Source organism: Ixodes scapularis, unplaced genomic scaffold (assembly GCF_016920785.2).
Source record: "Ixodes scapularis isolate PalLabHiFi unplaced genomic scaffold, ASM1692078v2 PGA_scaffold9__187_contigs__length_104089568, whole genome shotgun sequence".
Lineage (NCBI taxonomy): Eukaryota > Metazoa > Arthropoda > Arachnida > Ixodida > Ixodidae > Ixodes > Ixodes scapularis.
Window position 1 is genome coordinate 101,499,033 of NW_024609884.1, and position 288,358 is coordinate 101,787,390.

Here is a 288,358-nt window from a genome sequence, read left to right on the forward strand (position 1 = left end):
ATGGGGCCCCTCGCGACGCCGCCAAAGCTTCCACGGCAAATGTCAGCACCAGCGAGTGTCGGGCAGTATTCCCCGATTACGTCCCTGACGAACCTTGAACGGCGAACACATAAAAACGTAGCGATAGTCCGCTTTGGTCCGCCCCGTCCGCGAGCTTGAACGTCGTTATCTTCATTGACTTTGGCAACTTTTGCTGCCCGACTACTACAAAGTTATCTCCATCGCCAAACTCAATCGTGACGACATTTTGACGTCACCGCGAACTTCATTATTTCACCAGCATAGCTCGAACTCCATCGGAATCCGTAGGGAAAAACTCAATCGCAACGTCACATCACGTGACCAAAAGGGCAGCCAATCAGCGACCGATTGAGTTAACTTCATCGTTGAGTTTGCGATCTAGCATAGACAGACAGTTCAGAACGGGAGCCACTTCGCGCTGCCATGCCGCCAAATGGCCAAATCACCAGCAGGGCCCGCGCTGAAGGCCTTCGGAACGCTCGGAACCGGTCGGATCGTTGAGCCGGTATACGACCGCAGCGCCGCCGCGTATATCCGGGGCTTTTCTACGCTGGCCGTTCGTCGTAGCCTCATCCCACTAGTTCTTTCTAGTATGCGCAGTTTTTTCCGCCGCTTGGTGGCGGGTATGTCGACGGGTCTTTTCTTGTTTCCGTACTTTATAAACTGCATTTGTTTCTTTTCTGATCTAAAATACTGAACAAAAACTTCTTTCATAAATAATTGAAACGGTTCGCGCCACTTATATTTTGTATTTCGACGACGAAAAAGCTTTTAGCGGCTCTGACCAGTAGTAAGCCTAGGACCAAACACGTCACATTTTGCGCGCTTTCGGTACCGCGGGTCGCCCTTGTCGGTGGAGGTGGTTTCCGCGTCGTCCGGTTAAAATATGACGCAATGATATTTAGTTACTCTCTCCGTGCCCGCTGGCTTGCCCAGACCCCAAGAGACGTGGAAACCGCAAAAAAGGTAGACGCTTAAATATGATTGCAGGGCCCCTTTAAACCTAACCTCTCCCTTTGTAGAAAACATCTTGCCTATGTCTTTTTTGCAAGATTTATCACTAACCCAATACTTTGCCAAGCATATTTCTAAAACCATCTTGCATATCGTCATGCACCAATAGCCACTGCCATAATCAAATTAAGTGATCAGAAATGGCAGCACGCTTGAGTGATGCCGGTGACGGCCCACGGAAATGGGCTCTCTCTTGCGGCAGTTCCAACAGTAGCGACGATGAAGACATCGAATTTGTCTCTGAAAGTGAGTCGGACATGGATTTTGAATTCGAAACGGACTTGGACGACGATTACAGTGACGAAGAAGACGACGCGCTGGGTAGTGTTCGAGTGTGGCAAAGCGTAAACCGCGTAAACAATAAAACCCCGCCACCTGCGCCTCTGAGGTTTCCCGTTTTGTGCAGTGCCTGGGATTCAGCGGCAACCCACTGACAAAAAAAACATTCAACTAATTAAAAAAAAAATTTTTTTTTAATTGGGACCTTGTCGACCTCATTGTGAAAGGGACAAACCGCTACGCGGTTCCGCATTTTGCAGCGCGGGGTTCTTCATGGAAACCGGTGGACCGCGAAGAGATGATAGTGTTCCTTGCGCTAATAATTTTGCAAGGAATCGTTGGCAAACCGCAAGTTGAGAGGCATTTGTTAGCGCTAGCACGGAAAAACGTCTAGGCATTTGATCTTTTGTTACGGTGCGTATGTTCAAATGAATACTGCACAGTTCAGCACGTGTTATTCTATTACCCTTACATGCACTGAGGGAAAGCTTCCATAAAAATCAACTTTTTCTTTTAAAAGTTTTGTGTTAATATCAATCAGAAACCAATCAAGTAATGTATTTGCAATATCAAAACAACGCAAGAAAGAATATGTGGAAATAAAATTTGGTAAAGTTTGTACATTTTTTTCGAAAATAACTTGGTGGTTAAAGGGACACTGACAGGGTATTTATGCTCGCCGAGGTTTTTAGTTGTATGTGACATACGAGAGCTCAACTACCCAGAACAGAATTTGCGGCTCGAAATTCGGTTTCTTTCCGCCCGAAAACCGCCGATCAAAAACTGGCCGGTTCGAGTCTCGCTCACTCTCTTTTTCGCGGTCACGGGCCGTTTTCTAAGGTATCGATGCGACCACCAAATTTAATCAAAGTCGTGGGTCACTGAAGGCACACACTCAATATTAAAAATAGAAAAAAAAATATGAAACCCATTTTTTGTGGCTTCTAAAAAGCTGCAAATACGTTGATTGAAAAAAAAAAAGTTCCACAGACAACCGGAAGCATTCTGTGCGTTCGTCGTTTCGCGTATCGTGGGTCTCGCGGGGACGGCGATGGCAGCGTACGACGGGCGTGGGACCTCTATTTCAGAACTGTCGTTCGCGGTACCGGCGAATTCTGTCTACCGTTAAAAGAGAAATTTAGGACTGATCAAAAGAATTGGTATTCATCCCGTACGACACGCCCGGCCACCAAGCCGATTTGGACGAAGACGTCGCCGAGCCGTCGCTCCCTTCTCGTTGCTGAAGACATCGCTCGCGCAAACGTCAAGCACGACGTGTCTACTTCGAGTTGAATATGCACGCGTACGATTTCTTTACTAGGTGCGAATGTCCCCAAAGCTTCCCGACTTCGACCCGGGAGTGCTTTTGCTAGGGAAAAATCGACAGCCAACTTTCCAATGTGTCTGTTTGCTCAACATTCACAGAGACGGGATTCTGCTGTCTTTCTTTGTCAAACGCCAGGTTCGATTACATCAAACGTGGTGTTTGACTAAGGTTCATCGCAGCGGCTGAAACTTGTATGTAACGAAAACTTGCTTTGCAGGCGTCGAGTGGCGCAACATTGGCGGTGTCAACTCAATTTCACAATCTCCTTTTAGAGCGCAGCTCTTAGGGGCCTGTTTCCGGCTTGAGCGGCGTCGGCGTCGCCGTCAACGTAACCGCGCGGTGCATTATGGGAAATGTCCCATAATGCACCGCGCGAGCCCCCCACCGGGGTCACGTAACCTCGTGGGGGGGGGGGGGGCACGTGACACCCCCCCCCGAGGTCACGTGACCCCCCGAAGTCACGTCACTCCCCTGAGGTCACGTGACCCCCTCCTCGAGGTCACGTGACCCCCGAGGTCACGTGAAACCCCGAGGTGACGTGACACTCGCCGAACGTCACCGGCATCCACATCGTCATCATCACTGATGACGTCATTAGTGACGTCACTGATGACGTCACCGGCATCCACATTGTCATCATCACTGATGACGTCACCGGCATCCGCATCGTCATCATCACTGATGACGTTACCGACATCCGCATCGTCATCATCACTGATGACGTCACTGATGTCGTCACCGGCATCCGCATCGTCGTTATCATCACTGATGACGTCACTGATGTCGTCACCGGCATCCGCATCGTCATCATCACTGATGACGTCATCAGTGACGTCACTGATGACGTCACCGACATTCGCATCGTCATCACTGGTGAAGTCATCAGTGACGTCACTAATGACGTCATCGGTATCCGCATCGTCATCGTCACTGATGACGTCAGTGATGACATTATCGGTATTGGGGGTCACGTGACACCTCCCTGGTTAGTTGAACCCCCCCCCAGTACCCTTCCCTCCTCCTCCTCAAGAGCTGCGCTCTAATTCGGCGTTACAGGGAGTTGTAAGCGGCTTTCACTTTTTTTTTTGTCACAGCTGAGGTAAAAATTTTGTTTAGTGCAATGAAGTTCGAGGGTAGTTTTGAAAAAATCAATGCATTTAGTCTGCTAGGGTTGAACAAATCTTCATTAAAGGGCAACTCCGCTTCATTTTTGATATTTAGAAAACTATGTAGCCCTCTTCAGTATCATATAGGAAGACCCCATGTCAAATATTACGATCTAATTCCATCTATATATTTAATAAACTGGCCAGCGAACCTTCAAGCGAGCCAAGTCGCCGAAATCTGCCAACTCTAGCGTGCGGCGCGAGGCGCAATCATCAGCGCAGTCAATGCCACGGAGTTGGAGCGGCCAACGTTGAACCACTACGTCAGAGGCATGCATACTTCATTCTCACGTTTTGCTTGTTTTTACTTTTCAGAGCGAAATTTAACGATGACGTCATGAGTTTCTCCCCCCGGTGTTGGTTGACCGGGCGTTCACGTGATCACCGCTGCCCTGCGCGCTTATCGGTCTGTTTCTCCGCTCCCCTTCTCCTCTTTCGTCTTCTCCCCTTCCCCCTCTCCCCCGGGCCATCACCGTCCACGCCATGCAAAGCGACCTGCCCACGTCCAAAAAAAAAAAAAAAAAGGACCTGCCCGCGTCGCGTGTCCCGTTTCTCGCTCCCTCCCGAACGTCACAAGACCACGTGGTTCGACGTGAGGTGCCCATGACTGTGACGACCCGAGACCAATGTTGCCTGACGCAACCGAAGTTTCGGTATCTGCTGATGTTTAAATTAGGATTACACAAATATTATTCCACATTTCGCGAATCCGAAGACGTAGAGTTGTTGAGTATTACTTTGTGAATGTGAATCACATGGAAGCCTAAATTTTTCGAAATTGAGCGGAGTTGCCCTTTAATAGCGCAACACTCGTCACCTGTGCTTGAGATCACTGCTGTCTGAAACCCATTTAAGCTCTTTGCAACGCCTGAAAAATATGGTCCAGGGCAGCTTCCTTGAAAAGAACACAGAGCTTTCCCCCAAAACAAAATGACCACATCTCTATGTGGTGAATGATGTTGATTGGGGCGAAGCTCTGCTGATGATACTGATTTTATTGTTCGTAGCTAGTGCCAATTTTTTTTTTATTGCTCATAGGTAGTGCTGAGCTCCGGGTTGCGTTCCGACTTCATTATTACCGCTTTATGGTTGGTGAAACGCAGGGCCAGTGGTTCTTCTAGCGGATCAGCTTGGATCCGCTAGAAGCCGTGGGAACGCATCTCCACCGCTTAAGTCAATGGTCCACGTCAGAAAGAGAATGTGTGGTATGGATCGTGGTTATATACGCATATTGAACTCGAATATTGAACGCGTGGAATCCTTTAAATTTCTTGGTGTTCGTTTTCACGAAAATCTATACTGGACTTGTCAAGTGAACGAACTCCGAAGGGATATTTCTAGATCAATTGGTTTAATTTGTAAGCTAAAATACCTTCTTCCAGCCTGGTTAAAAAAACAACTGTATATATCTCTGATTCACTCGAGGCTGCATTACTGTTTATTGGTCTGGGGGACGACTACAGCAAGTAATATTAAGCAATTATTTACATTGCAAAAACGCGCAGTTAGGTCAATTGATAATTTACCTTGGACTGAATCGACTTCCCCTAGCTTTATTAAACATGGAATATTAACGTTAGACAATCTTTTTTGCCTAAAGGTCGCAATTTCAGTTCATACTCAAATAAACACGAATCCCGCAATATTTTACGAAACATATTTATTAAAGCAAACAAATTACAATTTGAGACACCAGCAGTTTTCAAAACCTAAAATAAGACCTAATTACGGTACACAAAAAATATCCTACCAGATACCCGATCTTCTTAACAGAAATTATTGTGTATTCGAATTAGCCCAGACAATAGCGTCCGTGTTTCTTTTCAAAAAATACCTTACGGTATAGGGTACTTCAATGTGCCTAGTGTGTATTCTTAGTATAGTTCACATCAAAATAGATTGTACATTTTTTGAGTGTCATATTTTTATCTTCTCAGATATTGTTTTATTTTTTATTTATGCTGTTTTTGATTCATTTCCTGTGCCCTGCTGCTGAGTGCTGTAACGGGGGTTGGGGACCTAGTTAGGTGATTCTTTTTCGCCTTTTGTCCCAACCTCCCTGACAGTTGTGTCAAAAATAAAATAAACAAACAAACAAACAATTTGAGCACTTGACCGCAGCGCCCTCTCGTCTATAAACGTTGAGCCAATGCAAGCAAAGTTTAACGCGATTATATACGCATTTGACCGCAGCGCCCTCTCCTGTATAGACGTTGAGCGGCTACGTGCAACGTTTAATCCATGACAAACCCCAGCTCTTGAGTTACTATCATATCTCAGAGCCCCCTACTCGTCCCGCAGTTGTGGCTGAGTGGTTAAGGCGATGGACTAGAAATCCATTGGGGTCACCCCGCACAGGTTCGAATCCTGTCAACTGCGCAAACATTTTTTCTTTTTATGTGAGCACGGACGCCGGACTGATGGACAAGGCTAAACCCTAAGGAGCTTCGCCCTAAAAACTTTCGCCAGTAAAAAAAAAGAAAAAAAAAAACTAACCTTTAGTGGTTTGTATTGGCGTGGGGCAGTCTACCCCTAAACAGTACGACTTCATGCGTATTCGCATTGAAAAAAGAATGAAAAGTGTCCTCAGAGATGAAAGGCATGACGGCCTCGTCCTTTGTCCACGTTGGGTGATCGGAAGTCAGAAAACAATAAAGCTTGCAAATCGCACTTAGTGGCAGAGTGTCCACGCCCTGCAAATGCTGAGAAACCGAAACTCCAGATAGTTGACGCTACCAAGATGGCCGCGTGCACAGAGCTGCCAGACCACCAAGCAGTTTCGCGTGTGGTCTATACACTCCGTGCGGGAACTATAGGGGGCGCTTTGAAAAACGCGCGCAGCGCCGCTAGCGGAGGAGCTGGCGTTCGACTGTGAGGCGCGTTCAGCAGCCTGCGGCGCCTTTTCGCATGCTAAGCTGTGGCGGCGGAAGCGCGCATGGACGACACTTCTGCTTTTTGAGCCGATAAGTTGAGGGTGACGTTGCATGAGTGCTGGGGCAGAAGGGTATTTAGCTGTTCTCCACTTATATATCGAGTTTGAGTCGTTATTAGGGGTAATTTCTCTAGTTGCGGCCGAAAAAGGAGTTGGAGCACTTTTCCGAAAAACAAGACGGCCGCCACCATAATTGCTCTGAGTGGGAAATTTATTCCGCTCGTCGCTGTAAACCTAGGACTGCTGGAACGATGATATTTGGAGGCGAGTGAGATGTTCACTAAGTTTGTGCACGAAGAGTGCCAAGTTTCTTTAAGACAGCAGGTGTGAAAGTTATGTTTCTAACGAATAAAGAAATAAAGATGTACGGGATATCCAATATTGGACCCAAAATGTTGTGTTATAGCGGGCTGTGCAAAGTGCAGATTTGGGCACACAGGTGCTTGGACTTGACAGTAATATGACACAGCACTTATTATACAAAAAAAAAAAAAAAAAGGTGGCACAGGGAAATTACGTGAAAATTTGGTTTGGGCGGCGTAACTCAACGGGAACCGGTTTTGACCATGAAAAGGCTGTCAAGAGAATACCACTGATCAGGGGAGGTAGATACATTAGAGGTAGGAAGGTACTAGTGGACTGTACTTCCAATTGAAACAACTTTAAGAAAGGTGGTTCCAAAGCCGAGAAAACAAAGTTGTCGGCCAACGCACGGTTTGGCCGCCAAGGGCTTTTGCGGTCAGCTGTTGTGTAATAGCCTGTTGTGCGAGGTGCTGATTTTCGGTGCACAGGTACTTTGACATGACCGTCACTTGGCACAACACTTATTATGACAAAAAGAGTTGGCATAGCGAAACCAGGTGGAAATTTAGTTTGGGCGGCGTAACTAAATGGGAACTGGCTTTGACCGTCAGAGGCTGTCTGATAATACCACTCATCGTGGGAGGTGCACACTTTACAGGTAGGAAGGGACCAGTGGACGGTACTTCCAGTTCGAACCACTTTGCGATAGGTGGCTCTAAAGCCGAGAAAAAAAAATAGTTGTCTACAGAACTCGGGGTGTCAGCGTTTCCACATCCAAAAGAAGGCGGATCAAGAAAGAAAGCACACCACATAAACTTCCATACTGAAACGTCGATTCTCCAGTGATTCCGAGTTTCATTGATGTTTCCTTTAGATTTATATTTGTCACTTTTTTTACCGTTCGAATCTTTCTTCATGAAATACAGATTGCGTGCCATACTTGTCCGGAAATATCATCGACACGTACGATGGGGACGAAACTTCTTTGGAGGGCATTCCTCCAACGAAATTGGCACTGCATACCCGCGAGTGTGGGATGGCATTTCAGTTCGTCCCATTGGCGCTGACACATGAAGGCGCTACTGGTACGAAAACAAACGCCGAGCGCAAAGCGGCAGTGTAGAATATGTCAGCCGTGCCGACACAGTTGCAGACATGATCGGGAGACCAAATTTCTCGCGTCGTACAACACGGCTCCATCGTTGTCGCTGTCCCACAAAACATCGGCGAGGTGAAAAACTGTGAAACTTTGTCTCCACGAGATACGACGCATAACTATTGAAGCACTTAATGACGCAGCACAGGCAGCACTTCATGCTGTGAACCCAGCGCAACCGCACCACTCCGACTTCAATGCGTACCAACGCACGCGGCGTGGTTTCGGTTTCGTTTTCTCTGGGGTTCTCACTGCCTACCTTCGGTACCGGCCGCGCGGCGGCGCGCCGGTCGCGTCGCACGGAGTGTATAGACATCCACATTCAAGTCGACTGTGGAGAGCTGAGGCAATCCGAAAGTGTAGTCTCCATGAAAGCCGGGGAACAATGGATAACAAAATATCCTGTGGACTATTGCTCAACTGTTGTAGTTCTACAGTAGACTCTCATCAATTCAAACGCCAGGAAACCACAAATGTTGTTTTAATTACCATAAATTGATATAAATATGATGCAAGATACAATAGTCCTTTGTTATATGGATGGCTACATATACAAAGTAGATATTTCATGATTTCCTCTACGCAGGCGTACTAATCATATGCAGGTGTGGCGTGGCACACATGAAACATTAGTGAAATGTGCGAGATAATTGTTTATTCAATCCTCAGAAATGTTTTCTGTCGTCAACTTTTTAAAGAGCACATGACAGCTCAAAATAAAATTAAGTTTGTTCATCCAGCAAAAAAGCTGTCCATTGTAGACTATCGGCCCCGTCGAGCGTGCTTCTTACCAAGCAACGGTGCATTGCAGAGAAGCGACACCTGCGGAAGCTAGCTCCACAGATGTTGCTTCTCTGCAGCGCATCGGAGCTTGGCAAAGGCTGGCTCACACAGTTGCATCAACTGGGTTGCACTGCGCTGCGTCGTGCTGCACGGTGCCTCCCCATCGGCTCGTTGTAAGGGTTGCCATAGCAACAGCTGCACGCAAGCAGTCTTAACGAGGTGCAAGTGGTTGCAGTCGCACTGCAACGTAACTGTGTGAGCGAGCCTTAAAGGGGCACTGACACTTCAAGGTCGTTTTTTTTTTTTATTGTCTAAAACGATGCATGTTGTAGTCATGAACACGCAAAAAAAAAAGTATCACGAAAAAAAAAAATTTTCCCACGAGCACGCCCGCCTTTTTATTTTTGGCGCCCTCCTCTCCCGCTTCTTTTGATTGGTGACATCAAGAATCATGAAATTTAGAAGCTTTGTAGGCGACATTCCTATAACATTTAATAATGGCAATCGTAAAACATGTTTTTTGACGCAACTGCAAACACACTATGGCCTTTCTTTTTGAAATAGCAAAAATCAGAGTCCATTGTGATGTCACCTTCTGGATTTTTATCCTCCCTCAGAAAACATGGCGGCGCTCGACGCATGTAGCAGAGGATGATCGGTGAATCGGACAAAGTGGACTTTTTTAGGTGCCCGACGACCTCTCAGTTTTGAAAAAGGAAATCATCAAACGGTCAAAACAACTGGGTTTGGTGTCTGTGTATCATAGTTTTGGTTGTGACACCGCCGGGGCGTCTGCTCGAAGCAATAGGCAGCATGGCACTCACGCAGGAAACCGGTTTCCTGGTACGGTGCTTCCCGCTCTCACCTCCTCGCTTTCGGAGCGGAGGCGGAAAAGAAACTAGACTCTCAGGAGCCCTCAAACGTTGACGTCACTCCACTGGCGCGGATCGTGCGGGAACTTGAAATTCGGCATTTGGAAATTGTTTTTTTACTTCACATACTAAATTCCCAAGTTTCGAATTTTGAAGGTAATGTCCAGGCATCGTTTTCAATCCTTTCAAACAAAAAAAAAAAAAAAAAAGATTTTGATGTGTCAGTGCACCTTTAAGAAGCGCGCCCAATGGGGCCGCAAGAACAAAAAGCATGAATTACATGAAAACGCCGTTTGAATTAAGCGGCTTATAAATACATTAAAAACATAGCGGAACAACCAGAATTTTTTAATTTGTTTGAATTAACCAGAAGTATGAGATAGCAGAGAGTGAATCATCACAAGCCTACTGTATTTTAAGTATGGTAACTGATGTCCAGCTCTGTGGAACAATGGATCCTTGCAGCAATTTGAAACTAGACAAGAAAGCATGCAAAAAAAAAAGTTCCAAAATGACAGTTCCGTCCGTAAAAAATGCAGCCCCAATGATCATCTCCAAATTTGTTACACCTTCCAATCGAGAATTTAAGTCAGACACAATCTGGGCCACGGAAAAGATCCAGAGAAGATATTGTTTATTCGATTAAGACTCCCACCCGACATGCCTTGAACAGGCATTAAGGTCTTTCCCCTCAATGACACTCCTAGTTATGAATATTTTTGTACAATGACACACATTCCTATGGCAGCTGGCCTATATGTACAACTGGCACGCAACTTTTACCAACATTCCAAGCTCTGCACTGAACGGTCTGTGAGTAAAGGAACTTTAGAAAAGCAAAGTCCTTTCGTGTTTTCCGAAGGGGCCATTCACCGAGTGACATTGCGTGGCCTAAAACCCTGTGTGCAAGACACTGCTGTCCCACTTCCTTGCCACCATGAGCCAGGAAGTCCACCAACGTTTGAGGAGCGCGTTTGAGGAGCGCACGAGACTGCCCATCTTAACTTTTGCTTCCCTGTCGAGCGCTATCAAGACACAGCGCATCCTTGCGAGGGAATCCACAACTGCATCACCAACATTCATATAAACAGTCGCTGACCGATTCTTCCGACTTGGCAGGGACCAAAGAAACGTCCCAAGAATAGAGGAGATTAAAAAACTTGCCTTTATTATGCCTAAGCGGGCTTAAAAAAGCCGTTGATAGTGCCTCGCCTCATGTTATGCCTCCGCTTGCGATCGGCCACTTTCGGTTAGCAATCGCTGTTTTCTTTTCTAGCGTCATGGAAGAGTACCTTGCACGCTTCTTAGCAACACTTGGCGGCGGCAGACGAACACATGGGGCTGTGATGCCCAAGCTGGCATAGCACAAAAACACGATTAACCGAGATGAGAGGCGTAGGTCCATAACTGCAGAATGGCAAATTAACAAAGCAAAAAGAGGGAAAAGCCGTAGCATACTCTCACCTATACTTGGCAGTACTCAAGTAGAGCTGCCAAGCCACTTCATGTGCAGCCAATCTAAAATGACCGCTTCCTGGGGCTGTTTCCCGCTGATTGCTCGTGACGATTTTGTCCGAAAAATTCAACTTAGCTGTCCAAAACATTGATCGTGAATATGCACTATTTCTATGAGGTAGATCACAGTTCTTTCTTTAGGTCTGAAATATCAAACAAGTTTGAATTATCAGCGTCCGAAAAATCGGTCGGCGACTATAATACAGATAGATGAACGCTGACTTGGTGACAGCGCAGCCTAGAGCACTGCATGGGCCTACCCCAGAGGTTGGCAATTGCATTGTTCCTAGCCTGGGACAAGGGTGTGTTGCACGGACAAGCACTTTGCCGGATGTCCAGAACAAACTATGAACCCCTTTGAGTTTGAAGGAAAATTGTCTGGAGCAGGAGGGAAAACCTGTCGAGTCCTTCTCCCTTCCCTTAGCAAGTCGTTTGTTGTGTACCTTGTGTACCCTTCTGAGGCACACAGCTGTCTTACTCCTGGACCTTGCATTGTATATTTGTGTTGACTGCCAAGCGTGCAAGACTGTGGCTTGGGGTGCAAAGAGATCTAAGAACGCCCGACTACACCAGCTGCTGAGTCGGTCAGGTCACTTGTTTCAAGACTGCCTCTTAGTTTACGGTAGTTGGGCGGTTCCGATTGTTTGCATGAATTTGGAGCTGGCCCGTGCAGTGCTCTAGTTCAGCAGACTCCCATACAAACAGAAATGAGTATTCCTTCAAGAGTAAACAGGGCTTGCACTGCACCATTTGGCTTCACATGCTTAGCAAACAACTGACCACAGGCACTGCTTCAATCACTTTTTAGCTACCCACCCCAATTGCCACTTTTCAAACTCCACTTGCAAGCATGCAGTTTCTTGCAGTTTACCAGTTTCTCACTAGCAAGCATTCTCTCAAGATTAGGAGCTAAGCTTCGTGCCATGTATTTGCCCCGAACAAACCAAACTCAAGAAATATGAGGTGCTCTTATGGAATGCTACCATTAGTTGGGCCTCTACAGCAATGGCAGCTCCTGTGCGGCCATCCATCTTGGGATTCACACAACCAGGGGCTTCCTTCTTCATTACGAATAACTTGCTTGATCACTCATTTATTAAGACTTGCTTCATTAGTGGCTAGTCTTGCACGCTCAGTGAGTTTGTACAAACAGCTGCCCTCAAGCAAAGATAAACAAACCACTGGTCACCATATCTATGTAGCCTAAAAGTTGCACAAATCCCAGCCCCAGAAGCAAGGGAACGCTTTTGCTCACAGCTGGTCGCTGAACAGTTGGGGAGAAGAGGACAAACTTTTGTTCAGAGGTCAAAAACGAGCTGCTTTCACCCACAGAACTGAAAACCAATCTTTCTCATCTGCAAGGGCCATCATTTATGTTAGTAGCTGTGTCTCGTTCCCCAATAGCATACATGCTACTGACTAGGTATACAGACTGTTTCGAGTAGGCTTTGCACTGATCACATATCAAAAGCAGCGCAACCACTCCCAGCTGAATGTAGCCCCGCCGTTCATGGGTTTCACGGTGCAAAGTCAAAATGATGTAGCACTAATCAAACAACTGAATGTTCATGCTTTAGAATGAGCACAAAGCCACAAACACTGGCAATATTTCAGGAGCTCCCGACACCTCAATAAAGAAAACCTGGAGTGCTGGTATCCTGTAACCCCATCAAAACAGCCTTGTGCATTCATCCCGAGCTAAAAACAAATTATATTTCGGTTGCAGTTTCCAGACAATGACAACATCTGGGGGTCCCAACACAACCTTGTTTTATGGGGACACAGTTCTTGAATGATGCACCTAGAAACATTTTGTCCACACACTTTTGGAGAATCCACAAACGGAAACATATCACAAAGAAGACTGCATAGTCTCCAATGGCGTGCATGTAGCAATGACTCGTTTAAAATGACGCCTCAAATATTTTTTTTTTTTCGTTTCTGTCGTGTAGGTGATTAAAAATATTTTCTACTTATCATAGAAAAATAGTTTTTGTCTTTCACAAGCTGAGGGAAATTCTCTCCTCCTTGCGTGCCTTTTTAAAAGTTCCACGCCAGCCCACATAAACTCAAGTAAGCTGACAGTAAACTGAATAAATTAATGTTGCCAGCCTCCAACAAACATCTCCACTTGTCCTAAGAGCAACTTTGCAATGTATGGCAACAGTGCAGAGCATGCCTCAGTCGAGAATGCTGCTATTTGATCTAACCATCTCCTGCTGCTGGCTCAGTCGTGCAGAGAAAAACCTGTAGCGCCCACAGCATCCTCCTCTCTCTTGGCTGCAAAGAGTTCACCTCTTTTCAGCAAGCTAGACATCCAGCTGTATCTTGGGGTCTGCAGACGCAATCTTGAGCAAAGACTTCTTCATGCGCAGAGCGGTCAACCGGGCTGACGGATTGTGGTGCCAGCACTCCTTCATCAGCTTGGCTGTGGCCACCAGCGTCTGAGCAAAGAAAAATTACAGTGTGCTTTCTTCTAGCTTGCCCATTGCATTTTAGATGAGTCTCTATGATTCACTCCAATTTATGGTAGAGTCACTGCTCCAGGCACACAAAACACGCAATAAAATGCAAAAGGATCTTCGCAATGCGCTTTTCTTGTCTCCATTAAAAAATGTACTACACCTACCGTAAAATCCTGAAATAGCGCCCACACTCGATAGATCGCCCACTCCGCTTTTATGTTCGAACACGTGTTTCCCTCGAATACTGATAGGTCGCCCACCTTCCAAAAATAGCGATGCCCGAAGGTTGAGAAAGGTGCCGGAGGGTAGGGGAGAAGGTTTGGAAAGCCTAGGATTCCCTTCACAAAAAGAAGAGGCCACACACAATAAGGGAGATAACGGAAGGAACCCGGAAAGCGGTCAAGATCACTTATTGAATGACATCAGGAAAGCGTTGAAGGTCACTTAGTGGTTGTCGTCAGATCGCCCGAGAACCCCAGAAAATCTTTCGACCAGCAAACTGAGAAGACGTTTCTTGTGTATACTCGGGATGAGGTCCAGCTATACCATCCAGAAGAAAGTGGAAGTCGTGGAATGGCACCGCAAGAATGGAGCTAACGTGAGCAAGACTGCGCGCCATTTCGAAGTTGACCAGAAGCGTGTACGGGAATGGAATACAAGCTACCAAGTACTTCTACAACAATACCATGGAACGAACAAGTTGAAGAGAGCAATAGGTAGGGGACGACCCGTTTTTAGTGAAGAAATCGACGACGCACTGATGGACTTCCTGGAGACTGAGAGATCCGCCGGTCGAGCAGTCAGCAATCGCCTGCTTCAAGAGCATGCGCGGAAACTGGCAGAACAGATGGGCCTAGGAAACTTCCAAGCGTCATGCCAGTACATAGCTAACTGGAAGAAGCGATTTAATGTGTCTATGCGGGTGGGGACCAACGAAAGTCAGAAGCTGCCTGCCGACTACGTTGAAGCAATTACGGTGTTCCGAAAGGCTGTGTCAACTCTGCGCCTGGAGCACAACTACTCGGACTACAACATAGCCAACATGGATCAGACTATGGTCCGGATGGATTGCCCTGCTGCGAGAACCAACAATGCTGTCGGCGAGTCGAGTATTCGCATCGCCAACACCGGCTGTGCTCGGAGAGGGATGACGGTGGCCTTGTGCGCGACGGCAGCGGGCATCAAGCTACCTGCTTTGATCGTACTGGAGGAGCCAACCGGCCGGATTCCCCCCAGAGTACTCTTTTCTCTAAGGATTCCAGGTATGTTGTAATTAATCACCATTCAGGGTATAAATGTCGAAACGAAGCCTTAGAAATGCGTAAAAATAAGGCTGACAGCATTTTTTTTTTTTTTAAATAGAGCGACTGTTGCGTCATCCATTGACAAAACGCCACAGCCCGTTTTGTTTTGTATCGCCCCATTTCCGAAAGATGGCGTAGCCGTTCTGGCCGCCGCCATCTTGAGCGCACGAGCAGTTGGCGCGTGACTTGCTGGCTTTCCGAAGCTTACTCACTTGCGCGTGCTTCGGCGCTCGGCCATAAAATCGGGCAGTTCGCATATCTTCACTCATCGGCGTAGCATGTGTAATGTGCGTTTGGGGCCCGAACTGTTATTTCATGTTATACTTGTTGTACTTGCAGCAAATGTGCGAGTTACTTCTTCCAAGAACGGTTGGATGACCTCTCCCGTCCTACTGGAGTGAACTAGGAGAGTTTGGGGCCCGAACGCCGACGACGTGAGGAGACTGCTCATACTGGACCAAGCACCCATACACAAGACAGGCGGCCCGAGAAGCGCTCGACGCAAAAGACACCGACGTCGTCTTGATACCGGGCGGTTGCACGTCCATTTTGCAACCCGCGGACGTCTCATGGATGAAGCCCTTCAAGGACGCGTGGAATTTGGGCATCGTTCTTCCGGTTCGGTGACTCCAAAGGGGCAACCTTCGCAAGCCGTCGCGTCAAGAGGTTGTGGACTTGGTGGCTCAGGCGTGGGCCTCCGTCTCCGAGGATACCGTGCGGAGTTGGTTCAAACGGAATATCCACAGGGCTCGATGGTTCCGAGGACGGCGAGCTCAACGACCGTTTGGCTTCGGTAACCAATGGACCCGAGGATCCCGAGAGCCTCATTGACGAGGCGATTTAATCTTCGATAGCGAAAGCGATGTGTCGTTTGACGGTTTCAGCGATGAGAGCTAGGGAAACCCACGCTGCTTTGGCGCACGCGTTACTCGATTTTTGTTTGTGATTTTCGTTATTAAATACTGAAAGATCGCCCACCCCACTTTTTTTGCCAATTATCTACGGCGAAAAGGGGGGCGTTAATTCAGGATTTTACGGTAGTTTAAAAGTTTTGACATTAGTCCAACTCATGTTGTAAAATCCACTTGGCTGTATACAGTCGAACCCATTTATAACGAACAGCAGGAAAAGCTACGATCAGTTCGATATAGCAAGTAGTTCGATATAGCAAATCCATTTACAACGACCTTTCACGATGCGTTCGTTGAAAGGCGAGAGCTTTTTTCTTCTTCATCTCTTCACTTCCACCTTGTAACAAAACGCTAACATTTTTTTTTTTTTTTTTCGGGTGCGTGCAGATTTTTTTTTTTCGCTTATCTCCCCTACTGAATCGCTTCTCTTTGCGGGCAACCACTTTGGGATAAAAATATTTTTTTTTCTGTGCGTGCGTTCACAGAATTTTTTCTAGTTTTCTCCCCTTTTGAACCGCTTCTCTTCGCTCAATTTTGTTTACGGCTGGAGCTTTTGGAATTTTTTTTTTCTTTCCTACCTTTTTTTGGGGGAAGGCACAGGCTAGAAAACGATTGTTCGTACGTTTTTTGAAGCCTTCCTGGGGGAAAAAGTTCGACATAGCCAATGTGTTGCTCGTTATAAAAAGTACTTTTTACGTGCATTTTTATTTAAATTTTCCGCGAGTTCGATATCGACGATAATTCGCTCTACGGGGGTTTGTTCTACACGGGTTTCACAGTACATCACAAAGCTCCCCAACTGACCTTTCCCCAGCGAGGCTGTTGAATGTTAAAGCAGCGAGAGCAGGGGTGCACAACATGCGGCCCGCGGGCACTTTCTTTGCGGCCCACCGGCACGACACTGCGAGATGTGCTCAAGATGGCAACCACTGCAATGATGCCAGATTTTGAAAGCCCGTGCAGTTCCCAAAAAAATTTCTGGCCCACGTCATTTCTGAGCTGTGGACCTGAGCGAGAGCAAGACTGGAACAAAGCTGCATCCAGCAAGCCAAAACAGGTGGTCGCCCTGAGACGCCACAGCCTAAGGCCAAGCTTTGCAAGCCGACCTAAGCAAGGCCCGGGGGGTGAGCAAGAGGAGGCTCACAGGGTCCGACGACCACCGGTTGGGGATGACCGGGCGCTGCTGGTCCACAACCACCACCTTGCGCATGTCCTCAAAGCTCGGATCCGACGGCACCATGTCATAGAAGGGTGGCATGTATTCCTCAGCAATCCCTGCAGGCAAACGCCACAGGCTCCATGCAGGACTCCAATAGATGAGCGCCACTTGTCCCCCTCAGAGGAAACAACCCCCAACGCCAAAGGATCATGCCAGTCTGTAAACGTTCCAATGTTGCAATACTAATCACAATACTTTTGCGTTCTGCTGCATAAAAACAGAGGGAGAGTAGTTTCGTTGCCCCAATTAGCCAAGAAACTATTTCTCTTGTTCTGCCTTCATGTCCAAACTAAAAGTCAGCCACGATCGACGTGGCGACTGCCCATTCGACGTTGCAAGGGCCGTTTGATGCGGAGGTATGTGAGCACGGTGATAAATTACGGATGGAGTTACGATTCTTATCAACGAAAAGTCTGCAGCTATGGGTTTTGAATACGGCTTTAACCGTGTGGGTGGTTGTGTTCGTAGAAGTGAAAGATAGGTAAAACTACGTCCTAGTGTGCTCATCTGGCAGATTTATACAGCTGATTAATTACAGCGTTTAGACATTTTATTTTTTTATTTATCGCATGTTTACACCCCGACATTATTTATTTATTTTTCATAGAAGACACTGCAAAGTTTAACTCTGAATTTCGGAGAATTGGGAATTAAAGAAAAATAAACTCCAATAAACTCAGAATTTTTGGCAAAAAATAAACTCTGAAAAACACCCTCCAAATATTAGGCAAAATATAAAGACCAAAAAACACCCTCCGAATCCGACGAAAAATAAACTCTAAAAAGATGAAATCATACCTACAATACATAAAGCTAAATGGCGCCGGTTATAGAAAGCGGACCCCTTTTTCCCATCCAAATGTTCAGAAAATCACCTAGAACTTTAGACTGAATAATGGTCATAGTTTTGAAACTTTGGCACCTGGGGGGCTAAACTCGCCTCCGGCGGGAATCTCTCCGATGCCACGTCACGAGGGAGGGGAGGAGCTTCTTTTGACTCCGCCCCGGCGTGTTTCTCACTCCCCCTCTTACATTTCCGACCCCCCCAACGGCGGCGAGTTCCCCAGCGTAGCTCCGATTTTTCCCTACGCTCCGCAGTGAAGGGTTGTTATTTTATTTAAATCGGGGGATCGGTGGCCGGCTGGGCTAGCGCACAGCAGCTCGAAGCACGTCGAGGGAAAGGTCCGTTGCAGAATCCAGGATCCTGAGTTCAATCCCCACCCCTGCCCTTTGCGACGTTGATGAGCATCGTACCGGCGTGCAGTCGTGTATCACTACTGCGGGATGGACGTTAAAGACCCCACGCTAGCGGTTGTACGGCACTGGCTAAATTCCTCGGAGAATCGCCCCCGTTGAGGCAGACCACGTTTTCGGCAGTATCAACATACATACAGCCCAATTTTCTTTATTTAAATCGTAAATGACAAACAAGAATAGGTAACAGCAGGGATGCTAATTATACAAACATTGCTTGGATATGGCCTAGTTGACTAGACATTGTCATGGTTTGCTGCGCCACGTAGAAAAACGCTCTTGATAAAGATTGAAACTAAAGCAGAGAATAGACGAAAAACAACATACAGGAATGGCGCAGACTAACAACTGTGTAATTTCTTTCTCGTCTTTCTCCCCCCACACCACCACACAGACACATTGTGTTTTTCTTTTTTTTCAAGGTAGGGTGCACGTGGAGCAAAAGCTCGCGGTGCAGAACCCAGGATCGTGGATTCATCCCCACCACTGCCCGTGTCGATCTGGATGAGCATCGTACCGGCATGCGGTCGTGTATCACTACTGTGTGGTGCACGTTAAAAACCCTAGGCTAGCAGTCATACTGCACTGGCTAAATTGCTTATCTACAGTAGGTAACAATGTCGCAATGTTCTCCTGCTGTATAAACAACTAACGGCCAATTTTTTTTTGTCAAAATACGGTGTGGAAGGAGAAAGATGAGAAAGAAACTACACAGTTGTTAGTCTGCGCCATTCATGTACATTGCTTTTCTTCTATCATCTGTTTTAGTTTGAATTTTATCAAGTGCTTTTATCTTGCATCCACGCAGCACAGCAGCCCATCAAAATAATTGTAAAAGCCTGTAGGTAACGGTAAATTGCGTTCCTGGTTGCAGATTGCCGTAAAAACACATTTGTTTCTAGGATTCACTTTGTAGAATTTGGCTGTAGGATTCACGACGGGGGCGAAATTCATTCACGGCTCCATCGCCTCAAGCCCAGTTCGCCACGCAGTTCACCGCACAGCCACCTTACCACGTCTTTCGAGAGGCGAAAATGAACGTCATCCACGTCAAACACATTGGCGTGGTTTAAATACCTATGCCGACGGCAAAACACGAACGAAAACGCTGCCATTTTGGACGCTTCTCCCTGATCTCGCACCCAACTCGCCCAAACTCGCCTAGGTCGGAGTCGGCAAGCTTTTCCCATCCGCGGCGGCTTCTGCCACGTCACAATGACGTCACCGCATCTCGCCGCGAGTTCCGAATATGCCACTCTCCGACTGCCTCAAACCCTCCGTTTAAAGTCACAATCTAGGGAGTGTCGGCGCGTGTCGTCATGCACGGCGCCGACCAATTGTGGCAGTCGGCGAGTTTGGCAGTCGGCGTTGGGCGACGCATAGTTACTTCAAGGAGGGGGGCAGTACATCCCCACCGGAAGTGACATAGTGCGTGGATGGAGCCTTATCTCCTCCCGACTTGGCTACATCCCCCCGCGCGTAGATGGAGCCTCTGCCTCGAAAAATACACTGTCCATTTTTTCGGGGGACACGCTGTACAATGCAAATTGGCATTATTCTATTATTTTTGTGGCTGATACATGTGCTAATTGTTTTCCAGGGATTGTTCGTCTTAACAATTGCATTCGACAAGGCGTCAAGATTATTTGGTCGTGAATACGATAAAACGTAATTATGTTTTACGTAGCCCGGGAGAAGAGTGAAAGCTACAGTGAGAATGAACTTGTCGACATTTTTGGATTTGGGGGCTTTCGCTCTCGGAAAGGGGGATGTAGCGGCGTCATGTGCGAAAAGGGTGTGCCGTGTATTGTGTGGGTAGCATGCACTAGATAGCGCACTTCTCCGTTTCTCTTTGTGGGCTGGGTCGGCCGTGATTGTGAATAAAGCGCTTGGGTACGCATGCAAAAGGGATGCTTCCTTCCCCTGACTAGGGCGAGTCGCAACACGTACAATCCCATACCTAGGATTCCCGCGAGGATTCGTGAATGGTGGTAACAGCAAGCTTTAAGAACTAAGGCTCTCTGCCCAATCTCTTGCAGACTCCTCAGACAGCTGCTACTTCCTGGCAGCAGACAACTCTCTTCCCGGTAGAATGCACCCGGAGGAATTTCCCTTGAACCCTCCATAATCTTTTGAAAGACCTGAAGCACAAGCAGTTCAGGGCTGTGCTGCCGGCCCAGGAGGGGGACCAAAAGTGAGTGTACCTCCACTGAGGCAGCGTCGACAGACCTCCCAGAGCACGAGCCCCAAGGCGTAGATGTCCACACGGCGGTACGACTCAAACGCCGACGTGTTGAGTGTTTCGTCGAGCAGCTCGGGTGCCATGTAACGCTTGGTGCCGACCCGGTGGTTGTGCGCAATGTTGAGCTGCCCTGTGGCTTGCCTGTGCGTCACGGCCAAGCCAAAGTCAGCAATGACGCACGTCCCATTCGCCTTCACCAGGATGTTCTTGGTCTGCATAAGACAATGGCACACATGCTTTCCTTCATGTCCTCTGTGCCATTTTTTGACACCATAAGCACTCACCAACAGGAAAAACTTTTACATTCTTCTATATAAATGGCGAGGAAAATATAACAAATACCTTGCAAATACTTAAAACACACTGAGCTCATTTGTATTATAACAAAATTAACTGTTGGACTAGTTGGTTAGACATCACCAAAAGGACAAGTGGAAGAACAAGACAGGACAAGCACTACTATCAACTCATGCTTTAATACATTACAGTCCACTTGTGTTCATTCCACATAGTATCGTTTAATCCCAGCCTGTTCAAAAGCCCTGGCAAAAGCCCATACATTTTTATAGAAAAAGAAACTCATCTTGAAATATAATCTCGGTTAATTCGACCTAGAGAGAACCGGCGGTGGGCAAAAAATAAAAAAACAACAACCCCGATTGACTGTGCATTACACACAAAAACAGGCTTTTTTTTCCGGATTACACGGTAGGGAAAATACAAGCACGATTGGCCGCACCCATCAACCAAAAAACCCGTTTTCAAAGTGCAAGCCGAATAATGAAGAGAGAGAAAAAGATGCTGAGACACAGGACACGGCTGGGTCTCAACACAGAACGACCACTGCAACACCAGCAAGCACTGCTCCGCAGCAGTGTTGCAATGGTTGCTGGCAGCGCACAACCAAAACAACCACTGCAGCACCACTGAGAAGCAGTGAGCGCTGCTCCTAGGTGGTGCTGCAATGGTGCCACTGCACCAAATGCACAAACGACATACACGGCTGCTACCCCCCCCCCCCCCCCCCCCCCATGCGGCGGTGTGCGACGGCTCAATATGAAAATATAAGCCCATCTGATCTAAAGCGCTGGATATTCAGAATTTCATACACATCTTTTAATTGCACTAATTCGACCCTATTTCGCATGTCCCATCAAGGTCGTATTAAGGGAAGTCGACTGCAGTAGTCAAAGACGAGGAGGAAGTGAGGGATAGGATAACTGAGTAGACAGACAGAGGTAATGTTAATTTCAAAACAAAGAGTGAAAGAGCAAGTTTTCGTAAATCATATAAATTCAATACAGTGCAACCCACTTACAATGATACCACATATAACACTGTACCGCTTATAACGATTAGTTTCTAGAGTCTCTAAGCTGGAAGTGATCAGTTTCTAGCCCAGATACAACGATAATCGGTTGTAACAATTGAAATTTCGGGTTGTCTCATTATCGTTATGGTAAGTGGGTTACACTGTCGAACATGACAGCTTCGAGAAACTCTTATTAAAGAAAAATTCTTCATGATAGGGGTTGAGGTGGTTCATTTCTTTCTCAGGCTGCCATAGACCCCTTCAAAAATTACGCCCTCTTACAGTCCATCTGAAAGTACTGCAAAGTGGCATGCGCAAAAAGCACCATAAAATGGCAAGTCTATGAATTGCCTTAGAATTCTATGAATTGTCTCGGAAGTCAGTGTTATATCAGCTATAGACTTGCCAGTAAGATGTTGGCGTTTTTTGCACATGCCATTTTACAATATTTTCAGATTGAACGCAAGAGGGGGCTATTATTGAAGGGCAGTTTCACCAATGGACCTTAACTTTGATGGTTCTAGCCACATAAATCTTCCTGGTATTCCAGTTATGGAATCGCTTGAGTAAAACTACTTTTGTCTGGCGTCCAGATTGGTGCATCAAATCATCACTTATAGGACTTTTAAAAGAATGAGGCATAAAAAATGGAGCAATATATGCGGATGAGAAGCGTGCCAAGGGTATCCAATAGATGGCGCCACAGAGCTTGTTGCCAAACAAGAAAGGCATGCATGCAGGGCCAAAGACACCTTTGTTTTCTTCAAAATGATCAATATTTTCCAAAACTGAAAATAAATATTTAACGAGAGTAGAAATGCGATACATCCTGAAACAATGTCAAAGGAGCAACCTTTAGCTCCTTTTAAGACACATGATGATAATGATGATTGGGGTTTTGTGGCGCAAGAACAACTTAAGCCATATTGCACCAACCAAAGGTTTTTCCAAGAAGCTTAGAGATGTAATCCAAAAGAACTGCAAGCTACAACTGGTGTAAAAGGCCAGTTTTATGGAGGAACTTTATAAGTCGATTGAGGGTACCAAGGGTTGATTACCAAGCAGAAAATATGAATGAAAGGGAAGGTGATCTTGGAGAAGTTCTGGAAAACATGATCGGCGCTGTTGATTCAAAGATTTGCAATGCCACAGGATGTGCTAAACAGTCATAGCTTTGCCACAGTTGTCCCAAAGCTTAACATCCTCACCACAGAGCAGGTACAAGAGAGTCCAATTGGTATGACCAATTCTTAAGTGGCAAAGGAGAACTTCAAATTGATGGTCCTCATGGAAGGAGCTCTTCCATACCCCTTGATAACGTGAAGCTTGTTCTCTTTTTCCCATACCCCAGTCCACCTGCCATGACTTGATAATCGATTTCTGTATGATTGATTTCAGGTCTAGGTACGGCAGGGCAAAGAGCAGTTTGGGGCACTCTTTTGCAGAGGCAGCAAGCAAGTGTGCTTTCTCATGGTTGGAACCCAGCAGAATTTCATCGGGTGTCCTAGCTGAAGTGCCTGGCTTAACCGTACCCGAAGACGTTGCATGACCAAGTTCTTGCTGTCTGCTAAGGACGAAACGGCTAGAAGAACGCTCTGGGAATCGACAAACAGAATTGCTTTCATGATATTGTTCTCCAATAAATACTCTACAGTTATTAAAATGTCATACAATTCAGCAGTCAAAATATTTTCAAGAGAGTTGAGTTGTCGAACTTCCCACAGGGGTGGAGGCAAGCTTCAGCCTTTTGGAGCAGGTCTGGGAGCAGCAAAGATGCCCCTTTGGACCAGCTTTGGAGCAGTAAAAGTTCAGCTTTAGAGCAGCTCAGGAGCAACAAAAATTGAGTTTCGGAGCACTATAAGCAAATCTTGGAACTCCTTAAAGCTATAAGCACAGATCTGTTTTTTGAAATACAAAAAGAAATATAAATAAAAAAGCATCTCCATGTAACGTTCCAGAACCATTTCCAAACATAAACTTTCCTTAAATATATTCCAACCCATAGCAAAAAGACATTTGAATGGCTACCATTGAGTGGCTACCATTGAGAACTCTCCTGATGGTAGCGGGTTGGTTCCTCTCATGGATTTACAATAGTAGGCATAGGCAACTAAAAAAAAAAAAAAAAAACTTAAGCCTCATGAAAACAAGACATTTTCACTGTTTAACAACCTAAATTGCACAGTTAAAAACAAAACCATTTCAAACTGCAATAGTATGGTATGAAATAAAGCCCAATACTGACTACAGCTCACCATTAGGAAATACAAAAGTTTCAAGTCCCTTTTTAGCCAACAAAAGTATTCCAATACTATGAACAGAGTACAAATCAAGAGTATTCCAATCCTTGACAGAGTACAAATTTACTCTGTATGATAAAAGTATAAATGCAAAATATTGAAAACTTCATGATACCACCTATACCATTCCTGCTCATACACACACACTAAATTAACCCTTACTAAAAGAGGCATCACTGACTAAATAAAAACAAGAGAGCTTGATTAGGAGTTTAATAAAAAAAATTAAACTGACAAAACTAGCAAGTAAGACCATAAAACGGAAGGTTTTCCTTAAGTCAATACGAAGTGCAAGTTTGTCCGCTTCTTGCACAGGGGTTGCATGACGTCAAAACGGCGAGCTCTTATTGGCTGATTAGAAAAAAAAATAGTGGGTATATCTCAAGGCCCCTAGCATTGAGGTCTACCCACTATCATTTCAATCAAAACCAATCGGAGCTCAGCGTCGTTCTGAAGTCACTGCATCTGCTGTGCAAGAAGCAGACGACTTGCTCTCCGCATTGCTTGGATGCAATCTAGCACAACGGCTTAGAATTTACTTCGCTCAGCAGGACATTCCCGCTGTTCTCCTCGACCTCGATTTGCTCTCGATGTTAGGTGGGCCATCTCTCAGGATTTTACGGTAGTAAACCGAGCGAGCCAAATCCTTGCTGGCTAAGCTTATCACGCCAAAGTAATAAAGCAGACTGTCTCTTCACACAGCGCATACTTTACAGCGTTGGCTGCGAAACAATCACAATTTTAGGCACAAGAGACCAGGTGTACTGAAACCCTTGCACATCAAACTGGACAGGAATGGACCGATCTCACCAGCTAGTTCAATTGAGTACGCCACCGCTGCTGACATGCATTGTGGGAGCTTTAGTCTTTCTGCATGCGCGACAACCCTGCTGGAGGTCTGCGCGAGCAGAGCACGAGGCGGTATGAGCTGTTTCGTGAACTGGCGTCTGCCTCCTACGAACTACAGTTATGGCGGCGTCACGCATGCGTGGAACGCTTGGTGAGATCGGTCTATTAGCCGATTGTGCGAAGGGGCTTTGTCGTCCTATTGGCAAAAGACTACTTTCCGATTCATGTTTGGTAAAATTTTGATTGTACTTCCTGGGAAATCGTATACTCCAGAAATGTATGAACCAAAAAATACATACATGAGACATATGTTTCCGTGTTTCTAATCATGAACGTATGAACCAGAAAATTGTATGGAACGGAAACATATCACAGAGGTTGTACAGTAGCGCATTTCTACCGTCATGCACAGGGAGTAGAAATCGATTAACACGCTGTCAAACTGGGGAGCTTAAAATCCTCTCGACTCGTTCAACAGCACAAAAGACGCCAAGTCTAGAAGCTCCGAGCGGAACATGCTTAAGTCGCGACGTGGAACTACGAAATGCCACTAATCGCCTTTTAAAACAAAGATCTTTCAGTTTTGGACACAGTTGTTTGAGCGCTATTTCGACAGTGACCGATCCCCCTTTTCTGCATTGCCAGTTTCAGAGTTTAAGTGGTGCGGCAAGCGGGAATCTTCCTTCGAGCAACGAAGCCATTGCTACCACTGAGCTCCTTCCCAATACCTTGATGTCCCGGTGGGCGATGGCAGGCTTGCCCTGGGTGCCGTAGATCTCGGTGTGGAGGTGCACAATGCCCGAGACGGTCGACAGGGCCACCGCCATCATCTGCTGGCTGCTGAGTGGGGCCGTGCTGAGCCAGTCGTAGAGCGAGCCCGCCTGCAGGTACGGCGTCACCAGCCACAGCTGGGTGCACGAGTTGTGCGAGGTCACGTCCGAGCCCAGGTAGCCCAGGATGTTCTCGTGCCGCATCAGCACCGTGCTGTAGATCTCCGTCTCCCGAGACCAAGACGCCTCGTCACGCGACGAGAAGATCTTCACCGCCACGCTCTCGCCAAACCACACGCCGCACCACACCTCCCCGTACCGGCCCTTGCCTGCGCCAAGAGACCTTCTCAGCGGCCCTTCTGCCCTGCACTCTCCCAACACACCTTTGGCAAAGCTCTCGCCCCATCGAGTTGCAAACACAAGCCTTTCTGCATGGCCAAAGCAATTACAGTACATTCGCCCAGTCAAAGAAATATTTTCAAGCACAGAGCAGGTCATGTCACTTATGTCCAAACAGCTACCAGATGACACGGGGCAATGCACTGGCAATGCCATTGCTGCTAGTGCAGTAACGCAGAGCAGCTATTCTTAATTACCATTTCAGGCTATTTTTCTATTCATCATTCAGAGTAAATTTGTTTCAGCTAAGATCTAAAAAGCTAAATAGTCACATTTATTTTATATAAGAATGGACATCTAAATCCATATAAAAAGTCATAAAATGGTCACTGGTTGATATTTTTGGGCAACTCTAACAAAAATGAATATGAAAGAAACAATTAATAGCAATTTCGAGGCAAGTTTGCACCTAGGCGTAACAATTAAATGGGGCTCAATCCCAGTGGCTGATGTTATTCATCCCCAGGTATTTGTAGGCTTCTCATTTGTCACTCAAAATTTCTGAAAATTGCTCATAACTTTTGAATCTAGAAATGACAAGCTCTGAAACTTTGGCACCTGGTCTCGATCACTATACTATAACTTTTCTTGGCATTTTGGAGGAGAGGAGGAGAGCTTTTGTCTGCACTTAGAATGGGAGGGGGCCCACAACTTGGACTGCATTGCCAAGAAAAGTTATCCCTAAGTAGAGCACTACATATTGGCCGGAACTGGGTCTTTGATGTTGGAGTTTATTTTTACAGCAAGATAATCATTTTCTTCCAGGTACAGACAAGAACATCCCGAGATAGCTTTTTCTTGTTAACCTTAGCGTCACACAGTAAAAAAAAATAACTCAACATATTTATGGGAACACGACGGAAGAGCACACGACAAAACAGCATGAGTCAAAACAGCACAGCGACACATCAGCACGCGACAAATCAGCACGACATCAAAACAGCGGAGACACAGAAGAGCACGTGCCAAAACAGCATGCAACAAAACACCACAGCAACAAAACAGCACGTGCATAAATGCATGCTGGTTTTTCACTGTAGGATGAATTATTAGCGAGGCGTGCCTAAATTAAGTACTCGCTGCTAACATGTTTGGCAGAACATGTGTTTGGGCAAATGCCCCATTCGGGCATTGGGACGTCGGAACCAGTTGGGGTGCATCCGCTTATTCCTGCGATTTCCATCTGCTGTTCTTGCCGCATGTTGTGTGCTGTTCTCGCCAATCAGTGCCCTGGACGCACTCTACCGGGAAGCCTGGTAGGCCTAAGGAGCCCGATGCGCTTGCCCGGGGTGCAGGCAAAAGGCTGGACGACGTGCCAAAGGTGTCAGAATTCAGGACCATCTCCTGTATTGTATGATCATGTGCTAGTCGCACGTGCCAGCAGCCGTTCCCGCTCAAAACAACAAATGCTAAGTATTGATTCGTCCATCAAAGCAGCTGATTTGTGCCGAGCAATCTTGACGGCAGCAATATTGCGATCTTTTTCGCCGACATTTGTGTGCCGTTCGGGAGAAAAGTAAGGCTTATCTGTACTCGTTATTTCCACCATTGAAGTCTCCTTTTTAAGCTATCACAATGCAGCTAAACCCTGCTAAGAATCGCTGCTTCGATCACGCCGACTGCATAGGTACCGATCAGCGGGAGCAGACATAAATAAAGTGGAGCAGAGTGCGCCCGACTGTAATCACGTTTGGTCGGGCTCTCCTTATAGCCGATTCACACAACGGACCGAATCGCAATTTTCGTCCGCGGACCGTGTACCACGTGACCGGCATGTCACCGATTCCTGCGATCCGCGCCTCGTCCGCGGACGCGCGGTCTGATAAAGTTGAGTGCCTTTTTCACTCGCGGACGTTTGGCGGGAGCTTGACTTGGAAAGTGTTTAGTCTGACAACGGTACATTGTTTTCTTGGTTTTTTGCTTCTGGGCGTTCAAAACAAAAATGGCGCATCGTTGTGTTTCGTGCGTTCGTTGGTTCATTTTGACGTGCGATTCTTGGTTCCACGAGGGAAAGAAACTCCAGAAACTTGTCTGGCTGACGCGACGCAGGTTTCGGTACTCCTCCGGGTCCGTGTCAAGAAGCTCCCGTCATAACTTGTCGAGCACGCCGCGGTAATTCTTGCACGTCCGATCAGGATTTCACCGAGCAAGACCTCTCTTGTGAATGTGGTGTGCTTGAGTGTTGTGCACGAGCGCGGAGTGCATGAAGGCAACGGTGAAGGCATCTCCAAACGCCCCTCCGCGAGCCCAGAACTTTGTCGCGTCTACGCCGAAGCTTTCTCGAGCAGGACCTGGACCACACCTGTGTCACCGTCATGCTTTGGGTTAGTAAAGTTAGTGGCGCTTAATGTGAAGCCTGCCCCGGTGTTTTGTCTCGATCTGTGCGTAACAGCGGCGTACGATTCTTAATCGCGGTAGCAAACGTCGATTTCTCTCTTGGACAACGGTGCCACGGTGCGATGTTGGAGTTTCGCGGCACTGTGGGGTGGCGAGCAGTCGTCTCCCTCGTGTGGATGCGCTTGGGAGACGGATGAACCGCGGACATGTCATCACGTGATCAATCCGTCCGCGAATCAGTTCGTCGTGTGAATCGGCTATTAGCGGAGCAGGGCGTGGCATGGCAGAATACCAACATCCTTCTCAGTTTGAGTCTAGGACGATGCAAGGGGGCTCTTGAGACTCTCGTCACGGCAGTCGTAAAGCCTAACCAGCACCCAACCCTCTAATCAATTCATTTTTCCCAATGCGTCACCAGGCAAAAGCGTTTTGCTTCTCATTTTAACTTGCTTATAACTTCCAAAATAATGTGAACAAAAAAAAAAAAAAACATTTTTTTGCTTGTTTTTACGTTTGATGAGCTCCATTTTTTTTTTTTTTTTTTCAAACCATGTGGGCATGGGAACAGCAACATGATGACTATACCTCATGGTCTGCATTTTTTCATAGTTTAGGTTGGTGATGAACCTCGTATCTTTGCCAGCTAAAAGAACTCGCGACATATTCTTAATTACGTTCCCATGCCCACATGCGCTAACGATGGGCGAGTGTTGTTACATCGCTGCTGCTGCTTTCTGCTGATAAAACCCAGGCCCCCAGACAGACCTCGCTCTTTGGTCTGATTCAAATGCTCCGCCAGAGCCATCGTTGGCGGAAATTATGTCTCTGCTGACAAGTCCGTTTGCAAAAATTTGAAAAAGGTCAGGCTGGTATGATTAAATCTGGGGACGAGATTAAACACAACCAGAAGTCAATCGAAAGTCAAGTAGCTCACATAGGAACTCGAATGTCAACATTCGAATCACAAACAATTATGCTTGCAGATCCTTCAAGAGAGTTTTGAGTCGTGCAACAAACCGTCCAGGTTGTACAGAAAGAACACACTGCCCTGTGTGCACGACTCAATGACTTTGAAGATAGGCTGTGCCATGACAATCTTATTTTTTCATGGTGTTTCTAATTCCCCGCCTAAAAGAGAAAAAAAACTGAAAAATTCTTTATGTGCATGTGCCAATTTTCAGACAACCCCCCGATAGCATTGAACGTGCGCAGGGCGTCTTTCAGGCCAACAAAAGCCGACTGATTATTGTTAAGTTTTCATCTTTTAACGTAAGAGAGAAAGTGCTCGCATCACGCCCTAGCCTAGGATCCTAGAGTGTTTCGGTCTGTGAAGACTTTTGTCCTGAGACGCGTCTTATCAGGAGAAAACTACAGTAATCTCTCGTTATAAAAAAAAACTGCTTTTTCGAATTATCGTTTTTATCGAAGTTCACTGTGGTCCCAGCCAACATGGATGCATTTTGAACTGAATCATTCAAAGTGCATCGGCAGGCAACCACACTTATTATGAAAGCTGAGGTGCCGAAAGCATGCACGCAGGTGCACAAAGACCCTTGTGTTCCCTCCCCCTTCTCCACCGAGGCGAACTGGGAAAATGTCAAACAAATGAAACAGGTGACGGAGGGCAGAGCGCTGCTTCTGATGCGGGCAGGTAGCAGCGGGAGCAGTGTCTATGTTCCAACGCTACTCCTGGCGCCCGACGCTGCCCTTGGAATCGGGTCGAGGGAGCGGTGGAGCCCAGAGGAGCTCATCCCTTCGGGACCCCCCCATGCGCATGCTACCACACGCACACGTGCATCGTATGGAAGTGTTTACCCAAAGTACCTTAGATCTGCAAGGTTGAGAAAAGTGGACGGTCTAAAATCGCCAAAGAATTCAACATTCCGGCATTGGCTGTTCAACACTGTCCACCGTTTTACAGGAGAAGCAAGGCATACTGGATGGGTTCGAGAAGGTTTTCATGCATGAGAAAGCACACCCGGGACCCCAAGATGAAAGATTGCGCAGTTTTTGGATTTTCTCTGACGCCTGCCAAGCCGGTGCACCATTCCCAGAGCTGCAACCGTCTCTACAGGAGTGTGTGAAAACACGTAGGAGAAGCCACCGAGAATAACTCATTCGTTTGCGCTCGTCAATGCAAACATCTCCGTTGTTGCTCCTGCCACGGATGCTGCGATCGCAGACCTTGCATGTGGCCAGGGTAAACATGAAGCGAGAGGCACCTCGGGAAACGCCGACTGCGGAGATGCAAAACAATTTAAGGCTGCTTCGAAACAATGTAGAGGGCAGTGGCGGTGACTGCATTCCTGTAAGGCCTGGAGCAGTACGAGGAGAACTGACGCCCGGATGAAATTATCGGCAAACTCCACTTACTTACTTTGTTTACTCGGTAAAGCTGCCGCGAGATGTCCATTACAAAGATTTGTTTGATCAAATATGTGGTCAGAGCCAGACTTGGACGTAGTGTTCCTATCCACCTTCGAGGCTTCTGGCACTCAGTGATGTGAGTGGCCTTAGCCGTTTTGGAGCACCTTTTGGAGCAGCTAAAACAGTGTTTTGGAGCAGCAAAAGTGGCCTTTGGAGCAGCCAAAACAGTGTTTCAGAGCAGCAGAAGTGGCTATTGAAGCAGATATTCTTAGAAAATACAAATATATTTTTAAGTGCTGGAAAAATGAAGGACACTTTGCTTGCCGCAATATACAATTTATGGTCAAGTTAGATCACGTGGGAGTCTTTCAACATGTAACTGAAATGCCAATGACATGACACATTTTGCAATGATTCAGTTAAATGATACATATTTATGTACCCACTATAGATAGTAAATCAGAACCAAACTGCACATAAAATTTATTTAAAAATGACCAGCTTAGTAGTAAATATCACAGCATTAGGTTGACTAGTTATATAATATAATAAATTAAAGCAGTTAACGACTGATGAAACACCTAACTATGGCAGTACAATGCGAAATGGTCCACAAGAAAAAGGTGTATTACGACTAGCGGGTGCTTTTCGTTTTGCTTTTCAAAACTTCCAGCAAGGCTGCTGCAAGCCTTGCTTTGCCTTCGGCAAGTAATGAATGTCCACTTTCAATGTCTCCAAAGAGACATTGAGGCATGTCACAAGTGTACAGTGCTCCAAGCATTGCCGAGCAATTCCAAAAAACTTCTTGACACCGTTTTACTGGTTCCCGACGTGCCAGATTTTTGTCAACCGTAAGGAAACGGATTGCAAGCATCGCGGCTGGTGCCTCTGTAGTGCAAAGATGTTTGCATGCACGTGAGGGCAACTTTGGCAGCTTGCAGTTGCACATGCTTCGTCGTGCGAGCGGAGACGGCCGTTTGATCGAAACCAAAACCATGCCACTCCACTCCGTCGCCAACTGGTTTCCAAAATTGTATGCAAAATATAACTGTCCAGCATCCAACAAAAAACAGTTCAGCAGAAACAAAAAACAGAAAAAAAAGCACCTGAGTGCATCGATGCAAGGCATCACGAGCCAGGGTCAAAATGTTCTTGGAGCGCTTTGTGCAATGACTGAAGTCGGACAAACAAACAAGCGCGTTGTGCAGCTTCAGTGTGCAGACATTTCCTTTTTTGCTTTAGCTCACTTCTCTTCGCCAACTTTCTTTCGCGGCAGATTTTTCACGTATTGGGGTCCCTCTCAAAAGAAAGCCCACCGAGAGAAACCTAGGTAATCAATACACAGCAATCTTTAAGTAAAAGAGGGATTTTTGTAGTAACGTATGATCTGAACAAGGACAGGAATGTTGAAGACCTTGCGGCGGTCCTTACGCTTCAGTTTAGAAAGCGCCATATCTGCAGCGATGTGGGGACGGCAACACCCGACGTCATATAATTACGGTGAATGGTAGGCAGGGACCAAATATGGTGTTTCTCACGGCTGTTGCTTTCAGGAGTGAGTGCTTCAGCTTACAAAGTGATTCCCGCCGCGCAAGCTTCCATTTCACAACACGAAGGCATGGCTGGTACCCGGAACGCTAGCGTCCGAGCGTCCATATACGCTTCCATCTATCGCTACAAAAATTTAATAAAGACGTGAGACCCACGAGGCGACGAGTGTGAAACGAGAGACGGCGGGAAAAACCGTGCAAGACCAGATGGACGATTGATGCAAGGTACTTTCTGTCGGAACTGCGCCACCTAGCACACGGTATTCAGTTTAGTTTCGGTTTTGAAAGGCGAACGAAATTGATCCTTTGGCGCAGGCTTGGCGCGGATTACCCATATTTCGGCAAAATATAGCAGGATGTATCAGGGTTAGCCCCTTGGCGCAGTTTGGCGCAATTGGCGCAGCAATCACACTACTGGGCACTGTTTTTTAGAGCACAACTCTTAGGCACCCGTTTCCGGCTTGAGCGGCGTCGGCGTCACCGCACGTTTCATTATGTGATGTTTCCCTTAATGAAGTCACACGTGACGTTACGTCTGACGTTGCGTGACATCACACATGACCTTCACCTACATACCCTGCCCTCCTCCTCCTAAAGAGCTGCGCTTAATTACTCTACTTAATTATTTTTTTCCTCGGTGAAGCTTCTTATCCTCATCCACCCGCGCTGCGGTCACGTTAGGAGTTTTCCAGTGGTCGGTTCTTGGTCCCCTACTTTTTCTGATCTTTATTAATGACATTTCAGGCAAACTTTCCTCTAACATCCGCCTCTTTGCTGACGACTGCGTCCTATATCGAAGGATAGTTTCTTTTAAAGACCATCTTCTACTTCAAAGTGACCTGGACAAAATCCAGGCATGGTGCACCTGGTGGTTCATGACACTAAAAAAATCAAAAAGCAAGTTAGTCCAGTTTTCCCGGAAAGGACAAGGATCTCAGTTCTCATACACATTAGAAAATAAGTTAGTCAAAGACGTCCCGTCCTATAAGTACGTCGGTGTGACTCTAACTAACAATCTCACCTGGAACACTCCCATCGAGCTTATATGTGCTGAGGCGTCTCGCTGCCGCGGGTACATAAGACAAAACCTAAAATCTAGGGGTGTGCAAATACCCAAGAGTACTTCTCAAATCGAATACCGAATTCAATTAAGAAAAAAAAGCCGAATATCGAATAGTGATTTGATTTGTAGGAATTTTTCAAAGTGTGCTGTGAATGAGTATATTATATGTGCAGAGTATGCACCTATGGAACAAAAGCTCAAATGTATAGAACGTCTGCTAAAAAAAAAGAAAAAAAAAAGCAGCTGCTAATGGTCGTTGGGCACTAAAGATTAAATTTTATGGCGCAAACATAATCTATCTACCCTAAGCTTCACAAAACACCCAAAGTTACAGCCACACATGCCTTTCTTCCTCGTTAAAAACATCACCTAACACCGCGACATGTCCTCTTTTTAAATATTTGTATATCTCTGAAAATGGGGATTTTGCGATATTTGGTCTCAATTTTAAGGGAGGAAAAGGACACCCGGGATTTGATTTTATATAAATAGACAGATGGCTGTTAAATCTAAGTAAACAGGCTTAAACAATATAATCTGAAGTAAAAAAAAAACGTGGTTAGGTGGCGCAAGTCACCGTCCAACAGCCGCTATACATGCATTCGTCCGTCCATCTACCCTGTTTTAGAGAGCCTAGATTTAAAAGAAGAAGCAAGCGAAACTGGAACCTTGGAGACAACCCCTGTGCAGATTGGTCGTAAGAGCGCATGTGTTGTGTTGTCACGTGGAAGAAGGCAAGCAAACGAAAGAGCAACGACGCCTGCCTGATTGACGCTTTTGTCTTTTCGTCACCTTCTTGCAGTTTTGTAATTCAAACGCGGCTATCGAACGGTTGGAAACCCTCTCAAATCTAGGCGCACCATTTTTCCGTTTTGTTCCGAATCGGAATTCGCGGCTTGCGGTTCCAAACAAACAACCAGAACGACGACGACATCTCGGCTGGTTTCATCGGCGTGGTTAACGTGGTTTTCTTTCTGTGATCTTGCAGTCACCGTTTTCTGCGAGTGTGGAAAGTGTGTTTTACATCGGCGCTTCAACTTGAAAAGAAGGGCTCTACTCGTGAAAAGGATTAGGCATGGCACAGAAGTCCGGCCTCCCAACAATTCCTCTCTGGAAGTGTCGCAAACGGGATGTTTTGGTTGTGATTCAAGGTTAGATTGTGTCACGATCATGAGTAAATCTGCGTCCTATAAAGTTTGTGGCGTTCGTCACTTCTCTTTTTTCTAACCTGTGTGTTAGATTGTTGTGGAATGGAAGGACCAAGAGGTGTTTCTTGCATGGTCTGTCGAACATCACGGCACTAAAATCAGGAGAAAAAACGGCCCTTTTGTCAGCTCCGCGCCGACCGCGCGTGTTTGGCCGAATATATCAAATATTCCAGTGAGCGAAAACTAGGAATTCGATTCGCGAATCGAAATATTCGGGAACTTGCTATTCCATTCGAATTCGTATATTCGAGTCCCATTCGATGCTTATCATGTTCTCGACTATGTACACGGGGTGGTTTTCAGCGGTAGGTTTTTAATCTGATTGCCCGCCCGCCAAAGCGCGAGCCAGAACTCACTACGGCCGCGGGCCGTCGCGCTCTTCTCCTTCTTCTCCGTATCAATATACAATCAAAGACGCAGGCGGGGCCGTCAATCGTGCTGGTGTCGGGAACCAGTAATTCTGACCCTTGAAATGCAGGCGTGACGCAAAACCCAGAGGCGTATCGTTCGCCCGCCTACGTTCCTCCCAGGCGGCGGAGATTGTCGTTTAGAGGGGATTATATTCTGAACGGATCCAAGTTACTCGAGCAAGCTCGCATTCTGCTCGCAAAGCCCAGCCACTAAGCAAATGTAACGGACGGTGGTTCGAGAGGCGTGCAACCCTTGCCCGCTTAGCCCTCCCAACCACTTCTCCGCTTCCGTAAATTTTGAATGTTGTAGGTTGGTCCAGTGGCTTAGAGATCACTTTTTGATAGGAACCGAAAATAAAAACGGACCAGTACAAGCTCAACCATGCAAGATGCTTGAAGAGAGCCTGTCGTAATGAAAATGAACTGCTCTAATGTGGCAAGTCGGGTCAATCTGTTTATAATTGTTCATCCCCTTTTAAAAGGCTCCGGAAAAACAAGAAACCAGGAAAAGCTGAGTGACGCAAGGCGCCTCGTATTGTTCAAGTTGTCCCGGTTTTTTATATCCTTTCGGCGCTCCTCAAAAGTCAGTGTTCGGTTTCTAAACGCTGTTTTTATTTTCGCACAGGAATAAAACAAAAATACGTAATAATGTTTCACACCAGTGCAGTGCAATAGAGACTTCTATTTCCAGCAAGCCGCTTTCCGCCATGCTTCCATGTCATCCTCCAGGCCGCGAATGTTTGTGCACACTGATTAAACAATTTACATGTAGATTGACATGCACTAGAAATCTGGTACTTCCTTTTAGAGGCAGCATGTAAGTGCACATAAATTCCCCCAGCGTCTTGCCTTCTAATCGCGTGGAAGGAAAATGGAAATACTCCTATCCTGGTGTCCTTTCTCCAAGAAGCGAGGTTTTGATACAATTTCGTTGCTCGGCCGCTATTTTTTGTAGTGGCGCGAAAAACGAAGAGAGACAGAGAGGGGGGGGGGGGGGGGGGGGGAGGGAGAAAGCAATGGTTTTCGCAGGCTGATCGTTTTTGTTTTGTTTTTTCGTATTTTTTTGCAATTGCGATATTTTGTAATGTTTAGGTATGCCTTCGTGGTGTAAACAATTTTACGCGCTTCCCACAAATATTTCATCATCAACGACAGTTTTAAAGTATTACGCACTGCCTCGGGTGCTTTGACCTTACGCACTAGAGCGTCACAGGAGCGAGTATTTACGCAAAATAGATACGAGGACCTATTTCTCCCTTTGAATCGACCACTTTGTGGCATCACTACGAACACACATTCACCATGAAGTTGTAACAAATAATGATTGATGATGAAATTGATTGGGTCCCAACAGAAGAGCCACATTATTTAGGTTGCAAATAAACAGGGCGTCGTTGATGTGATGTGTTTACTTCCACGTTCGAATGTGTTGAGAATGAGTAGCCGAAAAGCGCAGTCTGCAGGCTGCTTCCCGGAGTTGCCTGATATTTCCCCAACTCGGGAAAGGGGGGGAGAAAGGGGTGGATGTTGTTTGAAGGTGATAATATTTATTCTCACTCAGGAGAGTCGCCGGTCGTTAAAAAGTCGACTCGCTGATAACGGGAAAGCCTGTGGGGCCCCATCTATAGTAACCATGAGTAAAAGGTGGTATACACCTATGTCACTGAGAAATTATGATCGTGCAAACGATGGGGCGTTGTGGATACAGGTGAAGCAAAGACCTATCTTACGATTGTGCCGTCCTCATTAGAAGCAAAAATTACGGTTTGCTTCTTCAACCCCTCCTGACGCTAATCTTTCCAATTTTGAATAAATCCGGGACAGCGTTGATCGCGCAAGCCCGCGCCAATATTTAAAGGTCTTTATCAAGTTATAAAACAGTCATCAAGCAGACGTAAGGAGGAATAAATACGCAAAAGAGTCCAAAATGGGATGAACAATTACCTATGAGAGGAGATGTGTTTCAAACAGTAATGAAGAGATTAGGGAAAGCCACTTGATTTATAAGTTTCGGAAATAAATGTATTATCGACGACCTGAACCCTTTATTGTGCAAGCCAATCCGTGTGGAGACGCGAGAATGGTTCCAGCAGCCGCGCGATGCCAGAAAGCGGCTGCTGGAACGAACCCAGCATACCACGACCCCTCGATCTCCACCGACCGAGCGGCCTCGGACCTGCAGCTCATGGGAAAAAGAGTTCGGTCGCGCTGGCTTCCTCAATCCTGCGGATTGCGCGTGCCCGCGTCAACGAGGGAAGACACCTGGACGTCTCAAGGTCGTTGTGGCGCTCGCAGCTAGCCGCTCGTTTCGCGCTTTTTGAGGATTATCCCTACAGAAAAAGCCGACACAAAAGAAGCCTCTGCCGTCACGTGATTTTTGGGAGAGGGTGAAAAGAGGAGGGCGCGAGGGGCATTTTCCTACCTTGCGGAAAATGGTTTCGTTGGTCGGTCTTTAAAGGGGCCCTGCAAGCACGTTTTTACTAATTTTTAATTTGTACCAAACCTGAACGCACTGAACGTAGTAACTTAGTGTAACTTTTATTTTCTTGAAATTCGCTTTATTTTAAAAGTTATAGGCAAATCAAAATTACAAAAACAAGCAAAAAATAACCTCCCTCATGACGTCCTTGGTTGCTTGAGCGGCCGTGAACTAGAGGAGGGGTAGTGAGCTCACCGCGAGCGCTCACGGCTACCGCACTCCGTGTCGACGGCGCGAGAGGGCGCCACTAAAGCATGTTCTGGACAGGCTGTATGCAGCGGGCAGCCAGAGCGGCTCTCATTGCATTTGCTGCGTGATTAAACACTAATTCGGCATGACACTTCATTGACCACAAACGACAGCAAACACGGGGTAAAGATCAGTTCAGAACGGGAGCCACTTCGCGCTGCCATATCGCGAAACGGCCAAACCGCAGGACAAGCATCTCGCCGAAGGCCTTCGGAAGGCTCGGAGCCGGTGGGATCCTCCTGCCCATACGACCGCAGCGCTGCCGCGTACATCCGGGATTTTTCCGTGTCGGCACCTGATCCCACTACTTCTTTCTAGTAAGCGCCGCCTTTTCCATCGCTTGGTGGCGGGTATGTCGACAGGTCATTTCTTGTTTCCGTACTTTATAAACTGCATTTGTTTCTTTTCTGTTCTAAAATAGTGAACAAAAACTACTTTTATAAGTAATTGAAACGGTTCGCGCCATTTATATTTTGTATTTCGACTAAAAAGAAGCTTTTAGCGGCTCTGACCAGTAGTAAGCCAAGGACCAAAGACGTCACATATCGCGCGCTTTCGGTACCGCGGGTCGCCCTCGTCGGTGGAGGAGGTTTCCGCGTCGTCCGGTTAAAATATGACGCACTGATAATTAGTTAATCTCTCCGTACTCGCTGGCTTGCCCGAACCCCAAGAGACGTGGAAACCGCAAAAAAGGTAGACGCTTAAATATGATTGCAGGGCCCCTTTAACGATTAGTGCTACATGAGCGATGCATGCCGCAGTATCTGTATTTGGTCATATTAATGCCCAGGCACCATGAAGCACTTTAAAAATAACAGGTGAACTTGTTTTCATCGCTGATGTGGCTGATATTGCCAATGAACACTGAAATTTATGGCGCGTTTGATACTTATTAGGGTGTATGCTTGGCTGTTTATAGATGCTCATCGTGCTACCTTTTCAAAGGAGTACGTTAATATGAGTACTTGGCTGACAAAAATAACTTGAGTCGTCATTCTAGGCACTGCTACGACCGAGCAATGTGACAGACTTTTTCGGCCCAACCGATGGAGGTCGTGGCGTGAACGGAATGTTAAATCTGGATGTGTATTACGGCATTGCAACGCATGGTGTAGCTGGACTCTAAACCTGAAGACGGTGCCGGAGGAAAATAAGTGTTTCTTGATGCAGACTTGTCAATAAAATAAGTGGCAACCTTCCCCTCCCTCACCTCTATGGCGGCAGAAAGTGAGGCCGAAGGTTACATCCGCGCGCGCAAAGGCGATCGTATCTCACCGACTCGCAGCGGCAATATGTGAGACCGGCGGCGTCCCCTGCGCGGTGTAACCGACCGGGCGTGTGGCGATGGCAAACAAACACCAGAGTCATTCCTCGTGCGGTGGCACAACAGCCCCTCTTCATGGAAGAAGAAATACGGAGAACGGAGGGGGGGGGGGGGGGGGGGCGCAAGGACTCCTGGAAAGTTTTGCCAGTGCTAGCAGACTGTACGAATGTAGGAAACATGTTTGATGCATGGGTCTACAGTTGTGTCCGCTCCAGAGCACATTGAGGATTTTCCGCGTATGGTTCCTGGGGAAAGCGGCACCGATGACGTTTGAAAGAGCCGTTTGTGCTACGCTGGAGAGTCAGCCCGTTCCAAGTTTTGCCTAATTTAAACCACCCGTCTACAAACCACGAGCGTGATTAACCATGTGAACCTCCAACGACCGCGCGACTCCACCGCACATCAGCGGACACTCCTAGCAAGAATCAGCATCCGAGCTCTAGAGAAAGGAAGCTTCCCTGGCAAGCTGCTACTCGAACGACCCACCTGAAAGGCAAGCCACTTTGAAGAGAGAATTCCGGCTCGCCGAATTTCGTGGCGCAAGACAGGCACCCACAATTCCACGAAAGGCGACTTCAGTTTGTCGTTAATTTTAATCCCTTGTGAATTCTAAGAATAAGTTGCGTCTTCGTCAGCGCGTGAGCCTTTTTCATGGCGTCATTTATAACACAATATTTTTGCGCGAACTATTCAAACCGGCATAAACGGAAGATCAAAATCCAACGAAATTTTCCTCCTGTCAGCGACCTGGGTAGTGCCACTTTCCGGAAAGTGCCGAGTCCCGAGGCAGAAGCGCATGAAAACGACTTCTTGTGCCAGAACTGCTTCCGAAGGCTTAGAGAAGACGTGTAAAACATCAGAGAGCAGTCAGGATCACTAGTTACAGTTTTTAGACGGCAGAGGAGACCGCGGAAGGCATTGCATTGATTGCATATATTAGAGACTTCATTCGTCAAATTACCCGGAGACCGACTCAGGTGTACATTAGTTTCAATATTCCTATGCACTTCAATAAAAACAAGACCCCGCGTGACAAATGGTTCGAAGGCCTTCCTGCACATGGTTTGATATATCGCAGTTCCAACCACGCTTTTTCGTCTCGCACGAAATTTGACCTGCGTGAACACGAAGTCTGCTCTGGACTTGAAGCCGTGAGATTCGATCTGCGAAAATGCGGACAGAGCCCGGGAAAAGCGACGGTGGAGGGCCATGTTTGCGCTGGGGAAGGCTTTGCAAGAAATGTGCCTGTGCGGCTGGCCTCATCGAGCTCCCCACTAGCCCACCGTGGAATCCACCGGTACCACCCCATTCGGAAAATGCAACCGAAGAGGCCAACACTCCCGAACAGTGACAGATTAGACACTCCCTCCACCCGCTAGCTTCTCAGCACTGCAATCTGGTTGGTAGGAATCCAGGAGTTTAGGAGTTCAGCTTTCAATTGTCTAGCAATTGTTTTTCTTCTCTGTATTCGCTAGGTATTTTTGCATTATGCCGCCCGCGCACTGGCAGGGTGAAGTGCTTAGACAATTTTTTTCCACGTTTCGGTAGTTGCGAACCTCCTCATATTATTTGTTTTTACTTAAATAATTGTTTTAATTAAACTCCCGTTGTTTCAAAACTTGTGTTACATCCCCTTTATTGGCAAGACCTCAAAGCGGTGTAGGCCAGTCGTCTGGTCAGCAAATCTTTTTTTCTTCTCTGTACAAAGCGAGCCACGATCCCGTGTGTGTGTGGCGGCCTACGGCATTCGGTGGCAGCGCTGCCCGATTCTCACCAGGAGCGTTCTTATTGCCAATAAACATCTGCAGGTTTTTGCACGCCATGACCCTCTTGGAATTTCATCAAAATATTTCCCCAGGTCGATAACTCTCTTGCTCCCCTCGATGAGGCGCCGCAAGAGATTCCGTTGGAGCAACTTAGTAGTGCCCGAGCGCAACCTTGGCTGTTGACTTCAACGCTGAACCGCTTACGCTACTTAAATCCTCTCTAACTCAACCTTGATTTCCACTCATTCGCCATTGTTTTTCGAGACATAATCTGTTGTCTTTCCGCCGTAGCCGCGCCCGCCATCGGTCGGGACAGAAGCCTCTGCAATGTCGCTCGTTCCAAGCGATGCCTAGAGAGAAATGAGTCAAACTTTTTTGTCAGCAAGCTTTCGGGTGGTGCCAAGAAATAGGAATAAATTATTTTGTCAGCCAGGTACTAATATTAACGTACAGTGTAGACCGCATATAACGTATGTCGCGGGAGTCGCGAAAATCCGCACTATAAGCGGTACATGCAATCAGACAACTTACCTTTGTAAAAGAATATATTTTATGTTAGATGAAAAATAAAGCTTAGTTTGAGGAAAGTCTTTATTTCACCAGACTAGTACACTTCTCTCTCAAGTGTGTCACACATTTTGAAAGAAATGAGTGACTCTTGCCTGACGCAGCCTTTTAACGGTGTTGCGGGTTGCGGACAGACGTTGCGAGCGTTCAGGATTGCTAACCCTAATCACTTTTCTCCGGCGATGAAAACGTGTGAAAATTCGCATCCTTTATACGGTACGCGCCAGTAATACCTTCAACTTGAGCACAGGCATGAAATGGTCAAAATAAGAAATCCGGGCGATGTTCGAAAACACAAATGCTTAGAAAGCACCACTGTAGTCGAAGTAAACAAACACGACGACACGGGCGTTTCTGCCGTCTTGAGAGTGCCGCCACAACATCGCCGCACGAGTAGGTGGATCTTCCCTTCTAGTACGTGCTGGGTTATCATAGCGACACACAACGAAAATTCACAGTCAAGGATAGCGCTTTTACGCGGAACGATGAGCTTCCACCCCGCCGCCTACGTCGAAAATCACAACCGACGCCATGTTCGTGGATAGATGCAGCCGGCCCGCGACCGGCATGCAACGCGCGCAAACACTTCTCCTCGACCTGCGATTGGTCTGTCGTTGCAGTTGTTTGTTTCCAACGCAGCGGAGGGACGCATGCACGTGAACGACACGCGCGTGCGTCCCTCCGTCGCTATGGCAACTGAAGCCTCTCTCTTCGCTTCCCCCCGCTTCTTCGAGCCTTCGAGCAACTTCCTTGCCCCGCGAGTGCTGCTTGCGGCCATTGCGGCTCGCGCCGTTATCTAGTGTCGCACAGGGAAGCGTGCTCGCTGTGCCAATCAGTCGGCGCGCTGTTCCAAGAACCACACTATAACCGGTATTTCCCTTCGCACGCCTGCATTTTAAGCGGTATGTAAATACATGGAGTTTTGGGGGACTTAGTGGGTTAAAAAAGCCGCGTTATACCCGGTCCTGCACTATAAGCGGTTACGTTGTAAGTGGTCTATACTGTACTCCTTTGAAAAGGTAGCACGATGAGCATCTATAAACAGCCAAGCATACACCCTAATAAGTATCGAACGTGCCATAAATTTCAGTGTTCATTGGCAATATCAGCCACATCTGCGATGAAAACAAGTTCACGTGTTATTTTTAGAGTGCTTCATGGTGCCTGGCCATTAATATGACCAAATACAGATACTGCGGCATGCGTCGCTCGTGTAGCACTAATCGTTAAGGCAGAAGCGCCCTAACGGTAATTGATGCGATCACGACCTGGTTACACATTTATTTTTTTGTTTTAAAACAAAGTAATGCAACATGTCCTTGCAGATTAGTAATCACCAGTCATCAAGGGCCCATTGGGCAAAATTTAAATAAAATCAAGAATGATTATTTTTTTTAATTGCCGCACAAAAATGGCCAAATTTTAACTTTTTTGGTGTTGACGAAATTTCCGGGCGCAATGGAGAAAACACTTTCAACAGTACAACGCTAATTAATTTGTTAGAAGTTCACAAAGCATGAAAAACTTGACACAAAAATTTTCAGCTTTAGAATAAAACTTTAAAGCGACTCAAAAATTCGCCAGAAAATGCCTCATTATGTAAGATTTGCTTCAGAAGCCTAGTTGGGCATTTTATTTCGCTTCAAATATATCCTCATGTCAGCTAACTTTAACTAATCCTGGCAGAAAAGTATCTGCGGATTAAACGTAAAAACTTTGACGGTGTAGAAAGCTTTATCCTTTATTCCTCAGGCCTTCAAAGTTGCGTCATCGTGCAGTTGGGAAAATAGTTTTTTCAACCTTCTCCGGATTGCAATTTTTTTTACGAAAACAAGGAAGTATCTTGCAAAAGTAAGGTCTGTCCCGCCATGTGGACAGGTTTCGCTACCTCATACAAAAATATTAGTGAAAACAAAAAAACCACCATGACCGTCCTCATCTGAACACACCCTTTTGCATTCTAACCTAATCTCAATAGCTAACTGGTGCTGCACGTGGTGCATGTGGTGCACGTGGCTAATGAAACTAAACATCACCAAGTGCAAATCAATGCGCATATCCCGTCGTAACACGGTTTCGCCTATTTACTACCTTAACACCATAGCAATTGGAATCCGTGCAAACGTATAAATACCTTGGTCTTCACAGAACGTCTGACCTGTCATGGAGCATTCATATAGTGCATGTAATTAACAATGCTAACCAGATGGTCGGCTTTCTAAGGACACATTCCCTCATCCCCTTAAGCTCCTTCTCTAGAAATCACTGGTTCAAACGAAGCCTGAGTATGCAGCCTTCGTCGGGGACTCCGGCACGGAACACCTCCTTCAGTCATTCGATTCAAAACCAATCTGCATGTTTTATTCTTTCTATCATCACTTCTAATGCAACCTTAATGAAGCTATCTTTGCCTAATCTTGCTTTATGTAGACAGCTTTCTCAATTGTCTCTTTTTCATAGAATTCACTATCATTCTGTCCAGCGTGAAATCCTACTAACAGCCCCGCCATGGATTTCCCGTCGACTGTATCCTCAACGACACCTTCCCTTGCAACACACACTTTTCTATTCATTCATAGCCTGCACTTCTGTGGAAAGGAAACCAGCTTCCTCGCCCTGTGGCAACCTTACCTGAGTCAATTGCTTTAAAAAATGCCCCGTCTTCTCGTCATTTTCTGATGTACCATAAGTGTTTATTTTTGCCGCTTTGTTTGCTCATGTGTTTACCACTCCCCTCTGTAATGTCTTTTGGAGGGTAAGTAAATAAATATATAAATAAAAATAATTGGAGAGTTCCTCGAATCATAGCAGGTCTGGCTCAATAGACCAATTGCAGTATTCCCAAGCGCCCCGGCCCGCACTCAAGGAATCATGGGAACGGTGTTCCTTCAGCTCCCTAGTGATCGCTTATTTTCGACCAACTCCATGATTACACAGTTTTTGAGCGTAATTCAAAGTCACCCTGAACAAGCACTTGATATACCCCAAGGACCTATCATATCACTTTTAAAATTGCTCGTCAACGTCGGCATTTTCGATACTGCGCATGCGGTCCACCTTTCAACCTGGCCTGAGCTGCAGAAATCTCTTACAATATTATCATTCTTGTGATTGCTGTTAAAACAGAAATCGCTTAAAAAGCCGATAATTCACAACAACAAAAACCAGCATTTAGCTCGGAGTCCACAGGGCTGTTTATAGCATTTTTAGCATTTCTAACTTAATATCAGCATGATAATAATGTAAGAGATTTCTGCAGCCCATGCAGGTTGAAGGGTGGACAGCATGCACAGTATCAAAAACGCTGACATTCAGGAGAAATTTTAAAAGCGATATGACAGGTCATTGGGGTATATCAGGCGCTTGTTCAGAGTGACTCCCAATTACGCTCAAAACCTGTGTAACCAAGAATAGGGTTGAAATTACCAATCATTAAGGGGCTGAAGGAACACCGTTCCCATGATTTTTTTAGCGCGGGCCGGGGCACTTGGGGGATATTAGAAATTTGCCACTCATCATCCAAATAGGTCAGAGCAGTTTTGCCGCACCAATGAAACACACGAGGCGTTTGCCAATCATTGTTTCCTACCTATGCAGTTGACCAGCTGGATCTGCTTGGCCAATGTCCGCTGGATGAGGAGAGGGAGGCCAGACCCACTTCCTGAGGTGATCGAGTGCTCAAACATCTCCTGCAAAGTGTTCACATCCTAATTAAAAGAGGTTGCATTTGAGGGATCACAAAGCTTTCTCCTCGGTGCCTTTGTGCGGGCTTCGCTTAGTGTCGTGTCACTTTGAGATACCAACTGCTGACAAACCATTAACCTCGTTCCCGTGGCTACTTCCGCTGGCAGTTTCAAGGTCACCGCTGGGGCTAGGCCCACCATCGCAACGACACAAGCAGCAATGTTAGCTTACATGCTTACTCTTCTAGATTGGGGGTCTTGAAACTTTTTGGCTAAGGGGCTGGTCACAGTCTCCAGGGCCAGAAGATTAATATGCAATAGTAAAAAGTTTTAAATGAATAGTTGTCAATTTTTCTGGTGAGAACGTTTGGTGAGGGCGGCGTTTGTTTTACAGACACTCATTTTCGTGCTGGTAGCAGCAAGTTTGCAGGAAGCGTGGGCGCCACTGGAAGGACTGTGGCCAGGCACAGGCCAAACTTGGCCCCGGGGTTTCCAGACCCCTGTTCTAGATAACAACACAAATTTTTAAGTGCTCTCGCGTCTATAGCTTGCAAGCAGAGGGCCCAATCACCATCGACAACTCAAATGTCAGAAATGGATATTCAGAGCAGTCAATAGTATTTCTGTTTTGCCTATGCTTTCAGCTTGCAGCTTCAAAACAAACCGAGAAGTAACATGACGACCGCATCCACTGATTGGCCTAACGTCGGCTCAGAAAAATGGAAGCAGTCACACAGTGTTGCCAGAGGCTGGTATGAACTCAACGTTTGAGCAAGAATACCAGGAAAACAAGATGGAGGTAGGAGAGAACACAGGAGAGGGGAACAGTTGACCCCACCCTAAGCAAAGTGCACACGAAGGTACCCAAAGTTTTTCACTTTGGCTCAGAAGAAACTTTTCATGTTCACAAAGCATAAAATAGGTATAAATTGTTGTTCCCATGCATAACTTTTTGGACAAAAAAAAAGAAAAAGCATTTATAAAAAAGAAAAAGCATTTATATATATATCTCGATTTTCTTTTTTACTTCCGTAAAGCTTTTGACAAAGTGTCTCACCGTTTGTTGCTGTATAAATTAAGTTCCACTAACCTTGACCAAAACATTTACCGTTGAACTGAAACTTACTTATTTGAAAGAAAGCAATGCTTCTTATGAATGGTTAAAAATCTGGTTTTATTGATATGACCTCTGGCATGCCACAGGGGTCAGTGTTGGGGCCTCTTTTATTGCTTGTGTTTAATAATGATGTAATAATATGCATTACCTCGTCTGTGAGGCTGTTTGCAGATGATTGTGTTTTATACAGTGAAACCCGTTTAGAACGAACTCACGTACAGCGAATTATTCTCGATATCGAACTCATGAAAATTTTAAATTAAAATGCATGTAAAAAGTACTTTTTATAACGAACAACATATTGGCTACATCGAACTTTTTCCACCCGGGAAGGCTTCCAAAAACGTGCAAACAATCGTCTTCTACCCTGCCCCTTCCCCCAAGAAAGAAGTAGGAAAGAAGGAAAATTTTAAAAGCTCAAGTTGCGAACAAAATTGAGTGAAGAGAGGCAATTCAGAAGGGGAGAAAGCTAAAAAAACAAACTGCACGCACGCACAAAAAATAAAAACCACATTCATCCCAAAGCGTCTGCCCACGAAGAGAAGCGATTCAGAAGGGGAGGTAAAAAAACAAACTCTGCACGCATGCAAAAACAACAGCCACAACTTTACAGCGTGTTGTTACAAGGCGGAAGTGAAGCGATTTGAAAGAAAGAGACGCTCTCGCCTTACAACAAAAGCATAGTGGAGGTTCGTTATAATTGTTTTTTGCTATGTCGAACTACGTGCTATATCGAACTGATCGTAGCGTTTCCTGCTGTTCGTTATAAACGGGCTTGACTGTATAGCAAAGTACACAGTGTTAGTGATGCTGCCCTCTCACAATCAGACCTTCATAGAATTTCTCCGTGGTGCAAGGCTTGGGAACGTAGCACTGATAAGTATGTCCACATTACTTTTGGGATGCAGTGTCACGTTATCCGTTAGTTTATTGACAGTCAGAAGATGTGAAGTAACTGAGGATTAATTTGTCAACACTTTTTCTTTTAATATTCATGTCAGCCAGACCAGTAGAAAAAATAGCTGTACATTAAATTTTCTTATTCGTATTGTGCATATTGGTGCAGAAAAAAAAACAAAAAGAAGCCTATTGCTCCATAGTAAGATTTGAATATGCATATGTTTTGTGGGCACCAACAGTATCTAATAGATGAGACACTTTAGCCGTGCCACCAGCTTTGGGTAGGGAAATTACTATAGCAAGATGTCAGTGGAACAGATATTAAAAGCCAACTAGATAAGAAACCTGCGCTTGAAGTTTTTGCATGCCATCTCTAATAACTTTGAGCCATTAAACAAAAATCGCTATTTAAAATTACTAAACTATGCTTCCAGTTGCATGGATTATTCAATGAAAACCAAAGAAAGAATCTGTCACATTAGCTACAACAAATATTCATTGTTTCCTCGCATAATCACTGACTGGGTATGCCATACATGTATGCTCGAGTATGCCATTATATGCATTAACATGGAATTGCCTCCTTCAGGAAGTGATTTTGATATTTAACTAATTTACTGATTTGTTGCCTGTTCCACTAACACATTCTCTCTATTAATAGTCGGCTGCACTTGATAATGCTTGAGCACTGCAGGTTGTTCTTGTAAATAAACTAGCTTGAAAAAAACCAAATGTTTGCTCCCCTCCGTGCGGATGCGACTCTTTCCGTGTCCAATGCCCATGCTCGCGTCCCCCCTTCACCTCAAGTGCTAACATCGGTCACCATGAGCTCTTTGCACGCGTTGGACTTGCTATCAGCTCTATGAGCTCGCTCATTTTGCACATTCTTAGAAGTCAAACATTTTTGCCCAAGATTCTAGATAGACCCCAAATTTCAATGAAATAAAACATACCTGTATTTGAAAAAAGTATGGCAGCTCTCTACAGCCATGGAAGTTCATGTGAAATAAATTACTGCATGGGAAGGTTACGAGTTGTTAAATTTTTTCGGGCGGTAGTTTCTTTATTGCGGCCACCCAAAAACTATACGGCCTGCAAGTTCATTTGCTCTTTGCGCACCTCATTTGTTGGTTTGCCCTTTTGTAGCCGGTCTGGGAAGAGAAAAGGCGGCCCTTTGGAGCAGCTTTGAGCAGCTCGGGAGTCGCAAGACTAGTTTTGTAGCAGTACAAGTAAATATCAGAATGGTTAAAAAGCGCAACAGGACAACAGACAGAAAAAAAGGGTGCTGTGTTTTCCTTTCTGTCCGTCGTCCTGTTGCGCTTTTTAACCATCCTGAATCACCAACTGGCCCAACACTCCTCCCTCGTTAAATATAGGAGCTGATCACCCAGGTCCAACATGGGGCGAGAAGTGAAGACCCGTTTCTCTAGATACAAAAATAGCCCCATGAAAAAGCACTTCCATGTGACCTTCCAGAACCATTTCCAAAGATGCCCTTTCGTTAAAAATAATCGAGCCCATAGCATCGAAAGAGAACAGCATAATGGCAATTTATCCGAATGGAAGCTCTTCAGAACTGTCCTGGTAGCCGGTTGGTTCCTCTTATGAATTTGTACTGGAAGGCAACAGAAAAAGCTCAAGTCTCATGAGAACAAAAGGTGGAGTCTACAGTCGAACCCGGATAGAGAGAATTCTAAGGGCATCCATGAAAGAGTTCAGTATATCCATAATTCGATATACAAAAATATGTTAACTTAAGCTCCAGTGGAAATTTCCGTGCGTCTCTGCTAATACCAAAGGCCGCGACAAACGGGACTTTACCAAATAGAGCCTCTAAGAGCCGCTATAATACACTAGAAATTAGTTGGTGAAAACCACAAACTCTGCCGCGTTTACGCAACCGTGTTTGCAATCGTTTACACAGCGCCAGCAACAAAACACGAAAATAATTTTAGAGAATTGTAAGAACCGAAAAAAGCGAGCAGCATAAAAAAAATCTTTCTATCCGTAGAATAAAATTAAGCAAGCAAAAAAAAGAAGCCGCACTAAATTCAGGCAGCAAAAAAAGAAAGGCCACAAAAGAAGAACAAGAAAATGGGCAAAGCAAGACCGGCCAAAGAAAAAGGTAAACAAAGACGTTCAAAGTGCAATTGCTCAACCGTTGTTGTTAACACTCAACTTGACAACTTTTTTTTTTTGCCTAGTTTATTTTGGGGCTAAGTTGCGCAGCAACACAACACCTCGTAGAAGAGAAGGCTGGAGTGCTCTTCTCGTGACGTTGCAAGGGAAGGCCATCGGGGGCGCGCATCGAAGCGAAGGCAACGCGCGTGGATTGACCGTTGTAACACGCTTTTAGTCACATAGCATGTCTTAATAGCTAAAATGAAAGCTGCACATAGCAACGGGTCTAGAAAACATTTTATTACACGAGCAAAATATTACACTGCTAAATAATCGCTACGGAGTGGCACAAGGTATGCGTATAAGACGTCTATAGAAGAATGTGATTGTTTTAAGTGGAGACACTTTCCAGAAAAAAAGAATTTCTGCAAAAAAAGTAGATTTTGAAAAATGACATATTTACATCCACCAACATCAAGAGAGTATCCCCAGAAAGTTTAATTAGTTTACACTGTATAATTAATTTTTTATAAATTATTTTCTGTCCACCAAGGCTAATAAAGAAAAGGTAGGGATTGGGGCACTTTGAACGCATTTTTCTCAGTTTAACTTTTCCGTATAAATTCCATTTTAGTCAATCTGTCGTTTGATAATGGCAATACAAGGAAGGCTTGCATACAGCCTATCCAGAACATGCTTTAGTGGTGCCCTCTTGTGCCGTCGACACGGAGTGCGGCAGCTGAGCGCGCTCGATGAGCTCCCTACCCCTCCTCTAGTTCACGGCCTTTCAAGCAACCAAGGACGTCATGAGGGAGGTTATTTTTTGCTTGTTTTTGTAATTCTAATTTGCCTATACTTAACTTTTAAAATAAAGCGAATTTCGAGAAAAGAAAATTTTCACTAAGTTACTACGTTCAGTGCGCTCAGGTTCGATGCAAATTAAAAACCAGTAAAAAAAGTGAAAGCCGCTTACAACTCCCTGTAACGCCGAATTAGAGCGCAGCTCTTGAGGAGGAGGAGGGAAGGGCGCTGGGGGGGGGGGGGGGTTAGACTAACCAGGGGGGGGGGGGGGGGTCACGTGACCCCCAATGCCGATGATATCATCACTGACGTCACTGATGATGTCATCAGTGACGATGACGATGCGGGTACCTATGACGTCATTAGTGACGTCACTGATGACTTCACCAGTGATGATGACGATGATGATGCGAATGTCGGTGACGTCATCAGTGATGATGACGATGACGATGCGGATGCCGGTGACGACATCAGTGACGTCACTGATGACGTCATCAGTGATGATGACGTCACCGGCATCCACATCGTCATCGTCATCATCACTGATGACGTCACCGGCATCCACATCGTCATCGTCATCATCACTGATGACGTCACCGGCATCCGCATCGTCATCGTCATCATCACTGATGACGTCACCGGCATCCACATCGTCATCATCACTGATGACGTCACCGGCATCCACATCGTCATCGTCATCAGTGATGATGACGATAATGACGATGTGGATGCCGGTGACGTCATCAGTGTCGATGACGTCATCGGGGGGTCACGCGACATCGGCGGGGGTCACGTGACCTCGAGGAGGGGGTCACGTGACCTCAGGGGAGTCACGTGACCTCGGGGGGGGGGGGGGGGGGGTCACGTGCTTCCCCACGAAGTCACGTGACCCCGGTGGGGGGGCTCGCGCGGTGCATTATGGGACATTTCCCATGATGCACCGCGCGGTTACGCCGACGCCGGCGCCGACGGCGACGGCGACGCCGCTCAAGCCGGAAACGGGCCCCTAAGAGCTGCGCTCTAAAAAGTCCTTGCAGGGCCCCTTTAACGTTGTCGACCCATCTCTTGCTCGTGTGTGCTCCCTGTGGCGATGACTGGATTTTTTTTCGGTTTCCTTCCTTTCTCAATTGTCTCGGCGTTCCTTTTTCAAACAGTCAGCAGCTCACACACAAAGTAAATTTACCAGAATCGGAGCCCGTATAAGGGAAAAAAATGTCGCACCGGGCTGGTTTATTTGAAAAGTCTGGGGAGCTGTGGGACTGCATGTAGTCCCGCGGTTACGGGGATAATCACAAATATAAATTTGGTACTTCCAACCTTGGTAACACGTTGTATATTACGTTTATAATATATATATATATATATATATAATAAATTATGCAAGACTGCGCTTTTAAAACGTATATTAAAGTCGGATAAACGCGCACGATCACCACTGCGCCGCTCGACAAGAAACATTTTTTTTTTACGTCGATACCAGATATTTTTTCACGTAGTTGCACCATGGACTTCCTTCTCCGACATTGTGACGTAACCACTCAGAGCGCTACGGCCTTCTCTTCTAGGAGGTGTTGAGCGACAGCGGTGTTGGGGGAAAGAGCGAACACTATTGTTCTGACAGCGGGCACCCCCTGCCCTCCCTACGCGTGTGCGTGCCCTTCCCATTGCTTCTGCCATCATCCCCTTTTTCGTCTTGTTTTTTACAATTGCTTTTTTGCTGCGTATTCCTGTGCACGTATGCTGGCTCGGCAGTCTGCCAGCCCCGCTCGCGGAATCCAAATGCGGAAGAAGCGACGGCGGGGGCGGCCATACTTTGTCCGCTATATTGAGTGTCCCTGCCATGGGAGGCCATGGGAGTTCGATACAGAAAAACAAGGCTCCTATACGATTACATGTGATTTTCGAGGGGATGTGTGAACTGTTTGATATAAACAATAATTCGAAATACCCGGGTGCGATATAACCGGGCTCGACTGTATTTAGCAACCCCAGTCACAAGTTCCACATGCCTACTGAAAACAAAACCATTTCAAGATGGTAGCGTTTGAAATAAAGCCAAATCCTTAGTTACCATACTTTTCATTAGTTGTAAATACATGTTTCATGTCCCTGTTTAGCAAACATAAATGAATTCCCATACTCAAGTTAACAAGTACAAATCTACTCTATCTGATAACAGTATATGTAGTTGCAAAATATTGAAAACTACAAAATATCACGCCACATCATACATACGCTGCTTGAAGGGTAACTCTGGTCAAAAACCAAACCAAAATATATGACTGGCATCGCTTTAGTGGCACCAAATACGAGGGCAAGTGGCCAAGTAAAAGTAACCGCAATTTATTTTTTATGTGTGGTAGTAAAGATATCAAAAGCCCTTTATCACTTTTCAACATAGTCACATCCTCACTCGACACATGAGCATCAACGCTTCACCAATGCATAGATGCCGCGGGAGAAAACATCTCATGGCTGACTCTGGAACCAGGAATGCTGCTTTCAGGTCATTATCTGGATCAAACTTCTTTCCCCTCAGAGCCCCTTTGAAGGGTCCCAATAGGGAAAAATCACTCGGTGCGAGATCTGGCGAGTATGGTGGCTGCGCAACACACTCAAACCGCAGTCCTTTGATTTTTTCCACTGTCGTACGTGCCGTGCGAGGGCGCGCATTGTCGTGCTGCAGCAACACCCCCGAGCTGGGCAATCTGTGACGCTTTGACCTTATTGCAGACTTCAAGTGGTTCTCAAGCAGGTTGCAATATGATGCGCTGTTACAGTGAGTCCCTTGGGCATGTAATGTTCAAGTATTGGGCCTTCACGGTCCCAAAAGACCATAAGCATTAGCTTGCCCACCTTAGCACTGTCTTGAACTTCTTCGGCCTTAGTGACGTTGTGTGTCGCCACTCCTTGCTTGCTCGCTTTTTCTCTGGCTGGGCGTTGTGCACCCAGCATTCATCACCGGTGACAATGCGTAGAAGAAAACCATCTCCCTCGGCTTCGTAGTATCGCAGTAGCGTCTCACAAGCATCCACACGCCGCTCCTTCAGGTCCGAAGCAAGTTGTTTTGGTACCCACCTGGCAGATACTTTGTGGTCTGCAGAATATCATGAATGATATGGTGCGTCGAGTCACAACTAATACCAAATTCTTCAGTCACTTTATCAATGGTGACATGCCAGTTCCCGTGTATGAGCCGCTCCACAGCAGAGATTGCATCCAGTCTCGTTGAAGTGTGAGCCTGGCCAGACCGAGGTGCGTCTGTCATACTGGACGCTCCACTTTGAAACCTTTTATGCCACTTGTACACCTGCCAAAGCGATACACAGGTGTCTCCATACTGCTTCAGCATCCTGCGATGATTATCTGCAGGGTTTTTTTGCCCTCTGCACCCAAAAATCGGATAACCGAACGCTGCTCCTCCCTGGTGCATGCTAACAAAGGGGCGGCCATTTTGAAATTGCTACGTGACATTTTCCATCAAGTCGCCAGGCAGGCGTGCACAGCTCTTCTTGTCATAGGTCAAAACATATTTGCAGCACAACAGTCTATCACAAGATTTGATTTTTTCACAGCCAATTGCAGTTACTTTTTGAATCTGCCTCGTATGATCATATCCGAAATATTATGCTAAATTGAAGCCGCATACTCCACTAAAACCGATTTTAAAGCTGCGACCAGCTGCTCTTTAGCGGGCAAGTGGGTTAGCTTTTAGTCAAGCAACACTGGCACAGCACCCTTGTGACATCACGTCACGGCCGTACGACTGATGATCAGTGTTGCAATCACTCTAGCCTATACACGAACTCATCTCTGTTACGTCACGCCGCGGTGGTGGCGCGTCGGGCGCACTTCCGGTCCGGGGCTGTGGGCAGAAGTGCCCATTTGAGACGTGTATTCCTGCATTGTTTTGAAAGGAACCAGACAAAAACCTGCCTTCTCGTCAAAATGCTGCGACTGGGGCTGTACCAAAAGTGTCGAGAAAGATTTGAAGGTCAGTTTTCATGCGCTCGGTTCGTCCGAGAACGTGGATATGTGCCGTGAAAAGGGAAAAGCAGACGCCGTCGGACCACGATTGCTTGGGCGGGAAGCATTTTGGGTTGAATTCACGGATACTTCTGGTCATCAAATTTATTTGTTTTGTTCCAAAATGAGCGCCGTAAAATCGTCAAGTTGTACGGACCACCTGCAGACTATGTTCGCTGCGTCTTCAAGTTCAAACGGCCGCCTGATCGTTCGAACTGTCGTCTGCTCTTTCAAACGTTTCTGCTTGTCGTCTGCTCTTTTAGAGGACACCGGCCCGTAGACCAAACGTAGGCCTGGTACTTGCGATAAGAAGTAAGTGCAGGCCTCAAAAGACTTGAGTTTGAAGGTTGGTAAGCAGGCTGGACGTAAACAGTAGATACAAGAAGATGTTGATCATTGTTACCAGTGGCCATCACCGACTTGTTATGCCTGATTCACTTGGTTGGATTCTGCTTGCGATTTATAGTATCGACGTCGACATCTCAGCTACGGTTCACGCTTTTGCAGTCCGAGTGACGTCGCTACTGAAAATTGCGAGCGAAATCCCATCATGTGAATCAGGCTTTAGCGTACATTCTGCGGCGTCCACGCCGAATGAATCGCCGCATGTCAGATGATTCACGCGAAGTTTTGCGGTGTAACGAGCCTCGGTAATTTCGCTGACGCCGCTCAAGTAGTCAGACATCATTAGGAGGACGTAGAATCAACAATTTCAATGCCAAAAAGAGCGTGGGGACTCACACCGACGCCGACAACATCGCATTTTAATGGTTTTTTATGGGCGACGGCGAGCTTCTTGCCCACACCCCCATCGCGCATGCGCGGCGCCGGTGGCGTCCGCTAGGGGCGCTTCGGGCGCTCCGGTTTGTTTGTAAACATGAGTTGGAGTATAGTTTCGATTTTGCCGTAGACGCCCAAAACCAAACTTTGAGCCATGATATTGATAAACTACACAGAATATCGAAAAATATAAATAAAATAAATTATACTTCGTAATTCAAAGACACCACTTAGCTGAGAACAGTCGTAATCCCAAATTCATAAATCTTGACTGGAGTTGCCTTCTAAGCTCCAAGTCTTAGGACATGAAAATTAAACGGGTAGATTATTTTTGAAATGGAAAGCTTATAGGCTACTTAGTATACAGGGTGTTTTTTTGAAGTTTAACAGATTTGTTTAACTCCTTCCTGACCCCGCCCATAGGCCATCGATCACCGGCAATTGATGGTTTCCAAGTGCCATCAAAAAATTAAGTTTAATGCAGAAAATTGCAGAATCTCGTGCATAGCTGAAAAACTGTAGTTTCGGTTTCAACATAGGTTTGAGCTTAATCACAAGCTGGTGTGCTGTCAAAAATAGTCAACGGTGGCTGCCCTTGTCTAACACGGCTAACTGCTTGCATCAGTCTTGGTAACAAAGATGGCATTGTATTTACATAATTCGACTATATTGTGGCATATTTTTTAAACTTCAAGAGCTCTGGGGACACTGAATAATGTTATAGGCATCACTTAACAGATGGTTGTCGCTAAGCATCACTATAATTTCCACTGTTGTCCTGAGCCGGCGTGCACGTTTTATGTTCTCAACAAGGTGCACAAAAATGCTATATATAAAGGAACTACAATCCAGTCTATGACAAAACCAAGGTAGAACACAAAGAAAGCATTCTAATGGAGATGTGAGGTGTGCTATCTGTGTTTCACCAATATAAGGATTCCTTAATTGAAAAGCACACGTGTTACGAAGGCTAACTCTCTAACGAATCAAAAATAGACAACATCAGTTAGAGTACACAAACTTTGAGAAGTAATAGCCGTGGGTGTGGGGCACGTTATGTATATTCTGAATTTTTTGTCATATAGATTGACAGAGATGTGGAAGTTTCGGCGTTTATATGCCTTCCGCACATAAATTGCATTTTCAAAAAACTATATTTTAAAATATTTTCCCCACATTATGTGACAGCTAGATGGTGGACTTAGAAGAAGAGGAAACCAGGCAGAGCAGATATAGCAAAAGAGGAGGATTCTACTAATGGCAGATCTAGTGAAGCACTATTTCGTAAGCTATCTCGAATTGTATTTTTAAAACGTTACGCATTATACCAACCTCTATTTCTTTTGAAAGAACAACCAATTAGCCACACTTCGATGTGTCATATTTCTGCATATGCAAATAGTGTAGACCGCATATAACGTATGTCGCGGGAGTCGCGAAAATCCGCGCTATAAGCGGTACCGCGCTATAACCAAAACATCATTTTTTCAGGCCAAAATACATGCCATGAGATAACTTACCTTTGTAAAAGAATTTATTTTATGTTAGATGAAAAATAAAGCTTAGTTTGAGGAAAGCCTTTATTTCACCAGACTAGTACACTTCTCTCTCAAGTGTGCCACACATTTTGAAAGAAATGAGCGGCTTTTGCCTGGCGCAGCCTTTTAACGGCGTCGCGGATTGCGGACGGACGTTGCGAGCGTTCAGGATTGTTAACCCTAATCACTTTTCTCTGGTGATGAAAACGGGTGAAAATTCGCATCCTTCATACGGTATGCGCCAGTAATACCTTCAACTTGAGCACACTAGAGTTCCTGTATAGGCTCCCTACGGGAGCCAGAGTTGCGCATTTGTTTTCCCCGCGCCGCCACGCCGCTATTCGCCGAGATCCATCACGTGAGGAGCAAAGCATTCGGTGGCGTGCAAGAAAGCCATCTTTACGGTCGCTCCGCCGACGTTTCTCGCGCCCCGGCGCATGTTCCCCTGCTTTCCGCCTCCTTTTCCTCCTCTCCTGTTTTCCTCGCGCGGCGCCGCTATTCGCCAAATTTAGTCACGTGAGGAGCAAAGCATCCAGGGCGTGCGGGGAAGCCGGCGCTATGGGCACTCGCCGAGGCTGACTGCGCAACTCTGCTACCGTAGGTAGCTTATACAGGAACTCTAGAGCACACGCATGAAATGCGCCAAATAAGAAATCCGGGCGATGTTCAAGGACACAAATGCTTAGAAATCACCACTGTAGTCGAAGTAAACGAACACAACGACACGGGCGTTTCTGGTGTCTTGAGCGCGCCGCCACGACATCGCCGCACGAGTAGGTGGATCTTCCCTTCTAGTACGTGCTGGGTTATCATAGCGACACACAACGAAAATTCAGTCAAGGATAGCGCTTTTACGCGGACCGATGATGAACATGACGAAGATCACAACCGACGCCATGTTTGCGGCTAGAAGCAGCCGGCCCGCGACCGGCATGCAACGCGTGTGAACACTTCTCCTCGACCTGCGATTGGTCTGTCGTTGCGGTTGTTTTCCAACGCAGCGGAGGGACACACGCACGTGAATGACACGTGCGTGCGTCTCTCTTCGCTTCTCCCAGCTTCTTCGAGCAACCTCCTTGCCCCGCGAGTGCTGCTTGCGGCTGGCGCCGTCAGCGCCGTTATCTAGAGTCGCACAGGGAAGCGTGCTCGCTGCTCCGGTCAGCGGCGCAGTCGGCGGGCTGTTCCAGAAACTGCACTTTAACGGGTACCTATCATTTCGTCGAAACTCGTTTCGTGGAATTACGTTTCGTGGACACACGTTTCGTCGACACTGTGACGTTTCGTCGACAGCAGCACCGTAAGACGTTTCGTCGACAAACTTTTTTTTTTTTTTTTTTTTTTGCTGTTCCGAAAGGAATGCCGGAAACTTAAGGTACAAGCGGTTGTAACAGATGATAAAGACGATGCCTAGCGCAGTTGCTCTCCAAGGTGAGCAACTGCGCTATCCTCTCGCTCTCATCCGTGTCACATGGAATAAGCAAGAGCGCGCAGGACTTTGCGCGCAGCCTATTCGGATATTTGCAAGTTCCAATGCCCGTTTATGGAACCGAAAGTTACTGAAAGAAGAAAAGTAATTAAGAAAAATATGCGTAGGCGCAAAACGAAACTTCGATCCAATGGTGGGTTGGGGAAATGGGCGTAAACACAGATTTTTTTCTTCATATTGGTTATTTTGAAACAAAAATACAGCTTGCAGTTTTTTATTGAAACATTACAACCCTAATATTTCACTTGAAATTAAGCATGCTCATTACCCTCAATTATTCAAAAAGAAAAGTGATGCAGTGTTTTACTGGCTACTGCGACTTATACGCGAAAAAACTGTTTAGTCGCACTCGTTTCATCCTCATTTACCCTTAAGGGCCGTTTAAAAAGGACATTACACAATAAGGGGGCTGTAAACAATGTCAGATTAAAAAAAATAACAAAAGCACAAAAACCAATAACACTCGCACTACCGCGAGCACGCTGCCCGCGAGTAAACCTAAAAAAAGCTACACTGCAATGCAAAAACAGAAAAACACGAGAATTGGTAACATATAAATAAAACATTCCATCAAGTTTAGTCTTGTTATACAAAGTAAACCATAGTTGATATCAAATGTGCAACTTAATGCATTATATAGCTTCTCTCGAGCAGCCGCCACATGCAAGGCCTTGGAGGCGGTAGTACCACTAGGCGAGATCTGTCGGCAGCAGCCGACTGGTCCTCAGACAGATACCTGGGGCAAGTTCGTGACCCAGCTCTTTGCATAAAGGAGCGGCTTCCAAATCTCATGTTATATGGTCACATATTGGTTTATGTGCATGCACAATCTTAGTACAGACATAACATATGCAGAACTATAGAGTTATTTAATATCCAGGAGCTAAATATGCTAAAGTCTAAAAATCGTATGCGGTCTGGTAAGTACAGTACGTTGAATACCCGGTGTTTTGAGGAGAAAACAACCGTGTTTTATCACCGTAAAGTAAACTACGCGTAGCCGAATGCTCAGTTTCTTTCAAAGTTTATTGCTTGCGGCTAAGACCAGATGCCAATTAGATTAAAAACAGATTTTATGCAATTTTCAACGGTAGAAAAGCTGTGTGCACCACAAACAGGCCTCGTCTTTTCATTCAAATTTTTTTAAGAGCTTCAGTGTTTTGACGTGTGGACTACCTATGCTATCTTCAGGTGGCTCTTGAGGATTTTACCAAAATACGCGACGCGCGGAAAGATACGCTTGCTCTGGAAACGATCCTGCCACTTTTTTCGAAACAGTCGGAGTGCCGGCGGCCAGCCCGCGAAGGGTTGCATTCGATGACGTGCAGACACCTCGATCACGTATGCTGCCGAAAGCGTAGCCCTCAAGAGCAGCGCATAATGTTGAATGTTTTAAGAATCTAATTTGAGAAAGGAGAGTGGTCGAGAACAAAACTTCCCGGCTTTGACAACGCTTCCCCAAAGGTTCGGGCAAAGACATGAGCGAAACCATACAAATCGCAAGTTCCGAAATCAGTGCGATCATTGCCCCCCCCCCCCCCCCCCCCCAAAAAAAAAAAAAAAAAAAAGCAGGAAAAAAAACAAAATTGCGACAGTGTCGGTGAGGCAAGATGGCTGCGCACTGGTTTGCCATACTTGGCCCAGTCGACCATCTTTCATCTATCCATCCATCCAACACAAGGCCGCGCGCCGTGCAGGCGCAGAGATCGCGAGGAGGTGCAGCTGGCGGAGCCAGGGGTTTGGAGAGCGAGCTGTCGACGAAACGTCGCAACATCTGTCGACGAAACGATCTGTCGATGAAACATCGCAGTGTCGTCGAAAAGATTTGTCCATGAAACGTCGTTCGACGAACTGATTGCCACCGCACTATACCCAGTATTTCCCTTCGCGTGTCTGCATTTTAAGCGGTATGTAATTACATGGAGTTCTATGGGAGGCGAACCGGTGGTTTAAAAAAACCGTGTTATACCCGGTCCTGCACTATAAGCGGTTACATTGTAAGTGGTCTATACTGTAATAGGAAAATAAAAGCGGCTGAACGGATCCTTCGAAACTTGCTGTTTTTCCCATGATCAGGAAAGAGTTAAAGCCGTGAAAACTACACTTTATTGGTTATTTACCTTTTGACGCCAAGTGTTGCGACATTCCAAATATGCCATTCCCACACATCAATAAGGTTTGCCCGAACGCGGATGCCGGTTGTCGTGACAAACGGCCCAATGCTTCTTGGACAGCTAGTGCAGTCTAAGAAAGAGAACCTTAAGCTGGCGGCAGTTAACTGTACCCAAAGGTCGTCGTGATTTCAAGCACGTGCAGCGGCTAGTTTGCCGGCGACTTTTTCAAGAAAGCAAGGTAAGCTCAGCTATATTGTAATTCCTTTTTCTTCCAAACACACATTGAGCAAACCCCCGTTATATTGATATACTACCCTGTCGTGACATTCGGCATGATGCCTGCTATCTCGCACATGTTTCGTTGACAGATCATGGAGAACCCGCCCATTTCCAGAGGGCGACGACAAAGATCCCGACGACAATGTACCTCCTCCAGTTGCTTTGAGCTATGTCTCAACAGCGATGCAACCTAGAAGACAGCCAATCTGCACCTCCACATACCAATAGCCGCCAAAAATGTGCTGTGTGGCCGAAACCAGCTGGCTACATCCCACAAGAAGTGCCACAATGGAAAAGGCCACTGAGCAACAGTGTCGAGTCTTTGATAGAGCATTACGCCTTTCTTTGTGCAAGAAAGCAACCTGTTTTCTGTGCAGAGCGACCCCAGCCAACCCTTTAAGTTGACCAAGCCAGAGCTCAAGCATGGGTTGCGTCGAGATCCCGTCCATTCACCAGCTCCCAAGAACACGCCCATACTTGTCCTGGAATTGCCCACGTCATGGCCCGGGACCGGTGGGAGCAAATAAAATCCGCATCTCGGCAACAATCACAACGTCTGACACACAGAAAGACCGTCTGTTCAAGGTGCGACCAGGATTTTCTTGTTCCAAAATTTCAGAAAATTCCTCAGGACGAAATGCTCTGCATTGACGAGCAAATGGTTCCTTTGAAGGGGCGATCAGTACTCAAGCAACACGTCCCAAGTAAACCTGACAAATGGGGTACAAGATTTTCGCCCTGTGTTATTCGCGCGGCATTGCGCATTCTTTCGAGGTATACACAGGCAAGATAAACCTGCCCTAGGCCAGCCAGATATTGGGGCAAGCGGAAATATTGTCCCGAAATTGGTGCAGGTGGTTCAGCCAAGACTCAACCATCTGCTATTTCTTGATAATTGGTTTATGTCGTTGAAATTGAGGACTACTTTTGCGGCGAAGGACATCTACTGTCTTGGCCCTGTGCGTGCAAATCGTCAGCAAGGGTGCCCAGCCCATTATCGACGGACTCGGCTCTCAAGAGACGAGGCTCCTTTGAAGAGTTAGGAACAGCAAGCGATGGCCAAAACGTCGTCGACGTAAAGCGGTGGCTTTGCACACGCACACCCAGTTGCATCCGTCAAGCAATCAGATTGGTCAACCAAGTTCAGGTCGGACCACATGGACGCAGCGAATCCCAACAACGCATTGATTGCTTATACAGAATCTGCAGTAGGTCAAACAAGTTATAACTAAAACTTTTTTTAAAATTCCTCAATCTTGCTCCTGGCTGTCGTAACGGCAGGACTGCGATTCACTAGGTGTCGCCGTGAACAGGCAGCTGGATTTGCTCAAGTTCAAGCTAAACATTGCAACCTGCCCGATGAAACCAAGAAAGAACACTTCTCTGAAACGGAGAGGAAGGTCATCAACTTCAAGAGAGAGTGCGCTCTAAGAGAAGAAAAAACAAGGCCCGAGGAAGCCTGTGTTTGTTGCGTGAGAATGGACAGTACCGGACACTGGGTCGGCGGTGAAGGACAGCCATCAGAGGTGCAGACGGCCTGGATGCAGTGGCCACACCTTCTTCATGTGCCTCAAGTAGAATGTCCACCTGTGTCTGAGCAAGCACTTAAATTGTTTTTTTTAGTTCCATCAGATTGGTTTGAAGCAAAAGTCAATGAAAATAGGATGTTTATGTGCTCAGTGAACAATACTTTTGAACACCAATGTTGCTTCCTAACAAGCTTTCACTTTGGTTCATGAGAGACCTAAGTGCCTAATCTCACGAATTTGCAACATACTTGAGTTTTTCTTGCGAGATGTGTTACAACTTTTTTTCCCCAGGATGAATGTGTACTAGGCCACAACAGGGGTGGAAGCAAGCTTCAGCCTTTTGGAGCAGGTCTGGGAGCAGCAAAGATGCCCCTTTGGAGCAGCTTTGGAGCAGTAAAAGTTCAGCATTAGAGCAGCTCAGGAGCAACAAAAATCAAGTTTCGTAGCAGTATAAGCAAATCTTGGAGCTGCTTGGTGCTATAAAGCACACATGTTTTTTTTTTCGAAATATGAAAAGAAATATAAATAAAAAAGCATCTCCATGTGACGTCCCAGAACCATTTCCAAACATGACCTTTCCTTAAATATATTCCAGCCCATAGAAAAAAAGATATGTGAATGGCTGCCATTGAGAACTCTCCTGATGGTAGCAGGTTGGTTCCTCTTATGGATTTACAATAGAAGGCATAAGCAACTAAAGGAAAACAACTTAAGCCTTATGAAAACAAGACATTTTCATTGTTTAACAACCTAAATCGCACGTTGTATAAGTTAAAAACAAAACCATTTCAAGCTGCAATAGTATGCAATGAAATAAAGTGCAATACTGACTACAGTTCATCATTACCCAGGCGAACATTTCTAACTGGGACCAGTTGGCACCTCAACTGGTTTCAACTGGGACTAACTGGTCCCAACTGGGAAGCAACTGGGACCAATAGGAGTCCAACTGGGACCAGCTGAGGGGTCAACTGGTTTGAACCATTCCCAGTTGGGAGTCAACTGGTTTGACTCCCAGTTGGGAATGGAGGGAACTGGGACCAGTTAGGAAAGGAACTGGTTGGAGCGATTCCCAGTCGGACTTCAAATGCCTTTCCCGTTCCCAGTTCACACGGGGAAACAATTTGGACAAGTTGGGGGTGTATTGACCTTTGCTAATGAAGAAAACTAAAAGCACTTACATTTTTAGATTTATACAAATAGGAAAATTTTTAATTACACAATTATATATTTATAAAAATAAAATAAAAATTTTAATTAACAAAATATTTTTTTAATTGGAAAATATAATTAGCGACAAAATGAGTTTACCTAAATGAAGATTTAGTGCATCATTAAAATATAATAAAACATTTATTTAAACACCTACAGTATTTTTTTTTTTTTTCTTTTAATAAATAAATTTATCTTTTGGACAATCGGAGCTCGCCGGCCGCCGTGGCACGCGGGTGCGGATTAGTGGTACGCGCTGTCGACAGATGGCGCTGCCTATGCTGACGCCGGAGTCGGACGGACGCGGTAGAGAAGGGTCGCCATCGCCCAAGTTGGCGTCGTTATGAAAATGTCAAAACTACAGCTGTGCGTCTTTGGACCTAACTGCACACACACCATGGTGGCGGCGGTGAACTTCGGGGATGGAAAGATGCAGTTCAGCGATCGGAGGGCACCCAGGAAAGACCGGACGGAAGAAAACGCCGCGGAGAGCACAATGGCAAAAATGGCGGGAGGTCTACCTCGAAAATGTTTGACTGTTGTGACAGAGATTGCAAGGTGGGAGCGCTACCGCATCCTATCTGGACTTCACCTGCGCAACGTGGGATCACGGGTGAGCACCTTTCTTCACGCGATGGGGAGAGAAGCTGAGGACGTCTACACTAACAGAAGCCAGCGGCCGATCTTCCTTCATCTCACGAATACTACCTCTGAAAAAGCGATTCAACCGTTGCAAGCAAGTGGCTAAACCCGGAGCGTGTACGTCATTGAACCTATTATTTAGTTTCATTCTTCAAGTTTTTGACAATAAAGTGTAGTCAACCTTCCATTTTGTGCCGTGTTTCATTGTTGCTGGAGTTGGTACCAGCGGTAACTGGGACCAACTCCAACTGGGACCAGTTGTAACTGGGACCAAATCCAGCTGGGACCAACTCCAACTGGGACCAGATGCAACTGGGAATTGTTTCATAAACCAGTTGTAACTGGGACCAATTGGTCCCAGTTGAAAAATTTCGCCTGTGTAGGAAATACAAATGTTTCAAGTCCCTGTTTATCAAACAAAAGTCCCTGTTTAGCAAACAGAGTACAAATCAAAAGTATTCCAATACTCAACAGAGTGCAAATCTACTCTAAAGTACAACTGCAAAATATTGAAAACTTCATGATACCAGCTATACCATTCCTGCTCATACATACACACTTAATTAACCCTTACTAAAAGAGGCATCACTGGCTAGATAAAAACAAGAAAGCTTGATTAGGAGTTTAATAAAAAAAAATTGACTGACAAAACTAGCAAGCAAAACCATGAAATGAAAAGTTTTTCTTAAGTCAATGGTCAATGCGGAGCACAAGTTTGACTGCTTCTTGCACAGGGGTTGCGCGACATCATAACGCCAAACTCTTATTGGCTGATTAAAAAAAAAGGTGGGTATACGCTCCGTGCGGGAACTATAGGGGGCGCTTTGAAAAACGCGCATAGCGCCGCGCGCACAGACGAAACTTTTGCTTTTTGAGCCGATACATTGAGGGTGACGTTGCATGAGTGCTGGGGCAGACCTAAGAAGGGCATCTAGCTGTTCTCCACTTCTTATATATTGAGTTTGAGTCGTTATTAGTGGTAATTTCTCTAGTTGCGGCAGAAAAAGGAGTTGGAGCAATTTTCCGGAAAGCAAGACGGCCGCCACCATAATTGCTTTGAATGGGAAATTTGTTTCGCTCGTAGCTGTAAACGGGACTGCTGGAACAATGATATTTGGAGGCGAGTGAGATGTTCACTAAGTTTCTGCACAAGTGGGCCAAGTTTCATTAAGACAGCAGGTGGGAAAGTTATGTTTCTAACGAATAAAAAAATAAAGCTGTACGGGATATCCAATATTGGACCCAAAATGTTGTGTTATAACCGGGCTGTGCGCAGTGCACATTTGGGCACACAGGTGCTTGGACTTGACGGTAACATAATAGAGCACTTATTATACTAAAAAGAAGTGGCATAGGGAAACCAGGTGGAAATTTGGTTTGGGCGGCGTAACTCAATGGTAACCGGCTTTGACCATGAAAGGGCTGTAAAGAGAATACCACTCGTCGTGGGAGGTGGAGACTTTACAGGTAGGAAGGGACTAGTGGACTGTACTCCCAATTGAAACAACTTTACGAAAGGTGGTTCTAAAGCCAAGGAAACAAAGTTGTCGGCCAACACACGGTTGGGCCGTCAAAGGCTTTTGCGGTCAGCTGTTGTGTAATAACCAGTTGCGCGAGGTGCTGATTTTCGGCACACAGGTACTTTGACATGACCGTAACTTAACACAACAGTTATTATACCAAAAAGAGGTGGCATAGCAAAACCAAGTGGAAATTTAGTTTGGGCGGCATAACTAAGTGGGAACCAGTTTTGACTGTCAAAGGCTGTCAAGATAATACCACTAATGTGGGAGGTGCACACTTTGCAGGTAGGAAGGGACCAGTGGACGGTACTTCCAGTTCGAACAACTTTGTGATAGGTGGCTCTAAAGCCGAGAAGAAAAAAATTGTCTACAGAACTCGGGGTGTCAGCGTTTCCACATCTAAAAGGAGGCTGATCAAAAAAGAAAGCACACCACAAAAACTTACATACTCAATCGTCGATTCTCCAGTGATTCTAAGTTTCATTGTAGTTTTCCTTAGATTCATATTTGTCACTTTTGTTTTCATCATTTGAATCTTTCTACATGAAGTACAGATTGCGGGCCATACTTGTCCGGAAATATCATCGACACATTCGATGGGGACGAAACTTCTTTGGAGGCCATTCCTCCAACGAAATTGGCACTGCATACCCGCGAGTGTGAGATGGCATTTCAGTTTGTCCCATTGGCACTAACACATGTAGGCATCACTGGTACGAAAACAAACGCAGAGCGCAAAGCGGCAGTGTAGAATATGTCAGCCGTGCTGACACAGTGGCAGATATGATCGGGAGGCTAAATTTCTCACGTAGTACGGCACGGGTCCATCGTTGCCGCTGTCCGACAAAACATCGGCAAGGTGAAAAACTGAAACTTTGTCCCCACGAGATACGACGCACAACTATTGAAGTACTTAACGACGCAGCACCGGCCGCACTTCATGCTGCGAACCCAGCGCAACCGCACCACTCCGACTTTAATGCGTACCAACGTATGTGGCGTGGTTTCGGTTTCCCTGGGGTTCTCACTGCCTACCTTCGATAACAGCTGCGCGGCGGTGCGCCCGTAGCATCGCACGGAGTGTATATCTCAAGGCACCTAGCATTGAGGTCTACCCACTATCATTTCAATCAAAACCAATCGGAGCTCAGCGTCGTTCTGAAGTCACCGCATCTCCTGTGCAAGAAGCAGACGACTTGCTCTCCGCATTGCTTGGATGCGTTCTAGCACAACAGTTTAGAATTTGCTTCGCTCAGCAGGACATTCCCACTGTTCTCCTCGTCCTCCCGCCGGCTTGCTGTTTGAGTGCCAGAAGGTGTATTCGCCACATACGTCATTTACAAGAAACTCTACAGATGATCGAGGCAACCAATTACTGCTTTTATATGTTACGTTTACTACACGAATGAGGAACGCGGAAGCAATCTTAGCAAAAGCACCCCAAACACGCAAAAATCAATATATTATGCCAAATGTTTATTTTTTTAGAGAGTAGTTATTGCTTTCCCCAGAAATTAGATGATAGGTGAACAAATGCCAGCAAGCTCTTTTGTACAGTCGGGGACAAAAGTCTCCAGGACGTGCGAGCTGCGACTGAAACGCATTGCTCTGCCATTTGCCGGCGTCTGGTTTCGAGATCACAAAAAAGCGCATGCGCGTCCTATTGTGCTTGCCAACATGTGCGCTTTCCCGCTTTTCTGCAACGCAGCGCCTAACTCGGCATCGGGCGCGTGGTACCGCCTCGGAGGTAGCGCTTAATGACATGGCACCTATAAAGCAAGAAGTCACGGCAGCTCAACTGAGCGATAAGCTGAACTGGCTATAAAGCAAAGTGTGCTGACACGGCAAAATGCGGCGCAATGCCCCAGGCGATATCTCGAGTTTCGGAATGTGTAGCAGACGCTCGTCAGCCGCCAGCGCTATCTCCGAGGCGGTACCACGTGCCCGATTCCTAGTTAGGTGCTGTGCCGCAGAAGAGCGGGAAACACACATGTTTGCAGGCAGAGTAGGACGCACATGCGCTTTTGTATGATCTCGAAACCAGGCGACCCGCCGGCAGATGGCAGAGCAATGCGTTTCAGCCGTAGCTCGCACGTCCTGGGGGCTTTTGTCCCCGACTGTACCTTTATATACCATAAGGTCCTGAAAGAATGCCCACCCAAAATGAAAAGGTAAAGTGTGCGTGCATGTGCATGCGTGCACGCGCATGCGCTTGTGTGTCGGGGGAGGGGGTCGGGGAGGAGGGGGCACTACAAGTTACGTGAAACGGAAACTCTTCAACTTCAAAGTTTCTTAACTTTTCCCTCACCACAGTCTCGGGTTTTAAACATCATGATTAACTATCACCAGCTCGCCTGCACACTCACTGTCTTTTCGTTACTGATACATATCGCAGACACGGCGAACTCGCGCGTGCAAAAAGTATTTGGGAGTTCGCTAGGAACTCCCCCGTCACGGGTACGGCAGCAGAACGCGGACGCAGCGCATTTGCACTTCACAATGCGATATAGACGCAAGAATCCGGCCCCCTCAAACTCGGGTGTCACAAGAACCGATATCGCGCGCAAAAATCACAGACAAGAAAAAAAAAAATGCGGGAACACATTTGGAATTTGCATGTCATGGGAAGGAATACCCGCATAGTATGGGTGCTGCAGATTCCCGTGTCACGGTGCGATAAGCACCGTGACATGTGAGTTCTCGGTACGCCCCTCCCAACATCTCTCTTCCCGCTACCACATGGCATACGCAAGCACGCACATGTTACCACGGCAACGACTTTTGAGCAGCCGAGTCTGGCGAGCGACGAGCCAACGGCGGCTGCTCCTTTCTCACATCTCTCCTCTGTATCCGCTTTGTCGTGTGCTGCATCAATGGTTTGTTGAACCTGGTCGAAACTTGCCACGGTGGCGGTGCAAAATAAGTGGATTCAGCGACACTTCCACTACGTGAAGTTACGACGAATAACGTATTCAAATAAGTTCACCTGTCGCAATGCATTTGCGCAGCCGAAGACACGGTACGCCGCCAACGACGTACGACTCGGCGGATGGGCGGGATGGCTGCAACAGCTGCTGGCGGTACGCGCGTGCAGTCGCGGAGGCGCAACGAGAAAGCGCGTGATCTGTACCGAGGGTTCCCAAAATTCCCAGCCGTCGTGGCGCTGTACGCTTTGCAAAGGGTCTATTGAAGCTCTTAGGAGTACTGATGGCGTCTTTGGTCTGTGTTCGACGTAAAAAGATGTTTTTGGCTACTTTGTAGGGTTTATATCACGGTGACATAATTGCTGTTAAATCGACATCAAACAGACATTTTTCTGTCGAATATGTCTCACGCTGCTCTCTGCTTTGTAGTAGTCAAGCATGTACAAATAATGGATTTTAGGTATGAAGCAAATTCAAAGCGTATAGTATTGGTTTTGGCCGAATATTTTTTAATCAAATATTGAATAGTTGCTGCACCTTTCTCCACACCTTTCACTACTGTTACACTGTGCTTAAACAAAAATTCAGCTGAACCTGCAAAGGTTGTTCCCAAGCTTCTAATTGCCCATTAATGAGCTCTGTTAAATTTAATCTAGCTATATTTATAGACTGCGGCCTTAGAAAGTCCAATACCTAGATTGGGATGGCAAGTAAAAGACAGATTTGACATGAAATTAAACCTATGAAGGAGCCCAGCCATACCTAATTGAGGGGATTTATAAATATTCTTGCTCTAAGCAAATATTTTCTTAGATTCTCAAGTAAAAAAAAACAAGCACAAATAATGGACACAGGTTTTTAGAACATTGCTGCTTGACAATTTTACTGCAATGTAAATATATAGGATCAAGTTTCCTTTTCCTTTTTTTGTCTCTCAATACACCAGGTGCACACATACACTATATACCATGTTGAAGGTGTGTTTTTCGTATAAGTGCACGGCTGCGGCGAAGCGAGTCGGGAGATGGCGGTGTCAGCCCCGCTGTTATTGCTTCTCCGTAGTGCACCGGTGCTTGAGGAGAAGCGCACTCAAGGGGGCTCACCCTCCGCATTTAACACTTTGAAAAATATGAACATTGCAGTTCATGTCGAAGCGAATATCAAATAGCATATTATTAGTAATTACTCTTCAAAAATTTTAATATTCGCGCTACCCTACTCTTCGCACACAATACTTAGGCATCCAAAAACAAACAAAGAAACCCGACAACAACTGTACTTTTTTCATCTTCAGTGGCATCGCCAACAATGCCATGTGCCAGACATTTTCAGTTTCCTTTCCAAGAACAGCACCCTTTTAGCGCAGACATGGCGCAAATTCTGCACAGCCTTTGAAATGTAGCGGGTTCTTCGTTCCGGCACAGCAGCTCCACCACTGCATGCTTCAGGTTTGCTCTTTCTGTTTGTTGTAGCACAAGTTTGTTTCGGCTGTCCTTAGAAGAGCCAAGTGGACAAAGGGGACTCACGCGTAGGGTGCTGTCGCCTGCGGCCGAGATACGGAGCTCGTCGCCGTAGAAGACGTCGTTGGCGGCAAGAAGAGCCGCAGTCTGGCGCCGGTACGAGCGCCGCACAAGCAGCACTCGGGCAGCTGCCGCCAACAGCAGAACCAGCAGGCCTAGCACACAGAGGGGCACCCAGATGGGCAGCCAGGGGGCCTCCCTGGCACCTGGGGTTCCAAAGCACGCTCCAGGCAATCAATGAGACACACCGTTCTCCACAAACCCACACGAGAACCAAAACGTGCCTGCTGTGCAACTGTCCTCCATAGCCGTCTCTCTCTCTCTCTTTCTCCAATGCTCAGCTAAAGTTTCTAGTCTTGTGCGAATAGTGGATTTTGAGTTCGAAGCGAATTCGAAGCGAATAATGGTTTTGGCCGAATATTTTCAATTTGAATATCGAATAGTTTTTCCATGCCTTTCACTACCATTGCATAATGCTTAGACGAAAACCCAGCTAACTTGTGAAGGTTGTTCCACTTGTTCATTTATAAGCTATGATTATCTATATTATTTAACTATGTCTTCATAAGATCTGATGTCTTGGGATGGCAAGTAAATAACAAATTTGACATAAAATGAATCCTATAGAGATGGCCAACTATACCCAATTGAGTGAATTTACAAATTCTGCTATGTAAAATAAGTCTTCTTGAATCTCGGGTTAAAAAAGAAATAATTGCACATGTTGAACGCAGGTTGTAAAGGCATCTCTGCCTAACATAGTATACTCTTGAATAACTATCAATTTTGGAACTTTTACTACAATGTAGAAATACACATTCACAAAGTTACCATTTATTCCCAAATACAGCTGGCACACGTGCACCATCCTGATTTGAATGTATGCTTTCTTCCAAGCACGCAATTGCGATATTCATACTCTTCCAAGTGTTTATCGCGGCGGGTTACCCCGTTAAGTGCGCTTCTTACCGAGCACCGATGTAATGCAGAGAAGCAACACCCGCAAAGCTTGCTTCCGCGGGTATTGCTTCTCCGCTGTGCACCAGTGCTCGGAAAGAAGCGCACTCAACGGGGCTAACTTACCGCAATCAACGCTTTGAAAAACTCTTATAGCGCAGTTCTTCTCAAAGCGAATATCGAATAGTCTATTATTCGAAACTACTGTTCGAAATTTTGAATATTCGCACAACCCTAAAAGTTTCTATCGACAGCTCCCGCAACTTTTCATGCGCTGCACGTTGAGGTCCCCAGGAACTAAAACCACCTTCTCGGGGAAATTAGAGCAACTTTTTTCAGTGGAGAAACACAGAAGGGAATTTTAAAATTCAATTTTATGACTAAAACAGGAAGGAGCTGGGATGTCATGGGCCATGATAGACATGGGTAGATCTATACCAAATGCACAACTATGAGGCAAGTACTCCCTAGAGCAGTGGTTCCCAAATGGGGGTCTGCGGACCTTTTGGGGTCCGCGAAGGCATTCTAGGGGTCTGCAAAGCCCTGCCTCATCGGTCAAGTCCGGCAATAAAAGTTGTCTTTGCTCAGATTGTGAAGAAACATTTAAATTTTTTGGGTGAGTTTTCTCGTAGGTATGTCAAAAAGAAGTTTACTCCACACTAGCCCTTACTTATATCCATTTAATAAATCACTTTTATAATTAACCTACACCTTTCCTCTCCTCTCACCACGAACGGGGTCCTCCATTATCTCCGCCGATCCACAAGGGGTCCGCGAAACATCGATGGCTAAGAACCACAGCCCTAGAGCATGCAGCATTTTTGACAAAGTCTGCACTGCTTTAATGCAACAATTTTGATGAGAGTTCGGAAGGCTGTCACTTGAGGCCGACAGGCGTTCCTCGGGATCAAAACGAAGCCGGTTTAAAGGACCAGACTCAATATTCTGCAAGGCTTCCCTCCTCTCCACGTCTTCGAGCGGGGAAGCAAAGGATAAAAAACACTGTAGACGGAAAGAGGGGACTAAGAAAGGGGGGGATGGGTCAGCCGTTTAGATGGTGGGGTGGTTCAAGGTCAAGCAAGTGAGCATCTGTTAAAGGGTGCACCCTCAATGGACGAGACACAATCTGTGCACCAGAGGATGAGCGAAGGAGCCTTCCAGGAAACGAGAACTGAGTATGTTTCTCGTATTGCACAATACGCCTTCATTGGGTGCATCTTTGAACACCGCATTTTTTTTAATCAACGTGAATTGATGTTTGTTCGAAACTGCTGCCCCCTGTCAGAAGCCTAGATCAGGATGCTTTCCTATGAAAATGTGAGGACCACAAGGAAGAGTGAAGAAGCTTCTTTGTACGACTCAGGGCAAAAGATAAGCTGCAGATAAGCCACAATGTGTACAAAGGATATGGTGGGGGAACTCAAACACTCACAAGTCAATGCATCTAGGAAGCAGGATCTATCTCCCCTTCTTGGGAGGGAGGCTGTGGCTTATTTTGCTTGAACACACAATCACATGTTTTCATGCTCACAACTTTCGAACCAGCGTGTGTGTGGGGCTATACATGCACATGAGATGTTTTCTTTAAAAAAAAGAATATCTAGAAAAAAAAAATGGAACACTAAAATTTTAGTTGTATTTAAAAACATTAAAAAAAAACTTTCAGTGGAATGTATTAAGGAATACCAATGCACGGCACGCTGACTAAAAACCTGCACTGACGTCAACAGCATTGTAACTCACGGACTCCAGCCTCTTGTCTATCATGTCGGGGTTGCTCGCTTGCAACCTACAGTAACCCATTTTTGGACTTTCTAATTGGGATCTATAGCTTAGCCTCCGTGGGCTTAGAGGAGCAGGGTACAAGGGAGGAGGGGATGTGGAAGGGGGGGAGAAGGAAACAGGCAACGGTAGAAAGGGTAGGAGGGAAAGGAGGAAGCGATGGAAAACTGGAAAGTGCAAACTGGTTGTCGGCCTTTATTCTCAACCACCTTGAGTGCCAAAGCTCCACTCTATAAATCCCATTTGCAGGCATTGAGGCCTTCACTAATTACAAGATGCCACCACTGCTCTCGCAAAAAGGTCAGCCCTTTTCCAAGAAATTCGCTTCTATGCAAGCTGGTCCAATATGCCTTCAAAGTGTCGCAAGCTCGGCAAGCGTCCACTTCAAGATAGAAATCAGAGGCCAGTCCGAGGCAATGCACAGGGCTTTTCTGCCTTTTCGGCAGACAGGCCAACCCGAGCCAAACCATCCAGAGGCATACCACTACAGGGCTTGGGAGCCAGTGTGGGGAAGGAGCCATTGTTGCAAAGGTCTCCCTGGCAGCAGCTGCCGCTGTAGCTCCCGGAGTTGGCGCCCCTGCTTTTCAGTTGCCGCGTCTTGCAGGTCAGGGCTACCATGTCGTCCGTGTGCAGGCAGCCCTTCGAGTAGCGGCTGTTGCCGCTGCCATCCACCACGTTGAAGCTGAAGCACTGCGGGGACAAGAAGCCGCCCTAAGAAAAACGTCTTTCCTCGCACCTTTCAACACAAAACAATGCTGAACCTATGCACGCCAAAGTCTTTGACATGTTTACTAAGATTGCAATTAATTTTTCCTGGGCACAGGTCGCTGAAACCCGACAAAACTAGCCCCTGATAAATAATGGTTCTGTCATTCACATCCCACAGTTTGTGGCATGTTGTGCCCTCCAAGAGAAACTCTCGTTAAGAATGCAATTCAGAAAGACGAAATAAGATTACATTTTTTATGCGCTTTCTTGAGGTGAACTCCTGCATTCCTTCTAAAGGGTTAATTCCCTGAGAATAATGTTTTCCTTGCTGCGATTTAAGCTAGGGCTGGGACAAACAGTGTCTCTGGCTAGCGATCTGGGAACTTGCAAACCAAAGTAGTAGTTGGGAGTTGCTGTATTGTGAAAACGTGGCGGGCTACTAATGAAAAAGCTACTCTAGAACTTACTCTACGACAGCGCCCTGCGTTAAGTTAATGTGAAACTTAAAATCGGATAGGTAATGCAGCAGATTGAGTTAAAATGTGATCGAGATCCTTCAACTCGCTAAAAGCTTTGTCTCTTGGGTCCGTTTTGCCATACAATGGTCTACCACAGCCCCTTTCGGTGCAGAGCTCGTTCATATACAAATCTCTAAAACACAAGTACGTTAAATGGGGTTAGAAAAGTCCAATTTACAGCGACGAGATTGGTCCGAGTCCTTTTGAAGCACCTTTCGAAGCAGCCAAACAAACATTGGCAGCATAAGCACATACTTCATTTTCATTCATACCAGTGCCAATATTAGGTTAAATTTCATCTCTTGGCCTGTCGAGCCCTTTGTTATTCAATTGCACAGCAGGTTCCCTTAAACATAGAACACAGCTGTTCACTTGCACGTAGAGGGCATGGCAAGAAGCTGCAGACTGATAAGGGACAGTATGAACTGCTGTGAATGGTTGTTTTCACTACGGAACCAGAGGTGAACCAAATAGTATACCCCACTGAGATAAATAGAATCATTTTGAGCAGCCAAGTTGATGTTTCCTTCAAGCCCTAAAGCTTGTAATAAAAGTGTGAGTCTCATTCCACATAAAAGCAAAGTTCTTGCCACTTGAAAATGAATGTCAATGGCAAATAAATGTTAAACTTGATGATAACAAAAAATCGGCATGCGAACAATGAATATGCCTCGTTAAGGTTATTGCCAAGCTTCAGGGGTGGAAGCAAGCTTCAGCCTTTTGGAGCAGGTCTGGGAGCAGCAAAGATGCCCCTTTGGACCAGCTTTGGAGCAGTAAAAGTTAAGCTTCGGAGCAGCTCAGGAGCAACAAAAATCGAGTTTCATAGCAGTATAAGCAAATCTTGGAGCTGCTTAGTGCTATAAGCACAGATGTGTTTTTCGAAATACAAAAAGAAATATAAATAAAAAAGCATCTCCATGTGACGTTCCAGAACCATTTCCAAACATGACCTTTCCTTAAATATACAGTCGAACCTCGTTATATCGAACAGGGCGAGAACCATGAAATAGTTTGATATAATTAAAATTCAATATAAAAAAATCACACAAAAAAAAAGCGTCAAAGCACAGCGCGATTTAATCACTAAAAGGCTAGTGGCAAAAAATAACTACTCACGTGAAGCGTTAAGGTGAACTATTTATTCCGGCGAAAAAAACTGTCGCAGCGTAGATTGCTTCATGGAGCTGACCGCTGCCTTATTACAGCCCGCTCCACTGTCTCCAAGCAGTCCACCAGCGCTAGACCACTACCGTAGTTTGCACTGCAGTAGCAGTGTAAAAGCAAGACCGTCTTCCCGACAATGTCGTAACAGGGCTTGAAGCGTTGCAGCCGCCCGCTACTTGCGGCGACGTTTTGTGCTTGGTGGATGAACGCGAAGTCCTTCGCTTTCTGTTGAAGCATCGGCCCCGACCAACGCCGGAATGTTCCGAGCCCTTGCGTCCATAAACCACATGTGATCTTTCCACCTTTACGAAGGCCGGTGTCCGAACACGGCGTGCGTCGGAGTGTTTGCATCGTTCATCCTTCGATTTGATGTCGCTTTACATCTTCAGCAGCGTGCTCAAAGTGCTTCGCGGAGTGTTGTACGCTTCGACAACGCTGAACTTCTTTTCTCCTTTTTCAACTTGGCGGATAATCTCAAGCTTCGTCGCAAACGTCAGCGATGTACGTTTCTTTACAATTGTTGCCATCAGTACACCCATGCGGTTGAAGCAATGCCGGAGGAACGAACCCGGAGGAACGAAACTGCGGGAGCCACGCACAGGGCAAGAAAAGAGCGATGCTGGCGATACGATTGAGCTGACTGAAAGTCGCAAACGCCTGCTGCGCCACTGCTATCCTATGATGTGTTGCGGGAAAGCCCGCCGTATCCTCCGATGTGCTACGGGAAAGCCTGCCGCCTGTCTCCGGAGCGCAGCTTTCCGGCGCTGCAGAGTTCGATATATTCATTATTTAACAGACCGAGTTTGCTGTAAAAAATATAAAATGCATGTAATTCTTATGATAGTTCGACAATGATCCAATATAAGCAATAATTCTATATATCCATGTTCGATATAATGAGGTTTGACTGTATTCCAGCCCATAGCAAAAGATATATTTGAATGGCTGCCATTGAGAACTGTCCTGGTGGTAGCGGGTTAGTTCTTCTCATGGATTTACAATAGCAGGCATAGGCAACTAAAAAAAACAACATAAGCCTCATGAAAATAAAACATTTTCACTGTTTAACAACGTAAATCGCACGTTCCGTAAGTCAAAAACAAAACCCAGTCCCATACTGACTACAGTTCATCATTAGGAAATACAAAAGTTTCAAGTCCCTTTTTAGCCAACAAAAGTATTCCAATACTATGAACAGAGTACAAATCAAAAGTATTCCAATCCTTGACAGAGTACAAATTTACTCTGTATGATAAAAGTATAAATGCAAAATATTGAAAACTTCATGATACCACCTATACCATTCCTGCTCATACACACACACTAAATTAACCCTTACTAAAAGAGGCATCACTGACTAAATAAAAACAAGAGAGCTTGATTAGGAGTTTAATAAAAAAAATTAGACTGACAAAACTAGCAAGTAAGACCATAAAACGGAAGGTTTTCCTTAAGTCAATACGAAGTGCAAGTTTGTCCGCTTCTTGCACAGGGGTTGCATGACGTCAAAACGGCGAGCTCTTATTGGCTGATTAGAAAAAAAAAGAGTGGGTATATCTCAAGGCACCTAGCATTGAGGTCTACCCACTATCATTTCAATCAAAACCAATCGGAGCTCAGCGTCGTTCTGAAGTCACCGCATCTGCTGTGCAAGAAGCAGACGACTTGCTCTCCGCATTGCTTGGATGCAATCTAGCACAACGGCTTAGAATTTACTTCGCTCAGCAGGACATTCCCACTGTTCTCCTCGTCCTCCCGCCAACTTGCTGTTCGAGTGCCACAAGGTGTATTCACCACATACGTCATTTACAAGAAACTCTACAGATGATCGAGGCAACCAATTATCGCTTTTTTTATATGGTACGTTTACTACACGAATGAGGAACGCGGAAGCAATCTCAGCAAAAGCACCCCAAACATGCAAAAATAAATATATATTATGCCAAATGTTTATTTTTCATAGAGTAGTAATTGCTCTCCCCAGAAATTAGATGATAGGTGAACAAATGCCAGCAAGCTCTTATGTACATTTATATGCCATAAGGTCCCAAAAGAATGCCAACCCAAAACGAAAAGGTAAAGTGTGTGTGTGTGTGCCTGCGTGCATGTGTGCGTGCGTGTGCATGCGTTTGTGCGCACGCGCGTGTGTCGGGGGGGGGGCATTACAAGCTACGTGAAATGGAATGTCTTCAACCTCAGAGTTTCTTAACTATTCCTTCACCGCAGTCTCAAGTTTTAAACATAATGATTAACTATCACCAGCTCGCCTGCGCACTCACTGTCTTTTCGATACTGATACATATCGCTGACATGGCGAACTCGCGAGTGCAATAAGAATAAAAAATATACGACTCTTTCGTATATTTTTGAATTTATTACCAACGCGCTCAATCCAAGTTTAGCAATAAGTATGTGGGAATTCACTAGGAACTCCCCTGTCATTGGTACGGCAGCAGAACACAGACGCAGCGCATTCGCGCTGCGTCCGTGTTCTACTGCCATACCCATGACAGGGGAGTTCCTAGTGAATTCCCACATACTTATTGCCCGCTCAAACTCGGGTGTCACGGGAACTGATATGGCGCGCAGAAATCACGGGCAAAAAAAAGAAATGCAAGAAGGAATTGGGAATTTGCATGTCACGGGAAGGGATACCTTGTATAGTATGGATGCTGCAGATTCGCGTGTCATGGTGCGATAAGCACATGGGAACCCGCGGTGAGCACGCTTGTCGTGTATACCGATACCGCCAATCACTCAATAGATAAAATTAAAAAAAAAAAAAAAAGGATGTGCGATTTTTGAGGGGGCAGGCCTTGTAAGAGACTTTACGGCGATTTAATGCGTGTGTGTCATATTTCAAATACACTCGATCATACTCAATGCCACTGTGTAAAAAAAAGAATATGAAGTGAATGACGAAACGATGCATTGAAGCATCGTTTTGTCGTTCGTCAGAGTTCTGATGAGTACTCTGACAAAGCAACCTGTGCATGAGCAGTTTTCGGAGATCAGGTTTACACGCCGTTGACACGACTACATCGGTATGGTACGTGGTTTCATAGCAATAGGGCCTTTGAAACGTTACCGCATACTACTGGCCCCGCTGTCACGGTAGGCTCCGTAGTGCGCGGTACGCGGCAACGGTTTTCTAAAAGAACAAACACAACACAGTTAACCACTGTGGCCAATAAAAAAAAAATAAAAAATTCAATAAATATAGCCTTAAAAAAACAACCTTGTTTGGCTAGTTTTGGTGCTACATGTGCGCTTGGGAGCAGGATGGCGCAGCAAAATTGGATTGGCGCACAATGGCGCAATAGACCATTTGCTATATTACCCAAGCATCAAGGAGAATGCAGGGATTGGTGTTCCACGTGCCGCACGTGCTGGCCTCGGCTGTAGTTACTTTTCTAAAGCAAATACCTAAAACAAAAGGCATCTTGCACACGCCTTTGTCAACGCTTTATTTTGGTTATTTCCTTCAAATACTTTATACGGGGAAGGCGTGCGCGTGTGGAACACCAATCCCTGCATTCTCCTTGATGCTGGGGTAATATAGCAAATGGTCTATTGGCGCAGCGCTTCCATCCCTAAAGCTTCCATCCACTGCTCCAGCTAATTTAGTCTTAAATTACTTTATACACTGCACGAACAAACAAATGGACCCCATATGGAGATGATAGCTAAATGAGAGAGTTTACATAAAAAATAAATCTACCGATTGTATAAGATCAAAGCACTAAAAAGATGACAGACAAGTTAAAAGAGAATGAACACCACAGAGCGCTATGTGGTGTACATCGTCTTTTTAGCTCTGTTATACAATGAATCGGCTACTAGCCCCAGTAGATAACCTTCTTAATCTACCTCCAAGTCAATCTTCTCGTAATACCAAAGTGTCCTAGCTTGAATCTCACCAAGCGTTCGGTGCATGCGTGACGTCACCATGACTTCAGTCCACGGGAGAGTGCACAAAAGACCTTCCCTCAATGCATTGCAGCAGCAGTGGCATAGCTAAACTGGCTGCTGAGATCGGTCTATTTAAAAACATTTCTCCTCAGAATATACCCGTTTTATTCAGAAATTTTTACGGCAAGGTAAAGAAGTTACATGAGCCCTCGCTAAGGTTCTTTCTTTTTTAATATGTTTGACGCCTACGTGTGCAACATCCTGCTCTGGAAGGGTGCTTTACCTTTATTATATGGGTGTGCCACGGTGAAGCAAATAACAGTGCTTACTTTGCGGTTGTTGCTTCACTGCACTCGATTAGTTAACTGTGTTGAGTGGTACACTCAACGCAGTTAACTAATCCACCAGAATAGACCATGAACATGAGAAATATTCCAAACTTTCCCAATACTGTCAATTTTCGAGACAAATACCAAAATGAATAATGTGCTATTTGAGGCGATAACAGAAAGTGCAGAAAATTAACACAAGCCTATTGTGACCTGAGCTCATATTTTGAGCATTAGCAAAGTGAAATTCAAGGGGTCATAAAAATAAAATGCATCTGCGATTTTTAATTTCTTATATTCACTAAATTACAGACGTTAATTCCCAAGTACTACGACAAAATATGGCAACTGTCTCAGGCTCTAAAAGCTTGGAGTGCGTAGGCAGCTGCATCCTCGTCCTTCATCCCATCAGACGCTGGGGATTGCAGGAGCTCTTGGCATGTTCCTCCATTCCAATAGGATGCTGTAGAATTCCACTGTGCTGAAGGGTTGCTCAGAAGATTCTCTGGATGGCTCACTCGGCCAACCCATTTGAACCGAGAAAGGTCCGTTTTTAGGTTGGGCGTTCGCAGTTTAAACCGATCAAAGTACACCGAATCCATTTCCTAAAATTCTGTTTTAGCCGAAAATGGTCAGTTTTTAGGGCCGCGTCGAGATGGGCGGGGGGAGGGCGTTGCAAAATTCCACATTGTGTGACCTCTTTGCGATTGCCCTCTTCCAAGGTTCAACATGCAACAAAAGAGGTTGTCCTTCGCGGGATATTTGTGTCCTTTCTCTCATCGGGCTTAGTGTATTCAGTTCCTGGTTCTAACATTTGGGGGTGGGCTAGTAGAAGGTTTTTTGCTTCATGCACAATCTGCAGCCAGAGTTCAGCGAGTACACAAAATATGTTGTGCTTCACAACGTCACACCGTGTCTCTTTTGGTAGTCACATTTCGTTGATTGGCCAATTTTGGCTCAGGCAGCGCTTCATCTCCTCAGCCTGCCAGTGTTCAGTGTTAACGTTGAGAGGGCATTCTCGAAGCCCAGGGTCATTAACAGGAAAGAATGAGCGTGGATCAACGAGGAGAACCTGGGAAAGTACACATGTGTGTTTACTATCAGATCAAGTAATCCTTATGTATAGAAGGTGAAGTTCCATGTTTTTTGGGCACTGACTTGTTTGTACTTCTGTCTTTCTTCTTTTTTTACAGTTGTAAACATTTGCCAAATAAAGTGTCAATGTTTTTTGTTTTTTTTTCAATGTATCTGTGCTGTTATTCTTTGGGTGATCACAAATATCAGAGCTACAAGGATCATCTGATCCGGTGTCCGGTGGTGTTTTTTTCATAGTAACCGAGAAAAAAAAAAAAAAAAAAGGTAAACTTTTGTGGGCATAAATATACACCGAAAAAAAAACGAAAATTGAATTTTAAAATAGACACCAAAAAAAGTAAGCCGAATTTTGAAAAACTAAAAACCGAAAACGCGGAACCCTAGCTATATTAGCTTCTTTGTTATATATGAACTCGTACAAATAACACAAAAAAAAAAAAGAGGTAAAACGAGTTGTCACGGGCACATGTTTATCGAGCCTGCAAAAAGCTGTCAAGGCTTCCCTGCACGTGCCGTCTGCTAGCTCGGCACCACTTCTCGCCAACTGCAAGAAGGTCTGATTGAAAAAAGATCCTGCTACAACGGACTGTGTCGACAGCTGCGACAGCCCTGCGGAGGACGCCGGCGGTGGATGGCATTCTTTACACTTATGCGCACCCTGTCGAGGATGGCACTCTTTTGATTCAAGGAGATTGCCTTCGTCTTCCCCGTCAAGGTGCCGGCGGTGCTGGGACTCTCCATTGTTGAGTGGCGATGATTCGCTGAATCGCTGCTTGAGCGAAGTAGATTTTTGCACAAGAGCGACCTCACCAACCAGACGCCGAAACAGATCACGCAGCAAACAAAGAAGCACAGACAAGCTTGCACTCAAGCTTGTCTGTCGACGGTATAGAAAGCTTAGATTTAAGAGATGGGGCAACTACTTGATCGTGTCACGTGATTTGTGGGTGGCATTTGCAAAACGAGCTGCATCATGCAAGGAGTCAAAACTCAGAAGCGTTGACCTTCTGTAAACGTGCCCGCCCCTCTGCCCAGTTTCCTCGCCACACTGGTCAGGTGACAATCAAATGCAGGTGTACTTACTGTTCCCTCCTTAAATCTAGGCTCCCTCTGTCATCTCCGCTGACACGTTGTCGCTAGTGCTCCAAACGCCCCTATCGGCATGCCACGACGGATTCTCTGCATGCGATGCGGTGCTTCCCAGATAAGGAGCGGGGAGCAGACGACGTTGCAGAGACAGCCTTTCCATCATCTTCTGCAGCCTGTTCTGGGTGGCTTCTTGGCCGCAGCAGCAAAGTGCGGCAGTCCGAGACTTAGTAAACTTTACAAATTTAATTCTTTTTTTAAATTATCACAAAATTTTTCTTCGCTATATTCGCGGGAGCTGCTCAATTTCCTTTGCTCAAAACTGACACAAAAGCACTGAAAGAGTGCAAATGGGAAATCGTAATCACTTTGCTGTAGCTGCTATTTCGCTATAACCGGTCTCGACAGTATTGTATTTAATACTTTTTCTCCAAAGTTTATTTCCATCGGTAATTAAACACATTTTTTGTCGAAGCATTTTGTATTTCTATTCCAATACATTTTTACAAGCGCCTTGCCTATCACTGAAGGAGTAAACCAAAACACTGTGGAATGGCATCATGTGCAAACTAGTGTTTTAAATAGTAGTCAAATTTGACACCAGATTTTGGAAATCTGCTGAAATTCTCGAGCTTCTCGTGCCCTGGTTAGTGAACCAGGAAAAGCGACAAAATCTGGTGAAATCTGTGGAAAAATGCGTCGTGACCCCGACCAACAGCAATTGCTACTGGTGTCACATGGGCCAACTGCAATTCCTACTAGAGCAGCATAGAAGTAGCACTGCTGGTCACACAAGCTGATTTAAATTGAGTCATAGAGCCACAGATCCGACGCCGAGAAGAATAGTTTACACAAAAGCATATAATGGTCAGATGTCTCGAGTGAAAGCATGATTTAGTGTTTTTGTCCAACAACCAAATATTGTAAATCGCTATTTGAATCACACACACAATGTATGTGTTTTTCTCTTGAGGTGACGTGGCACAAAGCACGGTGACATTTGCACTTCCCCGGTTTGTCTCGTTTCACAGTAGCTCCTCCATCTTATTGAGCCTGTTGAGAAATGTGCAGATGTTCCCGACACCTGACGGGAATCATTTATGTTCTACCTAAATATGTTTTCATTCTTCATGTCAATTTTACTGTCCGGTAAACTTTTAACAAAGATGTCTCGACCACTTTCGCATCTTGCAACGCTAGTGCAAGCCACGCACTGACTGTCCTTGGACATGTAAGATAAGAAGATCCGACTTACCATGACAGCTTCATCGCATATACTCTGGTCATCGCAGGTGTACGTCTCGCAAGAGAAGCACCGGAACTGGTCTGGGAGTGTATGGCGTTGACTGTGGCTCACACCTGCAGACATTCAGGTGGAATCAGCTGGTCGCCTCTATGCCAGCTGAAAAACGCCTCAACCGTCCCCAAGGTTCACTTGGACCGGGCATTCCATTGTTCATGACGGAAGGCTGGCGCTATCAGGGAGCCCACCTAAGGATATGCTTCAAACAATTCTGACGACGAGCGACTTTCCCGGACAGATTTTACCTTGCAACCTTCAGCCTAGTCAGCTCCGTTCCAGGGCTACATGGCGCCAGCTCTAGTGCACTTGCTCACACTCCAAAGTGAGAACCAGATGTTACTGCACCCCCTGCTAGTATCCTTACTTTTGCAAGGAGCACGAGAATTGAAAACATGTACGAGAGAAATCAGCTGGTATTTTGTTCAAACAGTATTCATGAAATTGGGGATTTTCTCTCGACACAATCAATCTCGGGAACATTTCAGGTTGCAAATTTCACACATAATGAAAAGGAAAAAAAAAGAGCAGTTTTAAACATTTTTGAGCAAACCCTCTGCACTTTTGTGTCCATTCCTCTGTCTGCCACTAGAGATGCCACAAACGTTTTCCAAACATGAGGTTCGAGGATTGAACCAGGGGGTTCGAAAGGTTTGCAAAGTTTCGAAACGTCAAACTTATTACATAAAATATTCAACAATTTTCTAACTTCTGAATTTTTGGCCCTCAGATTTTCTGCTATTTTCAAACTTCTGATTTTTCGTGCTATGAAATTCAACATATTTTAACTTTCGAGCTTATCGCATTAAGAAATTCAACGATTTAAAAATTTTCAAACCTGTTAAGTTCAGAAGTTCGACAAACTTCCAACATTTTGAACAAAAGATAGACTAATTTCGAACCAAGTTCATCCCCACAGGTTCGAGGCAACAAATAAAAAACACAACATGTCAATGTGTGAAGTGGAGTTGAGATTGCACTAGAGTCTTACTTAACTGATCGTGCCACAAACAACTGACTTGTAAAGCGCTGAATGATAACTATGGGGTGGCCTAGACCTTTTTCTTTCAACTTCTGCACAGAGCCTCTACCACGCACAACTTCGTAGGTTGCCCTAAGGTGACCTGTGGTCCAACAGATCCCCCATCTGCAGGCTTGAAATTTAACCAAGACGTTTCAGTGGAAGCGTCCTTTATAGCCTTAGATGTTTTTAACGCAAGTTCCTCGATAACATTGAGTCAGGAAAAGAAGCACGTGGACCGCTATGCCAATGCGCTACAGCGAACGCTGAATCGGTGCTTTCTTCATTATCATTAGTAACCGGTTGCATTTTAGAGTGGCTAATATCTCGATTCATGAAAGAAGAAAAGTTCCAGGGAGCGACAATATGTTCAGCCCGATAACAACTGGTCACGATCTGACGAGCTATATTTTAAAATTCCTGGTGGTCCTCTAATTTAGTCTGGTTGTATTCTCCTCAGCCTTGACTTGTGTCGGGTTTTCTGCATCCCACGGGCCTGTGTTCAGTGTTTTCTGCATCCCACGGGTCATTTTGCCAAAAATGAATGCCCAGGGCAACTAAAAAATTTCGGGAAGCCTGGATGCCTTTATGTGCATGTGTTGTCCTGCATATTTAGTCTCATGCCAGCATTATATTTAGGCAACGTTTGATCGCATTGCTACTAGTTCGCAAATAAGTAAGAAGTATGTTCACCTGATCACCTCGGGACTTTTGGATGAAGCGTTCAACCAGTTCAACGCTTGTTTGATAAGCTACGACAAATAATGAGTAATACAGGTAGTGCTGTCAGTACCACAGCACTAGAAAGGAGTCTATTCTTGGCATAAGAGTCCATGGGCAACATTTTCAGTAAAATTTGTAGCACATTTTAGAATTTTTTTAGATGAATTTATAAACTTGGTTTGAAACTGCAGAATTTGACCTACATCCATGAAATTCAGACTTAAAAATTAAAATCGAAAATTTCAAACTTTTCAGCCCTATACCTCGAAAAATTATAAAATCTGAATTTTTCAAGCTTGAATCTTAAATAAATTCAAAATGTTCGAATTTTTGCATTGATTTGTCAAAAAAGTTAAAGGGTGATTTCAGATAAGATCGAACAGGGGGTGGCTGGTCGACCTTTTTAATTGGCTTCATAATTTTATATGTTGTTTCCCAATGTCTAAAATAAACATAATCAGAATTATTTTCACCCAGAAAAAAAATTGTCAAACGCAAAAAATCGTACATCACGTAGAGGTGGAAAGTCGCATTTGCTTGCATAGCCAGAGGGGGCAACTTTGGTGATTAATAACTAAAGTTATACTTCTTAGGTGAGTTTCATAATATTTTAGTATAATCTGTATGTACTTAGCAATGCGAAAAAAAATATTGTTATTGTTTAGTATGTTTAAAAAAATTAATAAAAAACATCAATTTCGGCTCCTTGACCGTTTTTTCCCCAACTTTGCAGGCCTGTATCTTAGGAAATAATTTAGTCAGAAACGTCATATTTTAATTTAATACGCTACTCATAAATGGAAGTACATTCGCTAAAATTCAAATTTATTTAGGTGCGGGTTGGGGAGATTTTGGCAAGCAAACACGAGACAAGCACCAAAATAAAAAAAATCTTAAGGGCGATTTAAAAAAAAACCCGTTCTCGATTTTTTTTAAACTCTGACCGGTCAGTCTACTCTATTTGGGGGTTAATATCCATTAAAAACATGTTGCATTATATTGATGGTGTAATAGATACAGCACCTCTACCGAGCCCCTTCTGCGAAGCTCGGCACGGTGTACCCCTGTGGTGCGACGCAGTTATTGCGACTTCTTACTTTGAGAGAAAAGTAATTTTTTTATTCATTCGAGTATAGCCAGTAATAGTTTGTCACATCTTTTGCACGTTATTATAAATTGCGCATTATATAGAATAAATTACACAACAAATACAGGGTGATTTTAGACACGATCGAAACGAGGATGGCTGGTCGGCCTTTTCAATTTGGGTCATAATTGTATATGTTATTTCCCGATGTCCGAAATAAAATAAAAAAATAAGATTATTTTCACCCAGAAAAAAAAATCGTCAGACGCAAAATGTCGCACATTACGTAGAAGTGGAAAGTCTCATTTGCTTGCGTAGCCGGAGGGGTAAAATTTGGTGATTAATAACGGAAGTTATACTTCTTAGGCGAGTTTCACAATTTTTAGGCACAATCTATGTGTACTTAGCAGTACAAAAGAAATATTGTTATTGTTTATTATGTTTAAAAAAATCACAAAAAAAACATCAATTTCGGCTGTTTGACTGTTTTCCCCAACTTTGCAGGCCTGTATCTTAGGAAGTACTTTAGCCAGAAGAGTCATATTTTAAATCAATACGACACTTATAAATGGAAGTAAATTACCTAACATTCAAATCTGTATTGCGTGGGTTGGGGGAATTTTGGCAAGCAAACACGAGACAAGCACCACAATAAAAATATTTCCAGTGCGACTTAAGCAAAAAAAAAAAAAGGTTCTTTATTTTTTTTTAACTCTACTCAGCCATTCTACTCTATCTAGCGGTTAATATCCATTAAAAACATGTTGCATCATATTGATGGTGCAATGGATACAGCTCCTCTACCAAGCCCCTTATCCGAAGCTCGGCACAGGGTGTCCCTGTGTTGCGACGCAATGATTGCAACTTCTTATTTTGTGAAAAGAGAGAATATATATATATATATTCGACGTTCATGTGTTTGAAGTTAACCTTTGGGCATCCACTCTTTGGCGGGTATTATGTGGGGTGTTGCTTGGTTTTGTGGACGCAGGAGGGTCAACATCTGTTTGCTTAGATGCAAATCTGGTTAAACGTTTCGTTTTCTTTTTTTCTTTTTGCTTTTCTTCAGTGCCGTAAAGTGTAAAAACGTAAAATGAAAAAAAAAAAAACGACAAAAAAAAAATTAAAGCATACAAAAATGTGTTGTTGTTATCGCAGAGAGGGTGAATTATTTCAAGATATCCGGTGTCGGTATTTTCTTGGAAGGGCAAGTTGGGAGGTGTGGAAGGACTTTAGGCTGCCTGTGTCGGTCGGGAAACTGTTTTGGGGACGGGGAGGGAAAGGGGTTGGCCGGCTTGCTTAGTGATGGGCGTCTTGGCATGTGGAGAGCCAGCAAAGGGGAAGGGGGGGGGAGGGGAGGGGGAGGCGAGGCTATCTATCGGGCGTCTGAAGGTCGGTGGTTAGGGCTTCCTAATAAACTGGAAGAGACAACAATCTTTCGGCGCTGAGTTGGTGATCGTTCTGTGTTGCCCTCTTCGTCCTCCATCTGGAGTCTACCAAAATGTTGGGAAGCAATAAACGTTGCCGCCAAGTTGGACGGCGGTGATTAGGATCTGCTTGGATGTGGACAAACCCTCAAAGTAAAAGGGATTAGTGGGAAGCAGGGTTTTGGGCAGATAGCGAAAAGGCGGCGTTTCTTTTGGGGAACCGATACGAGTGACGGTGTGACTCAAGGACGCCTTTCAGCAGAAAACATAGATATCTGCATTCGACCCTGAATAGTTTCGCCGCTGTCTATTTCCTTTGCCCGGAGACTTTCTCTCTTTCTTTCTTTGCGACGATTGGAGCTTCGTTGCGGGAGTAATTTGTGTAGTTCTGTGTATAATTGTGTGCTTCGAACGAAGGAGCCTCCCTGTTTCAACTTGTCACTAACCTGCGTTACTCCAGCTCAGTCACAGTTTAAACCCGCAATTTTGTTCCTTTACTTCGTGTTGACTTTTTATTCATAATGAGCTCGTTATGGCGACAACACAGCTCGGAGCGAGTGTTTTGCGCAGATTACCTTGCAAAGCACAAAAAGAAGATCCCGATGCAGCGAAATTTTCGCAGTGTGAGAGAGCTCGATGTGGACTGTTTGAAGCGAATTATCCCGTCTGGCAGCTCCATGGAAGTGAGCAAGCTGGACTACCTGTGCTACAATTGCTTTACGCATTTCACCAAGCAAATATCTTTGCGAAGCTCAGAGTTGGGCGGTGACAGCTTTATGCCTCCTGAGGAGGCCATTGAAGACCTCAACCGCAGCGTACGTTCAACGTTTGTGTCACCACTAAGACCACCAACTGAAGTAAGAAGTCGAGACAGGCCTGCCTATGTAAAGAGGAAACAGACGGAGTTGGAGCAGGTTGTGACTGAGAATTTGCGCTCCAGGATGCGTCTTGCGTACGATGAAAACGTGGCATCGGGGTCGTCGGAGCAAAAGTGCTCCACATGCACCGAGTGGGCGGACAACATTCGCTGCGCCTTTGCGACCACAGCCTCTCCCCGGGAACGCTGTCAATTGCTGACCCTCCTGCCATCAACCTTGACAAGAAATGAAGTCCAGAAAATCATCCCAGAGGCATCGATCTACATCATTAATAGGTCCCGGAAGCTGAGGGAGGACCACGGCGTGTGGTATGTGCCCGATCCCTATACAAGGTGTAAGGTGAGCCCTGAAAACATGTCTGCAGCGGTTGAGTACTACATGAAAGACAAGTTAGAGTGTTCTAGGCAGAGTCCCAATCAGAAAGACGTCATTTCCGTTGTGCTCGATGGCCAGAAAACGCTCAAGCCGAAACGTGTTATGACACGGTCAATCAGAGAAGCGTTTCGTGTATATAAAAGTGACCATCCCGACTCCGGCATCGGATTGACGAAGTTTTACTCCCTGCGACCCCGATGGGTTAAAGGCAATCCCCAGCAAGAAGCGTGCGTTTGTGTGTACTGCGCAAACTACAACCTCTGTGTCGCCTCTCTACAAAACGCTTCTGGCTCATAACTTGACGCAGCGGAATTGAACTCTGCATTCATTTGCAACCCGCCATCGCGCCAGTGCCTTTTAGGCGAATGTGACCATTGTCCCAAAGGCCAGTCTCTCACACTCGAAAAACTCAACATTTCCGAGGATGAAGAGATAGTTTTGGCAGCATGGGAGTCAGGCGAGCTCGTGAAAAAGACTTTAGATCCGGTCACTTTTCTGGAGGAGCTTCGTGTGTCTGTCTCAAGGTGGATCATTCACAACCATATCAGACAGACGCAAGGCAAAGCCATCTATGAAGCAAAGCAGTGCGCGCAGCGTGGTAGCATTGTCTTCCACTTCGACTTCGCTGAAAACTGGACTGTTATCCTTCCTGACGAGATTCAAGCGTACCACTGGAAAAAAAAACAGGTCTCAATATTTACGTGTGTGGCGACTACTAGAAAGTCGACATACAGTTTTGCCGTCATCAGTGACGACTTGCACCATGACTCCGCTCATGCCTGTCTGGCTGTACAAAAAGTGAGAGAGTGGGTCGATGACAACCTTGCTGTGTACTCCCATTTGACTTATGTAAGTGACGGTGCCGCCAGTCACTTCAAGAATCGCTTCCAACTTCATGAATTCCAAAAAAATGTTTTTCCCAAAGCACAATGGCTATTCTAAGCCACTGGGCACGGAAAAACGCGTGTGACGGGGTTGGAGGACTCGTCAAACACCAAGCAACGCTTCACAACTTAAGACAGCTCCCAGGAAAGGCCATACAGTCTGCAAAATGCATGGTGAACAGTCTTTCCCAAAAACTAAAAGGAGTGAATTTCACACTTTTGGACAAAGACGAGGTTGTTGAATTCCGTCAGCGCAAAAATGAAGAGTGCACATGGGTGGGAGTGCGCGCCTTTCCTGGTATTCAGTCGAGGCATGTGTGGCTATGCAAAACATCAGAAGCTTCGACCTGCGACTTGCAAGTGGCACGGACTGTCGGATCCCCTTGGAAGAAACTCTAAGTGCACACCGTCAGAAAATGTTTGCGCCAAAATCTGTTCATTTTGAAACCTATGAAGGCAGGAATCTGTTGTATATTATGTGCAATTTATTATATTTAATGTTCAATTTATTATAACGTGACAAAGATGTGACAAACTATTACTGGCTATACTCGAATGAATAAAAAAATTACTTTTCTCTCAAAGTAAGAAGTCGCAATAACTGCGTCGCACCACAGGGGTACACCGTGCCGAGCTTCGCAGAAGGGGCTCGGTAGAGGTGCTGTATCTATTACACCATCAGTATAATGCAATATGTTTTTAATGGATATTAACCCCCAAATAGAGCAGACTGACCGGTCAGAGTTTAAAAAAAATCGAGAACGGAATTTTTTTTAAAATCGCCCTTAAAATTTTTTTTATTTTGGTGCTTGTCTCGTGTTTGCTTGCCAAAATCTCCCCAACCCGCCCCTAAATAAATTTGAATTTTAGTGAATGTACTTCCATTTAAGAGTAGCGTATTAAATGAAAATATGACGTTTGTGACTCAATTATTTCCTAAGATACAGGCCTGCAAAGTTGGGGGAAAAAGGGTCAAGGAGCCGAAATTGATGTTTTTTATTAATTTTTTTTAAACATACTAAACAATAACAATATTTTTTTTCGCATTGCTAAGTACATACAGATTATACTAAAATATTATGAAACTCACCTAAGAAGTATAACTTTAGTTATTAATCACCAAATTTGCCCCCTCCGGCTATGCAAGCAAATGCGACTTTCCACCTCTACGTGATGTACGATTTTTTGCGTTCGACAATTTTTTTTTCTGGGTGAAAATAATTCTGATTTTGTTCATTTTGGACTTCGGGAAACAACATATAAAATTATGAAGCAAATTAAAAAGGTCGACCGGCCACCCCCTGTTCGATCTTATCTGAAATCACCCTAAAGATCTTTGAACTGAAACTTTTAGAAACCTTTACATCTTCAAAATTGTTTGAATTCAAACCTCAGCGAGGTTGAAAATTTTCTAAAACTTTTGAACTCGCTTTGGGAGGTTTGCGGCATCCTTATCTACGACTAACCAAGCTGTTGGTTACAAACAGAAGGTCGGACAGGAAAGTGCACAGGCTTTTGGGGGGTGAAGTAATCGTGGAAGTACTCAAAATGCAATTAGAAAGCTTAAATAGCCTTCACAACAAATGCTTTAAGGGAAACTGAGGCGGTTCCGTATTTCAGGAAACACACATCGTCTACATCTGGCCTCTAGGATCTTGAATATCGAGATTATTTTTCAATTTGGTGCATGAAGGCTGCAGAAAATCATTTTCAAAGTACCGCTGAAGCCCCTCCTTCCCGGAGTGTGACGTCATAAAAAGAGTTTTTGGAATCTCTGCTCGCACGCATCTTCAGAGACTATGAAAGCTATGCACGCACGCACAGTCTCACTATTTTCAAAAAAGTCGAAAAAAGATGTCACGACTGGTGCCAGTGCGGGGGAATATACCTGGCAAGCTTGCAATCGCACGCGCTGCCCACACGAGCGACACACGCTTGGCAGCCGAAAGATCCTCTTATGACGTAACGACTGGTCGGAGGTGTTTCGTGTATTCTTGCATTCACCGAGCTACATCTTCGGGGAAAACGAACATGATTTTCAGATCCACGGGATAAATCTAAGCTAGAATCAACCTCTAATTTTTTTAAGCTAAAAATAAAAAAAAAATGTCGACCGGCCATGGGCGTTTGATCCTATATGAAAACGCCCAATACAGACAATCTCAGTCAATTGGAAATTTTTTGGTTTCAAGTATGTTTTATTTTCTACGCGTTGTGCGGCCCTCCACGTTGGCGGATCTATTAGCACTCACAGACAGTGCAGGTTCAGGTTCCGCCGCGCACTACCTCCTATATCATGTTACCTCCAAGGTTGTAGGTTGATCTGTTTGAAAAGTCGTTCCGGTTGCTTCCTTTAAGTCGCGTAGATGGAGACGCTATACGCCGGCTGTTGAAACAGGCACCGCGAAGCATGGTACAGGCTGGCGCACCTCGATCGCTCCGGCCCATGGGCATTTTTGGGTCGGTTGTACAAAAATGTATTAGGAATTTTCCCTTCAAAACTACCGTCTACCTCTGTGCTGTCAATTTGTCTATTCCTGACCACCCTGTAGCATTCCTACGCTTTTTAATAATAATGAAACTGTGAAGAACGTGTAAGTGCACGCCCCATTTATGGCAACCGCGTTAGCGTCGATTTGGCCATGTTTCTCGCTTTATAACCTAAAAGCAACACAAATATTGCATCATGTTTTTGCAGACTCTGTTAGTACATATTATAAACGTTAATTTCAGAGAGTTTAAAGAAAAATAAAGATGGCCTTTTTTTTAAAATGATTTTCAAAATAATGCATTTTAGTTAAATGCCCCTGTGTGTGCAATTCTTGCACATTTCTCCCGCTAACCAGGACAACAATATTTCATGCAAAGATGAACTATATACAGGGCAACACACTGGCAAAGTTTGAAGACCTTGGCTTTTATAGATACGGAAAAAAAAAATTCTTTAATCGAGAGCGTTATTGCGCAATGTGCCGTGTTTGCGATTTTTTTTTCTCTCAAAATTACTACCCTAATACTCAGTGATTAATTTAGTTTTTGTCAATCCTTCCTATGCCTAATTTGTCAGTGAATATTTCAAGACCCGCAGCCAGAACAGTTTTTTGGGGAAGCCGCCCGAAATGTCAACATTGCGCAATACGCAAAAAGCACAGGAGGCTGAGAGGGTGATTACACATTTTTTTCGCAAATACAAAATTTTTTTTCCAAAAACTAGGATTGCTTTTATACTTCTGGGCATAAAGCCAGCAAGATATATTTTTTTCATCAAAATTAAAAACAGTGACCGGACACGGTTGTTCGATCTTATCTGAAAACGCCCAGCTTATACAAATGAATTAAGAAAAAAGATAAAATGTATTATGATTTCATTAGGTGTCGAGACCAAAGCCTCCTCATAGAATTAAAAAAAAAAAGACATGGAACAAATTAAACTGATCTTAGGAAAGCTAAAGCTGACTATTACCAAAACCGTTTTTCAAGATTTTACAACAAGCCATGAAAGATATGGGAAACTGTAAACGCTATCTATCACTGGCAGAAGAAGGAGCTTCCAAGGAACGCAAAGTGTAACTGGTGACGATAGGAACGTGAGTGGCCAGGAAATGTTGAATTTAATGAATAAGCATTTCATAGAAGTTGGCTCACCTTTCATTCACCAAACTGTGTCACAGTATTGTGACACAAACACAATAACCTCATTACCAAATATGATAATGATAACAACACCATTGGAACTAGAAATGAATAAACGAAAAAAAAAAAAATAATGTTGCTGCAGGCACTGACGTCTTCACAGCCCATGAAATATGTCTCGAAACATATACGTCTGCTGTATATTATAAATCATACATCAGAAATGCGGATATTTCCTAACAAGCTTAAAATTGCCAGTCACTCCTGTTTATAAAAGAGGTGGGGAACAGACGCTACAGAACTACAGACCGATTTTCGGTTCTGCCCATATTTTCAAAAATATTTGAAGCGGTTATAAATACCAGACTAGATAAATTTATTACAAAACACATTGTAATAAACAAATGCCAGTATACTTTCAAAAATCGAGATCTGCTGAGCAGGCACTCGTTGAGGTAAAAGATAAAATAATAAAAAACATTGAAAATAAGCTATACACTCTAGGGTTATTCCTAGACTTTAGGAAAGCCTTTGAAACAATACACATAATATACTATTAATAAAACTTGAACTGTATTGCATACGTGGAGTTGCCTTGACTAAAAAAGAAAAAACTACCTTCAAAATCATTTGCAGTATGTTAACATTAATAACATTCTTTTGCACACTCAAAGTTAAATATGGTGTTCCACAGGGATTCATTTTAGGACCCTTGCCATTTATTCTTTACATAGACGATATAACCACTACTGTGGGATTTCCGGACCTTCTCATGTACACGGATGACACCAATACATTTTTTTCTTCTACTTCCAAAGCAAGCTTGGGATATTAACCATGTTGAAATAACCTGAGACTGGGGTAGAGAAGAAGCATCAAATCGTAGAAGGGACAGAAAATAGACAGGACGACGTCTTTTTGAGACGTCGTCCTGTCTATTTTCTGTCCCTTCTACGTTTTGATGTTTCTTCTCTATCCCAGTCTCAGGTTAATTCAACATGGTTAATATTCACCAGCTCACCTGCACCCGTACGATTTTTTCTAAGCTTGGAATCTTTGACGAATACCTCTCTCTCTCTAAAGTCTGGTTGAAATGAATAAATAACAATTAAACATTAAGAAAACAAAGTATGTTGTTTTTGCACCTGCAAATAAATGTGCTTCAGAAACAATGTTATAGATGAGGTTAAAGAACAAAAATTCCTTGGGGTATAGTTTAACCAAGCTCAATTGGAATACTCACATAAACAGGCTAAGCACTGAACTATCGCAAGGATGCATATACAAAATATGAAACCTTATACCTATATGGATAAATATATATTCAATATTCTATTAAAAACTGTGTTACTGTGTTTTAGTATGGGGCACGACACCATCAACAAATTACAATATGCTATGCATTCTACAAAAAAGAATAGTATCGTAAAGTTCCGAGAGATGCCCCACCCCCGAAAGATAGCCCACCCCTATTTTTGGCTTGATTTGCTATTTTTTTTTAAGCACCGAAAGATACCCCCAGACTCCTCATAATAGTAGTATTGGGATCAATGATGATCTCGGCGTAAATGCGGCTAGTTAGCTATGGCGGAATATAAGCGAACGCTGCTAGCTGGAAAGTACAGTTATCTTTGCTTTGTTGCCCCTCGCCACCATAACAAGCTTGAAAGGAACATGACCTAAAAATAGTAATGTTTAAAAATTTTCTTTATTGTACAGCGAAAGTTAGGCCACTCCATATTTTCACCTGATTTGCTCTTGATGTTAGGTGGGTTATCTCTCGGGATTTTACGGTAAGAATATTTGAAAATTACAATGGCAGGCCTCAAGATATTCCGGTAGAGCCACTTTTCAGTAAATATGGTCTACAGCAGGTTAATCAAATTTATTAATTTAAGCTAATGCAAATAATACACAGCAAAACACTCTCCGAGATTCCTCCCTCCCTCCCTCCCCCCCCCCCCCCCCCCCCCCCCAGATGATGCAAATAACTATACTTTTAGGCACAGATCAGAGGACATCCCAAAATATGCACGAATTATGGTTAGCAAACGGATTTGGCAGAGGCGGCAGCGTGGTGTTTGTAACCAGCTAACATCTTCCGCACGCTACTTGCAGAATCAGTGCACTTCTACTGTCCCTGGAAACAAGGCGAGGATTGAGGCTGCATCATCATCCTGCCACACTCCAGATTACGCCACAGCACAAGATACCATCAACGGGCAGCGCCATCACTACGGACTATCGGCTGCCCGCGGGTCCCACGGAACTACTACAAAAAGGGCAGACAAGCCGCCATGGGATCATTTGGCAGCGGCGGCAGCGTGGTGTTTGTAACCAGCTAACATCTCCCGCACGCTACTTGCAGGTTGGTTTACGGCTTTTTTATGTGCATGTATTGAACCTAACCATTGTCACTGCTGCTGCTGCTGCCATTTTTGTCTTCTTTCTCCTCACAAGTACGCGCGTGGTTTCTTTTTAGCGTCTTAATAGATGGAAAATGAATGTCCTTCGTGTTCTGAGGAATTGCCTGAAACTGGAGAAGTGCTGAACTCCTCGGAGTGCGATTACTCGTTCCACCTAGGTGCATGTTCCGGGATCACTGCCAAAGCGTTCAAAACGAAAGATGACAGTTTTAAACAGGCATGGCTATGCTCTGCATGTGAACCGCAAAAATCCCAGACGTCCAAAGGTCGAAAGCAAAAATCTGAGGTTGACATGGCGGGCCTGCTTGCAAGTATGAACATGAAACTAGACTCGCTCATGACGATAAAAGAGACGGTTGATAATATCGAGAAAACTGTCAAACACCTATCAGACGACTATGATGACCTGCTCAAAAAAGTGAACCGACACGATAATGAACTAAAAAAACATTCGAAAACGTATGGAAACGATCAAAAATCAGAATCAGAAAAGCGAAATAAAACAACTGAAACGTGAAATGAACGATCTTGAACGTAGAAGCAGAAAATTAAACCTGGAACTTCACGGAATTGCCAAAAGCGAGAATGAAAACTTGCTTCAGAAAGTAAATGAAATAGCAGCAAAGTTAGAACTCGCGCCACTCGTTGAAACTGATATCACTGCAGTACACAGATTACCCGGAAAGCCAGATAAGGCGCCTGGCATTATCATTCGTTTTACGAAGCAGAGCACACGAGATGCCTGGCTGCACGCCAAAAAGAAATTAAACAAAGATCGATCTGGCCCATTCATTCTTGAGAACTTAACGAGGCACAACAGAGCTCTGCTCCAAACCACGAAAGATTGGGCAAGTGACAAACAATATGCTCACGTCTGGCATCACAATGGAAGCATTTTGGTCCGCAAAAAAACGGGTGACATAGCTATCATTGTGAAGGACGAAGACGACCTACAGAGGATTGGGGTAAACTAGTCCACTTGTAAAACACAGCGTTTCTTATGTTGTTATCCTAAAATGGCAGATCGCATGTTTTTTCTGCCACGTGAATTATCATGTCATATTGATGATGCTCGGGATGAGTCTTTAAAATGTATTCATCTTAACGCGCAATCTGCACGAAACAAATCTTCTGACCTTGAAGTGTTTTTTGATCAGTTGAATGTTTCTTTTAACATAATAATGCTCACTGAGACGTGGTACTCTAATGAAAGTGAAGTTCTTCGGCTATCTTTATATCACACATATTTTTTAAACCGTACTGCTAAACGCGGTGGCGGCGTTGCAATCTTGGCAACCAGGGGAGCTGTCTGTGAATTACTCAGTGACTTTTCAACCGTAACAGATGGCTACGAGGTATTGCCATTGAGGGTTAACAAAAATATTGTCTCTGTTGTTTACCGCCCACCCGACGGTAATATCCTGAATTTTTTTAAATTTCTGGAGGAACTTTTTGAGTTTATAAGAACAAATAGGTATAGTATCATTTTGGGCGGGGATTTTAATATCAACATGTTAACTGAAAGTTCTTCGAAAAGACAACTAGAATTTTTAATTCAAGCAAATGGTTATTCAAATGTAATTAATACACCAACACGAATCACTGAGAGGTCTGAATCCTTAATAGATCTCTTTATAACAAACTTTGATTTATCTGTCGTAAACTCAGGTGTAGTATTTGGTGATATCAGTGATCATCTTGCCACATTTATATCCATTCATAAAGGAGTGTCAAAACAAGCACCGCAAAAGGGAGCTAGGTTTCAGCTTATAACGAGTGATCACTTAGACAGATTTTACGCTGAGTTAAACAACACTGACTGGAGTGAAATAACCAACCAGCCCAGAGAAAGCTTTTGATATATTCATCAATAAATTTAGACCACTCTACGAAAAATATTTTCCTTACAAATCTATTAGAGGCAACAAAAAATCTCGAAAACCTTGGATGACCACAGAGTTGCTTGGAAAAATTAGAATAAAAAATTCCCTTTATAAAAAATTTGTAAAGACAAGGAACCCAGATAAGCTAAGGATTTTTAAATCATATAGAAACAACCTGAATAAAGATATTAGGAATGCTAGAAAACGCTATTACTTTAATTTATTTAATACGGGGACTAACCGTACAGATATCCTTGTGGAGAAAGCTTAATTCGGTACTAAATCCACAGCGTTCGACTAACGCCATTGAGAAACTCTATGTGAACGGAATGGAGTTATCTGGTCGAACTCTTGCAAATGCTTTCAACAATTTTTTTTGTCAACTTAGTGGATAATCGCCACGACACCGATATCTAAAGATGCATTGCAAATAAAAATGAAAACACAGTCAACCTGAATCCGGTTACCCAGGCCGAAGTAATATCTGTATTTCTTAATGCAAACAACAGCAGCAGCTGTGATAATGAAGGAATTCAAATTAGGCCAGTTAAGCATGTTATTGAAGTAATTAGCCCTTGCCTAGTTCATATCTTTAACCTTTGTTTAGAAACTGTGATTTTCCCCCCGAGGCTGCAGATTGCTAAAGTGACAGTTTTATATAAAAAAGGCAACAAAAACGAGCTCGGAAACTATAGACCGATTTCTATACTTTCAGTTTTTTCGAAGGGCCTTGAAAGCATTCTGCACGATCGTCTTGTAAGCTTTTCAGAAAAATATAACATTTTAACAGCATCGCAATATGGGTTCAGAAAAAATCATTCTACGGAGTTAGCTTTACTCGACCAAAAAGAATTTATACTGGACAACTTTGAAAAGAAAAATATTGTCCTCGGTGTTTATGTAGATTTTACAAAAGCATTCGATTACCTAAACCATAAACTACTCTTTCAAAAGCTCGAGACATATGGTATCAGAGGACAGGCTTTAACATTACTAAAAAGCTACTTGTGCCATTGGAAGCAGTATGTCCATGTTAACGGCTATTCGTCAGATGTAAAGAATTTAACTTCAGGTGTGCCTCAAGGAAGCATTTTAGGACCGTTCTTGTTTAATATATATATCAATGATTTAGTCAATATAAACAAACAGGCAAAATTTTGTATCTATGCTGACGACACCAGTGTCTTTGTATCTGCTCAGACTGGGGATGAAATAGCTAATATTGCGAATAATGTACTAGCAGAGCTAGAATCATGGGCAAACGCAAACTTGCTAAAAATCAACACACCTAAGACAAAGGCTATTTGCTTTAAACCTAAAAACAAATTTGTTGAAATTCCGACCAATATCATAATGTACTCTTCACCAATTGAGGTTGTTAGATCATTTAAAACACTAGGGGTGTATTTTTCCGAACATATGTCTCGGGACGCTCACGTTGACCACATCACATCAAAACTAAGTCACGTGGTAGGTTTAATGTATCGGCATTCTTATATTCTTCCATTCAGAGTTAAACTACTTCTGTACCAGTCATTATTTTGTTCCCATTTAAACTACTGTCATTTGATTTGGGGGACGACCACAGGACTGAACCTTCAAAAAATACATCTCTTGCAAAAAAAAGCTCTAAGAATAATTTGCAATGTCGGCTATGACTTTCATACAGAACCCCTTTTTCGCAATCTGAATATCATGAAAATCTTCACACTCTACAACTTTAAGTTATGCATAAAATATAAAATAGAATGCAGTAAAAATAGAGGCTGTTTCATTTCTTTAGCGTCACTGAAGGAAAGAAGCTCAAATTATCCAACTCGTAGTTCTGAACCTTGGTTCATTGAAAGCTCCCGCTCTAACCATGGTCTTCAGAGAATCAAAATAACTCTCCCGAAGTTGCTAAATATGCTAACCCTAAAGCACATAGACATAACTACTCTTTCACCAAAAGAATTGCGGTCTTATTTTTTGTGTTGCGAGTGATATGGTTACACTTGAGTTGCATTTGTATTGTACTTGCTTTGTTGCTTTTTTTTTTTTTAATCCACTGTTCTCTGCATTAGCTAATATTGTATAACTTTTTATCTTTTTTTTTCTTCCTTTTAATATGTATACCCTGTGTGTGAACTCGCATTGCCGCTGCTGCTGAAACTTTTGTGGTGCTGGGAACTCGTCAAGCTGTCCATGCAGCTTTTATTTCCCAGCCCCTGCCATTGTAAAAAATGGTAAATAAACATTGAATTGAAAGAATTTCAAGTGGCAGATATCCTTAACAATATTGAAGGTCTAATTGACTTAAACTGCTCTCTCATCTAATTTAAAAAGAAACAAGGCGCTTCTTCTGGGTGGTTTTTGATTCTCATGTTGGCACAAGTTGTTTCTGCTTGGTATTTATGGTTTCTAAGAAAGATCAAACCACTAACAATAGACAAGGACGAAAAAGGAAGGCGAACAGGACAAGCGCTTACTCTCAACTGAACATTTATTTAAAACAGCTAAGCAAACAACCACAGACAGAAAAAAAAACACACACTGAATCACCCAATGACGTCACCCCATCACCACGTGTCACTCAAATCAATCTCTTTTTGATGCAGAAAAATTGATGACTGGCTGATGCATTCCTCAGTGCCCTCTTTCTTTATAACATGCCCTTCTAGCACTTCCCTCGCAACTTTTTCACGGGCCCTCCCCACGATTGTGGCATTTTGAAAGTTGGGCTGGCACAGACAATCACGTGGTGATGGGCGATGTCACTGGGTGATTGTTTTTTAATGCGAAAGCAATATGGAGCGAGCTGACGTCATCAGTTGAAGCGGGAAAATGGTACCTAGCTTCCATTTCCGTCGGTTCCATTGGCCAGCATGCGTCGACTCCCATTGGCTGCTGCGCTCGTCAGTTTCCACAATACCCCATGGCGCTGCGTGTCCATCAGCGCGCCATTGGTCCCCTGGACACGGAGTGTCCAAGGTCACCGTGCCCAGGGGAGCACACACGCTGACCGGCGACGAGTAGCGCAGCAGACGAAAAAAAGAGCGGACGAGCGGCTTGCATGCTTTCGCATTCACAGCTCATAAGAAATGCTTAGGTGTACCTCAATCTTTTTTTATCGGTGGTTGCTTGCTTTAGCTGTTTTTAAATAAATGTTCAGTTGAGAGTAAGTCCTTGTCCTGCTTGCCTTCCTTTTATGTCCTTGCCTATTGTTAGCACATTTAATTTTATAAGTCATACAGCAACTCGCCCGCTTTACCACTTTCATGAGTTAGAAGACTGCATATACTTGTATTTTCTTTTTCATTTGACTGTATTTTTAACAATAGTCATTTGACTATTGTTAAAACCACTGTTAGCTCTTATTTCATGTACATATCTTTGCATATCTCTTTTCGAGGTGTAAGGTTTTTTTGTTTGTTCTGTTTTAAAGTGCCAAGTTGCTGTAACTGCAAAGGGGGCAGAGACCTCGTCAGGCCTTTAGTCTCTGCCCACCTCCCGGTCAATCGAGAAAGAAAAAGATCCGTATACTGTCAGTCTTTGATCAAGTGATGTGATCAACCAGAGTCATTTTGGACCACTTTTGGAGCACATGTGCACACTTCAGTTTTATTCACACCACTGCAAATATTATGTGTTACGATTCTTGTGTTGGCCTATTTTTAAATGATAAGCTTACTTTACCTCTTCACTTCTGTGCAACCTTTCGTTAACATCTACTGCACAGCAGGTTTGATTCCACCAAACTATAGATGAGTAAATTACCTCCAAAATGTAATTTCATTACAATTTCAATTGCTTGCTCTGAAAGTAGTTTAACAACAGTTACAATTACTTCTATGCAAAAAGTAATTCATTACAATAACAAATTACTTTTTAAAAGGTAATGCAATTACTTTACAATTATTTATTTCTCAGAGCAACCAAACTTGGGCCATATAACTTTAAACGAGTTGTATAGAATGCAACATATTTCTTCATTCCTTGCCCCAATGTTTAAGGAGGATTAAGGAGGGACACAACCTTAAATTTGCAATTTTTGAGAAAAAAAATTTTCATTTTTATCTACTATGGTTCAACAACAATAAGGTGAGCTGGCGGGCTAGTCCAAGTGGCACTCTCTGCACCAGATAAACTTAGGCGGTTGTGTCCGAGAATTAACCATCTCCAACCACAGCAAGCTGAGTGCAAAGTAAGACACCAGCAACAATACGTCGACTGCCAACCGAGGAGTGGTGTACGAAATACCTTTCACCTGCGGCAAAATATATGTGGGACAAACAGGCCGATGCATCAATGAACGCTTGCGAGAACATGCCTTAGCCTTGAGATCGTCACCAGCCGGCCATCTTGCAATACATGCAAGGGACTGTATGTGCTCAGCAGTGTTTAGCCAAACCAAAATCCTAAGACGTTTTAGGTCCAAAAGAACACGCGAGTTGTATGAAGCTCAAACAATTGTGTCTCGTGGGGCGGTGTGCATCAGTGCCCCATCGATCGCCTTATCTTCAAAGGAACTTTCCTACCTTAATCGTATGACTTGACAAGTATTCAGCCTGCAACCTCAGGTTCCTTTTGGGTCTCAAACTTCATCTTTTTTATCATCTACGATTTCCGATCGTGTACCTCGGCAATTTTCCAATTTTGCTTCAAAATTATTGCTTCCTTCTTTTTTTCTTTCTTATTTTTTACGGTTTTTTCAGTCACAGATATCATCAGCAACTCACCTTTTTCATATATTTTAAAATTTTACGTATAACAACGTTGAGGGTGTACGTTTCTTTCTTTTAAGCAACAACATCAGTAACTTCTTGCTTCTTTCTTCTCCTCCTTTAAAGACTGTATTAAATGTCAGTTGTCAGCTTAGTGCCCTTCCTGTCTACCTCGTCCTTCCTTTCCTCGTTGTTTTGCGCTATTTTACTAATGATGGTTCAACAACTAATAGTTATCACTTCTGCAAATTCTTATTACAATATCTAAAATATTTACAGAGAAATAAGACAATTTCATTAAGCTGACAATCAAAAATCACATGTTTTGAAAATGTGAAGCTTCTATGTTTCCTATTTTCTAATAGCTGTAGCTCCACACCGGTACACCCTAGAATGATGATCATATTCTAGTTGGAAAGAACATTTCTTTATAGTTTCAGTAGATTAAACATATTTGTTTGAGAGTAAACACTATCCAAGCAAGAACACCATAGAAGTCCAGCTTTCCCGTCGAAAGGCTACGAACATGGACAACAATCGAAAAGCCCGTCCTGATTGACCAGGAAACTAATAGCGAGTTGGTTTCACGGCACTCGTGCCCACGCGTGACCACTCGCAGCATGGAGCAGGTTCGTTTCAACCAGCAACGAGTGGTTGCACTCTCCGAGTTCGTTTCAGCGCTGACACCCTACGCGTGTATGCACCCGCTGAACCGAGAAAATCGAGTGTGTGCCAAATGCAATCCCGTCATGCCTCGCTCCGGCGAGGAGCAACAGCAGATGACGAGGGTTCGTCTGCTACGATGTGTCGTTAGTACAACGGAACTGAAAGGAAAAAAGTAGATTTTCTGGTAGAAATCGCGTCCCGCAAGAAACGGAATCAAACGCAACCTTGAATTGTGAGTGTCTGCTATTTTATGAAGAAAGCAATTGACAAGCCGTGCTTTACTTGCAAGTTTTAGTCTCTCTGTTGTCGTACAGACTCTAAAATATACCAGTGTCATAGGCCATGTCAGTGTGTAAAGAAATGCTCAAAACAAACGCATCAGCGGCCCTTGAGATCTTTACCACCATTCGTGTGCGGGTGAAATATTTAACATTTGTCGACAAAGCTGCCCCCCCCCCCCCCCCCCCCCCCAGCAGAAAGCTAAACATTGCAATTTTACTCAAGGCTTGGTCAACATCATGATGTTTAACATTTACCTACGTCAGCTAACTTGCCCCGTCGTATTTTGTTTGAGAAGGCTTCCTCGTTCTCGACGCCCTCACCAAGGCTAAAATCTGATCCACCTGTAACAACGATCGAAATCGTCCCACGAGACGTTTTGCTGGATATTCCAACACACTAGTTTTAAGCCGTGCCCTTTCAGTGATTCACGCATAATATCATGCTCTTTCTCCAGTGGAAACGGTTAGAAGAATTCAAAGATTGCAACCAGGTGTTTTGTAGTCAGCTAGTTGCAGAAATTTACGCCGTCTGTAACTATCTCTATGGCAGCCGAGTTGCTTGAAGTCATCGCAAATAAAACTACAGGTTGCAGCGACCAACATTTATAGATAAACATGGCAGCGACTGCACTCTCGCATTCCCACCCATCGTGTCGAAGAGAAAGGCACTAGTACTGTAGCGCTAGTTTCGGTTTGAGGTCGGTACTTTTTCTACAACATAGATGGCGAAAGCATCCCTCTGCACTCGGTGCATTTGGCAAAATCGTTTGAGGCCAGTTCTCCGTGCGACGCTCCGTGAGTGTGATGCATTCTGGGAGTGAACTCGAACAGTGCCAGCGCATGTGAAATGAACTCGCTATAGCTAAAGCCAATATTTGTTTCTAGAAAGTAGTCTCGTGGGTTTGTCCGCTTTGTATTTCGACAATGCTTTGCCTGCTTATAATTGCTGATGCTTGTTTGTGTATTGCAAGCATATCCAATTCCTCACTCTTTTCATAATCAATGTCCACATGTCGACAACAAAATGACACTCGAAGAAAGCGTTTTAAGCTCGGACTCACTCAGCAAGGCCCTGCAGGAGATTGGGTGTAAGTAGAAGGCACCACCCATGGTCTTGGTGCCTTTTAGTTACCACCACCACCCGTAAAATCAAATGCAGTGGTGCCAAAACTTCAAATAGGTTTTTCTCCATTTTCACTTTTCTGCAGCAACTCTCGTTTCAGGAAATCTATCACTTCAATGAATTGCGGAATTCATTCTTCGCTGAGGATGTTTCTGAACTGAAATTTAATGAGGAATGCGGCTAGATATTTATTTTTCTATTTAAATAAAGTTCTCATTGCCATAAAGTTAGGTTTTGATGAGAAGAGAATGCCCCATTATATGAAATGGTTTTCAAATTGTAATTTTGCATAGCAAAAGTGCAGATTTCAGGGTAAAGAATAGATTGCCGCACCCCTAGTATGTTCTAGTTACGGCTGAAGCTTAGAAATGCTCAATATTTTACAGCAATTTTTTTTATATGATAGATATCCTTGCCAAGTGAGACGAAGGTAAACGTTCGGCAGCCCTCTGCCTGGCTAGGGGTAGACATGAAGCGAAAAATAGGGACTCTAACCAAAAATTTAATAAACATTTACCCGACGTTTCGGGACCAGTTCGGTCCCTTGCTCATGGGTGAGTGACGAAAAGAAAAGAACACGTGCCGTCTAAGTGCACATACGGATGTAGGGGGCTTTGCTCACGTCACGCAGTCCCGAGACGTAGCTGCTGGGCAGGGAGCCCGAAGAATGATTCACGTTCCCCTTTGTGCGCTGGATAAACCAGGACTCAACGAAGAGCCGCTTTCGCCAATTCTTCTCCAAGGCCAGCACGGTGCTTCCCTCGAAGTCGACAGTGTGGCCGGCAGCTTCTGCGTGCTCCGCGAGGGCGCTTGCCTCCACATCCTTCTTCCAGACATCATATTTGGGTCGCGTAAGCCTCTCTGCGAAGTTCTTACTTTCGCCAACGTATGAGGCCGGGCAATCCATGCATGGTATGCGGTAGACCAAGCCTTGGGCCCTCTCTTTGGGGGGCCGATCCTTCGGGAGGGGGAGGCGATGACCGATTGTCGACACGGGCTTATGAGTCACCGCAATGCCGTAGCGACCGAGGACGATCTGCTCCACAAAGAAAAGCCTCCAGGAGGAAATCAAGGTCGTCACATCAGATCTCCGCAAGAACGGCTACCCTAAACGGTTTCTTCTTCGGATACTCGAGAAATCAAGGCATCCACCCCTAGGGTGCAGCCCCTTCCAATCGCGTCTGTGTCCCCTACATTAGCCGCACCAGCGAGACCCTTTCCCGCGTCCTCGGTCGCTACGGCATTGCGGTGACTCATAAGCCCGTGTCGACAATCGGTCATCGCCTCCCCCTCCCGAAGGATCGGCCCCCCAAAGAAAGGGCCCAAGGCTTGGTCTACCGCATACCATGCATGGATTGCCCGGCCTCATACGTTGGCGAAAGTAAGAACTTCGCAGAGAGGCTTACGCGACACAGATATGATGTCTGGAAGAAGGATGTGGAGGCGAGCGCCCTCGCGGAGCACGCAGAAGTTGCCGGCCACACTGTCGACTTCGAGGGAAGCACCGTGCTGGCCTTGGAGAAGAATTGGCGAAAGCGGCTCTTCGTTGAGTCCTGGTTTATCCAGCGCACAAAAGGGAACGTGAATCGTTCTTCGGGCTCCCTGCCCAGCAGCTACGTCTCGGGACTGCGTGACGTGAGCAAAGCCCCCTAAATCCGTATGTGCACTTAGACGGCACGTGTTCTTTCCTTTTCGTCACTCACCCGTGAGCAAGGGACCGAACTGGTCCCGAAACGTCGGGTAAATGTTTATTAAATTTTTGGTTAGAGTCCCTATTTTTCACTTCAAGTGAGACGACTTTCATCAATAGCTGTATACCTCCTCCTGCAGCTTATTGGAAAATTGTCCGATGGAGATGAAACGTCATAGACGCTCATTTAGGCAACAAGACAAACAGACCCTTTAAATTTCACAAATATTGAGCAACCATTTTAACAGTTGACAGCTGAAGGGAGTGTCACCCCTTAAGCATCGCTGTATTGTACTACCGTTTTATGAATTTTGTTCAATTAATGATAGGTCTTGACAGTTTGGGGCGATAAAGTCATACATTCTTATATTTTTGATAAAAAATAATAAATTATTTCATCTACTCGAGGAACACCAGATCGCTAAAATATATTTGGTTGACATGCTTTTGTTAGCCAGGCAAATAAAAATGCAACAATTAATCGTATAATATTTTAATAGTGTTAATATAAAACTATAATCCGCACGTGCTAATACGACCACATTCACATACAAACATAATATTATTGTAAATTATTCACATTGAGTTGAAATTATAATGGCTCAGAACTTTGTAAGAACCGAATCAATGGTGACAATAATCACAGGTGCAAGGTGTCTCCAAAATGCCTATGCAAATAATATCCCAAGTAAAACCAAGAGCAGATAAACTTGAAAATAATACAAAGATACAAATATGCGACAGCACTGGAAGGACACAAAAAAATAAATAAATAAACTGGCACCAAATAAAAACTTCATGACCAATTAAAATCCCCAACCTCGGCTGAAAACTGAAGCTCAATTTACTTCTTTCCATATTTTGACATGTTTCCATTATTGTTTTCTGCTCGCATCGCAGTGGAGCCACACAGCGCCGTTAAGGTAGGCTTCAAGAGGATTGTCACTCAGCCCACAGTGTAGGCAACAAAACAACGCAACACTATTGTTTTTTTTGTGAGTGTGTATGTGCATGTCTGTATGTGAGAGTGTGTCACCGAACGTCGCTTGTGCAAGCGCCGAGGCTTTCAGAGGGGTTCCATCAGCGCTGCAAAGGGGTTCCGACGGGGTGATGAAAAAGAAAAAAAAAATCCCCTTGGAGCAGAGTGGCACATAATCAATGGCGTAAGCAAACTGAAAGTATGCACGACATGCGGCAAAGGAGCTGTGTGGTCTTGGTTTTGAGTCGCTATATGACTATGTTGCTGTATACAGGCTTTCTACGGAGCAACATATTTGCATACACCATCTAGACACAAGGTTGCAGACTAACTCAGCTGCGGCAAGAAGCATAAGGTGTTTGTGCTGTGCGCGGCGGTCGGCGTGGTGTACAAAATTGAGTTGTCCTGTGGAAGAGTGTACTTTGGCCAATCAGGTAGGTGCACCATTGATAGGCTCAGAGAACACGCACTGTCGATAGGATCTTCACCATCGGGAAATTTGGCAACTCGCTGTGATAGATGTGGGTGCTCCCCTTTTTTAGAAAAGACGATTGTCGCTCAGCAGTCAGCAGGTGACACATGAAATATTCTAGGATTATTACATTTCTAAGTATAAGGGTGAGTGCGTCAGTGCTCTCTCGAATTGCACTCTTCGATAAAGAAATCGCGTTCTTAAAGAGCTGTGACACATGCCCATAGGCGATGGTCTGATGTTTGTCTTGTGTTTCTACGCTGGTAGGTGGTTTTCCAGAAATAAACCAATTGTCAGTCAGTGCTCGGTGTGTGTGTTCCTCTTTCTTTGCCCGCCATACTTTTGGTGCTGTTTCCCTCTTCATAACTATGCATAACCAACTCGCTTAACTTTCAACGGTACTTTTTATTGTTTTTAGATTTATGGCATTTAACCTTGAAAAGTGCCAACAAAGTATTGAGCACTTGCACCGTACCGAGCAAATGTCGCTCTAGGTGCTACACATGGGCAATACAGGGTTTTTCTTTTGGAGCCTGTAGTAGTGCCTATGTGTTTTTGTCATGCATGTACACTAAGAAAAATATGGTCATAATTTATTTATGTATTTATTCAGGTAGCTATGTCATCCAATTATGGGTCTTGCCGTAAAGGGGTAAGACAATACAGAACATAGACTACCGAAAATACAAAGATTTACATTGAAAATTGTGTGATGCAAAAGGATTCACATAGCAATGAAAATGCACAGTAACTTCAATGCAGCAAAAAAAAAAAAGGGCACCATTAGACAAATAAGGCAATAATTGCTCTAGAAACTTTTATAGAACAGCCAAAAGAATGAAGGAGCTGTAGAGACAGCTTCAGCTGGTAAATTATTCCATTCGTGTACTGCTCAGGGAAGGAGTGTGTACTTGAAAATAATGATAATCACCCCTGGAGAAGGGGAACAAAGGACAAACACAAATCTCCAAACACAGTTAGATGACTCGAGCGCGACTGAAAAGGAAAAGGAGAGGTCCCTGGTTCGATACCAGGACCAGGTGGACTTTTTCAGTCACGCACCAGTCACCTAGCTGTGTTTGGAGATTTGTCGTAGTCCTTTGTTCCCCTTCTCCAAGGTTTATCATCATTATTCTTGTGCAGCTCGCTTGCACCTTTGTATTATTGCATTATCAACACACTTGAAAATGTTAATTCTGCACCTAAATTATTGCATCTTTAAATGATGAACTGAGCGTGGGGAGATATAAGTTACTTCTTTTAAATAAGTTTCTTTTGTCAATTCAAGTGCTATCATTAAATTTATGATATAATAAAGACAACCAAGAGATATTTTCCTGCCCTCCATTAAAGGCCATCCCAATTTGCGACGCATTTCAGAAGAGCTCTTTTAAAAATCATATTCACCAGAAACAAACTGAGCTGCATGTTTCTAAATATGCTCAAGTTCATCTATAGTTAGTTACCTTTGTGTACAGATCCCATGCTGCACAAGCATACTGTAAAATAGGGCACACATTTTACATGTATTAAGCTAATTTGAATTTTAGGGGCACCTGTCTAAAGTTACGAATGAGAAAGTTTAATGCGCCATGAATGGCCTTGGATGATAAATAATCAGAATGAGCATTCAGTGACAGAGCACTAAAAACAAAAGCCCTAAATACTTATAGCTAGAGCCCTGCGCAGATAACAGTTGGATCATCTGCACACTTTGGATCTCAACTGGATAAGCAATAATCTTAATATTTGCACCCCCATACTTTGTAACCGCATCCAAACCACATACCCCATACTCAAAATTTCGATTCACATGCACTCCGCAATCTGCACATTCATTTTACATTATGAAATAAAGAAATCAAGGGGGGGTGGTTGTACAAACCACAGGAAAATAAAAGCTTTTACTTTCCTGTGGTTTGTACATTTGGAGTTTTCTTTATTCGAAGAACGTTTTTCGCTCTTTTTCTGCCAAACAAGAACACATTTTGCCGGGACGATTGATGTCCCTGCATTCTGACTTTTTCTAGGGATAACACTTTTGGAGACACAGAACGCTCTAAAGCGATCTTTGGTGAGAATTGGGTCTTTCATGGCGTAAAAAACAATTTTCTCTCCGACTGGCCCCTTTTTTCTGATAGAGTAATTTGCTCCTGCACAACATTGCACGGTGCACTTCATACTACCTCATTTGCAAGCCCAATGCCCTAGAGATGATGGGGCGGTAGTGCCTAACGGAAAAGACGGGGATAGATAGGCTTTCCCACGCGCCTGGTCGCCAATGCTGGTCAGTGTGCTAACACTTTTTTATTGGCAAGAAATAAAAAGCAATCACGGCAGGAGCATATCACAGGTGACGGAGATATTGACACGCGTTAAGAAAATGAGTATGTTGATTTTTAGAATTGCCAAGCAAAACGCAACAACTACTATTTTAACAACTTGTACTGCATGATGCATGAACACACCGACCAGAATCGTGCGGTAAGAGCAGCGCACTCCCTGCTACCATCCCCGTTGCTCTGGTTTGACCGCGAGCTGGAGTTGCCAATTCCCTCTACACTCTGGGGTGACACACGTTTGTAGTCCGCCTTGGCAAAGATGTCGATTCGAATCAGCGGATATTTGCAGCCCTTGAAATTCGCATCCAATCTGCCAAATCTGATTCAATTTTACCCGCCAGTCGACTTGGATGTCTGGAGATGATTTGTGGGTAGTCAGCAGATAAGCAAGGTTCTACTTATAGCCCCTTCCCTGGCAAATAGCCAGCGCTCCACGATTTGGGACTCGAAGCATTCCTTCTCCGTGGTAAAGCGGCAGACCTCTCCACCACCGCTGCACTCCTCCCAGCCCCACATAGAGCATGAAATTCATTGAGCTAAATGAGCACAGCTCGTGTTTACCAGCTTGGCTTATCAGGCAACCTACCGACATATCCTTCCCGCAGAATAATAAGCATACCCCCAAGTATTTACAACTCCGGCTGTTTGGCGGGAACGCCGACACCTCTGCACTGTGTCGTATCGTTTAACTGACCTTCCAACAGCTCATAACGAGTCTCGTAACAGCACCACATTCTTTAGATATCCTCACAACATTCTATTGTCAAGTGCTACTGGTGCAATCATTTTGGTGGCTGCCACAACATTGCTAATGCAAATATCAAACCGAAATGCTGCGAGTGACTATGAGTCAACCTTCTCCAAAAAAAGGCAGCACAAAGAACTTCTCCGGACTGCTTGACACGCTCTGCCACTTTCCCACAGATCGGTTGGAGCTGCTCGGCAAGCATTTGCTATTTTGCCAGGGGAAGGGGCTAATGTACTCAGCTGAAAGGGATAAGCTTGTAGCACCCAGAAACTATTCCGTGGTCAGAAGTTGCCTTTTGTCAGTAAACCTGATGACATTATAGTTTCCCAAGTTCAATGTCATTTCCCATGTATGGCACAACGGTAGGACAGATTTAAGGTCATCTTACAAAAATTGGAAATCTGCTTTGCGGGAAATATTATGATAAATATGAATGTCATCAGCGTATAATCGGGCATGACTAGAAACACACGCAGCAAGGTCATTTCTATACACCAAGAGGGACATCCTTGCGGAACACCCGACGACACATTTCACTCACACCATCCAGAACCTCCACACTGCTTCCTTCCAACAAGATAAGCTTCAAGCCAGGTTAGAAGTGTGTCACATATCCTAAGAGTCAACAACTTTTGCAATAACAATGCACGCGAGACCGAATCAAATGCTTTACAAAAGTCTAGAAAGACACCATCAAGCTCACTGTTGATTGAAACAGCAATGTCACGAGTAAATTCTACAAAGAGAGTTTTGCAAGAAAAGCCTGTCCTAAAACAATGTTGAGTACGGAAGAAAAAAGGAAAGACGTTTACAATCCCCTGTACCACCGAATTAGAGCGCAGCTCTTGAGGAGGAGGAGGGGAATGTAAAGAGGCTATGCCCCTCATCCTCTCCTGTTTGCCTCCCATTCAGGCGAAATTTTTCGGCTAAATTCAGCGGGGACTTTTTTCCGCTAAATTTAGCGTGGAAATTTTTCCGCTAAATTTAGCGGGGAAATTTTTCGGCTAAATTTAGCGGGGAAATTTTCCGCTAAATTTAGCAGGGAAAATTTTCGGCTAAATTTAGCGGGGAAATTTTTCCGCTAAATTTAGCAGGGAAAATTTGTCTAAATTTATCAGGGAAATTGACCTATTATGCACCGTGAAATTACGCCAACGCCAACACCGACGGCGACGCCACTCAAGCCGGAAACCGGCACCTAAGAGATGCGCTCTAAAACACTACTCATAGATGAGTACCGTATTTTCCCGACTATAAGTCGCACCCTTGTATAAGTCGCACATCCGTATATCGAGCCGTTTTCATGGAAAAGTTGGTATATAAGTCGCACCTCTTTGCACGGTTCACGCGAAGAGTTCTTTAGTTTATGCGCATTGGTATCGTGAAATCGGAGTTTCGCAAAATTGCTAGATCGCACATACCGTTTGACGCGCATTTCGACTAGCGAGAAATGTCCATAGTATGGTGCTGTCTGGCAGGGGCAATAGAGTGTTTCGCAGCAAAAGGACGTAAAATGCCCAAATGAGAGGGTAGTCGACTTTATTTCAGCAAACGCATGCCGAGCGAACGAAAGTTTAAGAAGCTAGACACTCGCGAACCAAGCTTTGGAGCACTAGGCCTAGGCTAGGCCAAGTCCCGGAGACGACGCGAGCATCGATGCGCAGGCAGAAAAGATAAACCTCGACATACTTCTTTTTTGTACCTCTAAAAAACCGGCTAGCAACAATCCTTCTTTTTACATGTAGCAACACGGCTGGAGCAAGGCACAAAAAAACTGCTCATCAAACAGAAACTAAGAAAGACGTGAGAAAATATTCTGCAATGCGTGTATACCAGCCCCCTTACTTTTCAGTGTTGCTGAACTGAAGCAAAAGAATACAGAACCATGGCTGAATTAGGCAATGAAGATCACATGCTGTAAAAGCTTTGTTCTCACTGCCTTGCCTATCCACACTAAGCCGCTTCGGGGAAACCACAAAAATTAAAATGTTTCCCATTCCGAGTCAAAACAGTGCGGCGACAGCAGTGCCACCTGGAGGAAGAAACACCACCTACGGCTATGTAGTTATGGTGCTCTACAAAAAATGGCACACAACATACACACAAACTCATCTCTGTTACGTCACGCCACGGTGGTGGCGCGTCGGACGCACTTCCGGTCCGGGGCTGTGGGCGGAAGTGCCCATGTGAGACGTGTATTCCTGCGTTGTTTTGAAAGAAACCAGACAAAAAACTGCTTTCTCGTCAAAATGCTGCGACTGGGGCTGTACCAAAAGTGTCGAGAAAGATTTGAAGGTCAGTTTTCATGCGCTCGGTTCGTCCGCGAACGCGAATATGTGCCGTGAAAAGGGAAAACCAGACGCCGTCGGACCACGATTGCTTGGGCGGGAAGCATTTTGGGTTGAATTCACGGATACTTCTGATCATCAATTTTATTTGTTTTGTTTCAAAATGAACGCCGGAAAACCGTCAAGTTGTACGGACCACCTGCGGACTACGTTCAGTGCGTCTTCAAGTTCAAACGGCCGCCTGATCGTTCGAACTGTCGTCTGCTCTTTCAAACGTTTCTGCTTGTCGTCTGCTCTTTTAGACGACACCGGCCCGTAGACCAAACGTGGGCCCGGTACTTGCGATAAGAAGTAAGTGCAGGCCTCAAAAGACTTAAGTTTGAAGGTTGGTAAGCAGGCTGGACGTAAACAGTAGATACAAGGAGATGTTGATCATTGTTACCAGTGGCCATCACCGACCTGTTATGCCTGATTCACTTGGTTAGATTCTGCTTGCGATTTTCAGTATCGACGTCGACATCTCAGCTACGGTTGACGCTTTTGCAGTCCGAGCGACATCGCTACTGAAAATTGCGAGCAAAATCTCATCATGTGAATCAGGCTTTAGCACACATTCTGCGGTTTCCACGCGGAATGAATCGCCGCATGTCAGATGATTCACGCGAAGTTTTGCGGTGTAACGAGCCTCGGTAATTTCGCTGACGCCGCTCAAGTAGTCAGACATTGTTAGAAGGACGTAAAATCAGCAATTCCAACGCCAAAAAGAGAGCGGGGACTCACGCCGACAACATCGCATTTCAATGGTTTGTTTATGGGCGATGGGCGAGCTTCTTGCCCACACCCCCATCGCGCATGCGCGGCGCCGGTGGCGTCCGCTAAGGGCGCTCCAGTTTGTTTGTAAACATGAGTTGGTGTATATAAAAAAATGCCGTCGCACCTCGAAAAAAAACAAAAAAAAATCTTATATAAGTTGCATTGTTGTATAAGCCACACCAAAAAAAATGTTTGCAAGAAACCGCGACTTATACACCGGAGAATACGGTAATTAAATTGCTGTAAATAATGTGCTGAAGAGTTTTACAAAAAACACCTGTTAGAGATAGAGGCGCTAAGTAGGAACCACATGCGAGCGATTCTTCCAGGCGATGCGACAAAGTGATGCGACAAGGCTCGCTGTCATTTGGTCCATCGAAACCACATGCGAGCGACGCACGTCAAAATGGGAAGCAGCGACGAGACAACTTTCAAGTGTTGCCCGCGTGCTAATGGCTGATTACGTGGCTGTATACAAAAAATAATATTAAACAAAGTACGCTAACAGCATCTTTTTCCACGTTTAGGCAGAATCTGCACACTCGGATAGACGGGCGAGTGGATCCACGGATCTGCGATGCGGCACCACACATCGCGTTTTAGATTCTGTGCCTCGTACTGGGGATGTGTCCCACGACACTCTTTCTCACTCCACTTAATCAATAAGGCATTCATTAAAGGGTCACTGAAAACACCAATATCAATATTTCTTTCACTGCCTCAAACACTTTAAAAGCGCGTAACAAAACACACACAAAAAAAAATAATTTCTGGTGTACGAAAAAGCCTGTTAGTTTGTGTCCTCCCCCAACAATTTAAGCTCCTCCTCACTGCTTTTTCTGGTCACATAATAGACTGGTGTCACCAAGCGAATTGTGCAGGTGCGAGCATTCCGTAAGCGGTGCCCCTGCCGTGTAGTTGTCGCATTCTTGCTTCTCGGCAACATAGGGCTATGGTACATCATCATACATCATTGTTTGGGAAGCCCAGGCACGGGATTCTCATGCGTGTCTGTACTTCACAAGACTGCCTTTTTTGTGATGCCTTAGTTTGTCAGCAAGTGGAGAAAAGCAGTTGAGATCGTCTTATCACTTTAAAATCGCTTTGTCGCCAGCTCCTTCGTCTTCGTGAAGCGTGAACCCACTGCGCTCAAGTGGCGGTCCCACTGCGGCCGCAGGAAAGACGACGCCCCTACTCGAGCACTCCGGCTGCTCCGACGTCTCAATGAACTTGGAAACAAGTGAACATCAAGTTCAATGGCAAAGAACACGAAAATTCGAGGGACCATTGGCGCAGTGTAGCACTGGGGAAGAGCATCGAATGGCTCGGTGGAAAACTGAGCTTGGTAGCACTCAGGCCTGTGCATAACGTTCAATCGACAATGAAGTAAGGAGAACACTTTCTCGGGCAACTTTTTAAAAGTCCTTTCACTCTGGTTGACAGCCTGTGCGACAGGGTACAGGTGAACTGCGGGAGAAGCCTGCACACAAAGAAGAAACAATCTACAGAAAGGCCATGCCTGACGTGCCCTAACTCATCTGTCAAAAAGAAGCAACCATGCCAGATACCTGAAAACTTTGGGTGGAGATGGGTTTTCGTGTACAGGTTCTTTTCAGTTTTACTTTGTTTGCGCAAGCTCCAAACGCTAACAGCTGCCTGAAGGGGGGAGCTTCTTTTCTACTGTCTCAACTGGTGTTAATGCAGAATGGATCAGTAATGCCAGCCTTTTTGGCAGTAAGTGCTGCACTTCTAAACTGCATTATGCAGTGTTTTCACGTTGTTTTTTTTCAAAAGTGAAGACTGCTTTTAAAAAAGTTGTTTTGTTTCAGGTGATGCATATCAGGAATCGCTGGTCTTTTTTAGTGATTGTCCTAATCTTTTGATGCACAGGTGTGCTTTAAACATGTCGTCACAATAACAGTTATAAACCACCAAAAATACATCCAGCTAAAAGTATATTAAAAACGGCCGCCGTAAAGCAGTGCGGAGGTCCCAATTGAGATAGACTAATGGACAGACCGCTACAGAGCAAGTGCTCAGGGAGATACCAACATACACTTCGGCACGAACCCACTATGTCTCGTGCCCAGTAATCTTACACTCTTTACCTAATGTGCAATAGGGTGGATATAAATTATGAAGCCAATCGCAAAACAAATCGAAAAACACTCTTTTTCCTGCCACTCTGTCTGGTCCTGTTTAGTTTTCTTAGCCACTCTTTTTGGGGCTGTTTTCTTTGGGGAAGACATCAAATCCTAAGCCTTTTTGCCCGGTGCTGGTATTGTAGCACCCTGGCACACAACAGGTGAAGCCATCCATTGAAAACCACAAGTAAACACCAGGTTTAGGGCTGACCCAAAAATTTCCAAACCCCAGGCATATAATGCTCATTGACACAGCCGGAAAACTAGGGACAACCACAGGTGCCAGAATGTACCACGGTAGCGGTGGTGTCGCGCAACACCTGGTGATATCAGTCTATAGGTGCTGGGCATGGTTCCAGAGCGTGCCACCGTGGCCAGATGAGGCAACACTAGGACAGCTAAAATCGGCAGCACCGCCGCTGTATCCACGCGAGATTACGTTATGACTAGGGCTCAGTGTTTTCAGAGCTTATTCTTCGTTAAATTCGGAGGGTTTTTTTCGGAGTTTATTTTTTGCCGAAGATTCGGAATTTATATTTTTTTTTTATTCTCAATTCTCCGAAATTCAGAGTTTAATTTCACTGTGTTTCCTGTTAAAAATAAATAAATAAATAATAACCAAATGTAAACGTATGCCAGATACAAAATAAAACACGCTTGTATCAATTGAAATATCTTCAGTTGAATTTGGCATTGGTGCCATTGCCATTGGCAATACTAATTTATCCACGACAAAAGTCACACACAAGTGGTGCTTCGATAAACGCCGATACCTTAAAATCAATAAACTGCCGGAGGTAGTCGCTAGGAAGCTCGTAGTCATCCCATCCTATTCCATCAATCTAGCCCGCGGCCGCGCAAGGTGGTAATAGAGAGTTTGAACTGCCTCTCTTCCCAATTCTCATACAATCCCTATGGTCCATAGCTTTCACTGTTACTAAGACATACCCTTTCCTTTCTCTAAATCACAAATCGCATGTCCCAAACTGGAAACCAAAAGAGTGGTTTTTGTCGTGACCCGAATGCACAACGAACGACCTGTTAGCCTGAATCAACCTTGAAAAGACAAGCGGCAGGACCCCTTTTGACGACGGTCCGAGAAAAGAAAGATAATTATAGTGGAATTTTCCCAGGACCATTGGCTGTGTGCTGACCAAACTGTAAAAAAAAAGTCTATTATTTTTTTTTTCTTTTGCCGGGGGGGGGGGGGGGAGTGGCATTGACACATATTGACCAAACTTTTACTGGCGGGTGTTTTTCGGATTTATCCGAAAACACGGAGGCCTAGTTATGACCAACTCTTGACCGTTGCGTTGTGGCGCGCTACACTTCTGACTGTTTTAAAAACGTATTGAACGTTAAATATAATAATGTGTATGTGCGTGTGGTTCTAGTGTTAGGGAGTTTTAGTAGGTGCCTTCTTCTAAGGTTGAGACAACCCTAAACGGAAACTAGCAGAAAAACATTGAACGTCCCGATATTACGATCAAATTTAAGTCAAAGCAAGTAGACAAGGGCTGACTTTTTTTTTTTTGTTCCTTACGTTGTTTGCGCGAGCCTTAAAATAACAAAAGCAAAGATTTCGTCAAGCTTCTCTCCTCTACAAAAGTGGAACTAAAAGTGCCCCCTCTACCTCACCCTCACCTACCCTTCTTTTCCTAGTGAACTTTTCCCATGAATAACTGACCTCATTCTGCGGATCAGCTTGTTTACGATCCCCTCGTCGTCATGTTGAGGATGATTGTGGTGTCCGAAGAATGTGTTTTTCATGCAAACTGGTTGTAGTTTGGACAGTGCTGTACGCAGTTGCTCGTTGGAAGCTGGCTGGTAATTTGGACAGTGTTGTACACAGTTGATCGTCGCAAGCTGATGCTCGTTCCCATCGATTGAATATGTTTTCTTTTACATAGAACACAAATAAGCGCTGCATAGATAACCTTTTTTCGTGGTTAGACTAACGAAGTTAGAACCGCATAGACACAGGTCGAAATAGAGCAACCATCTTGGGCAGCTACGCGATCTCGCTAAAGGTGCAAACAACAGTCCGCTCTACAACTGACGAAGCGGAGAAAACATTCACTTCAATAACTATGCTCAAACGTCCACAAAACATTGTTTGTTCAAGACGTGTCCGCGGAGCAGGGAGCAGCGAGAATGCCAAAGGACAGATCTCACTCAAGAGAGTCATTGCATTGAACCCAATGACAACGCCAGGCTTCGAGCGCATCAATTCCAAATATCGAGTCAGATAGCGCATTTAGAAATCCATCCAGTCATGTGATGTGAACAAAATGCTTAACTGACACGTTTTACGGCATTTCTTCATCTCCGACAGTGTTGTATTTCCCACGACCTAGACGGGAGCCTGCAGAGCTTCACGCCTGACAAGCTTTTGGGGTTGTGACAGTCTGGTATGCGACAGTGCCTACAGCTTCGACGTTTGCTCTTCTGCGACATCCGAAAGCAATGTTAAGAAAAGAAAGACCAAAAACGCACAAATCAACACCATCAAAGTGATGTGTGAAAAGCCCCATGAACAAGTCGGCTAGCAAAGGGGCCTTTCCAGTGTTGCAAATATTTTGAGCTAGATGGTGCGTCACATAAAACTTGACTGCCCCGAGGCCGTTGGTGAAGGCATTTCTCAAAACGTTAAGAGGTGTCACAAGTCACATGTCTGTAATAATTATCATTGTCATCCATAAATTATGTTTTTTATGACGACTGTAAAGGCTGTCGACTTTGAAAATAAAAATCAGAGACCGAAAGTGTTAATGAAGAAACGTCAACCGTCTCCTAGATTTTTCTTCAAATTCTCAATATGAAGTGATGCCGAAAGGTTTGTTGGAACGGTGGCATGTTTCAGTTGAGGTCAGAATCTAACTCCCAATGACCTGGATACATTGAGGTTTTTCTCAGAGTCCTCATCAACAAAGTGGTTAGAACAGATCAAGGGGTACGAGACTGGCCCCTGCAGCTGTTCTTCGGGGATTGCAGTCAACTGCGCATTATTTCGCGCTTCATCTTTTGGAAAAACTTGCATAGCATGGCACTATTAGATTTGGTAGTACTGGGGCCTCATGCTTTTGAACCAAAAGATGCTTATGCTCCTGTTTGGTTCAAAGCAAATGGGTATCTGAAAAGGGAAGCAAGAACTGCGTCATGGTTCACCTCATTTCCAATAGTGCATTGTGTCGGCTCCAAGGATCAGTTTCACGAGAAGTCTTTTTAAATTTCCGTTTGCAAAGAGAGAAGCTTGGATTGCTGCCATCAGGAAGAGACCAGATGACTCAGAACAGCAGCCCAACAAGTACCGCCACATCACATTCATCCATTCTTGGGACAAGTCTTTCATGCATCTCTTTTTTCTACCTTTTTCCAGCCTCGCATCCAAAAGGCCCTTGGTACAATACACACCAGTTCGAAAATTGTCAATTTCTAGCTGCTCAATCGTAGCCAGTAGTTTCATTCCCTCGTAACTATTTTTGGAAACGTCGGACGTCGTGCGAGTCATATACTTTCGACGACAACACCTCCAAGTCACTCATCCTTTTTACTCATCACCCAACTCATTTAATCACCTCTGGTTTCACTGCGCTTCAGGAATTGGGAATCCGGTCCAGCAACGTTCCTAGCCAACTGGTGTCACTTGATCTACAATTCTATTTTAAATTTCTAAATAAAGCAAATAAGTTCCCCAACTACAAATTCTTTTCTTTTCAGCAAAATTAACTCGTGCTCCCAAAATAGTTAGCCCAAAATGGTTCAAAAAAGTATATTTTGCTCAACATTTTCGCTGACACCAGAGAACCCTCTAAAAGGTGTGTCAACAAAAGGAAAATCCATTTGTTAAAAAATCCAAGTAAAATGTAAAAGGCAAGGTGCCTCGACAGTTCACTCGCTTCCCCTGAGGAAAGGATATAGTTTGGATGTTGGTTTGAAATAAGGCTCTGTCTACAGTGCCATCCGACGGCACTCCAATCGCGCCTACAAGTGCCGTCGAGAGAGAGTCGGACGGCGCGTGTATCACTGGGGAGCGTCTTAAGCCAGCCCCCCGCCTGTGTTCACGCCGCTTCGCGGCGACAGTATGCAGCTGCTAATTACAAAACTATTGACCCATTTGGCCCCGTCGTACACGCTGCTTCGCAGTGTGAGACTGGGAATAAGAAAAATGTTTAATGAATGAAAATTAAATAATGGATGGATGGCTGAGTGAAGACTGATGGCTTGTCATGGCTGGCTGGCGTTCTACTTCTTCTTCGTCTTTGCCTGTCTCTGAGGCCATATGAGGCACGTTCGGAACTGTGGGCAGGCATGTTGCTCACATCCGACCCCCTTTTTTTTTTCTTTTCTTTTTTGAAGGTTACCGAAGGGTTTTTTGGCAATCAGTTAAACCCTGGGACTAAGCTTGGCATGGAAAACATAGTTTGTCACGTGGAGCGGGGTTCAAGAGGACGAAATTCGAGCGGACTGAGTCCGAGAGAATGGCCAGGGTCCGGCCGGGTCCCTCATGTTTCCGTCTCGGGCTCTGTTGTTGCATTGAAATCGTTACAGGGACAAATCTTAGTCCTGTGGTCGGTTCGGTTGTGTCCGGTGGCGTTGTGGTCTCTGGTCTGTTGGGTGGGCTGTGGAGCTTGCGTTCCGGTTCAATGAGGGCACGGCTTGCATACTGAGTGAAAATCTCTTTGCCATTCTGCCTCTGAGAGAGGACAGCACCAAGGGCTGTGGCTGCGCCATCTGTAGCAACAGGTGTTGGCGCAACTGCATCGAAGTGTCCAAGGATTGGTGCCGAGGTGAGGGCTGCAGAAAGGGTTTCAAATGCTTGTTGACACTCCAGTGTCCAGTTGAACTCAGGTCTTCGAATAACAGCTTCCAGGGGGGCAGCAATCTTCGAAAATTTTCTAACGAATCTCCTCCTGTAAAAGTTGGCTGTCAGAACCCAGGAGAGCAGTTGCTTTGAGGCCAATGGTGTAGGAATGCGTAGCATGGCTACAACTTTGGAGGGGTCTGGCTCTCTCCCTTTGTCGAAAATCAGGAAGCCAAGAAACTTCACAGGGGGCATGGCAAACTTGCATTTCGGTAACGAAATCTTGAAGCCGGCTTGTTGGAGAAGACTCATAGTCTCATCCAAAAGGTCCAAGAATTCAACAGCAAACACAATGATGTCATCCAAGTATGTCCTGACTCCTAACTTGGCCTGTCTAGGTTTCAAACTTGTAAAAACTTTGTTCATTGCCTGTTGGAATGTTGCTGGTGTGTTTTTCAATCCAAACGGCATTCAGGTCCATTTGAAGGTACCATGATGTGCAATGAACTAGTCTTGTCTTGGTCGGACTCCCTGACACAAATTTGCCAGTAGGCAGAGCACAAGTCCAGGGCTGCGAACAAAGAGTATCCCGCAATATCGTCTAGGATGTCTCGGCCTGTGGAAACAGTTGCAGGACGTTGATCGTCATCTTGTTTAATGGGATGTAGTTGACACATAATCTCTCCTCATTTTCCTGTGTGACCACAATGGCTGGAAATCCCCATGGTCCCGAGGATAACTTGACGATACCCTTGTCGAGAAGTGCGACGACCTGGGTCTCGAGGAATTGTCTATCCGTCGCCGTGTAGCGATATGGCTGTCGTCCATATGGTTTTGCGTCAGATACAAGGTCAATTTGATGTTCAATGCCTTCATAGAGGCCAAGGTCGAGAGGGTCACGCGGGAAGAGGTCACTGTGGAGGAGCAAGATTTGTTTCACATCGTGTTGTTGTTTAGTCGTGAGCTGGGAGCCGATACAAACGCCATCAAGAGTAGTTTCACTTGATACGGAGCCATATGTGAGACTTTGATTTGGTGATGCGGTTGCCGCTAGTTGTGGCGGAGCAGAGGTTGAGGGCTCATGACAACAGGCTGCATTGTTCAGCTCACTCCATAGTGGTGCATCCTCGTCGGACCTCCGTAGCATGCGGAGGATCAAACTGCGAGAGAGCCAACCGTGTGAGGATCACGGCATTGGACATCCTCGGTAAAAGTTCTTCTCTATATTGTACAACCGTGTTTCTGTTGGGTTGGCAAATGATAGGCAACTCTGGGGGTTTAATGTAAAGCTCGGCTTGTGCGATGCGAAACCAGTCTTCTCCCAATACGAGAGGCAAGGCGTTTCTTTTGAGGACTGCTGCTTCGACTGTGGCTGACATTGGTCCAATTGCAATCAGGAGTGGGACCACACCTTTTGGAGTAACGGAAGCGCCGCCAACGACGAGCAATGGTGGTTTTGTCCATGGCAGTAGGGCGAGTTCGTTGACAAGGCTTGCAGTGATGACTGTTATGCTGGAACCACTGTCAGGAAAGGCGCTTACTGTGCCAACTCCAGTTATGTGAGCTGGAACGACTGGGCGCTTCAGCTTAAAACCATGCAAGACGTCTAGCTGGCTAACTAGAGTTGTAGGTTCATGCGGTGTTTTCGGCTTGGACTGATTTGGAGGCTGTTTTGGCTTGGTACATTTGCTTGCGAGATGGCCAGGCTTTTTGCAATTGCAGCAGATGGCTTCTTTGATGTCTTGTCCCGGTCGGTATGCTGGGGAACCATATTTTGTGGAAATTGCATTGTACCTGGCTTCCTGTTGGTCCGGAGGCATATCCGCAATGCGCGTACGGCCAGTTTGTGATGTACTAGGCGTACAATTGAAGAGCGTGGTTGAGCCGCTCGCTGAGAAACGTCCACCCCGGGCTGGCTTTGGGAATGTGGGTATGCGGGCTAGACGGGAATGGTCTATCGTTCGGTCCACTTCGGACACAATGTTCAGGAAGTCGTCCACTATTCGGGGTCGGTGGACAGCAATGGATGTGGCGATCTGATCATCACGAATGCCTTGAACAAGGCATTCAATACATTCCTTGTCACTGATGGGTACTGGACATCGCGACATGATCTTGAGCTTGGTGAAGGCATACTGCTGAAGGCTATCGCCAGGTTTCTGGGTAAGGGCTGTTACCTTCTGTTGCCACTGAATGAGCGAAAGTTGCTCGCCGAATTGTTCTTTCAGTCCGGCTTTCCAAATGGTCCAGGTGGTAAGTTGTCACCCTGTTGACGCATGCCAGTCAGCTGCGACACCACGTAGCTTCCCTTGAGCGATGGCTAAAAGAGTGGGGTCTTCCCATCTTGCAAGGCTCTGAGTGTGTTCAAGCTCTTCAATCCAGTGCTTAAACGTAGGAGTGCCGCCTCCGTTGAAAGTGGGCAGCGAAGCTGATAGATCTGGCAGAGTTGTCACGTGCACTTGGTTCGCTTGATTGGCTAGCGTCGTCATCATTACGGCCATGTTCTGGTGAAGGAATGCGGACATGCACTGCATGTTCTCAGCTTCATCTGTGGTAAACGCTGGCATAGTCGAGAATAGCATTGCAGGAGCTAGTGCATTTGGCGGGTTTTGGGTGGCATCAGTCAAAAGCCTGTCAATAAGCTCTTCTTTCTTACCGACTGCGCTAAGGTTTCGGCGTTGAAGTTCTATTTTGAGGAACTGAACGCTCAGGGTCGCGAGATCTTCGGATGTAGCGTTATCCCAGTTGATAAGTGACATCGTTGTTCTGGGCAGGCGATGGGCAAAGGGGAGGCTGGTAGGCTTAAAAATGACTTCACGTTCGGCTACGCAGATGAAAGCGGACAGGCAGGCTTACGTGGCGATTAGGTGGCAAAGGCAGGTTGAGGGCGTCGACTGCGCCATATGTGAGACTTTGGAAATAAGAAAAATGTTTAATGAATGAAAATAAAGTAAATAATAGAGGGATGGCTGAGTGAAGGCTGATGGCTCGTCACGGCTGGCTGGCGTTCTACTTCTTCTTTGTCTTTGCCTGTCTCTAAGGCCATATGAGGCACGTTCGGCACTGTGGGCAGTCATGTTGCTCACAGCGGCGTCCAGCCGGCAAACCAAGCTCCACTGTACCCTATGCACCTCCGGAAACAAAGTCCCATACCATTTCGTTCAGCGAAATTTCGGTGGCAACATTTGTTTTTTCCTGTGTTAATCGTAAAAAAAAAAAAAAAAATGTAAATATTTCCAAATGCGTCAGCAAAATAAAATGTACGCGGAAACAAAAACAAAAAGTAAGCCCGCACTGGGGATCAAACCCGGGATCGCTTGCTTATGACACAGATATCTTACCACTAAGCTACACTCCGCTTCGAAAATCTCGTTTTGAGAACTCGTTTTATACGAGTCTTTTGGACGGCACTTGAACACGTGAGTGGAGTACCGTCGGACGGCACTTGAACGCTCTGCAAGAGTGCCGTCAAACGGTACTCTAGACACTATGTTGAAATATTTGTTGACGATAATCCCTGGAGAAGGGGAACAAGAGGGACAAAGGACAAACACAAATCTCCAAACACAGCTAGGTGACTGGTGTGTGACCGAAAAAATCCACCTGGTCCGGGTATCGAACCCGGGACCTCTCCATTACAGGTGGAGCGCTCTACTAACTGAGCTAACCAGGGGTTAGACGTCAGTAGAGCAAACAGGTTTTATCAGTTGCCACCAGTCTAACACCAAGAAGGGTGAAGCTTGCAATTTAAGGTTATGATTATAATGCAATTAAATGCAAAAGTGCAAGCGAGCTGGACAAGAATGACGAAAATAATCCCTGGAGAAGAGAAGGGGAGATTTGTGTTTGTCCTTTGTCCCTCTTGTTCCCCTTCTCCAGGGATTATTTTCGTCATTCTTGTCCAGCTCGTTTGCACCTTTGCATTATAATCATAACCTTAAATTTATTCATTTATTTACAATACTACTAATCCCATTTGGGATTGTTGTAGGGTGGTACATCATACAGAAATATACTTGTTTTTAATACACATTTGAAGATAACAGTATGCAAGCCTATGTCGACAGGTGCGCTTCCCAGTTAATGAGATGCTCTACACTAGTGGAATGTACAATGTTTCGCGGCAAGTGATTCCATTCGTTGATAGCTCGGGGGGAGAAGGAATATTTGAAGCAATTATTGTGGGTTGGAAGTTCTTCAAAAAGCTTACCATGGTCATATCTTGTTAGCCGTTTACTAGTAGGAGTTAGATAATTTTCTGTGGGGATGTTGAATTTGCTGTTAGCTAATTCATATAGAAATTTGAGCCTTGCAATTTTCACCCTTTTTTTCTAGTGACAACAGTTCCAATCGCTTACATAGCTCGGAGGGGGCATCATGCCAACTATATTTGTTACATATAAACCTTGCAGCCATTCTTTGTATTCTTTCTAACTTACTAACACCAGAGGCCGTGTATGGGAACCAGACAACGTTGGCGTGCTCAAGCATAGGGCGGACTAGCGTTTTGCAGGCTAATAATTTAGTCTCAGTTGATCAACTTTTTAAGGTTTAGAAAATTAAGTTTGTTTAGCACTTTTTGAGTTACAGAGTCTACCGTAGAATACCGTGCATCTGCCCATACCACATTAAGTGCCCATACCCAAATTTGTAAAATCTGAGAAAATATGTACAGTACATTGATATGTAGAATTCATGACCGGACAAGCACCCATCCCCCATTTTTTCATGATCATCTCAAAATTTTGAGTGGGCGCTTGCCCGGTATTTTACGGTATGTGTAAGTCCCAACGGAGGTCATGGCTATATGTAAGCCAAGGTACTTGTACTCTGCAACTTTTTTCAGGGATTTATTGTTTATATGGTAGGAAAACGATTTTGGTTGCTTTTTGTTAGTTATGGTCATAGATACAGTTTTATCTAAATTTAACAAGATCTGCCAGTCATGACACCATGTACAATATGTTGAAGTGCATTGTTAAGGTTGATTTGATCCTGATCGTTGTTGATTTGTGAGTAGAGTATACAATCGTCAGCAAAAGGACTGATTTCTACATTAACGTTTTGAACTATGTCATTTATGTAAATAAGAAACAGGAAAGGTGCCAGTACCGATCCCTGTGGAACACCAGATGAAACTTTTCCCTTTGACGATGAATGAGCGTCAATTGTCACAAACTGATAGCGATCAGAAAGGTAGTTTCTTATCCAATTAAGTATTTTGCCTGCCCCCAGAATAGTTTCTAGCTTGAATAGTAGTTTCGTGTGGGATACTCTGTTGAATGCTTTCGATAGATCTATGAATGTAACGTCAACCTGACCCCTGTTGTAATTACAGTAGAATAGTCATGAATGCTTTCGGTCAGCTGAGTAACAGTTGATAACTGACGCCTGAAGCCATGCTGGAATGGGGTCATTATATTATTCGCAGACATGTACAAATTACTCAAGAAAGGTAGTTAAGTTACTGAGTATCGACGCCAAAAGTAATTAGAATAGAGTAGAAATTACGCATTCGTAATAGTAATTGAGTAAACTACTAACTACTGTAAAAAGTAACGAGTTACTTTGAAGTTACTTTCGAAGTTACTTTTTTATATTTTTGTGGTAGCAAAATGAGCAGCAGTTTTGATCAATGAAAAACCCTGCGAGCCTAAAATAAATGCAGTCTACTTATGGCTTGCGTTTTCATCGAAATAGTTTACTCGCTCGCAGAAGCAATTGACTTTCAAAGTTCTTGATAGGAGAGTTTTCCCCTTTTCCTTCTAAAGACGTCCCCAGCCCAGCTAAATAGACGTTCCACGGGCTGGATGGAACGGCAGTGTTGAATTTGAAAAAGAGGCTGTGCAGGGTCGGGTAAGCGAGTGTCGGCATCTTAGGTGTCCATGACGAAACTTGCGAGGTTTGCCTGGGTAGAGGGTCTTTAATAACAAACTTTCCTCCTTTTTTTTTTCTTGGTCAAGTTGAGATTGTTATGACTGGCCCCACTTTATTCCGACGTCGTTCTGAGAGTACGCTGAGCGAATGCACCAGACCGTCAAGGGTTTAAGTCTCGCGCCACGACGATGAGATCATCCGGGCGACTGCGCGTCCCGTTGTAGTGCTAGTGCTACGCTCCTGAAAAAAAAAAAAATTGTTTTGGTTTAACAGAAGATGAACCGAAGTATACTTCGCCGCTGACGTCGGGTCCAACAAGAGGATCTCCCAAGGGTAACTCGCAATCCTTGCCGGCGACTACAATATTCTGACGCGCCTAAATCGTTTTTAACAAAGAGGAGGCCTCCCAGGCATGAATGGTCGGAAGGACGCGAAGGATTACGTGAACAAGCGTCGTCGGAACGTGCTCCCATGAACGGATTATCCGTACCAGGGTTTGTGCGCGAAGGAGTCCGGCTTTGCAAAGGCGTATGCGTTGACGACAAGGCGCCCAGCTGCGAGGTCATTCCAGTGGCGCCTCCCGTGGAACCTACCGCTTGAGTCAGAACTCACTGAAGACAGAGAGTCGAAAACAACAACTCTCAGAGTGCCCCCCCCCCCTGTCTTTCACGGTTGCAGCTGGGAACGCGGCGTCTGCGTGCATTACCGGATTAGTTCAATACCCGACTAAGGCTTGTTCAGCATCTCTTCCTGCGTTCGTGCGTGCCGGTGTTATGTTTTGGCTGCTCGTCGCTACCTTGGCCCAAGGACGCCTTCCCGAACAAGGGGGCCCCTTGTTCGGGAATGCCATTTCATCTGCCGGCGTCTTATTCATTTCTGCGCTCAAACTTTCGTGATGGGCAAAATTAGCACTATATAATTTCGAAAGTAGTTAGTAATTTGAGTAGAAGTTACCTGAAAAAAGAAGTTAAATTAAACTACTAATTACCCAAATCAAGTTGTAATTGAAAGTTACCAAGCTACTCGAAAAAGTAGTTAAACTACAGTAGTTTGAGTAGAGTAGTTGAACTACGTCCAAGTCTGTATTATTGTTCTCAACGAAGGTTGAAATGTGTTTTAGTATAATGTGCTCGAGTATTTTGGAGCAAGTTGAAGTGAGAGATATAGGCCTGTAATTAGTAAACTCGTTTTTGTTTCCAGATTTATATATGGGGATTACTTTAGCCAATTTCTAGAGCCCTGCATATCCGTAGATTATCCGCGGATATCCGCAGATATCCACAGCAAACTGGCGGGTGCGTATAAAAATTAGACGGATTTTGGCGGATTGCGGATCGGATGCGGATGTCAGGGGCTGCGGACGCCGATATCCGCGGATCCGGATCTAAATTTTTGCCCGGTGGCATTCAGTCCGTTGACTGACGCTTCATCTACAGATCGTTTCGTCGATATCCGACGTTTGACGCTGTGTTCATTCCATCGAAAAACCTGAGACGTTTCGTCGCACACAATCTTGCTATTTTCGTAACAAACTTTTGCATCTCGCCTGGATTACAGGGGGGAGGTTGGTTAAGCACGCCCTAATGAATCGCGCGCTAGCTTTTAGCGTCTAAGTGAAGAAATGCGTTTTTGACAAAACGTCGCAGGGTCATGTGCCACAAAACGTACAGCGTCGACAAACAGTGTGTCCGTGAAATGTATGTCCATGAAAAGTTGTCCACAAAACATATTTCCACAAAACGCATTTCAAAGAAACGATAGGGATCCTAAGAAAGATCTGATTCTTACTGAAGATCACTTCAGTTAGTGCTTTTCATCTCGTCAAAAATGCTATGTATAGAAAAAGTAAAGGTAAAGAATGCAGGGCATCAATCATGCCGAGAAAGCTAGTTCTTTGTCAGGGAAAGAGCGGAAAACTTTCTCGGGCAAAGAAAACCTCAAACGAAAAAGTCGCAACAGAGTAGAAGAAACCTCCCCCTCTCCGCAGAGAGTGGTGTGGTCATGATACCAAAAACAAAAGAATGCTTCGACAGCGAGCGCGACCCTGTGGCGCCACGGCTTGCAAAGTTTCGGAATCAGCGGCACACACCCATAGGCAGCCCTTAAAGGGGTACTCCACCGTTTTTTTCATTGTCTCCGATTTGCTTGAAATTTTGCTAAACTAACCAACAAACATTGCTAAAATAGTATCCCAAATATTAGGTCAAAATATTGTTTTTTTGCGAAGTTATTGAATTTACAGTTTTGGTCTTCACCATGTTTTTCAAACTGAAAGTCTCTACTGGCAACAACAACAAAGTGACGTCAGTGGAAGGCAGGGGTTAACTTTTTGGACTACAGAAGTTGTTCCCAACGGATTTGAAGCAGTTTCTTGGTGTCAAATGAGTGCTTTGGAAGCTCGCTCCCGTATCCGCGCTCCAGCACGGAACAAATGATTGGCATATTCTATTTTAGACTACTTGCTCAACTGGCAAGCCTGCCTGCCACTGACGTCACGGCACTGAAAAGTGCGCGAATATTTGAATATTGGTTTTTGCACCATTTTCATTTGCCGATTTCACAATACCTATTATGAATTTCGCGATGCTAAATAGCATACCGAAAAGGCTAAGGGTCGGGGAGTCAGAAAATATCGTTAGTTGAGGTAGCTCAAAAAATCGGTGGAGTACCCCTTTAAATAGCCTGTTTCTTTTTTGTATGCTTAGACTTCTAGCCAAGAAAGTCTGGTAGTTCAGATTTGTCCGGTTATGACGCCAGAGCGCCAGCAATGCCAGCAATGCCAGCAATGCCAGTGGTTGCCGGGCGCAATCTACGTAGCCGCCCTAAGCAAAAAAAAAAAAAAAAAAAAAAAAAAAAAACATTTTTTTTAATACATATATTTGGGCGCCTGCAGGCTGCAATCTTTCTCGAACAACACGTTAGTCGATCCGATCAGGCCTTAGACTCTGACTTAGCGGCATATCTGTCCGCTGGCTGACACGAAACACCATGAGACTCGAGGCGGCCGCATACGCTCGGTAACATCACAGAAAGGATTTCGTCTTCCTACCACTGCTTCTCCACCACTCTTTCCAAACTTATTTTTTTTTATGACCTTTTTTTCTGAGGCGTTCAGACTTCAGGGGAGAGTTAAGGGGCTACAGGTGAAAGTTTCTGATTCCGCGTGCGGCGGGGAAGAACGCGGTTTGCGTGATTTCCACTCAGGGCCGTAACCAGGGGGGGGGGGGGGGTTAGGGGGTTCTGACCCCCCCCCGAAATTTTTTTCTAAGTACGGCCCTGGTCGGTGCACTGGCAGCCAGCCAATTTTAATCTCCACCTCTGCGCACGCGCAGTGGCACCGGTCGGCTACCGGGTACCGAACCGGGACCGGTTCTCCGGTTTGCTGTAACTCTCCATTATATGCCACCGATGCACATGATTCATAGGCGAAAATAAGACAATAGACACTTTCAAAATGGCCGCCGTTGTCCCCGAAAACCCCCCCCCCGAAATTTTTTTCTGGGTACGGCCCTGTTTCCACTGATTTTGCTAGTCTAAATGTAATCGTAACCTCTGGCGGTTAGCAAGAACATCGACATGGTTCCACATTTTGCGGATGCGGTTCGGATACGGATACATAGTATGCGGATGCAGATCGGATACGAATGCAATAATGTAAAAAGTTTGCGGATGCGGTTCGGATACAAAGTCTGCGGATGCGGATTAGACACGGATACTCAAACTGTTATCCGTGCAGGGCTCTACAAATTTCCAGTCCTTAGGAATTTCTCCTGTGTTGAGGGAGTGTCTAAAAATGAGTATGAGATACTTTGCTATCCATTCCATGTACCTTTTTAAAAATTCATTGGGTAGATTGTCAGGGCCAGCACTCTTTTTACTATCGAGGATAAGTAAGAGCTGCAAGACACCTTGTTCGGTAACCACTAAATCATCCAATGTGACAAGAGAAGAACAAGAGACAAAAGAAAATATATAGTTCCATTATCCGTAGTAAATACAGAAAGAAAATACTCGTCAAACGCCTTTACTAGATTGGTTTTATCATTTGAGAATGATTCTAGGTGTGACTTTGTTTTAGGGTTAATGTGACTGCAGAATTCGCGAGGTGACGATTTAATAAACGACTGAAGTGTCACATTGAAAAATGAATGCTTAGCTGATCTAACTTTGAGGCCAAGTTCAGTATTCAGCTGTGCCAACTTATCTTTATTAAGAGCTGTTTTGCTTTTCTTTGCACATTTGCGCAGCCTATTTATTTTACGTTTCATGTGAATAATTTCTCGCGTTATCCAAGGGTTTTGCCTGTCAATTCTTTTCGTCTTAGTTGGGATAAAGTTTGAAGTGCAGAACTAAACGGCTACTTTAAATTCGTTCCAAAGGTGGTAAGAGCATTTGAGAAAAGCAATTGGAAGTTATCAAAATGCACATCAAAGTAATTGAGTATGCCAAGGTCGTCTGTTTTGCTATAGTCCAGTAATGTGGAAACCTGCAGCGAAGCAGAAACTACAGAGTTTGTTTTAAAAGAGCACAAAACCATTTCGTGGTCAGATATACCATCTAAGACGTCGATACTGTACTCGTGGCTCAGAAAATGATCACTACCAAAAACCAAATCAAGCACTGTTTGTGTACAGCCTTGAATACGAGTGTTTTCGGTAACAATTCGAGTTAGGTTATAATGAAAACATAGTTCTGAAAGAATGTCAACACCATGAGATATTTTCTGGGGTTTGGAAAAGGACCAATCAACTAGAGGTAAATTAAAGTCACCTGCTATTATGACCTTACTGCTTATGTTACGATTCTTACGCATATAATCATACATAATACGAAAGAACTCTGGGGCTGTGTTTGGGGGCCTGTAAACTTCAGCCTTGTTGGTGTTAGACTGGTGGCAGCTGATAAAACCTGTTAGCTCTACTGACGTCCAACCCCTGGTTAGCTCAGTTGGATGAGCGCTCTACCTGTAATGGAGAGGTCCCGGGTTCGATACCGGACCAGGTGGATTTTTTCGGTCGCGCAGCAGTCACCTAGCTGTGTTTGTCCTTTGTCCCTCTTGTTTTATTATTTTCGTCATTCTTGTCCAGCTCGCTTGCACCTTTGCATTTAATTGCATTATAAAAATATTTGTTTATTGTCAAACATGAGCTCATTTTTGCAGTAAAGAGATGGCCTTAGAACAAGGGCAATAATAATTGTGACCAAACGACGCAGTCCTAACTGCACACTCCGAAGGAAGTCAAATCCGCGGGCTGACAGAAATTAACGAAGCGAGAAACCGCCCGAATTAGTGACATCACGACTAGGGGTTTTTGTTGTGTACCTTGTCGCCATTTTGTCGAAAAGAGCACGAAACTATCGGCACAATACGCCGGGTTTTAGAGCAAGGAACATGAAGGAATAGTCAGAACCTACCTTCAATTTGAACAATTAAAAAAGAAGCGATTAATAGACATCTCTGCACTCTTGTAGGGTCAGGAAGAATCACCATGGCTGCAAACACAAATCACCAACAAAGACCACCATATTTTTATGGCTCGATATGAATGGATAGGTAGATTTTGCGCTGGCTATACTCTTCGTAAAGGGGCGGTAGCTTGCGCCACCTAGCCGAAGTCTAAAAAAAAGACAAACATTTGACCATGGCCTCCGAGATCACGAAGCGGGCGAACGCTTATCCGGCCGCCCCATTCGTGCGGAGAGGGCGTTATCGGGAAAAAGAGAAGGAGGCGGCGTCTCTCGACCCCAGGGGCAACCAACCGTTTTCGAGCCCAGTCACTGAGTTTGAGGCTAGACTCTCACCGACGTCCCTCCTAACCCTAACCGAGTGGACTGTGAATTCAAGAGGCGCAGCCTGCGTAGGCGCATTTTCAAACGCTGCTGGCGGCTAAATTATCGCCTTTTCCCGCTATATTTTGTGTCTCATGGTACATGTATTTTCCCGAGGACATTTAGAAAGCATTGTAGAACATTTCAAAAAACAAAAAAAGCAACAAAAAAAAAAATTTGTTAACTATTTTTGTTGGGTATGCGCGCGACAGAACGAATGCGACTGGAATGTATAGTTCTAGTTATTTTTTTTTTTCTTACGATAAGTTTTGACGGCGCAGCGGGATTCGCCACATGTGAAACGACAAAGCGTTTTGCTGTCAAAAATAAATTGCAACAGAAGAGGGCCGAAAGGCATGCATTTTTCACACTCACAAATAACGTGTTTACCGATGGACAGGACACAGACATACAATTGAGGAAGTGTTCACATTCGAACAATATATCGTACGTACCACACGATGCAGCGTTATCCGAAAAGAATTTATTTGAGAACGATCTCAAATAACACAGTCACAGTCGACGACAGTCACATCTTGACGATCGCACGGAATCCGAGATGACTTCGTTTCGGGGCACGTTTCGGGGAGAGCTTCCTCTTTTCACAACCGCACCAAGGCAAAGAAACAAACGCGACTGACCCATTTCTCACCCCAACCCGGACAACTATTTCTGGAGATAACTGAGGATTCTACACGGATTATCTCTGGGAGGGGGGAGAACAATGTTCGCAAAATCGCGTCGAGGGCCGTTCAACGTCCTTCAACTTTCCCGTGAATGTCGAGCAGAAAAGCCTGAATGGCAGGCACTTACCAGCCTTATTTCTCACAATGGAAGACAACACAAAAAGGGTACGCAGCACGCATAAAAAAATAAATGGAAACTTTCAAGAGAGGCGAGAAAACGCCGAATGCAAACCCGCAAAAACGTACGTAGAGAACCGCGCTGAGCGGGCCTTCACAGTCCCAGAGAGTGGCAGAAAATATCTAGCTCATAGGGGGCGCGAGAGTCGCACCAGCCGCATCAGCATCAGCAACATGGCGGCGGCCTAGGAGCGTTTTTTGGAAAGGTGTAAACTCTAATTCAATGAAAGGTAGCGACATCTCTTGAAGAATGCCGCCCGCTCCTCTCATTGGACGAATGTGGTCCACCAGGCAGAGCTCGCTGCGCGCCGCTTTTGTTTTGGTTGTTTTTGCTTTTCGAGGCCCCTCGGCGCCATTTTCGCTCCGGTCACTCGGCTGACTCGGCGCGCCAGGCAACGTCGGCTACTAACTGCCTGGGTAGCTGCTGCATTCAGACTGGCGTTTGAATAAGTTGAATCGCAACAGCTATACGGTTCCGCTCGTTGTCGCCATCAAATGCGGGTGGATTTGTAATAAGTATTTAAGCAAGAGCATTCGCAAATGCGGTCAAACCGCCAGTGCGTATGCAGCAGCATATGGCACGTCTGTCTGCACTTCGCACGCAAGCTTCACATAGTTCTGGTTTTCGCTTGGCGTTAATTCGTGAGCTATGACGGGGTGCTGCGCTTTCGGGTGCAGCAACTGTAACATCGACGGCAAGAAATACTTCAAGTTCTTCAGCATTCCATCTGACAAGCACGACACAGCTCGCCGGAAGGTTTTAGTGTGTGTTGACTTTAGTGCTAGATATTTACTCACTTTGTAATCGAGATTCAGCCTTTATTCTTGGAATGTTTTGTATATGTCCGTTGACTTTCGTGCAAGCTAGTCGTTTACCTTCTGATAGTTGAAATTAAACTTTTAGAGTCTGTGCCTTAATAGTTTTATGTATCTCACTGTTGCCTTTTGTGGAAGCTAGTCATTCACTTTATCATAGCTTGGATTTACCGTCTAGTATCCGTGCCTTAATATTTTTATGTATCGCCATTGACTTTTGTGCAAGCTAGTCATTCACTGTGCCATGGCTGAGATTCAGCTTCTAGTGTACGTGCCTTGATGTTTTCATGTACCTCGTCAGTGAGTGCAGTAGAAGCAGAAGCTCCGTCTTTAGCACACACCTGTCGCCGTCTGCTATCATTTCGCTGTGCAATCTCTTTGTTATCAAAAGCTAGTGCTGGCCTGGAGGTGACATAGACAGGCTGCTTCACACAGTTGCTCTTCGCTGTGCTACAGTGAGATCACTGGAGATGGCACGAATTAGATTGTAACAGGATTAGTATAATCCTCTTTGAATTGTGACTCCGGCCCTCACAAGCGGTCTGAGCACAGCGAAGCAACTCAGTGAAAAGTAGCCTTGTGCCAGTCCTTGTGAATTGGTGTGTTGTAAAATAAAAATATGCATTACCTGTGACTTGATATTAGTTTTAGTCTTTTTTTCTTTAGTTTTTTTTTTTACAGTCACTGGCAGCAGAACTTGAAGGCCTGAGTGGCGGTTATTTCCAATAATAAAGAAATGCTTTCAAGAGCCAAGATTGTTCCATGTCATCGCTTGATGAATAAAACGAGATTATTTTAGTTGGGGAAACGACAGTTCATAAAGGGTTCACTGCTGTGAAGAGATAATGCCCTGCCTCCAATAAGCCAAGTAAGCTTACAAAGTCTTTGTAATGAGCCGAGCAAACTGACAATGTCTGGTAAAAACAAAGTACACACAAGGCATCACAAGAAACTTTCAAAACCATAAAGCTTTGAAAAGTTGTAGGTGTTAGCGGATAGTTTGGTTTTTCGCTCGTTCTGCTAAGATTCTTTTACGCAGAATACTGCGATTTCGTTATGCCGAGGAGAGGGTGAAGGCTCCCAGCCGCGCATTTGCAGCAATAGGGATCAAATGTTGGTAGATCGTTTTTGCGCAACTATTAAGACACGTTGCGCACGCCAAGAATGGGTATCGTTAAAAACGGAAACATTTTTTTTTTTTTTTTTTATTATCTAAACCACAGAAATCTCCGCCATGAACTAAGCGCAAACTTTACAAGTGGAGGCTCCTTACGTTCGATCGCGCGTCGGCTGCGTGAACGCTCGTGCAGCGGGAGCCCGAGTCAAAGTTGCCCGCTCACGTCTGTAGCCTCTTCGGTTGGTTTATGTTAAGGTGAGGCGAAGTACAGTCGCTGTGAGGAGAGTGCGTCAGTTGTGAAAGAAAAAAAAAACAGCAGTCGCTTCGTGCTTACCTGTCACGTCTTGCCTCCCTTACGAAGCGACGAAAGAACGAGCGTGTGATCTCCCTTCTTTGCGTCTGGGGCACGCGTGCGGTAACACAAAAACACTGCCTTCAATCGTACCAAAGTCACTGTGCAACATACAAGAGTTCGCTGCTGCGCTAGTAGGCGGCTTTGCTCGCGCAGGAGCGAACCAGCCTCACTTCGGTAGCATAGTGACGTAGACCGTGCACGCATCGCGTGCCCATTTTCGCCCTAGTTCGCGATTTCCAGGCCGTCAAGTCGTTCTGCTGATATTTCGGAAGTCTCTGCAGTCAACTGTGCGTTAAACTGTCCAATTCGCGGCAGAAATGCAATCGCAAAACACGGAAACTAACGGAAACAACCTTCCGCCGCATTGTATCCAAGCGAGAGCGTCTGCTAGCTGGGAGCAATCCATGCGGCGCCACCGTCGACGCGCGAGGGCGAGAGAGAAAAAAGAGGGAGAGGAAGGAGGAGAAGTCGCACTGGATAAATTTAGAATACAGAGCCGTATATGTAGAGAGTTTGGCCATTCGTTGGGAAGTATAGGAGACAAATGAAGCGGCGCCATTGGCCGAAAGCGGGCTGGGCGTGTTCCAGGGCGTCTTCAGAAATTTGAATGTGACCAACCAGAAGCCGGAAATAATACCCTGGCGGTGGTCGCGAGAAACAAACCTGATAACTGCATTGGAGTAACTCTCGATGGCTGAAAATATGGTACACGTGATGTTTCAATCACACTCCTCTAAAATGATGGTGGAAGAGTGCGACTAGTGGAAAGATCGACATAATCCTTACGCCAAACGCCGAGCGCCGGGAATCTGCCGTCAGAGCGGTCACACTCTGTCCGCGCAAAACAGAGTTGAGCGGCGCGTTCGTTTCTTACATCTTTCTGCATGATCATGATGAACAACACGTAAACCCTCTTTTCAACCACAAAGAGTTACTACACTTCACTCTTACGCACTTATTTAAACCATATACGAACATAGACCTTCGATGATCGATCGGCTCAGAACTGTTTCTCGTTACCACCGCTAGGGGATTCTTTTCGGCTTCTGGTTGGTCAAGAGAGCATGCCAAGCCCTCTTTCCGAGTCTGCCCCACGCCCTGGCTCTTCCCGCGCCTCCCATTGACCAAACTCTCTACATATACGGCTCTGTTAGAATACATTATATCCAGTGGTTTAATACGCCTCGCAAGTGGGCTCATTTTCGTCTTCTGCGCATGAGAAAGGAAGTAGCGGTGGCGTCAGCGGAGGTGTTGCGTCAGCGCGACCCCCCATCTCAGCGTCGTCTGCTCCTTTGCAACGTCGTCTGCTCGCAACATCGTCTGCGTCTGTCTTACCTTTCCTGCGAACTGCAGAGCGAGCTCGACTTGGCCTTTCAGAGAGGGCAGACGAAATAACTCGAGCGGTACGTTGTTTTTGTCTAACAACTAGCAGACGCGCATCAAGGGGGGAAATCAAAGGACTCACTGGGCGCGTTCAGTAGCGCCTCCCTTGCCTCCGAACGGAGTGGCTCGAGTCGGAGTCATCGGAGCGCCTACTGAACGGCAAAAAAACCCGCGGCTCCAAACCTGCTTCTACGCAACTTCCGCTTCCTCCCCTGTGCCAGACGGTCTCCGAATAAACTGGAAGCAGACGATGGCGAGCAGGATCGCTTTTATTTGACGCCGGTATTGAAGAAGTCTTTACAAGGTCGTTGAAGAAAAAGCGGGTGATTGTACACATCAGCGCTGCTGTTCGAAGCGATGCAACGCGATCGAGCCCTTCGCTTGGCGGTGCAAATGCAGCTACTGTTATAAAAGCCGACAAAAATCGTCGTCAGTACACGCGGAATACCGAGCTCAGCGAATCTACCCCGCCGGTTGCGATACCTTTATACGGCCATAAGTTTGTTCTGCCCTTCGTAACGAACTTCCTATAAAATGTATTTGTATACAGACGGGAAGTTCGGCCGCGCTCGGCGATCAAGGTTTTGTCGGCCGAAGCGAGCCTCAGCCAACGTGCACCCCGATTTAGCTACGCAAACAAAACATTAATCGGTATCATGCTCTGCGTGAGTGTCCAACCGGCTTCCAAAGTCGCGTTCATACCCTGTTTTTCTCTGTTGAGCGCGGACAGGACTATCGTCAATATTACCGAGTTTCCGTGCAACGGCGATCAAGAGACGGCGCGTCAAATGAACGTTTGCGTTGTTTATTAGCATATTTAAACCAAACCAAATACGGTCCAATGCATTTTCCGAAAGAGCCTTACCTCAAAAAGGTATTCGAACGCGTTATTCGACTTACCTTGAGCACTTTTCATTAACAAAAGCGAGCAAACCGCGCACCCGCTACAGAACCGAAGCAGCTTATCCCGCCATATTGTTTGTTTTTTACTCTTTTAGCGCCGGAAATCGTCACCAGTCAGGAAATGACGTCATTTTAGCTCCTTTGACTCTACGTGCACCGTCTCCGGACTCGGTGCTTCGGAGCTTGACTCCGAAGCCCCGGAGTTACGTGCACCGGAAGTGACTTTTGGCCGTCCAGTGGAAGGAGTCAGTGACTCCTTGACTCCGGGGCCGCTACTGAACGCGCCCACTGGCGAGGTGTCCCGAGGCGCCGAGGTTTGTTTGCTAAGAACCGAGAGTGAGGGTGGTTAGTCCACAAGTTACCTCCCAAACACTTTTTCCCTCCTTTCGCGTGCGGCGAGACCCCTCATTCTTTAACGGCGTTCGCGGGTTGGCGCAGTTAACGTCGTCTGCTTTACGTCTGCTAGTCAAAGCGATGGCTGCTTTACCTTTCCCGCGTCTGTCGGAGATTCACCGCTTTTTCACCGGCGAGAGTCACCGTTGCCTCGGGAAACAAGGAGATAACAAGAGGAAGAAATTGATCTCTTAATCTAAAACTGAGGTCAGCGATTAAAGTATAATACGGGAAGGGTTCACAAGGGTCGCGCGGGCATATTCCATTCAGCACACCAGCCGGTCGTGGGCAGACGGTCACCGAGTCGCGGAGTGCTAGGCCTAACTGCCGTGCTCACTTGGTCGCGTTCGGTAGAATCGTGGCCGTTGGAGCTTTTCCCGGGTGTTTGTGGATCCAGCGTTCTTGTTCGTCGTGGTCTGTTTCAAGTACTTTTACTTTTTTTCTAGCTGCTTGAAGTCGGGACGCGTGAGAAGCACACGTAATAAAAATAAACGTCCGTGGGTCGTCGCGACCGCGACGACCCACGGACGTCCTACGACAGCTTCAGAGCTGTCGTAGGATTTCGTCGTAACCTGCGCAAAACTTTCAAAAATTTCGTTTCGTGAATACGAATATGTTCTGAAGTTTTGTCTTACGCACATGTTTGGCGTAAGATCGTTTCGTGAACCTGGCCTCTGCACTTCCGAAAGTCGCAGGAAAGGTAAGACAGAAGCAGACGACGTTGCGAGCAGACGACGCTGCAAAGGAGCAGACGACGCTCAGATCGGGGCGTTCCGATGTCACCCCCTGCGCAAGAAGCAGACGAACTTGCCCTCCGCATTCATCGACAGCATGGCGCGATGCAGAAGTGTCCAAGAAAAAGTCTTGTTACGTCGAGTTACTGCAACTTCTTCTTACAAATTTATGTGTATTGTGGTAGAACGGTGAACAGCTGCTCTGGGGACAGAAATCGACAAGTTGTGATGCTTATTTAATTATTTAATTTGGGGTATTCATCTGGACATGTAGCGGCTAGAGGTACAAGCGCACCTTTTGACATATATTTGATTGCAATCTGTAGCACGTATAAAATCCCAGGAAAACATTAGCTCCGTACAATAGAGCTTGAGAGTTTGGAGAATATTTTTAATAAATAACAATAAATTAGTGAACATGCTGGAAGACGCCAGATCGCTAAAGAAAAAATTGGGTTTACAGACTTTTGTGTGCCAGGCAAATAAAAATGCAACAATTAGCTATATATTAATATTTTACGAGTGTTAATATAAAACTAAAATCCACACGCGCTAATAAGACCACATTGACATACAAGCATCATGTTTTTGTAAATGATTTAGATTGAGTTGAAATTATAATGGCTCAGAAATATATTAGAACCAAATCGGGGCTCCCGAATCATTGGCGACAAAATTCACAGGTGCGAGGTCAGTCTCCAAAATCCGTATGTAAATAATATCTGAAGTAAAACCGCCAGGAAAAAAAAAACTTGAAAATAATACAACGATACAAATATGCGACAGTGCTGAAACACGGACGTAAATAACTGGCAAAAGGAAAAATAACTTGATAGACAATCAAAATTCCCAACCTCAGCTGAAAGCTCAAGCTAAATTTTTTTTCTTTGGGTATTTTGACATGTTTACGCCAGGTTTACGCTCTTGTTTTCTGCTCGCACCGCAGACGGCGCGACACGGCGCCGTCGAGGCAGAGCCGGAGCAAAGGCCGCCGCCAGCGCCGAATATTCCCCCCGCACTTAGAGCGTAAACTAAATTTGTGACACAGCGTCGACCAATCAGGAGACCGCGACGTCAAAATATTGGAAACGACATTTAAAGCGTGAAATAGAATGGGCCGAGGCTACACCCACGCGCGGGGACGTAGCCAAGTCGGGAGGAGATAAGGCTCCATCCACGCAAAAGGTCACGTGACTTATAATATAAGGAGATAATTTGTTTTTATGTACATATTATACTTTCTTATAAGTAAATATAGGATATAAAAATAAAGAGGTTTTATTTCATTGTTGTTTTAAGGTTAAGATGTCACGTGACCTTACAAATTTTTAGACAATTCATCAATGGTTTAGTTTTCTAAGACTAATAGCAAATATAATGCATCATGAAAAAAATAGTACCAATTGGGACGTTGCCTCGTCTTTTTCTACCTTCTGGTGTGTCCTCTTTTCTGCGCCAGTCTCAGGTTTACAATCATGTTCAATATATATCTTTATATTTATGTTGTCCAGGAGTCACACACACGTGTGGGCGGCGTGCGTGCCATCCGTGCGTGCGGGCGGTGCGGGTGCGGCCTCCGGGACCTTCGCCCATGTGCGCATCGCTGCTGAGGCGAGGCGGAGAGGCTTCGTCGTGTGTGTGGTTGGCTTGATTCGAAGCCTTTTAACGTGAGCTTATGTGTATCGAAGGGGACAAGTACGTGCCCACCGCTTCGTACGTTCTTGACTTGCGCGCACGCTTGCAATCACACAAAGATTGTGAGAAAAGGGAAAGCATGCATTAGACCCATTAATAACAAACATACTGAGAGCATTCAATCGAGAAAACTGGGTAAAAGATTCCAGAAACAGTTTATTCCATGACAAATAAGACAGTAGCCGATGCGCAGATGCCACTCGTCCACGAGATCACCGATGAACACGAAGCCCTGCTTGCGGCAGAACTCCTGCAGGAGCCAGTTCACGTCTCTGTGCCGATCATTCAACGCCTGGATCTCGGCACTCTAACTACGCTGACACTCCATCGAAGAGAACCTGTTCCCCCGCCTAGGAAGGACGGAAGAAAAGGCGATCTGCATCGTCGATTGCGTTCCAAGATCTGAGCGGCCAGCCGACGATAGTTGTCAACGTACGCGCTGGCACAAACGCTGGTGTTGTTTGTGCCAAAATCGAGCAGGGTGTCAGACACCTTGGAAAACAAAGCCTCGATCCTAATGCCACTAAACGCCCGCACTTAGACGGCCTCCCGATTATTCGATGGGAAATACTAGGACAAGTATTTCACCGTCGAACCCCCGGCAACCAAAACTTGAGGCAGATCAGAAGCGCGACCGTGCTAATACTTAAACGGCCAAACTCCTTGTCCGAGAAAACAGAAAGAAAATAAAAACGCTTCAGAGAAAGTCAAAACCGCTTGCGGAAGACCAGGCAGGCACAGTAGACAGTAGTCCGCGCACGGCAGGAACGCAAGGTGCAATGGCCGCCAAGCAAATGGAAAAATAATGGGAGGCTAGACCGGAAGTTGATCGTAGTGCGCCGGAAGTGACGTATTGCGTGGATGGAGCCTTATCTCCTCCCGACGTGGCTACATCCCCGCGCGTGGATGTAGACACTCCCAATAGAATGTCTCCAGTAAAAACAAAGGCACAGGCACGTGAGCCTAGCTCAGCAAAACGCTTTTGTTTGTACGAGAACTCGTGCAGAGGAGGCACTTTCCAAAGCCACGCGCTCGTGCCCATGCCTTTGTCTGTACTGCTGATGTTTGTGCAGATGGAGTATAGGTGACAGTTCGCTCTAGGCCGGCTTGCTATTAAACAGCGTCTAAGCTGAGACTGGCTGAAAACAGTATTGGGGCGCGCGAGCGTCTTCGGACGCGGAGTCCCGCTCGGCTTGTGCGCTGGCTTTGGCAGTGTTTTCGTTCCCCGGCTGAAACGCTGTTTCTAGCAAGTCGGCCCTGGTTTGGAGCGCACGTTCGTTTATTCTCGAATATTGGCGTGACGAAAACTGCTCGGAAAAACTGGCCCCAATCTGTCCACCAGAACCGAGCTAATGGCGAACGCAACGCCGCCATTTCTCCCGTAGCGGCCACTGGAGGAACTGCACTTCTATTTTGGCTTTGATCGGCCATTTTGGCGCCGAAACAGATACAGCGGAAGAGGTTACAGGAATGCCACCCCCGTCTCCCCAGCGGACGCGCCGCGAATTACTACCCAAATTAAATGCACCTAGGTCGGGACGCGCTACCTGAAAGCACCGCTGAGGCATGGTTGTATAAAAACAATAGTAATTGTTCCGCAAAACCTTGCAAACTAAAGATTCTAATAACATCACGCGCCCTTCATTTTGTACTAAACTCCAAAAAATTTTATACAAAAAGAGTCTTTTCCGTTTGTTTTTACGCAAAAACATGCGTTCTAAAAGCTCAAGGTGACCACACTACAGACAAATGATAAAGAGTGGCGCTATCGACGTATTTAGCTCGGTCTCGGTGGACTCCAGCGGCCCAGGTTTCGACGGCGAGTTTCCCAACTGAGTGTTCTAGTAACGTTGCTAAAACCTCACATGGACAAAGTTTTCAGCCACCGAGAGCTTAACCTTTTCACTCTAGCGACGCTAAAACGGCTCAAATTGGTCGTGCCACATACCTAGAGCACACGACCACCGCTAGGGGCTGTTTCGCGCCCTGTAGTTGGCCCCGAGATGCTCGCCTATTCAAACCAATGTATGGCCAAACTCTCTCAATAAACGGCTCTGCCGTTGAGGTAGTCCCGAAAGAGGATTGTCCCTCAGACCGCCCCGCAGTGAAAAAAAAAAAAAATAAATAAATAAAAAAAAAATAAATAACGCTACGTTATTTTGTTGTGTATGCGTGTGCATGAGTGTCTATGTGAGCGGATGTGTCACCGAGCGCTAGGACGCTTTGTACAAGCGCTGAGGCTTTCGAGAGGTTCCGTCGGTGCTGCAAAGTTTTGCAAAAGTAGTAATTGTGCCTGAAATTTTGCAATGACTGACGCTAGAAAGTAATCAAATTTTAATTACCATTCCCTATCGCCGAAGTAATTAAATTTTGATTACAATTCCTTTTCGCCGAAAGTAATTAATTACAATTACAAATTACCTAAACTAATTAAATTACAGTAATTCAATTACTGTAATCGAATTATTGTATGCCCCCTTACCCGTATCGGCATATCTCCTTCCTCTAGGTATCGCGACTGCACTGTGTCCGAAAAGAAACCTATATGACTAGCGCGTGTGTTTTTACAGTTTTAGAACATACCTTGCTTTCAATCCATGTCCAGAAGTTGCCGAAAACAAAACAGTCCGGGGAGCCCGGGTGAACGCGAGATGAAACACGACGACGCGACTGACACCACCGACCCGCGATGCCTACGACTAAAAGTCTGCACGGGCCGATATTTCGAAGACTGCCCCAGCCCGGCCCGTTGTCTATTGGGCCCGGACTTGCCCGCGGCCCGCTGTTTCCGACAGCCGGCCCAGCCTGGCCCGAAGCTAATTTTCACGGACCAGATGCGCTTTATTTTAGCCCAGTATGAATAGCTCACAAATTGCTCGGCATGGCAGCTGCCTTGCAAGTGATATACATAAATTGGTTACGCTAGCCAATAGTAAATACTGTAAGCATTTTGTTTGCTGTTATTATTAGCTGGACCAATCTGCAGGCTGAGGCAGCTTGTTAAGAAAAATCACCTGATCTTCGTTTAAGAAAAATCATTCGATCACGCGCGGAAAGGACGGAAAAACAAAAATGACAAGCAGAAGTTAACAAAACCACGTGTCACAGTTGGAAAGGAAGGGAAACATCGCGACGGGCTTGGACAAAAGACGGGCAAAGTTCTAAATTAGCCACTCTCGCTGCGCAAAACCGTAAAAAAAAAAAAAGAGAGAGAAAAAAAAAAAAACCGCAATGTCGTTGTCTTTTGCGGTGGTCTGCGAGAAATTGTTCAGGAAAGGTACCCCTCAGGGGAACCTCCTCACCCCTATTGGGGATGCAAGCACTCGTGCGTATAGTTTACGCCGGCAAGGCGTAAACCATCTATCTGTACGCCGCCAAGTAGGCATATCCGGTATGGGCGACGAAAAAATATTAAAACGTTTCAACCTGCAAATAGTAAAAAAAAAATAGAGAGGAGACAAAACGAGAATGGGTGACGGTTACGCTTATCTCCTAAATGCCTTCTATTGGCGTGGCGACGGCAAAACAATGTTTTCGCTCATACTGGAAGTGACGTAAGTTCAAGATGGCGGCGCCCTTGTGCGCGTGTCGTGTTTGTGGTTTCGTCCCCGGGCGCCGCCGGGGACGAAAAGGAACGCCGCGCCGCTAGTCCTCTGGAAGAGCATTCGCTGCACACACCGAACCATACAAAACATAGACCCACCCACACACAGATGCTTCAGCATCTGTTCATCCCCCATTGTGGTTCCTTTCCCAACCCCGGACACGCCCCCAAAGAACATGCCGCTAAAAAAAAAAAAAGTATGGTCGGTTTGGCCTGCTTTGGCCCCCCTTGTAGACTTGAGTGCAAGGCCTGTAACCGGCCCGGGCCCTTCATGAATGTAGCCGTGAAGCCCGGCGTGAAGAGGACCGGGCCGGCCCGTGGCCCGCGGTCTGGCCCGTACCAGTGCAGATCTCTACCTTCGACGCTGACGGCTCGCCCCTCTGTTATGACTGGCAGACAGCGCCGCCTCGTGACGAGCGACGGAGTTAGCGCAATTTTACTCTTCTGCTGGGGAGCGACTCGAATGGGACGGCCGGAGAAGCCTTCGCGCGGGCGCTTCGGGATCTCGGAGGCCATGATTTGATCATGGCCTCCGACTCCGAGATCCCGAAGTATGGTAGCCACCATACTCGAAGCGCGAGATTCCGAAGCGCGCGCGCGAAGGCTTCTCCAGCCGTCCCACTGAGTCGCTCCCCAGCAGTACGAGTGAACTCCGTCGCTCGCCGCAAGGGGGCGATGTCTACCCAGTCGTAACAGAGTGGGCGAGCCGTCAGCGTCGCAGGTACTGCACTGGAACAAGCCGGACCGCGGGCCGTACCAGTTAAAAAAAAAAAAAAAAAAAAAACCTTTAAGGTGTTTAAAAACAGGCCCGGAGCTTCACATTACAGCTTGCGCGGCGTGCGTTGGGTTCTTTACAACCTTTGATTCTCGCTCGGATCTGGATGCTACTGTAGAAAGAGGTTTTGCATTCACACGAATAAATGACGTGCTGTCTTCTTAGCTGTGCACGCGCGCACAGTTGTGTAGCAGAGCGCCGGACACTCGTTTTAGCTGCATTGAAGCTCGCCGACACCGACGCTTCTATCCAAGTGTGACTCGACAGTTGCTGCCGAGCAAATGCTCGTCAGCAACTGACGCGTAGCTCCTCTCGAATCGAATATGTGGCAAAGAGGTTTGTCACATCGCGACTTCTGCTCGAAAGGAAAGCAGAAATATTCATAAATTCTTAATGTGCCGGACATGGCCCGGCAAATTCGGGCGATTGATAAATTTGTTCCATCCAGTTTTACTGAGAATTTTTTACAAGTTTAAATCTATCGCTGAGAAGCGCATCACGTATTATGCGCATTTGGGCCCGCGAAGTTTAACATACAAACGGTAGCAATTCATACCTTATTTTTTTGGAACGCTGACGTGTCACCGACGTACTAGATTTAAAGGGATACTTCTACGAAATTTGAAATATACCCGTCGCGTTCAAAAATAGGTTCACTATGATCCACAATATCCGTAAATGACAATCGCACGTTTGTATTTTGAACCTGGTGGCTGTATTCTTCGTTATAAACGGACTACTCTGGCAAGCGCTCGGAGAACAGCCAGCGGAGACCACGTGACATCCAACGCAATCGTGACGTAGTTCGTCTCGGGACGAGCAAAGCTACGGCGAGGCTGACGTCGAAGGGATGGCCTAGTCGTTCCAGCCACCGAAGTGGCTGCTTTTACACGAATTTTGAGCGACGGGTTAATCTTCTATAATCTTGTAGGGGGACAATTGCGATCGACTTCTGGGACACAGGAAAGGGATTCTCGGGAAGAGGGGAGTTCTTCCTTTCCCTCTTCTCTCGTTGTGGCCGGAGGCGAGACAGTTATCGTCACTACTTGTCAAGGTTCCTACACTCGAAGAAAAAAGGTAGTCACACGTGACTACCTTTGGGGTGGTAAAAAGTTGTCCCAAATATAACGACCCCTAGGGTAAAAATGACGACTTCACACATAGTCAAAAAGCAGGTAGTCAAATTTGACTACCCCCCAAAAGCAACATGGCGGACGGTTAGTGAGGCTCGGATTCCCCGGTAAGGCCTAGCGAACAGCACGGCTTTTCGGCCGAGTTAGAGAATAGGGCGCATACGCCTATTCAACGTCTTCCAAGCGCCATCAGCCACTCTTAACATCTGTCCTTAGACACCGGTACCGTACCAATTAGCCGGGACGACGGCAGCGTGTTTGCCGGAATCGCCGCGATTGCACCCGACGGCATCTCGCTAGATTGACTGTATTTTTACCGCCGGCGGAGAATGCTCAAAAAAGAAATCGTAACGCGAGTATGGCACGCTGACTTTACTGAAGACAACGTATGCTTGTCGTTTGCGGCGATGAATCGCTGGGGGGACCATCGTCGACACCGACGGGAGGCTTTAAACTCGCACCAACGCCCCGCCATCTTCTTTCTTTCTTTTTGTTTTTTTCCTATCTCTTCTTGTGTGTGCCTACCACAACCGACGTGGCTATCATTGCTGCCTGCACTTCGCAGCTCTTCGACACAGAACAATAATTTAGGTCACTCGGCTGCCGCACGCAGCAGCCGAGTGACACAATTTTTACGATTGTTTTCAATCTGAGAGGCACTCCCAGTGGACGCAGAGCAACGACGCAGAGCCTGGAGGCTGGACCGTATGCCAGCTGTTTGTAATCAATAACTACAGGATGCACAATACTGGCTTATTGAATTAAGCGGCAGCTTGCGCCACCTAGGAGGTGTAGTAGTAACCGCTAGATGCACTAAAGAAAATGCTCATGCACTAACTCTCCTGAAGCTCCTGAACAACGTACGCACTGCATATATGACAACTCATGCGCCAACACACACCAACCACCCAACCACGATACCGAACACTGTTTTATCAACAGTACAACAGGGAACAAGCAACTACAACACGACTCTCAGCTCTGACTACCCTACCAACCCGATTCGTATATATGCCCTACCCGGTTCTGACAAGGATTAGGCAAGTGACTGCCGCTGTTTAGTTGATGAATACAAAGAGTATCTGCAAGTATTATTAGTATACAGTTATTCTGAGTATTTAGATTGGCCGGCTAGACACCTCTCTTAATCTAACGCTTTGAAAGGCAACATGCTATGAAAGTAATCAGCTGAAGTAACACCACATGGCATGCTCCCGATCAGTTTCGGGTTCAGATTCACGCAGTGATAAGCTTACTAATGTCATGTGGCCCCATGCTCGTTCCGCGCGTGTAATAGCAGCAAAGGTTGCAATAATATCTGCATTCCTAGTCAGTAATCGACTAAAGGTAACATAATTCTTAGTCTTCTGTTGTTAAATACCCCACAAAGCCCAGCCTATCATATTTGCTACGTGGAGTTTGATAACTCAAAAAGTGACAATAAATAGCGTGAAGCTGAGACCATAGAGTCTCAGCCTCACGCTATTTATTGTCTCTATGGCTAAGACCAAAGCCCGCAGTATCGGTTTTGATACGCTGGCAGAGTTTTCCGATTTGGGTAGTTCAGCAAGGCCCCGCCAGGCTGCCGCCACTGCCGCTGGCATAGGAGACATGGGATGGGCATCATTTGAGAGCAGGGAAGCGGTGAGCAAGGTAGAATTTGAGGATAGGTTGAGGCTAATGGATCGGGAGCAATGGGCACGAAAGGTTTTCAGCTATTTATACATGAGGAGTGTAGACACAAAGTGGAGACAGCGCACTAGGAAATTAAGAGGAAGGTTTTTGGGCTATAGCGAAGATACGGAAGAGCAAGTCTCAGTTAAGAAGAAAGTTAAGGCCACAGAAAGAGATCGGTGGCTAGAGGGAATGCAGACAAAGACTGCTCTGGAAAGCTATAGATTAAACAAAAGAGTTATTGCCAAAGAAAGCATTTATGACAATTCTAGGGGAAGCTCATTGCTGTTTGAGGCAAGAACGGGTGTTCTGCGAACCAGAACATACAGAGTGAAGTACCAGGAAATTGATACAGTGTGCACTGCTTGTGGAGAGGAGGACGAGACGGCTGAGCACTTGATACTCTACTGTAAAGGGCTTCACCCTATGCCTACCGAAGACAACATAGATTTAATAAAGTCATTGGGTTTTAGAGACAGCGAAGGGAGAGTGGATTTCAAGACTGTAGAGATTACCAAGCAAAGATTAAGTGAATGGTGGCAGAAATCGAGAGAAAACTAGGTATTTCCTTAATCACTGATGGCAAGGGGGTTTCATAGCCTCACTTTCTTTGCACTGCGGAGTGAATATAGATTTCACATTTAAATATTCTAAGCTTAAATGGTAAAACAAAATGGCTAGGTGGCGTAAGCTACCGCCCGATCCAAAGGGCTCAGCCGTATTCATCCATCCATCCATCCATAGAGATCATACATACTAACTCTTAGAGGAAAAGGTCACCCATTTTCCCATAGGCTCCTTGCACATGACGTCATTTCCGATACCCTCCAGAGAAGAGGGGGAGAAGGAGCTCCCCTCTTATCAGGACCCTCCTTTGTGCCTTCCGGATTTGCACAGGCGTCGCTATTCTCCTCCCAGAAGATTATAGAAGATTAACCCGTCACTCAAAATTCTTACAAAAGCAGCTTCCCTCTCCTCCTTTTACTTGGTGTGCAAATGTGTGCGATGTGACGTCAATGCAAGGAGCCTATACATTCTGGCTGCCGGGGCTGCCGCAAGCGGCGGATCATGCAGGCAGACACTCTGGGTCCCAAACACGGTTACATCATCAGAGCAGTTTCGTGAACTTCAACAATTCACGAACTTACCGGTGGAAAGATATTCAGGTTCCTTTCGAAGCTTTCTTTTTGAAAAGCGCGCAGATGTACGGCCTCGCGTTAACGCTAAACTAAACCATATACCCGACTTCGCCGGTGGGGCGCGGCTGGGCGCGGTTGAGGAATACGATACTGGGCAACCACCAGATTTCCGAGATTTCGACAGAAGGGAAGTTAATGCAGCGTAATGAGTTTATTGCTTTTTATAAGCGTTAGAATAGCTAATAATTTAGTTTACAACGTTAAATTATCACTGTTTATATTGCTGAGAGTTTTCACTCTTCGCGTTACCATGGCAACGTTGCTTTCTTTCTCTCGTGTTCTGTCGCTTTCTTTTGCGTTCGTTCACTCGGGACCCAGGATGTCGGCGCACGGGATTTGCCACTCCTCCTCACCCACCTTTACTCCCCTGGCCGCTGGCAGCTAGAGCAAGATGGCCGCACGCAGCAGCTCGCTCGGAGGGCTCGGAGGCATGCCGTCGATACCGTCGGCGTCATTTTACTCGAAAAACAGTTTTATTACAGTGTGCTAGAATACTTGGGTAGTGTTCGGACCGGAGGGGCTCGCCTGAAGCGCGTGGTATTGATCGCGACAGGTGTCGACACCGGCGAGTTATCCAGAAGGTGTGCGCATGCGCGGCTACACGCGCGAAAATATGAATCTTTGGTGCCGCTTTGGTAGAGTGCACATAGGATTTCTGATGCAGCTACGACCTGCCAGGGGTCGTACCGCGGCATCAATTACGCTGCTGCACGATTGTTAGCAACCCTAGTAGCACCATATGTTGCCATAACGTGACTGGAATGTCACAAATGTAATGTAACGTTGGGGCACATTTGGGTATGTTATAGCAATGTTTGAAAACTAATGTAACAGAAACGTTCTCCTGTAACATTGTTTGAATGTAACCGAACGTCATGTAACGTTACATCACATAGGCAAACGTTCCAGGAATGTTAGAGAAGCAACATTGGAGCAACGTTTAGAAATAACCTCTTGGTAACATTTCCATCCTGACATACGGGCAATGTTATGCAGCGATGTTGGCCTAATGTGACACATCACCACATCACGCAGAGGCTGGTCAAGGATACACGAAGATACCAAACTTATAATAGTTCAATGTTGATTCTCTTGTTCAAACATTTTTATTTTTTTACAAACAGAAAGACCGCTCTAATGCTTGGGACGGGCGTGTTTGAAACAAATGTTCAAAATGTACCCTGGAAAGATTGCAGAAAATTAAAAAAATATCTGTCCAAAAGGTTTATGATAAAATTGAATTCATTTGTGTGTGTGGCATTTCCTTGCTTCCTTCCTGCCCCTTATTAATGGGTTGGCGAGTCTGCTCAATATTCACGAGCTAGCATGCACCCTCATCATAGCTTTTAGGTTAAGGTCATTCGAAAGTCCAACTTTTGGAACGCATGCTAAAGATAACAAGAGGGTGAAGTCATGGGGTGTTATTCTGTTATCAAAGGTGGAAAACTCACGCTGGGGACGCGACGACCCAAAGACCTCCCGAACATGTATAGGATGGCATGAGAGTCGTAGCCTGTAAATTAATTTGGAACACGTAGCTAGCTAAAATTATCACCAAAAGTGTATTTTAGTTGTCTGCTCTATTGCAATATTTTCGAAGCGTAGCTCTGTTTCTGTGAAAAATATGAACATGATTACCCTACGGCCAGGTCGCAGAGAGCTCTTGGGGTCGACCGACTGCTCTATCCGACCCGAGCTTGCTGCAAAATGATTTCTACTATTTAAAATAGAAGCGAGGACTAATTTCACGACGGACTCAGATCAAATCGAGCGACTGGGTGGTTCTTATTCTCGCCCTGTCTCGGTTGTCTGCGCCAGTGCTTGCCATAGAGATTTAGAGAAATCTTGGAGCGTGCAGTATAAGATACACCCTGGTTGAAAATTTGAAATAGTTACATGCAGAAGCTCATATTTCAGTCCAATTTACAGCTCAGCACTCTATTCGGAAAACTCAAAAAGTGGCGGCTCATTGCAGCACAACTGCAAGTGAGACGACTGGCGGTAGCCATTGTCTCATAGACAGAGGAGGGGAAAAGGGAGACGGTTGAGGGGGAAGGTGAGCGATGAGATGGGAAGGAGAATAGAGGCAGGAAGAAAGAGGTCAAGTATGAAGGTCGAAGGCCAAAAACACACGCTCACACAAGGAAGAGAGGAGACAAAAGGAAAAGGGGAATGAGGATGAGAGGCTGAGGGAGCATGAAGAGAAGTGGGGCAGGGAGGAGCAAGATCAGACAGAGGAGAGAGGAAAGAGGGGAGGAAGAGCACACAGAGGGAATATGAGACCAATGGGGAATGAGGAGATGGCACGGGGTGGGGCCAGGTAAGACGTAAAACATCGCAGGTCATAGGCCTCGGTTGCATGGACACAAGATCACACCTCCCCGACCACTCAAAATGAAGAGCCATATGCAGCTGCCACCAAAAAGAAAAGGTCAAAGGCCATGAACATAGAATCACTCCAACGAGAGAGAAGGGGGAAGAGGGGAGGAAAGATGAGTAGGATGGGTAGCGGGAAGAGGAAGGTGGGCAAGAGAGTAGAGGAAGAGGGGAGGGAGGAATAAGGACACCGAGGAGATAGAAGGGGAGATGGCGAGGAGGAGCAGTCAAGGGTCCGAAGTCGAGATCAAAGGTCAAAGGCAACGAACATATAATCGTATGAAGGTGGGGAAGGGGGGGCCACAAACATTAAATCATGCGAGGAAATGAGGAGTGAAAGGTTAGAAAAGGCAACATAGGAGAGATGGGACGGGAATGGGGTGAGATTAAAGAAAAGTGAGTGAGGGGGGGGGGGGGGGGGGGCAGGTAGGAAGGAGATCTAGCATCAAGGGCCACGGATACAAGGACGCACTCCGCCGACCACTCAAAATGAAGGGCCCCAAGGGGGGAGGCACTCACTTTATCGAGTGACGTGTTAGCGAATGTCCACGTTTCACCGAATGACACTTTAGCGAAAATTCGGACGCTGCGAAGCGGCGTTTTCGGGTGGGCCAAGTGGGTTCACATTTTTGTAATGAGCCGCCGCAGACTCGCCGCGCGGCGGATGGGTTAACGCGCGCCCCCGTTATTCGCTAAAACGTCGATTCGCTCAAATGCCGCTGTTTGCTAAAACGTCATTCGCTCATCTAATATGGACCCTAATTATAATGAAACGAGTATAATCGCACACACATTGTTAGCCCCCGTTCACTTCTCGCCAAAGAGCCGTCGACACGAGAACATATTTGAGCTTGAGGCTTCGAAGCTCGCTCTGCGTGGACCACTCTTTGCCTACATTTGTTATCTGGACACATCACAATGGCACAGCACAGTCGCATAGCTACGGTACTACCGTTTCGATGTTAACAGTTCACTATCGTTACCGATATTACGGTCGAGGTCATCCACTGATCACTGCAAGACGTTCAAGATCGCCATCGTCCGCCATGATTGCACACTAGTACGGCATTACGGTTATGGCTGTACGGCTTAGACCAATTTCCAATTTCTCCAATCAATGTAATGTTTTATAACTCTTAAAAAAAACTTATTTTAGTACTATCATATAAATTTCCACAGTTTATTCCTACTTGAAACTTCATGTTTAGTCGTTTACTCGTTTACGCACACTGTTGACAAGCCAAGATGCCAAGAGTGCAAGTAGCTCAAGCCAAGCAAGGTCGAAGCCAGGTTGACCACGTGACCGTATGTCAACGGACCGTCAAGGCCTGTTTCATCGGACCGCTCTGCCGATCTCTCGGCGTGGAGGAAACGTAAACAAAGGTATGTTTCATTTTCGTTGTTGTTACTACTTGTGCTGAACAATGGAGCGGGCGAAGTGTTCGCTATCAGAGCTATCCGATCGCCAAAAAAGACGTAGAGTAGCCGAAAGTGTTCGCAAGGAACTTGAAAGTTGCGGTACGAGCAGTGAGGAGTCTGTGGACACTGAGGAAGCATACCCTCTTGCACCTGTACAACAGGCCGTGGCAGCACATGCAAGTTTTCCCGGAGAGTTTGAATACCAACGAGCTTCCGAGTGTGAATCTGAGTCGAGTGATACGAGTGGTGCACGAAATAACCTAATCTCAGAACACCTGTGTCAAAATCCCCGCTGCGAATTCCCCGCGTTACCTCCCCCTCTTCAAAATCCCCGGCCTTCAAAACCCCCTTTCCTTTATCCCCTTATCAGTTCCCCCGGGCCAGTGGTCCTTAGAAACCATTTGGAAAAGCGCTTTTATGGACACTTCATAAAGCTGAGCTGTGTTATGACCATCCTAGCCAGCCCCAAATTTTCTTTGACACACTGTGATCTTGCAGAATCTCTCTTGAGAGAGTTTGTTTCTGGAGCTGGTACCTTGTATGAGGGGGTTTATGTCTACAACATGCACTCCCTGATCCACCTGACAAGACGTTCGACGGTTCGGCCCTGTCAACACCTTCTCGGCCTTTCCCTTTGAGAACGTCCTTGGGAAGCTCAAGAAGTTGGTGAGGGGTCCTTCCTTGGCGCTGCAGCAGGTTATCAAGAGGCACTCAGAAGTGAATTCCACCACCGTGTCAAGTTCTGTGCACCAGAAGTGTGCTCTGCTCAAGCAACAACCTGAGCCGCCAAGCTTCAAGAAAACCCAGTGCAGTGAGCTTGTTTTAGACGGAGCACATTTCTCTCTGAAGGCGTCCGACAACTGTGTTCAACTGAAGTATGGCAACATTGCTGTTGTTAGGAACTTCATTGAGTCAGATGGGAACTGTAGCATCTGCGGACAGTTTTTCCGAAATCTCGGCAACCTTTATACTTCAAAGCTGCCATCATCAGAGCTAGGAATTTGTAGAGCTACAGGGCTCTCCATGCAGTATTCAGTGGGGAGTGTGCAGGACATCAGGTGGAAGTGCGTCTGCTTGCAATATAACCAGGGACATGATTGTAAACCTGAGACTGGGGCAGAAAGGAGAACACAGCAGAAGGTAGAAAAAGAGGAGGCAATGTCTCAAACTCAGCTGCAAAGTTTATTTCGTACACGCCTTATATACCACAACTCCAACGCTGTCTCTACAAAAAAAAAAAAAGATATATGACAAGAGGACAATGAAATTTGGGTAAACCTTCTCTTATCTCCCTTGACCTCTCCTGCGAAACACACACACAAAGGGTCACATTCCAGCATAACCACCGCCATTCGGCGTTGGAGTTGTGGTATATAAGGCGTGTACGAAATAAACTTTGCAGCTGAGTTTGAGACGTTGCCTCCCCTTTTTCTACCTTCTGCTGTGTTCTCTTTTCTGCCTCAGTCTCAGGTTTACAATCATGTTCAACTTACACCAGCTCGCCTGCACTCTGACTATTTTTTTCGATAACCAGGGCTATGCTGTTTTTTTATCTACTTCACTTGCAAGTGTGATCTATGTTTGCAACTATTGTACATTGGTTGTGCTTAATTTGAAAACTGTATTTTTAGTGACTTATGACTGGTCTTTAAGGTAATAACGGCTTTATTTGTTGATTTCAGGAAATGTACTCTCTTGTCCATTTTTTGGCGGAAAATGACGTCGCAGTTGTCCCTACCTGTTGGGTGTGCAATGGCTGCACGGCATGGCCACCCTACAAATCAAATCGGTTGATGATGGCAATTAGAGAGCGTGAAGAGCTTTCGACTGACTGGGCCACATTCTCCTGTCAGGTGATGGCATCATGTTGTAAGTATAGCAGGGTGTCTAGCAACCGGGAAAACCGGGAATTGTTAGGGAAATTTTAATTACCGGGAAAAATCAGGGATATTGTCAAAAATCAAGCCCAGTCATGGAAAATAAGCTGGAAATGCCATTGAGTGCCCTGAGCAAAGAGTTGAGAACCTTGGGGCAGAGAAATAGGCAATAAATTCTGCTTAGAGCGGAGCGCGGACTCTGCTCACCCAATGTAGAGTGTGCTAGAGCACTGCACGAGCCAGAATTTCTAGACCCGGCCCAGTAGAGGCACGGCCCGGGTTTGGCCCGAGCCTAATAGAATATTTAATTTCCGGGCCCGGCCAGACTTGGCCTTGAAGAGACACGGCTCGGGCCCGGCCCGGACCCGACAGAATTTTAGACAGAAGATTGAGCCCAGCACGAGCCCGACAAAATTTTTGTTTTCTTTAATATAAACCTGAGCTGGCCCAATCCTCACAGATTATATACATGAGCCCGAAAAAGTTGGCAGGCTTTAACCTAAAAGCTGTCTAACCATAAAGCGAGCATATTTGATTTAATGAACAAAAGTTTAGGGTGCATACAAGCTTGTGGTGGTTAAACATTTGACTGGTGTGCTCGGCTTTCTTGTTTCAGTGACATATGAAGATGCAAAGTACAAAGAAAAAAAATTCGGAAGCGACGTCCGACCTAACATTGAATAATGAAGAGCGGGAGAAGAGAAAAAGGAAGAGACTGCAGCATACTCTTTCTTCATTTGAGGATGAGGACTTCTATGACCAAGATGTATGCACCTAAATTTCTGCAACACCTTTGTATTCGGGATTCATTTGCCCTCCTTTTTCATCAAGCTTGCCTCTTATCCAGGAACGACGTAACACTCAGCCAGCCCCTCAACTTCCAGAACGTGCACCAGAGCCCAAGCAAAAACGCACACGTGTATGTTTGCTTTTTGTTGCTGCAATTTCTTAACGCTTTCCAGCATTTAGATTTTTTATTTTATGTGATTAGCCTCAGCTTGGTTAGCCGCAATTGTGATAATGGATGGTATCCATATTGTTTATTGAGCACCTGCTGTTTTGGTGTTTCTTTTAGAGCGCAGCTCTTAGGCGCCCGTTTCCGGCTTGAGTGGTGTCGCCGTCGCCGTAACCGCGGCGACGTTTCGGCACCATGCCAAATTGTCCTCGCGGGGTCACGTGACCCCCGTCAGGAGGGTCACGTGACCTCACGGTTACGGCGACACCGCTCAGAGGGAGGTGTGGCAGGGAGGAGGGGTATACCCTTTCCTCGGGACCCTTCCCTCCTCCTCTAGAGCTGCACTCTAATTTAGCGTTACAGGGAGTTGTAAACGGCTTTCATTTTTTTATCTAGTCATTTTTAATTTTACAAAGCTGCTAGTTGTGGTATGCTTCCTCGCACAAGGACAGTTATAGCCTAAGGGATGGTGAAGTGGATATTTTTAATTTGACGGTGCATATGTTTGCTTTGTATTGCTGCAACCTCATGTTTGCATAATTCTGCTGTACTAGTCATTTTTATTTTACAATTTAATTTATTTTGTTTATTTATCTATGCTTTCTGGTCAAAGGATTGATTAGAATGCTTGCTGTTTGTGCACTCTAACCCTAGCACTTTTTATGAACCTGTCCTCTGCTTTATATGTGGAATGGTTTGGGCAGCGTTAGGATTGACCACTTCTTAAAGAAAGGTGGTACATTTTGTTTTACACCACCGAGCACTCTTTGGTGTAAGGTACATTACCATATAGCTGAATGACACAATCAGCTATACACGTTTGCAAGCAGTCATGTTTCCAAAAGTAGTCTAGCCACCATGGGTAGGGAAACGTGCTCTCAGGGTACCAATCTGTCAATTAGGTTAGTGACGCTTTAGCAAGCCTTCATAATCGGATTATCTGGGGTGCACCCGAGCTGGAAGATGGCAGCGCGCAAGGGCCCGCCATTTTGCAGACTCTGTCTCATTTTTGTTAGTGAGAGAAAACAAAGGCTTCTTCACTATCATCTAGGAAAACCACATGTCCAATATTATCTCCATTTAAATCTTTATGAAATGGATCAGCAAACTGCTAACCCTAGCTGACAATGTAGGCGCAAACGACAGCGCAGTTGCTACTACGGCTTCAGTGCACCAAACATCAATTTACTATGTCAGGTGCATTGTTACGTTTTCTTTGTTTTTTCCATGCACAGTCAGTCCTTGACTTGAGCAATGTCTTCTCCAAAAGTTGGTTCAGCGGTGTCCGCATGATTGGCACAGACCTGGATGTGCACGTTTCTCATGGTTCACCTCTGTTAAATAATAATGGCATTGTTTGCACAATGTTCACATACTCAATGGCTTATTTATGTACTATTTAGTAGACCTCGCTGCATACTAATGTTCCTGAGATATTTATTCCTTTGAGAAAACTTGGCTTTAGCGTAGGTTGCAGTGGTGCGGATGTCGTCCGACACGGAGCAGACAACACTCAGGCCAGTCTGTTTGCGTCGTCCTCGCAGGGGTAGCATATCATCATTTGTACCATGGGATTGGTCATGTCTCCTCCGTCTCTGCCATTGTTGCCTGTAGAAGCCGATGTTTCGGGTTTTATTTGGGCTATGTTTAAAGCAAAATTGCATAGGAAATATTCCACCAATGCATGAAATAAAATAGTTATTTTTATATTTCTTTTTAAATTTATTTTTTATTTTTATTTAAAGTCTTATAATTCCAAAAGTTTTGGAATTAAGCAGAGTTGCCTTTTAACAACAAATGGCTATAGCTAAACAGGGCACACAAGTGAGGAGCTTTTTTTTTTCTAAAAAGGCGAAAACCACATGAAGCAAAACAGATAAATTGGTATGTTTGCTTATCAGTATAGCTTTGAGCCATGTGCCGCAGCCACCTCTGCTGTGGTTTTTATAGCGTACTCTGACCGATTTCACTGTAGTAGCATTTGAGATCGATGGACCAACGAATATAGTTTGAATTCATACAAAAATTTGCTTGGTTTCAGTTTTCTGGATTTGGCTCTTTTAGATGAAAGGAAACTGTGTCCTGGTGAAGCATGTGACAGCAGCCCACATAAGCTCACTACAGTGGAGTTTTGTCCCATGCCTCGCTCCCGAGCTATCTGGCTCATTGACAGGGTGTCTAGCACCTTGGAAAAGCTGGAATTGTCAGGAAATTTCGGATCATCTGGAAAAGTCCGGGAATTGTCAGGGAGATAATCAAAAAGTTAGCTAAATCAGGGAAAATGGCCAGGGCGAGTAATGCGGTGGTGTGCGACGAAGCCAGGAGAGTCGTGCATTGACGTGGCTGTGCTAAATACCATTGCCCGAAACTTTGTAAGTCTTTGACTTCTTGAGCAACATAAAGACCGATTTCAATAAATTGTTTTAAATTGTGAGTGGTGTTCACTTATGAGGTGTTTAGTAGCAGTTCGTACCACATCTCCAAACTTCTGTAATGGACAGGGAATTTAAAACCTGGAAAAGTTGGGGAACTTAAAAGGAGGAATTTGCTAGACACCCTGGCTGATTTCATAGTTACCGATGTCTGCCAAGTTATGCTGAAGTAGGGCATGAAATTGTCGATATTTCACTGTGGTAGCTGACATTGTGTTGTAATTATATACTTTTGAAACAGGAGCTGTGCGCACCTGCTTTAAACAGAAGGCAGAAAACAATGAGCCAGCCATCATCGTGCAGGAAGCCGACGCCAAATGGGCTGCTGCTGAATCGGTCAGGCATGCACCAGCTAGGACCAAGAAAATGGTAATATGATATTTCTAATTTTGCTTAAACTCCCGAAAAATACTTTTGCATCCTAAAACAAGCCCAGATTTCAAACAAAGGCATTAGTCTACTTTACATAAAGACATTTTTAAGTATTAAGAAATTTATTTAGCCAATGAAAGAACACCATGTTATGACATTGTCTGCAATGAGCTTGACATTGTAGAAAATATGTGGCTCATTGACATTGCCCTTGGGTCCGGACAGTTCATCAAACGCCGTTTCATTGAACATTGTTTCATCGAAGCTGTTTCATTGAACGCAGTTTTATCGAACGCTGTTTCATTGAACGCCATTTCATCGAAGTTGTTTCATTGAACGTAGCCTATTTGAGCAGTAGAAATATTTTTCTTTTTAGTGCCGGGAGGATAGCAGTGTTTTAATATTTATTGTAACTTATAAACTTATATATTGTCACGGGTGGTGACCAAAATAAAAGGAAATAAACGGGAAGAAATAAACGTTTAATGTGGCGAACTTGTGCCAAAAAAATAAAGGGAGAACAAAGATAATAACAGAGCGTCGCGGGCGTCGAAGTCGGCGTAGCAGCACAGTCGAACGCTGGAGCGAAACTGACTCCGGCTTGCCTGCGGAGCCGCTTTTGTACACACGTTGGCTTCTGGAGCATTCGACGTAGAAGGTTCGACGCGTAGAAAATTCTGACCTCGAATCAGCTAGACGGTTCTCGATTTCACCAGAACATCACATTACAGTGTTAACAAAAATGCATAGCCGCGGCCAGGAATTGAACCCTGGCCCTTCGCGTGGGAGGCAAGCGCGATAACCGTTAGGCTACGGCCGCGCTGCCTACTTGGCGCGCGGCATTACTTCCACAGCAGTCCCTGAAGGAAGAGCTTTCGTTTCGGCGTACCGCGTGAGATAATCTGTGGCGACGATGATCCAGCGGTTCCCCGACGTCGAAGGCGGAAAAGGACCAAGTAGATCCATTCCGATCTGCTGGAAGGGTGTAGTTGGAGGAGAAATGGGCTGCAGAAGTCCGGCCGGCCTCGTCGGCGGTTTCTTGCGTCGCTGGCACTCGTGGCATGATCGTGTGTATAGGTGGACGGTCTTGGGGAGCTTCGGCCAGTAATACTTTTCACGAATACGGGCCAGTGTCCGGCTGTAACCAAGGTGTCCGGATGTCGGGTCGTCGTGGCAGGCTTGGAAGATCTCCTCTCGAAGGTCACTTGGGATTACCAGCAACCACGGTGTGTTGTTGTCGCCGAAGTTCTCTTTGTAGAGTACACCTTGTCGGATGGCGAAGGTCGGCAGTACTCGTGAGAAGACACGTGGCACGGTACTCCTGCCCCCTTCCAGGTGCTCGATTAATGCGCGCAGCTCAGGATCGTCCCGTTGACGTCGTGCCATATCGTCGGTGTTCACTGCTCCTAGGAAGCACTCGTCGTCATTGTCGTCGCTGCAGCCGGAAGGGGTTTCGACGGGGGCTCTGGACAGGCAGTCGGCGTCGCTGTGCTTGCGGCCTGACTTATAGACCACTGTCATGTTGAACTCTTGTAGTCGAAGACTCCATCGAGCGAGGCGTCCTGACGGGTCCTTCAGGTTCGCAAGCCAGCAGAGCGAGTGGTGGTCCGTGACTACACGGAACGGGCTCCCGTACAAGTACGGACGAAACTTCGTTATTGCCCAGACGACCGCAAGGCATTCTTTCTCAGTCGTGGAGTAATTTTTTTCCGCCTTGGACAATGTCCGACTTGCGTAGGCGATGACTCGCTCGATGCCTTCTTGCACTTGGACTAGTACTGCGCCCAGTCCCGCGTTACTTGCGTCCGTGTGAATTTCTGTTTCCGCATCCTGGTCGAAATGTCCAAGCACAGGAGGAGTCTGGAGTCGTTGTTTCAGTTCGTCGAATGCCTGCTGTTGCTCCTCGGCCCATTCGAACTTATCGGCGTCCTTCGTGAGATTCGTAAGTGGTGCGGAAATCCTTGCGAAATCCCGAACGAAGCGTCGATAATAGGCACAAAGTCCAAGGAATCTTCGCACGGCCTTCTTGTCTGTCGGCGCTGGAAATGCCGCGACGGCGCGAGTCTTCTCGGGGTCTGGGCGGACGCCTTCGTTACTAACCACGTGGCCAAGGAACTTCAGTTCGTCATAGGAGAACCGGCACTTTGACGGCTTGAGTGTGAGTCCGGCGGTCTGAATGGCTTGAAGAACAGCTCGGAGTCGTCTCAAGTGCTCGTCGAAGTCAGCTGAAAATACTACGACGTCGTCAAGGTAGACGAGACAACTCTGCCACTTCAGCCCTGCCAGCACGGTGTCCATGACACGCTGGAAAGTTGCTGGCGCCGTGCATAGTCCGAAGGGCATCACCTTGAACTCGTACAGTCCATCCGGCGTGACGAAGGCTGTCTTCTCTCGGTCCCGTTCGTCGACCTCGATTTGCCAGTAGCCGCTCTTCAGATCCATCGATGAAAAGTATCGAGAGTGGCGCAGCCGGTCTAGAGTGTCGTCGATGCGGGGGAGTGGGTAGACGTCTTTCTTCGTAACCGTGTTGAGCTGCCGGTAGTCCACGCAGAACCGAAGAGTTCCGTCCTTCTTCTTAACCAGCACGACTGGAGAGGCCCATGGACTGCTTGAAGGTTGGATTATGTCGTCATTCAGCATCTCTTGAACTTGCTGATGGATCACCTCCCTTTCCTTAGCGGAGACTCTGTACGGCGATCGATGCACAGGGCGCGCGTCGTCCTCGGTAACGATGCGGTGCTTGGCAACCGCGGTCTGGCGCACCTTCGACGACGTCGCAAAGCAGTCGCGGTATTCGGCGAGGAGGTTAACCAGCTGACGCCGTTTAGGGTCCGGAAGCTTAGGGTCAATGTCGAGCTGCGCTGGCGACGTACTGTCTTGCTGTGGCGGCGAGGATTCGTCAGTAATCGCGGTGATTTCGGCGGGGTTTCGGAGTTTCTCGACGTGGCCCACGGCTGCACCTTTCGTGAGGTGTTGCGTTTCGTTTCGGAAGTTCGTCACGTAGGCCACAGTCCGCCCATCCTGAAGTTCAGCTACTCCCCTTGCGACGCCTATGCCTCTTCCCAGGAGCAGTTGGAGGCTTCCCTCGAGAAGAACTTCGCCAGAGGAAGCTTCATCGATCCCGACAAGTACGAAAACACTCGACCGCGGTGGTAGGTTTACGTGGTTTGCGAGGACTCGGACCGTGGGTGACGTCGCTTGGGGTTCCTCCGCTGGTGGAGCAGGTTTTCGTAGCGTCAGCCGGTTTGTTCCGAGGTCGATGACGGCGCCATACTCGCAGAGAAAGTCCATTCCGAGGATAACGTCCCTCGAACAGTCATGCAAAACGACGAACTTGACAGGGCACGTTTCACCGTGGATCTCGACGCGAGCAGTGCATCTCCCGACTGGTGTGATGAGATGTCCTCCGGCGGTTCGTATTTGGGGTCCTTCCCACGGCGTCATGACTTTTCGAAGGCGGCGGGAGAGCCTCCCACTCAGGACTGAGTAGTCTGCTCCGGTGTCCACGAGTGCCGATGCGTCGTGGCCGTCGATGACGACGTTTAGGTTGTTGGACACCGTTGCAGGGGCGTCGTAGCGATGCGTGACGTCGGGAGAGTGGGAGCGCTCCGGCGTTCTTGGAGGCTCTTTACTCGGGTCGTCTTCGGCAACGGCACCTCCAGGCGTTGCCGCACTTAGTTTTCCCGACGGGATAGGGGGGACAGGCTGTCACGGCGCGACCGACGGAAAGGCGACGCGGAACGTCGGGGGGATGGAGAACGGGAACCTCGTAGTGCGGTGGGCGCTGGTGACGGAGGGCGACGGAGGTATTCTTCGATGTCCCTTGGTCGTTCTCCAAAACGAGGTCGACGGTCGTTTGGAGCGAATCCTCGCAGGCCGAGCTGGCGGTAGGGGCACCTCCGGTAAACGTGGTTAGCCTCCCCGCAGTGGAAGCACACCGGGCGTCCGTCATCCGTGCGCCACACGTCGGTCTTTCGAAGTCCACGCTGCTCTTGGCGCGGCGCGTACTGCGGCGAAGAGACCTCTCGTTGGGGTGCAGCTGGGTACTGCCGAGCAATAGGAGGCTGCGGACGACGAACAACGGCCGCATAGGTCACAGCTGGTGGTTCCGGTGCGGCGTCGGCGAGAACGTCTGGCTGGAGCGCTTGCTGGACCTCTTCTCGAACAATCTCGGCGATCGAGAGTGAAGCTGGACGTTCGGCGGCAGGCATCAGCTTCTTCAGTTCTTCACGGACGATGTCCCGGACTATTTCTCGGATCCCCGGAATATTGGGGCTGAGGGCGCAGCTTGACGGCGTGGGTGCAGCGACGGCAGGGGCTCGATGGAAGTGAGCGGCTCGTGCTTGCAGGGCCCGTTCAATGTTGGTCGCCTCTGTTACAAACGTCTCGACTGTGGTCGGCGGGTTGCGGACGAGGCCTCCGAAGATGTCATCTCGTACGCCTCGCATCAGGATCCGCAACTTCTTTTCGTCGGTGGCTTCAGGGTCGGCGCGAGTGACCAGGCGCAGGACATCCTCGACGAAACTCGTGATGGTCTCGTTTGCGCCCTGGGTTCTCATTCGAAGAAGGTCCTCGGCCCTCTCCCGTCGATACTGGTTTGTGAAAGTTCGCCTCAACTCATTCTTGCAGGCGGTCCACGAGATCAATGATGTCTCCCGATTCTCGTACCAGTGCCTGGCCGTTCCTTCGAGCGCGAAGTAAAGGTTCTGCAGGCGCTGGTCGTCCGTCCATCGGTTGTGCTGGGCCACCCGCTCGTACTGTTGAAGCCAGTCCTCGACGTCTTCGTGGGCGTCCCCGTGGAATGGCGTCGGAGTCCGGGGTGTGACTGGCAGGTAGATGAAGGCAGGAGCGGCCGGGGTCTGTGACTGCTGGCCGTCCATCGTCGGCTTCGTCGGCTGCTTGGTCCTGGGTGGCAGAAGTCCGTATTCCGGGTGCAGACCTTGGGTGCGGCGACTGGTCCGAGTTTCAGGTTCCGCGTCGAGTGGTGTTCTCACCGGGCTCGGAATCGGGCTTGCACTGCGGGCCCTGGGAGGGGAACGCTGCACGGGCATGCGCTACCCCGCACCTCCACCAAAATGTCACGGGTGGTGACCAAAATAAAAGGAAATAAACGGGAAGAAATAAACGTTTAATGTGGCGAACTTGTGCCAAAAAAATAAAGGGAGAACAAAGATAATAACAGAGCGTCGCGGGCGTCGAAGTCGGCGTAGCAGCACAGTCGAACGCTGGAGCGAAACTGACTCCGGCTTGCCTGCGGAGCCGCTTTTGTACACACGTTGGCTTCTGGAGCATTCGACGTAGAAGGTTCGACGCGTAGAAAATTCTGACCTCGAATCAGCTAGACGGTTCTCGATTTCACCAGAACATCACATTACAGTGTTAACAAAAATGCATAGCCGCGGCCAGGAATTGAACCCTGGCCCTTCGCGTGGGAGGCAAGCGCGATAACCGTTAGGCTACGGCCGCGCTGCCTACTTGGCGCGCGGCAATATATATAAAAGGAAGGAACCTTTTTTTGTCACCTTCTATTCTTTTTTTTTAGTAAATGATGACTTCTGTTAATGAGGCCAATAAGACACGGTAAAGCGCGATCCAAACCAACGCTTCTTTTTGCGCCTGTAGGTCGTGCGGCTGCGGATGTGACGTATTTTCGTGACGTCGCGCCGCTTCTTCGCTCCTTCCGGGCGCGCATAAAAAAGTTGGTTGATTTCAACTTCTTTCTCAACGCGCACAAAAACGCGCGGTGACGTAGTAGGGCGCTCCTGTGTCCCGGCCAATCGGTGGAGGGCGGCTCCGCGTTTCTCGCCGTCTGGCTGCCCTCTCCTCCCCCCCCTTTTATTCTCTTCCAACATGACAACGCGATTTCTCTCTTTCTCTCGCCGTCTGGCCGGCCAGTCTGTCGCAGTTGCACTTTGCTTGTGCGCTCGTGCCCGCGTGCGCGCTTGCCCGAAGTTTTGCCCGTCCAAACCAAAGCGCACGGTTCTGACTCAGAAAGCGCGCCCGGAAACAGCAAAAACATCAGGAAATGCGTCACATCCGCAGCCGCACGACCTACAGGCGCAAAAAGAAGCGTTGGTTTGGATCGCGCTTTACACTCACGACACTTTTAAAAGCTGTGATCATCAGGTGCAGTGATGAATGCACGTCCATTCAAAAGCGTATATATATCTTCGTCCTTGAAGAGACCTATTCTGCTTCAAGACGAAGCCGTCCTTGAGGCAGTGATCTGTCTCCGTGGCCCATGATACGGGGAAAAGAAAAGACGTGTCTCCTCTCTTTGTTAATTTATTATTTATATTTATTAGTAGAAGAACATCTATGTTCTTAAAAAGAAAGCTATTCTCTTAGGATAAAATGAAAACAAAGTTAAATCTACAAATACAAAATAAAAAAGGTGCTGCAGAAAATAGCTGTTTCCCTCTTAAGGGGGGACACTACCTGGAGAAAAAAAGATTCTTAAAAAAAACATTGATTTTGAAAAATTACATATTTACATCCATCTACATCCAGAGAGTATTCCCAGAAATTTTCACTAGTTTACACTGCATAGTTAATTTTTTATAAATTATTTTCTGTCCACCAAAGCTAAAGAAAAGGTAGGGTTTGGAGCACTTTGAACACATTTTTCTCCGTTCCACTTTTTTGTATAAATTCCATTTTAGTCAATCTATCGTTTGAGAATGGAAATACAGGCAAGGCTCATTCTTCACTTTTCCTGACTGAAATTTAGTAAGGAATGCGCCTATGGAGTTTGTTTGTCACTTTACGGATGTCTTTTATAAAAAAATGTTGACATTTTGTCGGAGACACAGTAGACCAAAAAGTTGACCAATTTCGCAGAAGAGAAAATTGATAGAAATCAATTACTTTTTACAAAAGCCTTTCCATAGGCGCACCTCCTAGGCATTCTGTTACATATCTAGCAAATAAAAATCTTTAATATTGTGACAGTTTTCTGACGATAGATTAACTAAACAGTGTAGGGGTGTTACTGATAGAAGCTGCCCTAATTTCCTTCCCACTCAACCAGCAGACCTAAAATTTTGTCATGCACCCTCTAGCATGACCACCAGCCTACCCTGTAAATTTCATTAATTTTAAGCCAAGGGTTCAAAAGTTGACCCTCCCAGGGGGTGTCTCCCCTTAAGAAAGTGCCTTTCACGCATGAATAAATAGAAGGTTGAAGTGGGAAAAAGTGAGTGGCCGAGAACAGCCGCCTACCTTGCCAGAAAAGAATAAGTCGCATATCCACTGTCTTCTGTGGGTAGGTCACACTTTGCGGTAAAAGTCTAAACTGGATGAAAAGAATGGCTTGTGCATGCAAAGAAACTGGTGAAACTGCTAGGACAGATGTAGGCATTTCTTTTTTTATCTTGATGACACTCTCTGCCCTGAAATAGGCACCCATTTTCTGAATGCAACCAACTTTTTTGTGTTATTTTTTTGCAGGAGCAGTGTGCCTCTTCTCAGGAGTGACTGAGGGGCTGCCACAAGGGGAGAAGGCAAGCATGTTTCTGATTACAAGGATGGACAGTTGGGCTGGGCTAGTTGGTAAGAATTCATGTTAAAAAACGGTGCGAAAACCAGACAAAGGAAAAAGAACACACAGTGCCTTGTCCTGTGTGTTTTCTTATCCGTGCATTTTGCGCTGTTTTTCAGCATGTTTCTGCCTTGATTTTTCTGTTAGTTTTAAATGTTAGTAGTTGGTTACTTTGATCCCAGTTGGAAGCATGGAATTGGTTAACCGTGCTAAATGCATAGAATTGAAAAAAAAAAAAAAATTCATGCTACCTAAATCATTTAAAATGCTTTTTTTTCTAATGATTTCTTTCTCCTTTTTTTACAGGCATCCCATGAGTAGAGTCCCTGTTGTTTGAATTTTTTATGTCAATTTGTAATATGCATATGTTCCCTTTAATTTCTATTCATGCATACATTTTAGCCCCAGCTAGTGGTTTGTTTTATTTAATTTATGTACACATTAGTGTGGTATTTTTAGAAGATTTAAAATTTATGTTCTTTTTCTAGTCATTTTTGGTTTATTGCCTCCGTTATTTATTTATATGTCCTAGCCCAAGATCGGGTGTAATTTGAGATATATTTAGAATTTTATTTTAGGCTACTTGCTTTATGTTGCTGGGAGTTTTAATATTTTACATTTTTATTTTTATGCAGATCAGCCTTGTAATTTAGTGTGTTCTTTACAATTTTGTAGATCTAATAGCTTGTAAGAAACAGAAGAATTCTCTGGTACTTGTAATGTTGGTTTCGTTTTTGAAATAAATTTATTCCAATAACTTCTTGTTTTCTTCCGGAGTCCTGCTTCTAGGATTTCAAGATGCTGATTCATTAATGGCCTGTAATGCACATCCATTTACTCATATCAGGCACCAGCTCAAAAAATGACTTCATGACAACCATAAATGCAGTTTCCTGGCAGCGCTTGTCAATGTATTTTCGGATAACATTGTTCAGTACTGTCCAAGTAACACGTGCAGTAATATCTGGCCAGTGCCAGCATATTGTAAAAATGTTTACTGAAAGTTAACAGAATAAAAGCACTGAGGAAAAACAGATGACCGCTCTTTCATTTAGTTACGACGCTCGTTTTTTGGAAGCAAAGACTCGCGCACAGGTCAAGATTAACTGCAAAAGGAAGGCTTGATCAAAGGAACTTTAGGGAGATAAGGGATGAGTCAGTAACACTCCACCTTCGGTATCTAGTTGATCTCGACCTGTATGCGACTCTTTGCTCCTCAAAAAATAAACGTTGTTGCGAAATGAAAGAGTGGTCGTTTGTGTATGTTCTTCACATTTTTATTCCTTCACTTTTAAGTAAGCCGTAATGTCAGTGCAACATTTTGGTGGAACATTACTGGATGGTAGAATTCGTGGCCATTAACAACAACTATCAACGTTAGCGACGACGTCCGAGTAACATCACTGATCTAGCATCCAGGTAACATAGCTATGTTACTGCAACGTTTTGATGTGACGTTACTGGAAGGTAGAACTGGTGGCCATTAGCAACGTTTGGCAACGTTATCTAACAACGTTCCAGTAACATTATTTGGGTAATGTCCAGGTAACGTATGCAGTTACGTTACTGTAACATTGTGCTGTAACGTTACTGGAGTGTAGAATCCGCGGTCGTTAGCAGCGTTCGGCAACGTTACCTGACAACATTCCAGTAACGTTGTAGCCACATTTTGTGCTACTTGGGAACATGATGCTTCAATGTATTGGACGGTACAAGCTACATTACCCTTCCTTTAGATAAAAACAATTGCGACTTTAAAGAAGCGGATTACAAGTTGTTTTAGCGTAGAATTAGCTGCGACTTTCGGTTTGTCGGATGGTGAGCATTTTAAATGAAATGCCCATTTTCTTGGTCACAAAGGCCGAACATTAGATAATTGAAAGGGATATCTAAAACTCGGAAGCAGTTTTTTTTTTTTTTTTTTTCCTATTTTATTTTATAACGGAACGAAACGGCACATACTAAAGTCCGAGAATGTTTTAGTATGTTTTTGATACCCCAGGTTAACTTCTCTGTCTTCTTTTCTACCCGTCTTTTTTTTCATAACCTTCATCAGCTCGCTTCACTTGTCACTCATTCTTGTGTTCATTTATGCGACGAACCACGCAAGCGACGGTCGCAAAGGGGTGAGAATCTTGTTTCTTCAAGACGCTTGTCCGATCGCTGCAGATCCTTCTCCCAAAGATCTCTTTTGGCCCTGTCCTTTGGAACGCCGAAAAGAGACGCCGTTTTCACTCCTTTCACTCGGATGAGGCCCGTTTTGCAACCAGGTACAGAGCAAGAGTTCTGTCGCTGTTTCGCCGACGGCATTTCGGCACTACCCTTACGCGTTCACCATCCGCAAAATCAGAACACAAGATTCAAAGCATATTACGATCGAACACACGGAACTATGAAGTCGTGGTTCCGACACGCGCACCGCTCGAAGTGAAAAACACACGGAACTATAGACCTTTTCTGTGTACTCTCGTCTCCAGCCACCGAATAGGCGTATCCGATATGGGCGACGAAAAAATAATCCAACGTTTCAACCGGCAAATAGTAAAAAAATAAAGGGGAGGCAAAAAGACAAAGTGTGACGTTTACGCTTATATCCTAAATGCCTTCTATTGGCGTGGCAAAGGCAAAACAATGTTTTCGCCCATACTGGAAGTGACGTCAACTCAAGATGGCGGCACACTTGCAGAAAAGGTCTATAGGCTTCTTGCACTGACGTCACATCGCACACTTTTGAACACCAAGTAAGAGGAGGAGAGGGAAGCTCCTTTTGTAAGAATTTTGAGTGACGGGTTAATCTTCTATAATCTTCTGGGGGGAGAATAGCGACGCCTGTACAAATCCGGGAGGCAGAAAGGAGGGTCCTGATAAGAGGGGAGCTCCTTCTTCCCCTCTTCTCTGGAGGGCAACGGAAATGACGTTATGTGCAAGGAGCCTATTAGTGGCGAGATGTTTCGGTGGCGCCCTCCTATGGTTCCCCCTTGTGACGTCATTACCTTGCAAGAAACAATTTCGATGGTGTATTTATTAGCATGGTGGAAGCTTGAAACCATAGCGCTCTCAAAGGAACAGTGCCAACACCGTCAAAATTAAAGTTCTTTCATTCCTCTTATTTCGTCGATGATAAATCCCCTTTCCTACGTCATAGTCAGCGTTCGGCCAATCGTGGAAGGCCGACCACAGCGACGCTTTCGGTCGCGCACGTCGCCAATACTCTGTTTCACCTTGTGTCGTACCGCAGGAAAGGCTGCAAGCGCGAGCTCCTTGCTCTAGGGCACATCTCGGCGGCAAAAGCTCTCGTGCACTAAGGGCAGCTGCCAACACTATGGGCTCGCGCTTCTAGCCTTCGATGCGGTACAACATAAGGTGAAAGGGAGTGTATAAAATCGTGGTACCGACACGTGCACCGCTCAAAGTAAAAAAAAAGAAAAAGGCGGGCTGCGCTTTTTCTCCGGATTACTAGGGTGCCTACATGTCTGTCTGTCTCAGGGTGAAGACATCCATTGTTGCCCTGAGTGTGCAAGCGCGTGACGCTCTCGCGCACTCGGTGCGTGACTTGGGCGGTAAAATGGCGCCTACGCATTAGCCAAAGCTACGCGCTCGTGCTGAGTGACACCAGATTGCCCGCACTTCAAAATGCATAAAAAAAGATTGGGCGGAAAAATGGCTGAGATGTCACCACTCAAGCAAAAGCGCGCGAGTGTATGAAGGCACTCTACGGATTACTCGACTACAGCGCCACCACGGACTGTCAATACACGCGCCTTCACGAGCTCCCGTTGCCGAGCGGCTGCGGTCCCAACACTACCCAAGTATTCTAGTACACTGTAGTTTTATCGTGGGTAGCGCCATTTTGAGAGCGAGAGAGAAAAGGGGAAAGGGCTACCAGCGCTTTCCCCCTTTCTGATTGTGTAGAAAGAGTAAAAGTCCCGGATGAGAGGCTTGGCCGGTGTTGGCTGTCTGCTGTGCCCCAACTTCTTTCGCGCTTTCTTTTCTGTTTTGAACTCGCAAACTTAATTAGAGCCACGGGCTTCGATGGCAACAGCCCCCGGTCATCGGGACACCATTGCTCGGTCATACGGGCCCGGTGCACGAATAACGACAGAAAGCGTCGAATACCGCCCAAGGACCTCGTAGCTTGCATGGAATTCGGCAAGGCACGTGCGGCTGCAATGTTTTGAAGCTCCACCGCTTTCCGCATGACTGTAAATGATGAACCATTCATAAATTTTTGCTTGCAATAGGCCCATTTCAACGCAGCCGTTTTTAGTAATGAACAAGCGATACACGAAGTTACCTTAATTAACTTTTGTAAACACCCGGAGCTGCTACATATCGTTTTGCTGCGCTGCTTTTATCTTGCGTGTCCGTGTTCTCATATTTCATTGTGGATGAATGACGAAGACGTTCTAGATGTGCTTATATCGAACCGCAGAAAGCGTCAAAGCAGCCACGAATTATTTTAATATTTGATGCAATATTTTGAGTACTAACCTCCAATTTCTATCACTGACACGTTCGCTGCCGCTGTTCCCCCCGTTGCCGCACTGGCAGATCCCATGACTAGAACAAAGAAACGTACACACTGGGCTCGAAGACGCAGATCGCAACACACGAGTCGTACCCTGGAGCGACTATCCAGCGCTTCAAAGCGCCCAATCAACGGAAACAACCCAAACAACCCACCAGCGGCACTCCAAGGAGCGCTTTTGCCGGCTCTCTAGCTGGTATCGCACAGGGGATCGCTATTCAGGAAAACCGATAGAACTACCTTTTCAACAATTTCTAGCCTCACCCGGCGGCGGAAATAAGCCTTCAACTAAGTGTTGTAAATGATGAAATCGAGTCAGTCACCACTGCAAATTATCAATATTAAGATAAATTCAGTTACAAAATTTTACAAGCTGAAACAGCAATTATCACGAGAAAACTGGCACGCATCTTGCGAGCGTACCCCATGTTCATCGGCGGTACAGCGTTCGGTGCGCGCTCCATTCACAAGCTGTTCCGAGCACAGTCGAAAAGATGGTGTTGAGGAAATGTCTTTTCGGTTTACGAACGCAATCCACTGCCGCCAAGATCGGGGTCATGTGGAAAGCGATGGGGCTTAAGGACATTGCAGCCGCTCTCGCCTTGCCGGATTCATTGCAAGCTACATAGGTCCTCGGACAGTATTCAATGCTTTCTGTCGTTATTCGTGCACCCTATGACCAAACAATGGTGTCCCGATGACCGGGGAACTGTTGCCATCGAAGCCAGTTACTCTAATTAAGTTTGCGAGTTCAAAACAGAAAAGAAAGCGCGAACGAAGTTGGTGCACAGCAGACACCCAACACCGGGCAAGCCTCTCATCCGGGACTTTCACTCTTTCTACACAATCAGAAAGGGGGAAAGCGCCGGTAGCCCTTTCCCCTTTTCTCTCTCGCCCTCTTTCAGTAAAACGGTCTATACACGAACTCATCTCTGTTACGTCACGACGCGGTGGTGGCGCGTCGGTCGCACTTCCGGTCTAGAGCTGTGGGCAGAAGTCCCCATGCCAGACGTGTATTCCTGCGTTGTTTTGAAAGGAACGAGACAAAAACTTGCCTTTTCGTCAAAACGCCGCGACTGGGGCTGTACCAAAAGTGTCGAGAAAGGTTTGAAGGTCAGTTTTCACGTGCTCGGTTCGTCCGAGAATATGGATATGTGCCGTGAAAAGGGAAAAGCAGACGCCGTCGGACAGCGATTGCTTGGGCGGGAAGCACCTTGGGTTGAATTCAAGGATACTTGTTGTCATCAGATTTATTTGTTTTGTTCCTACATGAACGCCAGAAAACCGTCAAGTTGTGCGGACCACCTGCGGACTACGTTCAGTGCGTCTTGAACTTCAAACAGCCACCTGATCGTTCGAATTGTCATCTGCTCTTTCAAACGTTTCTGCTTGTCGTCTGCTCTCTTAGACGACGCCGGCCCGTAGACCAAATCTTGGCCCGGTACTTGCGATAAGAAGTAAGTGCACGCCTCAAAAGACTTAAATTTGAACGTTGGTAAGCAGGCTCGATGTAAACAGTAGATACAAGGAGATGTCGATTATTGTTACCAGTGACCAGGGATGGGCAGTATTTCAAATACTTTGTGTATTTTGCATTGGTATTTAATTACAAATTGAGTAATGTATTTGGCGTGTGTATTTAAATACTAAAACATGGGTATTTCAAATACAATTGTAATTAAATACAATTTTGTGGGCGAAAATACATCCCTCAAATCATTGTCACTGTCCAGAGCAGGAAGAAAACTACGTTCTGCACCAAATGCAGTGTCTCTCAATCAAGCACAAGCGTTTAGTGACTTTGTGATTACGGTACTAGTCCAGGGCAAGAATAGTGACAAAATCGACGTTCACAGGCAGACGGGCTAAATAAGTGAATGTGACAACTTGTGATGCTTTCCAGCCTGATTTCCATCCACAGTTTCGCCTGGAACATTCTAAATGCGCGGGTCGTCCAGATTTTCGTAACTGGTGCAAGTTGCAACAATAAAAAATTCTCTAAAAAAGCTGCATGAAGCTCTGTACTTTTTTCACCTATTACGTCCAAGCTTATTACATTTTTTTGTAATTATATTTCTAATACGTTACTAGAGCCTCGCACACTAACTCCCGAGTGTGCAATGCAAAATTAAAATGAGATTCCCAGAAACCCGTAGCAAGTGCCCTGAAGACGCTGACGCAAATTTTGAGGAATGTATTTGGAAAAGTATTTGGAGAAGACCAAATACATTTGGTTGTATTTGTATCTTGTAATTAAATGCTTTTTTAGAAATGTAATTAGATTTGTAATTAAATACATTTTTGACGAAGTATTTTGTATTTGTATTTCAATACATATTTGCATGTATTTTGCCCATCCCTGCCAGTGACCATCACCGACTTGCTAGGCCTGATTCGCATGGTCCGATTCTGCTTTAGATTTTCAATATCGACGTCGACCATCTCAGCTACGGTTCACGCTTTTGCAGCCCCAGCGACGTTGCGATTGAAAATTGCGAGCGAAATCTCATCATGCGAATCGGGCTTTAGCGTACATTCCGCGGCGTCCACGCGGAATGAATCGCCGCATGTCACATTTTTGACGCGAAGTTTTGCGGTGTAACGAGCCTTGTTAATTTCGCTGAGGCCGCTCAAGTAGTCAGACATTGCCAAGAAGACGTAGAATCAACAATTCGAACGCGAAAAAGGGCAGGGGGACTCACACAGACGCTGAAAACATCGCATTTCAATGGTTTATTTATGGGCGACGGCGAGCTTCTTGCCCACGCCCCCATCGCGCATGCGCGGCGCCAGTGGCGTCCGCTAGGGGCGCTCCGGCTTGTTTGTAAACATGAGTTGGTGTATAGGAAGCGAGCGAGCCGGCCGTGTCGCGGCGGTCGCCTATTGTTCGCCGCGACCTAGCGGTAGCTGCCCCGGGAGCATCGGGGAGCAATGGCGACGAACAGCACGGCAGGCAGTGTTCCCGTTGTGATTACGAAGGAAATTAAGGCAGTTACGGATTCGGAAAGTTCCTTCGGTAGCCGATGCCGTCGGCGCAGAATCATCGGGAAGTAATAGCAACGAACGCCACAGAGGACAGTGGGCGATTACGAATCCGGAAAGCTTCTTCGGTAGCCGGTGCAGAATCATCGGGGGGGAAGCAATGGCGATGAGCAGCACAGCGGACAGTGTTCCCGGGGTGATTACGACGGGGTTTAAGGCGGTTACGAATCCAGAAAGCTTCTTCCGTGGTACCAATATGAAGAAGGAAAAACTCCTTCGTGAATCTGGCCGCGTGTACGACGTGAAGGAGGTCCGTTTCGACGGACAAGTGGATGTCACGGAGCGCCGTACTCCGCTAACAAAATTAAGCGCGCTCGCAAAAAATGTAGTTGGCGTTGAGTGGACTGTGGTAATTATGTACGTTTATTTCTGAATCAGCTTGACAGTAATTGGGCGATTTTTTTTGCGCCGTTCCGCGATTCCCACTACTATCTTCCTGGAGGCTGATGGAAACATCCAAGGGTAGGTTTAGGTGGGCGACCGCATTCCGCTTCTCGATTCCGGTGAAGTATTTGCTGCATACCTTAGAATTTGCCGTCGGTGTCGATGCTGTTCCATCGTCGCTAGAATAGAAAAAAAGTTAATTGTATTATTCGTCAGCAGCTTAAACAAAGCGCAAACTGGAGGGTAAGAAACGCCACTAACCTGAATGGACGCACAAGTCGCACCCAGGTCGCGCAGTACTCCGCCTCGTACGGCTTCGTGTCGTGCGCGATCTTCGACGTACTGTTGCAGCTGACCACGCAGCAATTGTTGCGACTTTCTTGGTGCGGAATAGCCATCTCAGAAATTACAGCGCAAACCCACTACAACGGACAACTACCGCAGCGACTGGCAGAAGCTCCCCGATGCAATGGACCCGTTTGCCGCTAGGGGCGCCCTGGTCGGGGCTTGAATTAGATCCGCACAATTCCTATATTCGGCACTTTTGTTTGTTTTTTTCTGCTCGGAAAGTGTTGCGGAACCACATTATTCCGTTCGCTGTTGTTTTTGAGTCCCGTCCGCTTAGTAACATTGCTTCAAATTTCTGCGTATCATTTTCGATACAGTGGGTTGTAATTGATGGCACAATTTTTGTACCAATTCTGATCCGTTTTCTTGGTAAAGCTTTGAATAGTACACGTTTTAAAGGGGTACTCCACCGTTTTTTTCATTGTCTCCGATTTGCTTGAAATTTTGCTAAACTAACCAACAAACATTGGTAAAATAGTATCCCAAATATTAGGTCAAAATATTGTTTTTTCGCGAAGTTATTGAATTTACAGTTTTGGTCTTCACCATGTTTTTCAAACTGAAAGTCTCTACTGGCAACAACAACAAAGTGACGTCAGTGGAAGGCAGGGGTTAACTTTTTGGACTACAGAAGTTGTTCCCTACAGATTTGAAGCAGTTTCTTTGTGTCAAATGAGTGCTTTGGAAGCTCGCTCCCGTATCCGCGCTCCAGCACGGAACAAATGATTGGCATATTCTATTTTTAGACTATTTGCTCGACTGGCAAGCCTGCCTGCCACTGACGTCCCGGCACTGAAAAGTGCGCGAATATTTGAATATTGGTTTTTGCACCATTTTCATTTGCCGATTTCACAATACCTATTATGAATTTCGCGATGCTAAATAGCATACCGGAAAGGCTAAAGGCCGGGGAGTCAGAAAATATAGTTAGTTGAGGTAGCTCAAAAAATCGGTGGAGTACCTCTTTAACCGTTTTTTTTTATTGATTTTTCCTTCTAATTTTAGGTTCCTAAGTTAGGAACATATTGAACAACATCGTCGCCAGCGAAGATGTCAGCGATTTTAGTGATCTGTCGGAAAGTGACGAAAATTAGTCCCCCCGCCGCGGCTGAGCCCTCTGAGACAAGTGATGATGAAGAAACCGTAGAAAATTCCTTCGAATCATCTGTAGCTTCGTCTTCTCGTCCATACAATGGAAACCACCGAAGAAGCGAAGGAGGACAAGTTGTGGAAGATTCGTCCTTGGATTTCATTATTCCAGCACAACCTCTAGAGCATTGAACAAGAAGAGTTCAATGCGGTGGACGAGATAATGGAGTTATTTACAGGAAGGAGCTCGCTAAAACAGTACATCCCAAACAAACCGACGCCGTGGGGTTTCAAGCTTTGGGGACGGGCAGGCACAACCGGTGTCTTTACAGTTCGAGGTATACCAAGGCCACTCCAAAGAAAACTACATTTTTGGACTTGGGGGTGATACTGTCCTGAGCATCTGCTCTGATATACCTTCAAATGAAGACTTCAAGGTTGCGGCTGACAATTTTTTTAGCTCTTTGAACCTTGTTGAAGAGTTAACGAGAGGAATACAGTACGTTGGAACTCTGAGGCAAAATCGGCTGAGAGACTGCAAACTCCAGGATGAGAAGACTATGAGAAAAGTTGGCCAAGGCTCACATGATTACAGAGTTGACAATGACAAAGGAATTGTGGTAGTTCGCTGGTTTGACAGGAAAGCCGTCACCCTAGTGTCAAACTTCGTCTTTCTTTCTTTCTTTCTTTCTTTATTTCCTTTCTTTCCGGATTGACCGGGAGGTGGGCAAAGACTAAAGGCGTGATGCCTGACGAGGTCTCTGTCCTCTTTACAGTTCTAACACAGCAGTGCAGGGTACATAGATTTTTGAACACGAAAATTAGAGAAAAGAACCTATAAAATTCTATACAACTCAGAAACAATAAACAACAGGATCGATCAATTATCCCACGATAATTTTTTTTTTCAGCAAAGAATTATAAAAACAAAATTGGTCAGAAACATGTTTTAACAATTCAAAAGTGAAGTATGGACATGATTTCATAAGTACACAGTACACAGATATCAGAACACAATGCCACTGCCCACCAGAAGTGTCTTTAGTCTTTTTTTGAATTGAAGTATATTGCAGTTAAAATCTATTAGATATTCCGTATTATTCAAGATTTTGGCGACTTGGAAGCATGTCGTTTGTTTTCCGTAATTGGTACATATTTTTGGAGGTCGTCTGATTCTATGTCTGAGTGTGTGATAAGTTGTGTTTTCTGGCGGAATTGCGAAGAGTTTTTTTGTGTGTATTATCTGTAACAATTTAAAATAATAAATTTGATTCACTTTAAGTAGGCCGTATTTGTTGAACAGCGGTTCAGTTGGGAGATCTTGAGGCTTACCTTTATAATTTTCAAATAGTCGTAGAATCTTTTTTTGTAAGATGATCAACCTATTATAATTGGTTGCCGATGTCGTGCCCCAGACTAAAATGCAATAACACAGTTTGGAATAAAATAAAGCATAGTATATATTTTTTTTTTAGCCACAAAGGTATGAGATTTTTTATTTTATAAATACATCCGATGGCTCGGGATAGCTCAGAGCTCAGTTTATTTATGTGCGTGTTCCAACTTAACTCCCGATTGAACCACACACCAAGAAATTTTTGTTCTGTAACCTCCTCTATAATTTGATTTTCGAAATATATTGTCACCTTAGTGCTGTCGCACCTATTAACGGGAGTGAAAATTATATATTTTGTTTTTTTAACGTTTAGTTGTAATTTATTATTTTGAAGCTACACTGATAGATTGTTTAGATAAATATTTGTCATAGATTCTAAGGCCGATTTAGAGGTTGAAGCAAAAAACGCGTTAGTGTCGTCTGCATACATGACCAGCTCAGGGGATCCCAGAATATTTGTGATATCATTCACATAAAGAAGAAATAAGAGCGGGCCTAAAATAGACCCTTGCGGAACACCATACTTTATTTTGAGTGAATTAGAATAATTGTTGTTAATATAAACATACTGCATGCGATTTTGAAGGTAGTCTTTTATTAAAGTCAACGCAACCCCACGTATGCCGTACCTTTGAAGCTTAATTAGTAATATGTCATGTTGGATCGTATCGAAGGCCTTTCTAAAATCTAGGAATATGCCTAAGGTGTATAATCTATTTTCAATATTGCTTATAATTTTATCCTTTACTTCTACAAGTGCCTGCTCTGCTGATTTAGACTTTTGAAAGCCATATTGACGTTTGTTTAATACATTGTGCCTGGAAAAAAAATTGTCTAATCTAGAATTTATAACACCTTCAAATATTTTTGAAAAAATTGGCAAAACCGAGATTGGTCTATAATTCTGTAGAAGGTGTTCCCCGCCACCCTTATAGATTGGAGTAACTCTTGCAATTTTTAGTTCGTTAGGAAATATTCCAGTTTCTAGAGTAAGATTGATTACATGTGACAAGATATAAGATATTTGTTGGGAGACATATTTGACAGGCCTTGGCTTGAAGTCGTCTACGCCAGCTGCGGCATTATTTTTAATTTTATTTATAAGCCCTTCTACTTCATATGGCGTAGTTGGAAATAGCATTATCGTGCTTGATAAGGAAGTCATTGCGTCTGTGATACAGCATTGCGAAGCGTCTTCGTGTTCTGGTGGTGAACCAACGTCAACAAAATGCATATTCATTAGATTCGCCATTTGCTGTCCACTCACGTTCCTGCCGTCGATAGTGACACTCTGCGTTACCTGCACACGTTTTTTCCTATCAGTAATTTCGTTCACAGTTTCCCATATCTTTCTTGGGTCATTGTATACCCTTGAAAATATATTTTGATAATATTCGGATTTAGCCTTTTTAAGGTCGGAGTTCAATTTATTTCTTGTTTTTTTTAAATTCGATGAGAAGATTTTGGTGCCTATATTTAATAAAATTATGGTACATCCTATCTTTTATCTTAATACGCCTGAATAAGTCATTTGTAATCCAAGGTTTTCGTACATGGTTTTGACGATTATTTACTTGAATAAGGGGAAAGTTTCTCTGTTGAGTCAATTCAGCAAGTCAAACGGTATGACCAGAAGGCCAAACTCCACATTGACATCACACGCCTGGCAATTGTTGGTATGTAAAACAGTTTTAGGGGGGGGATCGACCAGCATAATTATCAGGTGTCGATGTACAAATACACCATTCGGTCGAGGCGCTGGTACACGTACCTCATATATCATGCTATCTTCATCTGCATCATGAATGCGTGGAATATTCAGAGGCGCCAAAGCCATCAGCTGAAGGAGCGGTCACTCAAGCTGAGAACCTTCATTGCCAGTTTATCAGAAAGCCCAATCTCTACTGGAAAAGCACCAAGCGGACGGCCGGTCAGTCTGCCTTCGCCTTCGATAAAGAAGAGGAAGTTCACGCCAAGTCATTCCCAAGATGACGTTCGAAAAGACGGGGTTGGGCATCTTCCAACTGTGGCGAGCAACCAACTTCGATGCAGGAACTGTGTGCCCAGTGTGAACACATTTAGCACAGTTGTGTGCACGAAATGCAATGTAACTTCCGAGTCTGAGGAAGCGACGCAACTGTCTCTTTGAATACCACAAGCCACGAGACTGCAGCTGGCAAGGACGTAGCAGAAAAGCCCAGTGTATCATATTTGATACGTTCAATAATTTTTTACTGGTTTGAAATTTCATTGTTCTTTTTGTATGAATGTACTCACCTTAGCCATAAATAAAGGCACACAAGTTTCTATAATTTTCATTTGCCTAGAAATATGTTTGGGCTTAAATTTCTCAAGCACTTAAATTTAGTGCTTGAGAATAGGTGACAATTGTAGTGGGCGAACGCTGGCGGCACGCTTTCCCGTGTTGATAGAGTGACCGATGAGTCGCTCTACTCGCACCACTTTAGAATCCCCTAAATGGACCTTTTTCCAGTAAGCGTCTGCGCACGCGCACACCCTTATCCCTTGACCTTGACCGCCCTTTCGCCATTCTTGGGGGGCACTGTTTTCTTGCGACACTAATCTGTTTCCATCGGAGAAGGCGAGTCCGGTTGCCCTCCATTTGTGAGGCGCTCCTTACTGGAAAAAGGTCCATTATACTCATGTGAAAAGAAAAGGATTGGGGTACCTGTAAAAGAAACAAAAACAACTAGCATAACCGAGGTTTCTTTTTTTTTTTTTTTTTTTTTTTTGTGCTGCATTTGGAGAACATGTACACCAATATCAAATTATTTTAAATCTTTCAGTTTTCTGTTGACAACAAAAGGTTGGCACTTTTCAAGTATGGGGACACTTGATATAAACAGTGTATTAAGCTCAAAACATTAGGGCATTACAACCAACACTATACTGTGTATATATATATAAAATGGCTATAATGAAGAGAAAGCGCTCAGGTGGCAATTGTTTGTGTTCTTTTATTTTCCAAACCTGATTATACAATTTTATATTGAAAATATTTGCCTCTAAAAAATAAAACTCCTAAAACAACCTGTAGGTACTTTTGACACATTGTGGAAATGGAAATCTGAAAAGGAGTCTTTTTCCAGCACCAGACTATCGAACTATAATAGTTATAGTAATGATACTTTAAAAAGCCAGAAACAACCCTTTGAATATGAAACAAACCAGAGAACTTACATGGAAACAGGGAACGTTTAACCAAAAAACATTGTTATGTATGCATTACAAACATATTAAATCATCAAAATATGCAACATCACAGTCACTTCACCATTCTAAAAAAAAAAATACTTAAAAATATGTATAACACAAAAAGGGCACAGTCACTTCACCATTCTAAAAAAAAAAAATACTTAAAAATATGTATAACACAAAAAGGGATATGATTTACACCAAGCAAGATACTGGGCCATAGAACCAAAGTTTCAACAATAAAAAAAAGTATGAGTGGGTACCCAAAAATAACCGGAATGAATTTCAGGAGGCCGGGCATTCGTAGTACCAGCATCCACCTTTTGCAGCACCCTTCCCAAGTTAGTTTGCCGACCGGCGTCGTCTGCTAAGGATCTAGCGGCATGTTGTGAATTTTTTCCCCAAGCGCTTCAAAATCATTCCTTGTTTTTTTTGCAATGTCTGACTTGAAGGGCCTTCCACATCCATAAAATGATTTCCTTTCAAGACTTTTCATACGGGTGAACAGAAAAAAGTCACACGGGGCGAGGTCCTGAGAATACGGGAGGTTGAGACGCGGTGTCATGCCAGGACAGTGTCTGCTGGGGCATTGTTGTGATGGAACTATCATTCCCCCTTTCCATCATATCGGGGCATTTCTGCCTTACTGAGTTTCGCAAGTGTCGCAAAATTCCCCGGTAAAACAGCTGATTAACAGATTCACTAAGAGGAACAAACTCGGAGTCACCAATGCCCAAATTTGTTTGTGTTCTTCTTCAGTTGAGGAGGTTAGAACGAGGTTGGTCATCGATCAAAAAATCACCAGTCTTAAAGCGAGAAAACCACTAGCGATTTCTTATTAGCATCTTCCTTGTAAGCTCTCTGAAGCAGTAAAAGAGTTTCTGGCACAGTTTTACCTAAAGCAATATTTCACAGCCCCATGTTATTCTTTCACATCAGACATTGCAAAAAAAAAAAACATTTTGAAGTGCTTGGAAAAAATATTTATAGCAGACAATGCCAGTCGGCAAACTCGCTCGGAAAGGGTGCTGCAAAGCGCTGCTAGCGGCGGAAGCTGGTACTACAAACAGCCCGCCTTTCAGAAATTCATTCCGGTTACTTTTGCATCAAACCTGGAACGAATCACTAAACCAAAGCTTTCGATATATGCCATGTTTAAAAAAAAAGATGGCAACCAGTCAAAGAGGCTCAATAGACCTTATAAAAAATTGTTTGGTGATCTGACAACACTGAGAGCGTCGCGATTTTTTAATGTTGGCAAGCGTCGTCGGTACCAAAGCACGGTGGAGGCATCAGAGAGAGCCGTACAGGCAGTGTACGATAGCGCAGCAGCTGTTTTTTGCCTTCTGACCATGAAATGTGGAAAAAGAGTTTAAACAACCTACCGCAACTGCCTCATGAAGCTCTAGGAGGCCTGTGCACGCTGGCAACAACCTCGTCGAAGCAGCGGAGCAAGTCCTACGCCTTTGCTGTACAAGCTTACACACTGCGGGTTGTCGCCAGCGTGTGCACAGGCCTCCGAAAGTTTTATCAGACAGTTGCGGTAGGTGGTTTAAACTGTTCGTCCCCGTTTCATGGTCAGAAGGCGGAAAACACAGCTGCCGTGCCATCACACTGCCCTCCACCGCGCTTCAGTACCGACAACGCTTGCTAACATTAAAACAATGACGCTCTCAGTGTTGTCAGACTACCAAGCAATTTTGCATTAGGTTAATTGAGATGAGGCAATTTTCTCTGTAACATCAAGCAACATCAGCCACAGTGTGTGCCCAAATAATGGCAGACTTCGATAATTGGTGCTGCAGCTACCATACTCCGTTCACCTCTAAGCTGAGACTGTGGTGAAAGCTACGCCCTCGTTAGACCAGCCATACGCCTCTCTTTTGCCACATCATCACGCTCCCAGCCATACCCACGCGCAAAGAGTTGGGTCAGGTGATAAAAGCAGTGATGTTATTGGTCATAGCCATTTTGGAGCAGCTGTTTGAGCAGCCAAAAGTTCATTTTGGAGAAGCAAAAAGAGCTTTTAGAGCACAACCGCACACTTCATTTTCATTTATATCACTGCAAATGTGAGGAGAGATGGCAAATATTAGGAGAACAAACACCAGCTGTTTAGTTGCTTGTGGAAGCACCAGACACGGCAACAAGACGATGACTGATGAAGAACAGCGCAAACTGCTGTGGATGATTATTTTAGGTACGAAATCCCACTGAAAAAATGTTAAAATACAATCATTTTGAGCACCTAGATTTATGTGTCCTTCAAGTTCTAAGGGGGGTTGTAACAAAACTGCAACTCTTAATTCAGACAAAAAAAACCAAGCATAAAAAATAAACCTACAAGAGTCCATATATACCTTCTTGCACCCCGTCTCACTCTGGAGGAGTACCTTTCCCCTTAGTATGCAGGTGTGCTGTGGCGAAGCAAGACACGCAACATAGCGACGCCTAATTTGTAATTGTTGCTTCACTGCACTACACCAATATGAGGTGAGAAGCGCACTCAACAAAGCTAACTAACCCACCAGAACAGACCACGAACACGAGACTTGTTGTGAAACTTCTGAGTACTGTCAGTGCTTGGTGCGAAATCAAATCGAATAGTATGTTATTTGAGACGATTATCGAAAGTCCTGAAAACCCACACGAGCCTACACTAACGATTCGCCCCGGCAGCGAGGCCTGCAGCTGTTATATTTTCAGTATTACTTAATTTAACTTAAGTTCTGGTGCAATGTTGGTGCAAATTCCTCACATTTTGATCAAATGTAGCAAGTGTAGCAAAATAAGCACTTAGGCGCAGTTTGGCACAATTGGCGCAGCAATCACATCACTGGGTGATAAGAAGGAGGCGGCTGATTGGTCCGGCAGGGTGAACATAGTATAGCTGGTGCACACTTTTGAAAAGGGTCTATTCAAGGGTAGCTGACAAGCTGTTGGTGGCTGCAATACAAATAGCAGAAGCGCACACTGCAATGTTTACTCGTCTCCTATGATTTTTATATAGCCTTAGTTCTTCTCATGGGCAACACTGGATCCCACCGCTGCCGGCATTGCATACAATATGCGGTCCTGTGGGTTGTCGGGCTGGTGGCATCTATTACATGGTGGGCCTTGTCTGCTAACCCCCTTTCGCATCTTTTTGCAGGTGCTTGCCACATGAGGTGCTGTGCTCGGCAGTGGGCACTGATGTTTCCCACAACAGTTCTGAATCACAATAAAAAAAAAAAAAAAAAAAAAAAAAAAAAAAAAAAAAAAAAAAATTAGTGTGACAAATTTGTAACAATGTAGCAAACAGAGATGTTTTAGGCTGGCTTCACACGAAAAATCTTTTTCAACATTTTGATGTTGCAAGGCAAACAGAATTCTGGAAGTTTCACGATATAAACCAACAAGCACGCCCCCCAAAAGATTGAGGATCCATTCCACCGCCTGGCCATGGTCTGACGAGCAGCTGAAATCTCGTTACATCTTGAAGTAGCAATAGCTGCAATTCCAGTCTCCTGAGTTCACGAGCAGCAACCGCTGAAATAGCAACGTGCTATTTCTGGTATGATCACTATCCAAAAATACAATTAGTTCATGCTGTATAGACCCAAACTTTCGGAATGATCATTTGGAACTATGCCTATGTCTTTTGCTGATGCACCTAGAACCATAAATTACAAAACTAGAAAAAAATAAAGCAATCAAATTTTGTTGTCAATTAACTTTCTGACCCTGCAGTGATAATGAAATTAAAATATGTTTAATATCTATCTTGAGTGAATTGCTATATTTTTATTGTAAATGTCCCATTCTTGCAAGCAAATCTAATGCAGTCATTGAAATGTGACAGAGACATCTTGAGACATTTGGGATACGAGTCACCTTACCACGGCCATTGCTAACCTGGCTGCAAGCATGCCAGTTGACAGTGTCACCAAATACTTTACCAGGAAAAATACATTTGTCTCCATTCATTTACACCAGCGCACCCACACTGCCAAATGTTGCTCTCCTAACGGTGTAGACACCACGCATCTGAGAGAATGCACGAGGATCACACCGTCCACACTGTACAGCAGTCATGCCGCACCAAGGGAGAGGGCTGCCATGGGCACGCCGAGATACCGGGTTTGCCGAGACAGTAGAGGCAGCTGTCTCGACTAGTGCTCCAGGTGTCCACAACCATAGACGGGAACAGTCGTCTATTGTTGCCATCAACTGTCCCAATAGGCAGATCTCACTAAGCGTTCCACGCATGCATGATGCCGCCATAACTTTAGTTCACAGGAGGCAGTGCACGAGACGGCTCGTGTCGTCTCGTCACGTGCAAAGCTCCAGCGGGGTTCTCCCACATGCAGAAAGACTTAAGTTTCTTTGATGCATTGTGGCAGAGGCGGCTTAATGAAACTGGCTGGTGAGATTGGTCTATTCAAAGGCAAAAACCCTGAGGCTGCTGCACATCCAGTCGTTCCAACCATGCAAAGCCTCTTTGTGTCCAGGCCATTGGAGTCTCATGGGGTGAGATATTTTCATAGTAAAGTATCTGGTGTCGTCATGTCACACCCTGGTGGTTTTCAACCACCCATGGGCTATATAATTCCTCTTCACTTTCAAAGAATTCTGTTACATCAGAAAGATGAGAGGTTGAAAACAGGGATGGAGAAGAACGTCAGAGGAAAGGAGTGGTGAAGCAAAGCGACTGACCGAATCGTCCTAGGCGAGCCAACGCAGGACACCTCTTTGTGCAGGGCGTGGGCTGGGGTGGTGTGTTGCCTAACCTGGGGGGCCTTTGAAGGAAACCTAGCCCAGGTTTGGCTCAACTGCCAAGACCCCAGTTTCATCAGACACGGGGACACCTAGCAGAGCCAGGCTTGCGAGGGGTCTGAACCCATGCTGGGCTCGGGGCTCATGCTGATTGGTGACACCACTCACCAAACACCCACAAGAACACAAGTCTCCTGCGGCAACGCAACCCTGTAAAAAGGCATTCAGTACATGAAGTAGATACTGACCAAGCCAAGTGAGAGATACACTTTAACTGAAAAAAAATGAAGGCTCAGCTCAGACATATGATAGATGCCCAAGTGCGGTTGTCTGTCAAAACCAATGTATTTTACATGCTCCAAGTGAACTAATAGTTATCATAGATAAACTCAAAGCTACAAAGCAAAATGTACCCAAAATACTGAAAGCTGAGCTAAAGTATGCACAGCTTTCTTAACCGAAATATCTAAAAATGCATTTCTTTCAATTGTCTTTCTAATTAAGTGACACCTCTTTTTCAGCTACAAATGGAATGTGCTCATGTGAAACCTATAACTTCATGCTAAATCTGGGTCATTCCTCCTCTGCAGTGTGCTGGCTTGCTCAAAATAAAACCAGGTGGCCTTATCTTGGTCTCAACAAAAAAAATTGTCAAGGCTAGTGCTGCCTTAGCAAAGCTTTTTCTTGAGACTTTCTTAGATAGACCGACTGAGTTACTTTCGAACAAACAAGCTAATAAATATATTATGGACAAACAGAATCAAGATTACACATTCCACTGAAACGAGTAGCCAAGTGAAATCACCAATTAGCTGAATGCTCAGGTGGTTGTAACCTGCCAACTCAATAGCCTTCAACAAAAACTCTTTTCATTGCATCAGTTGGCAAAGTAGATGCGAAACACGTGGACGACAAAGACAGGCATTGTATGATGGTTCCCACATCAATCGTAGCTGGCGTCCTATGACACTGTGACATGGCACGTCCCGATGTCGCATTGTGGGGAGCTGGCCGACGCCAGCAGAAATTGCAACCGCATATTTTGGTCATTTCACTGCAGTGTCATGTGTATGCAGTTTGAATGTTTTCGTGTTCTGCGAAGCTACTGCAAGCACCATGAGTGACAAGGAAGGTGTTGTGATATCACGATCTCAACTACAAACAAACAAAGCATTGCAACAACGACAATGATGCCGAGAAGTGGTGCTAAAATGCTGAAAGGTAGTGCATGCTTTGGTTTTGCTGCATAATTGGTTTTGTTTTAAAGTTCAGAAGGTGAAGAGGAATTGCAACAGCCAGGGTCCTCTGGGGTAACAACCGCTACGAAGTCACATAAGCACTGCGGAAGGTGTTAGCTGTGCCAGGGCTCACGTTTCATAATGACGCACTGTGCCTGTTGTCAGGCGCCCGTCACTATATACCTCGAGCAGTGCGAGAAAGATGTGCGTAGGTAAACAGTAAGAGCCAGTCAAGCAGCACCAAAACAGGATCTGGAAGGGTACGTGCTCATCCAGCTTTGACACTAGAGAGGCCTGAGCCAAGCTGGGCTTTGAGTGGAACCTCAGCAGAATCCTCGAAGGAGGACCAGACAAGCCTTCTTTCATGTAAGTCACAAAAAGGTGCCTACCACACACTATTAAGTATATAGGAGGTCGAATTTGGGACGCAGTCTTCCCTCAAAATAAGCTTTAGTCACTTTCCATGATCCCGGGTGTTGCTTGGGGTCTCCTGAAATGACAGCCCCGGCAAGTTCTTGCCCACAGGTACCACGACAAATGCCAAAAACAGCACCAAGAATACAAGAACGCACGAGAGGCTTATTTTCATTCACATTTTCTGACTTGTATAGGAAGGCGACACACCCTTGTAGTGATAGCTGGCAACTGGCAATTGAGCAGGCATTATCAGTATACAGGAGGCTATGCTTCATGACGCCTATCCTGGGGCCCTATGTTGCACTTTTTGGGCTCCCACGGCGACTAGGGAGAAGGAAGTGACGTTAAACACGCAGCAAACGCAGATTGGATGTTGATTGGTGAGAGCTGCTGATGACGAATTTCCGCAGAAGAAAACAAAGAAAAAGTGAGCTTTGTTTTCTTCTGCAGAAATTCGTCATCAGCGACTTTCACTAATCAACACTTAATCTGTGCTTGCTGCCTTGTCGACGTCACTTCCTTGTTCCTAGTCGCTGTGGGAGTCCACACAGCGCGACATAGGGCCCCAGGCAGGTCAGTCATGAAGAGCTTGGCACAAACCATCGTCTGGTACCCCGGTGTTGACAAAGACATTTAAGACCATGTAAGAAGGTGCGAAACATGTGCCTAGTCCTGTTAAATGCCCCTGGTGCAGGTTCGGGACCAAGCAACGCTGAACATGGCTTATATTATGCCGTACAGCTGAAGAGTTACGTGATACTGATCGACACAAAGCAGATAAAAGCATCGGCCGAGACCACAGTGGACGCCCAGTGTGACATCTTTGATCGATTTGGACAGCCAAGGACACTTGTGTTTGATGACAACGAACCCAGATTAAGAGTACTGTTTTCAAACAGTTTTTACAACAGTCATGTACATCACCCCACCACCCCCCTGTATCACCCGCAGTTCATCAGGTTATCCGAGCATGCGATATGTGGAGACAAGGGGGAATTTATGAGGTTCAACCTCACAGTCTTGGAACCAGGCTTGCAAGCACTTCCCCGCTGTTGTTGAAGTTCCACTGCTGCAGAACCTCAGCAAAAGATAGGAAGTATTCTTCATAACTGTTATTTGGCTACCACATCAGATCCCCGATTGATTTTTGTCGATATGCATTTGGACTCGTCCCCGTACATGGGAGGCAACCATCCTTTTGGTGTGGGACAGACTGTGTGGGCGCGCAGTTTAGGCCTATGGTGGATTCCTGAAAATGTCTGCTCACTTGATGGTATACGAATGACAAGAGTAGGCACCTCAAGAGGACAGCACCAACACCAGGCAGATCAGCTCTGGACACAGCTTCCCCACAAGTGGGCCAGCCTACCTGTAGTAGTTTTTTGACGGAGAGGCAACAATGTTGGAGGTTCGGTGGTTCAATCATCAGGCTGCTCCTTGGCAGCAGGAGACATCCAAAAAGCGCTGGTAGAGCGGCCAGGTGATGGGGTACCCTGATGGCAGACGAGTAGTGGCGGGGTTCACAGTCAACATGAACCCTGCCGGCGACAAAGCAGAGGTAATTGACTTTTAGGTTTAGATTTCATTAATTATAGAGCAGAACATCAAAACTGAAGAACAAGAATGGCAAAGAGGTGCAAGCTCGGACTCGAACTTGCACTCATAATAGTGCAAATAGTGTCTGTGACGATGTAACAAACTAGTAAAAGCCAATTATTAGATTCTCCTTTCCTTAGATATTTTTTTAAACAAAACCCCAAGAAAGACATTAAGGGGGTACAGAATCAAAACTTGGAATGTTTCCGGAACACTTCGAAATAAGTGAAATATGATCCACGATATTCGTAAATGATAATGGCACGCTCGTATTTTTAGCAGATGGCTATATTTTTGTTCCAACCGACAGATTCTGGCGAGCGCTTCAAAAACAGCCATCGAGTCGGCACGCAAATCTCGGGATATTTACCTGTGACATCACACTTGCAACGTCACAGGCCCATACGGGGCCAAGGGTATAGTAATTACGATCGCCGTCACTAGGTGGCGCCAGCTTTATCGTCAGCGTGTTACAATTCTGACAAGTCGGAATGCCCGAGGTACGGTGTACTAGACCTGAGATGTGCGCCAAGCGTCGCTCGCTCCCGCACGCCTCTATCGGACACGCCACACCGTGGCGTAGCTCCTGATAGGCCCATGACGTGAGACATTCCAACAAAGCTCAGACCTCAACTACCAGGTGGTATTAGGACATTTTTTTATTTGCTTTAAAATTGCTTTTCCTGCATTTATAGACGAAAGACTGCTGTTTGTGAGCTGCTGTCATGAAGCAGACAATGTCTACACAAAGAAGTAGGCGCTAAAATGTTGCTTCCGTACCCCATTAAAGCAGAACGAAAAACTACTGCTCTCCCATTCTTAATATTTTTTTTAACAGTAGCTATAGGGAGACTACAATAATAAAAATACCAGAACACAACTCTTATCTTCTAATACACACAAGTGGTCAATGAGAAATGATATTGGAAAAACTTCATATCCGAGGAAAGTTTGTCATTTTTGAGATAGTCGCAATCAGAGGAAAATGTTGACTTAATGGCGGCTGTTGTGGTCACAAGCATTTATGATAAAAACGCTTTCTTAGAAGAAAAATCGAAAGAGAAACAATTAATTTCACAGCACTGCGATTCACCGAAAGTACCCGTCTAGAACGGAGGAGATGCTAGCTCGTCCGCGTACGGGCAGCCGTCGATAAAGCTTCGTGTCGCATGCTGGTGCACGCTGGTTTTTCAGCATACGGTTTCGAGCGAGGAGGCCAATGAAGACAGCGGTTGTCTTGTAAACACCAACTTCCTGGGAGGCCGGAGCTGGGTGGCCATCCTGCGCGCTGACTATATTCCATTCATCCCTAAGCTGAAACTGCGGTGAAAGCTACGTCCTGTTGTGAAAGGCCCCCGGACCTGGCCTTCACCTGTCGCCAACGGCAGCAAAGTCTATTGTCACGATGGGCCCCGGCGCGCGCCAGCGGCGCTAGACGGTCACGTTCGAATTTCCGAGACTGACCCTTGAGTCATCGGGCCGGTGGCGGCTTTCGAGGAGGGCTCCAAACACAAAAAGAACGTCTCCCGGAGGCCACGAGACCGTCTGGGACCGCCAGCATTCGGAAGGAGAAGCACCGGCGTGCGTGTGCGTGCCTGTGTGTGTGTGGGTCCGTCGGTGTTGGGTTTCAGCAAGAGCGTCGATTCCTTGCATCAGCCGCCGAAGCGGGGCAAGAACGTGGAGGGATTGCATCATCTGCCCTTGGCGAAAGAACACCCGGAAATTGCATCAGCCTAACTTCGAACACCATGTGAATGCCTGGAAGTCTCCTCTCACGCTCCACGGAACTTCTCGCCCTCGGAGGGTTATATAACATGGGCTCGGGGAGCCCGAAGTCGCCGACTGCTGACTGCCGATAGCCGATTAACCAGTCGACCATGTTACTTGTATATTCTCTGTATATAAAAGTTATACTTTAGTACTCCCACTCAAGGCCTGTTTCCTCGGGACCATGCTAGCAGCGAGCCACAGCCCCGACTAGTGGGTCCGCGCCTGAGGTCGTCACCCTCCCAGACGCTACAACTGGATGGCAGCGGCGGGATCGACTTCGCAGGACCATGACTTTTTGTGTGGGTGAGTGCCCGGCCCTTTCTTTCTCAATCTGCCAGACCCATTGGCTCTAAGTTTTGCCTATGGGGGTTGGAGATAGTCGCTCTCAGAAGGACTGTGTAACCGTTCTGACGCAAGCACTTTTGTGGGAAAGAGAGCCGGCACAAGCTAGATCATGAGTCTGGAGGCATTCCGCTTGCGTGAGTTGGTACAAGTTTGTACCAAATTAGGAATCGATTTGGGGCAGACGAGAAGAAAACCGCACATCATAAAACTCCTTCAGGCCAAAGACGTCAGCATTGAGGAGTTCACAGAGGCTCTGGAGGAGGTTCGCGGAAAGGAACAGGAGGAACGCAGAAAGCGGGCCGACGAGAGGGCTCTCGAGACTGCGAGATGGGAACTCGAAAAGCGCGAGTATAAGCGCGAAATGGAGCGGCTCGACTACGAGTTTGAGCAGCTCGAGCTCGCGAAGAAAACGCGGGAGTTGGAGTCTTTTCGCCGGGCGACAAGAGGCGTTGAAGGGGTGACAGCAAAGGCGTGTCGGGGAAAGAAGAAAGTGGGAGCTGGGGACAGAGAGATGACCGAAAACCAGCGTCTTTCTCCCGACACGACCGTCGCCGTTCTTCGCAAGCCCGACCCAAACTCCGAGCGCCGTGACGGTGAAAGTGACGTGGAAGCAGCGACAGAACTGTTGTGTCAGGAAAAGAAGAAAACCGAAGCTGGGGACACCGAGGTGACCGGAAACCAGCGGGGTTCTTCCGACGCGACCGACGCTGTTCCTCGCAAGACCGACGCCGTTCCGCACAAAATCGACCCCGAGCTGCGGGAGAAAGAAGAGAAGGCTCTTCGGGCGTCCAGCTGCGACTTCCCGGAGGACGAAGGCGACGCCAAGACGGAGACGACGCCGGGGAAGTCCAGACAGCTCATGGAGAGCAGCGCCAAGATGCCGGAGATAGCGGTCCAGCAAACAAGCCAGGGTCTTGACCGCTCTGATCGGCACCCGTGCGGCTTCATGACCAAGCCCACGGTGCCGTCGCAGGAGTCCAAGCGGCCCACCAGGAGGGAGGTAATTGAGATTTCGTTCGACGAGATCAATCAGTCCTGCCTGGTGCGGTTGCAGAACCCCGACCAGACCATCCACAGAGTCCAGGTGCCAGGAGAACATCGACGAATGCGCGTCCGGCAGCGAGTCGTCATCGAGGTTGGAGGATGGGAGACCCCAAGTTGGCCATCCCAAGGGATCTGCAACCGGCGGCGGCTGCGCGGGCAAGGGACCCGGCTGGGGCACGAAGGAGCCCAGGCTGGACAAACCAGACCGGACGCAAGTGCACCTGAGGACGTCGTCGTGCTCGCGGCATGGTGGATCTGAGACCAAGAACTCGGATGCAATCATGAACAAGCGTCCGAGACCAAAAAGGAAAAGACAGCGCCGGATCAGCGTTGTACGTTCTGGCAGCAACGCTTCCTGCAAAGAACGTCAAGGCAAGCACGACGAGCGCCACCCCAAGAAGAGGAAGCGGTCCTCGAAGCTGGGAGCGGGAAAACTCCAGGACCTCCGTCCGAACAAGCCACGAACCCACAGCTCGAGTGCGAGCAAGGAGCCTGGAGAAGGTACCAACGAGCCTGGGACGACTCAGCGAGGTTCCAGACGGAAGCACAGTTCATCGCCCGTGGTTCAACGTGGTGTCACGTCGGACGTGGAGACCAAGGGAGATCTCTGGGACTGCAACTTTGTGCCTGCACGCAAGTCCAAGGAGAAGAACTTGAACAGTCCGAGTGATGCCAAGAACAAACAGGGAGTGGGTTAGAGGCAAAGAAGGACTTTCGACGGAAAAGGGAGGGCTAAACGTGGTTTTTTTTAGTGTTATTGAGCCGACTATGTTATTCGGCAAGTTTATTAGCTTTTCTTTTTTCGGGGGTCCGAGCTTTGCGTTTCGTTCGGCTTTAGCTCGTTGTGTTGACGGTAAAGTTCCTTTAAAGCGGTTTTATACGCGGTAGAGTTTGCTTTATGAAGGATGCTCGAATTTAATAGGGATATGCCCTATATGAGTTACATTACGGTTTGTAATGTGTTTTTTTTCACGGGAGTCCGTTTTACTTTGGGTTGAGCGTTAGAGGGCTTTTATTAGTCTGCAGAAGTTTCTTTCGCTAAAGCAACCTGGCAGAGGAAATAAGTTTCTTTGTGCGTGTTTTTCGTTGACAGAATAGTACGGAACTTTCGCGAGGCAATTTTGTTTTTTGTTGTTGTTCGTTTTGGTTTTGGTCTGGCGGATTTGAGAGATTGGGGGCTGGGCGCTTGCCTGCGCGGAGTTTGGTTTGGTGTTGTTGGTCTTTGTTACGGCCACTTCGCAGTGTGGACTCCAGCCTGGACCTCAGTCGCCAGACCAGCCATGAGACCGCGTCTTTCAAGGGACCAGTGTGGACTGCTCCCCCTCAAGACTCTCTCCCCGGCGACGGAGGAGCTGTTGTGAAAGGCCCCCGGACCTGGCCTTCACCTGTCGCCAACGGCAGCAAAGCCTATTGTCACGATGGGCCCCGGCGCGCGCCGGCGGCGCTAGACGGTCACGTTCGAATTTCCGAGACTGACCCTTGAGTCATCGGGCCGGTGGCGGCTTTCGAGGAGGGCTCCAAACACAAAAAGAACGTCTCCCGGAGGCCACGAGACCGTCTGGGACCGCCAGCATTCGGAAGGAGAAGCACCGGCGTGCGTGTGCGTACCTGTGTGTGTGTGTGGGTCCGTCGGTGTTGGGTTTCAGCAAGAGCGTCGATTCCTTGCATCAGCCGCCGAAGAGGGGCAAGAACGTGGAGGGATTGCATCATCTGCCCCTGGCGAAAGAACACCCGGAAATTGCATCAGCCTAACTTCGGACACCATGTGAATGCCTGGAAGTCTCCTCTCACGCTCCACGGGACTTCTCGCCCTCGGAGGGTTATATAACATGGGCTCGGGGAGCCCGAAGTCGCCGACTGCTGACTGCCGATAGCCGATTAACCAGTCGACCATGTTACTTGTATATTCTCTGTATATAAAAGTTATACTTTAGTACTCCCACTCAAGGCCTGTTTCCTCGGGACCATGCTAGCAGTGAGCCACAGCCCCGACTAGTGGGTCCGCGCCTGAGGTCGTCACCCTCCCAGACGCTACAGTCCTCAATGGACCAGTCATACATCCCTCTTTCGCCACGTGATCACACTCCCGCTCATATCCACAGACCGAGGACTGGGTCAGGTCATGAAAGGGAGGTGGTTGATTAGTTTGGCGGGCAAGTAGTTCCCACTGCAGTCTCAGCTCAGAGCCGTGTTTAGAGAGTGTTTAGTCAGTGCTAGGTACAGGCAGAGCCTGGGCGTGCACCAGAAGCAGAAAGTGGACTTGACATTCTCTCTTGGCCAACCAGAAGCCTAAAAGAGTCCCTAGCGGTAGTAGCGAGAAACTGTTTTAATCATAGGTATATGTTAGTGTATGGTTTTAATAAGCACGTAAGTGTGAAGTGTAGTGACCCTTCATGGTTTAAAATAGGGTGCACAGGATGTTACAATCATGATCATGCAGAAAGATGTAAGAAACAAATGTGCCGTTCAACTCTGTTTTGCTCGGGGAGAGTGTGACCGCTCAGACGGTAGATTCCCGGCCTTCGGCTCACGGATTATGTTGATCGTTCCGCCAGTCGCACTCTTTCACCATAATTTCGGATTGCCATGATTGAAACATTACATGCACCACGTTTTCAGTCACCAAGAGTTACTCCGACACACTTATGAATTTTGTTTCTCGCAACCACCGCCAGGGTATTATTTCCGGCTTCTGATTGGCCACATTCGAATTTGTGAAGACGCCCTAGAACACACCCAGCCTGCTTTCGGCCAATGGCACTTCCTCATTTGTCTCCTATACTTCCCAACGAATGGCCAAACTTTCTACATATATGGCTCCGTCTCAACTTAGGGGTAAACGGAGTATAGGGCAGCATGTCTCAATGCAATGAAATTTCGTAAAGTCTAAAACCGGGTACAGCAGAGCGACCGGCCAAGGGGAAAATATCAGAAGGTTTGAAGGGCCACGTCTTGCAAGGCAGACTGGTAAACTGAACAATCGCAAGCGTTGAAACACTGTGAAGAACATCAGGGGCTTATTTACTGTCCTAAAAGAACTGAAGGAACACAAGTGTTGGAACACTGCAAAGAACCTCAAAAGCTTACATACTGCCCTAATAATAAAAAAAAAAAAAAATTAATGAGCACGAGTGCAGAACGTTGTGAAAAACCGCGGGGGCTTTTTTTGTGCCCAGAAAAGAGTTAAACAGTCGAAGAAACGGGACGGGCCGATAGGCTCGGCCGACGCACCAAAATATAGCGGTAGCTGACGCACCGAAATATAGTGGTAGCTGACGCACCAACATGTAGTGATCCTCTGGTGGAGAGGCGACGACGATGGTGGTTCGACGATCCGGCTGCTACTTGGCAGCAGGAGACATCCAGGAAGGGCCGGTAGAGCGGCAGCGCTATGGGGTGTCCTGATGGGTGACGAGGCAGAGGCGATTGACCTTTAGATTTAGGTTTAATAAATCATAGAGCAGAACATCAAACCAGAAGAACGCAAACGGTGAAAGAGGCGAAAGTTCGGGCTCGCGCTGGCGCTTGTAAAAGCACAAATAGCGCTCGTGACGACACAGCAATCTAGTAAAAGCCAATTACTACGCTGCCACTGAATTTCAACCTGCTACTGAATTGGAAAGTTCACGCACTACGTACGTACAGCCAGGAGATCACAACCACGACGGGTGCAGCTCAGAAATTCAACCAGTCCGAGATTGATGAAAACAGTACGGGCGACACAGTCACATACCTCTGAGCATGTTTACCCTGCCGATCTTCGGTCCCAGTGTTCAATGGTTTAACACGATCAGATATACAACTAATCATTTTTTTTTTAAATATTCTTTGCAATAAATTAGGGCAGAAAGATATCCTCACCTCAGTACGGAAAACACCCACGCCGTTAGTTGTTGTTATGTTGCCACAGCTACAACCCACCACGGTCCACGGCTGTTGAGACCAGTGTTGCTGCTCGCGCTGACAAAATGTTTATTCCACCAATTTACGCGAATTGCACAACATATGTGATCTTCTCGGATCTTAAAAGATCACGAAAGCTAAGGAAGCATATCATTTATAGTCTTCCAGTAGTTATCCAAGTTACTAATATCATTTACGACTGCCTGCACGTGAATATCGGATTCGAAAATGACCACACCCCGTCGTCACCTGCAGAAAGGCGGTCATTCCACAGCGGTTTGGGGTCGTCACTCTGCCCAAAGGCTAGTAACTCGCCTTTTTGGGGTAGTCAAAGCCTCCAAAGCGCCATTTGACTACCCAGGGTAGTCATTTTTTGATAGAGTGTAGACGGGCATTACAAACAAGGCGTTAGCGATATCCACCAGGTGCTTCTTGCTAATCATTTCATTTCAAAATTCCTTTTCATGACTTTTTGTTGTCGTTCTTTTTGTTGTTTTTTTATGCATTTTTTTTGTCGCTCATGTAACTACGGCACCACAGACCTCCTGGTATGGGCTCCTCGCCTTTTGTAGTGTCGCAACTCTTTCCGAGTTGAATAAATATTATTATTATTATATTGGTGTGTTCGACGTGATACTGCTTTTTTGAATACATATAGACCAAAAAATTAGCGCCAACATTTCGCTGTAGTATCCCTTCAGACTTTGCCTGCGGGGTCTTGGAAGCTTCGCGTCGACCCGCTGAATAAGCCAGGATTTAATTAAAAATACTCCGGAGGTCAGCCACCACTTCTTCCTGCCAGTTACTTTGAGGATATGTTTGTTTACTGGTTAACAGAGTTAAAAAAAGAATCAACTTGAAACTAATACCCCAGCAACACCGAATGTCCGTTGGACCTACATAAAGGGTCAGAACATCCATGTGGAAAATTGTAGGTCCAATGGATATCCTAGTGGCCGGCGAAAGCGGACGACCATGTAAGCCAGTACCAGCAGCTCCCGCGGCGCGCGGCTGAAAATAGGCGAAAATAGGGAGCCTACATACTCGCCGACTCGGTCGGCGAGTATGTAGGCTCCCTAGGCGAAAAGTGATAGCAGCGCCCCTGCCGAGCTCAGAGTCTCTGCTAGCAGTCGGATTCTCCTCAATGCATTGGTTTTGCCCATCTCCGTGCGAGGTGACCAATGGAAAAAACTTTTTCACGGGTATTCGCTGCTTTAAATGTTAAAACATAGGTGCCATCTTATGAGGGAAGGACATTTTCATCGCGTGCAGGGAAAGATGTTATACACCAACTCAGACTGCTCAACTCCATGGAACGAAATATGTGACGAATAACTGGCGAACGCCACCCGACGGCACGCTCGCTTCGCGCGCGACGTAGCAGCCACTGTGTTCATTCCCCGCGCAGAGCAAAAGCCGCCGGGCAAAATTCGTCGGTTATTCGCAGCATATTCTTCCCATGGAGTTCAGCCTTCGTCACGGCGCGGTGGTGGCGCGTCGGACCACTTCCGGTCTGGGGCTGTGGGCGGATGTCCCCATGTGAAACGTGTATTCCTGCCAGTCTTGAGTAGCAACTCGTTACTAGTAATGCGTTACTGTAACTTCGTTACTTTTTCGGTAACTTGTAACTGTAACGAGTTAGTTTTTTAAGAATGTAACTTGTAACTGTAGTTCTATTACTTTTTCTGAGGTAACGATGAAAGTAACGACGTTACTTTTGTCGTTACTTTTCAGTTTTGTGAATAATATATCATTGTACGAGTATAATCTAGCTATTCCTTGCACTTTCCAAATTGTCTGTTCCGACATTTTGAGTGTCAGTTGGCCTTGCACAAACTTGAGAATACCTTCTTTCTCGCGAGTCACTATCCGAATATAGCCACGTGTAAATATGAAAAAAAAAAAAAGATGAATCTAGTTATTTTTACGCACTTGCTTGTACTTTGTGACTGAACACTTACATCTTAGTATATTGAAGCACCCTTTACTGTTTTTCTTTTTTCTGCGCACGCTTTTTAATCGAGTGAATCAACCGTGAAACAAAAATACACGCGGAGAGTACTTCGTATGTTTCGTATTTTGATTAGCGCCACTACTCCGCACTGCGCATGTTTCGTATTTTGACTTGCGCCACTACTCCGGCGTGGTTTCAACGGTGGAGGCAAAATTTACTGCTGTTTGCGAAGGGCTTGTTTCTGGTTTGCCGGGTACGTACTGAAATATATCAAAGGAGTCCATGAACCCAGCGCAACCGCCAACGAGCCAGCAATGTGCTAGTGCTACCAAGGATAGGGATGTTGATGAAAACAAAGAACTAGCATGGCCGGCGTACAGAAAGTAATCTTCTGTGGTGAAGGTGGTTGCTAACTATTTGACCGCAGTATGCAAACTTTGCAACAAGGAGTACTCCGACAACAAGTTTTCGTGTTCAAAACTGAGAAAACGCATCCAGTTGAGTTTTGGTCTTTATTCTTTTCATATTGACTAATTTTCCAGCTAAATTACTAAGTTTGAATTTACCGCTATGGTGGAAGCCCAACTGATTCGTGTCTATATTTTTTTCTTTCAAGCACTAGTTTTTCCTTAATTTCTGCGTTATAGAAAAGTAACTGAAAAGTAACGTGGTTACTTTTTGAAAGTAACCGTAACGAGTTGCTCTTTCGTTGCGGTAACTTTAACGGTAACTTCGCTACTTTTTTCTAAAAGTAACTGTAACTGTAACGAAATACTTTTTAAAAGTAACTTACCCATGACTGTGCAAAACTGATGTTCTTCTATTTGGGCTATTAAAAAGAGGGAAAGAAAAAGCTATTACATACCTGATGTGTTGACACTGAAGTGCTCAGAGCCTCAGACAACTTCAACTCGTCAAAGACAATGCCGCCGTGCCGAGTGCAGATGTCAGTCTTTGGAGTTTTCAGAGCAAGCGCTTTGAAGACACTGTCGTTGAATCCGAAACCGCTTTTGAAGTTGCGCACATAACGCTGCATGCAAGTCCGGCTGGGCAAGACGAGTATTTTGTGCCTGCGCAGGTGTTTGTACAGTTTGGGACTTCTCATGCGTAGAAGCACGCATTCCAGTATCCACTCCTTTTCATAGTTCATACCAAATGTCGACTTTCGTGTTGCTGCCTTGAAGCATGTCCTCACAGCCATTTGTTGATTTGGAGGCAGCCCTTTAATGCAGTCGTTGAGCACTTCATCCGCAATTTGCTCATTGTCCACTCGCATTTCCTCTAGCTCTTTCTCCGCGTTGAGCAGCTTCTTTTGTGCGCTTCGCGAACGACGACGTGTGTTTGCGTGCATTCTTAGGAGGGTAACTGTTGCCCTAGGGCGTTTCTTTCGTGACATTTGGTTTTGGACCAGCTTTCTCAGGTATTTGCAGTGGATGCATCGCCCCTTTAGGTCGCAAGTGAGTTTGCACGTGACAGAAAAAGTAGAGCCAGCAAATGACACATACCGGCTTCCATTGCTAGATTCCAATCCGCAGCCTGTGCACATCCCAAGCGAATGTGTGGTGTTAAGTACTGCTTGCGCCTCATCTGGCGACATCACAGCACATTTCTTGTGAAATTTGCCTCTCAGAAACACAGAGCAGATTACTGGCCCCGGCTTGTCACTTGCTTGCTTGAATTTGGTCAACGTTGGCAGCAGCATATGGTCCACGTATTCTCCCTTCTGTTCGCAAAGGCCAAAGAAAACAATGCCTGGTTCCCCAGAAAAGCGTAGCTTGTTCCAGCAGGTGTCTGGTAGGAGGAGATTTCCGCAGAGATAGTCCAATTTTGCTTCGTCTGGAAGCTCATCTTGTGCTGTCGTTTCGCCGGCGTCTCGCTGGTTTGATGGTCCAGCGTCGTTTACAGCGGTCCTCTTCTTTTTCTTTGCAGGAGGCGGGCCTTGCTCGCATAAGTTCCTTTCCTTCCTTTTAATGGAGCTTTCTTCGTGAAATATTTTGGCGCATCCGGAAACACCGTTGGAATGGCGTCGCTCTTCAGCTGTGGCCGATCCCGCGGCATCTCGACAATTTCACAGCCGATTATATGCCGAAACGTCCTTTCAATGAAACGTTCCTCGAAGTGCCGATCCCAAACAGCGAAGTCGCTTGTCAGGTCCTTGTCCGCCCGTTTTATGTGTTGTGCCCATTGTATTCGCCGGAGAGCGTCTGTCGGCGGTCGAAAAAGTGAGGCCTTCACCGCGCATGACTTGTACCCACCTTTGCAGCCCGGCACTTAACAGGTTCGTCCTTTCATAAGGAGTATTCACTGGGCGCCATATTTGTGGGTGCTCTCTAGAGCGCATGCTCAGAACGAGCCCCCATTAATAGGCTGCTAAGACCGGCCCTTTTGACGGTGTGGAATGCACGTTTAAAAAAAACCCTGGAAGCAGCACGCGCTCAGCAGTCGCGCACACAGCTATGGCCGCCAGTGAATACTTCCTATAGGCTCGTTCACACAGACCCGTTTTCTTACGTTACGTTACGAAAAGTCACCGGGAAATTTGCGTTTCGTACTAAGCGTGGCTACCAATTCAAGGAAATAGCTGGGCACGTGACATTCAAGGCACGAATGTTTCGGCGACTAATACCCCTGTCAGACGGGCTAGTTTAGTGTCACTACAAGCGAGTGCACTTCAACCCGCCGAAACACACTCCAAGTGTGTTGGTGCTACACGGGAAAACTTAGTGTCACTCCAAAATGATGGCAATGACGATGGGGAAGTGATGGGCACGCAAAATATTACAGTGCATACGCATTTTTTCATAAATAACTCCGTCGTCTTATTAGAAACACGTTACCACACATTGTTGCGCTAAGTCACGAGCTTTAATTCAAATTTAAATCCAACTTGATCATTACGATCAGCCATTACAAGATAGTGATACACGTCCGCACGCCGGTAAAATGCTCATCTATATTCTGTTTCACCTTGTGTCGTACCGCAGGAAAGGCTATAAGCGCGAGCTCCTTGCTCAGGGCACATCTCGGTGGCACAAGCTCTCGTGCGTTAAGAGTAGCTCCCAACGCTATGAGCTCGCGATTCTAGCCTTGTCTGCGGTATTACATAAGGTGAAACGGAGTATAGATCGAAACGAGCAGAAGTAGGGATTGAACCCAGGATTCCTGGGTTCTGCTGCGCGAGCTTTCGCTCCGCGTGCTCCGAGCTGGTGTGCGCGAGCCCACTTCTCCACTCGCACGGTGGCCACTCGCCACAATGAAACATCATGGAGTGTGTGGAGGACGAGCTGGAGGGCGATATCCGCGATGTTGGACAGTGGAAGCGCGTGATTGGGGCACTTTTCTCCGTGAGAGCCCAACGCCTTTCAGATGAGAGGCAGCTGGACCTGGATGCCGACGCACAGGCAAGAATGTCAAGTGAAATCGATAAGCCGCTGCAGGCCAATGCCTTCACCATAGCCGCTCTCATGACCGACAACCTACCCGTGATGAGTCGAGAACGGTGGACTTTCCAGAGGAACGAATGGTGGTTCGAAGACACCTTGCCCCATTTGGGCGAATTCCATTTCAAGCAAGCCTTTCGCGTCTTTCCTGCCATTTTCAGATTCCTGGCGGAGTCTCGCAGGCCTCGCAGGTGCCTCCTGGCCGTCGCTGGCCGTCGCGCAGGGGCCAAGGCTGGAAACTAGATTAGCCGCTTGTTTTTCTACAATGCACTACTTTCCTGCCAACAGAAAACAAGTGCGCATCTAATATTACTCCTATCCAAATAATACTAATTTTACGTAGCGTTAATTTCTTCTATTCGTTCTACTCCTTGAACACTGCTATCGAGATTACACACTCGGTCTGCCGGAGCGAGCGTAGTGTGCTCCCCGAACTCACTTCATCGGAAGTGTGTTCTTCGGGCAGGGCTGGGGATTGAGCTCAGGATCACTGGGTTCTCCAGCGCGAGCTTTCTCTCCACGTACTCCGATTTGGTGGGCGCTAGCCCACTCGGCCACCGATACCCCTTAATAAAGACACGTTAAAAAAATTAGACGTTTACAATTCTCTGTAATGCCGAATTGGTGCGCAGCTCTTGAGAGGAGGGAGGAGGCCGGGGTACGAAGGGGAGGGTATGCGAGCTGCTCCCCCTCTGTACCCTCCCATCCTCCTCTCCTATTCCCATCCCCCTTAGCGTAAAATATTCGCTAAATTTCCCGCTAAATTTAGCCGGGAAATTTTCCCGCTGAATTGACGTGTGACGTCACATGACACGTCATCTGAAATTTTAAATGTGACGTCAAACGGGTAAAATTTTCCCTCTAAATTCAGCGGAAAAATTTTCCGCCAAACTGAGAAAAACTTTTACCGCAAAATTTAGCGGGAAAAGTTTACCTTCGTGACGTCACACGTGACGACACACGTGACGTCAAGTGTGACGTCATTTTGGTAAACAGCCCTTAATGCAACGCGCGGTTACGCCGACGCCACTTAACTCAGAAAAGTGTGCCTAGGAGCTGTGCTCTTAAACACGTTCCATTAATGAACGATTTTTACGCCAATTGGATAATTCTGATCGATCATCGCAAGCCAATATAAAGAACGAAGCATATCCAACTTTGGCGTTCCGCTTCGTTCCACGGAAGTCTACGAGGAGGCCCTGACACTGCCTAATCAGATCATAATTATCGTGTTGTCTCGAATAATTACATGCCGAAACAAAAGTAGACTCTATCTTTCTCTGCTAACCAAGACAGCCATGAATGACTGACTTTGTCGTCGTCTTTTATAAATTCACCGCTGCGCTAATCTTGATTCAGGTAAGCCTAAACTCCAAGTCCACCCACTACTTTTTTTGCAATGCCACTCTTCTACATGTCGTCTCTAACGAATTTCTTTTTCTTTATAAAATAAAACTTACGCAACGCTTTTGGTTTCTGAGTTGTTATGTTTTACTGTTGAAACACTCCTACTGATTCCACGCGCTCGATCGAACGAAGTGAGTTCGTCGAACTCACTCCAAGCCAAGTGTGTTCCTCAGGAAGGAGCCGTGTGGCACACTACAGAAATGACACTAAGGGCGAAGTGCACTCGCTTGTAGTGACACTAAACTAGCCCGTCTGGCAGGGGACGTTACGCAAGAAAACGGTGCTGTGTAAAAAGTTGAACCGAGCTCCTTACATTACGTTACGACGAGCCCTGTGTCCTTGGTTGCCACGGTATCTCATCATCGTCACCGAAACATTCGTGTCTCCATTGTCGCGTGCCGGGCTATCTACTTGAATTGGTAGCCACGCTTAATACGAAGCACACATTTCCCGGTGACTGCTCGTAACGTAACGTAAGAAAACGGGTCTGTGTGAACAATAAAGACTCGTTCCCGTTTTCTTACGTCACCGGGAAATTGGTGCTTCGTATTAATCGTGCCTACAAATTCAAGGAGATAGCCTGGTACGCGACGTTCGAGACAATAATGTTTCGGTGACGACGAGCTCGCAGGGTGAGTTGCCGTGGCAACCAAACACAAGGCTCGTCGTAACAGGTTCAACTACTCACACAGCACCGGTTTCTTACGCTAGATTCGCGCCTCAAATGTCGCGTGCCAGGCTATCTCCTTGAATTGGTAGCACAAATTTCCCGGTGACTTTGCGTAACGTAACGTAAAAAATATAGGTCTGTGAAAAATAGCTCTCTGGCCGCCACCATTTTGCGACTCGAGCGACCCCTATCAGCCAGACATTTCTGCCACCCACCTGAGCTGTGGAAACCTGGTCAGCATGACTCCCCGCCTGCAATGTGCATTGGGAGTTCGCCAGCTTTTCTTGGAAGTTTTTACTTTATTTGCCTGTTTAGGATGCTTACCCTTTGTGCGTTATCTTTCACTTTGACAGCCAGGGAATACCTGGGCTCGTAGCCTGCTCGGCCTTCACAGGAAACGAACGAAGAGAGCGAACGCCAAGCAGTTCGCGACGCAGGCACTTCAGCGTCCTTGGAGGATTATTTCCGTTGAGATAATCTCCAAAAAGCCTTCCGGGTCTTCGCGAAAAATAGCTGATGGGGTCGGGTCCGGGGTGTGGGGACGGGATAGACTAGGGTGCTTACATGTTTCCGCAGCGGAGCGGCGGAAAGATGTAGGCACCCTAGGATAGGCACGTTCGTTCATTTGCTTTGAAGCCGTGCGAAAAAGCAGCTCTATTCCACATGTGCCCCGAAACACGCCGGATTCCGTCCGATCGTCGTCAAGTGACTGTCGTCGACACTGTATATTGGATATGCTGTGTTATTTTAGACCTTTCTCAAATCCTGTTCGGATAACGCGGCACTGTGGGGTACGTACAATATATGTTATTCGATTGATGAGACTCGCTGAATTTCATGTTGTGGGCGGGGAATATTTCTGCAGTTTGGATATCCTGTGTGGTCAAATATTTTCGACGGTTAAAACCTTTGTAGATTCACACGGCTGAGTGTATGGTGCCGTAAAAAGATGAACATAATATGAAACAAATATTACAGTTGCATTTGTTCTGTCGCGCACGGCCTCACCAAAACAGCTTTCATATTTTTGTTTCTGTTCCCAAAAATAGTACAATGCACTCTTAAAAAATTCGAAAAACTATATTCGCCATAGAACACAAATGAAAAAAATAGAACGGGGCAATTTAGCATCTACGAGCGTCCGGAGGTGCGCCTACGCAGGTTGCCACATCCCACTGACTAGGAAACCCACAGCCCAGCGCAGTCGGGCAACACTGACGTACACTCTCAAAGCCAAGGACGCGCGCTGTAAATCGCTTCGTTCGAGGCTGCCGCTGGAAAGGTCTTTCCAGCGGCAGTCTCGAACGAAGCGTGAAACGACGGAAGTCACATACGAGAAAGTGTACACAACGCACCTGGAAAACAGCCAAAACAGCAGAACTTGTAGCAGCCTCAGAAAAGCGCCGGGACCCGCGAACCAACAGATCACCCAAGACCGCTGACTCCCCTGCAGGCTGCAGCGCCCCTCGCGGTGGCGAAGATTTTCATCACACCTCGCGCCCCTCTCTGACATGGCGCGCATACGGCATCCGTCACACTTCAACCTCTAGCCACCATCCCATAACCCATTGTGTCCATAAACCACGTCATTATGAACGCTCTCGGTGACAGGTCAAGAACGAAGTGGAAGCTCCTCCTACCTCTTTCCACTTAATTTAATAGTGCGAACGCTAGAGGGGAGGCGACCTCCTCTCTACCGTTCGCTCCGCTAAAGTGGAAAGGGGTGGGAGGAGGAGCTTCCACTTCGTTCTTGACCTGTCATAAGACCGACACGCGGCGCGGCTCTGAGGCCGGATTCTCAAAGCGAACTTACGACGAAAAAAATGCGTACGACAAATTTGAGAGAAAATCCGTATTCTCGAAACGAAATTGTCGTAACTTTTGCGCAGGTTACGACAAAATCCTACGACAGCTCCGAAGCTGTTACGCACTTTCTACGATCAAATTAACATGGCCGACAACGTCGATCAGTTGCTCGGTCGCGACGACCCAACGGACATTTATTTTTCTACCTGCTCTTCTTGCGCGTCCCGACTTCAAGCAGCAAGAAAAAAATGAAGTACTTGAAACCGACCACGACGAACATGAACGCTGGATCCACAGACACCCGGAAGAGGCAACAAAGGCGACGATCCCACCGACCAAGCGAGCTCGGCAGAATATATAGGCCTAGCAGGCACTCCGACCCGTTCCGGCGCAGCATTGCTCAGACGGTCCTTGGCCAAGACCGTCTGCCCACGACCGGCTGGCTTGCTGAATGGAATATGCCCGCGCGACCCTTGTGGACCCTCCACGTATGAATAGTTTGATAGCTGAACTAAATTTCAGAGGTTAACCAATTCCCCTTATCATCTCGATCACCTTGTTTTCCGAGGCAGCGGTGACGAACGCTGTCGTCGAAAAGGGACTCCTCGATTCTATCTCCTTGTTTTGTGTGATATAGAGCTCAAATAAACTCCGTATGGATTACCTTCGCAACACGGTATGTACACTTTGTTATTAGTATGCCATTTTTAACTGTCGAGCTGTATCAGTTTGTGGGAGCTACGTGATGCCGGTCCAACCTTTCTTTTCCGAGTGTCACGTCAGTCTCGAGTTGCATTCGTAGAAGATCGGTCCCGAAGCGCTTACCGAAACGCAGTCTGAATCCAGCACTTCGATCAAACGCACGCGTCCGCTCCGAGTGTGAACAAGTATTTGCGTGACTCTTGCTGACACTCTCGTAGTTCAAACGTATCTTTTTTAACGTCGGCTCACTCCTGCATTTCTGAGGCCGCGAGAAACGCCGCGGCGGTTTGTTTCCTTCTACGTCGCTTTGCAAACGACTGGCACGGGGCTTTTACCAACGATGGCAGTTGTGTTGACTTCGTAGAGATCGAGTTTGTAGCAGTCAACGAAGCGTTTAAATCGTGTTAGCGTCGATATACCACTGCACGGACACGAACCCCAGACAAGCGGTGGTGGTAAGGTCGCCCGTGTTTATGAGAATCAGCTTGAACACTACACATTTACACACAGACAGGACAGGACATACACAGAGCTGTCTATCAACGAGTGGTTAGCCTGTGTTTGTTATTAAAAATCCACGTGGTCCGAACTATGCCTAGCTCTCTAATTGGTTGTCCGTATTGCCGAAGACGCCGTTGCCATAGCAACAGCACCGGAAGTCATCGTTTCTCCGTGAGAGGTCGTAACTTTCCTCCTCTCACTTAAGAACGCGTTTGTGAATACCGTTCTCGCCTCATCTTACGATGATCGTAACTTTACGAACTTCGTAGCTAAGTTGTCGTAGGTAAGAGGTTTTTTATGAATCTGGCCTCTGTTTACTAACACGGCGGGAAGGCCGCGCATGCGCAGCAGCTATGTGGGCAAAAGCGGCCGAGCTCTCCATGTTTTCGCCATTGCGTTCTATGGCGTGCTCTCGTTGTTGACGTTGTGGACGCTTCTAGCTTTATTTGTGCGTCGTACTTTCTGCCAACGTATGTCGTACGTTATGCCCGACTATTTGAGCTCGCTACCCGAGCCTGAACGGCAGCGGTATCGAGACTAACTGTGCGCGGACGGCGTTGCCTTCGATGGTCCGTATGCCATAAACAGGACTGCTGCAGTTCCGACGCGAACTTGCTGCCACCGACGTCGACGGCTCACGTCGTCGTTTATTTAGTTTTTTTTTTAGAGCGCAGCTCTTAGGGGCCCGTTTCCGGCTTGAGCGGCGTCGGCGTCGCCGTCGGCGTAACCGCGAGGTCACGTGACCCCCCCGAGGTCACATGACCCACCCAGGTCACGTGACCCACCCAGATCACGTGACACCCCTAGGTCACGTGACCCCCTGAGGTCACGTGACCCCTGAAGTCACGTGACTTCTGGGGGTCACGTGACCAAAGGGGGTCTTGTGACACCCCTAGACGTGACCCCTGAAGTCACGTGACCCCTGAGGTCACGTGACTTCTGGGGGTCACGTGACCCCTGAAGTCACGTGACTTCTGGGGGTCACGTGACCCACCCAGGTCACGTGACACCCCTAGGTCACGTTACCCCCTGAGGTCACGTGACTCTCTGAAGTCACGTGACCCCCTAAGATCATGTGACCCCCAAAGGTCACGTGAGCCCCTGAGGTCACGTGACCCCTGAAGTCACGTGACTTCTGGGGGTCACGTGACCAAAGGGGGTCACGTGACACTCCTAGACGTGACCCCCTGAAGTCACGCGACCCTTGAGGTCACGTGACCCCTGAAGTAACGTGACTTCTGGGGGTCACGTGACCCACCCAGGTCACGTGACACCCCTAGGTCACGTTACCCCCTGAGGTGACGTGACACTCTGAAGTCACGTGACTCCCTTGAGGTCACGTGACCCCCTAAGATCATGTGACCCCCAAAGGTCACGTGAGCCCCTGAGGTCACGTGACCCCCTGAGGTCACGTGACCCCCTGAGGCCACGTGACCCCTTTGAGGTCACGTGACCTCAAGGAGTCACTTATCCCTCAGTACGCTTCCATCTTCCTCCTCAAGAGCTGCGCTCTAACCGGCGTTACAGGGAATTGTAAACGGCTTTCTTTTTGCCAAGCCAGTTGACGGCCGACATGGTGCAGGCGTACAAGTCTCTCGAGGCCTACCATTACTTCGAGCCGTTTCCGCACTGCCGGCGGGATCAGCAGACTTTGGGTTTGCTGAAGTGCATTTATTAAATGATTAAGTACACACAGCGTCTTCGAGTCAAGGTATGATATTTTTCCTACCCTCAAGACCACAAGGCATGACAAGCGGTAACGCTTTGTCCGTTCTGCAGTCTTTGCGGTAACACGTTCCGGCGTTACTTTTTCCAGTAACGTAGGAACGTACTCGTTACATACTCATAACAGTACCGGCTACACAGCTTTGCGGCATGCTGAAATGCTATGACGCCCATGCAAAACGTGCGCCCTTTTGCCCACACCAACCGGCTCCAGCGCGATCGCAACGCCGTCACAGCTCCGTGACGTCAAGCCCGGTTGTCGGTTTTGATTAGGGATGCCGCGAACCACCCTAGGTTCGAATTCAAAAGGTTTCGATATTTTCGAACCGAACTGATCTTCGATTTCGAAAAGTTTCGATATTTTCGACCGTAGGGAGGTTCGAATTCGAAAAATTCGCAACTTTCCAAAATCGTGGGGTTTCAAGGTCGAAAAGTTCGAAGCTTTCACGGTTTCTAAAAGTTCGGGTCGATAATTTCGAATATTTGTTTACTTGAGGTTCGATAAATTCGAAGATTTCGAACTTCCCTAATTTGAAATTCGAGAGATCGAATGTTTCGGATTTCTTTGGATCTAAAATTCGAAACATTCGAACGTTTCGAATTTTTAAAGACATAAAGGTCGATAAATTCGAAGATTTCGATTTCTTTCTAAATAAAGTTCGAAGGTTTCGATTCTCTTTTAATGCTAAATTCGAAAAAAAAAAACCGCCTCGAAGGTTTCCGATTTCTTTGAAGTAAGTCCAAGTGCGCAAAGTTCGAAGTCCGGTTTTCATGTTCCGCCACAGTTTCAGTTTCAAATAACGTTTTCACGCCTCACTGGTATTCACGAAATCAGGTTTAGAAAAGTTCGGGTGTGATATTTAGACTGCGCGAAGTTGGTCAGGCAATTAATTGAGACGACGAGTGCCCCGGACGTGCTGGAATATTTGCCAGTGCAGTGACGTGTAACAATAGATCAGTAATTGTGACCGCCAGCCCGGGGTGGTCATTAACGTGCATTACGAAGTAGTGATCCTACGAACGCACTGTTTAACGATACTCATCCAGTTCAAAACGGTCAGGGGCAGGCAGGTGGTTGAGGTTCAGAAAAACCTTGAAGTGATCTGGCAAACTGCCCCCCCCCCCCTACCCCCTTGCACGCTGGTAGTAATCCGATCGAACGCCGCCCGAGTGACGCTGGCATATAGTAAGTTTAGTTTGTACGTGATGCAAAATCCTGAGACTGGGAATGAAATTTGAAAGAGAAAGTGTAAGAAGATAGAAAAAAGGGGACAGGACAACGTCTCAAACTCAGCTCTGGAAATGAAATTTGAAAGAAAAAGTGTAAGAAAGAAGAAAGGGGACAGGACAACGTCTCAAATTCAGCTCAGGACAACGTCTCAAACTCAACTCAGCTGAAAACTCAGCTCAGGACAACGTCTCAAACTCAACTCAGCTGAGTTTGAGACGTTGTCCTGTCCCCTTTTTTTTCTTTCTTCTTACACTATTTCTTGCGAATTTCATTCCCAGTCTCGGGATTTTGCATCATGATCAACATATACCAGCTCGCCTGCACCTTGACAATTTTTTTTTGTTTGTAATTGCTTTGGAGGTTTATTTTCTGGGGCGGAAGAAACGCTGAGCAAAAAGCACAGAAGCTGACGCAACGTGAGGTCGAGGAGCGTTCTACCATACCAGTGGCGTCGGAAGAGAAAAAACGGGGGGGGGGGGGGGGGGGGGGCTCCAGTCTTCCCCCCCCCCCCCCTCCCCTCCCAGATATTTCGGACTGTTAAAGAAAACAATACGGGGAAAGAGGGCATGGTCGAGCTTATTTTAATCTGAAATTATTTATGCATATGTATAGCTATTGTCGCTCTTCACTGCATAAAAGATCGCGTAGATGGTCATTGTTAAGGCCTGTCTCACATGCAGCGAAGCGCTGATGTAACGCTGCTCACGTGCCGTCAGGTACTTATCGTATGCCATGAGCAGCAGTTTTGACGGTGCGATACAAAGCTGGCGAACGCTCCTGTCGGCACGTGCTTAGCACGAGGTCAGCGCTATGCTTGTTGCGCTCCGCTGCATGTGTGAACAGGACTTTAGAAACTCGTTGCCAGGAGGCACTACTCGTCACATGCTCGGTGGCTCGAAAGTTCAAAGCTGTCTTTTCGACCTAAATAACTGTGCCATTGGTAAAAAATAATCAATAAATAAACATAACAATAAATGCAAAACTAAAAAGCTGGAGAGAAAAAAAAGCTATTAAGAACCCGCCGGATATGTTGTATTCTTGCATATTCAGAGGCCCAGAACTATGAAACAAGTTTCTCCTACCAAAATGTGTACAGGCCAAAAGAAACACGTCCCAAAAACCTAAAAAGAGAAATATTTTTTTTTTTTTTATGACGCGCTGAACTAGAACAATTTTAGAAATCTTCCCCCAAGAGTTAATTTATTCCTCAACGTGAAAAAAAAAAATAAATACATTATTTTGTATTCTGCAGATGGTAACAATATGTACTGCCTCTGGTGCTAATTTGAATGCGATACCCAAACAATGTAGGCGAAAAAAATTATCAAGTTTAGGGCATAATTGTCCGTAGGTACAAGTTTGGATATTTATTCAAAACTCGTCCTGAACAATAAGAATCATATCTTAAAACGACACTCCCCTAGGCTATATATAGATCATTCTTAAAAAGTTTAACATCTCTACCATACATAGCTTTGGCTATAGCGCGCTTCAAATATGGTAAAAACGACAATTGTCAAAAACCCGTCGTCCTTTCTCGCTCCTTCGGGAATTTATTTTTCTAAAACCAAGCATGCCAGGTGATTGAAATAAACGGCATTGTCTTTCGCAAAAAATGCGTCTCCCCATGTAAAATTGAGAGAAAAAAAATACGAATGTACCTTACTGCTTGAATCCCAATGAAACCGCCCGACGGTCTTTCGAAGTTCAACGAGCTTCGAACTTTTACCCTAAAAGTTCGAAGTTCGTCAAACTTTTGACTTTTCAGGAATCGAGAGTTCGAAAATTTTCGAATTCATTAGATTAACAAGTTCGAAAATTATCGAATTTCTTAGCGTAGGAAGTTCGAAAAGCTTCGAACTTTTTAGTGCAAGAAGTACGAAAGGTAAAAAATCATCGAATTTTTTAGTATATCAAGTTCGAAAGTTCGACAAGCATCGAATTTTGCAGCGTAATAAGTTCGAAAAATCGAAAAGCGTCGAACTTCTTAGTTTAATAAGTTCGAAAATTCGACTTCCGTCGAATTTCTCGATATGGAAAGGTCGAAAATTCGAAATCTTTCGAACCGCTTGATGCGATCATCGAAACTTCGGTTCGAAGAAAGTTCGCGGCATCCCTTGTCTTGATCGCCCACGCTCGCCTCGCCGCGGTACGACCGAAACCGCTCACACAACTCGGCAACCCGAACGCTGTTCTCGCTCTCGCCCCCAGCCCGTTGACCCTCCACCCTGCATGCGCCTGCGAGATATTCCCGGACGACGGTGACCACGGCGAGTTCGTCCCTGACTCGCCCAGGGGTTTCCCCAGGAATTGAAATTAGGGGGGGGCATTGAGAATAGAGGAGTCATTGTGAATTAAGGGGGTGCCTTCGGAAAAACTAGGGGGCTGTAGGGAAATCACTGAACTCGCCGTCGCTGGTCGCCAGCGGGTCAGTCAAAATGAACAGCTTCCAAAATCTTTGGATAACATCACTATCATCACTGCTGCGATCACTGTCGAACACTTTGACAAGGCGAGCGATGCCGTAGACATAATAGTCACGGAGCGCATGCTTGAAACGCGGAAGGTAAACAAGGAAGCTGAAGTGCGTGACGCCAAGAGAGCCCAGTGTGCGAGTGCGTGCAAAGGGACGACGCGGCTGGAGGATGGTTACGTCACCAGCCACTTCGATCTGTTCGATTGGGGCGGATCCGAGGGACCCGCATATGAATCGATTTATCCACGAAACTATCATGCCATTTTGAAAAGCAATTTAGCAGGATCGTAGGAACATACCATGGGTCCTAGCAGTGTAGTTCTCTCATATTGCACGTTTGGCCTGTCATAACCACTTGAAGGTATTATAGGGCTTACGACCGGTGTCGTGTCTGTTTGTGAACTATACGCCGCGACGCGAGTGGGGGTACACGTAGCCTGGTTTCGAAGCATAAACACCCGACTGGCAGGTGCTCTGCGAGCAAGCAGAATGTTCGGAAGCATTGGAGAGAACCAAATCTGCTTTCCCTCAAATTCTCAGAAAATTTTCCCTAAGATATCAGCTTCTTAACGTTCAAAACAATATTAGTTAAATGTTTGCAACATACGGATCACTGGTTTTATTATTTGTATGCCACATGTACTCCTATGTAACAGCTCATTATTACGAACGAGGGTGCATACCAGGTACGGTTGCAGTCATAGATTACCGCGCAGCTGATTGCGACGCGGAAACTTGACAAGGACGCCACGTTTCACAGGTGCATACATACTGCTTCGAAGGCGTCATTTTAGTAGACAGACTGTTTACTAACGCCGCCAAAGATAGGGTCGAAATCGAGTGAAGACACTGTGTTGGCGGTTCCCTCATGCCCATCCCACACACTCCACGACAGCTGTAAAGAAGAGTTTGGTGACTGCTGCATTTGAATGGCGCTCCACGGAAACCACCGCGAAGCCGATGCCGCCACGATGTTGAGACGCAACCTGAGGCAGACGAACAAACAGACGGCGTCTGACGTACGCTGCTAAGCACCCAGCGAACCTTTCGATGGCAATGCTCTCGCTGGATTCTCACGCTGTCGCGCAGAACCTATTGCGAATAAAAGTAAACGCGGTTACGACTTAGCGACGAGCGGTAAAGAACAATTGCAGCAAGATGCTCAAGTCGTAGAAAATCTGACCGGCAGCCATATTAGAAATATTCGTTTGCAAGAACAAGATTGGTTCGCGCAGGTCGTGACATCACGGAAACGGTGGCACGCGATAGGTGGCGGAGGAATACAAACTTCCCTTGGAGGGGCATCACCGCTACTTTCTTGTAACGGACTAAATTATAAGCTTGCGGGCCACTGTGAGAAGCATCGTAGCAGACGCAGCCTCGGAGCCCTCTGTGTGTTCTTCGGTTCGGCAGCTCCTATCTGTTGAGACGTGAAAAAACATCTCCATCATCTCGGCATTTTGGTGAGTTTCGAGCTCGGCACATCAACCTTCTTCAGAGTCCCTATCGTTTCGTCGAAACGCATTTTATGAAAACACATTTTGTGGGCAACGTTTCATGAACTTTTCAGAAGTTTCGACGACGGCGTATGTCTTATTAAGCGGATCGGATGAAATAACTAGATTCACTTCGTTTTGCTGTAAGCATTCCGGAACCTGACTCACCCGGGCGGCTCCTGTGGGGAAACAAAAATTCGCGAGCCTTAATACTAAACTTCCAAAGAAAGGTTTCGGATGCCGACGCGACGTGCGCGGTAAGACGCTTTCGATGAGACGTCGCAAGGTGGATCAATGAAACCTTTGTAAAGATAGGAAGAAAACGCAGGCGAGTTGGTAAATGACGAGCACAGGAAACCGGAAAATTATAAGTGGAACGCGTGCCGAACATGCGAGGTCAGAACATCGCCGCCGAGCTTGTCAGATCCGAAAGTATCAACTGTCGAGCCAGTCCCCACACACGCGCCGAATAAGACAGTTCCACTGCCAACGAGGACCGAAACTTCTTAGGCACGCAACACATGAAGCCGTCAACTCAACATAACACCGACAACACCGCCAGAAACCAAACAGCGGAACCACAAAACGACTTCCACCCCACCACTGCGACGGCTGCACTGAACGCGGACGCAGCGGACGTCCGAATAGGCAACCTGCAATAGTCTGGCTCTACACGTTGCGCCATCTAGCTGTTGCAAAATAAAGAAACTGGGTAGAAGGCCAGGACTGCGCGGTTCGCGGATGTATGATCTCTATGCTTCGCGGGGGCTGCGGGCGGGCGCATTCAGAAACCACGTGTGAACGTTGCATTTCGGATGGGCGTGAGCTTCTTTGGAACCGTTTTTAGGCCTGACTACACTAGCGTGAACGGCGCCGCCGGGCGGCGCCGCCGTCCAGCGTCCCAACCAGTCCCAACAAAGGCATAACCAAGGTCCCAACGCGAGGAGTCCACACATAGAGATCATACATACTAACTCTAGAGGAAAAGGTCCGCCATTTTCCCATACATTCTGGCTGCCGCAAGCGGCGGATCATGCAGGCAGACCCTCGGGGTCCCAAACATGGTTACATCATCAGAGCAGTTTCGTGAACTTCAACAATCCACGAACTTACCTGTGGAAAGATATTCGCGTTCCTTTCGAAGCTTTCTTTTTGACATAGCGCGCAGATGTACGGCGTCGCGTTAACGCTAAACTAAACCATATACCCGGCTTCGCCGGTGCGGCGCGGGTGGGCGCGGTTGAGCAATACGAAACTGCGCAACCACCAGATTTCCGAGATTTCGACAGAAGGGAAGTTAATGGTGCGTAATGACTTTATTGCTTTTTATAAGCGTTAGAATAGCTCCGAATTTAGTTTACAACGTTAAATTATCGCTGTTTATATTGTTGAGAGTTTTCACTCTTCGCGTTTACCATGGCAACGTTGCTTTCTTTCTCTCGTGTTCTGTCGCTCTCTTTTGCGATCGTTCACTCGGGACCCCGGGTGTCGGCGCACGGGATTCGCCACTCCTCCTCACCCACCTTTACCCCCCTGAGTCCACATTGGCCTCCGTTTTGCGGGCGTCACGTGACAGCACTGGATCTCGCGATCGCGCCTCTCGTCGGATTTCCCGCTCTTTCGTCGTCTGCTCTTCGTTAGATTTTTCCGTTTCGGCTCTCATCTTTCGCATATATCAGCATCGAAACCGCACTCGCTGCCTAGATGGTAGAAGTTCATGATGACCTGGTGATCAGCGTGAATGTGATTATCCTAGCCTGCTCGATGATCTTGCGACGTCGCCGCGCTCTGAAGGGAAGGAGGCGCAGGTTTTGGGTCCGGCCGAGTTGGTTCTATCGAAACACCGAAGGACAGGCCAGTGCTTTGCTGCCCCAGTGGCGAGCCAGAGATGAAGGCTAGTTTCGAAAGTGTCATGAAATTAACACGACATCAGACACAACACAGACGACATGCAACAAGTGCCACGGAGACACTCACTTGCAGTTCCGAATTCCTCTCCTATAATTTCCCAGCGGTTTAGCGTCAGTATCTAGGTGGTCTTGCTGCATCTTGTCATATAAAAAAGAAAACAGTCGCACAGTTTCAAGGAACCGCTCCGTTACGGAAGGCATCGGGGGGTAATAGGTATAGCAGACGACACGAAACTAGGGATGGCGCGAACTTTTTTCGAACCGAAGTTTCGATGATCGAATCAAGCGGTTCGAAAGATTTCGATATTTTCGAACTTTTCATATTAAGAAATTTGACGGAAGTCTCAACTTATTAGACTAAGAAGTTCGACGCTTTTCGAAATTTCGAACTTATTACGCTGCAAAATTCGATGCCTGTCGAACTTTCGAACTTGATAGACTAAAAAATTCAATGATTTTCGAACTTTCGACCTTCTTGCCCTAAAAAGTTCGAAGCTTTTCGAACTTCTTACGCTAAAAAATTCGATGATTTTTGAACTTTCGAACTTATTATTCTAAAGAATTTGAAAATTGTCGAACTTTCGATTCCTGGAAAGTCAAAAGGTCGACGAACTTCGACCTTTTAGGGTAAAAGTTCGAAGGTCCTCGACCTTCGAAAGACCGGCGGGTGTTTTCATTTGGATTCAAGCAGTGAGGTACATTCATAATCTTTTTTCGCAATTTTGCATGCGGTGCCGCATTCCTTACGAAAGACAATGCCGTCTATTTGAATCATCTGGCATGCTTGGTTTTAAAGAAATAGATTCCCGAAGGAGCAAGGAAGGACGACGGGTTTTTGACAATTGTCGTTTGTGCCATATTTGATTTATGGTAAAGATGTTAAACTTTTTAGGAATGATCTATGTATAGCCTAGGTAAGTGTCGACTTAAGATATGATTATTGTTGTTCAAGACCGAGTTTTGAAGAAATATCCAAGCATGTATGTACCTACGGGCGATTATGCCCAAAACTTGGTAATTTTTTTCGCCTACGTTGTTTGAGGTATCCCATTTAAATTAACACCAGAGACATTACAGATCATTGCCATCTGCAGAATACAAAATAATGTATTTATTGTTTTTTTCACGTTGAATAAATTAACTCATGGGGGAACATTTCTAATATTGTTCAAGTACAGCACGTCATAATTTTTTTTTCTCATTTTACGTTCTTGGGACGTGTTTCCTTTGGCCTGTACACATTTTGGTAGGAGAAACTTGTCTCATAGTTCTGGGCCTCTGAATATGCAAGAATACAACACTTCCGGCGGGTTCTTGATAGTTTTTTTTTCTCTCCAGCCTTTTATTTTTGCATTTATTGTTATGTTTATTTATTGATTATTCTTTACCAATGGCACAGTTATTTAGGTCGGAAAGACATAGCTTTGAACTTCCGAGCCACCGAGCATGTGACGAGTAGTGCCTTGTGACAACGAGTTTCTAACAATGACCATCTACGCGATCTTTTATGCAGTGACGAGCGACAGTAGCTATATATATCATATATGCGTAAATAATTTCAAATTAAAATAAGCTCGACTATGCCCTCTTTTTCTGTATTGTTTTCTTTAACAGTCCGAAATATCTGGGGGGGGGGGGGGGGGGGGGGGGAAGACTGGAGCCCCCCCCCCCCCCCCCCCCCCCGTTTTTTCTTTTCCGACACTACTGGTATGGTAGAACGCTCCTCGACCTCAAGTTGTGTCAGCTTCTGTGCTTTTTGCTCGGCGTTTCTTCCGTCTCGGAAAATAAACCTCCAAAGCAATTACAAACTAAAAAAATTGTCAAGGTGCAGGCGAGCTGGTGTATGTTGATCTTGATGCAAAATCCCGAGACTGGGAATGAAATTCGCAAGAAATAGTGTAAGAAGAAAGAAAAAAGGGGACAGGACAACGTCTCAAACTCAGCTGATCAGTTGAGTTAAAGACGTTGTCCTGAGCTGAGGTTTCAGCTGAGTTGAGTTTGAGACGTTGTCCTGAGCTGAGCTTGAGACGTTGTCCTGTCCCCTTTTTTCTGTCTTCTTAGACGTTTTCTTATAAATTTCATTCCCAGAGCTCTGTTTGAGGCGTTGTCCTGAGCAGAGTTCGAGACGTTGTCCTGTCCCCTTTTTTCTGTCTTCTTACACTTTTTCTTTAAAATTTCATTCCCAGTCTCAGGATTTTGCATCATGTACACACTAAACTTACTATATATGCCAGCGTCACTCGGGCGGCGTTCGATCGGATTACTATCAGCGTCAGTGGAGTAGCTAGAATTTTATTTCAGGAGGGGTTCAACAACATGTCCCCCCTCCCCCCCCCCCCCCCACCCACCCACCCACCCACCATCAATGACGGGGGGTGAGCTCGCCGACACGGACGCTCAGGCAAAGATTAGGGAGACGCTGTTAAGATAAAACGGGTAACGCTGCATTGTCATTTTTAAAAACGGAGCAGGCTTCATTTACAGGAATACGGGCGGGGTGGCTCACTGTTCTACTGTCGTCGTAATTCCGGCCCACCGACTTTAAACGCTTTCTCACAACACAAAACTTCCTTCGCTTTTCGAAGTAGCACCGCAATACCAACGCGTGAAGGCCAGACAAAACACAAAAATAGCTATACTTTCACAAAAAAAAAAAAAATAATTAAAATTAAACAGCAAAAAAAAAATCTTTTTTCGACACAGAAAACTTGGAGCAACCGGCCACGCACAAACACCAGGGGCCCATATTTAGGGCGAAGGTAATTCTGAACAATCACAAAAACAAAATCTATTATCTATTAAATGTTTAACAAATTCGTGCTACAGAACCAGATGCCGAAAAAAAGAGAGTGTTTTCTTTGCTAGGCCGTTTTGTCTTGCAGCATGATCCAAAGGCAGCAGCAGCATATCCTCGGGATAAGGAAAAGTCATCAGTCCGAACTCGTCGTTCCGTCACTCGGAGAAATGACATGACGCACCACAAAGAAACTACTCGCCGAACGTGGAAAGGAACTTGACTAGCCTTGCGCCTGTGCGTAGTGAGAATATGAAGGATTGTCTCTTCAAGTTTCTGGTGTTCCGTCCAACGAAGCGATTAAGCTAATAGTAATAGGGATTTACATCGGATGCCACCTTGACATACAAAGCAGAAAGCAAGAGGGACTTCATCGCATCCGTGAGCGACGATTTTCGCAAAGTGAGGGAAACTTCGCCAAAAATAGTGAAATTTTAGGCGTCCAATGCAACAGGGAGAAACGTGAAACGCCCGTCACGTCTGCGGTACACAGGCGGTCGCCCTCTGTCCGGAGGCCTATTTCAGAACGTCCATCGTCTCCTCAAGGTTCTAGTGGCTCTGCCCTTAAGGGGGACACCCCCTGGGAGGGTCAACTTTTGAACCCTTGGCTTAAAATTAATGAAATTTACAGGGTAGGCAGGTGGTCATGCTAGAGGGTGCATAACAGAATTTCGGGTCTGTCGGTTAAGTGGGAAGGAAATTAGGGCAGCTTCTATCATCAACCCGCCTACATTGTTTAGTTAATCTATCCTCGGAAAATTATCACAATATTCAAGGTTTTTATTCGCTAGATATGTAGCAGAATGCCTAGGGGGTGCGGCTATAAAAAGATTTTTTTAAAAAGTCATTTACTTTTATAAATTGTCTCTTCTGCAAAATTGGTCAACTTTTTCGTCTTCTGTGTCTTCGACAAAATGTCAACATTTTTTTATAAAAGACACCCGTAAATGGACAAAAAAATTCCGTAGCCGCATTTCTTATTAAATTTCACTCAGGAAAAGTGAGGAACTAGCCTTCCCTGGTGTTACCATTATCAAACGATATATTGACTAAAATGGAATTTATACTAAAAAGAGGAATGCAGAAAAATGCATTCAAAGTGCTCCAAACCCTACCTTTTCTTTTGCTTTGGTGGACAGAAATTAATTTATAAAAAAAAATTAACAATGCAGTGTAAACTAATTAAACTTTATGGGAATAGTCTCTAGATGCTGGTGGATGTAAATATGTCATTTCACAAAATCAACCTTTTTTCCAGAAATTTTTTTTAATGGGTAGTGTCCCCCCTTAACAATGGCGGAAGCTAAGCGCTCGTTCTCTTCACTAAGACGGTTTAAAACATACCTGAGAGCGTCCCCTTCGAGTGAGCGACTGCTCGGTCTATGCTTCGTTTCAGCTTAATTCCAGACGCAGCCGATGCTACAGGCGTGAACATGTGGCCCTGAACAGTGCTTGCACAGCACGAGCGCGCGTGCTTGCCAGGGACGCTGAAAGCCCGGAGCTCGCGCTTGTAGCATCGGCTACGTCTGGACCTAAGCTGAAACGAAGTAGAGCGTTTTTGAATGTTCACCGCGACATTAAAGTTGAAGCGGAGGACGTCCGGGATATGTTTTGCCGTGAACACAGGTGGCTTCATTGTAATGTGTAGGCGCTTGGCATAAATGAGATGATAAAAAGAACCTGTAAATTGCATTCTAATATCACTAGTCACAGTTACCTTTTTATCCGCGGTAATTTCTAGTCGAAAGCACGTAATTCTGATCACAAAAGGTGTGTGTCCCGCGTTGCTTCGTGCCTCGTGCAAAACCGACTGCGTGAGCAGGGGAGCGAGCGGGCCCCGTTGGGGGGGGGGGGGGGGTAGCTTTGGCGTTTCGGGAGGGGTTTCGACCCCCCCCCCCCCCCCCCTCTGCCTACGCCACTGATCAGCGTGCAAGGGGGTAGGAAGGCAGTTTGCCAGATCACTTCAAGGTTTTTCTGAGCCTCAACCACCTGCCTGCCCCTGGCCGTTTCGAACTGGAGGAGTTTTAAACAGTGCGATCGTAGTATCACTACTTCGTGATGCACGTTAATGACCACCCCAGGCTGGCGGTCACAATTACTGATCCATTGTCACACGTCACTCTGCACTGGCAAATATTCCAGCACATCCGGGACACTCATCGTCTCATTTAATTGTCTGACCAACTTCGCGCAGTCTAAATATTACACCCGAACTTTTCTAAACCTGATTTCGTGAAACTCAGTGAGGCGTAAAAACGTTATTTGAAACTGAAACTGTGGCGGAACATGAAAACCGGACTTTGAATTTCGCGCACTTTGGACTTCAAAGAAATGGGAAACCTCCGAAATTTTTTTCTTTCGAATTTAGCCCTAAAAGGGAATTGAACCTTCATGTAGAAGAAATTCGAAATGTTCGAATTGATCGAACTTTATGTCTAAGAATTCGAAACGTTCTAATTCTTAGACAAAGAATTCGAATTCGAATTCTTTGTCTAACAATCAAATCTATGGAATTTCAAATTAGGGAAGTTCGAAATCTTCGAATTTATCGAACCTCAAGTAAACAAATATTCGAAAAAATCGAACCCAAACTTTTAGAAAACGTGAAAGCTTCGACCTTTTCGAATTCGAAACCCCACGATTTTGGAAAGTTGCGAATTTTTCGAATTCGAACCTCCGTATGGTCGAAAATATCGAAACCTTTCGAATCGAACATCAGTTCGGTTCGAAAATATTGAAACCTTTCGAATTCGAACCAAGGGTGGTTCGCGGCATCCCTACACGAAACACGTCCTTCGGAACGCGGAGGGCCGGTTTGAGCGTTGCCATGGCATCGCGACGTCACTATCTACGCCACCTCCCATTGGCTCCTCTCTTCTGCGGCGAGCGGCGCCGAGCTCTGAACTGCTCACGGAGCGGTTGACTCTGCGGCGCCGTACGTCGCGCCGTTGAAGCCGAAAACTGGTCTGGGTCGGCAACTGGTCGGCAGCTAATGCTACGCAAGTAAATGAAAGAAAAACAAAGGCGGTTTTATTCAGACCCAAAAACAAGCCCGTTCCTACACATCTAGGAATCTTCCTTAATTCACGTCGGTAGATAATTTCAGGTGTCTCGGTATCATATTTTCCGCCGACATGCTATGGGACGCTCATGTAAACTACTTGCTAACAAAAATAGCGCAAATTACTGGCATAATTGGACGCATTCGATACCTCCTTCCCGCACAAGTTAAATTGCTTCTTTATAATTCACTGTTTTACTCACACTTAAACTATTGTCAACTAGTGTGGGGGACAACTACATCTTCAAACCTACAGTGTATTAATTTATTACAAAAGAAATATGTTCGCCACATCTATAACGCCCCTTATGGAACACCAAGTTCAATTTTCTTTCGTCATTCTCGCGTTATCAGGGCACACAACCTATACATATATCGTTTGAGTGCTCGCTATAAATTAGAAACACAGAGAAATATAAGTAATATACGCGATCTTTCCCAACTGCAAATAAAAACCTCTAGTTACTGTACAAGACAAAAAGAGAGCTGGGTAGTCCCTACAACTCGACTAAACTCCGGAAAAGAATGTCTCAGTTATCTTTTACCATCCCTTTTAAACAACTATCAACACGTTCATTTTGATCTGTACACTTGCACATATAGTGAGCTTCGCGCAATGTACGAAGAATAAAAACACACATATGTATGTCTGTGTGTATGTGTGTATATATGTGCGTCTATGGTTATGTGTATGTACGTGTGTATAATATGTGTGTGTGTTTGTATGTATGTGCATATATATATGTGTGTTTATATATGTGTATGTATGCATGTATGGGTATGTGTGTATATGTGTATGTATATGTATATACAGGGTGTTATTTTTTATTCGAAACAGATTTAAAAAAAAAAGCGTCTTTACTGCTACGTGAATGCCGTCTTCACTATGTGTTTCTTGAGCTCGGCGGACATTCGAGAGGCGAACAACCGTCACAGTCTGGTGAGTCATTAACTAAAATCTGTTAATTAACTTTTTAATTATTGGTTTTATGGACCATGTTGCAATTGTAATTTTGAAGCCAGCCGTCCTGGAAGGCTATACCAACTTACACATTAAAAAAAAAATGCAACTGGTTTGGAGAAATCCGTCGACAATTTCTCCCCTTTCTATCATCCGATTCCGAAACTGAAAGTTCCAAGTGCGCCGGAAGCGCTGATCACGTGACGCTTGTAGAAGTGACGGTTTCGTGACGTACAAATCGTCATGATCTCATATCTGCACTGCGGCTGTCACGCTGCGGCTCGAGGTATGCAAACTCGCGGGGGCGGTCTTTAGCGCTCTCGCTTTTAATGCGTCATTGCCCTCGGAGCTTCATTCGCGATTGTTTGTCGGCGGGGGATTCGCTTCGCCAGATAGCGTGGGCGCACGAACGCCGGCTCTGCCACTTGTAGCTTTAAAATGGCTGCGCAAATTCATTCGAGGTATTCAGTCGCCGAGAAGGTTCAAATGGTTATGGCGTATGCTAAAATGAATGGCAACGTTCGTCTTGCCACGAGGCTGTATGCCGCCCAACACCTTCGTCGCACTGTTCCTGCCCCATCCACCGTCTTCCAGGTTGCCAAGAAGTTTCTGTCCACTGGGTCTGTGCATCGTCAAAGAAGAAGGAAAGCAGCTGTCTTGGACGAAGATTTTGAAATCGCTGTGTTAGCCTACGTGCGAGCGTACCCCGAAATCAGCATCCGAAATGTCGTTGAAGATTCCGGAGGCAGCATCTTTTCGGTATGGAAAGTCCTGAGAAAGCACAAGCTCCATCCGTGTCACATATCTTTGCATCAGGACCTCAGCGAGTGTGACTTTGAGAAGCGCTTGGAGTTTAGCAATTGGGCCCTTATTAAAACGGATGAAGACCCCGATTTTCTCACTAATGTACTCTTGACTGACGAAGCACAGTTTTGCCGAAATGGCAACGTGAACGTTCACAACGCGCAGTACTGGTCTGATTCCAACCCTCACTGGCTCCGCCAGCATAACCATCGGGTTCGGTGGTCAGTGAATGTGTGGTGCGGCATGTTTCGTGACGGAATAGTGGGACCATTTTGTTTCGAAGGCACACTGACAGCTCAGTCATAGACAGCCAACATATTTGATGGTGCTGTCAGTGACTTCATCTGCGATCTCCCGTTAAGCGAGCCTAGGAGCACGTGGTTCCAGCATGACGGAGCGCCAGCTCACTTCTCGTCGCGTGCGCGGAGCTACCTCAACGCCTGTTTTTCCCAGCAGTGGATTGGGCGCGGTGGACCTATGTTCTGGCCGCCAAGATCGCCTGACCTGACCCCGCTAGACTTTTTCCTTTGGGGTCACATCAAAAACGAAGTCTATTCAACTGAGCCCCAAGGTGTCAACGACCTGAAGAACCGAATTGTCTCAGCATGCGCCAACATTGAACCACACGTCCTGAAGCGGGTGGTTCAATCTATGAAGAAACGATTCATGGCATGCGTAGTAGTGGAGGGTCGCCATTTCGAACATTACTTGTAGTAAGACATTACCTTAGGGTTTAAGCACACCAGAAACTTAAATTATCAGCAATTCTGATTTCTGAAGTTATTTCGCTGAAGATAATAAATAGAAAAGACTTCTTTCTTGTAGCGTTTCATTTTCTTTCGTTAAGTCGACTGGCAGAGTCAGCGTTCGTGCGCCTACGCTATTTGGCGAAGCGCCTTCCCCGCCGACAAACAATCGCGAGTGAAGCTCCGAGGGCAATGACGCATTAAAAGCGAGAGCGCTAAAGACCGCCCCCGCGAGTTTGCATACCTCGAGCCGCAGCGTGACAGCCGCAGTGCAGATATGAGATCATGACGATTTGTACGTCACGAAACCGTCACTTCTACAAGCGTCACGTGATCAGCGCTTCCGGCGCACTTGGAACTTTCAGTTTTGGAATCGGATGATAGAAAGGGGAGAAATTGTCGACGGATATCTCCAAACCAGTTGCATTTTTTTTAAATGTGTAAGTTGGTATAGCCTTCCAGGACGGCTGGCTTCAAAATTACAATTGCAACATGGTCCATAAAACCAATAATTAAAAAGTTAATTAACAGATTTTAGTTAATGACTCACCAGACTGTGACGGTTGTTCGCCTCTCGAATGTCCGCCGAGCTCAAGAAACACATAGTGAAGACGGCATTCACGTAGCAGTAAAGACGCCTTTTTTAAAAATTTGTTTCGAATAAAAAATAACACCCTGTATATTGTGTTGAAGCATCTTAGAATATTTTGGATGGTTTTCCCTTCCTTGTGTACAACTTCCCGATTTCGTTTATACCTATGGAAATGCTCGAGACACTTGCCACGCGCCATTTCTGGGAAAAACCTGGCGTCTGAAATCTAGCTCAGTGCTGCGCTGTGCCGCCATAATCTTCCCAAGGGCTGCACGTTGCACGTCTCGAGCATCGACTTACCTTGCGCTACTTTTGAAACATGAGGCGGCTTTTTGATAACCGTGCTGTTAGCGACGCCGGGCGGCAACTTTTTGTTGATATCGCCATTCGTTCATTGAAAAGTGATAAAAGACGCTTGGCATGGTGGTACGGCACGGGCCCCTGGAGGAACAATGCCTGTTTTTTTCTGTAAAGTCAGACGATTTCCAGCCCGGAGACTGTCGGGCGACGAGAGCTGCTAGGCGTCGTAGGTGCACGGACAAGGCGAGTGGGTGGTTTTCCGCGCCGCCGGGGTGGTGGCCGCTTCGTGGGACGTACCGTACTTGTACTTTCGGACTTCGCTCCGATGGATCAAAATCCGATTACGCCGGCCACGACAGGGCGATTGCCTAAGAACATGACTGCTGCTCTACTGCCCTATAGTAAGCGAATATATGCTTAGCATGACACTTTTTCATGAAAAATCATCCTTTCAAGATGAGATTGTCTCACCGACTGGCGAGGAGCGACGTCGACGACAGTCTCACCCTCGTTTGGGCGATGAACAGCCGACGGGGTTCAATTATGAAGGACAGCGTGGTGGTCTCCAGGGGACTGTTAACGCCATCAGAAGAGACGGACGCCGGATAGGAGGTGCTCTTGCCGACAGGCCAAGTGGTTATCCAGAAGTTGACCGGCATGCAAAAAAGTGAAAGCCGTTTACAAATCCCTGTAACGCCGAATTGGAGCGCAGCTCTTGAGGAGGAGGAGTGAAGGGTACTGAGGGGAGGGCAGACCCCTCCTCCTCCTCCTCCTCCTCCTCCTCCTCCTCCCCTCATTCTTTAATATGCTCCTGGGGGGGGTCACGTGACATCGGGGAGGGGGTGTCACGTGACTTCGGGGAGGGGGGTCACGTGACCTCGGGGAGGCGTGACCTGGGGGTCACGTGACCTTGGGTGTCACATGGGGGTCACCTCAAGGTCACGTGACCCCCAAGGTGACCCCCACGTGACCTCAGGGGGTCACGTGACCTTGGGGGTCACGTGACCTCAGAGGGGTCACGTGACCTGGGGGTCACGTGGGGGTCACCTTGGGGTCACGTGACCTTGAGATGACCTTGGGAGGGGTCACGTGACCTTGGGGGTCACGTGACCTTGGGGAGCAGACCACGTGACCTCGGGGGTCACGTGACCTCAGAGGGGTCACGTGACTTGGGGTCACGTGACCTTCAAAGGGTCACGTGGGGTCATCTTGGGGTCACGTGACCTTGAGATGACCTTGGGAGGGGTCACGTGACCTCGAGGGGTCACGTGAGCTTGGGGGTCACGTGATCCCAAGATGACCCCACGTGACCCCCAAGGTCACGTGACCTTGGGGTCACGTGACCTTTAGGGGGTCACGTGACCTTGAGATGACCTTGGGAGGGGTCACGTGACCTGGAGGGGTCACGTGATCTTGGGGGTCACGTGACCTTGGGATGACCTTGGTTACGCCGACGCCGACGCCAACGCCGACGCCGACGCCAACGCCGACGGCGACGGCGACGCCGACGCCGCTCAAGTTGGGAACGGGCCCCTAAGAGCTGCGCTCTAAAAGTAAATATTTTATCTGGTGTGGCAATATTTTTATCTGGTGTAGCGATGTCCTCTCGGGGGTTCCAACACTGAGAGGACATCGACAAGCCAGCGTGTGATTCTGCTGAAGCGCTGCCCTGGTATCAACGCCGAGAGCACATCGTCATCATCGTACCAACGCCGGTTCAGCTGATTGGTCTACAAGCCAGCACGTGGCATACGTCACCCAACGCCTTTAATAGCCGAAGTTCCTCAAGTTACAAGCCACTTGCTCAGCGGCGGTAGCGGCGGCGAAGGCAGCCTAGCATAACAGTTATCTTCAAATTCGCAGGTTGGTGGAATTTACACTGTGTACCGTGTTCTACAATTGCTGTGCTGTCGTCGTCGCTGCTGTTACTGTTGGTGTCGAGGTGCTGTGCTTCTACTGCTCTAGTCTGAAATAAATGAATCCGATCTGTGTTTAGTCTGTTATAAGTCGCTGCCTGATAACGGAGCGTATCTAACATATTCTCTATGTGAATACGGTTATCACTTAGGGGTATGTTCTGGTGTTACCAAGATGGCGTACAAGGCCAAGGGGGACGCGGAAAAGTGTAAATAGAAATCATCAAAAATGCAAAATCTCGAATGCTCGTGGGGCCGAAGCGCCCAGCCTTATCGCAACCGTAAGGCAGAAACTCGAACAAGAAACTGCATTTGAGAAGGTGCTGACAGAAATCAACAAGAAACTAGCAGAACTTCCGGCAATCAGGTGCAAAGTAGACGAATTGATGCTGATGAAGCAGACTGTCGATAAGCTAGAACTATCGGTTCAGCATATGTCTGATCAGTGCGACGAGGTACTAAAAGAGATGAGATGTCAATCTGCAGAAATTGCAACATTAAAGAAAAAAATGTAAAAAATCGAGGCTGACAATGATAGCCAAGAGCTTCAGACGCTAAGACAGCAAGTTAGCAATCTCGAGCAATACAGCAGGCGACAAAACCCGGAAATACACGGCCTGCCACAAAGTGACAATAAAAACCCTTTCCGGAAACTAAACGAGCTAGCCGGCGAACTGGAATTGTTTCCAAAACCAGGTAAGGCGCCCGCCGTGCTTGTTCGCTTCGTCTCACGCATTACACGTAACCATTGGATGGCAAAAAAAAAGCAGCATCTGAAGAACGTTAAATCCAGCGTGTACTTTCTGGACAATCTGAGACCACACAACAAGAAGCTACTCTGGTTGATGAGGGGGACAGCTGAAGAAAGACACTACCAGTTTGCTTGGGTAAAGAACGGCCAGTTATTCGTGCACAAAGCCCCGGGCGAGCGTGCAATCGCTATGGAGTGTGAAGCTGACCTAGGTAAAATATGTTGACTGTCAGTATAAGTTAGACGCCGTGTTTGTTGCTCTGAATGGTGGACTTAGTGAATCACTGTCGCTATCATGATGCTGGTTCTTCTCGTAGCTTCAGATCTGTGAGGCATAAGCAGCCTGCCCCCTTTTCCTTTTATCACTTAAATACGTGTAGCCTAGAAAACAAAGATGACGTCAGTATTTTCTTGTCCTCTTTAAACCATGAATATGATGCAATGGCTTTTAGTGAGACGTGGTTTACTAATATCGATGATGTGGTACAATTCGAAGGTTACCAATGCGAAGCCGTATATAGAACAAATAAAAAAAGGCGGTGGTGTTGCCCTTTATATAATGGATAATTTTGTTTACGAGGTCATCCCTGAGTACACCATTATTAATCAAAACTTTGAATCGCTTTTTGTGAAATCAGACGCGTTTGTGTTTGGTGTTATCTACCGGCCTCCCTCTGGGTCATTAGATGAGTTCTTTCGTTTTGTTGAACCTATGCTAGAATTCTTTTCGACGTTCAAAATGCCTGTCGTAGTTATGGGCGACTTCAACATTTTGCAAAAATCTAATGTAGTTAATGAATTTATTTATATTATATACTCAAGCGGTTTCTCAAATATAATTGATATACCCACTCGCTTTACAGATTCAAGTGAAACTCTAATCGACATATGTTTAACGAGCTATTATAAAAACGATACTGAGGCAGGTGTACTAACAAGTGATATAAGTGATCATTTATCACTATTTTGTTTTCCAAAAAGTTTGTCACATACTGCCAGACAAACTTATACAAACACTTCCGCGCGAATCATTACCGAGAAAAATATTGAGCACTTTTGTCAACTTGTAGCTTCAGTGGACTGGAGTGAAATATTACAGATGGTAAATCCCAATGATGCGTATGATTTGTTCCTGAACAAAATTGTCAGCTTCTATGCATCACTCTAAAAAATGCCCGTGCGTCTGCTTTCCCGCACAAAACTCGGAGAGCCAATCACCGCAACTAACGGAGGCAGCTCAGCGAATAATGATTCGAAAACATATGTTTAGAAAAAAAAAAAAAAGAAAGCAGTCTGAGTTGTGACATTAAGCAATGCAAAACGTCACGCTTGCCTTGCTTAATGTCACAACTCGGACTGCGTTTTTTCGTCTAAAGATATGTTTTGGCATCGTCAATCGCTGAGCTGCCTCCGTAAGTTGCAGTGATTGGCTCTCCGAGTGTTGTGCGGGAAAGCAGACGCACGGGCTTTTTTTTATTGTGATTCTGCATTTCCTGTCGTAATAATAATAAAAAAAAGTAAACCAGCAAGAAAGCCTTGGATAACATCAGACCTATTGCAGAGAATTAAGGCACGAAACAAACTCTATCATGCATTTATATTAAGCAGAGACTTATTTATTTCGCAACAGTTAAAAAAGTTTGAAACAAATTAGGTGCTGATATTAAGAAGTCTCGCATTGGCTACTCTACTGATAAGTTCGCAGACATTTGCTGTGATCCTCAGAAAACTTGGCGTACTATCAAACGCTTAGTGCAGAGGACACGGAACAGTGTACCGACCAAAATAAAAATAGGTGATGAAACTTTAAGCGGGGGCTCTTGCTAACGAGTTTAATCGACATTTCGTAACCTTTGGAGTCTCCGATAAAACGACCACTGAAACTTTTGAAAAGTACATAAAGCACAATCTCACGCATACTATGTTTCTTCACCCTACACTCTTAGAAAAAAGGGTATGGATAGTCCTCCCTTAGGGGAGGAACGGTCTTGTAACCTATGTTCCTTTAGAAAGGGAGAAACTTTCGTCCCTGAAGCAGGGGAGCAACGTTCCTCCGTCGCTTGCATCTCAATATGGCGGCCCCGAATCGAGCAAATCGAGCCCAATAAGGCTTGACGAGGACGCTACGTCTCTTGTACGGGACGAGAGCAGCAGGAAATAAAAGCGTAACACGAGCTTTCCGCAAACTGTGTTTATTTCCGAAGCCAGATTCCTCCCACAGGTACAGAAACTTGCGTTTCGAAAGCAGTTACTCTGTCTTCTCGTCGAGAGCACTGCGATGTTAAACGGAGACGACCGATACCCAGTTACTTTGCGCACTTTGCGTCTTACCTTTGGTGTTCCTCGAGTCACAATTCCTTCGTCAACCGCACATCACGGAGAAGGGCAAACTCAATCCGCGAAACCAAAAGCCGCTCTCGAAAGAACAAACTCGAAGCCGCTGTTTATGGCGTCGCGTGAAAGGTTAAACCGCTAGCCACCAGATGGCGGGGTCAAGCAGAGTAATTGCAAGTAGCTAGGCTAGGTGGCGCTAGGTACCACCCAATTGATGTTCTAAAAAAAAAAAAAAATAATTTGCTCTTCTCAGGCCACTACTGCGCTTGGGATCCTCTACTATACACACATTACGCTTATTACAACATCAGGTGAACATACATTGAGCACATACACGGTCACACAAATATCTATACAACTTTTTTTTTTTTTTTCTTTATTGGACACAATGTGCAGCATACAAATGCCATGTCAATATTCATACAAACCGCCCAAAAACTCATGGGCTAACTAAAAGTCCTTCATATTTTTACACAATTCAAACAAGTGTGCCCAGTCAGGCGCTGTGTCAGGAGTCCTGCAGTACACAGACTGGACCTGAGTTACCACATCAATAAAATGAAAACGTGCCTGTTTAACGTGCAGGTCTGCATGACGCAGTTCCATTCGGGTTTTCCATAGACTAAACAGACCCAGGACTATAAACATATCATAGGGGACCGTATCCCCTTTATCGACTGGAAGGTAACGAATTGTTTCGTGCGTTATAATCAAGTCCTTTTTCAACGTTCTCTGTAGTATGTCCCAAAAGAAGACCGCGTCCCAACAATAAATGAAAATGTGCTCTATTGTTTCTGGCGTCTTGCACAGGAGACAATCAATCGACCAAGGAACGAAAAGACCCTTTTCCTCCAACCATGGTTTGACAGGCAATGTACCGCTATGAAGTTTAAAGAAAAATGATTTGACAACGGGCGGGACGGCCATCTTTTTGACGCGACACAACACATCTTGTCCCGGACAATGGCTATAAACTGAGCGATACAGGGGCGTGGGAAAAAGAATTTCAACTAAATCCCTTGACAACTTCTTTTTTTTGACGCTGTTAAGGTATTCCAGAGAAAATCGCGATTGTAAAAATAAAGCAGCATCCTTCACTTCTTTCAAAAATCCGACCAGACTCAGAGGTTTACCACAGTCACTGGTAACTAACATGGCGGGCAGGGAATTAGCTAGTTTCATCTGGATAACAGTGCGCAGAAACGGGTGGTTCTGATCACGCAGAAAACAGAAACGTGAAACTAGTTGTTTAACGTACAAGTGCGTGAGTCCCAGTCCCCCGGTCTTGACGCGGCGAAAGAGGTTGTCTCTTCGCATCCTCTCCCAGCTGGATTTCCATATAAAAGTGGCAAAAACTCTATGAAACTTTTGGATGCTTGTGCGTTTACATGCCAGAACCTGTAAAACGTACCATAGCTTCGCTATGAGGAAGATATTGCATACCGTGGCACGGGTGAAAATAGATATATCCCGAGTAACCCACGTGGCGGTCTTTGATTTTAAATCCTCCAAAACTTCGGTCCAATAGGGTGTGCTGTCCTTGTAGTGTTGTAACGGCACCCCGAGATAGGTGGTTGGAGTGCTTGTCCAGTCAATTCTTGCAAAAGACAATGGCTTTGAGGTCCAATTGCCGTACCAGAACCCGCAACACTTCCCCCAGTTGACCGCGGCTCCTGTGGCATCACAATACTCATTTGTGATCTTCACAGTTTCCTCTATGCTTTCTTTATCACTGCAAAAAACGGCAACATCGTCCGCATATGCTGATACTTTAACTTCCACCGTGTTTAAGGTGAAGCCTCGAATATTTTTGCAGGCTGCAATTTTCAGGCAAAAAGGTTCTAAGTATAATGAGAAAAGTAGAGGCGACAAAGGACAGCCCTGTCGCACCGATGTCTTGACTTCTATGCGTCTTGATAAAGAATTGTTTATTACCAGTCTTGTACCACAGTTATCATAAGCCATGGTCACGCCTTCCAAAATTACGTCCCCAACATTTACGTGTGATAAAATCCGCTTCAGCACGTCGTGCCGAACCCTATCGAAAGCTTTTTCGAAATCCAACTGAATCATGGCCACGCGGCTGCCCCCCACTGTTTCTGAAATACTCCTTGCTACGTGTATGTTTGTTTGTATAGACCTCCCTTGTATGCCACAAGTTTGGTGATCTCCAATAAGGTCAACGATGACTTTCTGAAGGCGGCGCGTGAGGACTTTTGTAAATATTTTATAGTCTGAGTTGCACAACGAAATAGGCCTATAGCCTGTTACACTGCGTTTTTTGACTTCGTCGTCCGACTTTGGTATAAAAATTGTATGGGCCTCAGAAAATGAACGTGGTAATTTATGCTTTTTGTAGGCTTCTTGAAATACCGAAAGCAGTAAGGGGCTGACAGATTTTTTGAAACATTGATAAAATTCCGCGCAAAGGCCATCGGGCCCCGGCGTTTTCTGTCGCGCTAACGAATCAATAACTAGCTCGATCTCTCCTATGGTTATGTCTCCTTCTAGCCATGTTTTCGCGTCCTCGCTTAGTTGGGGCATGAGAGCAAGGAAGTCATCTAGATTTTGAAAACCTTTAGGAGGCGACCGTTCGCCAAAGAGCTTGTTATAATAGTCGACAAAGCCTTGCTGAATGACCTCTTTATCCCTGCTTATTGCTCCATTAACCTCAATTTCACGGATTTCCTTTGACAACGCATATTTCTTTTCATCGGACAAAGCTCGCTTGGTGGGCTGCTCCTCCAATAGGTACTTCTCAGACCGTGAACGTATTACTGCCCCTTTGTACTTTTCTTGGTATATTTTGTCTAGCTCTGCCTTAATGTTTCGTATATCTTCCATGCTTGTCCCTGGTGTTTGGCTCTCTAAGCGGTGAAGTGCTTCCAGGTTCCGTTTTAGTTGTTTTTCGCGCTCCCTGCGTTGAAAAAGAATGTTGCTCGATCTTTCGATCGCTACCAATTTCACTTCCTCTTTTAATACTTCCCACATTTCCCCTAAGTCGCCGCCCCTTTTGCTAACGTCACGCAGTAGTCCGTCTACAGTATCAATGAACTTTTCGTCCTTAAGTAGTGTTCTGTTGATCTTCCAGAGGCCCCAATTGAACTTTGAGGCTGCGCTTTCTTTTTTCCCTATTTTAAAGCTTACGAGGCAATGGTCCGAGAAAAAAACTGGTTGGACGCTATACTCACGCACTTGTTGTAATAGGTCACACGATAAATAAATACGGTCAAGACGAGCGTGGGAAGAAGCCTGAAAATGGGTGTAGCGCAGACTATGCGTTGGTGCGCACGATCCGCCTACGTCATCCAGGCCACAAGAGATTACCATGTTTCTCAAAACGCTCACGCTGTTATCACTTATCGCTGTCTGCGAGGACTTATCACGCTCACGCTGTTATCACTTATCGCTGTCTGCGAGGACTTATCGCTCTCATCGCAAACACAGTTAAAATCACCCATCAGAACAACTGTTCTGTCACAGTATACGTAACTGTGTAGAAACTGAAAAAACTGTTCTCTGTCTCCCGCATTATTCGGTGCGTATACACATATAACCCGCCACTGAACACTTGCCAAATTAAAATCGCATAAAATAAAACGTCCGCGATCATCTGTAGTCACATGTAAGTTCGAAAGATCGATGGATTTTTTCAGAAAAAGGAAACATCCCGCCGAAAAACCAACCGCCTGACTCACGCACACTTCATATTTGGAAAGAAAAGGCTTTAGCGCAATCGCAATGTCATTATCACTTTCCATTTTAGTTTCTTGCACTGCAAGAAAATCCGGATTCGCGTCAGATAACAAGCGTTGCAACTGGTACTGCTTCTTCCTCGAATTTAAACCACGTATATTGAGGGTGGCAAATATGAGGGCTATATTAAAATTTGCGGAGATTAAAGCAAAAACCGTGCAACTACACTGTCATTCTGACAAAGAAAAAAAAACCCACTCACGACCCTAGTGTCCTTTTTTCTGGACGCCTCACCGCGGTTCTTCCGGAGGCTTGACCTCCGCCGAGGTTCGAGGCCTTCCTCCTTGGTATTTGCCCCTCTTGGACATGACCGTTCTCCACCTTTCGAGCACCGTGTTCTGGAGCCCCGCTGGGTGCTCGTCGTCCGGTGTAGCTGATGGCGGGAGAGGCCGCTTGGCAGAGCCGTCCACGGCCTCCATTTGGACGCCATCGTCCTCGCGGTCCGCCTTTTGGGCGGGGGCTACTGACACCCGGTGTGCCCGGTGTTCGTCTTCTTTGCCGTCGGGTTCTTGGGGCGGCAGAGGGTGAGTAGGCCCGCTGCCTGCCGTTTCTTGCGTTGGAGTGACGTTCGCTTGGGTTTTCACCTCAGCTGGGAATACCTGGGGTTGGGCTGAAGAAGTACTTGCGGATGTTCCACCCTGACCCCGAGGTTCGGGGTTGATGGTGGTCCCTCCGGCTTCTGCCGTCGCCGCTTCCGCCTCGACCTGGTCCATGATGTGTTCCGCCAGGTCTTCTTCCGCCCCCGCGTGGGCCACGACGGCGTATGTCCTGACACACTCGCTTCTAGTGTGCCCGAAGCGTCGACAGCCTTCACAGCGGGGCACACGACACTCCTTCCGGATGTGGCCGGTCTTGCGGCACCGAAGGCAGAGCGGTGCCCGTCCTGGCGCCAGGACCAGCGCAGTGCAGCCAACGAGCCGGAGCTGATGCGGCAGGTGCTCAATGGTGACGCCCTCTTTTAGGGTTAGTCTCACCGTCCTCGTGGTCGACTGGACTCCCTCGAATCCGCCGACGCGCCAGGTCTCTCGGGAAACTTCCTCGACTTTGCCGAAAGGTTCCAGGGCTCGCTTTACGCAGTCGTCGGGCAGGTAAAAGGGAATCCAATGCAACTTGAGGCGCACCTCCGCCCGGTCCGGGTCGAGGATGATGCACTGCCTGCCTTTAACTTCGAAGGCCTTGACGTCAGCCAACTTCTTTTTGGCAGCGGGTGTCTTCAGGGTCGCCAGCCATACGTGGTTCATCTGAAATGAACCAAACGCAGCTATGTCCTTGAGCACTCCTGCGTTCTCCAGCCCGGCCTTAAAATCTTCGATCCGGTACGGTCTTGCTCCGATATCGGCGTGCAAAAAGACAGAATTTAGCAGATGCTCGCCCGCCGGGATCGGGGGCATGATAATCCTGTAGTCCTCGCTGCTGCGTTCATCCTTGAAACCACGGCTATCAGCGGCCGTTGATACCGCTCCGACGGAGCTCATTGCGATACGTCTGTTCGCCTCGAAAGCCAAACGACGAATCCAAATATCTATACAACGGAACACCACACTAACCCGAACACCACACCCGTGCTCTGCGTTTCCGTCTTTTATACTGGTCGTTTTGAACGTACGGAACTTTTCGGTGACTCTCTGAGCAATAAAAAATATTCCCAGAATGTTGATTTTTTCCCAGCAATGTCATGCCTCTGAGAGTATTTTGAATGGCTCAGGGGAATAATTTCTTATTAGAAATTAAACGCTCGATCATGCCGTAATTATTTGAAAGCCAATAAATCAAGCCGCTCCAATGCGGTTCGAAGCCATGAGTTTGTTTCCCCACACGGCACGTCGTAGCCTGTATTTCTATCGGTTTTTCTATTTGTGCTGTTCGCAAAAAGCTGCAATTGCCGTCTTGAATTAATCTCTGTAGAGCGGATATTCACTCAGCTGGAAGTGATGCTTCACGGGCTGAGAAACCGCTTTTCGATCAACTTGAATGCAGTCAAAGCCGCGACTTGCGGCAGGTCTTAAGTGTACGGAGCTACGCGCTACGCCGTGGCGAACTCGAAAACTTCTAGCGCTCATCCCAGCGCGCCACTTGGAGGACAGTTTCTCCAGGAACCGTAGTATATTTAAACAGCAAAATAAAGGGTAGCTCTTTTTTTTTCGATTTTACCTACTACTGTTTTTTAATGCCGAAATTCCATACTGTAAATATACGTACTTTCCGTCACGATTTCGTACTGTTCAGTCCTTGCCCCAGGGCGTAATCGTTCTCGGGGACGAGACAATTCCGACAATCACATTGGCCAGGTACGATAGCGATAGGAGTTTCTACTGTTCAGACCAGCGTTCCAACGTGACTATCCGCACGTTGATCGATTGAACGTAATTTCAAGTGTTATTAAACTTTTTAATGTAAAGCGGAATGTCAACCTGCGACACCCCGCCCCTCCGATCACGGCCCGACCAACGGCATCAATGCCCGACAGCTTACGATCTCATCTTGTTGTTACACCACTGATACGCGAACACACGGTCACATCGGCGATAATTCCAGTCTTCTGTTCACAACCCACAACAATGCCATCACGATATTGCAGCTATGTTGCTGACACGCACAAATACAGAACCACGTTGAACGCCGGTTGCACTCGGCATCGGAAAACAGAACCGAACTCAGGACAAAAGGCACCCAGGCAGCCAGCAGCAAAACCTGCCTGTCTTGGACGCAGTTCCTGCGGTTTCCATAACGTTGAAAACGTCGACACCGTACCGCGTGGTTTCGCTACTGTAGTGACTGTAGCTGTAGTGGCTGTAGTTCCGTGCCGCGCGAGTCCCGCAATCCGGAGACGACGATCCCCCAGTGTACGTGGCGCTGCTGGCACTGCTCCGGAACTTCGCTGTTTCTAGCGGCTTCGCTTGCTCGTTTGATAAAATTAGTGATAAAAACGTCAATGCAACCGAAATGTTCTGCACGTTTAGACTAGAAGACGGAATTACAGGCGGCTTTCACTGCCGCTGAAGCTCAATCAACTCAACAGCTATTTATTAAACAACGTGCGCGACATGCTCGAAAAACGAAACCGAAAGAAGTTGAGTCGGGAGGGCGAAAGCTTTCTCCCGTCTGCCTGGACAAGGAGAAAAACGTTTCGTTCCTCCCTTTTTCTCGTGTCCGCTTGGGGGCGCGTCAGTAGAAGGGAGGAAGGTGCGCCGTTGCTACTTTTTTCCTCCATTTTTTCTTAGAGTGTACTACCCCCACAGAAATTGTCAGTCTAATAAGTGATCTTAAAAATAGTAGTTCCAGCGGTTATGATGAAATAAAAGCGGTGCCAATTAAAGCTGTTTCAGTTTCAATATCTGACGTAGTCTGCCACATAACCAACTTGGTCTTATCTACTCGAATTTTTCCCGAAAAAATGAAAATTGCTAGAATTTCCGTTTTGCACAAAGGTGGTGCTGTTGATAGTATAAACAATTACAGGCCAATATCAATACACCCACTTTTTCAAAAATAGTGGAGAAAGTAATAAATTCCAGAATAATTAATCATCTTCATAAATACCAACTAATTTCTGCAAACCAATATGGATTTCAGGGAGGTAAATTGACTGAGTCAGTTTTACTTGACATCCGAGAAAAACTTATCAGCAATATAGAAAATCCATCCTACGCTTATAGGCATCTTCGCAGATTTCAACAAAGCTTTTAACTCTATCAAACCTAATATTCTATTTGATAAGCTGCCACACTACGGAATTAGAGGCCTTTCGCTTAAACTGTTGAGCAGTTATCTGTCAAATCGTGTTCAGTTTGTGGTAGCTAATAGTATAGCATCAGACACTGCATATATAAAATTTGGTGTTCCGCAAGGAACACCGAATTATATATGCAGTGTCTGTTAAATATTAGGACCTATACTATTCCTTCTTTATATCAATGACATTGTTGCTATCCACCGCACCCCAGACTTTACGTCGATGACACCAGTGTTTTTTTGTTTGTTTTTTTTTTTAATTCAGGGACCTATTATCTCTTATTCCTGTCACAAACGCATGGCTAAAAAAACGTATCGAAGTGGCTTGATGCGAATCAACTGCTTCTAAATGTTAACAAAACAAAATATTTTTTTTTCAATTAATAGACCAGTAAACCTTACTACCGAAATAGTGTTTCAGTCACGGTCACTAGAAAGGGTTAACGAATACAAATTCTTAGGCATACATTTTCATGAAAACCTTCGCTGGACATGTCATGTAAATTTTGTGAAGCGTAACATTGCACAGTCTATTGGTATGCTGAATAGATTTCGTGCCTTACAACCAATATGGCTAAAGCTTCAGCTCTATTTTACAACTGTTCATTCGCGACCGCACTATTGTTTACTTGTGTGGGGGGTTGCATCTAAATGTAATATGACTAGTTTGTATTTAATGCAGAGAAAAAGTATACGGTTTATTCAAAACCTATAAAGCCGCGATCATACATCCCAATACTTTGAACAACATCGTATACTGAATATTGAGGCACTGTATAATCAACGATTGTCTGAGGTTATATTCACTCAAGTTAAAACTGACCGTGAATTGTACCATTCTACATATACGAATACGGATGCACACTACATTTTTAAAAATATAAACTTTATAAAAATGAGAACTAGAACAAATTACGGTACGCATTTACTATCTTGGCAGATTCCCAGTCTTCTCAACCTCCATCCTGGTTTGATCGATATAATCGATCATAATTCAAACCTCTTGACTTTCAGAAAACAATCAAAAACATATTTTTTACTTTCCGCATAATATTGTTGTCTTCTAAATTACGTGTACAGATGTAATTGTAGTAATCTAGTTCATATATTTTTGTTGTATATTGTTGCTTGATTATTTTTCAGTGCAAGAGCATATGTAGTGTAGTGACCTAGTTATCTGTGCACTTTTTGTTTATGGTGAGCACTGTACCACACATCTGCCTGCTACATCTGCTGCAAGTATAGTCTGGTGCTTGGGGCCTGGTCAAGTGACTTACTGTCCCCTTTTGCCTCAGCACCATGACAATCCTGTATTGTCAAAAGTTCCAATAAACAATAAAGAAGCGGTGGGCGAGGGAATGCGGGACCACCACTGGAAGAAACAACCGGAGCGGCCGGTTTGGGAGGGACCCCATCTTGGGCGCCATCTATCCCCGTGCAAGTGAAGCGCTCGGTGCGCCGAACATAATATTGTCACGGGTGGTGACCAAAAAAAAAAACAGGAAATAAACAGAAAGAAACAAACGTTTAATGTGGCGAACTTGTGCCAAAAATAAACGAGTACAAAAGATAATAATGGAGCGTCGCGGGCGTCGAAGTCGGCGTAGCAGCAGAGTCGAACGCTGGTGCGAAACTGACTCCGTTCGCCTTGCGGAATCCCTTATGTACCCTCGTGGGTTTCTGGATCGTTCGGCGTAGACGGTTCGGCGCGTAGAACATTCTGACCTCGAACAAGCAACATGGTTCTCGAATTTACCAGAACATTACTTTACAGAGTCAACAAAAATGCGCCTCCGCGGCCAGGAATCGAACCCTGGCTTTCAGCGTGGAAAGCACGCGCGATAACCGTTAGGCCACGCGCGCGCTGCCTACGTGGCCAGCTGCGCGCACGGCATTACTCCCCGCTTTAAAAAAGTGCATCGTCCCGATGCAACCCCCCCAAAAAATGAAGCAAATAAAACAGAACGGTAAACTAAAGAGTCACATAAGGCCCACAGTCCTATCGAGCGTGGTACGGCTTCAGTCGCACGACGTGGACGACTTCCGGTCGTGGAGGGCGGCGTGACGAAGTCCTTGTTCCGTCGGGCATCACCTCGTAGTTCAGATCCCCGAGTCGACGAAGCACTTTGTAGGGTCCAAAGTATCGTTTCAGCAATTTCTCACTGAGGCCGCGGCGACGGATGGGCGTCCATACCCACACCCTATCTCCGGGCTGGAAGTGGACGTCCCTGCGACGAAGGTTGTAGTGGCCGGCGTCGACGCGTTGCTGGTCTTGAATCAGGAGTCGGGCGAGCTGGCGAACTTCTTCGGCGCGTTGAGCAACCGCCTGGGCGTCGTCGCTCTCGTTGCCAGATGGCTCATGGGGCAGCATGGCGTCCAGCATGGTCGTTACCTTCCGACCATGTACCAGCTGGAAAGAGGTGAATCCAGTGGTCTCTTGAACCGCCGAATTGTAGGCGAACGTGACGTAGGGCAGCACCTCGTCCCACGTCTTGTGCTCTACGTCGACGTACATAGAGATCATATCGGCGATTGTCTTGTTGAGTCGCTCCGTGAGCCCGTTGGTCTGCGGGTGGTACGCAGTTGTACGACGATGGCTGGTGTGACTGAGTCGGAGGATTTCTTGGGTCAGTTGTGCCATGAACGATGATCCGCGATCTGTAATCAGAACTTCTGGAGCGCCGTGCCGGAGGACGATGGACTCAATGAAAAACTTGGCAACTTCCACAGCAGTCCCCGAAGGAAGAGCTTTCGTTTCGGCGTACCGCGTGAGATAATCTGTGGCGACGATGATCCAGCGGTTCCCCGACGTCGAAGGCGGAAAAGGACCAAGTAGATCCATTCCGATCTGCTGGAAGGGTGCAGTTGGAGGAGAAATAGGCTGCAGGAGTCCGGCCGGCCTCGTCGGAGGTTTCTTGCGTCGCTGGCACTCGTGGCATGATCGTGTGTACAGGTGGACGGTCTTGGGGAGCTTGGGCCAGTAATACTTTTCACGAATACGGGCCAGTGTCCGGCTGTATCCAAGGTGTCCGGACGTCGGGTCGTCGTGACATGCTTGAAAGATCTCCCCTCGAAGGTCGGTCGGGATTACCAGCAGCCACGGCGAGTTGTTGTCCCCGAAGTTCTCTTTGTAGAGTACACCTTGTCGAATGGCGAAGGTCGGCACGGCTCGTGAGAAAACACGGGGTACGGTACCGCCGCGCCCTTCCAGGTGCTCGATTAAGGCTCGCAGCTCCGGATCGTCTCGTTGACGTCGTGCCATGTCATCGGTGTTCACTGCCCCTATAAAGCACTCGTCATCATCGTCGTCGTTGCTGCCGGAAGGTGTTTCGACAGGGGCCCTGGACAGGCAGTCAGCGTCGCTGTGCTTGCGTCCTGACTTGTAAACCACAGTCATGTTGAACTCTTGTAGCCGGAGGCTCCATCGAGCGAGGCGTCCTGACGGGTCCTTGAGGTTCGCAAGCCAGCAGAGCGAGTGGTGGTCCGTGACTACGCGGAACGGGCTTCCGTACAAGTACGGACGAAATTTCGTGATTGCCCAGACGACCGCAAGGCATTCTTTCTCAGTCGTGGAGTAATTTCTCTCTGCCTTGGACAGTGTCCGACTTGCGTAGGCGATGACTCGTTCGGCGCCTTCTTGTACTTGAACTAGTACCGCGCCAAGTCCTGCGTTACTTGCGTCAGTGTGAATCTCGGTGTCCGCATCCTGATCGAAATGTCCGAGAACCGGAGGCGTCTGGAGTCGTCGCTTCAGCTCGTCGAGTGCCTGCTGCTGTTCCTCGGCCCATTCGAACCTCTCGGCGTCCTTCGTGAGGTTTGTGAGCGGTGCGGAAATCCGTGCGAAATCCCGAACAAAGCGACGATACTAGGCGCAAAGTCCAAGGAATCTTCGCACGGCCTTTTTGTCTGTCGGCGCTGGAAATGACGCGACGGCGCGAGTCTTCTCAGGGTCTGGGCGCACGCCTTCGTTGCTAACCACGTGACCTAGAAACTTCAGTTCGTCATATGCGAACCGACACTTTGACGGCTTGAGGGTGAGTCCAGCGGTCCGTATGGCTTGAAGAACAGCTCGGAGTCGTCGCAAGTGCTCGTCGAAGTCGCTGGAAAATACCACGACGTCATCGAGGTAGACCAGACAGCTCTGCCACTTCAGTCCTGCCAGTACGGTGTCCATAACACGCTGGAAAGTTGCTGGCGCCGTACATAGTCTGAAGGGCATTACCTTGAACTCGTACAGCCCATCCGGCGTGACGAAAGCTGTCTTCTCTCGGTCCCGTTCGTCGACTTCGATCTGCCAGTAGCCGCTCTTCAGGTCCATCGGTGAGAAGTATCGAGAGTGGCGCAGCCGGTCTAACGTGTCGTCGATTCGGGGGAGTGGGTAGACGTCTTTCTTCGTCACCGCGTTCAGCTGCCGTCCACGCAGAACCGAAGCGTTCCGTCCTTCTTCTTAACCAGTACGACTGGAGAGGCCCACGGACTGCTTGATGGCTGGATTATGTCGTCGTTCAGCATCTCTTGAACTTGCTCCTGGATCACCTCCCTTTCTTTAACGGAGACTCTGTACGGTGATCGATGCACAGGGCGCGCGTCGTCCTCGGTAATGATGCGGTGCTTCGCAACGGCTGTTTGGCGTACCTTCGACGACGTCGCAAAGCAGTCACGGTATTCGGCGAGGAGGTTAATCAGCTGCCGTCGTTTCGGGTCCGGAAGCTTAGGGTCGATGTCGAGTTGCGCTGGCGACGTACCGTCTTGCTGAGGTGGCGACGATTCATCAGTAATGGCAGCGATTTCGGCGGAGTTTCGGAGATCCTCGACGTGGCCAACGGCTGCACCTTTTGTGAGGTGTTGCGTTTCATTCCGAAAGTTCGTCACGAGGACCACAGTGCGGCCATCCTGAAGTTCAGCTACTCCTCGTGCGACGCCTATTGCTCTTCCCAGGAGCAACTGGAGGTTACCTTCCAGAAGAACTTCGCTACGGGTAGCTGCATCGGTCACGACGGGTACGACAACACTTGATCGCGGCGGTAGATTCACGTGGTCGGCAGCGACTCGGACGGCGGCTGACGCAGTTTGGAGTTTCTCTGAAGGCGGAACAGGTGTCCGCAGCGTCAGTCTGTTTTCTCCAAGGTCGATGACGGCGCCGTATTCACACACAAAGTCCATGCCGAGAATGACGTCTCTGGAACAGTCTTGTAGAATGACGAATTTCACAGGACACGTCTCGCCGTAAATTTCGACGCGAGCGGTGCACCTTCCGACAGGCGTGATGAGGTGTCCTCCGGCGGTTCGTATCTGCGGTCCATCCCACGGCGTCGTGACTTTTCGAAGGTGGCGAGAGAGCCTCCCACTCAATACTGAGTAGTCTGCCCCGGTGTCAACGAGCGCCGATGCGTTTTGGCCATCAATGACAACGTTTAGGTTGTTGGACACCGTTGCAGGCGCGTCGGTGCAATGCGGGGCGTCGAGAGAGTGGGAGCGCTCCGGCGTTCTTGGAGGCTGTTTGCTTCCGTCGTTTTCGGCAACGTCACCTCCAGGCGTTGCCGCACTCAGTTTTCCCGACGACGCAGGGGCGACAGGCTCTCTCGGCGGGATCGTGGCGCTGGGGAGGCTGAACGTCGTGGCGATGGGGAGCGGGCTTCACGGCGGAGAGACGACACTGGGGAGGGCGAACGTCGGAGGTACTCCTCGATGTCGTGAGGGCGTTCGCCGTACCTCGGGCGTGGGTCGTTCGGGTAGAACCCACGCAGGCCCATTTGCCGGTAGGGACAACGACGGTAGATATGGTCGGCCTCCCCGCAGTGGTAGCAGATGGGTCGTCGATCCGCTGTCCTCCACACGTCGGTTTTCCTTGGCGCCTGCTGTTCTCGGCGGTCGTACTGACGTACTTCGTCGTTGCGTCGGGGGTACGCCTGCGTTGATGGGTCTCGTCGTGGCGCCACCGGGTAGTGTTGAGCAGTTGGCGACGGTCCTCGGGCCACTGCGGCGTAGGTCAGCGCCGGCTCATCGGCTGCGGCCACGCTGGCAGGAGTCTCCGGTTGAATTGCGCGCTGAACTTCTTCGCGCACCACTTCGGCTATCGACAGCGAAGCCGGCTGGTTGGCAGCAGGCAGCAGCTTCCTGAGTTCTTCCCGGACGACGTCCCGGATGATGTCGCGGATGTCCGGGATGCTGCAGCTGGACGGCGAGAGGGCAGCGAAGCCGGGGAGTCTCTGGTAGTGTGAGGCCCGTGCGTGAAGGGCACGTTCGATGTTGGTGGCCTCAGTAATGAAACCCTGGACAGTCGTAGGCGGGCTCCGCACGAGGCCCCCGAAGATGTTTTCTTTGACGCCGCGCATTAGGACCCGCAACGTTTTCTCTTCGGGAGCGTTTGGGTCGGCGCGGTTCATGAGGCGGAGAACGTCTTCGACGAAGCTTGTGACGCTCTCGTTTGGCCCTTGGTGTCTTGCTTGGAGGAGCTCTTCGGCACGCTGTCGTCGCTGCTGGTTGGCAAAGGTGCGTCGCAGCTCGGCCTGGAACTCTTCCCACGTAGAAATCGACGCTTCGTGGTTCTCGAACCAGGTGCGCGCCGTGCCTTCCAGAGCGAAGTAGACGTTCTGAAGGCACTGCTCTGGTGTCCACTGGTTATGGCGGGCCACTCGTTTGTAATGCTGTAGCCAATCCTCCACATCCTCATGGGCCTCACCATGGAACGGCGTCGGGTTGCGTGGGGCGACGGGCAGGTATACGACGCTGGCGGTGGACGGGTTCTGGGACGACTGGCTGTCCATCGTTGGCCTCGTTGGCTGCTTAGTCTTGGGCGGTAGAGGTCCGAATTCCGGGTGTAGACCTTGGGTGCGACGACTGAACCGGATCTCGGAAGTGCTTTCGTCGGTTCTTCGTGGGCTAGGCGTCGGACTTGCACTGCGGGCCCTCGGAGGGGTACGCGGCAGGGGCATGCGGTACCCAGCACCTCCACCAAAATGTCACGGGTGGCGACCAAAAAAAAACAGGAAATAAACAGAAAGAAACAAACGTTTAATGTGGCGAACGTGTGCCAAAAATAAACGAGTACAAAAGATAATAATGGAGCGTCGCGGGCGTCGAAGTCGGCGTAGCAGCAGAGTCGAACGCTGGTGCGAAACTGACTCCGTTCGCCTTGCGGAATCCCTTATGTACCCTCGTGGGTTTCTGGATCGTTCGGCGTAGACGGTTCGGCGCGTAGAACATTCTGACCTCGAACAAGCAACATGTTTCTCGAATTTACCAGAACATTACTTTACAGAGTCAACAAAAATGCGCCTCCGCGGCCAGGAATCGAACCCTGGCTTTCAGCGTGGAAAGCACGCGCGATAACCGTTAGGCCACGCGCGCGCTGCCTACTTGGCCAGCTGCGCGCGCGGCAATATGGCCGCCGCACCCTACAGAGAGTCATCATCTAAATGTGTTTATTCCACCGTGCCCTAAGCAAAGCGCACATGAAGGCACCCTATTCCAAGCAACAGCCCAGCGTGGCACGCGCGTGTGCGTCGCCCGAGAAACCGAAGAAGACGCGCCATACGCACAAACTTTCTGGATAACACCTTCCAGATACTTTCTCTTAAAGATGTATAGACCGTATAGTTAATAAAGTACTTCTGTTAGGTGCCATCTTGAGAGTAAGGTGCAGAAGTGTCATACGGTGACCACCCGTCCCGCGACTCGCGGGACTGTCCCGCATTGAGGGTTGGTGTCCCGCGTCCCGCGAGAAATTCTCAAATCTTCAAAATGTCCCGCATTTCACACTGTTGTAAAATTCACACTGCAACTCATGGTGCTGCCGAACAACGGGCACGGGGAAGCGCGGAGGTCGCATGGTAATCTTGTGAATCGCAATGATACGCCATCTTTTATTCAAGCATTGCGGGAAGCGACCGTCGTTCTTGCAGTAAAACCGACGCGCTTGCTCCGTTGCGCCTCTTACCTTGGTGAAAAATATTGTAAGAAAAATTGCTCGCCAAAATTTTAAATATAAGATACTGTAATTATTTTCATATCGCTGTGTCACAGCAAAAGGTTTGCAGTGGATTTCTTTTTTCATTTTTTCGTGAAGACAACTACACAAGAGAAAAAGAAACCTGCAACTCACAATGGTCGAAAAAGAACATACTGTTAAAAATTTGTGTACACTCTAAAAAAAGCCTGTGCGTCTACTTTCACGCACAACACTCGGAGAGCCAATCACCGCGAGTTACGGAGGCAGCTCAGCGAATGACGATGCCGAAACATATGTTTAGACCAAAAAAAAAAAAAAAAACGCAGTCTGAGTTGTGACATTACGCAATGCAAAACGTGACGCTTGCATTGCTGAATGTAAAAACTCCTACTGCGTTCCTCGGTCTAAACATATGTTTCGGCGTCGTCATTTGCTGAGCTGCCTCCGTAACTCGCGGTGATTGGCTCGCCAAGTGCTCTGCGGGAAAGTAGACGCACGGGCTTTTTTTTAGAGTGTAGCACCGTGTTGATAAAAGTAAGCGTTGGCAAGAAACAATAACCAGAAAAAGATTTACGGTTTCTTATTTCCATTTGATGCATTGAGTTCTCCTTCAGTTGATTTTTATGTTTTAGGTTTGGACACATTTATATGAATGTGTGATTAGGTTCTGAGATGTTCACTTTCTGAAGGCAGCTTTCCTGAGGAATGATAAAAGCACAAAAATAAGCAGTCATTGCAGAAATCTCCCTTAAGGACCGAGGTAAATTGAGCCCACTTCAGTCCCCCAAGAAAACTCTGTAGAGGAACGATGCCGAAAAGGTCGCAAAGTGTCGTGAGGCGAAACTCGAAGCACGTCGCGCAGTAACCAGGTCGCGGCAGCCGCCAGTCGCCAGCAACACGCACGGCAAGAACTCGTCTGGTGGCTGCGCCTGGGAACAACGAGTAAAACCTTCGGCGCAATATTTTGAATCCTCATGACATTCGCAATTCGTCCAACTTTTTAAAGATGGCAGGTTCGAAAGTATGATACTTTTCGAGCTTTTCAAGAAACAAACTCGAAAGTTTGAAAATCGTCCAATTGTTAAATTTAGTAAGTTTGAAAGTTCGTAAATCGCGAATTTCTTAATGCAATAAGGTCGAAATGATCGAATTTTCGAATAAAAGAAGATCGCGAGTTCGAAATGATTCAATTTATAAACGCAAAAGTCGACAAAGCAAAACTTATCGAACCTTTCAACCCCCTGGTTCGACCTCCGAACCTCAGGTGCGAAAACAGGTCGCACCAACTTTTTTTGGAACGGAGATTCGGACCCAGTTTTAGAGATTCGGGAAGGTTCCGATAATTGACCGATCTTCTAGATTCGGTCAATTATCCGAGATTCGGAACGTTGCCAGACCGCGCCACACACTTTGGAAAAAAGAGAGGAATCCTTACTCAAAGATATTTATTGTACGTGTATCATAGACGACACATAAGCTTCCATATCACATTCGAAATCCGTCTCATACGAAAGGTTGCAATGAAACACAGGGTCTCTTACGTTATTTCTAAGGCGACTTGAAGGCAGAAGCCCAAGCGTCGACGCATTGAAGACTGGCACCTGATTTACGGATGTGGCGATACCCCTCCGGCGTACCGCGTCAGAATGCTGAACGAAAGGTCGCCGGTTCGACACCCAGCCGAGGGACAAGAGCGAAAAGTTTTTTCGGAGTAATATAGACCGTTCCACTAGGAAGAGCGGAGAGAGAAAAAAGGCTCTCCCCCCTCACCCGCGCGTTTTCTGTTCCTCAGCCGAGTGGGCTGTACCTAACATCCGGCTCGCGTCAAACTCGGTTTAAAATTGCGCCATTTTGAAAATTTCAAGCGCAGACGCGCGGATTTTGGTATGTAAGTTGTCGTGTAATACTAGGCTCAATAAAAAGACTAACCGGGTCCAATTGCACTCTTACCTGCGTGCAAATAAAAAAAAAATTCAAATACTGTGTCAGATTGGCCGGTCTCCGGCGAAAATTAAATCCGGGTGCTGTACCTTTTTTTATTATACAAGGTTCGTACTGGTGTATGCCTTTAGCCACCATGAGTAAAAGTCTGAAAAAATAAATAAGAACATGCTCTCCTGCCGCAATACACGCAGTAGTTGAGGGTAGGCCGGCTGACTGCTGTTTAATTAACGGAACAAGGATACGCTAGTTGATCATTTACCGAAATAAAACAACAGAGCGCTATAGGCCGATTTTCGGGGTAGCCATAAATATTCTAAGAACGCGAACCACTTCACAACGGGAGCCACGAGCGAGAGTTGGATGTTCGGTACAGCCCGCTGGTACAGCCCAAAGGTGGAGAATGGCAACCTCCCGGTTTGTCGTCTGCTAGCGGAATCGGGCGCGTGCCCTCTCTCTCGTTTTACCCTGCTGAACCCGCTGAATTTCCCGAATGTGTGGTGAGGGCGCTGCGGTCGAACAAAATGGCGGCGCCCTGAGAGCGCTAAATGGAATGGTCTGTAGCGCGTCCGCCGATGCTGGCACAAGTAACGTCATCTCGTGGTCCAGTGGCAAACCGTGGGTTTTGGTAGCTTCCATGTCGCCGGTTTTCGTACCTTTCGTGTCGCCGTCGAGATTTGATAGGTGTCGTACCGTCGACGTGTTTTCGCGCAAGGACTTTGAAGGTCGACTGAATTATGAGACATGGAAGGCCTTAATAAGTATTCAGTCCTAATTCCTGACCACAATGTTGGGGCGTTAGCTAAGCCTTACTCGTATACACAAGAAAGAAAAAAAGAAAATGTTGAATAGAAAAAAGGATAAAGAATGAATAAAAATAAAAAGGGGCCCGACGTCCGTCGACGTTTCGACTGTGGTACCGTCTTCATCAGGACGTCGAGAGTTGCACTGTTTTCCCGAAGACAGTGGGAGTGTTGAAACGTCGACGGACGCCAGCCGCCGTTCTTGTTCGTAATTTCAATTCTTTATTCCAATTTTCATTTAACAATTTATTATTTTTAATTTTGTTAGTTCTTGTGTTTAGCTTTGACTCCCCCCGCTCCCTTTTTAAAGTGTATTCTCCGCGTTTTAGCGTTCTCGTGTCTAGCCTTGATTGTTCTTGTAAACTAGCCCAACTTTATTTTTCGGCACTTTCGTATTTTTTGTTTGACTTTTTCGCCATTATATTCTATTTTTATTTTTATTTTTTAATCTCGCGGCTGCTGTGTCTACGCACCTTTCTTTTGCATATATATATATATATATATATATATATATATATATATATATATATATATATATACAGTAGAATCTCGATAAACGGAAATCGCTTAAACGGAATTGCCGCTTAAACGGAACAGTAGCCCGTAAGTTGGTTGGTTTTGTATTCAGATAAGGTAAAAAAACTTTCGGTAATTGGAACTAAAATTTGCGCTTCACTGTGTAAACGGAACCGAAAATAGAACTTCTGGCAGACCCATTGCCATGAGCATCAGCCCTTTCCGGTTCCGGCTGTTTCTTTTTTTTTTCTTTTCTAGCCTCGTAAGCCTCGTTGGCCTCGCCTCGTTGGTAGTCGGCGCAACGAATGCAACACTGCTGTTCTTGATCAAGTCGTTCGGTCTCTGTTCGAGTTGCCTAGGTTACAGCCGCATCGTTCCTGCCGTCGTGGTGCCTATCGTGCTTCATTGCCGCGTTGGTGTCTTCCAACTTCGGTGGCTAGTAAGCGCTCGCGAAGTTGAGGCCTTGCCTCCGTTGTTTCAATGGCGACACAGAAGCGGGCACACCATGCGCTGACGTTGGAAAAGAAGATGGACGTCATTCTTGACTTCGAAAGCGGCTCATACTCGAAGACGGCGCTCGCGACGAAGCACGGCGTCCCGAAAAGCAGCTTAACGAGGATCCTGCACGACAAGGACAAACTACAAGATGCCTTCGAAACTTCGCGATTCGGGCCCCCCAAAGGAAGCGTCTGCGACACGGCGACCACGAAGAACTGGAGAAGTGCCTGGTTTTGTGGCTTAGGGGAGCCCGGAGCCAGAGCATTCCCATCAACGGGCCACTAATCCGTGCCAAAGCAGAAGAGTTTGGCACGGATTAGTGCCAAACTCTTGTTGGCTTAAGGAGCCAGAATCGGAAGTGTTTCTCCAAAGCCTAAGTGACATGGAGAAAAAGATTCTGAAGATGAAGATGCAAGGACTCAAACAAAAGAAAATTGATGCATTTTTCAGTCCACAGTGATTAACTGCTGCCTAATAAACTTGTGAATGCTATGTAAAAACCTCATGTAGTTTCCTTGCTTTCTAAAAAACTATGAGTTACATTCACCTCATAGTGTTTAGACATTCATAAAATAGTATTAAGAGAGTGTGCACACATAAAATCGGCCCTTTTTACATCTCTCTTAGTAAACGGAACTCCTGTTAAATGGAACAAATTTTTTTGGTCCCTTGGAGTTCCGTTTACTGAGAGTCTACTGTATATATATATATATATATATATATATATATATATATATATATATATATATATATATATATATATATCAGTGTGTGTCGAACCGAAAAAAATACGGGTTCGGTTACGGTTCAGGTTCAGGTAAATTAATTTTGTTCCGGTTCAGTTCAGGTTCAATTAATTCGATCCGCGAACCGGTTCGCGAACCGGTTCGGGGCGCTGAACCGGTTCGCAAACCGGTTCGGAAATTATAAATGACAAATTGCAACATCAAAATAAATTACGAATAAAACATCTGAAATCAGCACATACGAAACGCGATACATCGTAGTGTAAGGCTCAGGGATTTCTACCAGGAATGGTTTATGTGCACTCAAAGGTTACCTCACCGACGTTTACGCATTCGGACTTCACCTAATTGGGTCCGACGCAGTAGCTGTAAAATCCGCGACCTCCTTACAAAGCCACTTACAAGTAGAACTCGCTAACTATCCAGCCACCTCGGCGTGTAAGCAATTGAAGGAACAGTGGGGGGAAAATACAGCTTTGTTGATTTGAACTAGCCTTCGGTAACTCAAATTAGACCCTTAAAGAAGTTTTTATTAAACAAGATACGGAATATGAAAAACACTTCACCGAACGCAACGCCAGAAGGACGTAATAGGATAAATATTAATATAGAAGAGTTCGCTGTCTCACAAATATGTTAGCTTCTAAGTGCATATACGAAACCGGATGCATTATTATCAAACTCCACAGCCTTTTCTTTTCTCATTCCGATGGAAGCAAGCTTCAAGAACTCGCGCGTTCTAGAAACGTGTTATGAAATGAGCACACAGCAGCATTTAGGATTTACGAGATTGAAGGAAAATAAAATTCCGTTACGCGATTTTTCTTTTTTTTTTTTTTTTGCACAGCTTTCTAATTCTTTTTCTTCCGTGCAAGCCGCGACCAGCGCAATATTGGTTCCTATGTCAAGATTCATGGATGCAGCGTTTGTCAAGATTCATGGATGCAGCGTTTATATTCCTAAGACTGAGTGGAGAAGAAAAATATGTAAGCGAGGTTTCTGTCAGTTGACGGCACTTCAAAAACAAATAGCATTGATAGCACATGCATTGTCAACAGCGCGTGGCCGAACCGTTTTGACATGAGCCGGTAACCGTTATTTTTTTTCGGTTTATTTCCGGTTCGGGTTCATCGCGATAACAATATAACGGTTCGGGTTCGGGTTCAGTTCCGGAAAAAAATACCGGTTCGGTTCCTGTTTTTGGTTCGGTTCGGTTCCAGTTCGACACCCTGATATATATATATATATATATATATATATATATATATATATATATATATATATATATATATATATATATATATATATATATATAATATCTTGTAAAAGCTTGGTCTGCTGGGCAAGTTGGTACTCGACATTCGTATTAAAAATAGCGCAAAAGACACGGGACAAAGAGGGACAAAGAAGCACACAAGACAAGCGCTAACTGGCAACTAAAGTTTCTTGAATGCTTCCAACTTTGCTATCGCCGTGCACGCGCTTAGTCTCGTCTCATCAAAAACAGGGCCTACCGCCAAATCAGCAGATACAGCCCGCCCGCCGCCTGTTCCAAAAAGTCAGCAAAACAGCGACATCATCCCACCGCACAATCCGAACGAGGAAAGGAAAAAGCGCCGCGTTTTGTGTGCTTCTTCGTCTTTTTGTCCCGTCATATTTGCTCTATTTTTAATATAAATATGTAATATCTATATGGGTGATTTCATCTCAATACAGGCACAAATTTTAAGTCGAATTTTTAATTAAAAAAAAAAAAAAAAATATATATATATATATATATATATATATATATATATATATATATATATATATATATATATATATATATATATATATATATATATATATATATGTTTTGGGGCAATTTCTTTAATAAAAGAAGACGCAAACGGGAATTTCGTCGGATATTTTGTTCCCAAGTGATGGACCGTTGAAGCGGCCAAGGTGGAAACTGTCGTTTTTCCAGCTTATCGGGGGTGCCATATTTCACTCCATCCCTGTTCCCTACTTTTTACGCTGCATCAATGTAACTTTTTGGGAACACTCTAGAGATATGCTTTTTTATGCTAATTAAGCGTCTAGGTCATAACATTCTTAATGTTTGTTGTTTTATTTGGCAAGCCGCCTCTCTGCGACGATATTTGACGAAATCCAACAAGTTGTATTGTGTGACTTAATCAGCATATTTTTATAATCTTTATATCACCGTAAAGCTACAATTAAGCTCTTTCTTTTGAGTATAATTTTAATATTTTGCGATAAGTATATAATGCACTACATGTGCCTAAAAAACGAATATTTTGAAAAACCAGCAAGATTGGAGTTGATTTTCTAAAAAAAAAAAAAACTTTTTATTTCTTTTATATTTTATTCACGCTTAGTTAATATAGTATTCTATCAGAAACTACCAACAGAAATTGTAATATATTGTTTGCATGGCCGCTATTAAGGCTCCAATGTCGTGCTATGAGCGTTTTGAACGGGACTTCGCACAGGCGCTCTGCTGAGCAGAATTTTGGCCTATGTAAGGTTTTCTATTTATCGTGTGGTTCTATTAATGTGTGGTTCTACAAAGTGCTTGTGCATTCGACGGTGCGAGGAATACAACGGATAGGACGACATTCGTTTGCGACCGTAACAGGAAAAGCCGACGTGTGAAGTTTTCAAAGTGCTTTCGCAAGATCGTTCATCTCATGGCGGTGAATCCGCTAAGCCTAACCGACGACGAAACAGCTCGCAGAGCTCGCCGCTGTTTTACCGGATTTTGTAGTCGCTTCAAGAAATTTTTGAGGTTTGGTAAAAGTGCGTTCAAAGGTTTGTGTTGTAAAATAAAGGGAGAGCCGAATATAATGCACTGCGATTTTCGTCGCATTGCGATGCTTGCACGATATTTCGCCGTGAGAAAAATGCCGCTTATTAACCATTTTATATTCGCCCGCTCAGTCGTACGTATGACCGCTATCGCAGCGCGTTCACTGTCGAAAACGTGATGAGTTGACAACTGTTTCCAAGCGTTGGCTTTCGTTCCGTTCTGCAAAAATCAATTCGCATAGGGTTGTTTTCTTTTTGTTTCATGCGGATGAGTAAAACAATTTACTTCAAAACCGTTATTTTATCACGTTGAGAGCGTAAATTTTGGTCAATCATCCACCGACGCTGTAAGATCGTGTTGTTTTTAATGCATTACCAATGTCCAGAAATTTTAATTCCGTGACTGGTCCGAGAATCTCGGAGCGCTCTGAAGCCAGCGCTTGTGATTGGCTGAAAAGGATCCAGAGTAGCTCTGGCGGCGAGGAGGGGGCGCTCTGCTGAATCAAGGCCAGAGGAGAGAGGCGACCACCCGAATAGGACAATCCCTTTGACTTTCGGTCTGAGTGCCTCAACTAAGCTTTGCGCGTTCATTCTGGAGTACAGTTCTGTAGTTATCAAGTCATACATGGATGCCTGGTGCTTGAGCACGCCGCCCACTCCGTCACACGAGCTTTTCCCGTGAGGAGAATATCCACTTGGCGACGACATTCCTTTTTTTTTTTTAATTCGTACGCTTGGTGCCTGTTTTTGAAGTGGCTTGGAGCACCGTCTGAAATAGAAACGAGTTGCGTGAAACTAGCCGCCCTTCGACGACGTTGAGCGCAAAGAGCGCATGGGGCGAGTCATGGACGATGTCGTCGCTCCCTATGGAGCCACGCAGGTCAAGATGGAAGCCAACTGGCTCGGAAACCAAATCTCGACACTCCAATTTTCAGCAAAATTCAAGTGGAAGATAGCGGCACGTTGATTTCACATGCGCTTTCTCGAGCCATATGGCTCTTCGCTGGGCGCATCTGATGAAGTGGGGAATGTATTTTTTTTGTCCACTTTTGAAATTCGTTAAAGAAATTCCGGAAGATTTATGTACAGATTTGAATGGTGTGAGAATTTATAATGCAATCGTAATAAGCTGCATAATGAGTAGTCACCCTCGTTTACTTCAATTCGTTCTATATAGAAACAATTTTTGCCATGTTGCGTTGCTTTTTGATTTGTATATACTTGTTACTCATTGTTTCGTAGTGTGCTTATGTGGTTTTTCTCGTATTTCCAGTTTTAAATTGCAATGAATATCACAAGTTTACCTACTGTACGTTTCTTTTTGAAAACGTAAACAAAAATAAAAACCTATTTTCGAAATCGTAGAGGCGTACAATGCCGGTAAGGTTGCTGTATTTTAGTCGAATGAGCACACATTTCACGCGATTGCGGCTCATATAGAGGGCATACAACCAAAATATTACATTTCTAGATTGTTTTTTTATTGCAGTCGTCTAATATATCCAAAGGAATTAAAAACAAATGAAAATTTACAAAAATGGGATTTTTGAGAAAATCAATCTCAAACTTTCAACATTTGTTATTTCTTACAGCGTTTACGTGAAGGTAGCGGAGCGGCTACTCAACAGATCGTAATGATATTATTATATCTATATTGGGCTTGCTTTGGGATTCATATGGAGACAAAGAAAGAAAATTTATCTTGAGTACAGACAAAGTAATGGCCTGTCAAATTTGACCAACAATCGACCTGAGTGATGAGTTTGACATTTTCTTTTAGAAAACAGTCAAATTCCTGAAAGTATTTGAATACGTCAAGGTATTTTTATAGTATTTATTAAATGAGGAAAAAGTTAAAAGGGTTTAGGAAAAACCGCTAGCGCCAGCAGAGGGTGTCAAACACGCGACCTGCGATGGCGGGCAAAAACACTCGTTTCTGCCACTGCGGCTTCTAAGCTTCGTAACTCGAGAACAAGAAATCTGGGTAACATACGCTTTGTACCCTCCTTCATTTCAGAAATGCCCTCAAAACATATATATATATTTTTTAGTCAAAATTTAGAATTAGACCTTTTTAGCCTGCCCGATTTTATATGAAACCACCCACACACACAAAGACACACACACTCACACACATACATATATATATATGGGTGGTTTCATCTGAAATCGTGCAGGCAAAAAGGGTCAAATTTTTTAATTTCGCTGAAAAAAAAAATTTTTATGGCGTCGTCTCTAAAAACGCAGTAGCCACAAACCGCAAGTTCGTCAGGTTTTTTGTTCTCGACTTACGAATTTTAAAACAGGCCGCGGCGGAAAGCAGTGTTTTTCACACGCGTCGTGGGTTGGATGTTTCGCTTGATCTCCCGCCGTGGGTTTTCAGTCCACATTATATTATCTTTTTGCAAGCACTTTTTGAGAATACTTAAAACGCTCTAATACCATGAAATAGTTTTAGGCGTTTTACTTTTTTTTCTATAAAAATGTCAAACGCACCCCCGCAGTTAATTGTTGACGAAATTTGACAATTAATTACTGGCAATCTACTTGGGTTACATCAATATGTTTTATGTATACGGAGAGCCCAAAACACGCTCTTTATATATATTATAAAATGACTCAGCTTTATACAATATCCTTTGCAGGACGTTTATGTTATAGTTATGCGAAAACCAAAAAGTATCAATTTTAATCGATTTTCTCAAAAAACCCATTTTTTTATTTTTTTTTTATTTTTTGTTAAAATGTAGATATGGCAGTTGTCTACTCGAAAATCAAGTCGAGAAAGTGTGTATTTTGTTTGTATGTTCTATATTTAAGCCTCAATATCGGAAAAAGCCATCTTCGTTTTGAAAGACCTAAGTCACACCCGTGCTTTTTAGAATTGTGAAAAACGGTTTATTAAATATTTGTCTGCATTTTGTAAGCATTTATAAACGTATTTCGTGGTATTGAATAGTTATTTATGTTTGATAAAAGCGGGAAATCACGAGAACATATCTAACCAAATCAGCAGGCCTAGTAGACCTTCAATATCCAAGAGGCGCAGACGTTGTATTGTTTCGATTTATAAACCTTTCACTGTAAACTAGCATGACTAGTTATTAGCTGTCTTATGACTAAGACATAGGAAGTCACCACATCATTGATATATTATATATACAATTCTTTCCGAAACCAAACACTAGGGTTTGTTCACCGCACATCGCACAGATCACCAGGGAATATCCTTTCACTTCCGTAATACACGAAAGTGACGACACAGAAACGATCCGAAACACAAGGAGAAAGTGTCACGGAGAGGGGTAGGGAATAAAAATAAATAAATAAGAATAAAATTACCCAATCCCCATCATAAAAAAAATTGCGTTAAAAAGAGAAAAGATTTAGGTTCGAGCGGTGCCAAGGCGATTTCAAAAATAGTGGAGAAAGTAATAAATTCCAGAATAATTAATCATCTTCATAAATACCAACTAATTTCTGCAAACGAATATGAATTTCAGAGAGGTAAATTGACTGAGTCAGTTTTACTTGACATCCGAGAAAAACTTATCAGCAATATAGAAAATAAATCCTACGCTATAGGCATCTTCGTAGATTTCAAGAAAGCTTTTGACTCTATCAAACCTAATATTCTATTTGATAAGCTGCCACACTACGAAATAACCCATTTGGCATAAACAAAAGTATATCACTGGGAGTAAAAAATATTTGAGCTGAATTGCTGAGCCTGCAATACAATTATAAGGTGTATAAACAGCACAGGATATTAAATGCGTTAACAGAGCCTCGGTTCGTGGTGTCCGCGTTAATAAATTTCCTCTACCCCCCCCCTGGCCTCCCGCCCTCACTGCCCCGCTGTCCCGCATTTCGCTTGCAGGAAGGCGGTCAACCTAAAGAGTCAGCTACAAGGCAACCCCGAAGTGCCTGCCGCAAGACCGGGCATCTTAATTGTAAGTTTTTAACATTTTCTGCCTTTTTAATTTTCGAGCAAAGTGGGAACGCTCGGACCATTTAGTTCAGTCAAATTGCAAGGCTTTTTAACCTACAATATTTTCCTCCTTCATGGCCACATTTGTTTACATGCATGTACATTGTATTTTTAGAGCTCTTACAGGGTTCACATTCTTGGGTGTGTGGAACTGCAAAAGAAAATGATTCATATAGGCATGTATAAACTTGGTGCAATCTTTTTTTTATTCTGGAAAATATTTTATATGACTTAAAACCATTACAAGTAAAACGTGTGATTAGGTTGTGAGATGTTCACTTTCTGAAGGCAACTTTCTTGAGGAATGATAAGAAAAACGCACAAAAATAAACAGTCATTGCAGAAATCTTCCCTTAAGGACCGAGGTAAAATGAGCCCACATCACTTCAGTCCCCCAAGACAACTCTGTAGAGGAACGATGCCGAAAAGGTCGCAAAGTGTCGTGAGGCGAAACGAAACTCGAAGATACCGATGTCTGGATGAATAGAACGCAGGATGAAGACCTCGATCGTCCCTTGTATGCTGTAGCTGTCATACTTTCCATCCAACCGCGTTTTAGCGCAATTAACCAGAACAACAGCCCAAGTGTTCGTAACACCGTTTAATGGGAGACTTGAATGGTTACATCATCTAAGCTATGTCAACAAAATTGTTTGTAGCAGCAGACCGATAAGTTGGTTTAGATAAAGTACGTTTTTGATATGCACCTTTCTTTGGACCCGCATACCTTCAGTTCAACTTGATGACAGCCAGTGGCGTCACTAGGGGGTTGCGGGGCCGGACCGCCGCGGGTGCAGCGCTCCGGGGTGTGTCGCAACTGGCCGGGGGGGGGGGGGGGGGGGGGGGTCGTCGCGGCGGGCGACGAGCGGGGGGGGGGGGGGGGGGGGGGTTTCGCCTGGGGCCACCGCCCCGGGTGCCGCTGACCTTAGTGAGGCCACTGATGACAGCTGCACCAGCGTGAGAAAGCCCACGTCGAACATTTGCACACATTCAAATTCAAAGTTTATTGATTTTTCTTCACACAAGAAGAAAGGAAAGAGGGCAAAAAAAAAAAAAAAAAAAAAAAAAAAAAAACACCAGTGCAAACCTGCTTGACAGAGCCCCCTCCTCCCCCAGCAGCAACTGCAGCGGAACTTATTTATACCAATATAAAAAAGACGACAGCAAAAAAAGAACATCATTTCGCGCACATAATTTATCTATTAAAATTTACCTTGGAGAGACAGCGATAACGTATGAATTTATTTGACACATTCTCAAGTTTTATACCCAATGATACTATACTATTTATTGCTTTGGGGAGCTGGAATTCAAGAGTCTGATCCTCGTAGTTTGTCCCGGCAAGATGTTGCCTTCGACTATGGCAAGATTTCTTGGCTTCGACTGGCTTGATCACTTCATTTGTAGCATCACGGCCGTCTTGCTTGAAGCGATGATCATATCGCACACGGCAACAAACCGAGAACTACACACTATAATTTATACGCTACCGTTCTACGGGCGTCGCCAATCTATCCCCTTCTTTTCCGTCATGTTGGCTCGATCGGAGCGCCCCCTATATGCGCCGCCACTCCTCAATAGGCTCGAGAGTCGAAAGCCACGGTGTGCCTCGCGCGCCGTTCATTCGGGAGAAGGGCGCCCCCGATAGAGTCCATTCACCGCTCCACCTTCCAGCGCGATTTGTCTGCCCTTGCTAACACAAGCGTGCATGCGCAACGAAAGCACATCGGAAATCAGCGAGCTGACGTTGAAGGCGGAGCTTCTCTCAGCGGTTGCGTGTAGAGCCACTCGACACGACGCAACATTATCTAGATACACGACGTCAGAACCGCCGATAGTGGTGTCCATTTTGGGCTTGGGAGGTTGTCATGTTAGCCTAAAGCCCCTCTATCTCGGGAAAAGTGGCGCCATTCATTGTTATGGAAATGCTCGAGACACTTGCCACGCGCCATTTCTGGGAAAAACCTGGCGTCTGAAATCTAGCTCAGTGCTGCGCTGTGCCGCCATGATCTTCCCAAGGGCTGCACGTTGCACGTCTTGAGCATCGACGTACCTTGCGCTACTTTTGAAACATGAAGCGGCTTTTTGATAACCGTGCTGTTAGCGACGCCGGGCGGCAACTTTTTGTTGATATCGCCATTCGTTCATTGAAAAGTGGTAAAAGACGCTTGGCATTGTGGTACGGCACTGGCCCCTGGAGGAACAATGCCTGTTTTTTCTGTAAAGTGAGACGATTTCCAGCCCGGAGACTGTCGGGCGACGAGAGCTGCTAGGCGTCGTAGGTGCACGGACAAGGCGAGTGGGTGGTTTTCCGCGCCGCCGGGGTGGTGGCCGCTTCGTGGGACGTACCGTACTTGTACTTTCGGACTTCGCTCCGATGGATCAAAATCCGATTACGCCCGCCACGACAGGGCGATTGCCTAAGAACATGACTGCTGCTCTACTGCCCTGTAGTAAGCGAATATATGCTTAGCATGACACTTTTTCATGAAAAATCATCCATTCAAGATGAGATTGTCTCACCGACTGGCGAGGAGCGACGTCGACGACGGTCTCACCCTCGTTTGGGCGATGAACAGCCGACGGGGTTCAATCATGAAGGACAGCCTGGTGGTCTCCAGGGGACTGTTAACGCCATCAAAAGAGACGGACGCCAGATAGGAGGTGCTCTTGCCGACAGGCCAAGTGGTTATCCGGAAGTTGACCGGCATGCAAAAAGTAAATATTTTATCTGGTGTAGCGATGTCCTCTCGGGGGTTCCAACACTGAGAGGACATCGACAAGCCAGCGTGTGATTCTGCTCAAGCGCTGCCCTGGTATCAACGCTGAGAGCACATCGTCATCATCGTACCAACGCCGGTTCAGCTGATTGGTCTACAAGCCAGCACGTGGCAAACGTCACCCAACGCCGTTAAAAGCCGAAGTTACTCAAGTTACAAGCCACTTGCTCAGCGGCGGTAGCGGCGGCGAAGGCAGCCTAGCATAACAGTTATCTTCAAATTCGCAGGTTGGTAGAATTTACACTGTGTACCGCGTTCTACAATTGCTGTGCTGTCGTCGTCGCCGCTGTTACTGTTGGTGTCGAGGTGCTGTGCTCCTCCTGTTCTAGTCTGAAATAAATGAATCCGATCTGTGTTTAGTCTGTTATAAGTCGCTGCCTGATAACGGAGCGTATCTAACATGTTCTCTATGTGAATACGGTGATCACTTAGGCGCATGTTCTGGTGTTACCAAGATGGCGTACAAGGCCAAGGGGGACGCGGAAAAGTGTAAATGGAAATGTCAAACATGCGAAATCTCGAATGCTCGTGGGGCCGAAGCGCCCAGCCTTATCGCAACCGTAAGGCAGAAACTCGAACAAGAAACTGCATTTGAGAAGGTGCTGACAGAAATCAACAAGAAACTAGCAGAACTTCCGGCAATCAGGTGCAAAGTAGACGAATTGATGCTGATGAAGCTGACTGTCGATAAGCTAGAACTATCGGTTCAGCATATGTCTGATCAGTACGACGAGGTACTAAGAGAGATGAAATGTCCATCTGCAGAAATTGCAACATTAAAGAAAAAATGTAAAAAATCGAGGCTGACAATGCTAGCCAAGAGGTTCAGACGCTAAGACAGCAAGTTAGCAATCTCGAGCAATACAGCAGGCGACAAAACCCGGAAATACACGGCCTGCCACAAAGTGACAATAAAAACCCTTTCCGGAAACTAAACGAGCTAGCCGGCGAACTGGAACTGCCAGAACTATCCCAAAACGAGGTAGAAGGACTTCACAGATTGTTTCCAAAACCAGGCATGGCGCCCGCCGAGCTTGTTCGCTTCGTCTCACGCATTACACGTGACCAGTGGATGGCAAAAAAAAAAAGCAACATCTGAAGAACGTTAAATCCAGCGTGTACTTTCTGGACAATCTGAGACCACACAACAAGAAGCTACTCTGGTTGATGAGAGGGACAGCTGAAGAAAAACACTACCAGTTTGCTTGGCAAAAGAACGGCCAGTTATTCGTGCACAAAGCCCCGGGCGAGCGTGCAATCGCTATCGAGTGTGAAGCTGACCTAGATAAAATATGTTGACTGTCAGTATAAGTTAGACGCCGTGTTTGTTGCTCTGAATGGTGGACTTGGTGAATCACTGTCGCTATCATGATGCTGGTTCTTCTCGTAGCTTCAGATCTGTGAGGCATAAGCAGCCTGCCGCCTTTTCCTTTTATCACTTAAATACGTGTAGCCTAGAAAACAAAGATGACGTCAGTATTTTCTTGTCCTCTTTAAACCATGAATTTGATGCAATGGCTTTAAGTGAGACGTGGTTTACTAGTATCGATGATGTGGTACAATTCAAAGGTTACCAATGGGAAGCCGTATATAGAACAAATAAAAAAAGGCGGTGGTGTTGCCCTTTATATAATGGACAATTTTGTTTACGAGGTCATCCCTGAGTACACCATTATTAATCAAAACTTTGAATCGCTTTTTGTGAAATCAGACGCGTTTGTGTTTGGTGTTATCTACCGGCCTCCCTCTGGGTCATTAGATGAGTTCTTTCGTTTTGTTGAACCTATGCTAGCATTCTTTTCGACGTTCAAAATGCCTGTCGTAGTTATGGGCGACTTCAACATTTTGCAAAAATTTAATGTAGTTAATGAATTTATTGATATTATATACTCAAGCGGTTTCTCAAATATAATTGATATACCCACTCGCTGTACAGATTCAAGTGAAACTCTAATCGACATATGTTTAACGAGCTATTATAAAAACGATACTGAGGCAGGTGTACTAACAAGTGATATAAGTGATCATTTATCACTATTTTGTTTTATTCCAAAAAAGTTTATCACATACTGCCAGACAAATGTATACAAACACTTCCGCGCGAATCATTACCGAGAAAAATATTGAGCACTTTCGTCAACTTGTAGCTTCAGTGGACTGGAGTGAAATATTACAGATGGTAAATCCCAATGATGCGTATGATTTGTTCCTGAACAAAATTGTCAGCTTCTATGCATCACTCTAAAAAATGCCCGTGCGTCTGCTTTCCCGCACAACACTCGGAGAGCCAATCACCGCAACTTACGGAGGCAGCTCAGCGAATGATGATTCGAAAACATATGTTTAGACCAAAAAAAAAAAAGCAGTTTGAGTTGTGACGTTAAGCAATGCAAAACGTCACGCTTGCATTGCTTAATGTCACAACTCGGACTGCGTTTTTTCGTCTATAGATATGTTTTGGCATCGTCAATCGCTGAGCTGCCTCCGTAAGTTGCGGTGATTGGCTCTCCGAGTGTTGTGCGGGAAAGCAGACGCACGGGCTTTTTTTATTGTGATTCTGCATTTCCTGTCGTAATAAAAAAAAAAAAAAGTAAAGCACCAAGAAAGCCGTGGATAACATCAGACCTATTGCAGAGAATTAGGGCACGAAACAAACTCTATCATGCATTTATATTAAGCAGAGACTTTTTTATTTCGCAACAGTTAAAAAGTTTGAAACAAATTAGGTGCTGATATTAAGAAGTCTCGCATTGGCTACTCTACTGATAAGTTCGCAGACATTTGCTGTGATCCTCAGAAAACTTGGCGTACTATCAAACGCTTAGTGCAGAGGACACGGAACAGTGTACCAACCAAAATAAAAATAGGCGATGAAACTTTAAGCGGGGGCTCTTGCTAACGAGTTTAATCGACATTTCCTAACCTTTGGAGTCTCCGATAAAACGACCACTGAAACTTTTGAAAAGTACATAAAGCACAATCTCACGCATACTATGTTTCTTCACCCTACTACCCCCACAGAAATTTTCAGTGTAATAAGTGATCCTAAAAATAGTAGTTCCAGCGGTTATGATGAAATAAAAGCGGTGCCAATTAAAGCTGTTTCAATTTCAATATCTGACGTAGTCTGCCACATAACCAACTTGGTCTTATCTACTCGAATCTTTTCCGAAAAATTGAAAATTGCTAGAATTTCCGTTTTGCACAAAGGTGGTGCTGTTGATAGTATAAACAATTACAGGCCAATATCAATACACCCACGTTTTTCAAGAATAGTGGAGAAAGTAATAAATTCCAGAATAATTAATCATCTTCATAAATACCAACTAATTTCTGCAAACCAATATGGATTTCAGAGAGGTAAATTGACTAAGTCAGTTTTACTTGATATCCGAGAAAAACTTATCAGCAATATAGAAAATCAATCCTACGCTATAGGCATTTCTTAGATTTCAACAAAGCTTTGACTCTATCAAACCTAATATTCTATTTGATACGCTGCCACACTACGGAATTAGAGGCCTTTCGCTTAAACTGTTGCGGAGTTAACTGTCAAATCGTATTCAGTTTGTGGTAGCTAATAGTATAGCATCAGACACTGCATATATAAAATTTGGTGTTCCGCAAGGATCTATATTAGGACCTATACTATTCCTTCTTTATATCAATGACATTGTTGCTGTCCACGGCACCCCAGACTTGACGTCGATGACATCAGTGTTTTTTTTTTTTTTTTAATTCAGGGACCTATTATCTCTTATTCCTGTCACAAACGCATGGCTAAAAAAACTTATCGAATTTGGCTTGATGCGAATCAACTGCTTCTAAATGTTAGCAAAACAAAATATATTTTTTTTTAATTAATAGACCAGTAAACCTTACTACCCAAATATTCTTTCAGTCACGGTCACCAGAAAGGGTTAACGAATACAAATTCTTACACATACATTTTCATGAAAACCTTCGCTGGACATGTGATGTAAATTTTGTGAAGCGTAACATTGCAGTCTGTTGGTATGCTGAATAGATTTCGTGCCTTACAACCAATATGGCTAAAGGTTCAGCTCTTTTTTACTACTTTTCATTCGCGACCGCACTATTGTTTACTTGTGTGGGGGGTTACATCTAAATGTAATATGACTAGTTTGTATTTAATGCAGAGAAAAAGTATACGGTTTATTCAAAACCTATAAAGCCGCGATCATACATCCCAATACTTTGAACAACATCGTATACTGAATATTGAGGCACTGTATAATCAACGATTGTCTGAGGTTATATTCACTCAAGTTAAAACTGACCGTGAATTGTACCATTCTACATATACGAATACTGATGCACACTACATTTTTAAAAAATATAAACTTTATAAATAACTAGAACAAATTACGGTACGCATTTACTATCTTGGCAGATTCCCAGTCTTCTCAACCTCCATCCTGGTTTGATCGATATAATCGATCATAATTCAAACTTCTTGACTTTCAGAAAACAATCAAAAACATATTTTTTACTTTCCGCATAATATTGTTGTCTTCTAAATTATATGTGCAGATGTAATTGTAGTAATCTAGTTCATATATTTTTGTTGTATATTGTTGCTTGTTTATTTTTCAGTGCAAGAGCATATGTAGTGTAGTGACCTAGTTATCTGTGCACGTTTTGTTTATGGTGAACACTGTACCACACATCTGCCTGCTACATCTGCTGCAAGTATAGTCTGGTGCTTGGGGCCTGGTCAAGTGACTTACTGTCACCTTTTTCCTCAGCACTAGGACAATCCTGTATTGTCAAAAGTTCCAATAAACAATAAAGAAGCGGTGGGCGAGGGAATGCGGGACCACCACTGGGAGAAGCGACCGGCGCGGCCGGTTTGGGAGGGTCCCCATTCTTGGGCACCATCTATCCCCGTGCGAGTGAAGCGCTCGGTGCGCCGAACATAATATGGCCGCCGCACCCTACAGAGAGTTATCATCTAAATGTGTTGATTCCACCGTGCCCTAAGCAAAGCGCACATGAAGGCACCCTATTCCAAGCAACAGCCCAGCGTGGTACGCGCGTGTGCGTCTCCCGAGAAACCGAAGAAAACGCGCCAATACGCACAAACTTTCTGGATAGCACCTTCCAGATACTTTCTGTTAAAGATGTATAGACTGTATAGCTAATAAAGTACTTCTGTTAGGTTCCATCTTGAGAGTCAGGTGCAGAAGAGTCATACGGTGACCACCCGTCCCGCGACTCGCGGGACTGTCCCGCATTGAGGGCTCGTGTCCCGCGTCCCGCGAGAAATTCTCAAATCTTCAAAATGTCCAGCATTTCACACTGTTGTAAAATTCACACTGCAACTCATGGTGCTGCCGAATAACGGGGCACGGGGAAGCGCGGAGGTCGCTGGTGATGGTGTGAATCGCATGGGTACGCCATTTTCAATTCAAGCATTGCGGGAAGCGACCGTTGTTCTTGCAGTAAAACCGACGCGCTTGCTCCGTTGCGCCTCTTCCCTTGGTGGCAAAATATTGTAAGAAAAATTGCTCGCCAAAATTTTAAATATAAGATACTGTAATTATTTTCATATCGCTGTGTCACAGCAAAAGGTTTGCAGTGGATTTATTTTTTTATTTTTTCGTGAAGACAACTACACAAGAGAAAAAGAAACCTGCAACTCACAATGGTCGAAAAAGAACATACTGTTAAAAATTTGTGTACACTCTAAAAAAGCCTGTGCGTCTACTTTCCCACACAGCACTCGGAGAGCCAATCACCGCGAGTTACGGAGGCAGCTCAGCGAATGACGATGCCGAAACATATGTTTAGACCAAAAAAAAAAAAAAAAAAACGCAGTCTGAGTTGTGACATTACGCAATGCAAAACGTCACGCTTGCATTGCTTAATGTAAAAACTCCTACTGCGTTCCTCGGTCTAAATATATGTTTTGGCGTCGTCATTTGCTGAGCTGCCTCCGTAACTCGCGGTGATTGGCTCTCCAAGTGCTGTGCGGGAAAGTAGACGCAAGGGCTTTTTTTAGAGTGTAGCACCGTGTTGATAAAAGTAAGCGTTGTTAGGAAACAATAACCAGAAACATATTTACGGTTTCTTATTTCCATTTGATGCATTGAGTTCTCCTTCAGTCGATTTTTATGTTTTAGGTTTCGACACATTTAATAGCACATTTGGCATAAAAAAGTATATCACTGGGAGTAAAAAATATATGAGCTGAATGGCTGAGTCTGCAATACAATTAGAAGGTGTATAAGCAGCACAGGATATTAAATGTGTTAACAGCCTCGGTTCGTGGTGTGCGCGTTAATACATTTCCTGTACACACCCCCCCCCCCCCCCCCCCCTTCCCCTGGCCTCCCGCCCTCACTGCCCCGCTGTCCCGCATTTCGCTTGCAGGAAGGTGGTCACCCTAAACAGTCAGCCACAAGGCAACCCCGAAGTGCCTGCCGAAAGACCGGGCATCTTAATTGCAAGTTTTTAACATTTTCTGCCTTTTTAATTTTTGAACAAAGTGGGAACGCTCGGACCATTTAGTTCAGTCAAATTGCAAGGCTTTTTAACCTACAATATTTTCCTCCTTCATGGCCACATTTGTTTACATGCATGTACATTGTATTTTTAGAGCTCTTACAGGGTTCACATTCTTGGGTTGTGGAACTGCAAAAGAAAATGATTCATATAGGCATGTATAAACGTGGTGCAATTTTTTTTTTTGAATTTTGAAAATATTTTATATGATTTAAAACCATTACAGGTAAAACGTGTGATTAGGTAGTGAGATGTTCACTTTCTGAAGGCAGCTTTCTTGAGGAATGATAAACGCACAAAAATAAACAGTCATTGCAGAAATCTCCCTTAAGGACCGAGGTAAATTGAGCCCACTTCAGTCCCCCAAGACAACTCTGTAGAGGAACGATGCCGAAAAGGTCGCAAAGTGTCGTGAGGCGAAACTCGAAGCACGTCGCGCAGTAACCAGGTCGCGGCAGCCGCCAGTCGCCAGCAACACGCACGGCAAGAACTCGTCTGGTGGCTGCGCCTGGGAACAACGAGTAAAACCTTCGGCGCAATATTTTGAATCCTCATGACATTCGCAATTCGTCCAACTTTTTAAAGATGGCAGGTTCGAAAGTATGATACTTTTCGAGCTTTTCAAGAAACAAACTCGAAAGTTTGAAAATCGTCCAATTGTTAAATTTAGTAAGTTTGAAAGTTCGTAAATCGCGAATTTCTTAATGCAATAAGGTCGAAATGATCGAATTTTCGAATAAAAGAAGATCGCGAGTTCGAAATGATTCAATTTATAAACGCAAAAGTCGACAAAGCAAAACTTATCGAACCTTTCAACCCCCTGGTTCGACCTCCGAACCTCAGGTGCGAAAAAAGGTCGCACCAACTTTTTTTGGAACGGAGATTCGGACCCAGTTTTAGAGATTCGGAAAGGTTCCGATAATTGACCGATCTTCTAGATTCGGTCAATTATCCGAGATTCGGAACGTTGCCAGACCGCGCCACACACTTTGGAAAAAAGAGAGGAATCCTTACTCAAAGATATTTATTGTACGTGTATCATAGACGACACATAAGCTTCCATATCACATTCGAAATCCGTCTCATACGAAAGGTTGCAATGAAACACAGGGTCTCTTACGTTATTTCTAAAGCGACTTGAAGGCACAAGCCCAAGCGTCGACGCATTAAAGACTGGCACCTGATTTACGGATGTGGCGATACCCCTCCGGCGTACCGCGTCAGAATGCCGAACGAAAGGTCGCCGGTTCGACACCCAGCCGAGGGACAAGAGCGAAAAGTTTCTTCGGAGTAATATAGACCGTTCCACTAGGAAGAGCGGAGAGAGAAAAAAGGCTCTCCCCCCTCACCCGCGCGTTTTCTGTTCCTCAGCCGAGTGGGCTGCAGACTTGTACACGTTACTGAAATATAGTAAGGAATTACATTTACAATTACTCGAGGCTAAATTGTAATTTATTACAATTACAATTACTCTCCCATAAAAGTAACTGACCTTATACCCCAAAAAGTAATCCGTTACTTTCGTGGCGTTACTTTCTACATTATTGTCCTCAAGTAAGAAACAAAGGGAAGAGGGTTATTCAAGCTCTTATTGTTGCAACCTGTTTCATTTAATGACTTTGATTATTTTGAGGAACAGCTGACTCTCGATAGTCTCGTCAGACATTTTGCGTCATTTCTTACTTAATATGTCGACTGCTACGCTGAACATTCTCTGAAGTGAGGCACCGGATGAAAGTACCGTATTGTTCCTAACGAATGCTTCATTCTCTGCACTGAGCTTCTTCAGCGAAGCAAGGGAAGTACTATTTACCTTGAAGATAGAACAAAGCTTCGTCGTTGCAGCCGTTGCCTGATGTATGAGAGTTGTGTAGTAGATGGTTCCCATTCCTCCAATGCCCCCGATAATGATGTTATGCATGCGCAAAGCCGGCGGCGGGGTATCGGGTATCGTTATCGGAGTCATCGGACCGATCTACTAAAATTCTTCATTGTCTAAATCGCGAAGCTGTGGAAGTCATCTTACATCAACCAAACCAGAATAAGATTTGATTTATGTCCATCTTACTGTACCGACATATATTGCCAGACAATAGCACAACATATTTGTAACACTAAGGGAATATTAAATAATAAATAATGTTTGGCTCGATATTCTTCTTCCTTTGGTTTTGAACAGGTCGCGCCTCGGTTGAGACGTTGGTGAATAAAAAAAAAGTTTCCAGTATATAAATTTGAGTAATAAAAAAAAGGACACTGATGAGAAAAAATGAATTAGAACGTCGGTTAAAACAAGGAAATGTAAACGCACGTTTGCCATGTGTACCTTTCTTGGTGCCGTTCAAAAACGCACAGAGCACGAATCAACTGCAGTTTACTCCGGTGTTCTCCAGATAGACCTCCGCTGATGCCACGCGCAGCGAAGGGCAGAGTACTAAGTAAGCCGCGCTATGGCCCCACTCTCGTATTTCACTCTCCCCTCAAGCCCAGAATATCAAGTCGACGTCAGCCACCATTATGTTTTATTTGTGAAAATATCTGCTTGAGATAAGATGCGTCCTGCTGGGGCAAAACAGGAAGAAGAAGAAAGGAGGACTATTATTATTTTCCAAGTGCTCGCAAAAAGCTGACTCACAAAAAGGTTGACTGGGATGGAGATACCCTGGCTGGTATTCAAAAATAAAGTGGGCCAACCCTGGAAGTTGGACTACAAAGAAGTAAGTAGCTTTAAAAACAGGGTCCAGTAATGTGAAAGATGCAGAAAAAATACATCCTATTTCCTAAGAGAAGGTGATTAGCGTGCAGCAACGAACGAGGATGAAAAGGCAAACAGCGCGCAGAAAACGGGGACTAGAGGAAGTGCAAACAGGACAAGCGCAGGACAAGCGCTGAAGTGCAAACAGGACAGCTCTTGTCCTGTTTGCACTTCCTCTAGTCGCCGTTTTCTGCGCGCTGTTTGCCTTTTCGTCAGTATGAACCAACTAACCCACATCGCCACCCTTATTCAGAACGAGGATGCTTATGGCAATAACACCTTCACACAGAATCAGATCTCTTTTTGTTGATTTTAGGTTAGACGGAGCGTTGTCTCGTGTTGTGACATTATGAAAATGGTCGCAGTCACTATAACCGAGGACATTGTTAATTCTTGTCTGTGCCCTTACCGCCTCGAGCTTCTCGAAGAGGCAGACAATCACTTGGTGCCCTCCTCTCCCCGTGTTCGATCGCAAAAAAAAAACAACAAAGGGACAAAAAAAAAAAAAAAAACAACAACAAAGCTGATATAACTTGCCCCCCCCCCCCCCCCTTTTTTTAGAAATGCTTATTTGAATTTTTTGTTAAGGTCTAAAAAAATAGATTCAGGAGCTTGGTGTTGTAAAGAAAGGCTTTGAGGAACTGAAGAGTGCCAAGCCTCCCTTGGCGCTGGTCAATTCGCGTGACAGTGTCGCTGCGCTCGACTTTACCAAAATAAAAACAACCCTTTCTTTAGAAGGGGGGGGGGGGGGGGGGGTTGGTCGGTCCTGGAAAAAAATGTAACGGATTACAAGTAATCCGTTATGTAAAAAATGTAATTGAATTACTTTCAAATCACTCCAGAAAATAAGTAATTATTCCGTTACTAAATTACTGATAAATGTAAAGAATTACAAGTAATTTCGTTACTTGTAGCGGATTACGTACAAGTCTGGTGGGCTGTACCTAACATCTGGCTCGCGTCAAACTCGGTTTAAAATTGCGCCATTTTGAAAATTTCAAGCGCAGATGCGCGGATTTTGGTATGTAAGTTGTCGTGTAATACTATGCTCAATAAAAAGACTAACCGGGTCCAATTGCACTCTTACCTGCGTGCAAACAAAAAAAAAAAATTCAAATACTGTGTCAAATTGGCCGGTCTCCGGCGAAAATTAAATCCGGCTGCTGTACCTTTTTTATTATACAAGGTTCGTACTGGTGTATGCCTTTAGCCACCATGAGTAAAAGTCTGAAAAAATAAATAAGAACATGCTCTCCTGCCGCAATACACGCAGTAGGTGAGGGTAGTACTGCCGGCTCACTGCTATTTAATTAACGGAACAAAGATACGCTAGTTGATCATTTACCGATATAAAACAACAGAGCGCTATAGGCCGATTTTCGGGGTAGCCATAAATATTCTAAGAACGCGAACCACTTCACAACGGCAGCCACGAGCGAGAGTTGGATGTTCGGTACAGCCCGCTGGTACAGCCCAAAGGTGGAGAATGGTAACCCCCCGGTTTGTCGTCTGCTAGCGGAATCGGGCGCGTGCCCTCTCTCTCGTTTTACCCTGCTGAACCCGCTGAATTTCCCGGATGTATGGTGAGGGCGCTGCGGTCGAACAAAATGGCGGCGCCCTGAGAGCGCTAAATGGAATGGTCTGTAGTAGAGATGCCGCGAACTTTTTTCGAATCGAAGTTTCGATGATCGAATCAAGCGGTTCGAAAGGTTCGAAAGATTTCGATTTTTCGAATTGTTTATATCGTAAAATTCGACGGAGGTCGAATTTTCGAACTTGTTAAGCTAAGAAGTTCGACGCTTTTCGAACCGTCGAACTTATTACGCTAAAAAATTCGATATTTTTTTGAACTTTCGAACTTATTGCGCTGCAAGGTTCGATGCTTGTCGAACTTTCGAACTTGACTGACCAAAAAATTCGAAAAGTTTCGAACTTTCGAATTCTGAAAAGTCAGAAGTTCGACGAACTTCGAACTTTTAGGGTAAAAGTTCGACGTTCGTCGAACTTCGAAAGACCGGCGGGCGGTTTCATTTGATTTCAAGTAGTGGGGTACATTCGTAATTTTTTTTTCTCGAACTTTTACGCTCGGTGCTGCGTTCCTTACGAAAGACAATGTCATTTATTTCAATGTTCTGGCATGCTTAGGTTTAAAGAAATAAATCCCCGAAGGGGCGAGGACAGACGACGGGTTTTTGACGATTATCGTTTGTGCCAGATTTGAAGCACGCTGCAGCCGGAGCTATTTATGGTAGATATGTTATACTTTTTTAAGAATGGTCTATGTATAACGTAGGTAAGTGCCGCCTTAAGATGTGATTATTGTTATTCAACGTGAGTTTTGAAGAAATGTCGAAACATGTATCTGCATGCAATTATGACCTAAACTTGATATTTATTTTCGTCTAAGTTGTTTGAGGTATCGCATTTAAATTAACACCACAGACAGTACATATCATTGCCATCTGCAGAATACAAAATAATATATTTATTGTTTTTTCACGTTAAGGAATAAATTAACACATGGCAGAAGATTTCTAGTAGTGTTCAAGTTCAGCACGTCATTAAAAAAAACTTTTTTTTTTTCGCTTCACGTTCCTGGGACGTGTTTCTTTTAGCCTGTACACATTTTGGTAAAAGAAACTTGTTTCGAAGTTCTGAACCTCTGAATATGCAAGAATAGAACACTTCGGACGAATTCTTGATAGTTTTTTTTTCTCCTGCTTTTTATTCCCGCATTTCTTCTTTTTTTTTTTTTCTTTTGTTACTATCGGCACAGGTGTTTAGGTCGAAAAGACAGCTTTGAACTTCCGAACCACTAAGCATGTGACGAGCAGTGCCTTCTGACAACGAGTTTCTAACAATGACCATCTACGCAGCCTTTTATGCAGTGAAGAGCGACAGTAGCTATACATATGCATAAATAATTTCAGATTAAAATAGGTACCGGATCGGATTACTACCAGCGTGCAAGGGGTGGCGAGCTAGTTTACCAGGTCGCTTGTCGCTTCAAGGTTTTTCTGAGCCTCAACCTCCTGCTCGCCCCTGGCCGTTTCGAACTGGATGAGTCTCGTAAAACAGTGTGTTCGTGCAATCACTACTGCGTGATAAAGACCCCCCCGGGGCTGGCGGTCACAATTCTGCACTGGCAAATATTCTAGCACGTCCGGGACACTCGTCGTCTCATTTAATTGCCTGACCCAACTTCGCAGAATCTAGATATCACACCCTAACTTTTCTAAACTTGATTTTGGGAAAACCAGTGAGTGGTGAAAACGTTATTTGAAACTGAAACTGTAGAAAAACTTGAAAATCGGACTTCGAACTTTGAAAACTTGGATTAGAAAAAAATTCAAAATCTTCGAAGTTTTTTTTTTTTTTTTTTTTAATTTCGCGTTAAAAGAGAATCGAAACCTTCGAACTTTTCGAACTTTATGCAAAAAGAAATTCGAAATCTTCGAATTCTTCGAACTTCATGTCTATAAAAATTTGAAGCGTTCGAAGTTTTCGAATTTTTTTTACAAAGAATTTCGAAATCTTCAAATTTATCGAACCTGAAGTAAAAAAATATTCGAAATATTCAAATTCGAAATTTTAGAAACCGTGAAAGCTTCGAAATTTTCGAATTCGAAACTCCGCTGTGGACAAAAGTTGCGAATTTTTCGAAATCGAACCTCGGTCGGTACGAAAATATCGAAATTTTTCGAAATCGAACCTCACTTCGTTTCGCAAATATCGAAACCTTTCGAAATCGAACCTAGGGTGGTTCGCGACATCCCTAGTCTGTAGCGCGTCCGCCGATGCTGGCACAAGTAACGCCATCTCGTGGTCCAGTGGCAAACCGTGGGTTTTGGTAGCTTCCATGTCGCCGGTTTTCGTACCTTTCGTACGTGTCGCCGTCGAGATTTGATAGGTGTCGTACCGTCGACGTGTTTTCGCGCAAGGACTTTGAAGGTCGACTGAATTATGAGACATGGAAGGCCTTAATAAGTATTCAGTCCTAATTCCTGACCACAATGTTGGGGCGTTAGCTAAGCCTTACTCGTATACACAAGAAAGAAAAAAGAAAATGTTAAATAGAAAAAAGGATAAAGAATTAAAAAAAATAAAAAGGGGCCCGACGTCCGTCGACGTTTCGACTGTGGTACTGTCTTCATCAGGACGTCGAGAGTTGCACTGTTTTCCCGAAGACAGTGGGAGTGTTGAAACGTCGACAGACGCCAGCCGCCGTTCTTGTTCGTAATTTCAATTCTTTATTCCATTTTTCATTTAACAATTTATTATTTTTAATTTTGTTAGTTCTTGTGTTTAGCTTTGACTCCCCCCCGCTCCCTTTTTAAAGTGTATTCTCCGCGTTTTAGCGTTCTCGTGTCTAGCCTTGATTGTTCTTGTAAACTAACCCAACTTTATTTTTCGGCACTTTCCTATTTTGTTGTGTGACTTTTTTGCCATTATATTCAATTTTTATTTTTATAATCTCGCGGCTGCTGTGTCTACGCACCTTTCTTTTGCATATATATATAATATCTTGTAAAAGCTTGGTCTGCTGGGCAAGTTGGTACTGGACATTCATATTAAAAATAGCGCAAAAGACACGGGACAAAGAGGGACAAAGAAGCACACAAGACAAGCGCTAACTGGCAACTAAAGTTTATTGAATGCTTCCAACTTTGCTATCGTCGTGCACGCGCTTAGTCTCGTCTCATCAAAAGCAGGGCGTACCGCCAAATAAGCAGATACAGCCCGCCCACCGCCTGTTCCAAAAAGTCAGCAAAACAGCTACATCATCCCACCGCACAATCCGAACGAGGAAAGGAAAAAGCGCCGCGTTTTGTGTGCTTCTTCGTCTTTTTGTCCCGTCATATTTGCTCTATTTTTAATATAAATATGTAATATCTATAGGGGTGATTTCATCTCAATATATATATATATATATATATATATATATATATATATATATATATATATATATATATATATATATATATATATATATATATATATGTATATATATATATGTGGGTGGTTTCATCTCAAATCGTGCAGGCAAAAAGGGTCGAATTTTTAATTTCGATGAAAAATATATATGTTATGGCGCCGTTTCTAAAACCGCAGTCGCCACAAACCGCAGGTTCGTCGGATTTTTTGTTCTCGACTTATGAATTTTTAAAGAGGCCGCGGCGAAGAGCAGTGTTTTTCACACCCGTCGTGGGTCGGATGTTTCGCTTGATCTCCCGCCATGAATTTTCAGTCCACATTATATTATCTTTTTTCAAGCACTCTGTGGACATATTTAAAAGGCTCCAATACCATGATACAATTTTAGGCGTTTTGCTTTTTTTCTGTAAAAATGTCAAAAACGCATCCTCGGTCAATTGTTGACGAACTTTGACAATTAATTACTGCCGATCTACTTGGGTTACAATAATATTTTTTATGTCCACGGAGAGCCCAAAACAGGCTCTTTATATTTATTCTAAAATGACTCGGCTGTATAAAATATCCTTTGCGGTAAGTGTACGTTAATATTATGCAAAAAAAAAAGTACCATTTTTGAAATTGATTTTCTCAAAAAACCCATTTTTTATTTCTTTTATTTTTTGTTAAAATGTAGATATGATAGTTGTCTACACGAAAATCAAGCCTAGAAAGTGTATATTTTGTTTGTATGTTTTATATTTAGGCCTCAATATCGGAAAAAGACGTCTTTGTTTTGCAAGACCTAAGTCAGACATAGCGATCCATGCGTCTCTATGAATTGTGAAAGAGTTTTCTTGAATATTCTTCTGCATTTTGTAATCAATTATAAACGAATTTTGTGGTATTGAATATTTATGTATGTTTATAAGAGCGGGAACCACGAGATACATATCTAACCAAATCAGCAGGCTTAATAGACTTTCAATAAGCAAAAGGCACAGACGTTGTATTGTTTTGATTTATAAACCTTTCACAGTGAACTCGCACGACTAGCTATTAGCTGTCATATTACTAAGACAAAGAAGGTCACCACATCGTCGATATATTATATACAATTCTTTCCGAAACCAAACACTGGGGTTTGTTCACCGCACATCGCACAGGTCACCAGGGAATGTCCTTTCACTTCCGTAATACACAAAAGTGGTGACACAGAAACGGTCCGAAGCACAGAAACACACAGAGAGTGTCATGGAGAGGGGTAGGAAATAAAAATAAATAAATAGGAAATAAATTGCCCAACTCCGATCTTAACGAAAATTGCGTTAAAAAAAAATAAAGTATTTAGGTTCGAGCGGTGGCAAGGCGATAGGTCCACGCCTGGTGGAGAGTCAGACAAAGAAGTCGACGGCACGTAAAGGTAAAACAAACAAAAAATCAATAATTTAATAAAGACGGGAAAACTCAGCCGCACATGGCAAGAACAAAAACCAACTCCTCCGGGCATTCCCTAAACGGGACGCAACCAAATGCGTGCGAACACGCTCTCTACATCACCGCCAGGCCGCTACGCCATGACGAAATAAACCCAACAACTGAACAGTGTTAACAAACAGTTAGTAAGAAAACATTGAAAAAAAAACGTTCAGAAAAAACTGCACCCGAGAAACAAACTTTAGCGGGGCGAAGAAACACACACGAGTCGGTCCCACGACACTGAAGTCTGGCAGGATGACGGCGTCCAGATGATGCTCGAATCTGTTCCTCCCTCTATTAAGCGCATCCACGACGGCTGTGCGGAACAGTGGCTGTGCGAAACAAAGTGAAGAATAGATTCGAGCAGGCGATGCGCGAGAAGGTAACCGAGACTATGCCTGAAGCTTCATATCGGGAAGGAGCTTTCGAGGTAGTTTCTGCAGTTACTCAAACTTTCTCTTTCCCCTTCCCTTTTTCAAAAGAACACGTCAGCCGGCGCTGACTTTTCATCTCGGGAGAAGCCCACTCTTCACAAACAGTTATAGTTGACAAGGAGGCTGACTTCGACCCAACTAGTCTCCGGGCAAAATACAAACACAAGTATATTTACCAACACGCTCGTTTTAATGTCAGTCTCCGGGCTTTGCTGTTTCCAAAAGAGATAACCCTTTATAAGGACAGAATGAGCAGGTTGGTGGGGATAATTAAACTTCAACAGCCCCTTCTCGTTTTCTTCCTCAAGTTTAATAGATAACCCTTAGGTGCTATCGGATCTCCCTGGAGAGAGAGAGAGAGAGAGAGAGCACGGCCGTTTCAAGGTAAGGATAGGGTGCTCGAAGCTGGGGCAAACAGGCGGTATCGTTTCACGCATGCGCGGATGGCTGGTTTCAAATTTCCCCACATCCCTAACGAAACCGGCCCATCTTCGTGCGTGCGTCGGTGGGATTGCTGTCCCGCGCCGCCGGTTTTAGCGCGCACGCGGCGTTGTTTTGGCTGGCATAACAGTTGTTGATCGTCGATATTGTAAGGCCGTGGTGTCCTCATCCTTTCAGGCAACGATTCCTTTGCTTTCCCTTGTGCAATACTCTGACTGACTCCTCCTGGGTGGCTGTCACTGTTCGCCGCGTCAACGACACAATCGTACCATTTCACTCCTCGTGACACAGGGTGCGCTGCTCGCTTTACTGTCACGGGCCGTCCTATCTAACACAACGAGCGCGAAAGGTCGTGGTCATCTGCTGGCTCCGAAAGGGCGGGACGTTCATGCAAGCCAATGAGGGCCCCGAATCAATACGATGTCTGCCGACTCCTACACGTTAAAAATTTACGACACCTGCTGGTCTGTTAAAAAGTGTTGCTTTCTCTTTTTAAACTCCTCCGATGTAGCTTGCCGCCTATAATAAAATTTAAATATTCAATAAATATAACAGGGTGGAAATACTGTATTTCATTTTTATGTGGGAGCGTTGAAAAAAATAAAAAAAACTATTTCCGAGCTTGTGAAGACGCGCAATTCGTAAGTCCATTTCGTGCCGTAAAAACACGTTTTTGTACGATATTGATGCTTAAATATAAAACATACAAACAAAATATACACTTTCTAGACTTGATTTTCGCGTAGAAAGCTATCATATCTACATTTTAACAAAAAATAAAAAAAAAAAATAAAAAATGGGTTTTTTTGCGAAAATCAATTTCAAAAATGGTACTTTTTGGTTTTCACATAACATTAACGTAAACGTACCGCAAAGAATATCTTATACAGCCACGTCATTTTATAATACATATAAAGAACGTGTTTTGGGCTCTCCGTGGACATAAAAAGTATTGATGTAACCCAAGTAGATCGCCAGTAATTAATTGTCAAAGTTCGTCAAAAATTGACCGAGGGGGCGTTTTTGACATTTTTACAGAAAAAAATGCGAACGCCTAAAATTATTTCATGGTATTGGAGCCTTTGAAATGTGTCCACAGAGTGCTTGAAAAAAGATAATATAATGTGGACTGAAAATCCACGGCGGGAGATCAAGCGAAACATCCAACCCACGACGGGTGTGAAACACACTGCTTTTCGCCGCGGCCTCTTTAAAAATTCCTAAGTCGCGAACAAAAAATCCGACGAACTTGCGGTCTGCGGCGACTGCGTTTTTAGAAACGGCGCCATAACATATATTTTTTTCATCGAAATTAAAAATTCGACCCTTTTTGCCTGCACGATTTGAGATGAAACCACCCATATAATATATATATATATATATATATATATATATATATATATATATATATATATATATATTTATACATATATATGTTTTGGAGCAATTCCTTTAATAAAAGAAGACGCACACGGCAATTTCGTCGGATCTTTTGTTCTCAAGTGATGGACCGTTGAAGCGGCCAAGGTGGAAACTCGTTTTTCCAGCTTATCGGGGGTGCCATATTTCACTCCATCCCTTTTCCCTACTTTTTACGCTGCATCAATGTAACGTTTTGGGAACACTCTAGAGATATGCTTTTTTATGCTAATTAAGCGTCTAGGTCATAACATTCTTAATGTTTGTTGTTTTATTTGGCAAGCTGCCTCTCTGCGACGATATTTGACGAAATTCAACAAGTTGTGTTGTGTGACTTAATCAGCATATTTTTATAATCTTTATATCACTGTAAATCTCCAATTAAGCTTTTCTTTTTTAGTATAATTTAAATATTTTGCGATAAGTATATAATGCACTACATGTGCCTGAAAAACGAATATTTTGAAAAACTAGCAAGTTTGGAGTTGACTTTCTAAAAAAAAAAAAACTTTTTATTTCTTTTATTTTTTATTCACACTTAGTTAATATAGTATTCTATTAGGAACTACCAACAGAAATTGTAATATATTGTTTGTATGGCCGCTTTTAAGGCTCCAATCTCGTGGTATGAGCGTTTTGAACGGGACTTCGCACAGGCGCTCTGCCGAGCAGAATTTTGGCCTATGTAAGGTTTTCCATTTATCGTTAGCAGTTAGTTACCTCAATATCCAACCATAAACATTAATAAAGTTTGGAGTAGTGTACTTAAAAAAATTTACTTCGAAGTCCGTATCCACAAGTGCGGGCACCAGCGCTTACTTCCTCCCAATACGGGGGAATGCAGATCGTTAGAGAACTCCTCTGGGTCCTTTTGTTTTCGGCTTTGAGTTTGAAATACCGAACTTGATATGCAATTGTCATATTTTCTTATGTCAAACAGATATGCAGTGCATATACATATGTACAATTTAGTATCTGACGCTTAGTAAGTACGGTTTATTTCGTCCACGTATGGACTGTTTCGTAAAATAACGAGCATTTCGTAGCGTGTCAGGCTTCAAACGTGTTAGTCATGAGTTTAGGTTTCATTTCTATTTTCAGTGATTCAGGCCGGGTTACTTAGACTTCTTCCTCTTGACTTAAGTTTGTCCGGGAGTCTAGATGTTACGCATCTTCTCTGTCAATACATACGGCCAAGCTCACACACCTTGCAAATAACGTCAGTGCCAAGTAAATCAATATTGTTAGAATAAATATTGTTGCTTCACTGGCTTTTACGCTCAAATATTGAGGAAAGTACTAACATTAAATAGAAAACCTTAGATAGGTCAAAATTCTGCTCAGCTGAGCGTCTATGAGAAGTCCCGTTCAAAACCCGCACAGCACGAGATTCGAGTCCTAATAGCGGCCATACAAAATATATAACAATTTATAACACATTTCACGCGATTGCGGCTCAAATAGAGGGCATAAAACCAAAATATTACATTTCTAGATTGTTTTTGTATGGTAGTCGACTAATATATCTAAAGGAATTTAAAAAACAAATGAAAATTTACAAAAATGGGATTTTTGAGAAAATCAATTTCAAACTTTCAACATTTGTTATTTCTAACAGCGTTTACGTGAAGGTAGCAGAGCGGCTACTCAACAGATCGTAATGATATTATTATATCTATATTGGGCTTGCTTTGGGATTCATATGGAGACAAAGAAAGAAAATTTATCTTGAGTACAGACAAAGTAATGGCCTGTCAAATTTGACCAACAATCGACCTGAGTGATGAGTTTGACATTTTCTTTTAGAAAACACTCAAATTCCTAAAAGTATTTGAATACGTCAAGGTATTTTTATAGTATTTATTAAATGAGGAAAAACTTAAAAGGGTGTAGGAAAAACCACTAGCGCCAGCAGAGGGTGTCAAACACGCGACCTGCGATGGCGGGCAAAAACACTCGTTTCTGCCACTGCGGCTTCTAAGCTTCGTAACTCGAGAACAAGAAACCTGGGTAACATACGGTTTGTAGCCTCCTTCATTTCAGAAATGCCCTCAAAACATATATATTTTTTTAACCAAAATTTAGAATTAGACCTTTTTAGCCTGCCCGATTTTATATGAAACCACCCACACACACAAAGACACACACTCACACACATACATATATATATATGGGTGGTTTCATCTCAAATCGCGCAGGCAAAAAGGGTCAAATTTTTTAATTTCGCTGAAAAAATATATTTTATGGCGCCATCTCTAAAAACGCAGTAGCCACAAACCGCAAGTTCGTCAGGTTTTTTGTTCTCGACTTACGAATTTTAAAAGAGGCCGAGGCGGAAAGCAGTGTTTTTCACATGCGTCGTGGGTTGGATGTTTCGCTTGATCTTCCGCCATGGATTTTCAGTCCACATTATGTTAACTTTTTGCAAGCACTTTTTGCGAATATTTAAAACGCTCTAATACCATGAAATAGTTTTAGGCGTTTTACGTTTTTTGTATAAAAATGTCAAACACACCCCCGCGGTCAATTGTTGATGAAATTTGACAATTAGTTACTGGCGATCTACTTGGGTTACATCAATATGCTTTATGTCTACGGAGAGCCCAAAACACGCTCTTTATATATATTATAAAATGACTCAGCTTTATACAATATCCTTTGCAGGACGTTTATGTTAGAGTTAAGCGAAAACCAAAAAGTATAAATTTTAAAATCGATTTTCTCAAAAAACCCATTTTTTATTTTTTTTTTTATTTTTTGTTAATATGTAGATATGGCAGTTGTCTACTCGAAAATCGAGTCGAGAAAGTGTGTATTTTGTTTGTATGTTATATATTTGAGCCTCAATATCGGAAAAAGCCATCTTCGTTTTGCAAGACCTAAGTCACAGGCGTGCGTTTCTATGAATTTTATGAAAAACGGTTTATTGAATTTTTGCCTGCGTTTTTAATCAATTATAAACGTATTTCGTGGTATTGAATAGTTATTTATGTTTTGATAAAAGCGGGAAATCACGAGAACACATCTGACGAAATCAGCAGGCCTAGTAGACCTTCAATATCCAAGAGGCGCAGACGTTGTATTGTTTCGATTTATAAACCTTTCACTGTAAACTAGCATGACTAGTTATTAGCTGTCATATTACTAAGACATAGGAAGTCACCCACATCATTGATATATTAAATAAAATTCTTTCCGAAACCAAACACTAGGGTTTGTTCACCGCACATCGCACAGATCACCAGGGAATATCCTTTCACTTCCGTAATACACAAAAGTGATGACACAGTAACGATCTGAAACACAAGGAGAAAGTGTCACGGAGAGGGGTAGGGAATAAAAATAAATAAATGAGAATAAAATACCCAATCCCCACCTTAACAAAAATTGCGTAAAAAAAAAAAAAGATTTAGGCACGAGCGGTGGCAAGGCGATAGGTCTACGCCTGGTGGAGAGTCTGACAAAGAAGTCGACGACACGTAAAGGTAAGACAAAGAAACAAAGATTTAATAAAGACAAAAACCCTCAGCCGCACATGGCAAGAACAAAAACCAACTCCTCCGGGCATTCCCTAAACGGGCCACAACCGAATGCGTGCGAACACACTCTCTACAGCACCGTCAGGCAGCTACGCCATGACGAAATAAACCCAACAACTGAACAGTGCTAACAAACAGTTAGTCATAAAACATTATAAAAAAATAAAGTTTAGCAAAACCGCTCCCGAGAAACAAAGTTCAGCGGGGCGAAGAAACACACACGAAATAAAAAAAAAAAAGGTCTTAACTGACCGATGCCGAGTCCAGTCGCACGACACTGAAGCCTGGCAGGATGACGGTGTCCAGATGATGCTCAAATCTGTTCTTCACTCTATTAACGCCTTTTACACTCTTGCGACCGAGTACGACCGAGAAAGACCAGACCGGTTTTTAAGCCTCTTGCGACCTCTTAGGACCAGCTCCGCTGTAGCTCATCCGGTTCTAAGAGGTCGCAAGAGGCTTAAAAACCGGTCTGGTCTCTTTCGGTCGTACTCGGTTGCAAGAGTGTGAACGGAACTTTACGCCCATCCACGACGGCTGTGCGGAACAGTAGGTGTGCGGAACGAAGTGAAGAATAGATTCGAGCTGCGATGCGCGAGAAGGTAACCGAGACGTAACATGCCTCGAGCCTCATATCGGGAAAGGAGCTTTCGAGGCAGTTACTGCAGTTACTCAAACTTTCTCTTTCCCCTTCCCTTTTTCAAAAGAACACGTCAGCCTGCGCTAACTTTTCATCTCGAGAGAAGGCCATTCTTCACAGACGGTTATAGTTGACAAGGAGGCTTACTTCGACCCAACTAGTCTCCGGGGAGAGTAAACACAAGTATATTTACCAACACGCTCGTTTTTAATGTCAGTCTCCGGGCTTTGCTGTTTCCAAAAGAGATAACCCTTCGGTGCTATCGAATCTCCGCGGAGAGACATGTTCGCCGCGTCGACACATTCGTACCATTTCACTCCTCGTGACACAGGGTGCGGTGCTCGCATTACTGTCGCGGGCCGTCCTATCTTACACAACGAGCGCGAAAGGTCGTGGTCATCTGCTGGTTCCGAAAGGGCGGGACACTCATATAGGCCAATGAAGGCACCGAATCAATACGACGTCTGCCGATTTCTACACATTAAAAATTTACGGCGCTTGCAGGGTCTGTTTAGAAGTGTTGCTTTCTCTTTTGAACTCCTCCAATGTAGCTTGCCGCCTATAATAAAATTTAAATAATCAATAAATAGAACAGGGTGGAACTACTGTATTTTATTTTTATGTGGGAACGTTGAAAAAGGGCAAAAAATAGTTTGCCGTTTGTGAAGGCGCGCAATTCGCAAGTCCATTTCGAGTCGTAAAAACACGTTTTTGTACGATATTGACGCTTAAATATAAAACATACAAACAAAATACACACTTTCTCGACTTGCTTTTCGTATAGACAACGATCATATCTACATTTTGACAAGAGGAAAAAAAAAAAAGAAACTGGTTTTGTGAGAAAATCGATTTCAAATATGGTACTTTTTGTTTTTCGCATAATACTAACGTAAACGTCCCGCAAAGAAAATTTCATACAGCCGAGTCATTTTATAATATATATAAAGATAGTGTTTTAGGCTCTCCGTGGACATAAAAAATATTAATGCAACCCAAGTAGATCGCCAGTAATTAATATTCAAATTTCGTCAACAATCGACCGAGCGGGCGTTTTTGACATTTTTACAGAAAAAAAGCAAAAAGCCCAAAATTATTTAATGGTATTAGAGCCTTTTAAACGTGTTCACAGAGTGCTTGCAAAAAGTTAATATAATGTGGACTGAAAATCCACGGCGGGAGGTTGAGCGAAACATCCGACCCACGACGCATGTGAAAAACACTGCTTACCGCCGCGGCCTCTTAAAATTCGTAAGTCGAGAACAAAAATCTGACATACTTGCGGTTTGTGGCTACTGCGTTTTTAGAGACGACGCCATAACGTATATTTTTTTTTCAGCGAAATTAAAAATTCGACCCTTTTTGCCCGCACGATTTGAGATGAACTCACCCATATATATACATACAGTGTGTTTCAGAAAACGCAGGCCAAATCGCTCCTGCGAAAACCACTCATCGCAACGAAAAAAGGCTTTTGGCTTTTTGGTCCTGGGCTAGGGGCCCATATAGGAAAATTAGTAAAGTCCAGGATAATTAAGTTAATTATTTTTGCGGAATTAACTTTTTTAATATTGTGTTGAAAGAGGTACTACAACGAAATTTCGGCGCTCATTTTTTGGTCTATATGTGTTCAAAGGAGCAGCATCACGTCGAACACACCAATATCTTGTTAAAAAAGTCACGAAAAGGAATTTTAAAACGAATTAAACGATTAGCAAAGAGCACCTGGTGGATGTCGCTAACGCCTCGCTTGTAATGCCCGTCTAGGAACCTTGACAGCTAGTGACGGAGGTTGTCTCGCCTCCGGCCACGACGAGAGAAGAGGGGCAGGAGGAACTCCCCTCTTCCCGAGAATGCCTTTTGTGTGTCGCAGAAGTCGCTATTGTCCCCCTACAAGATTACAGAAGATTAACCCGTCACTCAAAATTCGTACAAAAGCAGCCGCTTCGGTGGCTGGAACGACTAATGGTGAATTCCGCTCGCAGATCTTGAGCGCTCCAAAAGCGCTCCATTTGGAGCGCGCATATTCCGCTCGCAGATCTGGCTCAAGTTGGTCATCTTCCGCTCGTAGATCTCTGGCAGCGCCCGCTCCACGGAGCGCCCCAAACTCCGCCGAACTTGCTCTGCGGGATTTCACAGATCTCTCCGGAAATTGACAGAGCGGCCCACGTGATTTCCGTCTAAATCGGCGGTGCGCATGCGCGGCGAGGTTGGAGAGATCGGCGGGCCGGTCGGTGGAGTTGGATCTGTTCGGGTGCGTCGGTTGTTTACTTTGGACTGTGACGGCTCGAACGCTTCTACCTCGCGTAGATCAGGGATAAAAGCCGGGAATGTGGAGCGTGGCAAATCGTAAGCGCTGACATCTGTGATCACCGAGGAAGAACGAAAAAAAGAACGACAGAAAAGCCGGAGGCAGACGCAAGGTTAGGCCTATTCATTCTGCAGCCAGTGATTGTTTACCTTTTTACACTGCATTCCATCGGCGTTTTCCCGTGAAATAAAGCAAGATGTGGTTAGGCAACAACCGCGCAAGTGATGGTTTGTTACCTCTGTGTTTATTAAAGTCGTACTAGCAATCTGAACTCCACCGCTGGCAATCGCTGTCCGTGCCCCGCCGCTTCGAGGCGCCGAAAGGTATGTGACGGTGCCGAACGCGGACGTCTTCGCTATTTGTGACATGGGCGCCGTGGTACGTATAATTCCGCCCGGCCTGTGTCGCGTGTTACTTCTGCAGCTAAGCAGTGACAGTCGTCACTGGTCGTCGGAAAGATCAGCCGGCTGAGGCGTTGGTGGGCTGGTCAAGTTCGAGCAGCGGCCATTTTGAACGGCGGAAGGAGAAGGGGTGGGGAGGGGTGTGGGGGAGGTCGCTCCAAAAATGCAAGTTTATCTTCCCCTCGTCGATACGGAGCGGGTCCCACGGAGCGGAATTTTGCCTCCCTCGCGGATTTTGGAAAGCGCTCCAGACCTACGAGTGGAATTCACCATTAGCCATCCTCTCGACGTCAGCCTCGCCGTAGCTTTGCTCGTCCTGAGACGACCTACATCACGATTGCGTTGGATGTCACGTGGTCTCCTCTGGGCCTTTTCCGAGCGCTTGCCAGAGTGGGCCCTTTATAACTAAAAATGCAGCCTCCAGGCTCAAAATACAAACGTGCGATTGTCATTAACGGATATTGTGGATCATATTCAACCTTTTTTTGAACACGATGGGAATATTTCAAATTTCGTTGAAGTATCCCTTTCAGGGCATGGTTTAAATTAGAAAACTGCTCAGCATCATCGAAAAACACTAAATCAACAAATTGCAGAACGATAGAAGGCTGGCGAAGCATTTTACGGCTTTCTGAAAAACCGCGAAAAATCGACGGGTTTTAAGTTTTGGTTTGCTATCGGAGCGCAGCTCAGCCCCGGCGGCACCGCGCCCCGTGGAGAGATAGTGCAACCAACCTCTGCTGCGCAGTCATCGCGCGACGCAGCAGAGGCTGGTTGCACTATCTCTCCACGGGGCGCGGTGCAGCCGGGGCTGAGATACGCTCCGATAGCAAACCGAACCGAAGCAAACCGAACCAAAACCCGTCGATTTTGTGTGGTTTTTCAGAAAGCCGTAAAATGCTTCGCGTGCCTTCTATCGTTTTGCAATTTGTTAATTTGGTGTTTTTCGATGATGCTAAACAATTTTCAAATGCCCTTAAACGCAATATTAAAAAAAGTTAATTACGCAAAAATAATTAACAACTTAATTATCCCGGACTTTAATCATTTTCCTAAATGGGCCCCTAGCCCAGGACCAAAACGCCACAAGTCTTTTTTCATTGCGATGAAGAGTTTTCGCAGGAGCGATTTGGCCTGCGTTCTCTGAAACACCCTGTATAGACCTTTTCATTTTAGTAGTTGCCTCACCGGCGGATAGAGGGCACTGACACACTCGGCGCAGTTGGGTTGCTTCTATTTGATTGGTGTCGGTTTCAACGTGAACGCGGCTATGTTGTTGTTTTACGTTGTTTTTGCTTAATTTTGTGATACGAATATTTTCCTTGTAGCACAGAACCAATGAAAAGAGCGGTATTGAACCACTTTGAGGACTACGAGCTGTATTTTAGCCTAAATTTCGGGCTTTTTTTTACCAACTCCTTTGGTGTATCTGATTATGGTCGGTTGCGAAACGCCTGACTGATGTACAGGAGAGATTACCATCATCCACGGCCGTACCCGATGACACCAGTTTCCAGAAAAACAGACTAATGAAGAGACTAACACTTGAACGCAAAGAAGCATATCTACAGCTTGATAAGCAATGTGCTGAATCGGCCAGAACAGATCAACTCGCGAGTTTACTACACACTGGTTTTCGTGGGCACCCAACCTTTAATGATATACGCAGACTAAAAGCGTATCGTGTAATGAGGCAGATAATTTATATAAACACGTAGTATCGTCTCGACCTCTTTTTATTATTATTATTATTCAGTACTCGAGCATGCTTTGAGGGGCGGAGTAGGAAATTTCTTAAATTATCAACCCTGCTAAAGTGTTCATAAGCAGCATTTCGCGATATTGGTCCTATAAAATAAATTATTTTTATATGAACATTTGCTTACTCAAGATATGATATAAGTGACAGGCCGGTCAAATTAAACCTAGCATTTCTCTTCCGTAAATTTTGCCATGTAAAATTAAAGGGCGCAGGAGGAGAAATACCTCGGAAAGTTTGACTGAATCCTAGCGCTAGGCTCCACTTCGCGGACGTGTGTGAACAAACATTTATTTGTTTGTACATATTCGCTTTGTAAATTTCGGCGTCGCCAGCCACCAAAAATAAACCTCTATTCGCCATCGACAATCCTGGACTCAAGTAATTGTTATGCAGTCAACTATTTTTTTTTCAGCTTTACATATTGCGGATTTCAGATACTGTCAAAATTTAAAACAGCACACATAAAAAAAAGCGTCGTCATTATGGCGCACGCGCCGAACCCAAACCGCGTTTTAGATTTGCAAATATAAACGACGTTATTCCTTTGTGCACGCTATTCTAAAACTCGCTACTGTTAAGTTGTGTGTGGCAGTTTCTTACGCGGGAAGTCTCAACCTTGGTGTTAAAATAAACAAAGTGGATGGCACTGGTTATCTGAATATAATCAATAAATCACTTAAATGACTGTCGAAGTGGGAGCGAGCATGGTATACAATTTCTTAAAGTTCATAAGTAACCGACCAACCGAATGTTTACGTAGCAAAAAAGATTGGGAACCTCATACACATGTAGGTGTGATGTTATGAACAAACAAACCGCCTGATGTTGACGTACCATTACTTCTAGCCTCAGGTAAAATACAAGCTAAACGTTCGTTGTCTATCTCCTCCGCGCGTTTCCTCCCATAATAATAATAATAAAAAAAAAAAAAACGTTTTCGATATATTATAAATACAAAGAACGATACCTTCCGGAAATACAGATAGTTTCCTTGCGCTGACTATTCTTGACGCCTTCCGATCCTAGATGCGCGCTATAAATATACGCGCTTCTTCCTGAGAATGTTCCGCCACTATTAGTAAACAAACCTCAGTTGTCATAAGGATCTTTCAACCCTTGTGATGTCTTAGTCGTCGAGGAGACGTATCAGACTACAGTTTTCGAAGTAAGGCAAAAAAAGCGCGGTGAAACGCGACGAAAAGCACGAATACAACGCATCCGCCAAGGCGCAGAGGGGAGAACGGAGCAGCGAGTGGAAGCAACCTAATGGCTGCCGCGTCACGTGATTCCAAGATGGCAGCGCCCATGCGGGGGAGGATGAAATGGTCTATATATTATATACCGGGTGTTTTTGCGAAGACTTTCAAAAATCCTAAACATTAGGGTGTTTGAAAAAGAAAGAAAGAAAAAAAAGAAAAGAAACTGTCTTCGGGAACAAACTACCAGCCACGGCGGACGTCAGGAAGTGCCAAAAACTAACTAATTAGCCAACTAATTATTTAAAATTTGCTAATTAACTTTTTAATTAGTGGAAATAGACATACGGTTCCAATTAGAAAATTGCTGAGCGTTATCGAAAACCACTAAATCAGTCATTTTCAGAAAGACTTTGAGCGCGTGAGAAGATTAGTAGCGCACTGTAGTTACCACTCGTGGAGCAGTTACAAGGCTGGGGCTAGATAAGAGGCGGAAAAATCGCGCGGGCGCCTTACCGCAACCGCTAACGGCAACTACTGTTTGTCATTTTTGTTTTTCCGTCCTTTCCGCGCGGGTTCGGTCGCAGAAAAGGACGACGGGGGGATTTTTCTCAGATTGGTCCGACTAATAATATTAGCAAAAAAAAAAAAAAAAAAAAACAAGAAAAAAAGAAAAAAAAGATGCTTACATTATTTAAGTTCTGGATTCTGTATATAAACCAGGTTGAAAGTTGAAATAACGAAGGAACCAGGTTGGAATAAGGTTAGAGTTTATAAATAAACTAGAATTATTGTTTTTAGACGTCATTGTCTCTGCATAACAAGTTGCATCGCAAAGTGCAAACTACATAACGGGATGTGATGGTTTGTGCTACATGTCCCAAAATTTAGACGGTTACTAGAAAAATACCCACCTGTAGAATCAGTACCTGCAAATATCACAAAGTTTATAAAAAGAAGGGCAAAATCATTGGGCGGCGGTCGTATCTTATCGCCATAATGTTTGCCCTAAACGTGCTTATCCTACAAGCAAACAATAATATCATTGGCATAATTTATGTAATAAATAATAACAAAATATTAAAAGAAGGATGACACGAGGACTACACTTTTGTAGTATCAAACCTTGTGCTTAGGATCGAAGAGCTACGTCAAACAACCGTGCGGAGATACAAAAAATAAAATAAAAAGTACAGCATGGTGTCTTCTACTCATGAAAATATATAGTTTTTTTGTTTTTTTTTCTGTACGAAGCTAAATTTTCTCTGGAGTTTTGTTTGCGCTACAAGAGATGATCATGAAAAAAAAAAAAATTAGGATTGTAAGAGAAGTTTGTAGCGCATTTCCTAATCAACATAAGAATAACAATGACAGACAGGGTAGCGTATTGAAAGAAACTGCTTGAAATCATTGCGTCGCAAAGTACTTCGCGTCTAATATAAACATTTAAGGATTGGAATCTAAATATAGCACGTTGGGGGAGCGGGGGAATACCGAATAAACCAGGTTGGAACAAGGTCAGAATTTATAAATAAACCATAGTTCTTTTTCTTGAGGTCCCATTGGTCTTTTTGCATGTTAATTAAGTTACATAAGAATGTGCATAACGGGATACGGGGGTCTGTGCTGCATATGCCAAGAAACTAGGCGTTTACGAGGTATCGCCCCACCTTTTGAATCAGTACCGACAATTATCACGAAGTTTATAAAAACAAAAATGGCGAAATCATAGCGAGATGGTCGTATCTCACCGCCATAATTTTTCCCCCTAAAGCCGGGGTCACGCTGCTTATCCATCATACAAAAGACAGTCTGCAAACAGATTCAAACTTGAGTCACCACGAGATCATAGCTTCGAATGCCGCACAGCAACTAGTTGAGGGAGACACTTGACACGCGTCGTTTGAACCACGGATATGGTGGTGACTGATATCGGCAAACTGTCTTTTGTATAATGGAAAAGCAGTGTGGCCCCGGCTTAAAGGTACCTCTGGTAGAAGAAAACACCGCAATATGAGCCGCAAAAATTGCGTAATAAAGATTTGAAATATAAAAAACCAACACAGACTACATTATATATCATACCTTGTGCGCAAGCTCAGAGAGCTACTTCAGACAGCGTGCAGAGATTAAAAAAAAAAAAAAAGTGCTGCATGAGCTTTTTTTATTTAGGTGAAATTTGAAATTTTATCTACGGAGCTAATCTTTTTTTTTTTTTTTAATTTCATACGCGATACTTTTTGCAGTCAAATATATCAAAAGGCACGCTCGTAGCGCTAGCCGCCACATGCTCAGATGAATATCCCAAATTAAATAAGCATCAAAACTTGTTTGTTGACTTCCCCAGAGCAGCTGTTCACCGTTCGACCACAATACACAAAAATATGTAAGTAGAAGTTGCAGTAACTCGACTGAATAGGACTTTTTCTTGGACTGTTCTGCCTCGCGCCATGCTGTCCATGACGAAATTAAAAGCGCCCCCCTTCCCGTGGAGAGACGCCGCCTTTTGCGATTCCGCCCTCTCCGCACGAATGGAACGGCCGGAGAAGCGTTCGCGCGCTTCCAAATCTCAGAGGCCATGTGCTTACCCCGACCAGTGGCGGCTGTTTCGGGGGGGGGGTGCAAAACAGATGCTTTGCCCCTCCCACTCCGAGAACTGGGAGGGCAAGCGCCTCCCAGTTCTCAGAGTTTGAAGACTGGTGGTGTCGCTGCGTTTCCATCGGAGTTACGCCTTTTTCTTTCTTTACTTTTTCCTCGGGTAAATTCGCTCGTTGCAAATTAAAAAAAAAAAAAAAAAAAAAGTTCTATTTGTGGGCAACGCTGCACAAAGTCGTAGCGCGATAGGTTAAGAAACCGAATTTTGCGGTCGATTTAAAGAGCCTGACCGCTCCTTGAA

The 288,358-nt window shown here is 45.4% G+C and overlaps 3 protein-coding genes, 1 long non-coding RNA gene and 1 pseudogene across 9 annotated transcripts; 3 read left to right on the plus strand and 2 right to left on the minus strand.

Moving 5' to 3' along the window:
* Window positions 1-10,463: 10,463 nt before the first annotated feature.
* Window positions 10,464-135,083, minus strand: LOC8037538 (activin receptor type-1). 6 transcript variants are annotated; one of them, XM_042287545.1, is made up of 10 exons: window positions 134,986-135,083; window positions 82,715-82,818; window positions 81,457-81,651; window positions 73,130-73,337; window positions 69,915-70,114; window positions 45,303-45,402; window positions 25,953-26,323; window positions 20,726-20,975; window positions 17,193-17,323; window positions 10,464-13,812 (listed from the first exon to the last, which is right to left on the minus strand). In XM_042287545.1, the coding sequence occupies exons 4-10, from the start codon at window positions 73,263-73,265 to the stop codon at window positions 13,678-13,680; spliced, it is 1,323 nt and encodes a 440-aa protein (XP_042143479.1). In that variant the 5' UTR covers window positions 73,266-73,337; window positions 81,457-81,651; window positions 82,715-82,818; window positions 134,986-135,083; the 3' UTR covers window positions 10,464-13,677. The 6 variants fall into 6 exon arrangements, with proteins under 6 accessions (XP_042143479.1, XP_029835442.1, XP_029835441.1 ...); XM_029979582.4 differs by having other exon boundaries at window positions 69,915-70,132; XM_029979581.4 differs by lacking the exon at window positions 81,457-81,651 and having other exon boundaries at window positions 69,915-70,132.
* On the plus strand, window positions 13,971-15,876 carry LOC115319546. Its single transcript, XM_029979585.4, has 2 exons — window positions 13,971-15,095; window positions 15,477-15,876. The coding sequence occupies exons 1-2, from the start codon at window positions 14,363-14,365 to the stop codon at window positions 15,536-15,538; spliced, it is 795 nt and encodes a 264-aa protein (XP_029835445.2). The 5' UTR covers window positions 13,971-14,362; the 3' UTR covers window positions 15,539-15,876.
* Window positions 135,084-152,132: 17,049 nt separating the features above from the next.
* LOC115321934 lies at window positions 152,133-157,927 on the plus strand. Its single transcript, XR_003918896.4, has 5 exons — window positions 152,133-152,258; window positions 153,977-154,163; window positions 154,788-154,937; window positions 155,019-155,090; window positions 157,800-157,927. It is a non-coding gene; the product is annotated as an uncharacterized LOC115321934 (long non-coding RNA).
* A 39,299-nt stretch (window positions 157,928-197,226) lies between these two features.
* LOC121833835 lies at window positions 197,227-198,750 on the minus strand. Its single transcript, XM_042287546.1, has one exon. The coding sequence runs from the start codon at window positions 198,195-198,197 to the stop codon at window positions 197,328-197,330; it is 870 nt and encodes a 289-aa protein (XP_042143480.1). The 5' UTR covers window positions 198,198-198,750; the 3' UTR covers window positions 197,227-197,327.
* A 26,672-nt stretch (window positions 198,751-225,422) lies between these two features.
* Window positions 225,423-225,998, plus strand: LOC121047023 (annotated as a pseudogene).
* The last annotated feature ends 62,360 nt before the right edge of the window (window positions 225,999-288,358 follow it).

Coding starts and splice junctions, on each gene's coding strand:
- LOC121833835 (XM_042287546.1), bottom strand. CDS start 198,197: ATGCTGCTGCCAACGTTGACCAAATTCAAGCAAGCAAGTGACAAGCCG.
- LOC115319546 (XM_029979585.4), top strand. CDS start 14,363: ATGAGGTCCAGCTATACCATCCAGAAGAAAGTGGAAGTCGTGGAATGG. Junction 15,096..15,476: donor CTTTTCTCTAAGGATTCCAG/GTATGTTGTAAT, acceptor TTGTACTTGCAG/CAAATGTGCGAGTTACTTCT.
- LOC8037538 (XM_029979579.4), bottom strand. CDS start 131,517: ATGGTGATTCTTCCTGACCCTACAAGAGTGCAGAGATGTCTATTAATC. Junction 82,819..131,441: donor TTTAATTGTTCAAATTGAAG/GTAGGTTCTGAC, acceptor GAATGTCTGCAG/GTGTGAGCCACAGTCAACGC. Junction 70,133..73,129: donor GGCTCCCAAGCCCTGTAGTG/GTATGCCTCTGG, acceptor GATTGCCTGGAG/CGTGCTTTGGAACCCCAGGT.